Source organism: Bos javanicus, chromosome 7 (genome assembly GCF_032452875.1).
Source record: "Bos javanicus breed banteng chromosome 7, ARS-OSU_banteng_1.0, whole genome shotgun sequence".
Lineage (NCBI taxonomy): Eukaryota > Metazoa > Chordata > Mammalia > Artiodactyla > Bovidae > Bos > Bos javanicus.
The window spans coordinates 16,231,452-16,500,692 of NC_083874.1; the positions used below are offsets into that span (position 1 = coordinate 16,231,452).

The 269,241-nt window shown below is 52.7% G+C and overlaps 17 protein-coding genes across 37 annotated transcripts; 9 read left to right on the forward strand and 8 right to left on the reverse strand.

Moving 5' to 3' along the window:
• Positions 1 to 881: 881 nt before the first annotated feature.
• On the forward strand, positions 882 to 2,418 carry RETN (resistin). 2 transcript variants are annotated; one of them, XM_061422325.1, is made up of 4 exons: positions 915 to 1,169; positions 1,333 to 1,460; positions 1,812 to 1,889; positions 2,168 to 2,418. In XM_061422325.1, the coding sequence occupies exons 2-4, from the start codon at positions 1,343 to 1,345 to the stop codon at positions 2,299 to 2,301; spliced, it is 330 nt and encodes a 109-aa protein (XP_061278309.1). In that variant the 5' UTR covers positions 915 to 1,169; positions 1,333 to 1,342; the 3' UTR covers positions 2,302 to 2,418. The 2 variants fall into 2 exon arrangements, with proteins under 2 accessions (XP_061278310.1, XP_061278309.1); XM_061422326.1 differs by lacking the exon at positions 1,812 to 1,889 and having other exon boundaries at positions 882 to 1,169.
• A 6,961-nt stretch (positions 2,419 to 9,379) lies between these two features.
• MCEMP1 (mast cell expressed membrane protein 1) lies at positions 9,380 to 13,368 on the forward strand. 3 transcript variants are annotated; one of them, XM_061422333.1, is made up of 7 exons: positions 9,385 to 9,618; positions 9,864 to 9,998; positions 10,564 to 10,692; positions 10,857 to 10,907; positions 10,987 to 11,133; positions 11,443 to 11,511; positions 11,635 to 13,368. In XM_061422333.1, exons 1-7 carry the CDS (start codon positions 9,501 to 9,503, stop codon positions 11,649 to 11,651), a joined length of 666 nt encoding a protein of 221 aa, XP_061278317.1. In that variant the 5' UTR covers positions 9,385 to 9,500; the 3' UTR covers positions 11,652 to 13,368. The 3 variants fall into 3 exon arrangements, with proteins under 3 accessions (XP_061278319.1, XP_061278317.1, XP_061278318.1); XM_061422334.1 differs by having other exon boundaries at positions 9,464 to 9,618; positions 9,909 to 9,998; XM_061422335.1 differs by lacking the exon at positions 10,564 to 10,692 and having other exon boundaries at positions 9,380 to 9,618.
• A 453-nt stretch (positions 13,369 to 13,821) lies between these two features.
• TRAPPC5 (trafficking protein particle complex subunit 5) lies at positions 13,822 to 16,110 on the forward strand. Of its 4 annotated transcripts, none has more exons than XM_061422336.1 (2): positions 13,822 to 13,906; positions 15,500 to 16,110. In XM_061422336.1, exon 2 carries the CDS (start codon positions 15,509 to 15,511, stop codon positions 16,073 to 16,075), a length of 567 nt encoding a protein of 188 aa, XP_061278320.1. In that variant the 5' UTR covers positions 13,822 to 13,906; positions 15,500 to 15,508; the 3' UTR covers positions 16,076 to 16,110. The 4 variants fall into 4 exon arrangements, with proteins under 4 accessions (XP_061278320.1, XP_061278321.1, XP_061278323.1 ...); XM_061422337.1 differs by having other exon boundaries at positions 13,841 to 13,900; XM_061422339.1 differs by having other exon boundaries at positions 13,905 to 13,996.
• A 3,503-nt stretch (positions 16,111 to 19,613) lies between these two features.
• On the reverse strand, positions 19,614 to 32,099 carry FCER2 (Fc epsilon receptor II). 6 transcript variants are annotated; one of them, XM_061422329.1, is made up of 11 exons: positions 31,967 to 32,099; positions 30,272 to 30,388; positions 29,150 to 29,269; positions 28,872 to 28,925; positions 25,145 to 25,207; positions 24,619 to 24,681; positions 24,440 to 24,502; positions 24,222 to 24,311; positions 22,148 to 22,557; positions 21,926 to 22,050; positions 19,614 to 21,661 (listed from the first exon to the last, which is right to left on the reverse strand). In XM_061422329.1, the coding sequence occupies exons 2-11, from the start codon at positions 30,291 to 30,293 to the stop codon at positions 21,523 to 21,525; spliced, it is 1,149 nt and encodes a 382-aa protein (XP_061278313.1). In that variant the 5' UTR covers positions 30,294 to 30,388; positions 31,967 to 32,099; the 3' UTR covers positions 19,614 to 21,522. The 6 variants fall into 6 exon arrangements, with proteins under 6 accessions (XP_061278313.1, XP_061278316.1, XP_061278311.1 ...); XM_061422332.1 differs by having other exon boundaries at positions 21,926 to 22,032; positions 22,148 to 22,299; positions 31,967 to 32,096; XM_061422327.1 differs by lacking the exons at positions 30,272 to 30,388; positions 31,967 to 32,099 and adding an exon at positions 29,882 to 30,244.
• A 16,977-nt stretch (positions 32,100 to 49,076) lies between these two features.
• Positions 49,077 to 52,538, reverse strand: CLEC4G (C-type lectin domain family 4 member G). The gene is made up of 9 exons (XM_061422340.1): positions 52,435 to 52,538; positions 51,769 to 51,870; positions 51,413 to 51,466; positions 51,164 to 51,226; positions 50,908 to 51,012; positions 50,486 to 50,575; positions 50,123 to 50,271; positions 49,885 to 50,000; positions 49,077 to 49,626 (listed from the first exon to the last, which is right to left on the reverse strand). Exons 1-9 carry the CDS (start codon positions 52,487 to 52,489, stop codon positions 49,488 to 49,490), a joined length of 873 nt encoding a protein of 290 aa, XP_061278324.1. The 5' UTR covers positions 52,490 to 52,538; the 3' UTR covers positions 49,077 to 49,487.
• A 6,601-nt stretch (positions 52,539 to 59,139) lies between these two features.
• Positions 59,140 to 59,732, reverse strand: LOC133251982 (glycine cleavage system H protein, mitochondrial-like). The gene has a single exon (XM_061424751.1). The coding sequence runs from the start codon at positions 59,715 to 59,717 to the stop codon at positions 59,262 to 59,264; it is 456 nt and encodes a 151-aa protein (XP_061280735.1). The 5' UTR covers positions 59,718 to 59,732; the 3' UTR covers positions 59,140 to 59,261.
• Positions 59,733 to 74,185: 14,453 nt separating this feature from the next.
• Positions 74,186 to 77,496, reverse strand: LOC133250740 (CD209 antigen-like protein E). The gene is made up of 8 exons (XM_061422341.1): positions 77,339 to 77,496; positions 77,114 to 77,188; positions 76,908 to 76,997; positions 76,549 to 76,638; positions 76,210 to 76,287; positions 75,825 to 75,976; positions 75,228 to 75,340; positions 74,186 to 74,616 (listed from the first exon to the last, which is right to left on the reverse strand). The coding sequence occupies exons 1-8, from the start codon at positions 77,376 to 77,378 to the stop codon at positions 74,475 to 74,477; spliced, it is 780 nt and encodes a 259-aa protein (XP_061278325.1). The 5' UTR covers positions 77,379 to 77,496; the 3' UTR covers positions 74,186 to 74,474.
• An 18,067-nt stretch (positions 77,497 to 95,563) lies between these two features.
• EVI5L (ecotropic viral integration site 5 like) lies at positions 95,564 to 128,257 on the forward strand. 3 transcript variants are annotated; one of them, XM_061422344.1, is made up of 20 exons: positions 95,565 to 96,020; positions 110,321 to 110,504; positions 111,778 to 111,967; positions 112,298 to 112,522; positions 112,604 to 112,678; positions 113,263 to 113,388; positions 114,522 to 114,665; positions 114,805 to 114,894; positions 116,035 to 116,132; positions 116,220 to 116,280; positions 119,258 to 119,311; positions 120,138 to 120,170; positions 121,188 to 121,328; positions 124,184 to 124,312; positions 125,608 to 125,748; positions 125,828 to 125,983; positions 126,070 to 126,216; positions 126,295 to 126,390; positions 126,474 to 126,569; positions 126,743 to 128,257. In XM_061422344.1, the coding sequence occupies exons 2-20, from the start codon at positions 110,368 to 110,370 to the stop codon at positions 127,025 to 127,027; spliced, it is 2,424 nt and encodes an 807-aa protein (XP_061278328.1). In that variant the 5' UTR covers positions 95,565 to 96,020; positions 110,321 to 110,367; the 3' UTR covers positions 127,028 to 128,257. The 3 variants fall into 3 exon arrangements, with proteins under 3 accessions (XP_061278330.1, XP_061278328.1, XP_061278329.1); XM_061422346.1 differs by lacking the exon at positions 126,474 to 126,569 and having other exon boundaries at positions 95,564 to 96,020; XM_061422345.1 differs by lacking the exon at positions 120,138 to 120,170 and having other exon boundaries at positions 95,566 to 96,020.
• Positions 128,258 to 131,013: 2,756 nt separating this feature from the next.
• PRR36 (proline rich 36) lies at positions 131,014 to 140,786 on the reverse strand. Of its 2 annotated transcripts, none has more exons than XM_061422343.1 (6): positions 140,701 to 140,786; positions 135,012 to 135,286; positions 134,800 to 134,899; positions 134,456 to 134,568; positions 132,158 to 134,374; positions 131,014 to 131,992 (listed from the first exon to the last, which is right to left on the reverse strand). In XM_061422343.1, exons 2-6 carry the CDS (start codon positions 135,277 to 135,279, stop codon positions 131,484 to 131,486), a joined length of 3,207 nt encoding a protein of 1,068 aa, XP_061278327.1. In that variant the 5' UTR covers positions 135,280 to 135,286; positions 140,701 to 140,786; the 3' UTR covers positions 131,014 to 131,483. The 2 variants fall into 2 exon arrangements, with proteins under 2 accessions (XP_061278327.1, XP_061278326.1); XM_061422342.1 differs by lacking the exon at positions 140,701 to 140,786 and adding an exon at positions 135,827 to 137,976.
• LRRC8E (leucine rich repeat containing 8 VRAC subunit E) lies at positions 140,704 to 148,614 on the forward strand. 3 transcript variants are annotated; one of them, XM_061422347.1, is made up of 3 exons: positions 140,704 to 140,785; positions 144,412 to 144,554; positions 145,348 to 148,614. In XM_061422347.1, the coding sequence occupies exons 2-3, from the start codon at positions 144,417 to 144,419 to the stop codon at positions 147,598 to 147,600; spliced, it is 2,391 nt and encodes a 796-aa protein (XP_061278331.1). In that variant the 5' UTR covers positions 140,704 to 140,785; positions 144,412 to 144,416; the 3' UTR covers positions 147,601 to 148,614. The 3 variants fall into 3 exon arrangements, with proteins under 3 accessions (XP_061278331.1, XP_061278332.1, XP_061278333.1); XM_061422348.1 differs by lacking the exon at positions 140,704 to 140,785 and adding an exon at positions 143,911 to 144,166; XM_061422349.1 differs by lacking the exon at positions 140,704 to 140,785 and adding an exon at positions 143,911 to 144,148.
• Positions 148,615 to 150,129: 1,515 nt separating this feature from the next.
• On the forward strand, positions 150,130 to 159,942 carry MAP2K7 (mitogen-activated protein kinase kinase 7). Of its 2 annotated transcripts, XM_061422351.1 has the most exons (12): positions 150,130 to 150,359; positions 152,227 to 152,274; positions 155,178 to 155,319; positions 155,478 to 155,544; positions 155,665 to 155,778; positions 155,881 to 156,000; positions 156,097 to 156,204; positions 156,299 to 156,478; positions 156,574 to 156,654; positions 156,778 to 156,920; positions 157,534 to 157,579; positions 157,693 to 159,942. In XM_061422351.1, the coding sequence occupies exons 1-12, from the start codon at positions 150,236 to 150,238 to the stop codon at positions 157,825 to 157,827; spliced, it is 1,308 nt and encodes a 435-aa protein (XP_061278335.1). In that variant the 5' UTR covers positions 150,130 to 150,235; the 3' UTR covers positions 157,828 to 159,942. The 2 variants fall into 2 exon arrangements, with proteins under 2 accessions (XP_061278335.1, XP_061278336.1); XM_061422352.1 differs by lacking the exon at positions 152,227 to 152,274.
• Positions 159,943 to 160,045: 103 nt separating this feature from the next.
• Positions 160,046 to 163,471, forward strand: TGFBR3L (transforming growth factor beta receptor 3 like). 3 transcript variants are annotated; one of them, XM_061422357.1, is made up of 7 exons: positions 160,046 to 160,433; positions 161,366 to 161,502; positions 161,578 to 161,892; positions 162,225 to 162,351; positions 162,439 to 162,597; positions 162,779 to 162,851; positions 163,309 to 163,471. In XM_061422357.1, the coding sequence occupies exons 1-6, from the start codon at positions 160,364 to 160,366 to the stop codon at positions 162,844 to 162,846; spliced, it is 876 nt and encodes a 291-aa protein (XP_061278341.1). In that variant the 5' UTR covers positions 160,046 to 160,363; the 3' UTR covers positions 162,847 to 162,851; positions 163,309 to 163,471. The 3 variants fall into 3 exon arrangements, with proteins under 3 accessions (XP_061278341.1, XP_061278340.1, XP_061278339.1); XM_061422356.1 differs by having other exon boundaries at positions 162,225 to 162,597; positions 163,289 to 163,471; XM_061422355.1 differs by having other exon boundaries at positions 162,225 to 162,597.
• An 803-nt stretch (positions 163,472 to 164,274) lies between these two features.
• On the forward strand, positions 164,275 to 167,068 carry SNAPC2 (small nuclear RNA activating complex polypeptide 2). Its single transcript, XM_061422353.1, has 5 exons — positions 164,275 to 164,457; positions 165,411 to 165,530; positions 165,682 to 165,750; positions 166,012 to 166,342; positions 166,432 to 167,068. Exons 1-5 carry the CDS (start codon positions 164,275 to 164,277, stop codon positions 166,752 to 166,754), a joined length of 1,026 nt encoding a protein of 341 aa, XP_061278337.1. The 3' UTR covers positions 166,755 to 167,068.
• A 1,166-nt stretch (positions 167,069 to 168,234) lies between these two features.
• CTXN1 (cortexin 1) lies at positions 168,235 to 169,826 on the reverse strand. The gene is made up of 2 exons (XM_061422358.1): positions 169,629 to 169,826; positions 168,235 to 169,267 (listed from the first exon to the last, which is right to left on the reverse strand). Exon 2 carries the CDS (start codon positions 169,245 to 169,247, stop codon positions 168,999 to 169,001), a length of 249 nt encoding a protein of 82 aa, XP_061278342.1. The 5' UTR covers positions 169,248 to 169,267; positions 169,629 to 169,826; the 3' UTR covers positions 168,235 to 168,998.
• Positions 169,827 to 170,372: 546 nt separating this feature from the next.
• TIMM44 (translocase of inner mitochondrial membrane 44) lies at positions 170,373 to 183,344 on the reverse strand. The gene is made up of 13 exons (XM_061422350.1): positions 183,235 to 183,344; positions 181,346 to 181,447; positions 179,317 to 179,487; positions 178,021 to 178,101; positions 176,945 to 177,094; positions 175,815 to 175,954; positions 175,428 to 175,513; positions 174,629 to 174,721; positions 174,412 to 174,536; positions 173,540 to 173,590; positions 171,793 to 171,882; positions 171,166 to 171,276; positions 170,373 to 170,860 (listed from the first exon to the last, which is right to left on the reverse strand). Exons 1-13 carry the CDS (start codon positions 183,277 to 183,279, stop codon positions 170,741 to 170,743), a joined length of 1,365 nt encoding a protein of 454 aa, XP_061278334.1. The 5' UTR covers positions 183,280 to 183,344; the 3' UTR covers positions 170,373 to 170,740.
• Positions 183,345 to 203,180: 19,836 nt separating this feature from the next.
• ELAVL1 (ELAV like RNA binding protein 1) lies at positions 203,181 to 240,404 on the reverse strand. Its single transcript, XM_061422359.1, has 6 exons — positions 240,234 to 240,404; positions 225,693 to 225,883; positions 215,907 to 216,010; positions 212,127 to 212,280; positions 207,356 to 207,581; positions 203,181 to 204,733 (listed from the first exon to the last, which is right to left on the reverse strand). The coding sequence occupies exons 2-6, from the start codon at positions 225,862 to 225,864 to the stop codon at positions 204,409 to 204,411; spliced, it is 981 nt and encodes a 326-aa protein (XP_061278343.1). The 5' UTR covers positions 225,865 to 225,883; positions 240,234 to 240,404; the 3' UTR covers positions 203,181 to 204,408.
• A 23,925-nt stretch (positions 240,405 to 264,329) lies between these two features.
• CCL25 (C-C motif chemokine ligand 25) lies at positions 264,330 to 267,858 on the forward strand. 2 transcript variants are annotated; one of them, XM_061422360.1, is made up of 6 exons: positions 264,330 to 264,434; positions 264,596 to 264,713; positions 266,403 to 266,520; positions 266,610 to 266,740; positions 267,070 to 267,189; positions 267,455 to 267,858. In XM_061422360.1, exons 2-6 carry the CDS (start codon positions 264,641 to 264,643, stop codon positions 267,463 to 267,465), a joined length of 453 nt encoding a protein of 150 aa, XP_061278344.1. In that variant the 5' UTR covers positions 264,330 to 264,434; positions 264,596 to 264,640; the 3' UTR covers positions 267,466 to 267,858. The 2 variants fall into 2 exon arrangements, with proteins under 2 accessions (XP_061278344.1, XP_061278345.1); XM_061422361.1 differs by having other exon boundaries at positions 267,458 to 267,858.
• The last annotated feature ends 1,383 nt before the right edge of the window (positions 267,859 to 269,241 follow it).

A 269,241-nucleotide genomic window follows, 5' to 3' on the forward strand; every position in this document is an offset into this window, starting at 1 on the left:
TTCCAGCTTCTCGTGGCTGCTGGCATCCTTTTGCTTTTGGCCACAACAGTCCCGTGTCTGCCTCGGTGGTTGCTCCATCTTAGTGCCGATGAACCGTACACTTGAAAATGGTACATTTTATGTTATGTGTGTTTTACCACAGTATTTAAAAAATCCATGTTGGAAACAAAAACAAACCAAAACAATGTAAAAACCATTCTTAGCTCATGGGTTGTACAAAAATAGATGGTGGGCAAAGCTCCCTGGTGGTCCAGTGATTAAGAGTCCGAGCTTCCACTGCAGAGGGTACCGGTATTCCATCCCTGGTTGGGGAACTATGCCATACATGATGCATGGTGTAGCCAAAAAGAAAAAGAAAGATGGTGGGCTAGATCTAGCCCATGGGCCATAGTTTGACAACTTCAGTTGTCCATTATTCCTTTGAAGAAATAAATCATGGTTTTATTTTCTATTGTGATAGGCATTTGGGAATGAACATGGCATGTAGTTCTTTTTTTTTAAAGATTTATTTGTCTATTGGCTGGGCTGGGTCTTCATTGCTGCACTTGGACTTTCTCTAGTTGCAGTGAGGTGGGAGTTACTTTCTAGTTGCAGTGCTTGGGCTTCTCATTAGAGTGGCTTCTCGTTGCGGAGCACAGGCTCTAAGTTCGAGGGCTCAGTATTTGCAGAATGTGAGTTCTGGGGTTGTGGCACACGGGCAGAGTTGCTTTGAGGCATGTGGGATCTTCCAGGACCAGCGATCGATCTGGTGTCTCCTGCATTGCAAGGCAGATCCTTAACTATTGGACCACCAGGGAAGCCCAGCATGCAGTTCTTACACAAGGACATGGCTCTGGTCACGTGTGTGTGCCCTCCCACCGCTCCACATAAGCTGGTTTCTCTCTCTGCTCTTCTGACTATGGTTATTCCACCAGGTACTATCTTCCAGACCAGCCCCCAGCCTAGATGAGGGCAGGGAAGGCTCTGGAAGGCGGAGTCTGTGGCATTACTAGGTCCCTGGACTCTACCCCGGGGGCTTCCTCTTAGCCCCGGATGTGGAAAGGGAGGCCCAGGATGCCAAGGGTCTTAGCCAAGACAGGAAGCTGTACAGCCGGCAGCCTTAAAGAGGGAGCGGAGGCAGGGGCGCAGAATTAGTGTTCAAAATTTGGCCTGCTGAGTCCACAGAGAGGGTAAGTGACAGCTGCTCCTGCCTGTAGGGGCAAAGCTGGGTCTCCAGCCCCATCCTCAGTTGGGACCCACAGCTCCCAATTCCACATGCTCTGTGGGTCTGAGCTTCCCCAGGATGGGGAGGGGTAGACCCAGCTGGGGGTTTCTTGTTTTTTTTTCTTGCAGCACCTGCAGGATGAAGGCTCTCTCCTTCCTCTTCATCCCAGTCCTGGGGCTGCTGGTGTGTGGCCAGTCGCTGTGCCCCATAGATAAAGCCATCAGTGAGAAGATCCAGGAGGTCACCACCTCCCTAGGTGAGAACCCTCCCATCCAACCTCAGCCAGGCCCTCAGGGGCCTCTCTGATTCCGGACATGGAGCGAACATCAGGCCAGCCCCAACCCCAACCAAATCTCAACCCCAAACCCAACCCAACGCCAATCTCCACTGGTTTCCACCTCTAACTACAGCTCAAAACCCTCCTCCCTCAAAAACGCCCACTCAGGACAGAATCCTTGGAGGTGGGGAGTTCCCCACCTACTGGGCCTTCCCCAGGGGCGTTTTCTTGACCCTCTGCCCATCTCCAAACCACCAGGGCCTAGGCAGCATGAGAAGGGGGTTGGGGCAGCTTGGTCTCACAGTTACTTTGCATCACCCCTTCCCGCAGTTCCTGGGGCAGTAAGGATCACTGGCCTGGACTGCCGGAGTGTCACCTCTAGGGGGTCCCTGGTCACCTGCCCTTCAGGTAGGTACAGAACTCCGTTGTCCAGTCTCCCGGCTCTATTCTCAGCACCCCATATCCCCCTCCACTGTGTTTAGGAGTCCCAGCCTCTAATTCCTTAATATCCTGGTCTGCACTCCCGGCCTTGTCCCTTCCCCCAACTCCCAGGCCCCATTTCCTCAGGAACACTGGTGTCCAGGCCCCCAGCATCCCTGCCACCCACGCTGCCAGCCCCCTGGAAGCGCAAACTCAAAGCTTCTGGTTCGGGGTCCAAGCTCTCTCCTCCTTGCTCCCCCTCGCAGGCTTCGCTGTCACTGGCTGCACGTGTGGCTCCGCCTGTGGCTCGTGGGACGTACGTGCTGAGACCACGTGCCACTGCCAGTGCGCTGGCATGGACTGGACTGGAGCTCGCTGCTGCCGCCTGCAGATCCAGTAGCCTAAGACTGCGCTTGCGCGGTGCAGGCCTGGGGGGCGTGGCCAGGCATTTGGGGGCGGGTCATATCTCTGAGGGGCCGGGCCAGGCCCCGGCTGGAAATAAACCTCTTTGAGATGATGGGGAGGGCCCGGGCCCTGAGCTGTGTCTTCTGTGGGGTGTGGGTGACTGAGCTGGCGTCTCCAAAAAGAGCAAGGTGCATCAGCACCGGAGAGGGTGGGGGAGCAACCGCAACTTTTCTTCTCCCCATTCCGCCCTCCTCCCTTGTTGTCCGCAACTTCTATTTTTGAAAATGGGGCCCTAACTTCCTTTAATGACATCCACACTCAAGGCTCATGGTCTTCGTCAAAGGAGAAGACAGTGTTAGACTATTTTTGTGGGGGGCCTCTCTGCACGGCATGTGGGATCTTAGTTCCCTGACTGACCAGTTATGGAACCCGTGCCTTTTGCAGTGGAAGCTGGGGAGTCTTAACCACTGGACCGTCAGGGAAGTCCCGTAGTGTTACCTTTGAGGCCACCTTGACGGCCACACGAGGGTCCTAGGCCTCCTGGGAAGTTGCTGGGTTATTCTCCCCCCACAATGATGCCTCTTTGGGGATCTGGGTCTGGACAGGACAGGAACCACCCCACCCCCACCAACCCCTACCCCACATATGCTCCAGAGCCTCAAGTCATGAGCAGCCTCAGGGTCAGGGTGCATCCCTATTCATCGCTGTACCCAGAGACCTGAGCTCCATCCCTCACTCCCCACCTGCAACAGGGACATTCGTTCCTATTCCTCATGAACATTCAAATGTGACAACACGGGTAGGGGACTTGTTGGCTCTTTGGTATATCCTGCTTAGAAGAGAGAATGGCACATTGAAGGTGTTCAGGAAATGTCCGTTGAATAAATAACCAGACACACAGGTGAATACACCACCTAGGTACACATGCTACACCTATATACACAGTGACACATGCCTTGTGCACACAAAATACACAACCCAGTTACCACGGTCACACAAGGACGCCACGCCCTATAGACACACACATGCCAACTGTGGGGAGGGAACTAGGGACACAGGAACTCTTGTGTGCCTTGGATGGACTCTCGTGCTCTCAACATCAAGTCCCCATCCCAGCCTGGATGACGTTGGTCTCAGTCTGGAGTCAATGCCCCAGAAGAGAAATACTCAGCACCACTGGGGGCACAAATCCAGGTGATTCAAGGTCCAGTTTCCTGAGAACCCTAACCCAGGAGTCTTAAAATCCAGTCCCTGAGAGATGCAGACAGAGACTTCAGAACACTTGGTGCCCAGGTTTAAGAGGGACCCCAGACTTAAATAGCACAGTCCCCAGCAGCACACTCCAGAGGCTGAAGAATGGGTGACAGGGTGGGTTTCTGGTTTTCAGGATGATTTAGACTCTTCCCACTGACAACCACCCCCCATGGTGGTACACCACCCCGCCCCCACTGGTTGCAATGATCGAGAACTGAGATCACGAACACTCCTGGTGCCCATGGAATCCACTACATGCCAATCCAGGGATTCCCCTCCCAGGTCCTCCCCCTTAAAACACTTTGGCCTTGGGGTTGGAGTGGGATCACAGAGTCAGAAATGTGTTAAGGACCAGAGAGGGCAAGCATAGTTCCTTGCCCATCCTGCCCCTCACTGTCCCCAGACTCTCATGTGAATGCCTCTGTCTTTAAGACCTACAATTGTCCCCTTGTATCTGGACCCCAAGAAGGGCCTCTTTTGAGCTCTCAGTTCCAACACAGTCTTCCTCCTGTCCCAGAGTGTAGACTTCAAAAGTCTCTTTCCTCATTTGCTAACTGCAGAGCCCCCTGTGAGAGTTGAACTTTGGTGCTGGAGAATATTCTTTTTTTTAAGATTTTACTCCATTTGGCGGCACCAATAGGTGTTCTGGAGCCAATCCAGGACAAAATAACAGCCAGACTTGAAGATGGGACGCCAAAAACGGAATGGGGCTAGCAAGTGGAAGAATAGAGACTCAGCCCCACTAGCTAGTTACCTGGAGAATATTCTTGAGAGTCCCTTGGACAGCAAGGATCTCAAACCAATCAATCCTAAAGGAAATCAACCCTGAATATTCATTGGAAGGACTGATGCTGAAGCTGAAGCTCCAATCCTTTGGCCTCCTGATGTGAAGAACTAACTCATTAGAAAAGACCCTGATGCCAGGAAAGATTGAGGGCAGGAGGAGAAGGGGGCGAAAGAGGATGAGATTATTGGATGGCATCATGGACTCAGTGGATATGAGTTTAAGCAAACTCCCGGAGATAGGGAAGGACAGGGAAGCCTGGCATGCTGCAGTCCCTGGGGTTGCAGAGTCGGCCACGACTGAGTGACTGAACAACAGCCCCCTATAGTAGCCAAGATTGTTGGTTGCCAGCCCCCCAGACCCCACCTCAATCTGCTGCTACTGCTAAGTCACTTCAGTTGTGTCTGACTCTGTGTGACCCCATAGATGGCAGCCCACCAGGCTCTACTGTCCCTGGGATTCTCCAGGCAAGAACACTGGAGTGGGTTGCCATTTCCTTCTCCAGTGCATGAAAGTGAAAAGTGAAAGTGAAGTCGCTCAGTCATGTCCGACTCCTAGGGACCCCATGGACTGCAGCCCACCAGGCTCCTCTGTCTATGGGATTTGCCAGGCAAGAGTACTGGGATGGGTTGCCATTGCCGTCTCCTATATTTATTATATCATATCATAATATATATTTATGATATATAAATATATATTTATATACCATAAATATATTATACATTATATATTTATTAATAGTTTAAAATCTCTTCAGTTTTTCTGTAAGAAAAACTTCGTAAGAGGAGGTTAATGTTTAGTAATTAATGTTTTAAAATCTTATTTTATTTAGAAATGACCTAGCTATTTAACAAACTTTTATTATTTAGTTTAGTACAACTCTAGAAATTTAAGTTATTCCAATCCTAAGAGATTATTTTAGATTATAATAACAGATAATAATATTCTATTAAAATATAATTATTTTTAATAGAGTTTATCTAAAAGTTTTTGTCTCATTTTTATATATATATATATATCTCGAGCTAAAATGAAAGGACATTTTCTGGATTACCTAAATGAGAGGCTCAGGTTCAGAACAACAGACTCAGGAATGACTGAATCCAGGGTTTCAGACAATGTCTCCGGGACTCGACTCCTTGTCATGTCTGCTTTCCTTACTGTTGACCTCACTTTTAGGCAAGTTCTTCCCTGCCGTAGCTCCAGGCTTATATCCCGGCAGTCTGACAGAAGTGGGAAAGAGAGAATGCCCCTTCACCTGGTTAACCCAACAAAAGCCCCAGGCCTGGGTTTCATTGGTTGAGTCTGGCTCCTTTGCCCACCCGCTCTGCGCTACATCTTGGTCTTTGATTGGCTGGACCTAGATCATTATTTAAAGAAAATTCAGACTGTTGCCCCATGAAAGCATCGGGTCAGCCAACCCCATGGAGTCCTCTTAGGCCACCATGACACCGTTGCTTGTGGGTCTTCAGTTCTGGGGCTACCTTTTTCTCCAAGTCCAGAGGGCTGTACCCTGGTTTTGGCCTCATTTTAGTCAGGGAAATGTGCAATGCTGCAGACCCGCCCCCTATGCCTGTCCATCAGAGCAGAGTCAGTTCCCCATTGGTCCATCTTTTTTCAGCTATTGTATCATCAGTGGAGGTGAGGCCACGTCTCTCAACGACTGACTTCTTTGTAAGAGGAGATAGAAGAGCTGGCATGTAATTATTGTTAAACTGATCTTCCTTGAGCAGACAAGACCGGCAGTAATTTATTTGTTTATTTATACTGCACTGTGTGGCATGTGGGATTTTAGTTCACCAACTAGGGATCTACTACAGCCCCTGCAGTGGAAGGTCAGAGTCTTAATCACTTGACTGTGAGGAAGTCCCAAGATTGGTAATACTTCAGGAAAGAGAACATTGTCCTCACCAGCCAGTTCTTGGGGGTAATTCCAAACTTGCATGCATGCTAAGTCACTTCAATTGTGTCCTACTCTTTGTGACCCTGTGGACTGTAGCCTGCCACGCTCCTCTGTCCATGGATTCTCCAGGCAAGAGTACTGAAATGGGTTGTCATGCCCTTCTCCAGGGGATCTTCCTGACCCAGGGGTTGAACACGTGTGTCTTACATCTCCTATGTTAGCAAGCAGGTTCTTTACCACAAGTGCCACCTGGGAAGCCCAAAGTTACTTAAAATTTAATCACATATTTTAAACCTAAAACATACTCACTTCTCACACATAGAAAGTTTTAATCTAATTTTTTCCAAAGGGAGTGTAACAGAGTGGGACCCTATGGGCCTTCCCAGGACAGACGCCACCTCCCCCCATGTCCTCTGCTTGTCTCTTGTCTACAGAAAAATTTTATCCAAGAATAAATTTAATCAAAGAAAATTTAAAAGTGCAGAAACAAAGAAAAATGATCAAACAGAATAAAATAATAATAAACCATTAAACTAAGTCAAGGACATTTAGTCCCTCCTCAAGGGCTATAGATAATACTGTGTCATATGCTTGGAGCTGTTTCGCGGATACCAAACCCCCCAGGTGGGGGAAACTAACTACATGATGACCAGACTGTAGCCATGACATAAGCTGCCACATCTTACACAATTTCAAGAACTGGCCTCAAGGAAATGGGAACAATCCAACCCTGGAACTGAAGATTAAGTGCACTTAAAACAATCAAGATGACACTGATCAGACCACTGCATAAGCAACTTCAGGATGATTGTCAGAGCTGAGGTACTGTTTCTGTACACAGCCCCCTCCCTCCACCTATACACTCCTAAAATTCCCCTTAAAGCTCTTGCCCCCTGATCAACAGCTGGGAGATGACTTTTGGACATGCCATATGTACACATGAGCAGACGTGCAACTGGAAGTATTCAGGTATCTACACACACACACACACACACACACACACACACAATGGAATATTACTCAGCCATCAAAAAGGATAAAGTTCTGCCATTTGCAGCAACATGGATGGACTCAGAGGGTATTATGCTTAGTGTGGGATTCCCAGGTGGCTCAGTGGGTAAAGTATCCACCCACAGTGCAGGAGACATGGGTTTGATCCCTGGATCAGGAAGATCCCCTGGAAGAAGGCATGGCAACCCTCTCCAGTATTCTTGCCTGGAGAATCCCGTGGATAGAGGAGCTTGGTGTGCTACAATCCATAGGGACACAAAGAATAGGACATGGCTGAAGCACCTGAGCAGGTACACAGGCACATGCTTAGTGAAGTAACTCAGATAGAGATACAAATAGTTGTATGTCATGTTAGTGTATGTTATCACTTGTGTGTGGAATCTAAAAACAATTTTTAAAGGAATGTACGTAACCAAATGGATACAGATTCACGGACAGGACAAACTAGTGGTTACCGGTGGAGAGAGGCGAGAGAAGAAGGGCAATATAAGGGCAAGAGATTAAGAGATACAAACTAATATGTATATAGTAGATTAGCAACAAGGATATATTTTACAGTACACGGAAATATACCCATTATTTTGTAATAACTTTAAATGGAGTATAATCTACAAAAATATTGAACCACTATGCCATACACCTGGAGCTAACATAATATTATAAGTCAACTACATTTCAATTTTTAAGAACCCTGCTGGGGACTTCCCTGGTGGTCCAATGGTTAAGACTCTGTGCTCCCAATGCAGGGAGCATGGGTTTTTATCCCCGGTCAGGAACTAAGATCTAGGTCAGTGCAGCCAAAAAAAAAAAAAAAAGGAGGAAAAAATATCTGCCAAAAACCCACATGTGTTTCACATCATATTTACTTCTAACAGAAGGCAAGTGCTCTAGACTGAAAGAGAAAATTCCTTGTATACTTAGCCTCATTTTAATCCCCAGTTTTCAAGGTCAGATAGACACAAGGAAAGCTTTAAAGATACCTAGACAGAGTGGAGACAGTGTGCACACATGAATATATATAAGCATGCAAATGACCACGCCATATGTACACACGTACAGATGTGCAATTGGGGGTATTCAGAAGTGTGAGTGTGCAAGTGTGTGTGTGGGTCTGGGTAGGTGAGCTGATGTGTGGATGAGTGTGAATGTGTTTCTGAGTGTTCCTTTGCCGGGGGTCTCCAGGTGGAAGGGGAACTGCTTCTGGGTTAGGTCAAGGTGACATCTGGCCTCAGTCCCAGATGTGGGAGTGGATTTCCAGTGGTTAGCCCTATTGCCTCATATCCATTCTTCTCCAAAGGGCCTTGGAGAAGTAGAACTTCTCTGGGTGGAGCTAAGGGGGGGGACTAGGGCAGAGGGAAGGTAGGTGTGGGGACCTAGGGATCTTGCCCCCAAAGGTGGGGTGCCATAGTATCTCCCATGAGAGCAAGAGATGGGAGGACGAGGTTCATCCAGGTGGACACACATACACACACACGGAGAGCTTCCTGTAAAGTTCCTGACTATCCTATTTTCAAAATTATTTTTATTGAATATAATTGACCCATGACTTTGTGTAAGTTTACGGTGTACGATATGTTGACTTGATACATTTTTCGATTGCAATATGACGATCCCCATGGAACTCAGGTCTCCTGCATTGCAGGCAGAATCTTTGTCATCTGATCTACCAACAGGGCGTTAGTTAACACCTCTACCACAAATTGCTGACCATCTTGTTTCTGGGTCTGTGTGAATCTCTTCTTGTCCCTCCTGAGATCTCTGGTCTCCTAAGACTCTTTTTTTTTTTTTTTTTTTTTTAAGCTGTGACTGTTCTTTTTTTAAAACAAGATCTTCTTTTTAAAACATGTTCTTTTTGGCTGCACTGGGTCTTTGTTGCTGTGCATGTTCTCTGATTGGTGAGTGGCGGCTGCTCTCCAGTTGCGGTGGGAGAGCTTCTCATAGCGGCCGCTTCTCTTGTGGGCTCCAGTAGTTGTGGCTCCTGGGCTCTAGAGCACAGGCTCAATAGTTGTGGTGCAGGGGCTTAACTGCCAGATCTTCCCGGATCAGGGATCCAACCTGTGTCTCCTGCATCGGCAGGTGGATGCCTAAGACTCCTGTTGAGCCGGGGTTGGGGTGAGGATGCCCCAAGGGTGGGGGGTTCCTGGATCCCTGAAAGCAGGAAGCCTACATTTTCCTTCCTCTCCTCTACCTCAACGCAGAGATTTCCTCATCTCCCCAGACACTTTCCTGTGGGTGGGGCTGTATGAAGACAACTTTGCTGCCGGGGACCATAGAGACTGAGGAAATATACATAAACCAGGTCAAGATGCAGCCGGTAGCCTTCAAAGACAAGAGACGGGGATCCTCAGGCAATAAAGAAGGTTAGGCATCTCGGGCGAGAGGGGAGAGGTTGGGATGGGAGGAGTGAGGAGCTGAAAGTGAAGGTTGGAGGGCTCCTCCCTCCCCCCAAAAAATGTGTGTGTGTGTGTAACCCAAAGGCTCACACGCACTAAGATGAAGATCAGAGTTCCCTACTCCTTATCTTTGCCCCGAGAAATCTGTTGTGTGGAGGATTCAGTAAACCAAGATGTCTGAGCTCCCTCTCCCATACTCACCCCTGCCCCAGATCTCCGGGCAGGTTTCCTCAAGCCTCTAAATGACTTGCCCACAGCTGCAGATGACCCTAACTATGAGAACATCACTTTTACCTTCAAAAACCAGAACCGGCCAAAAGGCAGTCATTCACCACCCAAGAATAAGGGTAAGCAGCCGCCCCCTGCCCCCCAACCCCTATCACACAGCCCTGGGAGAGATCTGAGGGAGGGCACTGCAGGGACAAAGGACAGTGTGTGAAGGTCAGGGTCAATGGTGTGGGGGTGTGGTGGTGTCGAGGCTTTGTGTGATAGTGGTGGGGGGGTAGCTGTGTAGGTGATGATGAAGAGGATGATGTGACTGTGTTGGTGGAGGTGTTGGTGAAGGTCTGGGTGTCAGTGATGCTGGTGGATTGGGACGGGATCATCTAGACAGAGCTGATGAAAGTATTGATGAGGTCCTGATGACCTGTTGACAGGGACAGTGCTGGCAAGGACAAGTATTGATGCTGGTGATGGGATCATAAGAGGGCATCATGGGGACAGTGCTAGGGACAACTGCTAGTGCTGCCGGCTGGGGTGCATGCTAGTGGCAGGGTGTTCGATGGCACAGCTGCTGATGGTATTGAGAACAGTAGGTGCAGGTGAAGAGCTGTCTGTGGTGGTAGAGTCAGTGCCGATGGGCTGAGCAGCGGTGTTGGGCCCTGGAGATGAGCTGTCCTACCTCTCTCCCAGTGCCAGCCGAGCCCAGGCCACCCTTGGACACTGCCCAGGGACACCACTGGTTGCCTAAAGCCATGATGAGTCTGAACACCTTCTTGACTCTGTCCTGCATGGTCCTCTTAGCTGTGGTCCTGGTGAAGAGTGAGTGGGGTGTTTCTTTCAGTTGGTGGAGGAAGGGGCTGGGGGCAGTGTGGAGGGGTCCCCAGAAGCTGGGGAGGGCCAGTGCTGCTCCCGACTGCAGGACTCGGGTGATTCTAAAGTTTTTCTAAGGTTTTCTTGCCCCCTGCCCCACACATCCTGAACAGATTCCGAGATGTCCAGGGAGCTGGTGGTCTTGAAAGAGGAGCTCTGGAACGGTGAGGGGAAGAGTTGGGTCGGGGTTGGGGGAGTAGGGGGAGTGAAGGTGACTCTGACAACTCCAATCCACACCCTTAGTCTCCACTTCGGTGCAAGAGTACCAGGAAGAGCAGAAGACTCAGTGGGGCAACGTGAAACAGAGTGTCATGGCAGCCAAGAAAAGCATTGACACAGTCATGACGAGAATCCAGGAAGGGAACCCGAAACGGACGCAGCTGGCCACAGGTGCCCTGGCAGACCGCCCTGGGGCAAATATACCTCCGTGCCCAGTACTGGGTTGGGTGCTGGGGAATCTGGGGAGGGGACAGCAGGGGTCCTGCCCTCCCTGAGCACAAGGTTTGGAGGGGTGATGGATGTCACCCCCCCACAAACACACCCCGAGTCACTCAGGGAGTATGTATATGCTGCTGGGAACTCCAAGTACTTTGGGATTGTGTGGCATCTTTTTCGGGTTGGGGGTCGGGCAGGGAAAAGGCTTCCAATAAAGCTAAGAGTGTCCCATCTCAGCTTTTTCCTGTCTCTCCACCACTCCAGTCCTAAATATAGATGAAGTCAAGAAAACATTACAGGAAATCCTCAATACACTGAAGATGTCAAAACCAAGTAAGCTGGGGCCAGGGGCAGCAAATGAGGGGGGTCCACCGAATTTGGCTCCAGGTTCTTTTCCAAGAATGGGATCTGTCTGATCTCTGGTCTCCATCCTTCACCCCCGCCCCTACTCTGCAGGTCCCACACCTCAGTGAGTGAGAAAATCTCACAGCCCTGGCTGCACCGTGGAGGAAAGACAGCACTTCTTCCATGAAGAAGGAACATGGGGACCCACGCTGGTCTGAAGCTGCCCTTCATCCCACATGTAGAAAATCACATGTCTTGCGAATGAGTGTTGTGGAATTGCATGTGTGCATGTGCGTGCGTGTGTCAGCGTAAGCTCTTCAAGGAGGGTGGGTATTTCAATGTGTCGCACAGGAAGGTGTTATAGGTGAATGTTGATGGTGAGTGTGGTGTGCTTCCGGGTCACTGTTCACAGGCACACACGTGTGGGCTGTGGCATGGCGTGAGTGTAATTCGTGTCACTGTGTGCGGCTGTGGGGACCACAAAGGCATGTCACTCTAGGTGTGGGTGTCGGTGGCACGTGTCGCAGGCACCCATTTCACCGTCAGCGTAAACACACGCATGTGTCCTGCTGAATGTTGTGTGATGCAGGTGTGAGGGGGTGGGGTGCATGGGAAGGTATCACTGTAATTGTGGATGAGTGTCCTGTCACGCTATGCCGGCGTGAACAGGTGCGTGTCAACACGAGTGTGCCTGATTGCGCCGCCGAGGGTTCAGAGCAGTCCCTGCATGTGTCCATTTGTTTCTGCACTCACGTTTTGTGATTCACCATGATAAAGCCCAAAGGGAGACCACATGGCTTTCCCGTCTGTTTGGTACGGCTGGGGGGGCTTTGGGACCTGGTGGGGGAGGGTGCATAAGTGTGCAGACTTGGAGAATGGGAAAGGTCATGTGGGGAACACGTGGGCCTGATGCCAGGAGCCCTGGGGGCAGGAGGGGGTGTGAGAACCAATGCACCCAGTGGATCCCTGTGTGTCCATGAACCTGTACCCAGGGGTGACTGAATCCCTGCGCCCCTAAATGTTTGTGGACTGAGAGGTGCAATGCTCTTGGACCAAAACAGAAATGAAGGTTTTCTTCTGATAACAAGGAAAATGTAGGGAAAAATGAACAGACTAGAAAAGTAGCATAAACGGGCCTGAAAGAGTTAATTAATCCTAGTTTTATTTTAAATGTTACTAATCTGTAGTGTCTGTAACTCTGTCCTTCACAAGGCTAACCTCTAACACTCTCTGAATCTGTGAATTACACCCAGCACCTAACACTCTGTGAATTACATCCTGTTCCTGTTGTTTTACACTCCCGTGTAGCAAATCACCGCTTGCAGCATTCTGCATTTCAGAAAGCAGGTCGCGGGTCAATAACCCGGAGAGCAATGGACCCAATTATTGGGTTGCCTGACACTGTGTACTTAGTCGCTCAGTCATGTCCGACTCTTTGCGACCCCATGGACCGTAGCCCTCTAGGCTCCTCTGTCCATGAGGATTCTCCAGGCAAGAATACTGGAGTGGGTTAACGTGCCCTCCTCCAGGGGAACCTTCCCAACCCAGAGATTGAACCCAGGTCTCCCGCATTGCAGGCGGATTCTTTACCTTCTGAGCCACCTGACACTAGCTCTGACTGTTTTGAAATAATGCAGGAAGAAGAAAAACGCAAGACCTTCACCATTTTGATCCTTGCCACCAACCCGCACCCCCGGACTTGAAGCCCCACCTATTAGAGTTCTCCTGATTCCCCAGGGCGGGGGATGGTGTTGGAGGCTGGGGAATGGTCTTGAGGCTCCAGGCAGCTGCGTTCCCTCTTTGCCGGGCAAAAAAATAAAACTCCTCTTTCTTTTCTCCTCCAAACGTAGTCTTCGTGCTTCTGTTAGACATCGGTGCACAGAGAATCAAGATATTGACATTAATGTCTCCCTAAGTGTGCATGGCCTCACGGATATATGAGCCCCTGAGTACGGTACTGTGCTCCGGTATGTTATCTGTCCATAAAGCATGTATTCAGGAGCGCACGTCCCCTCAGAGAACTTGTGCCCATGGGCATGCACATGGACATGTTTGTCCGGAAGGTGAGCGTATGTGTGACCCAAGATGAGCAGACGCACATGTGCCTGACACAGAGACCCATGTTTACCATCAGACGTGCACTCTGAGCAGGGGATGACCCATGCCCCTGTCCCCTTGATTGTGGGCCAACCAAGGCCAGCGAGGCCCCTGCCCGTGTACCTGCGCCCTTAAGTCGGGTTCCACGGACACATGCGCCCCCCTGCGGCCGCTCTCCGGAATCGCCTCGCGCGCCCTGCCCACACGCCCGTCGCTGCGCCTGCGCACGCCCCCCCTTTTACGACGCCGTAAAGCAGCTCGGCCAAATCGGCGGCCGCAGGTTCGGGTGAGACCCCGCCCGCCGCGACCCCTCCCCGGCCCGGGCCGAGTCCATTTCCCGAACCCCTGCCCGCGGGTCTTTGGGTCCTGGGCCAAGGTCTCGGTGTTCGCAATCCCCGGTCATCCCCCACCTCGTCCCATCCGCCGGGGGTGGGGGCGCGAGGAGGGTGGGCTCCTCCCCGGTTCCGTTGTCTGGTCCACACCCGCGCCGAGGTCACGGGATCCCGGTCGTTCCGTGGCTTAGCTTACCAACCCCGCATGTCGCGCGCTGGGCCCTCTCCATGTAGGCGGCTGCGCAGCGGGGCAGGGACGTCCTGGAGTTCCTAAAATTCCCTCCGGTCCGCTTTTCATCCTCCACATTGACCCTAGCTGGGGCCCTGTCTCAGCCTCCCCAGACCCTTCCGGCCTCTGGTCCCGTCCCTGCGTAGTGGGGGGTCGGGGCTCTCAGCTCCCCTCCTGACGGTGGGTGGGTGTGTGTGTGTGTGTTACTCCGGGCCCTTGACATCCCCCATCCGCGGCCATTCTCGTCGCAGATCCAGTGTGTTTATCTCAGCATCCCCTAGGGATTTTCTCCCCACAGCCCCACTTCCGGGTCTTTCCCGCCACTGATGGCTTCTCGCTCTGGAGCGGGAGGATCACGGCGCCCCCTCCTGGCTCCGCTAACACCCCGGGTCCGATAGTCCGCCCCCTCCGTCTTGCTTCCCACAGTGCAGCTAGTTTTCTGGAAAGCACGAGGGTGGGGAGGTGGGGCTCTCAGCGCCTTCTCTGGCTGCCCCTCCCGTCTTTTTACCAACGCGGGTCCACTCCAAGAGGCATGCTTCGTGCCTGACAAATTCGGTGTGCCCGAGGCTGCGGGTTTAGAAGGGTTGCCAGCATCCTCTCCTGGCTCGCTCCATGTGCCTTCCTTGTTCCCCAAGGCCCCAGACCCTCCTGGCCCTGAGTCTCGCCACATCCCCTTTCTTCTCTCTTCTGACTTCACCCTGGGAAGTCAGCGCTGTTGCTGCTGGAGCGTGTCCTCTCACGGCCCCTCACCCTCGTCCCCTCCCCATGCACACATCTCATTACTGGCACCGGCTTGAAGGGTTCAGGGCGATGCTTTTAATGCACAAAGATCACCTGGAACTCGGGTTGGGGTGGTTTCGAGTGCCTCCTTCCGTGTGTCTCTCCTCCCACCTCTCCTCTCTATCAGAGAATGGAAGTGTTACTTGCTCAGTCGTGTCGTGACTCTGCGACCCCATGGATGGTAGCCAGCCAGGCTCCTCTGTCCTTGGGATTCTCCAGGCAAGAATACTAGAGTGGGTTGCCATTCCTTTTTCTAGGGAATCTTCCCTCCTCAGGGATCGAGCTCAGGTCTCCCACATTGCAGGCAGAGTCTTTACCATCTGAGCCACCAGGGAAGCCCTCCACTTGCCTCCCTCCCAAGCCCTCTCCTGGACAAGTGTATAAGCCTCATAAGGGAGGTATGCTTTATACGCGGGTAGATTCTCCTTTTCTTCTCATCTCTTCCCACGTGGGAAATCAGCGATGGCATACACACGGGGGGGTGGTTGGGAGGGGGTCTCCTTCCCGCCTCTGACACCCACGTTTCTTCTCCCTGCAGGGCGGCGGCATGGAGGCGCGCTTCACGCGCGGGAAGTCGGCGCTGCTGGAACGCGCGCTGGCCCGGCCACGCACCGAGGTGAGCCTGAGCGCCTTTGCCCTGCTCTTCTCCGAGCTGGTTCAGCACTGCCAGAGCCGCGTCTTCTCAGTGGCGGAGTTGCAGGCGCGCCTGGCCGCGCTGGGTCGCCAGGTGGGCGCCCGCATCCTCGATGCGCTGGTGGCTCGCGAAAAGGGTGCCCGGCGCGAAACCAAGGTGCTGGGCGCCCTGCTCTTCGTCAAGGGCGCCGTGTGGAAGGCGCTCTTCGGCAAGGAGGCCGACAAGCTGGAGCAGGCCAACGACGACGCCCGCACCTTCTACATCATCGAGCGCGAGCCGCTCATCAACACCTACATCTCCGTGCCCAAAGAGAACAGCACGCTCAACTGTGCCAGCTTCACCGCGGGCATCGTGGAGGCGGTGCTCACGCACAGCGGCTTCCCCGCCAAGGTCACGGCGCACTGGCACAAGGGCACCACGCTGATGATCAAGTTCGAGGAGGCGGTCATAGCCCGAGACCGGGCCCTGGAGGGCCGCTGATCCCCTCAAGATAAAGGATGCAGACAGCCCCCTTCCCAAGTGTGTCTTGTGTCTTGTTTGAGGGCCTCGGAGATCCCCTCAGCACCTCGACCGGGGACTTCCCTGGCAATCCAGCGGTTGGGACTCAGCACTTTCACTGCTGAGAGTGTGGTTGGGGAACTAAGGCCCTGCAAGCCACACAGGGCCCTGCCAAACAAAACAAACCCCACCATGACCCAGGGCCTTGCCTCAGACTGCTGAGGGTGGCCAGAGGCCTAATACAATGGAGAAGTGGGGTGGGGGCAGATTTGACCTAGCTTGGGGGTTGGGGGAAGTGGGGTGGGACGCCGGGGTGGGGCAGAGGGCAGAGAAACCAGGCCCAACCAAGGAGCTGCTGATTTGGCTCCAAAAGTGAAAGTCGCTCAGTCATGTCAAAGTCTTTGTAACCCCTATGGATTACACAGTCCATGGAATTCTCCAGGCCAGAATACTGGAGTGGGTAAGCTTTCCCTTCTCCAGGGGATCTTTCCAACTCAGGGATCAACCTAGGTCTCCCTCATTGCAGGCAGGTTCTTTAGCAGCTGAGCCACAAGAGAAGCCCCCTGCTGGTTTGGCTGGGGTGTGGGGGGAATGCTGGTACTTTCTCCAATCACAGCTGGAGGCCATCCATCTGCAGAAGAGGTGTGGGGAGGTGGTTATTAGGGTTCGGGCAGGGGTCGGGCTGAGGGAGATTCCTTTAGACAGGGGCTGGCTTTGCTTTATGTAAAAGATCAGAGAGTGAGCAGTTGCCCCCCTACCCCCTAGCCTCTCCCGGTTACTTTGCGCCCATAGGGGTAGGCAGCAGTAGGTTGAGGAGCGGATGTAGCTGTGCATCTAGAAAACAAGCAGAAGGTAGTTGGTTGTCAACTCCCCTCCCCGCGACTGGTTTTTAGACCCTTGCTACTCCCAGTGTGGTCCTGGGCCTTGGCATCAGCATTTGAAACCAATTGGGTGTCATCTTGGGGGCTCTGAAGGACTCCGGTACCATAGTCCTTTATGTCTCAGCAAAGAACAGAATTCAGTGAGTGGGGCAGTGATAAATAAGAAATGATTGATTAGAACAAGACACTAGCAAGGCTTTACAAGCAGGTGGGTGAGAAATGCCACACCCTGAGAATTTAACTGAGCTGCAGTTTTATAATCAAAGGAAGGGTGCGGAGGGGGAGAAGACCTCCTTTGTCTTTCTTGGGTAGACGTCATGCTTCTATCATCAGCTCCTTCTCCAGGGTGGGCAGGGGAGCTTTCTTGTCCCCATGTGGTCAAGCTAGGGCCGCAAAGTATTGTTCTTCTTGTGTGCAGTGAGCTTGTCCCAGGAATCGGTAACTTACTGAGCTCTCTGGACAGGAGGTGGGGCTCATGTCACCATTGTTTTATTGTTTTGGGTCAGTCTCGAGCCTCTGTTACATGGTTATGTTGCTACACAAGCCTGGTTAGTTTTGTGGTTAAGCAAATCTGCTTTCTTGAGTAACCATTAATTTACAGGGGTCTCCCATATCTTTCTACTTACAATCCCCTAGCAGGATTAGCTATCTAATGACCTGCTTTGTCTGTTTGGATGCGTGCATGCTCAGTCGCTTCAGTTGTGTCTGACTCTTTGTGACCTTATGGACCGCAGCCCTACCAGGCTCCAGAATCCTCCTGGGATTCTCCAGGCAAGAATACTGGAATGGGTTGCCATGCCCTCCTCCAGGGGATCTTCCCAGCCCAGGGATCAAACCCACCTCTCTTACATTGCAGGTGGATTCTTCACGCACTGAGCCACCTGGGAAGCCCCTTTTCTCTATCACATCTTGAGAGCCTGTCGGAAATGCAGACACTCGGGCCCACCCCAGACTAACCATCAGAGTCTGCATTTTAGTGAGGTCCCCAGGGGATTCCTGCGTGCACACTGGGGTGGCCACCCCCTCCCTCCACTCCCCAGAGTTTCCAGTTCTGCAGATCTGGGCCCCAGCTGGGGATTTGCATCTCTAACAAGTTCCCAGGAACTGCTGGTACTCCGGAGGTAGGGGGTGGTGTGTCGGGGAGGGGACCCATTTTGAGAACCCTGGCCCTAGCAACTTGCTTCTCAAGGGGAAATGGGCAGGCTCTCTGCAAAATCATCTGGGCGCTTAAAATAGCTTGCGGTTAATTTCTGAACATGTGAGCCATGCCTGGACACACCTTCCTGGTTCAAAAAGGTCGATGAGTACACTTCAGGTGAATTGCACCCTTGTGCCCACCACCCTTGGTCCCTGATCACTCCTTCCTCCCCCATCCCCCCCGCCCAAGGAAAGCCCTTCTGGACTTTTGGGGGGGAAATTTCTTCAAAATTTCACTTCCCCTCTCTCCCAGCCCCAAGACCTGAACAAGTGTGTTTTGAGAGGGAATCTCAGACACTTTTGCTTGGGTCCCCCTCACGGCGTATGAGAAGGGTTTTAAGGGCAGAGCAGGTGCAGCTTTTCCACTGACTGGAGGGGGTTACAAGATGGGGAGATGGGGGTGGGATGGGGGTGCCAGGCTTGGTCGGGGGCAGCTTCAGTCACCCCAGCAAGAGATGAGGCTCAGCACATTGCCAAGGAGGTACTGGGTGTCAACAGGAGAAACAACAACCCTGTGTAGCGTACAGATGATCAGGAAATGGCTAGTGGGGCGGGGGTGTTGGGGGGAGGGGAGGCAGCCCCCGGCAGCTGGGAGAAGGCTAGCTGGGGTGGCAGCCTGAACCAGGGGTGAGGAGGCAGTGGCGGTGCCTGGAGGATGGCGAGCCAGAGGCTCTGGGAAGCGGGATTTCAGAGGGAGCCGCAGGAATAACCTTCAGGCTGAGCAACCCGAGGTCCTCAGGGACCCTAGAGAGAGAGGCTTCTGGGCCCACTGGGGCAGGAGCCAGCTTGCAGGAGCGAGGGGCAGGAGGTGGGGGTGGCGGGACAAGCTCCATTCAGAAGCCCAGCAATGAAGGATGCCCTAGAGCAGCAGTCCCCAGCCTTTTAGGCACCAGAGACCTGTTTTGTGGAAGACAGTTTTTCCATGAATGGGGGATGGGAGAGGGGAGTTTGGCGACGATTCAAGCACATGAAATTTACTGTGCACTTTATGATTATCACACCAGCTCCACCTCAGATTATCAGCCATTAGATCTCAGAAGCTGGGGACCCCTGCCCTAGGGAAATAGGACGGGGGAAGGAGATACAGTTGGTCCCCATAGGATGCTGGAGAGCTTGGGAGCTGGGAGAGGAGAGCCCAGGGTCTTTTGCTCCCTGCAGAGGATAGGTAGGGACTCGGGACAAAGGGAGAAGGTTTGGGACAAGCTGAAGGATTGTTGGGCCAGGTACCTGTTAAGGGCAAGGGAAGGATGCAGGGAACGAACTAGCAGCCACAGTCCTGCAGGCTCCCATCACGGGCTCTGACTTCGGATGCTCGGGACTGAAGCCCCCAGATGGAGGGGAGTGGAGTGACGATGAACCCAGCACCGATCCTTGGTGAGGCAGGCAGGCAGCATCCTTTGTTTCACAGCCCCCTGAAGGAGGTGCCGAGAGCAAGTCGCATATCAATTTAATTCAACCGATATTTATTGAGCGCCTACTCTGTGCCAGGCTCTGGGGACACAGCTGAGAACAAAACAAAGGCCCTTGCTAATCTGAAACAGATCAGTAACTTACACAACCTGCTGAAAGGAGAAGAGGCTTTGGTACAAAAACACAGTGGGGTAGAAGGGATGGGGAGTCAGGAGGTGTCCTTTTAAATGGGAGGGAGGTGGGAGGAGCATGTGCAAAGGCCCTGTGGTGGGAGTTAGCCTAAATGTTGAAGGAGCAGTGAGGATGCTGGCGGAGGAGAACCTGGGGCGATACAGCCTGCAGGAGGGGTCCACACGATCAGAAAGAAGCCTGTGGGACTCCGGCTTTTTCCCTGAGCTGGAAGGAAACTTCTGGGGGTCTTAGGCAGTGAAGAGGAAGACCTGGGTGAGCAAGGAGGGGGCCTGCACCAAGGCTGAAGCAGGAGCGGGTGAGAGGTGAGGGGATTCTGAATGTGGCTTGACTGGGGCCTTGGCTCTTTCTGATGGGTTTGGGAGGGAGTTGGTGAGAGAAAGGTGGCGAGGGTGACGCCCTGTCGACCTGAGCAGCCTGGAGGCAGAAGCCTGAGTTCCCATGAGGAGAGGTTGGGTAGGCAGCTGTGCGCTGGCCCAGAGTTCTGAGGAAGGGTTTGGGGGAGAGAAAGATCTCGGGGTGGTGCCAGGGAGAGCGAACAGCTGAGTGGGGGTTCTAGCCCATGTGTCACTCAAGGGGTCAGCTTTGTCCCCACCCTGTTCTGGGCCCCAGGGAACCCTCCATAGGCTCCAAACGTGTGGCTGGGGCTTAGCCTGGCCCTTGACTCTTAGGATTCTGGGTGGCCCATTGTGGGTCTCTCCTCTTTCTCAAGTGGGCCCGAGAATCACATGAGCGTGTCTGGCTCTTCCTTTTCTAGACGAGAAACGGGGTGGGCAGGTGAGGTGCTTAACCAGGGGCATTCTAAGATCCTAGTCTGCCTCCCTCCATGGCCCCCCAGAGGTGTGGGGCTGACCATGTCAAATCTGGGGTTGGTGCTACCCCAGCCTCCTAGACCCTGCATGGGGGTGGGGCCGGCAGCTGAGGACCCAAAAAGGCCTCCGGGTGACCTGTCCACCTCCCCCATGAGCTTCTCCAGCCTTCTGTGTACTAGGCCCTATTCTGGACTGAGAACCACGTTCACGGCAGTCCCCTGCCTTGCCCTGCAATATTCCTGAGTAGACGTCTAGGGGTGTTCTCTGCTCCATCAGACCCGAGTCTTCATCTTCAGGCCCTGCCTAGTAAATGCTTCTTATAATGAAGTAGGGAAAAAAAAACAGGGGAACTATCCATGCCACTTCAGTTCCTGGTACTCAGAGGTGGCGCCGGGCACCAAGTTCTACAACTCCCAGCATCCCTGTTCCACACCTGGAGACCAGAGCCAGCAAGGCCCCGAGGAGAGGGCATGATGCAGGTGGGTGGTAGGGGAGCATTGGCTGCCTGAGCTGAGGTCTCTGTCCTCTGGGGCCAGGATATGGGTCTGTATCAGGAGAGGGTGAGCTGGGGATGGAGGAGCACGCTGGGGTTTCAGGTGTTCCCTGCTGCTCCCTGGAAGGCTGGGCTGCCAGGCGCTGTGCCCCAAAGGGAAGGGGGCTTCTAGCCTCCAAATTGGAGGGCAGGGGATTCTCAGATTGGGAACTCTGAGCACTTGAGGGCAGGCCAGTGGTGACGGCCCGCTGGGCTGAGAGGCAAGGGACGGGCCCTCGGGGATGTTGGTGGGGACACGGGAATGAGCCTGCTGCTTCTGCTTGCTGGGGGTCCTCAGGGTCTTGCTGTGGGTTGGGCTGTTCCTGTGTTCAAGGTGGAGGAGTGATGCAGAAGGGTGCAGCCGGAGGGTGGGCAGGGGCACCCAGGGCCAAGGTGGCAGGCCAACGCTCAGCACGTGGCCAGCCGGTCGCACACCCAGCCATGAAGTTCGCTTCCACAGAAGGCGTCATTCCACTTCCCAGAGCCCAGCATCATCACGCAATTCTCACCCTGGCCTGCATCGTTGGGCTCCCCTGGCTGCCAGTTGCTGGAGCAGAAAGCCTTCAGGTGAGAGGATGAGGAAGGAGGAAGGGTCCCCTGGGCCCTCCCCACCCCATCACTGGATTCCCATCACAACTCCCAGCAGCCTGGAGATACCACCCTCCCTCCCCCGAGTCTAGTCTGAATCCAAACCCTGACCATCTCCCTTGGGTTCCATCCAGAAGCTCCCCAAGGCACATACCCCCCAAAACCCTCCTCTCCCAAGACAGAAAGGCTCCCCTCCCCTCCTCTACATTCCCCCCATCTTCACCTATAGTCCAGGGGCTGGTTGTCCATCCAGATAAACTCCCCTTCAATGTCCAGGTCCCGAAGGCCAATCCAGGAGCCCCTCCAGTTGGCACGTTTGGTCAGGAAGTCCTGGGGAGGAGGATAGGGCTAGAGGGCTGGGGAGACGTGCCTGGGTTCCCCCGCCCTTACCCCACAGGAGATCGGGGTGGGAATCTGCCACCTCCCCTGCAGAACCCAGGCCCACCTGCTCCTCTGGGCTGTGGATGCTAACCAGCCGCCCGTGCAGATTTTCACAGGCGTACCGGGCCTGGATCCATTTCTTGGCGCCCTCCCCGAAGTAGTAGCACTTCTTTTGGAAATAGATCCATGCCTCGGGGCACGTGTTGCACACAGAGCCTGGGGTGGAGGAGAGGCTGAGGGGGGCAGCTGTGGTGGGCACCATGGTGGTTGCTGTCGTAGTTGCTGTGGTGCTGGGCACCATGGTGGGTGCTGTCGTAGTTGCTGTGGTGCTGGGCACCATGGTGGGTGCTGTAGTGGATGTTGTTGTCGTGGGTACCAAGGTGGATGCTGTGTTGGGTACCATGGAGAGCGCAATGGCGGGTGCCGTGGGTACCACAGACAAAGTGGGTGGCAGCATCTCTCCTGGGGGCTGGGCTGAAAAGCAGATCAACCCCAGGGCCTAACAGAAAGTCTCCTTCTTCCCTGGAGCTCCCGTGTTGATGTACATGTGAGACCATCTCCACGGCAGGGGCACCTCAGCCACCACCACCATCAGCACACACCCCCCCACCAACTGTCAGGAACATCATGATCACCAGCACCCCCACCACAGGTACCCACAATGGCCAGCAGCATCTCTCCACCACCAACTCCACAGCCAGTGCCAAGCCAGCCACATCTTTGTCTCCAGTGCCAACGGCACGAGGAGGCCAAGACTGCCAGCATCACTTTCCCCACTACCATCCCCACCAACAGCTGCCCCCCACAGTAGCCCTCGCCACCATCATGGCCATCACCCCCCAACCAGCACTCTTGGTGACTTTCTGGGAAACTGAGATGATTTTCTTCTAGTTGGTCAGGGGAGTCTGTGGTGGGGGTGGGGTAGGAAAAGACTGGAGGGCTGGGTCCTGACGATCTCCATCAGGGACCACCGTGGTCTTTCTTTCCTTGCCCCAACCCCAAGGAAACTCTCAGCCAGTCATCACCACCAGCCCTGCCAGTTGGGAGGTTAAAACCACTCTTACTGGACTGACTCTCTGCTTATTTAAATGAGATTTTCTTAGAGTGAAGTTATGGAGGGCTCCATAGCTTGGGTGGAATTCTTCTAAGGAGCCGTGGGTCCACCAAACTCTGAAGAGCCCTGGGGAGACTTCCCACACATCGGACTGTAACCAGAAGTCAGCCCTCTGGCGGGGGGTGGGGGGGGACAGCGTTAAAACAGACGAGGGCATCTCTGGTCCTTCAAGATAACTTTGGGGGATGATGCCCTGGCTCTGGGTCACATGATCATGGAGAGACAGCCACCGAGCTGGGCTCAGAACCCAGGCCATGGGGCCAGATTTTGGGGGAGGGAGTCGGGTCAAAACGAATGAGATCCAGGTTCCGGTGTAGGGGAAGGGCACGGTGGGGTTTCTTGCTGGGATTCCCACAGCCACCCCAGGTCCCAGGGGACAGGACTCCACACAGAGCAGAGATCCTTCCTCTTCTCTGACCCAGCAGGGGCTTCCCAGAGGGGCGAGGGGGTGGGTCTTCAGGCAGGAACCCCCAGCTTCCACCCCAGGTTCCAGGCACAGTGATTGAACACTTTCTGCACTTTGCTGGGACCACCCCTATGACCCTCGGGACTGCCAACATCATCTCTCTCATTGTCACCCCTGGGAAGACCCCACGGTTCCCCTGGTCTGCACTGCTGCGAGGTTACTCCCCCTTTTGCCCCCTGGCTGGGTCAGACAGTCCTCCATGAGGGCTGTGGCTGAGGGCCTCCTACCCACGACCCTCTCCTGAGTGGAGATGGGCAGAGGTGAGATCAGTAAAGAGAACCCATTTTTGGTGAATGCTCAATGTCTTTACCTGGAGGAGGAAAAAGCTTGGAAGCCCCCCACCCAGGTCAGTGGAGGGGAGCTGCTGGAATCAGAAAGGGTTTTCTCTGGTGTCCCCATGTGGGTCCAGCCACACACACACGAGCACACACCCATCCACACTGTCATGCTCACACCTCTACTGCAGGCTGGAACAGGTCGCACCCAAGGTCTCTTGCATGAGCCAACAAGCCCCCCCCCCCCCCCCCCCCCCGACCCGCCACAGAGGTGCATGCTCACCGTTGGCAGCGCGTAGCTCGATCCACAACTTTCCCACCTCCTCTTGGAGTCTTCCCAGTGAATCCAAAGCCTGACGCATCTCATTCAAGCCTTGAGTGGTTGGGTCAGGGGTAGGGGGGTAGGAGTCAAGGTGTTTGTTTTTAATTTGCGGAGGGGCGGAGCACAGATCCAGGCATACCTCCCTGCCCCCTACCCCCTGTTCCTCCCCAGCTGCTCACCGCGGGACTTCAGGTCACTCAGGTCAGCTCGAAGACCATCCAGGTTCCAGGAGAGCTCAGACTCTGATGGGGGTGGTGGCGGGGGCAGGACTGGTGTCAGGGATGATGCCCCCGAGCTGTACAGCCCCGCCTTTGCTCTAGAACCCAAGGCCACACCCCACCCCGCCCCCAGCTCTCACCCTGAGATTCCATTCTCTTCTGTTCAGTTTGGATTCGTTCCATGTCCTGCATCATCTGGGCAGCTGGTTGCAGGGGAGGGGGCTCAGATCAGATCAGATCAGTCGCTCAGTCGTGTCGGACTCTTTGCAACCCCATGGATCGCAGCATGCCAGGCCTCCCTGTCCATCACCAACTCCCGGAGTTCACTCAGACTCACGTCCATCGAGTCAGTGATGCCATCCAGCCATCTCATCCTCTGTCATCCCCTTCTCCTCCTGCCCCCAATCCCTCCCAGCATCAGAGTCTTTTCCAATAGGTCAACTCTTCGCATGAGGTGGCAGTGGTAAGCAAATTCTCAGACTCACCCCTTAGTAGTCCCTTCCTGACACCTCCTCTCCCACTCTCCACCCCCCAACCCCGCCACCAGCATGGTCTCTTCGCCTGAGTCTTTAGAGTCACCTGCCCATTTTGCAACTCATGGAGGGCTGGAGCCCTGTGTCCACATGTTCATCCATCCTCCTTAGACCCCAAGCTCAGCTCACTCACCCTGGGATTTCTGGGCCATCTGGTCACCCTTTTGTCTTTCCAAGTCTTTGGACACCTGAGAGACTGGAGCAGGGGAAGAGAAGACCTGTTGAGCTAAGAGCGCAAGCTGGCGAATCACCCCCCACCCCATCCCAAGTGCACAGACCCCCAACACATCATCTGGATGACCGCAGCTGTTGCTTAATTTAAAAGCAATTAAAAATTGTTCTTAATTCCAAGGACACGAGTACAAGCAGATCTGCTTTTATTTCTCTTGGCAGCTAACGCATGTTTTACAAGACAAAGGTCTGTGGCGACCACAGAAAAAGTCTGTGAATGCCATTTTCCCAGCTTCTTTTGCTCCCTTCCTGTTTCAGTGTCACATTTTGGTGACTCTTGCAATTTTTCAAACTTCTTCATTCTGGCTGTCTCTGTTATGATGGTCTGTGGTCAGTGATCTTTGGTGTCACTCTGATAATGGTTTTAGGGTACCAGGAACCACACCCATTATGGTGAACTTAATTGATGAGTGCTCTGTGTGTTCTGACTGCTTCACTGACCAGCGGTTCCCCCATCTCTGTCCCTCTTTTGGGGCCTCCCTATCCCCTGAGACACAACAATACTGAAATGAAGTCAATGAATATCCCTACAGCAGCCTCCAAGTGTTCAAGTGAAAGGAAGAGTCACATGTCACTCACTTTAAAGTAAAAGCTAGGAATGATGAAGTTTAGTGAGGAAGGCACCTGGAAGGCTGAAGCAGACCAAAAGCTAAGCCTTTTGTGCTGAACAGTTAGCTGAGTGGTGAATGCAAAGGAAATGTTCTTGGAGGAAATTAAGAATGCTACTCCAATAAAGACACAAATGATGTGGAAGTGAAACAGCCTCATAGCTAATACTGAGAAAGTTTTCGTGATCTGGAGAGAAGATCAAATCAGCCACAACATTTGATGAAGTCAAAGCCAAAGAAGCCTGAGCGCCATAGAATTGATGCTTTTGAATTGTGGTGCTGGAAAAGACTTGAGAGTTCCTTGGACTGCAAGGAGGTCAAACCAGTTGATTGGAAGGACTGATGCTGAAGCTGAAGCTCCAATACTTTGGCCACCTGATGCAAACAGCCGACTCATTGTAAAAGACCCTGATGCTGGAAAAGATTGAGGGCAAGAGGAGAAGGGGGTGGCAGAGGATGAGATGGTTGAGATGGCATCACCAACTCAATGGACTTGAATTTGAACAAAGTCTGGGAAATAGTGAAGAACAGGGAAGTCTGGTGTGCTGCAGTCCATGAGGTTGCAAAGAGTTGGACATGACTTAGTGACTGAACAACAACAAAGCCTTCTCTAGAGCAAGGCCCTAACTCTCAGCTGAGAGAGGTGAGGAAGTTGCAGAAGAAAAGTGTTCAGCCTGCAGAAGTTGGTTCATGAGGTTGAAGGAAAGAGGCCGCCCCCATAACATGAAAGAGCAAGAAGAAAGTAGCCAGTGCTGGTGTAGAAGCTTCAGCTGGTTCTCCAGAAGATCTAGCTAATTCATGAAGGTGGCTACACTAAACAAGAGATTTTTGTTGTAGATGAAATAGCCTTGTATTGGAAGAACATGCCATCTTTCATAGCTAGAAAGGAAAAGTCAATGCCTGGCATCAAAGCTTCAGAGGATGGAACTTCCCTGTGGTCCAGTGGTTAATAATCAGCCTGCCAATGCAGGGGACATGAGTCCAATCCCTGGTCCAGGGAGATCCCACATGCCTCAGAGCAACAAAGCTACTGCAGCCACTGAGCTTGCATGCCTTAGAGCCTGAGCCCCACGACAAGAGAAGCCCCCACTCTCCACAAGTAGAGAAAGCCTGCGTGCAGCAATGAAGACCCAGAGCAGCCAATAAATAAATAATTTTTTTTAAAGCATCCAAGGATAGGTTGACTCTCTTGTTAGGGGCTAATGCAGCTGGTGACTTTCAGTTGAAGCCAGTACTCATTTAACATTCTGAAAATCCTGGGGCCGTTAAGAACTATGCTAAATCTACTCAGCTCATGTTCTATAAATGGAAGAGCAAAGCCTGGATGACAGCACACCTGTTTACAACACGCTTTACTGGGTATTTTAAGCCCACAGTTGAGACCTACTGCTTAGAGAAGAAAGATCCTTTCAAAATATGACTGCTCATTGGCAATGTATCCAGCCACGCAAGAAATCTGATGGAGACAGACAAGGAGATTCATGTTGCTTTCATGCCTGCTAACCAGCATCCACGCCATGACCTATAGATCAAGGAGGCATTTTGACTTTCAAGTCTTATTCTTTAAGAAATACATTTCTTAAGACTAGAGCTGCCATTTCGTAAGACTAGGTGGCCCAGATGGTTAAGAATCCTCCGCTTGCAGGAGACCTAGGTTCGATCCCTGAGGGTTGGGAATATCCCCTGGAGGAGGGCATGGTAACCCACTCCAGTATTCTTGCCTGGTCATCCCCATGGACAGAGGAGCCTGGCGGGCTACAGGCCAAGGGATCACAAAGAGTCAGACATGAATGAGCGACTAAGCACACCGAGCGGCCACAGATAGTGATTCCACTGATGGATCTGGGCAAAGTCCGCTGAAAACCTCCTGGAAAGGATTCGCCACTCCAAACGACACGAAGAACAAGTGTGATTCATAGGAAGAGTCAAGCTATCAACGTTAGTGGGAATTTGGGAGGAGTTGATTCCAGCCCTAAAGAGGGTTCAAGACTTCAATGGAAGAAGTCACTACAGATGCGATGGAAACAGCGAGAGAACTCGAATTAGAAGGGGAACCTGAAGATGGGCTTCCCTGGTGGGAAGAGTAGAGACGGTAAAGAGTCTGTCTGCAATGCAGAAGAAGCAGGAGACCCAGGTTCAATCCCTGGGTTGGGAAGATCCCCTGGAGAAGGGAATGGCAACCCATTCCAGTATTCTTACCTGGAGAATTCCATAGACAGAGGAGCTTGGCCGGCTACAGTCCATGGGGTTGCAAAGAGTTGGACATGACTGAGTGACTAACACTTTCACTGAAGATAGGACTAAATTGCTGCCATCTCAGAATAAAACCTTCCACCAGCAAAAAACATTACGACTCGTTGAAGGCTCAGATGATGATCAGCAATTTTTTTAGCAAGAAGGTATTTTTACATTAAGGTATGTACACTTTTTTTTAGACCTAATGTTATTACACATTTAACAGACCACAGTATCATGTAATCATAACTTCTATATATACTGAGAAACCAAAATATTCCTGTGACTTCCTTTATTGTGACATTGGCTTTATTCTGGAACCAAGCCCTTGATATGTCTGAGGTCTGCCCGTACTCAGGAAAGTGCAGGCAAGAGTCCAGTGAACCTGTGTACCCTTCCGCCACCCAGAATGAGATGCAAAAGCAGCAGGCATTTCTCAAAAGCTCACTGGACTCAGTTCTGAGCTCTTCAAAAGTCTTTTTTTTTTTTTTTCCTGCCTCTTAGCACTAACACGATGCCTGTTTTACAGGTGTGGAAGCTGAGGTACAGAGCAGGTAGGTATCAGTTCCATTAGGCACAGCTCAGACCCTCCCCTCCAAGAGTCTCTGGGTTTTCATCCCCCACCCCATCTCCTCGGGCGAGCATAGACTGACCCTTAGATCCTGGGAGAGACCCTGGAGCCCAGACTTTGTCTGTCATCCCACACTAGTCAGTGGCAGAAGCAAGACAAGAGCCTGGTTTCTGCCCCCCTGCTCCCCCGCGCCTCCCCACTCAGCCCCTCCATACCGTTCAGGGCAGCGGTCTCCTCCAGCTGTTTTAGATTTCGTGCGTTTTCCCAGTCTGGAGCATGGGAGAGGGGGTGGATGAGGGAGAGGAGAGGAGAGAAAGGATGTATTTCGGGTGTTCCCATCCATCCACACCCCACCTGCCAGCTGGAGATGGAGGTTTGGGGTGGGAAGTGTCCCAAGGTGGGAGATCAGGGAAATTGGGCTCCCCAGGATCGGAGAGTGGGGGTCAGGGAGGGAACATGAGATGGGGGTCTCAGGGGTTAGGGGTGTCCTCACGCCACAAGAGAAGCAGAGTCAGCAGCCCAGCCCATAGCGCCGTCGTCACCAGTGCCAGCAGGGCCAGCTGCGTTCCCCTAGAGCAGCACGGCCTCCGCCTTCTGGAAAATTTCGTGAATTCTGCCAGGAACACGGGGAGCAACAGGGAGTGAAGGGTGAGGCTAGGCTCCGGCTCGGCCGGACGTCCCATCACCCAGAGTCCTAGGAGCTCGTCCAGAGCCCACAGTGGAGCAGAGGGCCTCAGTGGACCCCGAGCCTCCTCCGGACATTTTACCCACATGCTGCTTTCATGTCTGTCAGCGATCGCCACCACCCCCCATCTTTGTCCGTCTCTGCATCTCTGAATCTCTTCCTCTGCCAGTCCAGCCCAAAGACGGCTGCTCCTTCTGCCCACACTCCAGCAGCCAGCAAGCCTGACGTGGCGCCATGTCACTGTCCAGAGAGATGGGTCTGGGGGCCAGGAGCTGAGATCCCCCGTCCTCCACAGACCCCCCTCCTCAGTTGGCCGACCTATGCCCCTTCTCCCTTGTATGGGTTCAGCTACCTGTCTGCCCCCAATGCTGGCTCCCCACACCATCTCAGGAAGACTGGGTCCTCCTTCCTGGGCCCCCCGGACCCCCATCCCCAGCCCTCACCCTGAGACCTATTCCCTAAACACCAGACACTGGGTCTCAGTTCTTCCCCAAATCCAAACTCTTCCCTCACCCCCTCCGGGCTCCCCCAGAACTCTACCTTGCTGCCCCATTGCAGGCCCGGGTCCCCTCCCCTCAGCCCGGCTGTGAGGAGTCATTGTGTTGGATTCCACTTGTTCTGAGTCCCCTTCATATGGTTGTTGGTCTATCGGGCTCCCCCGTGCCCCAGCTGGAGCTGGGTTTTTTTTTTTTTTTTTTGGTCTTGAGGGTGTTGAGTCAGGGAAGGGAGTGGCCTGAAACTTCCTTTGTCTGCCTGGCTCTGTGCCACGAACCCCAGTCAGGGCTCACCTCCCTTCCCTTGCCGGGCTTTTGCTAAAAAATCACTCTTCATTCCAAATAGGGACCTTGGAGCCCCGCTCCTCTCCTGGGTGGAAAATAGGAGGTCAGAGTTCTTGATTTGGCCAGGGTCAGCTTCAGAGAGTTCACTCACCTGAGCAGGAACTTTCCTCCATGGCAGCGCTGCTTGGATTCTCCCAGTGATGGGGTGCTCACTACCTGTCAAGGCAGCCCACTTGACGGGCACAGTGGCGGCCGTTCTGGCTGGGATCTGGGTTTTAACAGGGGGTGAGGGTTAGATGTCAGGTTCTAGTCACTCACACAGGCCAGCACCTGGGACTTGAGTGCAGTGACCATTGGCTGGTTTTGTTTAGTCGATGACTGGAAATCAATGCTGCAGTTAAGTGGGGGATGCAACTGAAGTGGAGGGTGAGCAGCCTGAAGCCAGAGGTGGGCACCCAGGGGTCCATCACACATAAGGCGCAGAGCAGGTGTTCCATCAGTGTGCACCCGAGTCATCTTGGCAAGTGGCTTAACCTCAAAACCAATTTCCTCATCCACCACATGACAAAATTAAGGTATTCTACTCCATAGGGTGCTCTAGGTGAATGTGTAAAGTGCTTTGGGACATAGCAAGCACCGAAAATACCATCAGCTATTGTTACTGTTGCTGCCAGTGCAACCTCAGCCCAAGACTCAATCTTTCTGAGCCTCAGTTTTCCCCTCTGTAAAATGGGGCAACCCATGAGCCAGGGTAGGACCAAATGAGATAACAGTGGACTTAAGGCTTGTGGCACAGCCGCACACAGTGGGTCTTCAGGTCTTAAATATCTATATCAAGCATCCATTCTGTGCCAATTCCTGCTGGGAAATGCAGACTGTGTCACTCAGGCCTCAGCTTCCTTCTCTTCCAACACGCCCAAGGCATTTTTAAAAGTCTCTTGACTCTAAAGTACCTACTAGGTGCTGAAGAGCATGGGCTTTGCCATCAGAGAAGCCTGGGGTCCACCAGCTGCCCTGCCTTGCTGGGTGACGATGGGCAAGTTGCTTCCTCTCTCTGAGTCTCAGAGAAACGGAGAAGGGGTCAGCCAGGCTGTCGCTCAAACTGGGTCTTTCGCCATCCTGGAGGAAGCCAAAGGGGTCACCATCCTGTGGCCGGACATGCCTGAGCCCGTGCTGACCAGACCTGAGGCTGAGTCCTGGCTTCTCCCTAGACAAACGGCTCAGTTTGCCCATCTGTAAGCTGGGGGCGAGCGACAGCACTGGCTTCCCTGGAGGCACATTGGAGGTGCTGGTGCACAGTAGGTGAACTGAGGGACCCAGAGGGGAAGGAATCTGCCCGCCTCACACCGCGGCGGGACTGATGAACCCAGGTGAGTGACCCAGGTGAGTGACCTCAAAGCCTATTGGCTCCACCCCAGGGAGACATGACCTCCTGGTGTGTGTGTGCTGCCGAGGGCTGGCGTGACAGGGTCCTGTGCCAGCCCACCTTTCTAACACAAGACTCCTTCCCCTGCTTACAGCCTTCATAGCTCCCCAGGGTCCGGCACGATCAGACCCTCATACACGCGCCGAGCCCATCTTTCTTGCTCAGTCATGCCAATCAACTGGGTTTCACTTCCCTGAACCTGGCCCCTGCACACACCTGGCAATTCCATCCCCACCTGCCCCCCTGCCCACCATCCGTTTCATAGTCAGTCCTCCTCCTGGTCATCCCCTGAGACTCAGTCCAGAGGTCGTTTCTTCCAGGAAGCCTTTACACTTTCCACAACCATCACACACACACACACACACACACAGTCACAGACTCAGAGGCACGGACACACAATCACATGTGTTGTGCACTCACATGAGTTTTGAATGTGTTGCTGTCCTCTTGGTCAGCTGGGGCCAATGGAGGCAGGAGCCACGGGCTTGGTGAGGAGTTTAAACCCAGAGAGGTACTTTCTCCTGAAACTAGATTCACCCACTGCTTGTATTTTCACAGACCTAATTATGGGCTTGCTACCCGGATAACCCCAGTCCACGCATGGCCTCCTCTGAAGCTCCCTGCCACCTGGCCAGGTCTCTGCTATGTTGAGCTCCATCTCTCAGGTGAACAAACTGAGTTCTGAGGCACTAAGTCACCTTCCCAGAGTGCCAAAGGAGCTAAGTGATAGAGTCAGGATTTGAACCCCAAAATGACTAAATCATGATGCTGGGAAGAGGGAGAGAGACACACAGAGAGAGATGGAGAGAGGAATGGAGAGAGAGGGGGATGGAGAGAGAGAGGGGTGGAGAGAGAGAGGGATGGAGAGAGAGAGGGAGAGAGAGAAAGAGAGACAAGGAGATGGAGAGAAGGAGAGAGAGGGAGGGAGGAGAGAGGAAAATAAGGAAGGAGGGAGGGAGGGAAGGATGAAAAAGAAACATACATGAGATAATGTGATAACCTTCCCGTCAAATACTGAGAGTTTTGTTATATGGTTTATTTTAGTAGCAACCCATGTTGGGCACAGTCCTCTGTGTCTTATGCATTAACAAATGTAACATTCCTGACCAACAACCTTATGAGGCAGACCGTTTTGTTACCAATGCTGTCTTACGGATGAAAGATGGGAAGCACAGAGAGGGTAAGTAACTTTCCAAGGTCACACAGCTCACAAATGGCAGAGCCAGGATTTGAACCCAGGTGGTGTGGGTCCTGAGTCTGCAGCCTTCCCCACCATGCACCTAGCTTTGTACTGACAGGGAACTTCCTGACACCGCATGCATCCTGCTCTTCCTCCCTGAAATGTATCTCCTGATCCTTAACCCAGGGCTTCTCAGTGGGGAAACGTCTTGTGCTGAACTCCTGGTTGGGCTGTCTCCCCGCCCCAGGCCTGATGCTCTGCCTCTCAGAAAGATGTCCACCTGTGCCCACCGTGTTCCACTTCCCAACCACGACTAGGCCAGGCTGTCCACCAAGCAGGAAGGGGCTGGCTGGAATGTCCCTGGAAGGCGGACTGCAAGATAGCAAGCACTGTGTTTGCTCACCTGTCATTGTATCCCCGGCTTGGGGATGGGTAGCCTTCAGCACTTGTCTACTGAATGAATGACCCTGGTGGCCTGAGGCTGCTCATACTGGGCCCCCAAGTGTCCCTTGCAACCTTGATCCGGGCTAACTGTGGGGGCCTGAACCCTTGGCATGGTTTGCCAAGTGACAGAGGAGAAACACTTTAAGTTGGGGAGAGAGTTATCAGCTGGGCATCAGAGAGAGGTCACAGGGAGCCACTGGGTGGCCAGAGATGGCAGGAAGCCTGGGGAGTGGGGACCCTGGGGAACGTCCATGGGGGCCAGGTGGCAATGGGGACAATGGTAGGGGCTGTCACCTGGTCCAGGAACCAGAGGAAGTGGCCAGGGGCAGTGGTTATGTAGATGGAGAGAAGCAGGTAGGTTTGAGATGAGATGGTCTTGGTGATAGGAAAAAGATGGGGACGGGTGCTCAGAAGATGCTATGGAAAATGACCAGTCTCGGCAAGAGTGTCTGGGTGGACAGGCGGGCAGTGAGGACACCGGAAGAGGAGGAGAAAGTTTGGGAACAAGTCCTGCTGGGCTGTAGCTAGGCCTCAGGATGGAGTCCTGGATACAGGCTGCAGCTGGAGTAGAGGCTAGTGATGGAGTCTGGAGTTTCCCAGCTTCTGACAGCTCTGCAGATGGATGCACCTTGCCCCAATCTCTACTGGTGCCCACTGGTCCTCCGTGTTCTAACTGGGGCTCGAGGGCTCACTACAGTCCTGGGTCCCCACCAAAACTCAATTTAGACAAGAGGATGTTTGAAGGGCACGCACCCCCCCGCCCCCGACTCTGGGGGCGGGGGACCGTATCACAGACCCTGCTCCCTCTTCCCTTCGGCAGTGACAACCCACGTCTCTCACTGACGTTAGAGGATAAACAGGAAACCACACGGATGTGGGCTGTGACCCGACGGTGTCGGTTCTTCTTTCAGGGTCAGCATCCCTACACTGCTGCCAGTCACTCCTGAATCTGGACTCCCGTAGGAACTGGTCAGAGATTAGGCAATGACTGTAAACAATTCTCAGGCGGGATCCCAGCCGCAACAGGGACCCCCTGGACCCCGATTCGTCCCCCACGAGGCTCCCATCCCCAACACTAACAGGTCCTGGGTGCGGCGCCCACTAGGACTCTCAGCACCAGGGACAGGGCACGACACTCAAAGCAGCTGTGATGAAAGCAGGAACCTCGCGGCCTTGATCCGGACCCCCTCCTGGAACTGCTCAGGGCTCACCCCACCTGTCCATTTTTTTCTGATGTTGTGAGGAGGGGCAAGCAAAGGGTGTGTGAGTGTGTGGTGGGGGGGCAAGTAGGCGTGCCAACTTCAGGAGGACTTCCAGGCGAGGTGTCTTTAAAGCTGGGTTTCGCATTCTCTGCACTGGTTGACGTTGGACCCAGATGATTCCTCGTCGTGGGGGAGCGGTCTTGTGCATTATCCGGTATTTAGCAACGTCCCTGGTCTTTGCTCTGGCCTTCCCAGGTGGCTCGGTGTTAAAGAATCTGCCTACTAATGCAGGAGACGCAGGTTCGATCCCTGGGTTGGGAAGATCCGCTGGAGGAGGAAATGGCAACCCACTCCAGTATGCTTGCCTGGGAAATCCCATGGACAGAGAAGCGTGCCGGGCTACAGTCCATGGGGTCGCTAAGAGTCGGATACGACTTAGCGACTGAGCATGCGCACTGGCCTCCACTCGCCACTTGCTTAGCACCTCCCCTCTCCTTTCCAAAAATGTCCAGGCTTCTCCAGATGACCCCTGAAGGGCACAGAATCACCCACAGTTGAGGACTACTGCTTCGTAGCAGATTTCCAGTGGAGAAGTACTGATTTCAGGCTTTTCCGTATTTCCCTGTCTCCCATCTCTCTCTCTCTCTCCATCCACTGTGGACAGATAAACTCTGACCTCTTTCATTCATTCAACAATCATTGATTCAACAATCACTGAGCACCTACTGTGTGCGACAGTGCAGACAAGATTAAGTCCCAGCTCTCTTGAGAGAGGAAAACAAAGATTTTCAGTTTTAATTCTGTATATACAATATACACAAATGTTATATTGCTTATATTACACATACAAATATATTTGACACAAATTGTACCATTTAATCATTTTCAGTGGCATTAAGTCCATTGCTGGGGTGCAACTATCCTCACCATCCATCCCAGAATGTTTTCACCTTCCCAAACTGAAACTCTGTCCCCCTTACACATGAACTCCCCTCCCCCAGCCCCTGGCCCCACCACTCCACTTCCTGTCTCTATGGATCTGACTACTCTAGGGACCTCCTAGAAGTGGAATCAATCAGTATTTTTCTTTTAGCCTCTGGCTCACTTCACTGAGTGGAAGGTCCCCAAGGTTCATCCCTGCTGCAGCACAAAAACAAAGTTTAAAATTCATCAATCCACAGGACAATTTCAGGTGGTGGAGAGCAGGGTGCGGGCTAGGCGGAGGAAGAGCTGGTTTAGACCGGAGGACTCAGAAACCTGCGGGGAAGGGAGGGGGCATCGGAGGAGACCACCCCTGGAGAAGCAGACCCTGCTGCTGGACTTTTGTCTAAATGTTTCATGCTGCCAGTTGCTCCCCAGGGCTTTGCCGCCTCAAAGTCATGAGTGGATGCTCTCACAGTCAGGGGAAACCCACACCATCCTTTCCCAGAGGCCCCAGGTCCCAGAGAGGGGCCAGGGGCCCTGCAGGCTCGCCTGACCTTGGCTGTGTGACTTACACACAGACCCCATAGGTCTCAGTTTTCCCTACGGAGGAGGGCACTGGACTCCTGGAAGCCCAGGGACACCAATCAGCCCCTCCCTGGCAGGACCACAGGTCTCGTCATAGCCTCTTGCAGGCAGGCTCCCAGCGCTGTGGGGAAGTAGGAATTCTGAAGAACTGGGGTTGATCCTGAGTGACTCACTGGGGTGAGGGATGTGGGGTGTAGGGGCCCCCAACAATGGAGACACATAGAGGCATGAAGTGTTGCAACATCACTTGCAGAGTCACACAGGCACACCACAGACCGACAGCCACTACGCAAATGAACCACAAACACCCACACAACACACACACAGACACAGCACAAAAACAAAACAGACAGTCACTACCCAAATGAACCAAACACACTCACACAACACACACACATAAGACACAACACGAAAACAAAACACAAAGACTCACACACAGTGACAAACAACACAATCCAACCACAGATACCACACAACACAAAACCACACATGTACCACAGACACACAGACACAGCCTAGAGGCATCTATACAACTCACACACAAAGATACAGACCACAGGACACCACCAAACCACACACACACAACACATACACATGCGCGCGCGCGCCCTCTGCTGGGCTTCTGCAGAACTGTTTCAATAGAGGGTTTGATGGACAGAAGCAGGCCTTTCCGCAGCAGCCCTTCTGCGAGTCTCAGCCCTCCTCCCCGCTGCAGGGCTCAGTTTACCCTCAGGACCTCTCCCTCCACCTCTGTACCAACATCTGGCTTAAATCACTCCCCATCCTTTCTACTTCCACCATCTCTCTGTTCAGCCCTGTGCATCCCTTGTGAATCATTTGTTCATGCGATGAAAACACTCATGAACAATCAATCTAAGAAAGAAATGGAAAATTTGATTAGAGCCAACCTGAGGATGATAACCCAGGAGACAGTCTCTCATCTCTGAGGGCTGTTCGAAAGAAATAAAGGGGGACGCTGGTATAGATGTGATTTGGGAGAAGAGGGGTTCATACAATTGAGCATTCATCTTTAAAAATTTTTTTTTTAATTTTTACTTTTGGTCATGCCATGTGGTGTGTGGCATCTTAGTTCCCCGACCAGGGATCAAACTTGCAACCCTGCATTGCTGCTACTGCTAAGTCACTTCAGTCGTGTCCGACTCTGTGCGACCCCATGGACGGCAGCCCACCAGCTCCCCTGTCCCTGGGATTCTCCAGGCAAGAACACTGGAGTGGGTTGCCATTTCCTTCTCCAATGCATGAAAGTGAAAAGTGAAAGTGAAGTCGCTCAGTCATATCTGACTCTTAGCAACCCCATGGACTGCAGCCTACCAGGCTCCTCCATCCATGGGATTTTCCAGGCAAGAGTACTGGAGTAGGGTGCCACTGCCTTCTCCAACCCCTGCATTAGAAGCCTGGAATCTTAACTACTGGACCACCAGGGAAGTCCCTCACCTTTAAAAAAAAACTTTCATTGAAGTGTAGTTGATTTACAATGTTGTGTTGATTCTGCTGTACAGCACAATGACTCGGTTATACATATTTTTCCCCCATTTCATATTTGAGCACTCATCTTGATAGAAGGTTGCTGCTATTCACAAGAAACAGGTATCTTCCTTAATGGTTTTAGTGCTTCCCTGAGGATGGGCAAATACAAGGAACTGAGTTCATAACATTGTCTCCTGAACTGTCTAACTATCTGAAGGCCAGTTCTGTCAATTTTCCCAGAGCACAAAGTGTCTCGTTCTGATTTTCACTCTGGGTTTCTTGCCATAGGTCAGCGATTGCAGTGGCTAATGACTTGCTTCTTGTAGAATCAAGAATGTGCAACATTCTTTGTTTTACAATCCCCTCCCTTTTGGTCTCAATTTTGACCGAGTTCGGGAGGTATTTTGTGACCAGTTTGTCCCATGGCGCTAGAAATGTTCATCCCGGGGTCTGCAGGAAGATCCCCTGGAGGAGGGCATGGCAACCCACTCCAGTATTCTTGCCTGGATAATCCCCACGGACAGAGGAGCCTGGTGGCCTACAGTCCATGGGGTTGCAAAGAGTCAGATACAACTGAAGCAACTAAGCACACACACACAGGTCAGGCAAGGATTTCATGATAGAGCCACTCCATGTGCTATTAGTGGACTGTCAACAGTGGCCAAAAGGGACTTCCCTCGTGGTCCAGTGGTTAAGACTCCACTTGGCAATACAGGGGACACGGGTTCAATCCCTGGTCTGGGAACTAAGATTTCACATGCCATGGGGCAACTAACCCTGCTCACTGCAACTACTGAGCCCACATGACACAACAATAAATTTTAAAAAGAGTTAAAAATAATTTTCTTTACTTTTGGCTGTGTTGGGTCTTTGTTGCTGCATGGACTTCCCTCTAGTTGCAGAGATTGGGGGCTACTCTGTCATTGCGGCGCACAAGCCTCTCAATGCAGTGGCTTCTCTTGTGGAGTGTGGCTGTGTAGGTTTCAATGGTTGTGACTCAAAGACTCAGCAGTTGTGGCTCCTGGGCCCTAGAGCACAGGTTCAATAGTTGTGGTGCACAGGCTTAGCTGCTCTGCGGCATGTGGGATCTTCCCAGATCAGGGATCGAACCTGTGTCTCCTGCATTGGCAGATGGATTCTTTACCACTGAACCACCAAGGAAACTCCTTAAAAATATTTTTAAAAAGACCAGACAAACAGCAGCCAAAAGCCCCTGCACCACCTGTCCTACGAGCCTGTTATGGTCCAGGAAATTGTTCCCTCTTGTTGCTTCTTCCCCTACCTAGAGTTACACTGTTACAGTCATTGATCTTATAGGACTGTACATTTAATCAAGTCTTTCAAGTCATCTAATCATGTTTAAATTTACCTGAGGCTTGATTACACATTTGGTAATGCAAGAAACAACCTGGTAAAATAGGGAGACTACAAGTCGTGTAGCTAGTGGCATTAATACGGTCATAAGTAAGTCAGTTCAGTCCAGTTCAGCCACTCAGTCGTGTCCAACTCTTTGCGACCCCATGAACCGCAACACGCCAGGCCTCCCTGCCCATCACCAACTCCCGGAGTCCACCCAAACCCATGTCCGTTGAGTCGGTGATGCCATCCAGCCATCTCATCCTCTGTCATCCCCTTCTCCTCCTGCCCTCAATCTTTCCCAGCATCAGGGTCTTTTCAAATAAGTCAGCTCTTCACATCAGGTGGCCAAAGTATTGGAGTTTCAGCTTCAACATCAGTCCTTCCAATGAATACCCAGGACTGATCTCCTTTAGGATGGACTGGTTGGATCTCCCATAAGTAAGTATTTAAGCTAAATACTTAGGTATTTAAGTATTTATCCATTAGGTACATTAACCATGTAATGGATACATCATCCATGTAATGGATAAAGTATTATCCATTAGGTACAGCCCAGGTTCACCCCAGGTCATCTGACCAGTCTGTTCTGCATCCATCTCTACCTTGAAGCAAAATGATTTATTGGCATCGTACATAAAGTTCCCTGGAGGTGTCTGTGCCTACAGGGCGAGTGGTCATCATGACCCCTTTCAGACTGCGGAAGGGATGTCGCCGTCTAAGGATTTACGGGGACTGGTGCAGGAGGAGAAAATTGATCTTTATGGTGAAGCAGGTTATTTCTACCTTTGCGGGGGTCTGGTTCACACATAATGCAGGTGCCTGATGCACACAAGAGAACAAGGGAGGAGGCCAAAGAGCAGAGGAAAAGTTTTATGTTTAAATTTGTCTTGTTTTGCCCTAAAATGTGAATTTTTATTTCATTGCTGTCATGCACTCATTCATTCATTCATTCATTCACTCATTTATTCACTCAGTGAGATGCTGGACACCATAATGGGGCCCTTAGGACTGATGTCATGAACAAACTGGACAAATGTCTATGCCCTTGAAGCTGACATTCTAGCAGGGGAGACAGACAAATGTCAGAGGGTGATGAAGGCCAGGAAGAGTCATAAAGGAGACAGGAGGAGGGGTGTCAGAGGAGCTGTTTATTTATTTATTATAATTTTATTTATGTACTTATTTTTGACAGTACTGGGTCTTCATTGCTGTGCAGGCTTTTCTCCAGTTGCGGCAAATGGAAGCTACTCTGTAGCTGTGGGGCATGCTTCTCATTGCGGTGGCTTCTCTAGTTGAAGAGCAGGGGCTTCAGAGCGCAAGGGCTTCAGAGCTGCAGCATGTGGGCTCAGTACTTTCCACTCCCAGGCTCTAGAGCACAGACTCAATAGTTGTGGCTTATTTGCTCCATGGCGTGTGAGATCTTCCTGGACCAGGGATCAAACCCATGTCTCCTCTGTTGTCAGGTGGATTCTCTACCACTGAACCACCAGGGAAACCCCGGAGCTGTTTAAATAGTGATCCAGGAAGGCTCTCAGAGTGGGTAATGGTTGGGCTGGGACCCCTGAAGGAAATAAGAATCCCCAGCTTCATGGATGGGGGAGGGGTTCCCAGTAGAGGGAACAGCATGTGAAAAGGCCAAAGAAGAGCCCACACAGCCCTGTGAAACTGCCATCTTCCCCTTCTGCCCACGCCTGGGGATCCCCTGGGCTGGATGGTGTAGGGTGTTTTGGAGCAAATCAAGTCAGCTGGTGTGATGAGCAGAGTGAGCCCAGATGCCGCCCCTGCCCTGGGCTGAGCACAACATTGCCCACCATCACCTGCTCCTCCCCACCCCCATCATCCACATTCCTTATCTTTTCATCATCTGTCTCTCCTCTTGTGGGCGTGCATGTGTGCTTGGTCGCTTCAGTTGTGTTCTACTCTTTGTGACCCCATGGACTGCAGCCCACCAGGCCTCTCTGTCCATGGGATCATCCCAGCAAGAATACTGGAGTGGGTTGCCATTTTCCCCTTCAGGGTCTCTCCTCTTCCATGACCTCAACTCTGATCACCATCCTACCCCCTAGAAAATGGCAGCAGCCCCGCTTCTGGCAGCCACATGACCATATCTTCCCCCTGCTTCCAGCCACCTCTCCCCATGCTCCCCTGCCTGGAGTTCAAGGGCTTTAACCTGCTCTAGCCCCATCTCTCCCCACCCCTACTCCCTAGGCACACACTTACACTTCAGGGCCTTTGCACTGGCAGCTCCTACTCCTAGGGCGTCAAGCTGGCCTGCAGTGACTGTTTGCAAGGAGCCTCCCTGCCTGCAGAGGTCAGGTAGGCGGCCTCCTCTGAGGCCCCTGTATCCCTCTTACACCAGTCCATCTGCAATACATGAGCTCTCCTGGGATCCAGAGCTTTTTGAGGATGAAACCTAGGCACCCTTCCTGGAGGGGCCCTGAGCTCACAGCCATGTAGCTCCTCCTTATCCGGGGGTGGGGGGCGGGAAACAGGTCAGCAGGAAGAGGGCAGGCCTGAGTGGCATGGGGAGGGGCTGGCTCTGCATTTTTATCTCCTGGAGCCTCGGAGTCTGGAGCTGGGTTTGTTTTTTTATGTTGTTGGGAGGGTAGGGAAGGGTTGGAGAGGAGCTCAGGGTGAGGGGGACACAGAGCTTGATTTGTCCACATTCTTCCTTCTGGAGAGACTCCCAGGCCCCAGGCCTACTCCCTTCAGCCCCTCCAGGCCCCAGCACACTCCCTGGGACCAGGGGGCTGAGTCAGCCCATCCTGGGAATCCTGAGAGCATTCCAGGGCTTGTACTGGGAGATTCAGGGATTGCTCTGGGACATTGCCCATGGTTCTCAGAGAGGATGGGAATTGTGTGGGGACCAGACCAGACAACAGATAGTTCCCAGCTGCCTGCTGCTGCTGCTGCTGCTAAGTCACTTCAATCGTGTCCGACTCTGTGCGACCCCATAGACAGCAACCCACCAGGCTCCCCTGTCCCTGGGATTCTTCAGGCAAGAATACTGGAGTGGGCTGCCATTTTCTTCTCCAATGCGTGAAAGTGAAGTAGCCCAGCTGCCTAGAGATACAGAAATCTCTAGGCAGCTGAGAAAACAGAAAACCCCAGCCTCTATCATCAGGGACCCAGGCCCCTTGCCTTTAGGAGATCCAGGATTCCACAACCCTCATCCTGACTTTCAGGAACCCAGAAATCTAGGTCCCCAGGCCCCCAGGCCCTTAGGAACCTTGTCTAGCATGGTGAGTTCTTTCCACTCCATCTGGAGGCTCGGCAGGCTGGTTCCCTAGATCTGTCTGTAGGAGTGTTGCCCTCTGCTGGATACATCTGGTCACTGCGCCCTACCCCTAGGTGCCTCCCCACAACCCACAGCTGCTGAGAGAAGGCCTTGGAGTCCTAGCTCCACACCCTTCCCTGCGGACCTGAGTTTCTTCATCTGTAAAGTGGGAATACGGACAATGCCCCCACGTAGGTTTTCGTGTGCCTAAGTCCTGCGCAGTAAAAAAAAAAAAGGTGTCTTCTGCCGCATAGAGAGAAGTCCGCCATAAATGGGAGCCCTGTTGGCGTTATTTCCTGAAACATGTTGCTGTTGCGTATCTCCCATTATTAATAGCTCCCCTCCCCAACACGCACACTCAAAGCGCAAAGGCTCTTAGAGCAAACTCCCCACAGCCAGCAGGACCCTGTGCGGCTGGCACCGCTCCCACTGTGTTCAGCTCCAGCCACACCAGCACGCTTTTCTGGTTTTTGAGCCCTTTGGGCTGGTCGTTCCTCATCCTTCAGGTCTCTGCTCTCCGAGGGAAGTGGTCCCGGCTACACTGGTCCCTAGCCTCTCAGCCCTTCAATGGCCTTTTAGTCTTGTAGAGACGTGAGAGTTGAACCATAAAAAAGACTGAGCGCTGCAGAATTGATGCTTTCGAACTCTGGTAATGGAGAAGACTCTTGAGAGTCCCTTGGACTGCAGGGAGATCAAACCAGTCAATCCTAAAGGAAATCAACCCTGGATATTCACTGGAACACTGATCCTGAAGCTGAAGCTCCAATACTTTGCCCACCTGATGCGAAGAGCCAACTCATTGCAAAAGACCCTGATAGAAAGATTTCATGCAAGAGGAAAAGGAGACAACAGAGGATGAGCTGGTTGGATGACATCACTGATTCAATGAACATGAGTTTGAGCAAACTCCAAGAGATAGTGAAGGACAGGGGAGACTGGTGGGCTACAGTCCATGGGATTTCGAAGATTTGGATATGACTCAGTGAGTGAACAACAACACCCCTGCCCCGAAACATGTGAATGAGTCTGGTTTGCTTGTTCCTTTGCTTGTTCCTTGCATGGTGCCCTGTTGGAACAGGAGTTCCAGGAGGAGAGGTGCTCTGCCTGTTGTCACCACAGTGTCCCCAGCATGTGGCTCAAGGCTAGGCACACAGTGGGTGCTTTACAGGCATTGCCTCTGCACGAGTTTCTTATGACTACTGTGAGGAATTACTGTAAACCACTTGGTTTTAAACAACATGTATTATTGTGCAGTTCTGGAGGTCAGAGCCTAACACAGGTCTCACTGGCTAAAATCAAGGCACTCACAGAAAGGCCCTCCTTCTTTTGGCCACGTGGTGGGGCCTGTGGGATCTTAGTCCCCATAGCACCCACCCCCACACTCCCCCCCTCCACCGCCCCCTGCCAAGGATGGAACCCGTGGCCCCTCTGCAGTGGAAGCACAGAGTCCTAAACACTGAACCACTAGGGAAGTCCTGCCTTTTTGATGTTCTAGAAAGAATCCATCCTCTTAACCTTTTCCAGCCTCTAGAGCGCCCCACCCACCCACCACATTCCTCGGCTTGTGGTCCATCCCTCCATCTGTGAACCAAACAGTGCAGCAGCTTTCCACATTCTCTGACTCTGCCTTGGTGGTCACATCTCCTTCTCTAACTCTGATCCTCCTGCTGTTCTCAGTCATGTCCGACTCTTTCTGACCCCGTGGACTGTAGCTCAACAGACTCCTCTGTGCATGGGATTCTCCAGACAAGAATACTGGAGAGGGTTTCCATTTCCTCCTCCAGGAGATCTTCCTGACCCAGGCATCAAACCTGCGTCTCCTGGGACTCCTGCATTGGCAGGCAGATTCCTTACCTACTGAGCCACCTGAGAAGCCCCACTGATGCTCCTGCTTTCCTCTTATAAAGGCTCTTGTGATGACACTGGGCCCATCTGGGTCATCCACGATCATCTCCCCAACTTCAGATCTTAATCTCACCTCAAAGTCCCCTTCACTCTGTAAGGTTCCTTATTCAGAAGTTTCAGAGACTAGAATGGGGACATCTTTGGGGATGTACCGACCAGAGTACCCAAGGAGATGAGGGTTTTTATTATTGTTCCCACTTGACAGATGCAAAAACTGAGGCTCGGGGAGGCAGTGTCACGTGCGTAGGCTCACCCTGCGACTGAGAGGCAAGCAGTGTGGCCTTTCTGCCTGTGTCTGGGAAATCCATCCATTTGAGCCATCTGTGAGTGGGTGTGGGGACATAGGAGAGGCAAGAGTTGGGCATGGGGCAAGGTGAGGTGGATGGGCAAGGGGCTGCCAAGGGGGCCAGAGGAGCGTGTGTTCTGTCCTAGCCTGGGGGCTTCCCCGGACACCCCAGCCAATCTGGTAAGATGCCCCAGGGATTCCTGGGGGTTTCCTGGAATTTCAGGGAGTGAGATTGGAAAGGACAGGCTATTCTGTCCCAAGGTCACTTCCTTGGAAAGGGGGGTGATGGATAGGGCTGTTCCATGCAGGAAGCTCTGGCTGGGCTGCAAGGTCACCTCTGACTTGCTGACTCAGCCCTGGACAGTGAGTCATGTGGTTGCACAGGGGTCGTTGGTAGGGACACCTACTGGGAAAGGATAAGAAGGTGGCCACAAGGGTTCTCTTCTGCCCTGAACCCCCTGCTTCCCACCACAAGCCCTAACGCATCCTTAGGCTAGAAGGGCAAGGAGCAGGGGACTGTGTTTCCAGAATGTTCCACCTCCAATCTCCCCATGTGGACTCACCACCTTCTATCTCGCCTCACCATCTCCTCCTCTCCTGGCCAGACTGTGAGCCCCAGGAAGGCAGCAGCCACAGCCTGAACCCCAACATTTCATTATGACCATTTCTAAGCATACAGAAAGCTTGAGTTTTAGAATGAAAACCCATCCTTAGATTCTACAATCAACATTGTCTCAATTTGCTTGATTATCTGCCTCTTCTAGAGCTTCATATAAATGGATTCATAGAGTCTATACTATTGATATTTTGTGGGTGGCTGCTTCTGCTCAGCCTAAGATTTTTTAGATTCCTTCATGTCCCTTGCTGCTGACCTCTTGTTTTCCACTGTAACTCCAGTGCCTGATGTATTATAAGTGCACAAGAAATGTTTCTGGGTGAGAAAATGATTGCATTAAATTAATGAATGAAATTGCTCCTTGTTCACGGAGACTTGCTCTTCCATCATCTCTCCTCTCTCCAGCTTCTCTCTGGGGCCAACCTCCTCCTTGGTCTGCTGAAGCACCATCTATTGTCATCCCCAGAAGACCTCCCTTTGTGGTGCAGTAACCACCCTTCTATCTGTCTCTGGGTGAGTGGGTGAGTGCCATTCCAAATAGCAGAGACCCCCTCCCCCACTGCCTGCTTCCCAGCCCCCCAGTCTCATCTTCCTGTGAAAACACGTGTTATCAGGCACGTGTCAACCCATGCTTCCTGCCTTCCCACAATATCAGCTTCAGTTTCCACCCTCACTTCCGGCCCTCCTGCTTTTCTCTAGATAAGCCCCTCCACCTGATTCTAGAACTGCTGAAGACTCTGTTGGGTCAAAAGTACCCTCAGGCTTCCCTGGTGGTCCAATGGTTAAGAAATCACCTGCAAAGTGCAGGGGACACGGGTTTGATGTCTGGTTCAAGAAGATCCTCCACATGCTTCGAGGCAACTAAGCCCCTGTGCGCCACAACTACTGAGCCTGTGCTCTAGAGCCTGGGAACCACAAGTACTGAAGCCCGCACACCCTAGACCCTGTGCTCTGCAATGAGAAGTCCAAGCACCTCAATGAAGAGTAGCCCCTGCTTGCCGCAACTAGAGAAGCCTGTGTGCAGCAATGAAGACCCAGCACAACCAAAAATCAAATAAATATATCTTTAAAAAAATACCCCTCTTCCAGCTACCGCAGGCTTGAGACATTGCTGAGCATTGGGGGTGCAGAAATGGTGCAACCACTTTGGAAAACTGTTTGGCAATTTCTTATAAAGTTAATCCTCACCTATCTGACCTACTCCCAGGTATTTGCCCAGGAGAAGTGAAAACTTAAATCCATAAAAACATTGTTCATAGCAGCTTCATTCATAGTCTCATATTGGAAACAAGCCAAACATCTGTCAACAGGTGACTGGATACACAGAAGGCAGTCCAGCCAGCCAATAGTTAAATGATCTGCAATGAAAAGAAACAAACTTCAGGGATTTCCCTGGTGGTCCAGTGGCTAAGAATCTAGCATGCAATGCAGAGGATGTGGGTTCAATCCCTGGTCAGGGAACTAAGACCCCACATGCTTCAGGGCATCTGAGCCTATGAGCTGCAACTAGAGTCCCAACACCAAGCCTAACTAAGACCCGTTGAAGCCAAAAATAAATAAATATTTTTTTAAAAAAAAGAAACAAATTACAGCACTCTACACTGTATGACTCAGTTTATATGGCATTTGAGGAAAGACAAATCTAGTCAATACTGATGGAAAGCAGGTCCTGGTGGCCTAGGGGAAGGAAGAGGATGAGGACTGACAGGGAAGGGACAAGAAGGAATTTTAGGGGCTGATGGAGATGTTCTATATATGCAATACAGTGGTGGCTACACAGTTGTATACAGTCCTCAAAACTTGTTAACTTGCGAATAAGTGCATTTAAAATAAAAATTGGGGGTAATTCCCTGGTGGTCCAGTGGTTGGGATTTCTCATTTCCATTGCAGGGAGCATGAGTTCAATCCCTGATTGGGGAACTAGGATCCTACAAGGTGGGCAGCTTGGTGGAAAAAAAAATAAATAAAGTGAAAATAAAAATTTTGAAATAGTGGAGAAATACACATAAGATGAAATTCACCATGTTAACCACTATTTTTTACATTTTTCAGCGTTTTATTAAAAACATTATGAAATGTTTCATAAAATTTTATGAAATGTATTATATGTAGGATGAATATATTTTGTGATGAAAAAGAGCTACCTCCATCCAAACATTTCTTCTTTCCTTGTAATCATACCACATTAACCATTTTTAAGTGGACACTTCAGGAGTGTTAAGTATATTCACACTGGGGACTTCCCTGGCGGGCTGGTAGTTAGGCCTCTGTGGTTAGAGGACCTAAGATCCCCAGTGCTGCCAAAAAAAGTATATTCACATTGTTCTGTAACAGATCTTCAGAATTGTTTCTCCTGCAAAACTGAAACTCTGTATCCATTAAGCAGCAGTACTTGTCCTTTGTGAGTGGTTTATTTCACACAGCATACTGTTATAGTATGTGTCAGAATTTCCTTCCCTTTTCAATGCTGAATAATATTCCATTGTATGGATGAGCTTGTTTGGTTTATCCATTCATCCATTGGTGCACACTTGGGTTGCTTCTACCGGTTGGCTATTGTGAATAATGCTGCCATAAACATGGGTATGCAAATATCTTTTCAAGAGCCTGCTTTCAGGACTTTGCCGGTGGTTCAGTGATTAAGAATCTGACTGCCAATACAGGAGACATGGGTTCAATCCCTGGTCTGGGAAGATTCTACAGGCTGTGGAGCAATTGAGCCCTTGCACCATGACTACTGAAGCCTGTGAGCCCTAGAGCCTGTTCTCTGCAACAAGAGAAGCCACCCCAATAAGAAGCCTATGCACTGTAACTAGAGAAAGCCTGTGTGCAGCAACGAAGACCTAGTCCAGCCAAAATTTTTTTAAAGAACCCACTTTCAATTCCTTTGATTATCTACCCAGAAGTGAAATTGCTGGGTCATATGGAGTTTCTGGAGGGACCCTGATCCTGGTGACCTTGATTTCATCCCAGTGAAACTAATTTTGACCTCCACAAGTGTAAAATAGCTGTATATTGTTTCAAGCCACCAAGCTGGTGGACATTTGTTACAGCAGCAGTAGGACGCTCATACACTCTCCCTAGCTGACTATCCGGAAATCCATCAGTCTGACCAACAGTCCACTAGGTACGATATCTGTCCAGAAGTTCAGACAGCTCCTGGGCAAGGTCAGTGCCTTGCTCTGGGCTGCAGTTTAGAGGATTCAGAGACAGGTTGAGGGGGTTCCTGGTTACAACAATGAAAGATTCCCCCTGGTCAGGGAGTTTCGGTGCTGATCCCTCCTCTTCCTGTTCAGTGGATGCTCTCAGGGCTGGGCAGCTTAGTTCTGGACTCAGCTTTGCACTGAACTAAATGCTGCTAGCCTGTCACTCCCCTCAGTTGCACAGTTGGACTTGTCTCCACTGGAAAACCTGGGAGAGCCTCCAGGTCCCCGGGACAGGAGTGCTGGGTAAATTCAGATAAAAAGTCCCCAGTTGATAAATTCAGGCTGTGTGCTCCTCACATTCCCCCAACCTCGAAATGGGCTCAGCAACACCCTCTATCTGCAAAGCCCTCCCTTCCCAGCTCCATTGCCAGAGTTGAAATCCCATTGTTCTTCCAAAGTCCATCTTTTCTGGATATATTTCCTGAACTCCCCACAGGACCTGGGGTGCCTGAGACAGAAGGAGTCTGCTCATCAGATCCGAGCTGCCCCTCTCCCATCTCTGTGTCAGGGCCTGTGTCAGGCTACCTATAATCTCAACAGGGTGACAGTGTCCTCAGGGAACTGGGCCAGCACGGCAGCATCTCAGCAGAGTCCCTCTTCTGGGGACACAGGAGACTCCTCCATGTATTCCTCAATCTAGTCACCGGTCACATTGTCCCAGAGCGTAGGGACAGGGTCTGGCTTATTCCTGTGTTCCCAGGGCTCTACAACCCCCCTGGCCCAATGCAGCTTACACACTGGGTTTCAGGTGTGGGGGGAGGGGAATCATCAGGCCCTGGAGGCTTCCCAGGTGGCTCTAGTGGTAAAGAATCCGCCTGCCAATACAGGAGACACAGGAGATGTGGGTTCAATCCCTGGGTCGGGAAGATTTCCTGAAGCAGGAGATGGCAACCCATTCCAGTATATTGCCTGGGAAATCCCATGACAGGAACCTGGCGGGCCACAGTTCATGAAGTGGGAGTCAGACACACATGCATGCACACGGGCCCCTGAGGTCAGGGTCACTCACATGAATTACATCAGAGTCTCTGAGATAAAGCTTAGATCAGAGGCAGGAGCCAAGATTCATTTTCTCATTTATTGATGCTCCCTGGGGCTGCCAAGAAGGTTCACAAAATCCCCTATCTTTGAGGCAGCTCACCTGGGGTAAAAAAGCAAGTAAATCAAACAGCTCCATCCCTGAGTTGCGGGGCCTTGGTTAGGGAGGGAGATGGGGGTCAGATCACGGGTCCAAGGAACTCAGATTTTGGAGCGGGAGCAGACTTGGTGAGGTCCATGGGCGAGGGGTTGCAGCGAGGTTGGAGCTAAAGTCTCCCCGTGCAGTTACTGGCTTGGACTGTGGGTGGCACCATGGTTCTTGCTAGAGTTGGGTGGGGAAGGGATTTACGGTGGTGGGCGGAGCCAGGAAGGTGAGCGGCTCAGGCGATGGGACAAGTGCCAGTGGGCGCGGCTCTGGGCCAGGGACAAGGTCAGCAGCTGAGCCTCTTCTCACAGATCCAGTTGTCGTTCTCGTTGTCACATGGCGCGTCGTTCCACATCCCCGTGCGGAGCATCATGATACAATCCTCGCGCCCCATAGAGTCGTTGGGCTCCCCCCGATTCCAGTGGCTGCAGTGGTTTGGCAGGGGAGAGGGGGTGTTGCTGAAAAGCTAGGACTTTCCGAGTTCTAGCCTGTTTAGTACTTGGATCTCACATCCTGAGAATTAACCTGAGTATGCACCTTGGTGTATAACTTTCTCAGCCCAGAATTTAACCCTAGTCAGTTCCTGGGGTCTGGCCCGCCCAGCCCTAAGGAGACCCTATGACCTGGCCGAAGCATTTCCTCTAGGATCCGAACGGTCAGCCTCCCCAGGTCCCTTCTCTCACCTGAAGCTGAGCGCGACTCCGTCCACCCACTGGTAGCCCTGGATCCTGCGCACCTTGCGCACGGCCCTGAGGCCCAGCCAATAACCCCGGCCACGCGTATTCCGACTCAGGAAACCCTAGGCAGTGGGGAAAACTGAGCCGGCGGCATCCGTCCCGCCCCGCCCCCTACGACCCCGGGCCACGCCCCCTCGGGTAAACTCAGCGCTCTCCCTGCTCCCAGGCAGCCGGGGCTTCGCACCTGCTCTTCCAGGCCTCCGACTATCACCAGGTGCGCGCCGGAGCGCTCGCAGTGCTGCTGTGCCTCCACCCACGTGGCCCGCAGCGTGGAGAAGAAGTAACAGGAACCCTGGAACGGCAGCCACGACTCGGGGCACTCCTTGCAGGAGCCTGCAGGGTGGCGAGGGTCAAAGAGGTGATTTGCTCCCAAGTGGAGCAGACGAAGTGGATTGGAGAGGGGGATGTTGGACAACCCCCCCATCCCGGGCCCAGGATTGGAACCTCCGAGACCAGGCCAAGGTCAAAGGGCGGGGCCAGGCGGATCAGGGAACCCCGGGCAGAGTCCACTGATCCTCTCCCCTTGCCGCCCTCCCTGCTTGCTCACTGTTCCCAAGCCGGGCTTGCTCCAGTGCCCGGAAGAGCTCAGTGCGAATGTTCTCACGGTCCCTCCCCGCTTCAGCCAGGTTCTGGGTCACTGAGAGGGAGAAGATTATAGCTAGGGTCAGGATCAAGGGTAAGATCATGATTAGTTAAGGTCAGCATCCACGTCCGTGGTCAGTGCCAAGGTGACGAATGACATTACTGTCAAGGACTGTTAGAGCTGGGTAGGGTGCCCGTTATACTTAGGGTTAGGACTTGCAGTTAAGGTTAGAGTCCACAGGTCAGGGTCAGGATGGGGGACACTATTTGGGTCAATGGTCAAGATCACAGGTTAGGTGTGTAGGGGGGGGTGCACAGAAGGGTCCAGAGTGAATCAAGGTTCGGGTAACAGCAGGGGTGAGGGGTTAGGGATGGTCCCGCCCTCACCGCGCTCGCTCAGTTCTTTCAGGGCACTCTCCTGCTGCAACAACTTCGACCTTGCCTCTGTAAGCTCCTTGCTGACTGTCTGCAGCTGTGCCTGCGTCCTCAGGCCTGGGGAGGGGGTGAGGTGATGGGAGCGGGACACCTGGGTCAGCCCGCCCAGCCCCTACGCGCCGCGAGCCCCCGCTCCCACTCGCCTCCTCCAATCCCGGCCACAAGTCCCGCCCCCTCGCCCCCCGCCCACCACCACCATCTCACTCACAGCAGCTATTGCACGCTCGGACCTCCTCCTCCAAGATACCCAGCACCGCCGTCTGTTTGGAGGCTGGAACGATTCCACGCCCGCACGCACGCACGCCAGGTCATCCTCGGGGACTCCCAGGACCCCACCCAACTCCAGGGCCAGCCCCACGGACCGTGGGATCCCCGCGCTCCCGCCCACTACTCCGACACCCGGGTCCGAGACCCCTCTGCCCCCGAACTTTGGCAAGAGCCTCTGTTCTCTCCGTACCGTTTGCGCTCAGCCGGTCTTGGAGGTCAAGCAGCGCCCCGCGCTCGGTGGACGCTGCGGAGAGAGGAGGACTCGAAAACTCTCCCCTCGGCCCCTGGGAGTGCGGGGACCCGGGTCATGGGGTGCACAGCAGGGGGCGGACGGACGTGCAGCATGGGCGGACAGGCACATGCACGGGGCACAGACTCGCACATGTGGGTGCTCGCACTCAGACCAGGCAGAGGCTCCGGATCTGGCTGGTGAGCCCTGGGGCGCAGAAAACGTCTATGTTCTCTGCGGGGTGAGGGTGGGGTGAGGGTGGGGGTGGGGGTGAGGGGGGCGGTGCACACGCCATCTCCCATCGTCCAGTCACTCACCCTTGGAAAACAGGACGCTGAGAATGAGGGCCCACAGGACTGTGATGACCACGAGAGCGAAGAGCAGGAAAAGGGGTCTCCGTCCCCAGCGTCCCAAGTGCCCTGGGATAACACAGACGGACTCCTGAGCTCTTCCCTGGATCCTTGGGCTCCCAGGACTGAGCCCCAGTCACTTGGGTTTCTCCCAGGTAACTGAGATTCAGAGAGGTGCAATAAGTTGCCTGTGGTCACACAGCCCCTAAGCGGCAGAGTTGGAATTTGAAACCAGGTCCAGCTGACTCTAGGATGGGTGGTGTCTTTCCTGCACCCACTACAAAAGCTCTCTCGTGGCTGAGCATCTCCCTTCCCCCACGTGTGCATACGTGTGTGCCAAATCGCTTCACTCTTGTCTGACTCTTTGCAACCCTATGGATGGTAGCTCGTCAGGCTCCTCTGTCCACGGGATTCTCCAGACAAGAATACTGGAGTGGGTTGCCATGCCCTCGTCTGGGGGATCTTCCCACCCTAGGGATGGAATGAACCCACGTCTCTTATGTCTCCTGCATTGGCAGGGGGGTTCTTTACCACTACTGCCACCTGGGAAGCCCCTCCCTTCCCCATCAAACCCCAAACCACTGGCCAGAGAGGGACCCAAGGGGACCTCTGAGGCAGCCCCGTTGCTCATACCTCCAGGGACCTCTTCCAGCCTGCCGTCCCACTTGCTGTACCCAGCAGTGTCCATGGTGAGCAGGCGCCTAGCTCTGGGAGTAGATACAAAAGTAGTCCCATCCCTCCCCCCAGCCTACCCACCCTCTTCCTTCCTTCCCATCTTCCTGGTCTCAATTCCTGGTACCGAGAACCACCGACCAATCACAGAGATGGACCCTTTCTGGGCTGGGCTGGGCTAGGCTGGAGTAAGGGAGGGGTGGGGAGGGGAAGTGGGGAGTTGGAGGGGGTGGAGGGGTAGAAGTGGGGAGGGAGGGCTGGAGAGTGAAGTGTGTGCGTGCGTGCGTGTGGGCCTGGTTGCAGCAGCAGCATCTCCAGGCTGCTCATCCCGGCTGGACCATCACCAAGTACACACTCCAGCGACACTCCCCAGAGTCTGCTGGGGCTTTGCTTTCCAGCCCATTCTACATCTCTTATAGGTCTGGCACCAATCTTCCTTCAGAGAGAGACAGGTTGAACCCAGTCAAGTTCAAGGCCACTCCCTTCTGGTCCCTGAGAAAGCCCCTTCAGGTGTGCCCCCCACTCTACCCCACCCTGTGCCAGCTGCTCATCCCTTTTCAGCTCTGCTGCATGTGCCAGCTAGAAGTTGCATCTGACCTGAGCTTCATTCAGTCCTCTTTGGCCAGAAGGGAGAACATTGCTGATTGTTGAGGGGCAGTCAGCTAAGCTTCTGGACTCTACGATTGGGTGTGTATGTATAGGGTATCCATATGCAACTTCTAGAAGCCTGTTTTTCTCCTCTGTGTAAAGGGGGACAATGACAAGGCCTCCCTCCAAGGAATGCTGTGATAAAGAAATGAAGTAATATGTGGCAAGCCTTGACACCATCCCCAGGCACAAAACCCTCCAAATGTCACTCATTCTTTCAACTAATATTGGATGCCTACCACGTGCCAAGGAGCTGAAGCTACGTCAATGCCCCGAAGAAGCAAATTCCTTTTCCCTTGGAGTTAGCATTCCAGTAGGAGCTTCCCTGATAGCTCAGTTGGTAAAGAATCCACCTGCAATTCGGGAGACCTGGGTTCAATTCCTGGGTGGGGAAGATCCCCTTGAGAAGGGAAAAGGCTACCCACTCCAGTATTCTGGCCTGGAGAATTCCATGGACAGTCCATGGGGTCTCAAAGAGTTGGACACAACTGAGCGACTTTCACTTTTCACTTTCAGGATGTGGGAACAGCCAACAATGAACATAATCAAAAGATAAGCTGAATAGTATAGTGGCTCTAAACTCCAAGCTATTCATCTCCCCCACTGATATGGACCAAAGTCAGGAGACATTTGTGGTTGTCACAATTGGTGGGGGTGCTCCTGGCATCTAGTGAATGGAGGCCAAAGATGGGGCTCAACATCCTACGATGCACAGGACAGCCCCCCACAGCAAAGACAGGAACAGGCTTCATAGTCTTAAAGAGCAAGCTTATGGTTACCAGAATGGAAGGGTGGGGGAAGGGATAGTTAGGGAATTTGTGATTATTTACACACTGCTATATTTAACATGGTGAACCAACAAGACCTACTGTGCACCACAGGGAACTCTGTAACAACCTAACTGGGGAAAGAATTTGTGAAAGAATACATTTATGTACATGTATAACTGAATCACTTTTCTGTAAGACTGAAACTAACATAACATTGTGAATCAACTGTACTCCACTATAAAATTTTAAAAGTATTTAAAAATAAAATATGAAATAAACAAAAAATCACAAGTATTACAAAAGAAAAGGAAGAACAATCAAGTTGGACAAGGAGCCCTGGAGTGCCAGTCTGGAGCAGTGACCAGCACGTAATGTGGCCTGGGTGGGCTTCGCTGAAAAGGAAAAAAAATTTTTTTTTTGGTAAGGAGCACTTCCTGCATTTTAGCCCCCCTTATAGATGCATTTCGGAGAAGGCAATGGCACCCCACTTCAGTACTCTTGCCTGGAAAATCCCATGGACGGAGGAGCCCCGTAGGCTGCAGTCCATGGGGTCACTAAGAGTCGGGCACGACTGAGCGATTTCACTTTCACTTTTCACTTTCATGCATTGGAGAAGGAAATGGCAACCCACTCCAGTGTTCTTGCCTGGAGAATCCCAGGGACGGGGGAGCCTGGTGGGCTGCCGTCTATGGGGTCACACAGAGTCAGACACGACTGAAGCCACTTAGCAGCAGCAGCAGCAGCATAGATGCGTTCACACACTCCACCTTCTCACAACCTCTCAACAACCCTCAGAAATAACAAACCTTATCCACTTTCTGTTTAAAATTGTTATCTGATTCCTATTCTCTCACCTTGTCTCAGGCAGGAATGAGAGAGAATTACACGATCAAATAAAATGGAAAGACAAGATTTTTTTTAAAGGAAGACACTCGTTAGTGTAACTTGGAGTCGTGTGTTCTGCACCAACTCCCAAAGGTCCCCAGTGAGATTCAGCCCCAGGTGCCCACAGCAGTACCTGCACCTGAGCACATCCTATACAAGCATTTTCCCTTCCCTCTCCTATCCTCACATTCCTCCAGGGGATTCTAGAACCACCTCCCAGGTAAACTACAAGTCCTCTAATCCTTAGGCTCTGCTTCTGGGGTGACCCAAAGACTCCCTGGCTGTTTCAAGAAACCTGCAGAGTAACACGTTCAGCCTGGCAGGGTTCCATAAGAGGCAGCTGCTTTTATTTTTGCTGTTGATACTGTTATTATAATCTTTCTATAACTGGCCATCCAAGATCAACTGAAAACTCTAGTTAAATGGGTTACCCATATTCAGGGAGAGAAAGAGTCTTAGAAATGTTGATTTTAACCTGTTTTCTTGTTTTTGTTGTGTAGTGGCAAAGTCGTATCCGACTCTTTGAGACCCCCATGGATTGCAGCACACCAGGCTTCTCTGTTCCCCATTATGCCCCAGAGTTTGCTCAAATTCATGTCCATTGAGTCTGTGATACTACCTAACCATCTTAGCGACTGCTGCGCCCTTCTCCTTTTGCCTTCAATCTTTCTCAGCATCAAAGTCTTTTCCAAGGAGTCAGCTCTTTGTATCAGGTGGCCAAAGTATCAGAGTTTCAGCTTCAGCATCAGTCCTTTCAATAAATATTCAGGGTTGATTTCCTTTAGCACTGACTGGTTTGATCTTCTTGCAGCCCAAGGCACCCTGCAAGAGTCTTCTCCAGCACCACAATTTGAAAGCATTCTTGGTGATAACTAAAAGGAGGATTATCAGAGTGATTATAAGACTGGATTGCTGGGTCTTCTGTGATGGCTCAAGTGGTAAGGAATCCACCTGCCAACCCAGGAGACACGAGTTCAAGTCCTGGTCTGGGAAGATCCCACGTGCTGGGCAACTACTAGGCCGGTGGACCACAACTATTGAGTCCCTGCTCCACAAGGAGAGAGTAACCCCCACTTGTCACAGCTAGAGAAAGTACACACAGCAAAGAAGACCCAGCACGGCCAAAATAAGTGAATTAAAAAAAAAAAAAAAAAAAAACTGGATTGCTTCTACTTCACAGGAAGGAATCACAAGTTCAGACAGGAAAGGTAGTTCACCCAGGATTTAGCCAAAACGCGTCTGTGCCCTAATCCAAAGCCATGTTCCTCCTGCAACACAGCCAATTCTCTTAGTTACTGTGCAAGACTGAAACATCCGGACCAAATCTCACAGCTTTCCTACACAAAACCCTGCATTGTGACTTCGTTACTCCTCCCCTCCAGTGGAATCGATTTCCTCTCAGTCAGAATCTAGAACGCCCACGCGACGTGCTTTGACCAATGGGTGTGCAGAAGCGCCACCACGTGAGTCCAGGGGCGCCCGTGCGTTTTTGCGGCTTCCACCCGCGTGCTCCTGGCGTGCTGCGGGTCTCCTGGTTAGAGATTCTGACTTTACTGGGTGAGAATGAGAGGCCGCGTGGAGGGGAAGGCAGTCCCCATGGCCTCCAGCGAGAAAAATCCTCTTGGCTTGTCCGGCCAGTTCACCTGTCACCCCAGGGCAACAACCCAACTGATTCTAGGCAAGACCAGCAAAGGAGTCACCCCCTAAACCCGTGGAATTGTGAAAAGTAACAAGTCAGTTTTAAGCCCCAAGAAGTAGGGTGATTTATCTTGCATAGACAGCAAATGAATATGTGCCATATATTGTAGTGTTGCAGAGCAGTAAGCATATACACTATTCTATACTATTCCACCAAGGAATGAAGGGAAAATGAAGTAGGGTAAGCAGATAGTGCATGATTTGGGGCAGCTGTTTTAAGACAGTCAGGAAAGGGTCTTCTGAAAATGCAACATTTCTTTGGAAAGTGGTTTGACAGTTCTTACGTCAGTGAAACATAGTATTACCATGTGACCCAGCAGTTTCCAAGAAATATGAAAAGATACATCCACATAAAAACTGTCACACTGAATGATCATAGCGGCATGATTCATAGTAACCAAAAAGTGGAACTAAGCCAACTGTCCTGGGGTACATTTAAACAATGAAATGCCACAGCCATAAAAAGAATGAAATCTTAATACATGCTATGATATGGGTGAACTTCAAAAACATTATGCTAAAGGAAAGAAGCCAGATATAAAAGACCATATATTATATGACTCCACATGTAAGAAATATCCAGAAAAAATAGAGGCAAAAATAGATTGGCAGTTGCCTAAGGCTAGGAGTGGGGCTTCCCAGGTCGTTCAGTGGTAATGAATGCACCTGTCAATGCAGGAGACTCAGGTTCGATCCCTGGGTTGGGAAGATCTCCTGACAAATGAAATGGCAACCCATTCCAGTATTCTTGCCTGAGAAATCCCATGGACAGAGGAGCCGGGTGGGCTACAGTCCATGGGGTCAGAAAGAGTCAGACATGACTTAGCAACTAAACAATAACAGAGGCTAGGAGTGATTGGGGGCAAAGTGGAGGGTGATGGTTATAGAGTGTGGGTCTTATTTTTAGGGATTATGAAAAGTTCTTACGTTGGTTATGGCGATGGATGCATGATGGTGTGAATATAATAAAAGCCATTGCATCGCAAGAGTGAATTGTATGGTATGTGAACAGTATTTCAACTAAGCCAGAAAGAGAGAGAGAGGAAAGAGTTAGGAAGGGAGGAAAGATGCAAGGAAAGAAGGAAGGAAGGCAGGGGAAACATTTAAGCACAGATCCAAAAGAAACAAGAGAATAGCCTCAACATATTAGAGGAAGCACATTGCAACCCAAGGGAATAGCAGGTGCAAAATCTTCGCTATTTACTCTCATTTATTTAACAAACATTCATTTAACACCTCCTAAGTGCCAGACCAAGGAGCTGTAGATGTCAAAAAGAAGCAGCTGCAATTTCTGCCCTCATAGAAGTCACACATGAAACTAAGAATTACAATTACTACATTACTAGAACAAAATGTTCCATAAATTAATTTCATTTTCTAATCAATGACTTTCCTACTTTCCTAATTCTCAAGCTCAGATTTTCCCCTCCTTTCTCTTGAATTGTCCAAGAATCTTTCAGTTCAGTTCAGTTCAGTTCAGTTGCTCAGTCGTATCCAACTCTTTGCAACCCCATGAATCGCAGCACGCCAGGCCTCCCTGTTCATCACCAGCTCCTGGAGTTTACTCAAACTCATGTCCATCGAGTCAGTAATGCCATCCAGCCATCTCATCCTCTGTCGTCCCCTTCTCCTCCTGCCCCCAATCCCTCCCAGCATCAGGGTCTTTTCCAATGAGTCAACTCCTCGCATGCAGTGGCCAGACATTTGGAGTTTCAGCTTTAGCATCAGTCCTTCCAATGAACATCCAGGGCTGATCTCCTTTAGAATGGACTGGTTGGATCTCCTTGCAGTCCAAGGAACTCTCAAGAGTCTTCTCCAAAGCCACAGTTCAAAAGCATCAATTCTTCGGTGCTCAGCTTTCTTTACAGTCCAACTCTCACATCCATACATGACCACTGGAAAAACCATAGCCTTGACTAGACGGACTTTTGTTGACAAATTAATGTCTCTGCTTTTTAATATGCTATCTAGGTTGGTCATAACTTTCCTTCCAAGGAGTAAGCATCTTTTAATTTCATGGCTGCAGTCACCATCTGCAGTGATTTTGGAGCCCCAAAAATAAGGTCTGACAGTTTCCCCATTTATTTCCCATGAAGTGATGGGACCAGATGCCATGATCTTAGTTTTCTGAATGTTGAGCTTTAAACCAACTTTTTCACTCTCCTCTTTCACTTTCATCAAGAGGCTTTTTAGTTCCTCTTCACTTTCTGCCATAAGGGTGGTGTCATCTGCATATCTGAGGTTATTGATATTCTCCCGGCAATCTCGATTCCAGTTTGCGCTTCTTCCAGTCCAGCGTTTCTCATGATGTACTTTGCATATAAGTTAAATAAGCAGGGTGAGAATATACAGCCTTGATGTACTCCTTTTCCTATTTGGAACCAGTCTGTTGTTCCATGTCTAGTCCTAACTGTTGCTTCCTGATCTGCATATAGGTTTCTCAATAAGCAGGTCAGGTGGTCTGGTATTCCCATCTCTTTCAGAATTTCCCACAGTTTATTGTGATCCACATAGTCAAAGGCTTTGGCATAGTCAATAAAGCAGAAATAGATGTTTTTCTGGAACTCTGTTGCTTTTTCGATGATCTAGCAGATGTTGGCAATTTGATCTCTGGTTGCTCTGCCTTTTCCAAAACCAGCTTGAACATCTGGAAGTTCATGGTTCATGTATTTCTTTTTTTTTTTTTTGTCGTTGTTGTTGTTTCAAAGTAGTTTATTTAGGGGTTCCAGTTTCACTCCTCAATAGATTTTATGTATTTCTCATATGCTTCTTCACTCATTAGTTCATCTAGTTCTGAAATGTCATCTTGATCAGCCAACCATCTTCGTAACAAGACTTGTTGACAAGTCCTGGATTTTCTGCTAGAGCTTTATTAATTTCAGTTACTTCTCCTGATAGAGGAGAATAGAGTTCACTAGCAGCTTTCACACTTTCCAAAGCACCAAACTCCTCTTGTTTGTTCAACTTTGTCCCAACTTCAGGCAGACTACAGTAAACAACATCTCCCAAAGCTGCCTGTGCAAAATTGCTGATTCCCACTGTTCCGACACCATTTTCTGTTGTTACCCATTCGTGTTTTTCTGTGAATTTCCGCACCGACCGCAGAGCAGGGCCGGTGCGCAGCTCCCGGACGGCACCCGCTCGCAGTCCCCAGGGCCGCGGCGAGCAGGGCGCGCTGGGTGCCGAGATGGCGCGCAGGCTGCCGACCGCGGCCCGCCTGCTCCGCACCGCGCGCAGCGCCATGTTCGCAGGGGTGCAGAGGGTCTCCGCGCGGCACCTAGAGCACCCCGGCCGGCGGGGGCGGGGCGGAACCGGTTCATGTATTTCTGAAGCCTGGCTTGGAGAATTTTGAGCATTACTAACGTGAGAAATGAGTGCAATTGTGTGGTAGTTTGAGCATTCTTTGGCATTGCCTTTCTTTGGGATTGGAAAGAAAACTGACCTTTTCCAGTCCTGTGGCCACTGCTGAGTTTTCCAAATATGCTGGCATATTGAGTGCAGTACTTTCACAGCATCATCTTTCAGGATTTGAAATAGCTCAACTGGAATTCCATCACCTCCACTAGATTTGTTTGCTGCTGCTGCTAAGTCACTTCAGTCGTGTCCGACTCTGTGCGACCCCATAGACAACAGCCCACCAGGCTCCCCCGTCCCTGGGATTCTCCAGGCAAGAACACTGGAGTGGGTTTCCATTTCCTTCTCCAAAGCATGAAAGTGAAAAGTGAAAGTGAAGTCGCTCAGTCGTGCCCGACTCTTAGCGACCCCATGGACTGCAGCCTACCAGGCTCCTCCATCCATGGGATTTTCCAGGCAAGAGTACTGGAGTGGGGTGCCATTGCCTTCTCCAGATTTGTTTAGTGACCCTAAAAACCAAAGGGGAGGAGACTGAGCAGAAAGGCTTCCACCCCCAATGGAGACTGGGACTTTTTCAGCTCACTTTTGCAGTTCCTTTCCAAACCACGCAGTGGCGCTATTGAAGACCAGTCTCTATGGGTTGACCAATGAGATGGGCAGCCTTCTGGATCCAGGTACCCAGAAGCCAAAGCTGTCTCTTTGCACTCACTCTCACCAAGGGACGTGTGGGCTGAGATACAGACCCATATCCACCATCCCAGGAACTCATTATCTTAAGCTTCACCCAAACTCTTTGAATAGGTATTTAATGACTGCCTTCTCTGGCCTCTCGTGAATTCCTTTAACAAATATTTGAGTGCCTACCGTGTACCATGCCCTGTGGAAGGCCAAGTCATGGCAAATAAGACAGCAAACCCCAGCTCAGCTGGATCTAAATCTAAATATTTGAAAAGCAAAATGTTGGGGGAAATATCCAGGTAGAAAGGATTTCTTAGTCAAAATATCGAGAAGACAAAAGAATGATTAATAAACTATTTTAATCTATTATTTGTCTATTTTTTATCTATTTATTATTTATTTGCCTGTGTCTGTTCTTAGTTGTGGCACAGGGATCTTCATCGTGTCATGTGGGATCTCTTATTGCAGCACACAGACTCTCTAGTTGTGGAGTGAGGGCTCAGCAGTTGCTCCTGGGCATGTGGGACCTTACTTCCCAGACCAGAAATCAAACAGAAGTCCCCTGCCTTGGGAGGTGGATTCTTAACCACTGGACCACCAGGGAAGTCCCCAAACTACATTTTCAGAAATTCAACTTTTATTTGGGTCATGTTTCCTTAAGAGGCTGTTTTCCCCAGATCTCTCAGTATATTACCATATAAGCACACACAGTGGGGTTTTAAAAAAATTATTTTAATTGCTGTTCTATTTTTGTTGTACTTTTATATCCATTTCTGGTCCATTCCAGGCTTACCTTAGATATACCCCATGGGCTAGTCTGATTCTACATTCCAGGCTTACCTTAGCTAGTCTGATTCTAAAAAATAGGTTCTGTTTTGTTCTTTCTACTATTTTTGGTTTAAAGACATGGTGTTATTTACTAGTTGAGTCAAACTTCCTGGGTTTAAATCCCAAATATACCCTTTACAAGATGTATTGGGTTGGCCAAAAAGTTCATTCAGTTTAAAAAGTAAAGCTAAAAGACATAGTTTTATATTTTTACCAAGAACTTTATTGAACATCATAATCACAGTTTGTTTCACTACCTTCGGCCATTTTCAGGCAACTTCATAATTCCATCTTCCCAAAACTTATCTTTTTTGGCAAAGAACTGTTCCAGGTGCCTTTTACAGTCTTCCAGGGAATTGAAAATTTTCCATTAAGAAAGTTTTGTAAAGATTGAACTAAATGGACATCTGAAGGTTCAATGTCTGGCAAATACGGCAGATGAATCAGAAATTCCTGGTCAAGCACTTATAGTTTTTGCCTGGTCATCAAAGAAACATGTGGTCTTGTGTTATCCTGATGGAAGATTATGGGTTTTCTGTTGACTAATTCCTGATGCTTTTCATGGAATGCTGCTTTCAGTTGGTCTAGTTGGGAGAAGTAGTTGTTGGAATTCATCGTTTGGTTTTCCAAAAGGAGCTCATATAAAGGACTCCCTTCCAATCCCACCATATACACGTCCTCACCTTCTTTGGATGAAGACTGGCCTTTGCTGTAATTGATAGTAGTTCATTTCACTTGCCCCCAAATCTATTCCATTCCACATTATTGATTATCACACAGTATCCACTTTTCATCGCCTATCACAATTTGTTTGAAAAATGGAGTGGTTTCAGACTTCCCTGGTCATCCGGTGGTTAAGAATCCACTTGCCCATGCAGGGGAAATGGGCTCGATCCCTGGTCTGGGAAGATCTCACATGCCATGGAGCAACTAAACCCATGTACCACAACTACTGAGCCCCCGTGCTGCAAGTACTGAAGCCCTAGAGCCCATGATCTGCCACAAGAGAAGCCATGGCAGTAAGAAGCCTGTGTCCCACAATGAAGACTCAGCATAGTCAAAAATAAATATATATACTTTTTAAAATTCTACTGTCATTTAAAACAATGAAACATTTTTGTTATGTTTCAGTAGAGAATTGCATATGGAAATACAGTGAAGAAAGTTTTTCCCCCGTTAACTTATGTGGAACCCAAACATCAAAGTGATTAACATAATCAAGCTGGTGCAAATTATTTTCAACACTTGACCTGAATACTTTGAGTGTATTGGCTATCTCTCATGTGGTATAACATTGATTATTCTCAGTGAATGTATTGATTTGATTGATATCAATTTCAACTGATCTACCTGACTATGGAACAACATTCAGCAAGAAATCTCCAGCACAAAACTTCACAGACCACTATTGACATGTTCACAGCACCTTCTCATACACTGCACAAATCTCTTTGCATTTCAGTTATGTTTTTTGTTGTTATTCAATCACTAAGTTCTGTCCAACTCTTTGCAATTCCATGGACTGAAGCACACCAGGCTTCCCTGTCCTTCACTGTCTCCCGCAGTTTGCTCAAACTCATGTCCTTAAGTCAGTGATGTTATCCAACTATCTAATCCTCTGTTGCCCGCTTCTCCTCCTGCCCTTAATCTTTCCCAGCATCAAGGTCTTTTCCAATGAGTTGGCTAGAAGAGTTGCCTTTTTACCTTTCTTGAAATAATAAAGCATTGTATGCTAAAAATGTTGCTTTCTTTCCTTCCACCTTCAATATAAAATGGCCACCCCAAAATTCACCAATTTTGATGTTTTTTTAAATGCATGCTGATATGATAGCTGTCACAATACATTCTAACAAAATTGTTTCAAATGAAGTTAAAGACAACTAAGAACCACTAGAGCCATCTTTTGGAAGAAAATGAATGAATCTTTTGGCCAAACCAATACAATCTTAGAACAATCAATGACTCTTCTTATGACTCAGTTCCCCATTTAAAAAATGGGAGAGTAAAATTAATAGTTTCTACTTCTTCAGACTGTTATGAGCTTATCAGTTAACATGTATAAAAGTTCTTTAAAACTCATGGCTATTCTTATTTTTATTCAATTATTTCAACTTTAATTTAAAAAACATCCCCTATTCTTACTTTCTTTTAGTTTATTTTGGCTTTTAATAAACTAATTTGTCTATCTATGACCCAGCAACTAATGTCCTGGATGTTTATCCTAGAAAAAAGAAAAAGTATGTTCACCCAAAATTTGGGTACAAATGTTTATAGCATCATTGTTTATAATAGCCATTTAGTGGAAACAACCCATTAAAAAAAAACTAACTTGTCAAGTGAGATTCTTAATTCCTTCATTTTCAGTCCTTTGTTAATGGAATGAACCATCCTTTCAATCCACCCTTCCCCCCAACTCCTCTCTCTTACTTTCCACACATCCCCCTCGCCTTAGTTTAAAAAACAAAAAGATTTCACATTTTTACCAGAGAACTTCTTTTGCTTCTCACTGAATCTCATTGTGGCTTTTCCCCCCCTCATTGTGGCTTTTGATCCTGTTTCCTGAATCCTGCAGATTTTGAGTTTCAGTATGTATTGACTCTTCTGGTTTGCTTTTCTATACATTGTATCCTTTTCCATCTTTTTCTATGAGATGGTTTAGGTTTTTTTTTTCTTTATTAACTTAGAGAAGTTCTGTAGGTAGAGATGCAAAGGCAAATAGTATCTCCCAAGTAATGGAGGGTTCTTTCCATTTTTCTTGTGATGCTTTTGATTGCTCATTAATGAATAAGAAGAACTTGATGGGCACTCACTCTGAAACAAACGAGTAATAAACTAGTTGCATAGGCGGCCATGGTCTAGATCCCAGTGACCTAGATTGACAAGAAGCAAAAACCACTTGAGATATATAGCTCTGGGACATTTCTGTAACTTACACACACACAACCACGCCAAGTATGCAAGGCATATGCAAGGGTGTGCATCACCCATTCGGAGAGAGGCTGGCCATGGTGCTGAGTTGGGGAAGATGGTTAGACATTAAAAGTCAACAGTCAGACTTCCCTGGTGGCTCCGTGGATAAGAATCTGCCTGCCAATGAAAGGGACATGGGTTTGATCCCTGGTGCAGGAAGATTTCCACATGCCAAAGAGCAACAAAGCTCGTGCGTCAAAACTACAGAGCCTGCGCGCCTGGAGCCTGTGCTCCACGAGAAGAGAAGCCAAAGCAATGAGAAGCTCTTGAACCACAAGAGTAGCTCCTGCTCACCGCAGAAACCCCATGCAAAGAGAAAAAGAAAGCCCATGCAAAGCAATGAAGACCCAATGCAGCCAAAAATTAATAAAATAAAAATTTTAAAAGTCAGCAGGCCTGGGGAATTCGCTGGTGGTCCAGGGGTTAGGACTCTGCACTTCCACTGCAGTGAGCACAGGTTCAGGAACTAAGATCCCACGAGCTGCACTGAGTGGCCAAAAAACAGATAATTACAACAGCAAAAGTCAGCAGGGCTCAGAGGCCATGCAGGGCTGACGAAGATTCCTGTCCACAGGATGGGAGGTTCCCGCTCCTCTTTCTAGAAGTCCCCTGGTTCTGAGATGCACAAGGCTTATCTTGCCTTTGTCATCAGAAATGGAACCTGAATCAACAGGGGCTGACAGCTGCCTTACCAGCAGGAGGTTACAGAGGGGCAGGACATTCTGGGAGGGTGCACCCTCCTTCTAGGGCTCTCAAGGACAGCAGAACGCAGGAGGGTTGAGGGCTCAGTAGGAGGAAACGGAAGGAAAAAACCCACAAGCGTTGCACAATCTCATTAGACTATGTTCTTGGGAAAGGATCTAGTAGGAATGGATTTGTCAGCCATTATGGAGGGCATTGCTATTTACTTTTGGCTGTCTTGGATCTTTGTAAAGAATCTGCCTGCAAAGCAGGAGACATAGGTTCAATCCCTGGGCTGGGAAGATCCTCTGGAGAAGGGAATGCCGACACACTCCAGTATTCTTGGCCTGGAAAATCCCATGGACAGAGGAGCTTGGCGGGCTACAGTCCATGGGGTTGCAAAGAGTCGACACGACTGAGCGACTGACACACACATGGGGGGCATTAGAGGAAGTTTTCTGGAAGAAGTAGCATTGCAACAGGGCCACCAAGAACTTGTGCACTGCTGACAGAGAAAGGAACAGTCAGAGGGCACAGCCAAGGCTAAGGCAAGGAGACAGGAAAGTGGATCTCTGTTGTACATACCTGTAGCTGAGGCTACTTTTGGGGAGCGGCGGCAGAAGAGGGGAGATGTGCACCAATACCAGGCAACCAGAGGCTGCCCACTCCCTGTCCTGTACTCAGAATTTTCCCACAGGGGAAGTTCAAAGGGAAGGGAGGTCCCAGGCACAAGATCAGCCACAGCCCTCTAACTTCTAGCCCTGTCCCCCACCCAGGGAAGGGAATGGAGACTCATCCTGGGAGTGGGAGAGAGAGAGCAAGAAGATGGGAAACATGTGACCAGGGCCTTGAAAACAATGTGATGAGTCTAGGAAGCACAGGGGACTAGGAGAACCCTAGAAGCATCTGACTCAGCCTAGAGGATCCAGTGGGGCTTCCAGGAGGAGGTGTTGCCTGAAGAAAAAACAGAATTATTCCAGAGGATGAGAGAGCGTGATATTAATATTTGCTAAGATTGGGAGGAGAGAGGCCACAGGACTCTTCAGAGAAGCTGAGACTAAGTCAGAGTGGTAATCTGAGGCTGGGGTGCCAGCTGGGGCCAGATTGTAAAGGGACTTGGATCATGGAGACAGGGGGTTTGGATTAGTGTGGGAGGAAGGTGAAAGTCAGACTTCCCCAGGTGGCTCAGCGGTAAAGAATCTGCCTACAGTGCAGGAGACGCAAGAGGCTCTGGTTTGATCCCTGGCTTGGGAAGACCCCCTGGAGGATGGTCCAGCAATCCACTCCAGTATTACGTGGAAAAGCCCATGGACAGAAGAGACTGGTGAGCTACGGTCTATAGGGTCACGAAGAGTCTGAAGTGACTGAGTTCGCAAGGTGAAAGTCACAAGGTTCAGTCCCAAGGCCAAGACCACTCTGATTTCCATTCTTGCCAAAGACGAGAAGCTTGCTATTGACCAGGGTACCTGGTTTGGTGCAAAGCATATCTTGTGCTTTGGTTGCTGATGTTACTTTTGGCTTTGCCTTTTTATTATTAAAAAAACTAAGCATGTACAAAGGTTAAATATGAAAACCCCCTTGCCTTCTCAGCTTTATCAAGTACTGACTTCTTTGTGTTTTTGAGATCTTCTTAAAAGTAAATAAATTGTAGCTAATAGTCTCATATACCCACTCTGGTTTTATTTCTCTCCTTCCTTCCCCAAAGAAGATGCCCTCCCAAACTTTGTGTTTCTCATATTAAATCATATCTGAATCAGGTGTGCATTTAAACAATTTATTGAATTGTTTCATCCATCTGAAAACTTTGTCTAAACAGTACCATGTGGGATACATCCTTCCACAATTTATTTTTGACCTTTCCACATTGCAGTTACAAAATATATCTATTCAATGCTTATTCTTCTTAAAACACACACACACCCACACACACAAAACAAATGCTGAGATAAACAAAGAACGGGATAAAAATTTCTTCTTTTGATAAGTGAGAATTTCTGGGAACCCACAGAAATGTCTTACTTGTGAATTAACACAACATTATAAAGCAGCTATAGGGCTTCCTCAGTGGCTCAGTGATAAAGAATACACCTGCAATGCAGGAGACTTAAGAGGCTTGGGTTCAGTCCCTGGGTTGGGAAGATCCCCTGCAGGAGGGCATGGCAACCCACTACAGCATTCTTGCCTGGAGAATCCCTTGTGGGTCTAAGTCCCAAGCTGAGTTACATAGTCAACTTATACCATGGGATGAAGCTGAGACCATGGAAGTGAGAAATGGAGTATTTCTTGCCATATCAATAAACAAGGGTGTCACAATCATCAGCAATTGGAGCCTTCCAGGCAACCGGGAAGAGAACAATACCTGTGATCCGACAGCCATTAGACTGCAGCCACTCTCCATTGTGAGCCCCAAGGGAGTGCAAGATGTGAAAACACAGGATACTGGCTCCAGACAGCTGAGATGCACATGGAAGGAATGATTTTCAATGAGCCTAGACTCTTGCATCTTACCATGCATAGGTGAGCACTAAATTCCTTAACCTGGGATATCTGGTTTTCTTTAATTAACAATAATCTTCTGATGTTTAGACTACTGACCCTTTGTTGCAACACTTCTATATAACCTGGCTCCTCTTCTCACCTCCTTGGAGCAGCTCTTTCAAGCCTACTTGATATGCTGCCTCCTGGCCTTGAAGTCCTAAAAATTCCCATGGAATAAAACATAACTCTTAACTTTTAGATTTTGACTAATTTTTAAGTCAACAGAAGGTAGAGATGGATAAGAATGGGGTCAGAAACAGCATCTCTGATCTGCCGAGGACCACTGTAAAAAAGAACTTACAGTGAGCCACACCAATTAATCACTCACTCATTCTTTCACTCCTGTTTCTGCTGTTATTATGTTACTGCTGTTCAGTTGCTCAGCTGTGTCCGACTCTTGAGACCCCATGAACTGCAGCACACCAGGCTTCCTGTCCTTCACCATCTCCCAGAGCTTGCTCAAACTCATGTCCATTGAGTCAGTGATTCCATCCAACCATCTTGTCCTCTGTCACCCCCTTCTCCTCTTGTCTTCAATCTTCCCCAGCATCAGGGTCTTTTCTAATGAAAAAAAGGCTTCTGCACCCATGGGCCCCACAGGGTCCTGCTCAGTTTCAGTCCTGAACATGGAGATAATTTAAAAATACCTGCTTTATCTTGAGAAAGAATAACAGAGATGGGGCAATCAGGCTTCCTGAGCTTCAGGCTATATTACAAAGCTACAGTAATCAAAACAGTATGGTACTGGCACAAAAATAGAAATGTAGATCAATGGAACATAATAGAAAGTCCAGAGATAAACCCATGCACCTATGATCACCTAATCTATAACGAAGGAGATAAGAATATACAATGGAGAAAAGACAGTCTCTTCAATAAATGATGCTGAGAAAACTGGACAGCTACATGTAAAAAATGAAACTTAGAACACTCCCTAACACCATATGCAAAACTAAACTCAAAATGAATTGAAGACCTAAATGCAAGATGGGACATTATAAAACTCTTAGAGAAAAACATAGGCAGAACACTCTGACATAAATTGCAGCAAGGTGTTATTGATATACTTTCTGGAGTGATGAAAATAAAAGCAAAAATAAACAAATGAGACCTAATTAAGCTTAAAAGCTTTGCACAGCACAGGAAACAGTAAACAAAATAAAAAGTAAGCCCTGGGAATGGGAAAAAATATTTGCAAAAGAAGCAACAGACATGAGATTAATCTCCAAAATATAATAATAGCTCAGGCAGCTCAATATTTAAAAAAAAAAACTCAATCAAAAAATAGCAAGGAACTTCCCTGATGGCACAGTGGGTAAAGAGTTAACCTACCAATACAGAGAACACAAGTTCCATCCCTGGTCCAGGAAGATCCCACATGCCATGGGACAGCTCAGCCCATGTACCACTACTACTGAGACAGCTCAGCCCATGCACCACTACTACTGAGCCCACACTCTGGAGCCCATTCTCCACAACAAAGAGAAGCCACCACATATGAGAAGCCTGGGCACTGCAATTAGAGAGTAGTCCTTACTCACTGCAGCTAGAGAAAGCCCAAGTGCAGCAAAGAAGACCCAGCACAGCCAAAAATTAAAAACTTAAATAAAAACAAACTAATTAAAATTTTGAATTAAAAAAAATGATAGTTAAGAAAGACCTACTGTGCAGCACAGGGAACTCTATTCAGTAGTATGTAATGACCCATATGGGAAAAGAATCTTAAAAATAGTGGACGTATGTATATGTATAACTGATTCACTTTGCTGTACACCTGAAACTAACACAACATTGTAAATCAATAATATTCCAATACATTTTTTAAAAATTCAGGTCTCCCCTCCTATTTCTGCCACAAACAGAACAAACAAAAACAAAATCCACTAAATTAAGTCGATTTTGCTGCATTGGCATAAGTGGGGACCATCGAGGTGCCCATCTGAACAAAAGGACAAAAGTAAATTCAGAGAGAGTAATTGGAAGCACCTCGAGAAAAAGGAAGGAAAAGAAAAAGATTTCTGACAGAGTTAAGGCTTTTATTGATATCCAGAAAGTTCTCAAATAGTATCTAATCAGATCGAGTAACAACCTGATTTGTTCTTGTAGACATTATATATGTGTTAGTGTGTGTGTGTGTTTAATTCAACTTTCTAAAATTTGGTTTTATGATGTCTATTGGGCTTCCCTGGTGACTCAGATGGTAAAGAATCTACCTGCAATGTGGGAGACATGGGTTTGATCCCTGGGTTGGGAAGATCCCCTGGAGAAGGGCATGGCTACCCACTCCAGTATTCTTGCCTGGAGAATCCCCATGGATAGAGGAGCCTGGCAGGCTACAGTCCATGGCATCACAGAGAATCAGACATGACTGAGCAACTAAGCACAGCACAGATGAAAATACAGACAAAATTAACAAAGGAAAAAGTTCCTCTGAAGTGGAATCAGGAAGTAGAAGAAAACGGTAAGTCAACACTCCAAAGAGAATCAAATGTAATCCAACAAACATTTCAGATATGAAAAATCACTATACATCAAAAATTAAAAACTAGGGATTTCCCTGGTGGTCCAGTGTTTAAGACTTCACCTTCTGATGCAGGTCCAGTGTTTAAGACTTCACCTGACCAGGGATGAAACCCTGTCGGGTAACTGAGATCCCAACAGGGATCTGGCTGCAGAATGCAGCCAGATTTTTTTTTTTAATTCAAAAGCTAAAGAGTCAAGTACTGATGTGATGAAGAGATATTTGAATCAACTAGGGAAAGATATGGCAGAAAAAGACAAACTTATTTCAGAAATGCAGACTAAATAAGGTACCCAAGAGAGAATAAACGCAAATGAAAGTATAATAAAAAGACGTTGGAAAAAGACAGAAAAACAACAAAGAGAGTGACAATGACATAAAGAGGAAGAAATAGAAAAGCTTCGGAGGTGGGGAGAAATGAATGGCAATGGAATTTTGGACATTGAAGGAGAAATACACACTTTTGGGGATCCTTGAAGAAACAAAACAAAACAGCAAATATTTAAAGTCATAGGGAATCCCTTGGCAGTCCAGTGATTGGGACTCCACACTTCCCCTAGAGGGACCATAGATTCAATCCCTGGTGGGGGATCTAGGACCGTGCATGCCACACGGGCAAAAACAAAAATTAATCAATTTTTAAAAGGTAACATATGGGACTTCCCTGGTATGCCAGTGGTTAAGAATTCATTTTGTGATGCAAGGGATGTGGGTTTGATCCCTGGTCAAGGAATTGAGATTCCGCTGCTTTGGAGCAACTCTACCTGGGCACTACAACTACTGAGCCCACAAGCCATAGTTGGAGAGTCCGTGTGCTGCAATGAAAGACCCTGCATGATACAAGAAAGACCCAACACAGCCAGATGAATGAAGTAAAATCATAATAAAATTTTTTCCTGAAATAGGAAATCACCTGAAATTACACATTGAGAGGGCTGACTAGGTACCTGGGAAAGTAGCCCAGAACGTCAACTCTGAGGCATATTCCTATGTCTATTTGACATAGGAAAAGCTACTTGATTTTGAAGATTAAGATAAAATTCTTAAGGTCTTCCAAATCAAGAAATTTATGAAGTCATAAGAATTATACTGGTATTAGACTTTTCAAAGCTAATACTCAAAGCAATACAACAATGGAGGAACATTAAAAATTACTCAATGAATGAAAGTATGAACCAAGGATTTGATATCCAGCCCAGCTGTCTTTCAAACATGTACAAGAAATTAAGGAATTTAATCTATGTGTGTGTGTGTGTGTGTATATATATATATGTACACACGCACACACATGTGCTTAGTCACTCAGTGGTGTCCGACTCTTTGGGACCCCATGGACTGTAGCTCACCAGTCTCCTCTGTCCATGTGATTCTCTAGGCAAAAATAGTGGCCTGAATAGCCATACCCTTCTCTAGAGGATCTTCCCTATCTCCTGCAGCTCCTGATTGCAAGTGGATTCATTACCATATGAACCACCTGGGAAGTCCCAATCCCAGGTGGCTAGGTGCTAAAGAATCTGCGGGTCAATGCAAGAGATGCAGGAAATGCAGTTTCAATTCCTATATCAGGAAGATTCCCTGGAGGAGGAAATGGCAACCCACTCCAGTATTCCTCCCTAGAAAAATCCCATGGATGGAGGAGCCTGGCGGGCCAAAGTCCATAGGGTTGCAAAGAGCCAGACACACCTGAGCATGCATGAAATGCACAAACAGGAGGGTGGTGGGGAAACACCAGGCAAACTCAATCTGAGGAACAGTGTACAGAAACATTGACCAGCACTCATCAAAAATGACAAGAGCATGAAGGTCAGGACAAGATTAGACCATTACAGATTGGAGGAGACTAAGAAATGACAATTAAATGCGATTTGACGTCCTGAGCCAGGAAAAGAACCAAATAAGTTCTGTAGTTTGGTTAATAATAGTGTATCAACATGACATTTCCTGGGTTTGATCATTATACTGTGGTTGGTAAGATGTTAACATTGGTGGAATGTGGATGAAGAGTATTTGGGAATTCATGTCTATTTCCCCAACTTTTCTTCTAAGTCTTAAAATTATTTCACAGTACAAAGTAAAATAAATAACTGCACTCCAGTGCTTATTTCACTCATAAATTTTATCTTAGCATAACGTTTCTATTGAGTTTGTGCCTTTAGTGCTTGCCCACCAGCTGACCCCACACTCAGGAGTGGTTTATTTGGGAGATGAACCTGAGAGGCATGAGTAAGGCAGTGGGGATGTGAGAAATGGAAAAGTGGGAATTAAGATAACAGATAGAAATAAGGTCTTTAATTGACTTATCTGAAAATAGTGAGTTTAGACTGCTTATCCAGTGTGTGTGTGTGCTTAGTCGCTTCAGTCATGTTCAACTCTTTGCAATCTTATGGAACAGCCTGCCAGGCTGCTCTGTCCGTGGGATTGGAATGGACGCCCTCCTCCAGGGGATCTTCCCAACCCAAGGATCGAGACTACGTCTTCTGCGTCTCCTACATTGCAGGCGGATTCTTTACTGCTGAGTCACCTGGGAATCCTATGCTTATCCAGTGGGACCAATGTAATCACAGGGTCCTTTAAATGTGGAACAGAAGAAGCAGTGTTTGAGCCGCACAAGGTGAGAAAGACTGAGTCATGGCTGGCTCTGCAGATGGAGGGAAGGAGCCCCCAGCCGACAATTGCTGGCAGCCTCTAGAAACTGGAAAAGGCAAGAAAGCAGATTCTCCCCAGGAATATTCAGAAAGGAAGGCAGCCCTACTTGATTTCAAGCCCGCGAGACCCATTTTGGACTTCTGACTTCCAGAACCGTAAGATAACACATTTGTGTTGTCTGAAGCCACTAAGTTTGTGATAATTTGTTACAGCACCAATAGGAAGCCAATGTGTACTTAGTCACTCAGTCATGTCCAACTCTTTGGGACTCTATGGACTGTAGCCTGCCGGGCTCCTCTGTCCATGGGGATTCTCCAGGCAAGAATACTGGAGTGGGTTGCCATGCCCTCCTCCAGGCGATCTTTCCAACCCAGGGATCAAACCCAGGTCTCCCGCATTGCAGGCCAATTCTTTACCATCTGAGCCGCTGGGGAAGCCAAAACACATGCCTAGAAATAGTGGGTTTTTTCAGATTCATATGAAGAAAATCATAAAACTTTACTGAAGGACATTTTTAAAGTACCTGAATAGGGGAGGGTAGGTGGGGAAGGGATAGACTGGGAGTTTGGGATTAGCAGATGCAAACTGTTATATACAGAATAGATAAACAACAAGATCCTACTGTATAGCACAGGGTAATATATTCAATATCCTGTAATAAAACCATAATGGAAAAGAATACAAAAAAAATATATATGCATAAAATCACTTTGCCGTACACTAGAAACTAAGACAACATTGTAAATCAAGTATACATTAATAAAATAAATTTTTTAAACCAAAGTACCTGAATAATAATTGGTTCATGAATAAATGAACACATAGCTAGACAGACACATATAAACATATACATATTGTATATATGCATATTCCCAACCAAAATTACAAACTGATTCAAAACCCTATCTGGGGACTTCCCTGGTGGTCCAGTAGTTGGGAGTCTGCCTGCCAATGCAGGAGACAGGGCTTCAATTCCTGCTCTGGGAAGATCCCACATGCCGAAGCGCAGCTAAGCCCGTGTGCCACAACTTCTGAAGCCTGTGGGCCCTACAGCCCAAGCTCTGCAAAAAGAAGCCACTGCAATGAGAAGCCCGCGTACTGCAGTGAAGAGTAGCACCCCCCCATCCCATTCCCCACTTACCACAGCTAGAGAAAGCCTGCATGCAGCAACGAAGATCCAGCACAGCCAAACATAAATAATTTAACTAAATTCAATAAAAACTGTATCTGGGGGACTTCCCTGGCAGTCCAGTGGTTAAGACTCCATGCTTCCAATGCAGGGGGAGGGAAATACAGGTCCCATCCCTGGTCAGGAAACTAAGATCTCACATGCTACGTGGTGCAGACAAAAAACAAAACAAAACGGTATCAACTACACAAAAAAGAAAAGCGTATTGAAAAAAGACAATGTCCTCCAGTGCATCAAACAGATTATCAAACTACAGTGACTCAAACAGTGGCAAAGGAACAAAAATAAGTTCAATGGGACACATAATGCAAGGTATGACTTTATTAGGGGGATATCATGGTGGGACAGAGCGGGGAGCTGAGCCTATCGATAGATGAAGAAAAATGGTCTATAGCTTGTGGAGAGATTGGTCTTAGAGAATCTCAAAGTCTTCTGAATACTAAGGGGATGGGCATTCACCAAAGGGGAAAACAGAAAGGGGTGGGGCCCAAGAGGAACCTCGGAGTGCCTGTTCCAGTTGGCTGATCTCTGCTAACCGGGCAGGATCGGGGGTGGGGCGGGGCGGGGCGAGGTGGGGTGGTGGAGGCAACAGCCCTCAGAGGACTGGGCAGGGAACCGAGGGCTTCTCACAGATCCAGGGGTTTTCTGTAACACATCTGCCATCATTCCAGCCATCGTTGTGCAGTTCCACACAGTCCTCATCTCCGTGGTTGTTGGGCTCCCCTTTTTTCCAGAAGCTGTGAACCGCATCAGCGCAATGAGACCCCTACTCCACCCAGTGCCCACCCCCAATTTTGGAGGGGCTGGTCCCTGGACTTTGACAGCAAATTGCCAAGTACCAGCCAGAGGTTGGTGAGGAATTCGGAGGCAGGGTTTTTGAAATGTGGGTTCAAACACCACATCCACCAGAATCAGTTCTGGGAAAGTTAAATGTGGGCTTCCCTGGTGGCTCAGATGGTAAAGACTCTACCTGCAATGTGGGAGACCCAGGTTTAATCCCTGGGGTTGGAAAGATTCCCTGGAGAAGAAAATGGGTACCCATTCCAGTACTCTTGCCTGGAGAATTCCATGAACAGAGGAGCCTGGTGGGCTACAGTCCATGGGGTTGCAAAGAGCCTGACACAATTGAGTGATGACACTAACACAAAATTAAATGCAGATTCCTGGGCCTGTACCTAGACGTATAGAATCAGACTCCCACCCAACTCCTACCCCCTACCCCCAGATGAAGGCAGCACTCTGCATCTTCACCAAGCTTCTCAGGTGATGCTTTCCAGTCCAGAGTCTGAGCACCCTTGGTCTGGAGTTCCTGCCCACCTCTCCTGGGACATTGTCACTGGGAGGTTACCTGAGTTGGACAGGACTGTCATCCACCCACCGCCAGGAACCCTCACTGTGGTGGTCACTGAGGCCGATCCAGGTGGGTTTATTATTTCTGGGATACCAAAAGTTCAGGAATTTCTGGGGGTGGGTGGGGAGAGGGGTATCAGGAGGAAGATCCCTGGACGCCACACATCCCATGTCTGCCCACATCTCCATGGACCCCTACCTCCCACAGAAGTTCTTCTCACAGTCTAGCCTAGAGGCCTTACTCAAGTTGTATGCGTTAACATGTGCATGGAGGCTGTGGATGTGTGTTAATGTAATACACATGTGGATATGACTTGTGTCTCAGTTAACATGCATTGTATATGGCCTCAAGGGCACTCTGAATTCCCTTCCTGTCCATACCTGGGCTCCTCTCATCCATGTTCTTCTCTCACATGACCTTCCTGAGTCCATTATGATTCCTCCTCCCAGAAGCCTTCCCTGATTGTATCTCACCTCTCATCCCCCCGCCACACCCCCAGCTGCCCATCTCTCAGAGGGCAGAAGAGGGAAGCAGAAGGTTCTTTCTTGACCTGGCAATATGGCCCAGCCTCTCGGGGGACCTTGCCCAGCCCACCTCCTCCTCAGTACTCTCGATGATAACTAGGTGGGCCCCAATAAGCAGACAGGCAGAGACAGCAGATCTCCAGTCACTCTGGGTCCAGGAGAAGAAGTAGCAGCTTCCATCGAAAAACTCCCAATTCTGAGGACAAGGATGGCACAGGCCAGCTGGGGAAGAGGAGTGGAGTTGGGACAGAGACATTGCTTGGCTCCTAGGCTCCAGATCTTCGGAACCCAGGGCTAGGCCCTTCTCTTCAGCTGTCAGCTCAGTTCCTCAAGAAACCCATGAGGAACATTCCAGCTCTGCTCTGCCCTCCTCAGCCTGGCAGCTGCAGCAGGTGTGGCCCAGCCCCCACCCACCATCCTGTGACTTCCTCTTGACCTTGGTGTGGTTCCCTTACCCAGGGTGGCATTCATCCGGGTCAGGCGCTGTAGGATCTTCTCCAGGTTTGATTGCATCTGCTTCTCTGCAACTTCAGCTGGAGGGAGAGGACGTCAATTATTAAGCACCTACTGTGTATGTGGTGCAGAGAGCCCCATGAGAACATCGTGTGTGGATGTCAGGTGACCCAGAGAGCCCATCATACAGACGAGAAAACTGAGGCTTAGAGAGTGACTTGCCCGACATCGCCAGCTCACCAGGACCTCTTGCAGGGGTCCGATCCCCTCCCTGACTCCTGCCCTCTCTCCTCCACCCCTGGCAGTGGTGGCTTGTCCACAGCCATACAGCCCCTCCCTACTCAGACTCCGGAACCTGGTGTCCAGCCACTTATCCAGGCTGTTGTTCTCACGGCCTCCCGAATCTCTCTGCAGACACTGGATCCTGGAAACTACAACGGAGCAGAGAAATCCCTCTTTAAGCACTGACCCTGAGCCAAATCTGCTTTCAAGGTCACCCCACCGGGAGGATGAACCACCTTTCAAATAAGGAAGCAGACTTAGAGAGGGAGAGTTACTGGCACATGGTCACACAGAAGGTGACACAGAGCCCGCACGACCCAGCCCTAGTAGGTCTAGGGACTGTGGAAAAGGGCAAAGACCATCTCAGAGAGAAAACCCAAAGGGACCGAGGACTCTAAGCCCCTAGATGCTCACTCACCTTGAACCAGAGTGGTCAGCTGGAGCGTGAAGAAGCCCAGTGAGACGAAGAGGAGCAGCAGGAGAAGCAGAGGGCCCCAGGTCAGACACTCTGCAGGACCAGCAGATGGCTGGGGCTCGGGGCTGGGGGCAGACTCTGCCCCCACTCCACCCCCTGCCTGCCCCCGTTCCCCTAGCTGCCTGCTCCTGAACCAAGCACTCCCGTACCTGACAAGCTCCTCAAACTGTGTAGTGGTCGAGGGTGTCTCTCAGCCAGTCTCTGGCCCCCAAATGTCTCCTCCTCTGGACAGAACAGAGCACATGCACTTGAACTTGGAAGTCGGCTGAGCCCTGCTCTCAGAGTTGCAAGCTGGCTGCCAGGCCCCAAGCACCATCAGGAGCCTGGGACCCTGTCATCCCCACTATCACCCCAGACTGGGGGCCCAGCCTCACCAGAGTCATCTGGCTCCTTGTGTTCATACATCTCTGCCATCCTTCTTCCCTTTCTGTTCCTCTTCCCAATACTTCTCTGGACTATGGTTTTTATAACCTCATGTATTTCCCTCTGTAGCCCCTCCTCAGACCTGTTCTTTCTCAACTCACAGAGAATGAGGAACACGATAGGGATAACACTTCCTCTCAGAAAAATCTGGGGGCCCGTGAAGCGGCTGACACAACTAAAGAGAGGTCACTTCGGGCGGGGCAGAGGCTGGGCAGTCAACTTTGCAGCCAGAAGGCACTATTCCAACCCCTGTCCAACCCTGGTACCTTCAGCCTCATGTTTCCAGAGCCCCAGTTCCCTCACCTGGGAAATGGGACAATGAGCCTGCCTAAAGGAAACTGACCCTGAATATTCCTTGGAAGGACTGATGCAGAAGCTGAAGCTCCAACACTCTGGACACCTGATGCGAAGAACTGACTCACTGGGAAAGACCCTGATGCTGAGAAAGACTGAGGGCAAGAAAAGCAGGTGACAGAGGAGGAGATGCTTGCAGGGCATCATTGACTCAGTGGTCATGAGTTTGAGCAAAGTCTGGGAGAGAGTGAAGGACAAGGAAGCCTGGCGTGCTACAGTTCATGGGGTCACAAAGAGTTGGACAGGACTTAGTGATTGGATGATAGCAATCCTGCTTCACATTATAATTATGAGGTTGAATACAGTGCACTAGTAATGGATATAAACGGCTTATTCTAATGATAAGTACTCAGTAATAACAGCACTTGAGCATGTGCCAACCATTCTCCTTGGTGTGTGTTCTCCCTCACTGCCCCCAGTAATAAATCCAGACTCGTTAACCACAGTGGTCTAACAGTTCTCACAATAGCCCTATGAGAAAGGTAGTTACTATCCTTCTTTATAGATGAGGAAACCGAGAGGGCAAGGAACTGCCTGAGGTCACACAGCTCAAAAGCAGTGGGGCTGGGAGTTGACCCCTGAATCCCTGCTTAACCACTACACAGGGCAGTTACTTTTTCCCCCTTTGTAACTACTAAATATAATATAGATAGTCACTTTGAAACTTTGTGTATCGAACTTCCAATTTATTTCTATACTGACCCTATCTGATTCAACTGAGTATATACAACTATCCTTTTCCCCTTAATCTTAAAGTGAGTCTTTTGTAGACAGCATATAATGGGATCATCTGTTTGATTCTTTCTGTCAATCTCTACCTTTTAGTTGGAGAATTTAACCCTTTTATATTTAACATAATTACTGATATGGTAGAGTTTTTATCTGCCATTTTGCTATTTGTTTTTCATATGTCTTATTTCCTTTTTATTCCTCGGTTCCTTTGTTACTATCTTTTTCATGTTAAGTAATTTCTTCTTTTTAAAAAAAAAAAGAAGAAGAATTGATTTACAGTGTTAACTTTTATGTGAAATGGAAAACCAAAGAATTTATGTGGTTTGCTTCATTGCAGTATTTGCTTTATTGTGCTAGAACCAAAATTCACAGTACCTCCAAGGTATACCTTGTAATATAATATGGCAACTATGGATATCATATTCTACCTCCTTCTGAAGGTTTGTTGCCATTGTGATTTTCCATAGTAGTTGTTTCTTGTTGATTTAATGATTTTTCTAAATTAATTCTGCAAAGTCTCTATTCTCTGTCATGTACGATCACTTAAATCTCTACTTAGCTTGGTGTTTAGCAAGTGATTGAACAAACTTCCTTGAAAATCTGAAACTAAAAGTCTCCCAGTCTTCATCCAGGATCTCTGTATGTTTTGACACACAGTCAACACTCAGTCAGGAAACTTGCAACCCAGCCTTATCTGCCACTTCCCGCTTTCTTGGAGCCTTGAAGTCAGCCAGAATTAAGAGCTTAGGAACTTCTCAGATCTTTCCTGAGTATGCACACAGCCCTCCACATGCATGTAGCCTTCCAGATTCCCAGGAATATGTTGGAGCTTTTCAAAGCCTCTTATGTTCATGCTCAGTCTCTCAGTCATGTCCAACTCTGCAATCCCACGGACTATAGCCCACCAGGCTCCTCTGTCCATGGGATTTCCCAAATAAGGATACTAGAGTGAGTTGCCTTTCCTCCTCCAGGGGATTGCCCTGACCCTGGGATGGAACCCTTATTTTCTGCATCTCCTGCATTAGCAGGTGAATTCTTTACCACTGAGCCACCTGGAAAGCCCTTTCAAAGTCCCTAGGGACATCTCATTCCTTAACTTTTCTTTTTAAGACTGTTTGGTTAGGTTATTATTTGTCCCAGCTGTTATCCACCACCTCAGGGAGCTGTGGTGTTAAAATATTTGACAGACACCCCCTGGGGAGAGGTTTTTAGCATTGGGCAAGTTCGAGTGAAGTCAATGAAAGATAATCTTTTCAAGGGTGGTCTTCCAGGGAACCACTAGATAGATCAGGTAATACTATTCCTTGGGAACAGGGCTTTATAAGAGCTCTGACTCCGTTTTTCTTCCTGTACCAGAAATGTGACCTGTTATTTTTTAAGGCTATCTTGTTTTTAAATTTTATTTTATCGAAGTATAGTCAATTTACAATGTTGTGTTAATTTCGGCTGTACAGCGAAGTGGTTCAGTTATTCACATATATACATTCTTTTTCATATTCTCTTTCATTATGGTTTGTCACAGGATATTGAATAAGGCTCCCTGTGCTCTACAGTAGGAACTTATTATTTACTCATTCTATATATAATAGTTTGCATCTGCTAATCCCAAATTCCCAATCCTCCCCACCCCCTTGGCAACCACAAACCTATTCTCTATGTCTGTGAGTCTGTAAAGCTATTTCTGTGTTGGAGAGTGAGGAATGGGACTAGGGTGAGTTAAAATTCCACCAAGCTCACTGTTCTTTATTGAGATTCAGCCGTATTTCTTGTCTAAATACTCCCTGAATTACTGTAAGCTTTTGGTTGATTGCCAGTGTTCTAAAAGTGTTGATTCTGACAAATTCTTCAGTTTTTCCATTGCTTTCATGGAAGGGCAAAATTTTTACTCTGCCATTTTTGCTGACATTTCTTTTTTTTTTTTTTTTCTTTCTTTCTGTTTTTTTGATGGTTAAAGTGTCTTTGATTTGGCTAGTGGGAGCCTTTCACTCTGGCTCTGTGTCCATTCAACATGTGCTTATCAGTTTTTTGCTGATCAGGCTTTCCTTGCCCAAACCCTGGAATCACCCATTTTCCAAAAGAGACCCGGTTGCTTGTAAGTGGAGAATGACATTCAGAACCAAGACCTGAGTGTTGAGTGCATCGTTATTATTAGGGTGTCATTAATCCCAGGACCTCTGAGTAGACAGACAAGAAAACAGATACATGCACATTTATTTCTCTATCAGTTAGTTCAGTCGCTCAGTCATGTCAAACTCTTTTTCGACCCCATGGACTGCAGCACGCCAGGCCTCCCTGTCCACCACCAAGTCCCAGAGCCTGCTCAAACTCATGTCCATTGAGTCGGTGATGCCATCCAGCCATCTCATCCTCTGTTGGCCCCTTTTTCCCCTGCCTTCAGTCTTTCCCAGCATCAGGGTCTTTTCAAATGAATCCGCTCTTTGCATCAGGTCACCAAAGTATTGGAGTTTCAGCTTCAACATCAGTCCTTTCAATGAACACTCAGGACTGATCTCCTTTAGGATGGACTGGTTGGATCTCCTTGCAGTCCAAGGGACTCTCAAGAGTCTTCTCCAACACCACAGTTCAAAAGCATCAATTCTTCAGCACTCAGCTTTCTTTATAGTCCAACTCTCACATCCATACATGACCACTGGAAAAACCATAGCCTTGACTAGAAGGACCATTGTTGGCATATTTCTCTATATATCACAGAGTTGGAAACAACTGAGCGACTAAGCACACACACACATATGTTGAAAACCATGAGTTCACACCAACACTAAATACAGTAGAGTTCATTTCTAATTTGCCCTCCATTCTTTTTTTTTTTTTTTTTCGGTCACACAGTTTTCAGCATCTCAGTTTCCCAAGCAGAGACTGAACTGGGGCCATGATAGTGAAAGCCTGGAATCCTAACCACTAAGCCACAAGGGAATTCCCACTCCATTCATCTTTGTAACACTCTTCTCTGATGGTGGGAAACCTGGTTCTCATTATCCTGGGTGCATTTATTTACTCATTTCATCAATCCCACCATATGTATAGCCAACCTCATTTTCCCATCACCATCCCTTATACTATGTAGATGCACTGGGCACTCACCCGCTCCGGCCAGGTAGACAGGCCCTCCCGTTGTTGTCCTTCTTACCTCACTTGGGCTCTGACATCGCATACCACTCATCTCTCCACTAGGATGCTCTCCTCCCCAAGTCTGGACTCCAGCACTCTCAGATCAGATCAGCCGCCATTTTGAATGCTTCCTTCTGTCATCTGGCTGACTTACCTTGTCCCCAAAACACCTCTCCATCCATGTAAGCTGTCCATACCCAGAGCTTGTGCCTGCCTGTCCTCTCGTATAGAAGCTGCAACTGCTGTTGGATCACCTACAAGGAGTTTTTGTTGTTGTTGTTAATTAAAAAAAGAAAAAGTCACACCACATGGCATGTGGGATCCCAGTTCCCTGGTCAGGGGTTGAACCTGTACTCCCTGCAGTGGAAGCACAGAATCTTAACCACTGGACTGCCAGGGAAGTCCCTGAAGGGCTCATTTTTATTTCTGAAACCCAGCTCCTCGAGGCTTCCTTGCATTTACCACTTTGACTAGTCCTATTGAAAAGTGTGGGGTCTTCTAGTTATCACCGTAGAAAGGAGGGTCTTTGGGAAATTTCTGCATTCTCACCAGTGGAAATCCTGTCATCACTCTTTCAACACTTACTTTGTGCTAAATGCTTTTCAGACACGACCTCAGCAAATCTCCACAACACAGCTACTACTGCCCTCATTTTACCTATGAGCAAACAGATCCAAGGGCTTCCCGGGTGATGCAGTGGTAAAGAACCCGCCTGTCAATGCAGGAGGTGAAAGAGATGTGGGTTTGATCCCTGGGTTGAGAAGATCCCCTGGAGGAGGAAATGATAACCCACTCCAGTATTCTTGCCTGAGAATCCCATGGACAGAGGAGCCTGGCAGGCTACAGTCATAGGGTTGTAAAGAGTTGGACATGACTGAGCAACTGGGTATACACATACATACAGAGGTTCAAAGGTCACATCAAATGTCCATGATCCATCAGCTTATAAATGCTGGGGGTTAATCCATGAAAACACATCATTTTCTTTTCTTATGTAGGTTTTGTTGTTGTTGTTTTGTTTTATTTTTTTAGTTTTTGGTCATGCCCTGCTGCATATGGGATCTTAGTTCCCCCAGCAGGGATGGAACCCACACCCCCTGCATTGGAAGCACAGAGTCTTAACCACTGGATCACCAGTGAAATCCCAAGCACATCATTTCATTCATCGCTGTGTCCCTCAATTCAAACCAGCTCAAAAAATACCCATTGAAGTGCGGAGTGAGAATTGATAGCTTTGCATGTCTTAACTGAGAAGTCTAAGAGAAAGAGAGCTCCAAAGAATTGATGTTTTTGAAATGTGATGTTGGAGAAGACTCTTCAAAGTCCCTTGGACAGCAAGGAGATCAAACCAGTCAATCCTAAAGGAAATCAGTCCTGAATATTCACTGGAAGGACTGAAGCTGAAGTTAAAGCTCCAATATTTTGGCCTCCTGATTCAAAGAGCTGACTCATTGGAAAAGGCCCTGATACTGGGAAAGATTGAGAGCAGGAGGAGGAGTGGGTGACAGAGGATGAGATGGTTGGATGGCATCACCGACTCAATGGACATGAGTTTGAGTCAACTCCGGTAGATAGTGAAGGACAGGGAAGCCTGGTGTGCTGCAGTCTATGAAGTCACAAAGGGTCGTACACAACTGAGTGACTGAACAACAACAACAAGAAAAAGAGAGAAGAGGACAAAATTTGAACCTAGGTGTCTCACCCAGAAGGTAACCTTCTAGACCAAAAATTGGCAAATGTGTTTTCTGAAAAGGACCAAATATTCTGGGTGTCATTTCTGCCACAGTTACTCCCACTGTAACCCTGTAAAAACCGGGACAATATGTATCAGTGGCTGGGTGGGGCTGAGTTTCACTAAACTATTTATAAAAACAGCTGGAGCCAGCTGTTCAGAGGAAGGAGACCAACTCTGTTTTATTCACTACTACATCCCAGTGTTAAGAACACTGACTGGCAAGTAATGGGCAATTCAAAGATGATAATAAACGAATTATCACTTGTATATTCTTTTTTTCCCTTTATCTCTTTCTTTTTTTAAGTTTTTTTTGGGGGGGGGGGGAGGGGCACGCCATGTGGCTTGAAGGATCTGAGCTCCCTAAACAGGAATTGAATGCCCGCCCTTAGCAGCAAAAGCACAGATTCCTAACCACTTGTTGTTGTTCAGTTGCTAGGTTGCGTCCGACTCCACCACGCCAGGCTTCCTGTCCTTCACTATCTCCCAGAGTTTGCTCAAACTCATGTCCATTGAGTCGGTGATGCCATCCTGTCGCCCACCCCTCCTCCTGCCCTCAATCTTTCCCAGCATCAGGGTCTTTTCCAACGAGTCAGCTCCTCGCATCAGGTGGCCAAAGTACTGGAGCTTCAGCTTCAGCATTGGTTCTTCCAATGAATATTACCTAACCACTGGACCACCAGGGAAATCCCATTGCTTGTATATTCTTGATGGAAAAGTAGTGATACAACCAGAGTGAGCAGTGCTGGTGGGATGGTTGGACAGAGCATGGGAGATATAGCTGTGCAACATGTTCAAGGTGTTTTGGAGGAGTTTTTGCTCTTTAAAAAAAGGAGCAGGAATGGGACTCCCATGGGGGTCCAGTAGCTGAGATTGTGCATTCCAATGCAGGGGACACAAGTTCAATCCCTAGCTGGGGAACTAAGATCCCACAGGCTATGGCCAAAAAAAAAAAAAAAGTTTTTTTAAAGAAGAGAAAGAAATGAATTTTATTGGGCAATTATTTGGTGCCAAGAGACCTAACTTTTCTCATGACAGACCTGTGAGGTGGGTCTGTATCATAGACTGAATGCTTGTGTCCAACATCCCCACCTTGGTATTCCTACTTTGAAACCTAATCCCCAATGAGATGATATTCAGAAGTGGGGTATTTGGGAAGTAATTAGATCAAGAATGGGATCAACACTCTTATAAAAGAGACCCCAGGGACTTCCCTGGTGGTCCAGTGGTTAAGATTCCAAACTCCCAAAGCAGAGGACTACATGGTTCAATCCCTGGTCAGGGAACTAGATCCCACATGTTGCAACCAAAGGTTCATACGTTGCAACTAAGACCCGCACAGCCAAATAAAATTTTTTTAAAAATTTATTTTAAAAGAAAGACACCAGAGAGCTCTCTCCCTGCTTCTGCCACCTGAGGACATAGCCAGAAGGAGATGGTCTTCCATGGATCTGGAGGCATATCCTCAGGTTGTGCTAGTGGTAAAGAATTTGCCTGCATTGCAGGAGGTGAAAGAGACATGGGTTCAATCCCTGGGTTGGGAAGATCCCCTGGAGGAGGAAATGGCAACCCACTCCAGTATTCTTGCCTGGAGAATCCCATGGGCAGAGGAGCCTGATGGGCTACAGTCCATGGGGTCACAAAGAGTCAGACACGACTGAGCACACACACAGAAAAACACAAAATTCTCAGCAGACACCAAATTTCACCACATATTGATCTAATTTATTTTATTTTTTGGCTGCACTGGGTCTTTGCGGCAGCATGTGGGCTCTTTGTTGTATTGCGCAGGCTTTTTCTAACTTAGTTTCCAAGCTCAGTCTTAGTTGCTCCATGGCATGTGGGATCTTAGTTCCCTGACCAGGGATCGAACCCCCTGTCCCCTACATTGAAAGGTGAATTCTTAACCACTGGACTCCCAGGGCAGTCCCCTCACATGTTGATCTTAGATTTCCAGCCTTCAGAACTCTGAGAAATAAATGTTGGTTGCTTAAGCCCTTAGAAGTCTATGGTATTCTGTTATAGCAGTCTGAATGGACTAAGATGATCTGTGTCCCCATTTCTCATATGGGGAAAACTGAGGCTCAGGAGTTGAGGAGACACACCACTCATGGCCTCAGAGCTAGAGACACAGTTTGGAAGGTGGTGGCTTTCTCATATCCAAAGACACATCAGCAGAGTTGGAACACCAGCCTCTCAGAAAGGTGAGACAAGACACTCTATTGGATGGGCTGTTCCTACTACATTCATTACAAACCTCTCTGCCTTGTAGGGCTTCCTTGGTGGCTCAGCTGGTAAAGAATCTGCCTGTAATGCACGAGACCCAGGTTCGATCCATGGGTTGGGAAGATCCCCTGGAGAAGGAAATGGCAACCCACTCCAGTATTCTTGCCTGGAAAATCCCATGGACAGAAGAGCTTGGAGGGCTGCAGTCCATGGGGTCACAAAGAGTCAGACACAACTGAGCAACTCACACACACTGCCTGGGGTTCAATATTTTGTGATGGGATCCTGAACTGGCCACCCCGTTTTTCTCTCCTGGGGCTGCAGATGCCTGCTGAAAAACTTTCTGTTCCTCTAGGAAGCCACATTCTCTTTCACTTCCCAGCCTCTGCACATGCTGATTGCCCTAACAGAAAACACCCATTCTCCAACCACCCTGTCCCATCTCATCTTGAAAAATCAGTCCTTCAGGATGTAACCTTTCCCCTAGAACATGATCTTAAGAAAGCTCTAGAGTATTTTCCAGCATCCTCGAGCCATTCTCCAAGTCTCACTGGACTCCAGTGGGATGTCCTGCAGACTGAAGGCAGTTCTGACACCATCCACCTGGAGACCAAATGAGATCTGTTTAAAAAAAAAAAAAAAAAGCAACTGCGTATATGTTAAAGATCTCGTTGGCTTTATCCAATGATGCATGAATCAGGCAGCATCCAGTTTAGCAGACAGAAAGGAGCTCTGAAGGGCTGTACAAGGCTAGAGGTTTTCTAGGCAGACAGGAGCAGCGTCAAGGAAGTTGTACCTGAAAAAAAGTGGGTGGGTCATTGCAAAGTTACTTTCCAATAGAGGGATGGCAGGGGTCTATCAGATGATTCCTGATTGGCTGGTTTAAGATTTCATTTCTGAAACAGCTGAAACTGTCATGAAGGCTGAGTTAAGCTTTACTGAGGCTTTCACTGGCTAAGTCAAAGATCTCCCTTGGTATTAATAAATGTCACATTGCACTTGAAAATATGTGCGTTATTTTAAAATATTTTTGACATTGATTTCTGACATAATTCCACAATGATAAAAGAACAGACTCTGTATGGTTTCAATACCTTTAGACCACGAAATTTTTGCACCTGGTTTTATGTCCCTAGATATGTTCCAGTGTCTCCTAGTTTATAGTCTATGGGAACTTGAATAGAATTTGTATCCTACTGTTGTGTGAAAATTGTATAAATTTTAATTATGTTGGATTGGTTCATAGTGCTTTTCAGGTCTCCTATATCCGTCTACTTTTTTGTATATTCATTCTATTAATTTTTGAGAGTTTGATATTGAAACTCCAGCTAAAAATCTTAACTTATCTACTTTAAAAATTTGTAATATATGGTGGAACAATTGGAGAAGGAAGTGGCAACCCACTGCAGTATTCTTGCCTGGGAAATCCGATGGACAGAGGAGCCTGGCATGTTACAGTCCATGGAGTTGCAAGAATTGGACACAATTGAGTGACTAAACCACCACCACCAGGTATATGTAACTGTTCTGTATTTTCCAAGTCTCCTGTAAATGTGTTATCACACCTTCATAATTTAAAAAAAATTTTAAAAAGGAAAGAGAAAGAAAAGACTGAGTTATGTGTCATGAGACTTACCATAAGTAACTCCACTTTTGGTCTATTGTCTTATTATTTTTTAAATATTTATTTCTGTGCGTGCATGCTAAGTTGCTAAGTCATATCCGACTCTTTGTGACCGCATAGACTGTAACCCACCAGACTCCTCTGTCCATGGGATTCTCCAGGCAAGAATTCTGGAGTGGGCTGCCATGCTCTCCTCCAGGGGATTTTCCCATCCCAAGAATCAAACCCACGTTTCTTACGTCTCCTACACTGGCAGGCAGGTCCACTAGCACCACCTGGGAAGCTCCAGTTATTTATGCACGTACCTTTATTTTTGGCTGTGTTGGGTCTTAGTTGCGGCAGCGGGCTCAGTAGTTGAGGCCCTCGGGCTTAGTTGCACCCCAAGCATGTGGGATCTTAGTTCCCTGACCAGAGATTGAACTTGTGACCTCTGTATTGGCAGATGGATTCTTAACCACTGGACCACCAGGGAAGTCCAGATATATTTCTTATTCTATCACAAACGCTGTCCAAGGTTCCCTCCAGGCTGGGTCAGGTGCCTCTTCTGGGCAATCCCAACCCCTTTTTCAGGTATCACACAAAAGTTCTGTGCTTTCAGATCTGTGTCCCCCTCCAGATTGTGAGTTCCACAGAAGACCGTGTCCCTGGAATCAAAGCAGGTGTTCGACAAATGTCTAGTAAACAGATGAGATGAGTGAAGAAATGGCTCATTCTATTGCCTATTTCATCTTTACCGCCCAGACATGTGTAACTGCCCAGTCCTCCATTCCCACCCAGAATCTCACCTCTCTCTTCCACTGACAAATCACATCTTTTACTACCACCTCCTCCAGGAAGCCTTCCTTTCCCACCCACTCGGAGCCCCATCCAAAACCAGGTGAGGAGCAGACTCTGTCATCCCTTAGAAGGTCTCACCTGACAGCAGGAAGATTTCCCCAAAGACTTGCCCCAGGTTAGACCCCACCTTCCTCCACAACTCTCAGACGAGTGCCACCTGCTGCTTTAGAGGTGTCATTGAAATAGGGCTCAATGGGCTGGGCTGGCCTTACAGAAACTTGCCAGCACCAGAATTCCAGAACCTCAGCTAACATCGTAGACCAGGAGAAGACCTATTGGGTTTCTCTCCAGGCTGGACAGCGCCACCCAGTGGTCAAGAAGGCTTCGACATAGGTTAACAGAACAGACACCTTCCTGCCTCCTTGACTTCGCGTTGGCTGGTCCTTTTGCCTGGCATCCCGCCCTTCCTTCGTCTCTCAATGTCTTACTTGCTCTTTAGAGTGACATCACAGTCCTCCAGTTTGCTTGTTTCCTCACCTTGAGCCTTAGCTCCTCTAAAGCCCCAGGAAGGAAGGCATGCCCCACCACAAATTCTGCCCTGCAGTAAAATGTCCTGAGTCAGCTGTTCCTCCAGCCTCAACAGCTCCACTCCTGGTCATGTGGGTAAATTGTGCCCCACGTCTTGGAACAGGAATTCCGGGAACAGGACCACGCTTCTTCCATCTTTGGGGGAAAACCTCTGGGTATCATCACACTTCTTAGAAGAGGTGTTTTCATTCCTGCCTTCACCCCCTCCCCAAATCACCAGTGACGGTATCTACCTTTCCTTTGAGAAAAACAGCAGACCCATTTTTGTCTTGGTCCCCCCTGTGATAGAGGTGGCCACTTCTTCCTTCCTGCCTGAACTCCACTTTCCTGGGACTCCTCTGATAGCCTCACCTGCTGTGTCTCCTTCTTCCTCCTGGGCTGCTCCTGCTCCATCACCCTTCCTCTTCTTTCGCCTGACCTTGCAACTTGCCTGTCATTGATGAATCTTTGCTATCCAAATCCTCTTCTTCTGTTGGGAGGACAAGAAAAGAAGAATGCCAGGGATGGACTAATTGTCCAGTTTCTCCAGGATTGCAGCCAGCCTGAGGTTGTAGAGGGCAGCAAAGTCAGAGGGAGACACCAGGGCCAGAGCGTAGTAAGAAATCACCCAAGATCCAATAGGTCAAAAGTGAAAGCCCAGGGACTTCCCTGGTGGTCCAGACTTCACACTTCCAGCCCAGGGACCTCCCTCCTGGCACTAGTGGTAAAGAATATGTCTGCTAATGCAGGAGATACAAGAGACACGAGTACAATCCCTAGGTCAGGAAGGTCCCCTGAAATAATAGGAAATGGCACTCTGCTCCAGTATTCTTGCCTGGAGAATCCCATGGACAGAGGAGCCTGGCGGGCTACAGTCCATGGCATCATGAAGACTGAGGACACGCACACCTGTGCAAACACACACACACACACACACACACACACACACACACACTTTTCCAGTGCAGGGGGGCATGGGTTTGATCCTTGGTCAGGAAACTAAGATCCCACATTCTGTGTGGTGTCACAAAAAAAGCAAGAATGCCCAAACTGGTTTTAAACACCAAATGAGAGTACTGGAGTGGGGTGCCATCGCCTTCTCCGTATAGGGAGACCAGGGTGAGGCTATAAAACCACCTTATCCTGATGCTGTTTCAGGTACTTGGTCTTTAATCATCTTCCTTTTTAGTGTCTCCTATGATGTTTAGTCTGCTCAGTTTTCAAACCTCTCCTTCTTGGATCCTTTCAGATATCTTGTGTCATTCTATGATCTATTTCCAAATTGTTCTTTGATTTGTTTGTTTCAACTCTGGCTCCTCTATATAAAAGTTATCTATCATTGTATAACTAATTGCTACAAACTGAGTGGATTAACACACATTTATTATTCCAGGTTTTTGTGAGTCAGGAATCTAGCCATGACTTAGTGGATCCCTTGCCTAGGATCTTTCTTGATGACTTAGGGGGTGGGATGGGGAGTTGGAGGGAGATTCAACAGGGAAGGGATGTATGTATATGTAGGAATAGGAAATGGCACTTTGTTCCACAAAGCTAAACCCAAGAATACCGGAGCAGGAAGCCTATCCTTTCTCAAGCAGATCTTCCTGACCCAGGAATCAAACTGGAGTCTCCTACATTGCAGGCGGATTCTTTACCAACTGAGCTATCAGGGAAGACCAAAAATACGTGAAAGTGAAAGTCACTCAGTTGTGTCCAACTCTTTGCAACCGCATGAACTATATATATATAGTCCATGGAATTCTCCAGGTCAAAATATGGGAATGGGTAGCCTTTCCCTTCTCCAGTGGATTTTCCTGACCCAGGGATTGAACCGGGGTCTCCTGCATTGCAGGTGGGTTCTTTACCAGTTGAGCCACAAGGGAAGCCCAAGTACACTGGAATAGGTAGCCTATCCCTTCTCCAGGGGATCTTCTGGACCCAGGAATTGTACCGGGGTCTCCTGCATTGCAGGTGGGTTCTTTACCAACTGAGCTATTAGGGAAGCCCACAACCATTGTAGAACAGTTATATTTCAGTAACAAAATAACTACCTTAAATATCAAGCTGGAGGACTCATACATTCTGATTTTAAACAATGCAAATCTATGGTAACAAAACAGTTCAAAACAGTGTAGTTCTGACCCAAGAAAAGATGTATTACCAATGGAAAAGAATTAAATGTCCAGAAATAAACCCATACATCGATGGCCAGTTGATTTTTCACAATGGTGCCAAGTCCATTCAAAGGGGGAAAAATAGTATCTTCAACAAATACTACTGAGGCAACCGGATTTCCACAAGCAAATGAATGAAATTGGACACTTGGATCACATTGCACATAAACATTAACTCAACGTGGAACAACAGCCTAAATATAAGAGCTAAAACTATTAAAGTCTTAAAAGAAAGCATAAGGGTAAACCTGTATGACATTGAATTTGGCAATAGATTTTTAGACATGACATGCAAAGCACAGGTGACCAAAAAAATAGATAAACTGGACTTCATCAAAATTTAAAACTTTCATGCATTAAAGGACATCTTCAAGAAGGCGAAAACAACCTACTGAGTGAGAGAAAATACTTGTAAATCGTATATCTGATAAGGGCTTGATATCCAGAACATATAAAGAAAATCTGCACCTCAATAACAAAAACATACAATTCAGTTAAAAAATGGGCAAAATACTTGAATAGACATTTACCCCAAGATGATGTACAAATGGCCAATAAGCACGTAAAAGGATACTCAATATTATTTGTCATTAGGTAAGTGCAAGTCAAAGCCACAATAAGATAACAATTCACACCTACTAGAATAACTATAATTTTTTAAAAAAATAATAAATATTGGTAAGAAGGTAGAGAAATTGAAACCCTCAGACTTTGCTGCTGGGGATTTAAAATGGTGCAGCCACTGTAGAAAACACTTTGGTTGCTCCTCAAAAAGTTAAACATAGAATTGTCATTTGGTCCAGCAATTTCACTCCTGTTGTTGTTCAGTCACTCAGTCGTGTCTGACTGTCTGCAACCCCATGGACTGCAGCATACCAGGCTTCCCTGTCCTTCACAATCTCCCAGAGTTTGCTCAAACTCACGTCCATTGAATCAGTGATGCTATCCAACCATCTTGTCCTCTGTTGTCCCCTTCTCCTTCTGCCCTCAATTTTCCCCAGCATCAGGGTCTTTTCTAATGAGTCAGCTCTTTGCATCAGGTGGCCAAAGTATTGGAGCTTTAGCTTCAGTGTCTGTCCTTCAAATGAACATTCAGGATTGATTTCCTTTAGGATTGACTGGTTTGATTGCCTTGCAGTCCAAGGGCCTCTCGAGAGTCTACTCCTGGGTATATATCAAAATAATTGAAAACAGGGACTGAAATAGACACTTGTATACCTGTGTTCATAGCAGCATTATTCACAGCAGCCAAAAGGTGGAAACGACTCAAGTGTCCATTCACAGATGAGTGGATAAGCAAAATACAGTTTATGCAAACATCAGAATATGACCTAAATTTTAATAAAAAGGACAGAAGTTTTAACACAACATGAATGAACCTGAAAATATTTGCTAACTGAAATAAACCAAACACAAAAGGACAAATATTGTATGATTCCACTTAGATGAAATGCCTAGAATAAATTCATAGAGACAAAAGTGAAATAGAGGTTACCAGGGTCTGGGCAGGGTAGGGGGTGAGTAATGGGGAGTTTTAAAATAGGGATGGAGTTTCTACATGGGAATGATGAAAAAGTTTTGGAAGTAGGTAGTAATGATTGCACAGCATTGTGAATGCACCTAATGCCACTGAATTGTACATTTAAAATGGCAAATGTTAGGTTACATATATTTTACCACAATCAAATATTCTAAAAAAAAAAAAAAAAAGGAGAAGAAGCTGCCACGTCTCTTAAGTTCTAGGCTCAGAACTAACTAGCCCAACATCACCTCTGATGTATTCTGTTGGTCAGAACAAGTAACAAAACCAGCTCAGATTCAAGTGATGGGAAAACAGACTCCACTTCTTCATAGGAGGAGCTATATGTATTATCCCCGTTTGCTCTTTATAAGACAAAGTATCAAGTCTGAGCCCACGGTGATCAATATTCACAACAAACAAATTTTGAGTTAAAATCTTAATCTCAAAACAAATTTTTTTGTGCTAAAACTTCTTATCCACTAAATACTGAGAGAAAAGTAACTTAATAAGTTGAAAGATGCAAAATTTGACTCTGAAGAAATGATAACCACCTCCCCCCTACTGAAAAAATCACAGAGGGAGAATTGACAGTTGGTAAAAAAAAAAAAAAAAAAAATTGGACAAAAGAACCCAATGAATCAAATGTTTACTGCAAAGATCACATGGAAAAAATGTTCCTGATAAAAATGATTTCAATCAAATAAAAGTAAACACTGAAAAAAAATTGGGGGCAGTTTAAGTGCACTGAATAAAAGCAAAGTTATCCAGGAATCTAGTTGGCTAGATGCAGCTTAGGGTTCAAAATCTTTTCCAACAGAATATGTGTTGGATTTTTTTTTTCTCACTGAGCTTTTAAAAATGGAATCAAAGTGTCCCCAGAATAAAACCATCCTTTGTGTGAGCATGGCAGGGTGAGCAAGAGAGGGTCAGAAGCCCTGGGCATCTTTCTGGCATTTAATTTTATTCCCCAGACACCAGACACCAATTATCTCCTAGGCAAATTCTCAGAAACAATCCAGTCCTTACGTCTTTCTGGGCTTCCCTGGACCCCACCCAGGTCTGTGTCTCTGCAGACCCCTGTCTCCCACCTCCCAACAGTCCAGGTATTTTGTTCCTTGGAAGTTGTAGGTCACACTAAACTGTTCTTTTCTGGGGGTGAACCCCAAGATTTGTCCTCACTCCTCCACACTGGGAGACCATGGGAAGCCAACTCAGAGATTATCCCTTGCTGGTTACGTGGCCCTCACCACATCCTGGGTATTATTCTTGCTCTCCTGACTTGAGACCATGTGTTCTATCTCTAGGGCTCACCTAGTGCTTCCCAGGTGGCACAGTGGTAAAGAATCCACCTGCCAATGCAGGAGATGCAGTTTCCATCCCTGACTTGGGAAGATCCCCTGGAGGAGGAAAGGCAACCCACTCCAGCATTCTTGCCTGAAGAATCCCACGGACAGAGGAGACTGGTAGGCTACAGTCCATGGGATTGCAAAGAGTCGGACACAACTGAGCAACTGAGCACAGACGCACATTCCGTATCTAACTATGTCCACAGGGATCCTCCCCCCACCTCTTAAGTCTGCTAGGAATCAATGGACAATGTCCATGAGGTTCACTTCAGCTTCATATTCTGCAAATACAAGGCCACCTTGTGACTATGTCAGAACTGAAATGTCTAGCACATAAATTTTAAAGGAAGGGAGCAAATAGAGACTTCCCTGGTGGTCCAGTGGTTAAGGCTCCGCCCTTCCACTTCAAGGAGCATGGCTTCAACCCTGGCCCAGGCAATAAGATCCTCCTCCCTAAAAGGAGCGGTAAGGCAAAGATATGCTTTTTTTGGCCATGTGGCATGCAGGATCTTAGTTCCCCAATCTGGAATCAAATCCCAGGCCCTCGACAGTGAAAGCACGGAGTCCTAACCATTGGACTGCCAGGGAATCAAAAATATGTTCTTTAAAAAAAAAAAAGAGAAGTATGGGGGAATATGGGCATGTGCAGGAGAAGGAATTCATTATAATTATTTTTACCATTGAGTTTTTAGAAATATGCTTCAAAGCTTTTCTGAACAGTTCCAGAATTTTAATAGATGCAATGTACAATAGATAGTAAGAGAGAGGGGGAGAGAGAAGACACCCAATGAGGGAGTATAGACAGTGGCAGAGAGGGTGTAGACAGATTCAGAGCGGGGACAGAGACAAAGAGAGAGAAGGCAGGCAAAATGTAGATTAGACAGAGTGTAGACAGAGGCGGAGACAAATGACAGGGGCAGGGAGCGTGGCCCGATGTCGTTCACTGCTCCCCAAACCAGAAGGTACCCCCTACCTACTATTTAGAAGACTGAGATCTCAGACCTCAGTAGGTCCTGACATGGCCCATCTTGGGTCCCAGGCTTCCCGTTCCCTTTTCTGTCTCTTTCCATTTTCAGCTCCCATTCTGAGCTGACGATGTCAGCCTATCTTCTGTGACAGGGTCCTTCTTCCCTGCCCCAGCCCCTCCAGGACCCTTCCCTGCATCTTGGGGTGTAAGCGTGTCCTTTTTGCTAAGTCTTGCCCCCTGTCAGTAACTCCCCAGCCTGAATGCTCCTTCCACCCGTCCCTTCCCTGTTAATCATCTTGGGCCCGCCATTCATTCATTTATCAAATATTTTATAAGCAGTCCTATGTGCCGGGCTCCTACTCAGCAATGCTGGGGACCGCGGGAGGAAACCTGACCTAGGCCCTGCATCACTCCCACCCTGTCCCCGTGTCTCTAAGAGGTGTGGGGGGTGTGGGAGTCATGTAAGCAGTGATAACGGCATGCTCAGAGTTTGATGGAGGAACATTAGACACTTAAGAGAAGATTTAACCTGGCCTAGACTAGAGCAGGCCCTGAGTCCCCGGTGTGACACCCCAACCCCCCCAAAGCCCCGCCCCCAACACAAATTGGGCAGTGTGAAGATGCTGTCCCTCAGCCGCAGGGACTTCTGGTAACGCCCCTTCTCAGACCCAACCCTTTAGCCTCTACCTGCTCAGCCCCTGTCCCAGGGCTGATCTAGGCCACGCCCCTCTCAGCCCCGCCCCTATTTCATTCCGGCCTTAAGTCCCACCGCCCGGGAGGGCAACTGCACAACAATATCGCAATCTCATTGGCCAGAAAGCGTTACTTCACCGCCCTCCTTCAGTGTCATTGGCTCGCTAGATGTCAATTTTCTTTATAGCGGCCCAACAGTTGCCATGGCCGAGGTTTGAGGGACAGATAATAATGGACGACCCAGGACGCCTCGTTATTGGGCAAAAAGCCCGGCTGTGGGCGGAGCTTAGCGCCAAACGCTCGCCTGCCTCTGTCTGCGGTTCCTCAGGGACGCAGTCTTTCCTCAGAGACACACCCCTCCCTCCTCGCTATTGGTCCTGCCAAGTGTTGATCAACAGGGCGCCACATTTCGATAGGCAAAACTACCCGTCCTTCACTGCTTCCCTAACTTCAATTCGCTTCTCTCCTTAAAGGCGGCAACCTTCTGGCCGTAGCCAGGGCCCGCCTTACGGTATGACCACAGATTGGCCAAACACGCCATCACTCCTTGACAGTGGGCGGAGCCAGAGCGGCTGGGGGCGGTGAATTGGCTGACTGGGCCTCGGGGGCGGGGCAGCGGCTCCTGTCAGCGGGTGAAATGGCAGCGGCGGAGCCGGCGGCGACCGCGGTCCCGGGGGGCGGCTGAGGGGGCCGGGCCGGGCCGGGGCTGCGGGGTGAGCGACACGGCGGGGATCCGGCGGCGCGGCCCGGGACGGCGACACTCGGCATGGCGATGGCGCGCTCTTTACAGGTAGGTAGGCGGCGCGGGCCGGGCCTCCCGGGCGCCTTCTCAGGCCCGCGGCTCCGCGTTGCGGCCCATGGGGGCCGGGCAAGACCGGGACTCCGGGCCTCTTGCCCCGGCACCCGCCCCGGGAGCCCTCGGCACTCCCAGCACGGACACAGGCCGTCAACCTCGGGCCCTGGCCCCTGCACATCCTCGTTCCTGGAGCTTCCCGACCCCTCTGGGCCCCTCCCAGGACCCTTCCAGGTGCCCTCCGCCCCAACACCGCCCCCTTCCCGGGAGCCCCCACTCAGGCCCGTGACCCCCGCTCACCCTCTTTACTGACCCTCAGGACCCCTTTCCAGGCCCTTCAAGGCTCCCCCAGTCACCACCCCACAGACCCGCCCCCTACAAGCGCCCCCCCCTACCCCGCCGCAAGCCCAGGACCCCCGTCCTCTGTCTCTCCGGATCCCCCAAGACTCCTTTCATCTGTAGACCCCTGGTCACGCCGTCCCTCTCCTCACTTCATATCCCATCCCTGGGCCCAGACCTGCCCCCACCCCCTTAGATACCAGCCTTAGAGCCATACCCCTCCAGTCTGACCCCTCCTCAGCCTCTGTAAATCTGGATTCCTGCCCACAAGCCTCACTTCAGCCTGCTGGCCCATCTCCCACCCCCAGAAGCCCCATGCCCAAGGGCACCCCTGAAAACCACTCCTGGGATACTCCCCACACACACCCCTGATCCTGATTCCCCTCGATTCCAGCTTCCTGAAAATCCACCCTCACCTTGTGCTCGGGACAGCCCAACAGATAGTCTGAACCCCCTCCCCAACCAGTGACACCCACCCCTCTGAGGGCCCCACTCACTTGCACAGACACACACACACATACACACACACACCTGAGAGCCAACAGAGGGAAAGCTGTGAATCCTCAACAGCTCATACTAATATGAGTATGAGGGGCCCATGGTGGGTGTGATAGACAGACTGGACCCCTCATACACAGACATTCAGGAGCCCTTCACACAAACACACACACACAGAGTCTGACTCTTGGATCCCCAACACACACAGAAACACTTAAGACCTTCAACACAGACCCAGGCAGTTGGGAACCCCCCCAACTTGCCTCCCATACATACACACACACACACAACACACACACACACTTGCCTCCCATACACACACACACATGTGCATGCGCGTGCACACACACACACTTGCCTCCCATACACACACACGTGCATGCTCGTGCACGCACACACACACACACACTTGCTTCCCATACACACGTGTGCATGCACGCACACACACACACACACACACACACACCTCCTCAGCACTTTAGCACTCCTCCTTGGAATTCATCTGCCCAAGTCCTCCTGGAAGCCGCCACCAGCTCCCAGCTCAGGCAGAGACTCCGATGTCAGCTGCCTGCCCTGCCCCAGGTGGCCAGCCTTTCCGTCCACACCAGCCTGCCTGAACCGGTGCCCCCACTGGGGCCTTGCAGGTGGCGGAGTGACCCAGAATCTCCCAGCATCCCTGTGGACACCTGCCCCAGACCTCTTCCCATTCATCCATCTCTCCCTATTTTTTACCCCTTCAGAGGAAAGGGTGCTCCCTCTTTCTCTCCCCTACCCCAGTCTCCCCCAAAGACCCAGTGCCTGCCCCCTGATTGATGCCACCCGTGGCAGAGGATGGGGTTGCCGGCTGCCCCTGGCCCCAGTCCTGAAGTCTGACCAGACTGGTAGGACCAGCATCCTGACCCCATCACGCCTGCTGGCCTCAGATGGCAGCAGCTACCCAGGTGCCGCCCCTGACTGACCCAGGAGTTCCTTCCCCCATGGCCAGTGTGTCATGAGAAAATGAAACAGCTTCCACCCACCCTGGCATTTGGGACCTGGTGGGGCTGGGTTTGGGCCTGCCAGAAGCAGGCAGCTCTTTGTTAAGGAATATTTTCAGATGGAAAAATGTGCTGAAGAGGCTTGTGTGGAACACGAGTGAGGAGTCGGCTTGGTTTTTGTTGTTTTTTTTTCCCCATCTTGGCCTGACTGGGATGGAGCTGGGGGACCTGTGTCCACATGTCTTTCTAGGTGCTCTGGCTCTTTCTGCCCAGCTGGCCCTGGCTGGCTGACCCACAGCCCACCCCGTCGTGTCCAACCTGTGGGTTCCCCTGGGCTTCAGCGGTCGCCCACAGGTGGTCCGGCCCTGGCACAGGAAGGGGGAAGTCACAGAGCGGTGCAGATCAGAGAACTGGGGAGACAGCGTGTCCAGGACCACAAGGTTGAGGAGGAGCCCCAGGTCCCCCCCAAGGGGAATCTGGATCAGTCCAGTGCTGCCTGCTGTCTCCTTCATCTGACCTGAGCCTGCCTGGAAAACCCCAGAGAAATAAGCCCAGCTTCTCTGTGGACATTCACCAGTGGTTTCTGGGTGGCTCTGGGGAAAACTGCATCTTGGCTTGAGGCCTTGACTTACTCATCTGGAAAATGGGGAGAGAAATCCCACGACCAAGACCTGGGACTTCAGGGGAGCCAGCGAGATTAGGATGTGTCCCTCAGTGTCTCCCTGGGCACCATGTGGAAGAGGGATCCAAGGGGTCTGTGGTGCTAGTAGAGTCACTGGCCTTCTCGGTCCCCTGGTTGTAATTCGCTGATGCCTCGGTGAATAGTGGCTGTCCTTCCATGGCTGGGCTATGCTTAGGGCTGAGAGACAGTCTGTTATGGGATTTGTGGTCACACAGGAACCTCCCAGAGGGACAGAGGGCAGTCGGGGGCCCACTGGCTGGCAATGCCCACGCCCCATGGAGCCCTCTGACGTGGGGCAGAGCGAGGTTTGTTCTATCCACGTGCTGAAGGGAGGAGAGAAGCGGAGACTCCTGAAGGTCACAAGGCACACAGGAAGCAAACTCCACAGCCTTGCTGGGGAGGGGGAGACTTTGTGCTGATGCACTGGAGTCAGGAGCCTCCCAGGACAGACTGTGAGCTCCTCAGGAAAAAACGAGAAGGCTCCCAAGGAGGGCTGGTGAGCCCTTTTACCCTGGTCTGGGGTCCGGGGTGGGTCTTTGTGTCTGTGCTATTGACATAGGGTATAGGGGGCACAGAGGATCCTGATCTCAGTTTCCCCTTGCAGAATACAGGTGCTGGTTGTTCCAGGTGAGGCCCCCAACAGTGAACTGGGAATTGAGTCAGGGGTTAGGGTGTGAAGGAATGTCAGGTGTGGCCCATGCCCTGTGTCTAAAGCCCCTCTCTATTTCAGGAGGCCAGAGCTGAAACCAGTAGCTCATGCCAATCAGGCTGTGCCATGTGCCATGCCTGGTGCCAGCCCCATTTACATATCATCTCACTTAATCCCCCCAAACCACCCAGAAGAAGCAGCATTCCAGCCCTTGCCCTGACCACCACATCCCGTGTGGAAGCAGGAGACAGATTAATGGATGGCATGTGCTGGGAGCAGAGGGAAGGGCCCGGCGCATCCCAGAGGCATCAGGGAAGGGGGAGCAGGGATGACGTATGAGTTGGGAGAGGAGCTCTCTGGTTCTCCAGGCAGGCGTGGCTGGGAGGGGCATTCAGGCAGCCCGAACGCTTGGCCCAAGGCCTGGGCAGCAGGAGCAAGCGTGGCGAGTACAGGGAGGTGCACCTCCTGGGTGGGTTTCATCCTATACACCTTCATGTCCTGCATGCAGTCCACGGGGCACATACTGGGGGACCCTCCCTGGTCAAAGGGGTCAGTATTTGGAACTGAACTTGGAACAGCAGTCAACCCTGCCCTGCCCAGGGATGTCTACAGCACACATGCTGTAGAAGCCGAACACAGGGCAAAGGGGAGGTGAGTTAGGAGAGCTGACTGCCAGAGCCAAGGAAGAGATTGGGCCCTCCAGGGAGATCTCAAGGACCTCACTGGCACAGTTCACCTGCACTTCTATTTCATTTCTCATCATGATGTGTTGGTGAGATAATTTCTTTTCTTTTTCTTTAATCTTTTGGCTGTGCCATGTGGCATGTGGGAACTTAGTTCCCCAACCAGGGATCAAACCCATGCCTTCTGCATTGGACACATAGAGTCTTAACCACCGGACCTCCAGGGATGCCTCCATGAGATTGTTTCATTGGCGGCTGTTTTCCAGTCCACAAGTCCCACAAGGGCAAGGCACATGTCTGTTCATGGCTGAGTCCAAGGCGAGAACAGGGCATGCAGAAGATGTTCAGTAAACACTTGGTTGATTTCAGGAGCTGAGCATCCTCCCTATTCACTCACTTCTGCAAGAGGGCCTGGATCTCTTCTGCAGAAAGAGGTTGTGTCCATCTACTTGGAGAGCCCCCTAAGACAGGGAAGATGCACCCCACCCCAGCCCCCAGCCTAGCCAGCCTTCACAGCAGGAAAGCTACCATCTTGACTTGAAGAGCCAAGAACCTGCACAGGATGCCATTTCTCTTACTCACTTGTCCCTGGAGGGCTTCTGGGGGCTTTAAATTGTTTTCTTTGTCATCCTCAGGGACACTGAAATATAGAGAAATGAAGGATTTGCCTGGAAGGAACTTGTGACAGTGGCAGGAAGTATTAGCTGCTAACATGAAGGATAGTAAAGTTTTGGGGGTTTTTTAGGTCAGAAGAGATTCCAATGGTCATAATGGTCATCTGCCCCTCAGATTTTAGCCTGAGGTTGTTTATTGCTGCTGCTGTTACTACTAATAAAGATGATTATAGTTTTACTGCATTTAACATTTAAACAGAGCCACCACAGAAGGGATGGGCCTGCTGAGGAGGAGAAGTTTGTTTCTTCAGTCCACAAATGTCAGATGCCTGATGGTCCACTGGATGCTGGGGATCCAGTAGTGGGCAGGTCAGCCCCTGCCCTCATGGAACTTTCCAGCCAAGAGAATATTACAGGCCAGTTCCCCTCCTAGGCACTTGACAGGTTTTAGCTTGTACATTCCTCGCAACAAAACCCATGAAGTCGGTACTATCATCAGCCATGTTTTCAGATGAGGAAATTGGCATAAAGTGCATCATACCCAGATCAGAAAGCAAGAAACTGGGAGAAGAGGGATTTGAACCCAGGCTTCTGGCCCCAAAGTTCTCCTTGGAGACCAGGAGACCTGGGATCGTTATCTACACACATGACTGGGGTGGGAGGTACATGGACATGGAAACATTCTGTGTGGCACAGAGGAGAGGCTAGAACTGGGGATGAGAGGAGGGCTGGCAGTGACCACCTGGATTCCAGCAGCCATCCTTGTTACCCAAGGGGCAGCTCGCCCATCAAATGCCCACCCCATTGCCAAGGGAAAAGAGCCCAAGACATCAGAGTCAGGGTGGTCTGTGTGGCTCACCTGACAGTCCATCAGGCTGGGTAGATGGAGTCAGGTATCTTTGAAGACTTCAGGTTCAGAAATGATTCTATGTCCCTATAATCATTAGAGGTAGAGCAGGGGACCTCCAGGCCAGGGACCAGTACTTCCTGTCAAATCAGTGGCAGCATTAGATTAGAAATAAAGTGCATGATAAGTGTACTGTGCTTGAATCATCTTGAAACCATCCCCCCGAACCCCTGGTCCATGGAAACACTGTCTTCCATGAAATCAGTCTCTGGTGCCAAAAAGGCTGGGGACTGCAGAGGTAAGAAGCTGGGGTGGGGGCTGGGGGGCAGAGGCAGAGCAGGTAGGGAAACAAAATTAAAGGGACTATGGGGTCTTTCTTCCTGCCTCAGAATGATGGAGCACACACACTCACTCTCCCGGGTGAAAAAGAGTAACTCATTTACAGAGTGCCCACTGCACTCCATGTTTTACGTGAGTTATTTCTAAAGTATGCAGAGAGTGGCAGCTCAGCAGATCAGCTTGGGGTCAAGACTCTAGAGTCAGAAATCCAAGTGCAGGGAATTCTCTGGTGGTCCGGTGGTTAAGACTCCGTGCTTTCAGTGCTGAGGGCTCAGGTTCGATCCCTGGTCAGGGAACTAAGATCCCTCAAGCCATGTAGCGTGGCATGAAAGAACAAAATGAAGTGATTAAAAAAAAAAAAAAAGTACTTGAGTCACTCAGTATTTTAAAAAAGAAATTCCAAGTGTAAGTCCTTCCCCTAGCGCCTCATCTGGAGACCCTGTGAGTGACACTCTACCCACAAGGGGGCCTCTCACTTATTACCACTGTCCTGGACTTTTCTGTCTACCCTGGTACAGAACCTTCTCTCTCTCTTTTTAAAAAATTTTTAAATAGGCTTTAGGGACTTCCCTGGTTGGTCCAGTGGTTAAGACTCCACAATTCCACTAGTTGTAGTGGAGGAGGCACTAGTTGTATCCCTAGTCTGGAAACTAAGATCCCACATGCCTCATGGTACAGTCAAAAAATAATAAAATTTTAAAATAAAGTAGACTTCGTTTTCAAAACAGTTTTAGGTTTACAGAGAAATTAAGAGAGCACAAAGTGCTCACACAGAGCCCACACCCACACCCAGTTTCCGCATTAGTAACGTTATCTGCTGTTTGTTATAATGAATGGACCAGTATTCAGTTCAGTTCACTTGCTCAGTTGTGTCTGACTCTTCGTGACCCCATGGACCACAGCACGCCAGGCCTCCCTGTTCATCACCAACTCCCGGAGTCTACTCAAACTCATATCCATCGAGTCTGTGATGCCATCCAACCATCTCATCCTCTGTCATCCCCTTTTCCTCCTGCCTTCAATCTTTTCAAATGAGCCAGCTCTTTGCATCAGGTCACCAAAGTATTGGAGTTTCAGCTTCAACATCAGTGCTTTCAATGAACACTAAGGACTGATTTCCTTTAGGATAGACTGGTTGGATCTCCTTGCAGTCCAAGGGACTCTCAGGAGTCTTCTCCAACACCACAGTTCAAAAGCATCAATTCTTCGGTGCTCAGCTTTCTTTACAGTTCAACTCTCACATCCATACATGACTGCTGGAAAAACCATAGCCTGATTAGACAGACTTTTGTTGGCAAAGTAATGTCTCTGTTTTTTAATATGCTATCTAGGTTGATCATAACTTTCCTTCCAAGGAGTAAGCGTCTTTTAATTTCATGGCTGCAGTCACCATCTGCAGTGATTTTGGAGCCCTAAAAAATAAAGTCAGTCATTGTTACCACTGTTTCTCCATCTATTTGCCATGAAGTGATGGGACCAGATGCCGTGATCTTCGTTTTCTGAATGTTGAGCTTTAAGCCAACTTATTCACTCTCTCTCACTTTCATCAAGAGGCTCTTTAGTTCTTCACTTTCTGCCATAAGGGTGGTGTCATCTGCATATCTGAGGTTATTGATATTTCTCCTGGAAATCTTGAGTCCAGCTTATGCTTCATCCAGCCCAGCATTTCTCATGATGTACTCTGCATATAAGTTAAATAAGCAGGGTGACAATATACAGGCTTGATGTACTCCTTTTCCTATCTGGAACCAGTCTGTTGTTCCATGTCCAGTTCTAACTGTTGCTTCCTGACCTGCATACAGATTTCTCAATAGGCAGGTCAGGTGGTCTGGTATTCCCATCTCTTGAAGAATTTTCCACAGTTTATTGTGATCCACATAGTCAAAGGCTTTGGCATAGTCAATAAAGCAGAAATAGATGTTTTTCTGGAACTCTCTTGCTTTCTTGATGATCCAGCGGATGTTGACAATTTGATCTCTGGTTCCTCTGCCTTTTCTAAAACCAGCTTGAACATCAGGAAGTTCATGGTTCATGTATTGCTGAAGCCTGGCTTGGAGAATTTTGAGCATCACTTTACTAGTGTGTGAGATGAGTGCAATTGTGTGGTAGTTTGGGCATTCTTTGGCATTGCCTTTCTTTGGGATTGGAATGAAAACGGACCTTTTCCAGTCCTGTGGCCGCTGCTGAGTTTTCCAAATTTGCTGGCATATTGAGTGCAGCACTTTAACAGCATCATCTTTTAGGATTTGAAATAGCTCAACTGGAATTCCATCACCTCCACTAGCTTTGTTCCTAGTGATGCTTCCTAGGGCCCACTTGACTTCACATTCCAGGATGTCTGGCTCTGAGTGAGTGATCACACCATTGTGATTATTTGGGTCATGAAGATCTTTTTTGTAGTTTTTCTGTGTATTCTTGCCACCTCTTCTTAATATCTTCTGCTCTGTTAGGTCCATACCATTTCTGTCCTTTATTGTGCCCATCTTTGCATGAAATGTTTCCTTGGTATCTCTAATTTTCTTGAAGAGATCTCTAGTCTTTCCCATTCTATTGTTTTCCTGTATTTCTTTGCACTGATCACTGATGAAGGCTTTCTTATCTCTCCTTGCTATTCTTTGGAACTCTGCATTCAAATGGGTATATCTTTCCTTTTCTCCTTTGTTTTTGGCTTCTTCTTTTCACAGCTATTTGTAAGGCCTCCTCAGGCAGCCATTTTTCTTTTTGCATTTCTTTTTCTTGGGGATGGTGTTGATCCCTGTCTTCTGTACAATGTCACGAACCTCCATCCATAGTTCATCAGGCACTCTGTCTATCAGATCTAGTCCCTGAAATCTGTTTCTTATTTCCACTGTATAATCATAAGGGATTTGATTTAGGTCATACCTGGATAGTCTTGTGGTTTTCTCTACTTTCTTCAATTTAAGTCTGAATTTGGCAATAAGGAGTTCATGATCTGAGCCACAGTCAGCTCCCAGTCTTGTTTTTGCTGACTGTATAGAGCTTTTCCATCTTTGGCTGTAAAGAATATAATCAGTCTGATTTCGGTGTCAGTCATCTGAATGTCCATGTGTAGAGTCTTCTCTTGTGTTGTTGGACCAATATTGATACATTATAATTAACTAGATGGTAACATGGTAAAGAATTCACCTGCAAATGCAGGAGATTCAAGAAATGCAGTTTTCTATCCCTGAGCCCAAAACTTTCCCTGGAGTAGGAAACTGGCAACCTACTCTTAATGTTCTTGCCTGAAAAATGGACAGAGGAGCCTGGAGGGCTGCAGTCCATGGGGTCACAAAGAGTCAGACACGACTGAGCGCCTGGGCACACACATGATTGACTAAAGTCCGTATTTTATTCAGATTTCCTTAGCTTTTCCCTTTTTCTGTCTTAGGACCACATCCTGGATCCCACAGGACATTTTGTCATCACATCTCCTGAAACTTCTCTTATCTGGGACAGCTTGCTTAGGCTTTCCTTGTCTTTGATGACTTTGACAGTTCAGGAGGACTAGTCAGCAATGCTCTAAAGCATCTCTTACTCTGGACTGGTCACATGATTTTCTCATAGTCTTGGGGAGGAAAACACAGAGATGAAGGGCCCTTCTCATGTCAGCATATTAAGTGCACATGCTCTCCACGTGACTTATCACTAATCCTGTTGACCTTGATCACCTGGCTGAGTGACAGAGGGACTTTTCTCTTGATTCATCCAGCAAAGACATCGAGTACCTGCTAACGGCCAGATGCTGCATTAGAGGCTTGGATTAAAACATTAAGAAGACAAGCTTTTGCCCCCAGTACGTTTATGACCCAGTAGGGCAGGCCGGTGGATATACAAAGAATTGCTGTAGAATGTGTCTTGGGGGACTTCCCTGGTACTGCAGTGGTTCAGAATCTGCCTCCCAGTGCAGGGGATGTGGGTTCAATCCCTGGTGGGGGAACTAAGATCCCACATGCCTGGTGCAGGTAAGCCCGTGCGCTGCAGCTACTGAGCCTGTCAGCCTCAACTAGAGAAACTCATGTGCCACAGCAAAGATCCAGTGCTGCCAAAAGAAACCCAAAAGTGTGTGTTGGGCTGGGGTGTAGGGTTAGATATTTTCAGAGAGAGGGGAGAAAAGTGAGCCCGCATACTGGGGGCGGTGGGGTGGGGGGATTTACCAGGAAAGAGTTCACCAGAAAAAGTCTGTTCCTTTTTATGGGTGAATACTATTCCGTCATATAGATAGACCACATTTCACTTACCCATTCATCCACCAATGGACATTTGGGTTGTTTCCACTTTCTGGCTATTGTGAACAATTGTATACAGGTTTTCATGTGGATGTATATTTTCCGTTCTCTTGGGTAGAATTCCTAGAAGTGGAATTGCTGGGTCATATTGCTAACACTTTTTTTTTTTTTTAAGAGACAGCCTATTTATTTATTTGACTGCACTGGGTGGGCCTTAGTTGCAGCACACAGAATCTTTTCAGTTGCATCATAAAGGATCTTTAGTTGCAGCATGTGCGATCTAGTTCCCCAAATCGGGACCAAACCCCAGTCCCCTGCACTGGGAGCATGGAGTCTTAGTCACTGGACCACCAGGAAAGTCCCATATTGGTAACTGTCTACCTTTCTGAAGAACTGCCAGACTGTTTTCCACTCTTGTTGTTCAGTCGCTAAATCATGTCCTAATCTTTGCTACCCCAAGGACTGCAGCACACTAGGCTCCGCTGTCTTTCACTGTCTCCCAGAGTTTGCTCAAACTCATGTCCATTGAGTCGGTGATGCAATCCAACCATCTCATCCTCTGTTGTCCCCTTCTCCTCCTGCCCTCAATCTTTCCCAGCATCATGGTCTTTTCCAATGAGTCAATTCTTTGCATCAGGTGGCCAAAGTATTGGAGCTTCAGCTTCAGCATCAGTCCTTCCAATAAATATTCAGGGTTGATTTCCTTTAGGATTGACTGGTTTGATCTCCTTACAGTCCAAGGGACTCTCAAGAGTCTTCTCCAGCACCACAATTTGAAAGCACCAATTCTTCAGTGCTCAGCCTTTGTTATGGTCCAACTCTCACATCCATCCATGACTACTGGAAAAACCATAGCTTTGACTATGCGCACCTTTGTGGGCAATATGATATCTTTGCTTTTTATGCTGTCTAGGTTTGTCATAACTTTCCTTCCAAGGAGAAAGAGTCTTTTAATTTCCACTGTGCCTCATCTTTTATTCCATGGGTTTCTCTCAATCAGTCATAGTAAGCTCGGGTGATCATTTCTAAGTCTCTTCTCCTCCCTGTTCCACATGCTCTGGGCGGGCAGGGGGCTGTGTCTCTCTTTGCCCAGCAGTCTTCAGTCCTCACCTCGGTGAGGTGAGGAAAAAGAAGGGAAAAGCTAGGGACATGGGTGTCACAATCACAGACAAGCCTTTCTGTTCATTTAAGTCCTGAAAACACCACCACCAAGGGCCTGAAGGGATAAGGGCCAAGGCAAGGCCTGTGGAAGAAGGGGCCTCTCGCTGGGCTGAGACAGAGGGGGAGCCCTAGGAGGCCAAGGAGCCCAGTGTCTCAAAACTATATGGGAGTGGACTTTGAGAAGGAGAAAGTGTAGGGGATTTCCCTGGTGGCCCAGTGGTTAAGACTCCAAGCTCCTAGTATAGTGGGCACGGGTTCCATCCCTGGTCAGGGAACTAAGATCCCACAAGTCACATGGCATGGGAAAAAATTATATTAACAGAAAAAAAAAAGTATCAGGAGGAAGAAGCATGGTTGTCAGTGTCCAAACGCTCCTGCAAAGGAGGAGAAAAGAGAGGTAGAGGGACCCTGGCATCTGGACCTTTTTGTACCAGCCCCACCCCACCCCTGGCCCCAGCTCACCAGCAATCTCCTCCCACTCCTCTGGCTTGGCTCAGCCTCCAAAGCCATGCAGCCAGCGTTTGGGGGCATGGAGGGTAGTGGTGCCAGCAGAGGCTGTGTTAGGTGGCCCACCACCCACTCTTTAGGCCGGGACCCTGCTTTGGGTGGCCACAGTGGAGCAGAAACAAAGGGCATTGAAGTTGAAGCTCTTGAGAGGCTGGGACCCCAGACCTGGACGGTCTGTGTGTGGATCTCAGAAGCTAGTGGCTCCTCAGCACTCGAGGGGACCTGCCTTGTCTCTCTGTCTCTGTGCCCAGCCAGCAAAGGGTGGGACGGCTGCATATGCCCTGAGGAGGTGGGGGCTCATTCACCTTTCCACTCCACATCCCTGTCCCTAGGACAGTGCAGGCCCTCAGACAACACCCAGTAAGTGCCAGGGGAGGAGAGGCTGAGCCAATAAGAGTCCAGGTGCTCAGAATAGAGGGGGGTGGGAGACAGGCCTCCTCACAGAGCTCCGAGGGCAGAGAGCCCGCATCCATTCCTGTCTACTGGATTCAGGCATGGGGAGCCTTGGTCAGTGCAGGAAGGGTGTGTGTGAGTGTGTATGTGTGCGTGTGTGGGCAAAGGGGTGTGTGGGTGTAAGATAGCATGTGAATGTGTATCTGAGTGTGTAGGCGTGCGATTGTGTGTGTATCAGAGCATGTGTGCATGAGCATGCAAGACTGTGTATTAGTGTATCCGTGTATTGATATGTGAGATGGTTTGTGAGTGGGAATAGATCTGAGTGTGTGGGGTGTGAAGTGTGGGTAAATGTGAGTGTGTGAGTGTGAAGTAATGTGCGTGCATCAGCTTTCAGGCTGCACAGTGTTTAAAGAGTTGGGGGTGAGTCAAGAGAAAGTGCCTGAGGGATTGGAAGATCCCACCTCTCAGACCGCACATTTCAGCACTGGGTATGGGATCAGGTTTATTTCTTGTGTGAAATACACATTAATATGTGATAAGTATCTGAGCAAACTCTGCGAGCAGATGGCCCGAGTTGTTTCTTTTCATCAGAAACCCAGAGCTGAACCACTGGGCTCTTTTCAGGCCAGGGTGTTGGGTAGTGGGGGTAGGGTGGGGGAAGGCAATGCACTTCTGAGATTAGGGTTCCCCTGGGCACAGCAGGGAAACAGTGGGCCCCAGCCCCAGCCACATGTGGCCTTTGTCCCCGAGCCCCACATGCCTCCTCAAATCCAGCTGTGCTTCCAGGGCTCTGATCCTTCTCTCCACCTCTCCTCTCCCACCCCAGTCCTGATGTCAGGAAACCCACACAGCCTTTCCTGCCCCTGCCTGCCCACAGAGAGCCTTCCAAGTCAGCACTTCTTGTCCGCAGCCCATCTCTGTCCCGCAGCCACAGACTGACTCTGCGGGAAGCCCCAAGCGGCCCCCACGGTCCCTCTCTCAGGAATGATCAGCTCCTGGCTTGGAGGTGTGTGTGGCTTGGTCTTCAAGGCAGGTGGTCCCCGGGCCAGGCAATGGGAGGAAAAGTTCTTCCGGTTCTGAGGGGAGCCATCACCTCAAGTTTGTACTGCTCACTAAAGCTAGAGCCCTTGGTGCCCACCCAACTTGGGGGGCCCTCGGGGGCCAGAGGGAGAACCAGTTCCCTGGGGAGCCACAGAGTCCTGGGGTGAGAGAGTGCTGGGCACCCCTACAAGGTGAAAGAAAAATGGTGTCCCCCTTCCACCCCATGACAGCCCTGGGAAAGGAGACTAGAATCAAGTGCATGGCCAGGGTCAAGTCCCACCGACCTGTGGGCTTGCAGGTGTTGGTAGGGGGCTGAACTTGGGCTGTGGGAAGGTGCCCAGTGACCTGAGGGTGCCAGGCAGCTATGTTTTTGTCCTGTCACTGTCCTGCTGCCACCTAGGGGACAAGATGCCCCTTCTCCAGAAACTGGCCAAGAGCCCCTCTGTGGTTGAGCTGTCCGAACCCTCACTGGGGTCCAAGGGAGCCTCACTTCAGACGCTGGTCCATTTGAGTCCAGAGCCTCTGTTTTTGGCATAGTGCTGAGCCACCTCTCCTGGGGCTGGCAGAGGGGAGATGCCAGTGTCCCTGAAGCTCCCAGGAGGGTGGGATCACACCCTCCACAGGCAGAACAGCAGAGATGGGCCAGCATCAACCTGGTACATGGCAGGCCAAGATCAGGACACCGACCAGAGCCTGTGCCTCGCTCTGGGGCCGCCAGAGCACAGATTCCCAGCACTTGGACGTGCCCCTGGCTTCCCAGCCCAGGAAGAGTTGGCTCTTCCGGCCATTGGCAGCACCAGACAATTAACAGTAGAGAATAATTGCTTTCTGGCTGTGCCAGCAGCCCACTCTGGTTGATGAGACAGGGCAGGTCAGATGCTGAGGCAGGGCTCTCAGGTCAGACCACAGCTGGGGACAGGGACCAAGGCTGACTAGAACAGGCACCAGAGCAGGGACGTCTGCAGGTCCTGGCAGGGGCCCTGAGTAACAAGCAGCCTTGGCCCCTGGCCCTGCTGAAGACTCAGGGGTGTCCGCTGAGAGTTGGTGTCCATGCCCAGGGAGAGCAGAATAGCACAGGCCCTGGCCTTGGCCCCCCTTACTCCTCGCTGGCGTCTGCACCATAAAAGTGGGGAGCCTAGTAGCCAGCACCTGGAGCAGAAGGAGCTAGCAACTGGACCGGGGTGCCTGGGACAAGGGGTGACCAAGTGGACAGACCCAAGGTGGGAAGCCTGGGGTGAGGAGATGTCTCAGGTGATCAGCAGGCTCACTGGTCCAGAGCCAGCAGGACAGGGCGGGCACCCCTCCCAGTGCTGACCACGCGTCTCTGGTCCCCAGACAGTTCTGTGACCTGACCCTGCTCACAGCTGAGGAGCCTGACCGCCATGGCGAGCCCCACTCTGAGCCCCGACTCCTCATCCCAGGAGGCCCTGTCAGCCCCCACCTGCTCCCCCACCTCTGACTCCGAGAACCTCAGCCCCGATGAGCTGGAGCTGCTGGCCAAGCTTGAAGAGCAGAACCGGTGAGTTGGTCCCTGGGGGACCAGGTGGGGCCCCAGGGTACAGCCTGGGCCCCAAACGGAAGCTCCTGGGTGCCCCCTGCACTCAGAGCCCTAGGCCAAGTAACACTTCCACTGAGGCTAGCATTTGCCATCACCTCCCAACAGACGTTCTCCCATTCAGATGAGAAGATCATGGGATCAGGGCCCAGTGAGCCCCGCCTGCACTTTCAGGCCTTTGTTGAAGGAAAGCGTAAAGCTTCTGACTCTGGAACTGGCCCTTCCCAACCTTCTTCTCTGGCTCAGCCCCTGTTTTAAAGTGTGGGTTTTATTATTATGCCAGGAAGTCGAGGCCAGCAGATCAGGAGATGACCCCAGGAAGTCTGGGGACTTCCCTGGTCAGCATTTAGAATGCTGAGCTTGGGTTCAATCCCTGGTTGGGGAACTAAGACCCTGCATGCCATGTGGTGAGGCCAAAAAAAAAAGACAGTTTGTTACTCACAGATTCCAAGAGGAGGGGCACAGCGCACCATGAACCCTGTAGGGCCACCCGGGGAAGCACCAGGACCAGTCAGGAGGCAGAGGGAGTGAGAAAAATGTAGGTGAGAGCTTTTATTGTGGTTTCCGCCAGGAGTGGTGAGGCAGTGTAATCAGGGTTAGGACTGGCTAGTCTGAGTAACTTCAGCAAGCTGGGGCACAGGGTCTGGGCCTATTAGTCTAGTATCCGGCCCTGGGTAATTAGGGCAGAGGACAGTGGCCCTGAGTGCTAGCACCTAACAGAGGTGGTTGGTTTGTGGACTCTGGATTGGTTGGTTTGCATATGATAGGTGCACTGACAAGCAAGTCTGTAACCATTTCTGCCGATCTGCTAGGCCTGGGAGGGGCTGTCCCTCCAGGGTCAGGGAGGCCCCAGATGTCAGAGCATCAGAAACAGCTGGTTAATGCAGCCTCTTGTGAGCCGTGGGCCCCCAGCTAGCCACTCACCCTCTCTGTACCTCATCTGTAAACACATCTTAACAAAGCCTGCCCCTCGGGACTAAATGAGCTGATCCCCAAGCTTCTCAGCCCAGGGCACAAAGTGGGACACATGCATGGCAGCCTCTCCGGGGACCCAGGATCAAAACCAGGGCTCAGAGAGGTTAGGGCACCAGCCAAGGTCACACAGCAAGTGCCATGCAGGAAGAACAACTAAGACCCAATCTGGGACCCTAGGGAGGAGGGGCTGGGCTCTCTGGGGTCCAAGGGCTGGGGCTGGAAGTACCTGCAGCCACCCCTCACCCCCTGCCTGCCCACCTAGGCTGCTGGAGGCCGACTCCAAGTCCATGCGCTCCATGAATGGCTCCCGGCGGAACAGTGGCTCCTCGCTGGTGTCCAGCTCCTCAGCCTCCTCCAACCTGAGCCACCTGGAGGAGGACACGTGGATTCTGTGGGGCCGGATCGCCAACGAGTGGGAGGAGTGGCGACGCCGGAAGGAGAAGCTGCTGAAGGTGGGGGGACTGTGGGCCTGGGGCAGGCTGGTCAGTGGCTGGGGGCGGGCAAGGTCCAGGGCTGGAGGTGTGCCTGGTGGAGGGTGGGGAGGAGGGAGAGTGGGCGGGGCTGGCCTCCCAGACACCCCCACCTGCTTCCCACCCGTGTGCTCCGTGACAGGCTGGAGCACTGTGGCACTCTGTGCCATGAGGTGGCTTAGCCAAGCTCTCTGGGCCTCCGGGGAGGCGTGGACAGGCCCCATCTCCAAGGCCCGGCTGGACGGCCCTGGGGAGGCCACTCTGGGACTGGATCCAGCCCGGTCTTCCGCTCCCCCTCTGACCGGTCTCCAGGAGCTGATCCGCAAGGGCATCCCACACCACTTCCGGGCCATCGTCTGGCAGCTCCTGTGCAGTGCCACAGACATGCCGGTTAAGAACCAGTACTCAGAGCTGCTCAAGATGTCGTCCCCCTGCGAGAAGCTCATCCGCAGGGACATCGCCCGCACCTACCCAGAGCACGAGTTCTTCAAGGGCCAGGACAGCCTAGGCCAGGAGGTCCTCTTCAATGTCATGAAGGTGAGCCCTGGCCCTGGAGAGATGCCCTGTGGTTGCCAGCCCGGTGGGACCCCGCCCTGACTCCCGTGCGTTCCCGTGCAGGCCTACTCGCTGGTGGACCGGGAGGTGGGCTACTGCCAGGGCAGTGCCTTCATCGTGGGCCTGCTGCTCATGCAGGTAGGTGGCCTGGGCTAGCCCAGCCCACTCTCTCGGTCCCCTGGAGGTGGACAGAAGCAAGTGTTCCCTCCATCAGTGTAGGCCTGGGGTCAGAGCTTCCTCCTGCCCGCCTGTGACCTCTGACAGTCTCCCAACCAAGCACAGAAGGCTGGCAGCTGGTCCTGACCACTATCCCATCCTGCTCAGTCACCTGCCAGGGTCAGATGAGGAACCCAGGTGGGAGACTTGGTTTGGCCAGTGCAGTGTTTATGGGGCTGGGGGTTTCCTGTGGAGGCTCTGGCAGGCTCAGGAGGGGAGAATGGTGGGGACTGGACGAGAGGCTGCCTCCACCGTGGGCTCCGGGGTTCAAGTCCCAGCTCCACTGTTTCTTGCCAGGCGGCCTTGGGCTCGCGACTTCAGCCTCTAGATGCTTCCCATCAGTGAAACGGGGACTTTATTGACCGGAGGTTTGCCATGGGGGTCCAGGCAGCCTGGCACCGTCTGTGTTCAGTCAAAGTAAACAGCAGAAACAAGCAAAGTCAGGAGAAGAGCAGCGGGCACCCCCTCCCATGCTACCCCCACTCACAGACACCCCCTGCCCCCAGATGCCCGAGGAGGAGGCCTTCTGTGTGTTCGTGCGGCTGATGCAGGAGTACCGCCTACGAGAGCTCTTCAAGCCCAGCATGGCCGAGCTGGGGCTCTGCATCTACCAATTTGAATACATGCTACAGGTGAGCAGGCCCAGGTGGTCATGCCTACCCACTCTGCCCCCCCATACCCTGCCAGCCCACACTCACGGGTGCTGACCTTGGCCCTCCCAGGGAGTCTCTTCGACTGAAAATTCCAGGCCTGAGAACCCACCCAGACATACCAGGGCAGAAAGGGGTCCTACTCCCCAGGGGGCTGTGGAGCACTGCCTGAAGGATGCTTCAGGGGCCAGTCCTTACAGTGGGGGCTTCTCAGAACTCAGGGTTCCCAGAGTCATTCAGGCCAGGATGGAGAGGTTGGCCTGCCTCAGACACACCCCCACACTGTCCCTTTCTATCTGCTCCCCAGTGTGGTGGAAGGGGGAAAGTGTTGTCTGCCTGCCTTTGCTGATTACTAGAGAGCTGTAGCCGCCTATTTATAAATAGTAGCCCCCGCAGGGCCCGCTCCTGGCTGGCAGACAGCACCGGTGTACACACACACACACACACACACACGCATACTCTGGCCTGCTCCGGAAGCCGGTTGCAGGTGGGGCTGTGTGGCTGGGCACCAGTGGGCAGGATGCCTCTGGTTGTGAAAGCCCGCTCCTCAGGCCTGGAGGACCAGGAGGTGCTGTCGGTCAAGGGGACCGGAAATGCCAGCCAGCAGGTGGCCCAGGGCCACAGAGAAAGAGCCGAGAGCTCCCGTGGCAAAGTAGCTGGCCACCACCAGAGAGTCCCTGAGTCCAGAGGAGGCCCAGGGCAGGCCAGGGGACAGCCAAGGGTCCGTTCTTCCTGTGAAGGACCAGCAGGGCCTCCTAACATCTCCAGCCTCAGTTTCCCCAGTTTCTGTCACTTTCCAGCTGTCTAAAGTTCAGGCCAATCAAACATCCCTTAAGCATGTCTGGGCACAAAATGTAGAGCATTGTTGGGGGTGGTGGTGAGCCTCCCCGGGTAGCTGGGCCGCCTGCTGTCCCTGCCTGGGTCCCCCCTCGTGCTGCTCAGAGCTCTGGGGTGCTTCTGCCCCACTGAGGGACGGTGTGGCAGGGGGGCTGCCCAGGGTAAGTCAGGGAAAGCTCCCTGAAGATGCAGGCACTTCCGGGTAGAGGGAACCTGAGGGTGTGGACTGCTGTGCCCAGCGCCCTCCTCATGGTGTCTGGCCTCCTTCCTGACCCCAGGAGCAGCTCCCGGACCTGAACACCCACTTCCGCTCCCAGAGCTTCCACACGTCCATGTATGCCTCGTCCTGGTTCCTCACACTCTTCCTCACCACCTTCCCACTGCCCGTTGCCACCCGTGTCTTTGACATCTTCATGTACGAGGTAAGGACCCCTTCTTCTCCTGGGCACTCTGGATGGAGTGACTCAGGTCCCCACTGGAAATGATCCCAGGGCTCAGGGAGGGCTCAGAGGCCCCTGGGAAAGCAGAACTGGAGATGCACTGCCCCCGCTGCCTTTGCAGGGCCTGGAGATCATCTTCCGGGTGGGCCTCGCCCTGCTGCAGGTGAACCAGACGGAGCTGATGCAGCTGGACATGGAGGGGATGTCCCAGGTGGGCAGGGGTCCAGGGTGGTGGGTTTGCCCCCAGCAGGGGCACCTGGGCAAGTGAACCCTTCCTGAAAGATGGGGAGACCCTGGACTTCCTGAGTGCCCTGATCCTTTCCCATCATCTCTGCCCCCTAAGATCTCCCTGAAGGGCCAGGGCTGAGGCGGGGGCAGTGCCTGAGGAGCCCCCAGCTCTGCCAGAGTTGGGCCAGGGCCAGCAGCCTGGCAGCAGGGAGAGAAGAATGCCAAGCCCGGAAGTCCACCCCCCTTCACCTGCCCCCAGCTCCAGGTCCCCTAGAGCCTAATGTGACAAATAGCAATACTAGCCACACCTGGAGGCCTTGGGTGTGGTTTCAGCCCCAGCAACTAGGTCAGACGAGGGCCCAGGAGGGAGTGAGGGTCTGGGGCTGACCCTCCCCTTGCCTGCCCCGGCTAGCTGCCCTGCCTGCGGAGAGAGGCCAGCCTGCTTCTCACTGCCATGTCCCCATCATGCAGGCCCCTGCCCCCTCCCAGTGTTCTCCAGCTGGTGGTTTGGGGAAGAATGCACAAAGGCCACAGTTGTGTTCACGAACACGGGCACCCATTGTCTGCAGCTGCCAGAGGGGGCCAGCTGGGCTGTGGAGCCCAGCCCAGTCCCAAGCCGCAGAAAGCTATGTCCACCGGCAGCGTGCGCTTAAACTCTGCGTGGAGGCCCCAGGGGCCCTGGGCGAGCAGGCAGGCCCCCAAGGGCTCCTTCTTTCAGCTTCCTCCCTGCCACCCTGATCCTTCAACCTCTTCCATCTCTTTTCACTGCCCTGGGTCAGCGGCATGGCTCCCCCTGCCCCCGCCATGAAGGCCCCTCTTCTCAGACCCCACCCCAGCCTTCCCCCTCAGGAGCTCCCGAAGCCTGCTTCTCCTGCAGACAGAAGTCCTGGCCACAGGCAGCTCCTTCTCACAATTCCTGCTTCTCATACTTGCTCATTCGATCCACATACACTGATGGAGCGCCCACAGAGGGCCAGGCCATGCAAGGCCCCAGGCCAACGGGCTCTGGCTGACACTTCTGGCATGCCCAGGCCCCTCCTCCAGGGAAGCAGGGCCTCCCACGGGCTTGGGTGGCCCCAGGTGGTCAGGGCCCACATGTCAGTGACCACCCATGTCCCCACAGTACTTCCAGAGGGTGATCCCCCATCAGTTCGACAGCTGTCCAGATAAGCTGATCCTCAAGGCTTACCAGGTCAAGTACAACCCCAAGAAGATGAAGAGGTCAGTAGCGGGCATCCGGGGTGCAGGCAGTAGGGGGGTCCCTGAGAGTGGGACAGTGAGCACATCGGCCCTCCCCTCTCTCTGCAGGCTGGAGAAGGAGTATGCGGCCATGAAGAGCAAGGAGATGGAGGAGCAGATTGAGATCAAGGTGAGTTCAGGTGGGATGGGCCAGGCTGGGGCAGGATGCCCCGGAAGCCCCCTGATGAGGGTGGCCCCACCCAGCATGGGCCACACAGCAGGGTGTCCCATGGCCTCAAGGGGTGATCCCTTGGCCCAGCTGCCCTTTCACTCACCACCAGGCCACACAGAGTGAGAGCCACCCCCACCCCCTGAACTGGGGACATGGTTTAACAGGTGGACAGTTCCCTGGGCCCGGAGATTCAACTCCCAGCCCTCTCCCTTCCCTGAGGTCAGGCAGAAAGTTCCAACCCTCTCATCACAGGATCTGGTCACCTGGCTACCAGCCCCATGCTTAGGTGACCTGGGGGATTTCCAAAAGTCACCTCATTAACATAACAAGTGACACCTTGATTCCTTTCTAAGAAAATTCCCAGGGTTTTAGGAGTGCTGTGCCAGGACCAAAGATGAAGACCAAATATATATTCCTGGTAGGTCACAATATCAGAGGGGCTTTCCTGGGCATGCAGAGCCTCTATACACAGACTCCCTTCCATCTCCTTCCCTCTGCTTTCGACCCTCCAGATGTGATCTTGGTTATCTCTCCACAGGGATCTAGCAGGCACCTACTATGTGCCAGAATCATGGCAGAGACTGAGGGCCCCCAGTCCAGTGGGGGTGGGGGTCAGACACAGATGCAAACCCCAACACAGCCTGGCTTTGTCTTCTTCAGGGACAGATTCCCACAGTGCCTGGGCCTGGCGTCCCACAGACCAGAGTTCAAATCTCAGCTCTACTACAAACCAGCTGGGTGACCTGCCAGGAACGTGAATGCACCTCTCTGAGCCTCAGTGTCCCCTTCTGCAAAATGGGGATGACACTTGCTCTACTGTTCAAATTATTATTATGAACCACCACCATCATCCCAACTTCCTCTCAAAAGACAGAAACAGAACCTATATGATAATCCAGGTTACCTGCTGCCCATATCTGAGTGGGGAAAGAGGACCTTATTGTCCTGGCCCTGTTGGTAGGTTTTCTGAGAAACAATTCTGTGTCCTAAACTTTTAAGCATCTCCCTTTCTCAGGAATGGCAGCATTACTGATGCACCAGTCCAAACATGTACATGTGTCTTGCTCATGCAGACAAAGGCATGCTCTCACCTGGTGGCCAGGAGGGCTCAGCAGTAGGGAGGGATGCAGCAGACCCTCAGACCACATGTCCAGCCTGGAAATGTCCCACAAGACAAGCCTGAGCACCCCCAAGGGCAGGGCAGGACAGATGCCTTCTCCCTTGTCCCTGCCCTGTGCTCTTTCACCTTTTGCCTGTTTTAAAGCAAACCTGAGATTTGTTTTCATCAAGTACAGTGAGGTGACAAACACAGACAACCGCCTTTAGAAGGACAGTTTGTTACTCACAGTTCCCAGGGGGGCGCACCTCTGCTGTGTGTGCAGGGCCACATGGGGAAGCATCAGGGCAGGGCAGGAGAAAAGCCTGGGCCAGAGCCCGTGCTGGGATTTCCATGGGAAGGGTTGGGTCAGGGTTCAAGAGGGTGTGTAGGCAGGTTCAAGAGAGTCAAGATTGGCTGGTTTGAATAATTTCCAGGGCTCTGGGCTATAGGAGTGGTCACCACCTGTCCTGGGACAATTGAGGGCATGGGAAATAATGGTTTGTGTGTGAGAGGTAAGGGAGGTAGGCAGGGGTGTGACCGCTTAGTGTGTAGAAGGCAGACCAGCAGGCATGCTGTCTACTGTCCCTAGGAATTAACTAGTCCTAGGAGCAGCAGTATCACCGGGATTAGCAAGGCAGCAGGATATCAAAGTATCAAAAATACAGAACAAAAAACTTTTCAGTACTGTGATTAGTACGTAGGCCCCCACAGTCCTTGTTCACACCCTATCGGGTTTTCTCCTGGGAGGAAGAGGAGCAAGGTGAGGTGTGGTCAGCACACTCAGCTCCTCCAAGGATGGCTGAGCTTGGCCATCCGTGCGTTGAGGCCAGAAAGTAGACAGAACCCAGGGGTCAGGGGTCAGGACTCTGGTTCTGGATTCCTGTGACGGACAGAGACCCAGGCCTGCAACAGCTCTGACTCCGGCAAGCCAGGAGCCTCCGGCAAGACCCTGCCTGCCTCCAACTCAGTTTCTCTTGACATGAGTCAGCGCCCATCAATCAAGTCTGTGATCCTCTCTGACATAGCTGCTTCCAGGGTGTGTTCTGCATGTTTCCATCACCTTCTTCTCTCCGGAAGAATGTCCTGTGTGATACACAGGGAAGCAGGACTCTCGCTGACCTGCTGATGGAAATGATTTCTGTACCCACTGCTTAAAGGACTCGGGGGTAGAAACTAGGGGTGAGGCGGATGTCAACCTCCCCCGCTTCCCAGAAGGCTGCGGGGAAACCTACAACCACGAGTACCCCCACCAAAACCACCAGCACAGCATGGAAGGCGGAAGGAAGACTGCCTTGAAAATTAGAGGGGGTGGGGGCAACGGTGACAACTGTCGGGCGCAGCTGGTTCTCAAAGGGACGCAGAAATGTAGTCATCAACAGCACGCACGTTCGCAAGACCCCTTTCCTTTCCTGGACCTAGACTCCAAGTCTGTCCTCTAAGCCCTGGGGCTCAAATCCAAGCCGTGAGGGGTGGGGACTGTCTGCCAGCAGCTTCCCCCAGAACACAGAAGGCTCTGCCCTTGACAGGCCCAAGGCGACTCCACAGGAGGACACGGGTGCTGACTGCCCCCTCCATACCCCCTCACACAGTGCATATCCACCCAAGCCATCACATTGGTTTTCCTGAACCAAGATTTGTTTGTTTTTTTTTAAATACCTAGTGGGCCATTCCAAATGAGAATTGGCCTTGACTGTTTTATGGAATCACTAACTTGGACCATTAAACGCTGGTGCCCTCCTGCCTGAAGATGGCCTGGCTCCAAGGGGACAGACTTCTGGGTGCACAGGAGCAGGACATGGGGCTCTGACGCACTCTTCCCTCTTCCCCCAACTACAGAGGCTTCGGACGGAGAACCGGCTCCTGAAGCAGCGGATCGAGACCCTGGAAAAGGTGAGGGGTGCAGCCGCCAGCCTGTAGCACCAAACCCTCCCAGTCCTGAGCAGGACCTAGCAGCCAGAGGGCCGGCCAGCCAGCCTCCCGCCCCAGGCGCGACCCCACCCTAAACTCCCACCATAAATCCCACGGGCCCCACCATGTGTTTCCCTGAGACTTCGGCTGCTGTGTAAATTGGGGACCAAGGGGAAGCTTTGCCTGAAGGGGGACTGAGTTATAACCCCATTAACTGCAAACACAGAAATCCATTTGGGTCTGGCGCCCTCCCGGGCTGCCTGGGTGTGGGCTGCTTTGACAAAAGAAAGGAGAAGAGGGTGGCTGTGCACCATGGAGGGGGTGCCATAGCCTTGACCCTTGCCCCCAACCTGTTTTTAAATATGAGAGTAGAGACGGGGGCTCTCAACTTCCAGCTCCCTGCTCAGTCTCACTTGACCCACTACTGACCGCAGGTGGAATTTGTCCTTGGCCCAAAGCCTTGAGTCTTGCTCTGCCTCCAAATTAAAACTGCACTCACGGGGCCCAGGGCTCCCCCGCCAACCCTCTTCAGGTGAGGCCCCAGCCCCGCAGCTCCCATGGGTGACCCTGCCCCCACCCCCTATTCACACACAGACTCCTCCCCAGGACGGAGCTTGCTCTGGCTTTGGTCTTCCTCCCGGCCCTCTCCTGCTGGTTCTCTGGTTCTCCGGTCTCACTCCTCTCTCCCGCTTCTAGAGATAGCCCACCGCGTTAGTGACATGTGGTTCTTGTCTGTCTCCCCTTTCCTGTCCCCGCGCCTTCCGCTCTGCCTCCTCCCCCTGTCGCTCGGAACCCCTCCGCCGGGTAGGAGAGCGCTGCTCTGGCTGATAGGTTAATACAGGTACTGTAGCTTTTCCTCTCCCTCTCCCACTTCTTCCCAGTGCCCACACATGACCACCAGACACCTCTGCCCTGGCCGCTGCTATCCCTTGGGGGAGGAGGGGGGAGGGGGCAGACCTGGCGCTGTGCATGGGGGCGGCTGGGGACCGCTTCTCCAGGAGACAGAGGCTTCCCTCTGGGGGAGGGGGCATGCGTGTGAAGGCCTGGTGCCTGTGGGCGCGTGTGGGCGTGCACGCAATGCACAGGTTTCCTCTCTCCAGGGGACCCTGGTAGGGATAAGGGTGGGGACCCTGAGGCTACATTAGCAACAGGCCCTGGTTGGTGTGTGCACAGCTGAGCCACCCCAACACACACACACACACACACACACACACTCCCCTACCCCTTATGGCCCCTCACGCTCTTCTCTGCTCCAACCTGCAAGGCCTGTCCTCTTCTCTCACTCGCCTGCTTCTGCTGCTGCCTCATCCTGAATGGCTTTCTCTGGAAGCTCCTGCCTCACCACCTGGTGGCTCTGAGCCTGGAATGGGGGGCCTAAATTGGGGGTTGAGGGGATGAGGCTGGGGAGTCTTAGTCTTGGGCAGGTGGAACTCTGGGGGCCAGGACTGAAGACTGGGGGAGAGGTGTACCCCCCAGCCTGGCCCCCAAGAGCCCGTCCTGAGCCTCCTGGCCCTCGGCTGTCCCCAGATCCCCGTCATTCCCAGCAGAGCCTGGCCTCTGCTGTGCTGTCCACCCTAAGTGGACAAGGACTTATTTCTCCTTACCTGGGACAGAGGCTGTAAGCCAGAGCCTGGGTCCCGGGTGGGTCTGTTCCTCCAGGTTCCTCCTGGTTCCTGTTCCTGCCTGCCCCCCAACATCCCCAGGCCCTAGGGGGCACCCCATCCCAGGCTCTTGAGTGTGGGAGGTCCTCCTCCTCCCACCCCGCCTCCACCCTCTCTGGGCCTCCCCACTGGCAGGCCCCAGGCAGAGCTGGGGGTGTGAGCAGAGAGTCACGGCACCTCATCCTCGCTGTCCTCAGGGGCAGGTGACACGCGCACAGGAGGCAGAGGAGAACTACGTCATCAAGCGGGAACTGGCTGTGGTGAGGCAGCAGTGTAGCTCGGCAGCCGAAGACCTGCAGAAGGCGCAGAGCACCATACGGCAGCTGCAGGAGCAGCAGGTACCAGGCCGGTGGGCGGGGCCCAGGGCCAGGCCACGCCCTATGCCTGGCTGCCTGCAGAGCTCTGGGGCACCTGGCCCCAATCAGCCCTGGCCCTCCTGTTCCTTCCTTGGGGACAGGGGGCCCAGAGTCTCCTCCAGCCCCACACCCGGGGCGATCCTGTGGTTTCCCTTTCCCACCCCGCAGTGGGGCATCCGGCGTACCATATTACCACACTGAGGGCAAGACAGTCAGCCTCCACCCATCCCCCAACTGTCCCTGCAGGGACCCCGCCCTCCACTGATAGAGCTGTGATTCCTTGGGGGAGCCTTGATGTCTCCCCAGGGTCTGAAGGGCTGTTGGGCTGTTACCAAACCAAACCTAGGTCCACTCATCTGACATGCAGCAAAACCAGCTACCAACACGGCTTGTGGTGAAGGAAACCACAGCATCTTCTGCAAACAAGAAGAAAGGGCAGCTCATGCTCAAAAGAACCCAGAAAGTCCCTGATGCCTTTTCAGCAGGGGATTTTTTAGTATTTTCATTTATTTATCTGGCTGAATCAGGTCTTGGTAGTGGCACTCGGGACCTTCCGTCTTCACTGCAGCACGTGGGATCTCTAGTTGCAGCATGTGAACTCTTAGTGGCGGAATGTGGCATCTGGGTCCCCAACCAGCGATCAAACCCAAGCCCCCTGCATTGGGAATGTGGAGTCTTAGCCACTGGACCCCCAGGGAAGCCTCTAGGCAGGGTCTTTTTTTAAGACAGTGCCAGAGGAAAGGGTCCAAGGACACAGGGTCAGCTCGTGGACCTTCTTCTGATTGGTTGGTGGTGAGGAAACAGGGTCATGTTTAGGGAACCTCAGTCATCATCAACCCTCTTGCTACAACCAGTCTGGGGTCTGGTGCTGGTGGTCAGTGTGTAGTCACCATGCTCCACCTGGCTGGGGCTCTTAATTTCTGCAGAAGAACTCAAAGACCCATGTCAAGTAGTTATCTCTACTCCTTCAGGAGGGCCTAGGCATCCTGGGACTCTATGATCCTCATCATTTACTGCCTGAGGCTGCTTTCTGGAACTCAGCAGAGGTCTTGGAGACTACAGCCTTTTTCTACAAACAAGAAACAGGGACACGGAAGGGCTTTTGTACCCAGGAGGGCCCACGGGATCCTGCTTGGTTTCAGCCCACCATTTTCTTTGAAACTCAAGGGAGGCACAGGAAAGGCAATAAAGTTTTGGGGGATAGAGAGGTTAATCATACACTCGGGAGGGGAGCTCAGTTTCAGGGCTTCCTCAGGGGGTGGGTAGGCAGCCATGCATGGTAGGAGCTGGGGTGAGGGAGGGTAACCCCCTCCAGTGCCCAACACCTTGCCCTCAGAAGAGGGTCTGGTCTGTGCCCGCCACCCTGAGCTAATGGGTTGGAGATGAGGTGGGGGCAGCCCAAGTCTGTTTTGGAGTCATGAACTCAGGTGGGTGGTGGAGAGCCCATGAGCTGAAGCATGGCAGAGTCTACTTCTCCCAAAGAAGGCTTCCAGAACTCTCCTCCAGCCACACCCAGCAGCTGCCTTCCTGATGTGGTAACACACTGGCAGCTGTGGCCTCCAAACTCAGCAGGTATGACTGAGCACAGGCCCTGAGGGGCAGGGAAGGGCGCTGTCGGCTCCCCATACCCCAGGGCTGAACCAGCAGGGCCTGGCAGTGAGGTGAGGGTCCCTGATGTGGAGAAACCACAGGGTGCTTGAGAAAGGGTGAAGAGAAGGAATGGTCATTGGCTGAGGAGAATCCCTCCCCTACGTGTTGACCCTCTGCTCCTGGGGACAGAGGGGCAGAACTTCACTATTGCTGACCTGCATCCACCTCTGGCTCAAGTTCAAGTGCTGTAGCCCCACCTGGCTTTAAAGCAGCCAGGCCAGTGGGGAAGCTGAGGCTGGGCTAACCCTACCCATGGCACAATGCCCTCCATCAGGCCAGTTGGAGAGACATTCACCTGCCCCCTCGGGGCTCCTGCCCTTAGGCCTGCTGCAGAGCTGGGTGAGGCAGGGAGGTCACTGCAAGGCAGAGGGAGGCCGGGAGGGAGTGTGGGAGATGCTGGTGGGGCCCCTGGAAGAGATGCAGCCGGGCAGAGCTGCCACGGGGCCCAGAGCCCATCTGGGCCGAGAGAGAGCCACCCACACCCCTGAACTTCAGAGACCCCCAGTGGTCAAGGGTAGCAAGCAGACCTGGGCAGTTAGGCAGGAGGACCCCATAAATAAGACCTGGTCAGTGGGGAAGCAGGGGGTGGGGCAGCTGAGGAGCAGGGTGGCTGGGGCAACTTGCCAGAGAACTGCCCTGCCAGGCCACCCAGGCAGCAAGATGCAGGCTGTGCTCCAACCCCAGGGGCTTCCTCCCTCACTGTCGAGGTCTTCTGTATGGGGCCCACCCATCACCCCTGGGACTCCCAGGTACCTCTGAGAAGCCCCTGGACACTGACCAAGAAAGTGGTCTCAGCCAACTCTTTCCCCATCTGCCCCTCACAACCCCCATGGTGTGGTCAGGCCACAGACCACACAGCAGGAAGCAGCGCCCAGAGAACTCGTTCTGCATACTCACCCCAGTGATCCTGTGAACCAGTCATTGGTGTACCTCAGGGGGCCTCCTGAGGCCATGTGTGGTGTCCCCAGGACCCCAAGACAAAGCATCAGGGCCCCCGTGGTGTTCTGCCCTTCCAGGGGATATGGGCTTTCTCCTTGCCCTGCTCTCCACCCACAACCTAAGCCCCCACTCCTGGCCATGGGGGTGGAAGAGGTGGGACCAGGCCTGGGCCCTCACCTGGCTGGCAGGAAAGCTGCCCACCTCTGGCCACAGCCTGTCGCCCAGCACAGCCCTCTGCCTGCCCCCAGGATAACCCGCGCCTCACCGAGGACTTTGTGGCCCACCTGGAGACGGAGTTAGAGCAGTCACGGCTTCGGGAGACCGAGACCCTGGGGGCCCTTCGGGAGATGCAGGACAAGGTTCTGGACATGGAGAAGGTGCGACTGGGTGGCCACTGGGGGCACCCTGGAGACGGGGCAGTAAGGGCGCCCCTGGGAGGTGACCACCGGGCCCTTGCCAAGGATAAGGGGGGCAGCCCCAGGGACCTGAGGGCCAGGCCCTGGAGTCAGAGCCCTTCCCCTGCCTCCTCCCCCATAGTCTCCACAGCACGGTATGTACCACCCAGGCCCCGGAGGCGCACACACACACACACACACACACACACACACACACACACACAGCAGCAGCACGACTCCGTGAGAGCCACGCCTGCCCTCATATGCCAGACATCAGGCCAGCAGCACAGTAGCTGTCATGGGCCCCCTGGACAGCCCATCCTGCCTGTGTATGTCCCCCTCAGGCCCTGAGCTCCAGGGGGAAGGGAAGGCGCAGGCCCATCAAGGCTGCTCCCCTCCACAGCCCCACCACCCAGGGGGCCGCCTTCTCCCACCTGCAGCCCTGCAGGGAGCGCCAGGCCTCTTGGTACCTTCCCAGTTCCTTCTACCCTGGTTATTGTCTCAATTCCCTTGAGCCGCCAGAAGGGAAATGCCCTGGCCACCAGAGGGCAGTACTCACCCACTAGCAGAAGCCACGCCCCCCCCCCCAGCTTCAAGCTGCAGTTTGGGGTGTCCTCCTAGGTGGGGTGTCTCTGCCACAGCCTTGCATGGGGCCATTGGCCTCACAGTCCCTGTTGACCCACCACCCAGACTGGGCTTTCCTCTCTCCTCTCTACATCAGAGGGAAATGTGGGCCCAGAAGTTCCACCACCCTCCCCCCAACTCCCAGACAAGAGGCAGCGAGAACCTCCTGCAGCGAGTTGGCTTTTGGTCCAAGAGGCTGGAGCACAAATCTCATCTCTGAGCCCTTGGGAGGCCAGGATAGGGCCTAGGCCGGCCCTCTGTCCCCAGGGACAATGCCGAAACCTGCCATCTGCTCAGCTTCTGCTGGGCCAGGTCTGGGCTGGGAGGGCGAGGATCTCAGATTCCCAGGTGAGGAGCACCTGGCCTCGATGCCCTCCTGGTGTTATCAACAATCACGTGTGGTGCGGGGGTTGCCCTGGACCAGCCCCCTGAGAGAGCAGGTGCTGTTACTACAGCCGGCTTTACAGACCAGGATTTCCAGCAGGGGCTGCGAGGGTGGGGTCTCCTCCCCTGGGGCCTCCTCCTCATTCCCCTGGGCATCCGGGCGTCCAGGGTGCACCCTCTCCCAGCCCGGCTGCCAGTGGTGAAGCCCAGAGGAGAGGGGGCCGGGGAGTGAGGCCTGCGGGCAGCTCTGAGCGCTCCTCTCCCCGCAGAGGAACAACTCGCTGCCCGACGAGAACAACGTGGCTCGGCTTCAGGAGGAGCTGAAGGCGCTCAAGGTTCGGGAGGGTGAGGCAGTGGCCTCGGCACGGGAGCTGAAGCTGCAGCTGCAGGAGCTCTCGGACACCTGGCAGGTGAGGGCGGGCCTCGTTCCAGGGGGTCGAAGCGGCCTTGGGCCCCGGGCGCAGGCCGACCGCCGACCTCTCCCCGCAGGCCCACCTGTCCCGCGGTGGCCGCTGGAAGGAGTCCCCGCGGAAGCTGGTCCTGGGCGAGCTGCAGGACGAGCTGATGAGCGTGCGGCTGCGAGAGGCCCAGGCGCTGGCCGAGGGTCGAGAGCTGCGGCAGCGCGTAGTGGAGCTCGAGACGCAGGTGGGACGAGGCCGGCCCAGGGAGGGAATCCGGCGCCCGGGGTCGGGCCCTCGGCAAGGCCTTGACCCCCGCCCATCCGCCCCCAGGACCACATCCACCGCAACCTGCTGAACCGTGTGGAGGCTGAGCGCGCGGCGCTGCAAGAGAAGCTGCAGTACCTGGCGGCACAGAACAAGGGGCTGCAGACGCAGCTCAGCGAGAGCCGCCGCAAGCAGGCTGAGGCTGAGTGCAAGGTGCCCGCACCCCCACTCCCCCCATCCCCTAAGCCCTGCCGCGCCCCTTGACCCCTTTTCCCCCACCCCCGCCCCCAGAGCAAGGAGGAGGTGATGGCCGTGCGCCTGCGGGAGGCGGACAGCATGGCGGCGGTGGCCGAGATGCGGCAGCGCATTGCGGAGCTGGAGATCCAGGTGAGCGGTGAGGCCAGGGCGGGGCGCGCTGCGGACTGGCTCGGGGACCGGACCCCGTGCTGACTGGCACGGCCCGCCCTCAGAGAGAGGAGGGCCGCATCCAGGGCCAGCTGAACCACTCGGACTCGTCGCAGTACATCCGCGAGCTCAAGGACCAGATCGAGGAGCTGAAGGCCGAGGTGAGCGCGGGCGGGGCGTGAGAGCCCTGGTGGCCGCGACCAGTGATGGGCTGGGCGTCGGCGTTTCGGGGAGCGGGAGAGGAGGAGGGCCCGGCGGCCGGACTCCATCCATGGGGACATCGATGCACGCCTCCAGCGCGCGGGTCCCACCTCACCCCAACCCCCCGCCCCAGGTGCGGCTGCTGAAGGGCCCGCCGCCCTTTGAGGACCCGCTGGCCTTCGACGGGCTGGGCCTGGCGCGGCACCTGGACGAGGACTCGCTACCGTCGTCCGACGAGGAGCTGCTGGGCGTGGGCGTGGGCGTTGGCGCCGCGCTGCAGGACGCGCTCTACCCGCTGTCCCCGCGCGACGCGCGCTTCTTCCGCCGGCTGGAGCGGCCGGCCAAGGACAGTGAGGGCAGCTCCGACAGCGACGCCGATGAGCTGGCCGCGCCCTACAGCCAGGGCCTGGACAACTGAGGCCGTGCCACGCGTGCTCGGAGCCAGGGCGCGGGGGTAAGGGGGTAGGCCGCCGCCAGCCCGCTCCTGCGTCGGCGCCAGCTCTTCACAGACTCCACGCCCTCGGCAGTTTCACCCACCCAGAGGGCCAGGCCCAGCGCACAACCGGGCACAGAGGGCAGGGCCGGAGGCTGGGGATCCTCACAGTGCCCTGGCAGGCCCACCCTCCCCAGCAGTGTTTACCCATCTTGGTCCGTTCCCTTCTCGGCCCATTTACCTGGAAGGTCTGCCCCTCTTAACAGCCAGGGCCAGGACGACCCAAGGGTCCCAGGACTGCACCAACGGAAGCTGCCCCTCCTAGCCGGCCTCCTCCTGGGACAAGAGCGGCCCTGCTGGGAAGGGCCCAGGCTCTGGGGCAGGCCTGAGGAGGAAGGTGCCCCTGTAGGCCGGACTTTACCACCCATGAAGGTCCTGGGGATCCTTGGCCTCTGGAGACAGATGGCCAGGCAGGGCTTCCCTGCCTGGTTGCAGGCATTGTGGCCCTTGCAACAGAAACCAAAGTCCCTCCTACTGAGTGCAGGGCTGCCAGGGTGTGAGTGGCCAACTGGAACCAGCCAGGGCCTGGGCAGTATCTGTCCCTACTTCCTAGGGGCCAGAGCAGCTGTAAGGAAGTGGAGACACCTCCCCTTCCCCAGCACCCCACCTCTTCCTCTGTGGCAGTCCCATCACCCCAGCTTGGCCAGTGACGGGGGGAGAGGGGATCCTCATGCAGGCTAGCCTCCTCTCCAGGGGGTCCCCAGCCTCCAAGTCCCTTCCTCCTCTGTATCCCTAGCCCCACCATCCAGCCCCAGGGGAGGAGGCCTCCTGGCTGAGTGCCCCCCCTACCTGCTCACAGTGGTCCCGTGGTCTCTGCTGAGTCAGAGCCAAGAACGGTGCCAAAGTCCAACGATGCCCCCAGACCCGACCCCCCCGGGACCTCATGACCCCCGGGCTGACCTTCTCGGTGCTCCTGGAGCCTAGAACAGCATCACAAACAGTCCCCCTGGCGCTTCCTGGGGTGGGGATCCATGCTCAGTCCCCCCTTCCCGGTCGCCCACTCAGTGTTACAAAGCCTGGGGACCAGGGTGGGCATCCCAGGGGCTCACCCACATGCCCCCCGCACTGCCCACCACCATTTTGCACACTGCCTGTTCACACTCCACATGTCGCCCAGGCGGGAAAGATGGAAAATAAAGTGTATTTACACAGTCACGACAAGGGGCGCTGAGCGGGGCAGGCCTGGGGGTCCCTGGCCCCTTGTGAAGCAGCGGGGAAGGGAGGAGGCTGTCTATGCCCTTGGGAGCCTCCCACTGTCTAAGAGAACCAGAGGCACAGGTCACAGCAGGCCAGCAGGGGCCCAAAGAGGCTGCCCAGGACGGGGTGCAGAGTGGAAGAGCAAAGTTCACACCGTGCATGTGAACATTAAGTGTGGGGGTCGGAAGAGATAGGTTGGTATTGGAGGAACAGGTCAGATGCACCCTTAGAGCAGGCATTTTCAGGAGGATGGCTCTGGACATGGGGAGAGTGGGCCATGATTTTCCACCAGGGCAATTCAGCCAGGGCCTCCCTTGAGAGTCATGAAGAATGAAGGGGCTTGGGCTTGGGGCCTCAGGAGGATTCAGGATCTAGTTTCCTCCATTCGGCATGTACTTCCTGAGGCCTTTAGGGTTTTCTGCTCTGAGTCTGGTTCTGAGGGGTCCCAAGTGCAGTGGAGGAGACAGACACTGTGGGGGGCGCGGTGAGGGATAAGTCTGCGCTAAGAATGGTGAGTGCCTAGATGAATGTGTAGGGAGATCAGGGAAGGTTTCTTGGAGGAGGTGGGGGTGGGGGGAGTGCATCTCCAAGGGCAGAAGCATAAGGGTGAGATGTGGAGGGATCAGCAGGAGACATGTGAGATCTGTGAAGAAGGAACAGGAGAAAGTGGGCATGGCCAGACTGGGAAGGGGGTTTTCAAGTCAGGAGAAGAAAGACTTTGCACTTTGAACTGAGGGTACTGGGGAGCCATGGAGGGCGTAGGTGAGAGGGGCACCATCAGAGGGACTACAGTCTTGGGGGTCAGCACAGAGACAAAACTGAGCCAGGCAGTGGGGACTGCCCTGGGGAAAGAAGACCCAGAAAGGCAGGTCTTTTGTAGGATTGCCCACAGAGCTGAGGCGTAGTCCCAGCTAGCACAGGGAGTCAGATCCAGGGATGGCAAAGAAGGCTTCCTGGGGGAGACATTTAACTGGGTCCAGCCAGATACCAGCCTGGCCCTGACCTCTACGCCCGGTGTGGACCCACAAAGTGTGCCCTGCTCTGCTGCATGATACCTGCGGAGCAGCGAGCAGGACACCTGTCATGCACCGGGACAGCTGAGCCCTTCTCACACCACAGCTCCTGTGGACCCATCATCATCCCCACCACACAGTTTGAACACTGAGACCTTGACCGTTGCTGCCTGCCTCTCCTGCTCCCACCAAGTAACTCCACCCGGTTAGCTCCCAGGATGGGGCAGGAAGTTGGGAGAACTGGGGCTCTGCCCTGCTCCTTCTCGAGGGCTGGCCTTGGGGTCTCAGCTACCCAACATGTCACGAGTCAGCCCCTACCCTCGGGCTTGTCTCAGCATCTGGAAACAAGGACACCCGGGTCCTCACCAGGGCCCAGCTTAGAAAAGGAAGCTCTGTAGTTTGTCACCTTAACTGATTGGCTCCCAGGGATGGAGGTGACAGTATCCCATCAAGACTGGGCCAATTTCCCTTCAGATCCTAGGTTGGGAGGCAGTTGTTTCTGGAGTGGGGACCAGCAGGAACCCAGCTTCAGGGACTGGGTCTATAGACAGAGAAATAGCCCCACAGGGGGTCCTTCTCTGTCCATCTACCTGTCCTGAGGATTGTGGTTCCCCTCGGGCCGCCATCATTTTGGGTGTAAAGCAGGACACTCTTGGGGAGGAAAGGCCTAGGGGATCCATTTCCTGCACGGGTACTTGGGAAGAAAGAGGGCCTGGGCTGTGGCTTAAAGGAGCTAGAGTCAGGATGACTGGACTCTGGGAGGAAGGGCAAGGAATTCTGACTCGGGGAGATAAGCAAAGGCAGTAGTTGGCTCTGGCGAGGACCCTCGACACTGGTGCACAGGCAAGGATGCCCGGCTAGAGGGCTTGGGGGGACACCCTAAGTTGAGATGAAAGGCGAGGCCCATGGCTGGGAAGCAGGCCCAGAGGGGCATGGTGAGGGCTCCTGGAGAGGAGTGGGCAATGGAAGCATGCCCAGATCTCCCACCAGCCTTGGAGAGGCTGCTCCTTCCCTGTGCTGCTCAGTGCGGTCCACCCAGGAGGCAGTGACTCCCCTTCCCAAGCCCAGGGCTCAGCTGCGGGCCTGCCTTTTGCACTGCAGCCTCCTTGGTAAGCAGAGGGCAGTGTGCCCTCTTGGGAGGCCCTGGAGGGACCCGAGATGGCCATCAGTCTCAGGCCTCCCCTGTCTCCAACACCCCAGGGCGTGGAAAGTAAAGGGGTGCACACTGTGAGGAAGAACCTCAGGAAGTGGCTTGCGCCCTCTCCTGAGATTCAAGCAATCCCTCCCCAAGTGTCTTCCCTGACCCCCCAAGGAGTGCCTACTCCTGTGGCAGAGTATGGGAAGAGCTTAGTCAACTGGCCACACCGGGCACACCTCGTTCATTCACTTGGTCGCACAGTCCCACCTGGGCCCCTCCTGCACTTGATATTTCCATGAAAAGTTGGGCATAAGAATGCCTACATTAATGCACGCTGGTGGGTGCGCGGCGCTGGACCACGGGACTCTCAGCATTTCCTGATCCCACCAGCCCCTCCTTGTACGCCCCTACCCTCAGTGGAGGAACTTTGGGGAAAGCCTTCAACCAGAGCTACAACCTGCTGTGCACAGCCCCAAGGCCCGCCTGGCCCCTCGCGCCACCCTGCGGTTGGATGCGCCCAGGAGGCCCCCAGCCCTCGACCGCAAAGAGGAAAGTAAACAGGCCTCGGTCTCTGCTTTATTGCAAACTCGGGCTGCGTGGTAGACAATACACCGGACACCGGGAAGAGCCTAGGCCGAGGAAGGTACGGGGCTCGAGGGGTGCAGGAGCGCGTTCTAGGCCAAAGGCGAGGGGTTCAAGGGGAGGGCCTTGGCCAAAGGTGTGGTTGGGTCGCAAGAGTGAAGTCAAGTCGCTCAGTCGTGTCTGACTCTTAGCAACCCCATGGACTGCAGCCTACCAGGCTCCTCCGTCCATGGGATTTTCCAGGCAAGAGTACTGGAGTGGGGTGCCATTGCCTTCTCCAATGGGTCACAAGCCTGGACCAAAATTCTAGGGCTCTAAAGGGACTGAGACCAATTCACGGGAAGCCGGGCTCCTGGAGGAAGGGAGGAGGAGATCTAAGACCTTTGAAGTGTAACCTGAGGGGCAAATCCTAAGGCAGGGGTGGAGTGGGCGGGCGGGGACAGGGTGGGGCTCAGTGGAAGGTCTCCACCTCTACCACGGTCCAGTCACCCTGCGGGGAAGCCACGTCATCCGGGGAGAAGCTAGTGACTGAGGTGATGCTGGCGCGGGACTCGTCCAGTGGAGACAACAGTTCGGCCCAGCGACCCAGTTCGGCGTCGCTCAGCGCAGTGCGGGCGCCGCCCGCGCTGCCTCCACCCCCGGCGCCCCCTGGACCACCGCTGCCTCCCGCGGCCTCCTCGGTCGCAGCTAGCAGCAGCGTCCGGCTCAGCAGGTGCTGCACGACGCTCGCCTGCAGCGCTCCCAGCGGCAGCTCTCCCAAGCGCGCCGGCTTCGCGCCACGAGAAGCCGCACCAGCCGCAACTCCAGCCGCCGCTTTCCCACCTCCCGCGCCGGGCCCGGGCCCGGGATCCAGCGCGTCTGTGGCGGGGCTCGCCGACTCGGGACCTTCAGCCTCGTAGATGGTGCACAAGCCATCAGCAGAGCCCGATCCGGATGCAGGAGACCAAGGCAGGGGAGCTCCTGCGGGGAGAGGGGCCGGGATGCCCAGAGAGAGCGGGAAGCCCCAACCCCGCCACGAGACTCCGCCCCTCCCTTCAGCTCCGCCCTCAAACCCAACTGTCCTACCCCCGAGCCGAGCCTCCGACCCTGCCCTCTCACATTCCAGACCTCGCGAGGACTGCTTACCTGGGGTGCTGCGGATGGCCAGAGGCGGCGCGGAACCTCGGCTCCAAGCTGCCGGGTGGCAGGCGGCGAGCTCGGCATCAGCAGGCGGAGAGGCTGCGGCACCGCCCTCGGGCCCACTGTCGTAGCCGCGTAGCTCCTCGGGCGTGCTGGTGGCGCTGCTGCTGTGGCCCGCCAGGTCCGGGCCACTCAGCGTACTGGATGGGCTGCGCGACGGCGGCGGCGGCGGGCCTGGGGCCAGCGCCAGGGTCAGCCGTGGGCCCGAGATGGGGGCATCGGGACCCGGGGTTGGAGGGCGGCGTGGGGCCTGCTGAGGAGGTGAGGCAGGGGGAGAGGGAGGGGTCTGCAAAGTCGGCAAGGCCAGGGAAGGTGGAGCACGTGGTGGGGGCGTGATCAGAGGAGAGGGAGGGTCTTGCAGAGGGGGTGAAGCAGAGGGAGAGGGACCAGCCTGCAGAGGGAGCGCGGACAGAGAAGGTGGAGCCTGGAGAGGAGGCAGGCTCTGAGGAGGAGTGGCCTGTAAGGGGGGCGTGCTCAAAGAAGGCGGATCCCGCGGAGGGGGTGTGGCCAGGGGAGAGGGAGAGTCTTGCAGAGGGGGTGAAGCTCGGGGAGAAGGGGCCTGAAGAGGGGGCAAGGCCAGAGAAGGTGGAGCCTGCAGAGGAGGCAGGCTTTGAGGAGGAGGAGTGGCCTGTAAAGGGGGCGTGCTCAGGGAAGGTAGAGCCCGCGGAGGGGGTGTGGCCAGGGGAGAGGAAGAGTCTTGGAGAGAGGGTGAAGCAGGGGGAGAAGGGGGAGCCTGAAGAGGAGGCGAGGCCAGAGAAGGTGGACCCCTCTGTGGGGGCAGAGCCCGAAGAGAGGGAGGACCATGCAGAGGAGATGAAGCAAGGGGAGGAGAGGATAGGGCCTGCAAAGGAGGTGAGACCAAAGAAGGTGAAGCCAGCAGAGGAGGCAGGCTCTGAGGGGGAGTGGCCTGTAAAGAAGGCGTGGTCAGAGAAGGTGGAGAGAGCGGATGAGGCACGGCCAGCGGAGGAGGAGGAGGGGTCGCCCGCAAAGGTGGTGAGGCTAGAGATGGGGCCTGTATAGGAGTGGCCTGTCGAGGGGAAGTAGCCAGAGGAGGTGGAGTCTGTAGTAGAGGCCTGACCAGGGGAGAGGGAGACTCTGAACGGGGAGAACCCTGCAAAGAGAGTGTGGTCTGAGACGGTGAGGCCTGTGGAGTGGGTGTGGGAGGTGTGTCCAGTGTACAAGGCGTGGCCTGAAAAGGTGGAGACAGAGGACTGGCCTGCGGAGGGGGCGTGGCCAGAGCGGAAGAAGCCTGAGGAGGGGGTGTGGCTAGGGGAGAGGGCAGGTTCCTCACAGATGCTGCTTGAGACAGAGGGGCTTGTAGGGGGGCAGCGGCTGGTGGTAGAGGACCTGCCGAATGTGGTGTGGCTAAGGGAGAGGGGAGAGCTGGAAAAGGAGGTAAAGTCAAAGACGCCTCGGTGGGGAGTACACTATGCAGAGCGGGTGAAACTGGAGGGACTGATGCCAGAAGAGGGGCCATGGCCAAGGGAGAGGCGGACCCCTCCGGAAAGGATGTACCCAGGTGTGTGGGTGGAGCCTGCAAAGGAGGTGTGGCCGGCGGAGAGGGGAGGGTCAGCAGAGAGGGTGGAGCCGAAGAAGAGGGAGGGGCTAGTGAATGGGGCGTGGTCAAAGGCCGGCTGAGGGCCTGAGAAGGGGGCGTGGTCGGTGGAGAAGGAGGGAGCGCGTCCCGAGAGGTAGTGGCTGGGACACACGGAGGTGGTGCGGTAGGACAAGGAAGAGAGGATGTGGCCAGAGGAGGAGAAAGGCCCCTCACTGGGGCTGTGCCCTTCCTGGGGGATGTGGCCTGAGGGGCGCGAAGGGCCTGCAGTCCTTTCGACTTGGGCTGAACAACAAGAGCCCGGGGTGTTCCAGCCGGGGAGGCTCCAGAGCGGACTGGGGAGGATAGAGGGGTGACGCTAGAGCCCAGGGGGCGCGAGGTTGGCCTCTGGAGGCTCCCGCCGGCGCTGGGTCGCCTCCTGGCGGCAGGGCTCGGCTCCGCCGCGCTGCGCTCTGGGGCGCTGCTCACTGACTTCCTGGAAGCCTCAGTCGTTGGGGGCCGGAGCCGGGCACTTGGAGCTGCCCGGGGCACACCCACCTCAGCGCCCGCAGCCCGGGGCCGACGGGAATTGACCGGGGAGGGGATGGCTGGGGTAGACCCAGAAGAATCTGGGGACAAAACAGAAGGCCAAAGGTCACCAATACTTCACAGCTCAGGAACCCCGCCGGTTCCTCCCCCAGGTCACATACCTCTCCGGGCCCCGGTACTCAGGGTGCTCCTTCTGGGTGAATCTGTGGCTTTTCCTCTGGCCGCAGGTTCCTCAGCTGGGGGACGGAGCCCCTTCTGCCCAAGAGGGCCTGGTCTGAGGACAGGAGGGGCTGTGATCAGGGCAGAGCTCCAGTTCCTGTTTCCTCTCCCAAGTCTACATTTCCCCATCTGTAAAATGGGGCATATGCTCTGCCACCCAATAACAGCTTTCACCAATTTGTGCCCAGTGACCAGCAAGTGCTCCCACACACTTTAATTAAAGGCTTCCAGATGGAGACACTAACTCTTGCCTAAGGGACTAGGGGGGTGGGGGCGGGTGTGTTACCTGGTGGGCGCGCTGGCATGCCCGGGGCTAGAGATACAGCCTGAGCCTGGGGTCCTGGCAGGGGCCCGCTCCCCTCTCCCAGCCGCTGGGGGCCTGGAGGCTGTGGGGAGAAGGCCGAGTCAACGCAGGTGCCCCAGAAATCAAGGGGATGCTGGTGCCTCAGAGGAGGGGAGGCAAGATGGGGTCAGAATCAGGGAAAGAGGTTGAAGTACCTGGGCTCCGGGGGCCCGTCCCAGCGCTCCGCGTTGGCCCCAACTGGGGAGTAACCTCCGGGAGAGCGGTTCCCCGGATACCCCCGGTTCTCTCTGCCAGGGGCCCTCGCCCTGCGGCTGCTGCTGCTCCCAGAACTCGGAGAGCCGCGCTGGTTACTGGAGGAGGGGGTCGTGGAGACCCTGCGGGCTTGGGGATCTGAAGGCCTGGAGGGCGAGAAGCGGGCGGGCGACCGGCGGCCGCTGCCCTGGACTTGTCCCTCTTGTCCATCCAGCACCTGACGAAGAAACAGATTAATCAGCATCCCAGGTCCTGGACCGCTATGCTGCCTGCAAGGCTCTGGGTCCTGGCACCTCTCTGCTCCTTCTCCTGCGTCACCACCCATGGGCGCCCAAATCTCTGCTTGGATCCACTTCCTTCCACCCACCCACCACTCACCAGCGCAGCTGCTCACGGTGGTCCCCAAGTCTCGTCCTTATCGCCTTTCCTCCAGGCCACACCTGCCTCTGCTCCCTCTCAGGACTAGAGATCAACCCACCTACCCCTCGCCCCTTCAGGGCCTTGACCACCAGCGTTGGACCAGGGGGCCTGCCACTGGTTCCAAATGAAGGGATGAGCATACACCCGGGTCCCCTCGCCAGCCCCCAGAGCAGTCCCGGGCCTCCGGGAGAGATGCCGGCACCTGCCGGGAGGAGGAGCGGTCCCGGCAGCCCGCGCACGGGCTTGGGAGACAAAGAGCCGCGTTCTGAGCCCGTCCGCCTGCGCCAGCTGGGCCCTGGTCCGCGCCGCCCTTCCACCTGCTCGCGCCACTGCTCACCTTGGGCTTCGGTCTCCCTCCGCTCCACGCTGGGTCGCCTTGGGTGCGGCCGGGTGGAAGCGCCGCGGCGGTGGCTGCGGCGAGCAGAGGGCAGGCGAGGGGAGGGGGCGGCGGGCGGCGGCGCAGTGAGGCGGGCCCGGCCCTTGGCGGCGGGCGGGGGAGAAGGGGGCGCGTGCGCTGGATGCAGACCGGGAAGGCGCAGGCGGGAGCGCGCGGAATTGAGTGGGGAGGGGGGAGCGCGTGGGAGGCACAGGCGGCTTCTCTGCGGCTGCGCCTGAGGACCTCAGACACCCAACCGGAGGGGCTTCGGGGAGGGGGTAATCCCTTGGGGTCTGCGATCCAGTCTAACCCCCTCTTCCCCACCCGCTGCCACACACACACCTGCCCAGGCCCCCACCCAACCACCTGGAGACCCGAGGCCCGCCTGACCGCGGATAGGCTGGGCCCTGGCAACCAGGGAGGGGGGCGGGACCATCGCCCCTCGAGCCCAGTTCGCCAATCCGGCCTCTCGATGTCCCTGGCCCAGTCTTCGCCTTCGCGACCGCAGAGGCTGCCCCCGGACCCAGGTTTCCTGGGGCTTCCACCACTCTTTTACCCTAAGCTTTTTCACAGACCCAAGGAAACCTCCTATCTCGTTGAGCTCGGGGGACTGGTAGGAGAATGAAGCCCTGGGAAAGTAGGGGTAGACCCCGATTTGGGGGAAGAGGGGAAAAAAGAACGAGGGGGAGAGAGAGACCGAGGCTGGTGAGAAGTGATCCAACCTTCTACAGGGCAGCGCAGCCCCACTCTCCACACCCTCCCAGGTCACATAAAGTCAAGTCAGCAAAGGCTTCCGGATAGAGCCAGGCTTTGGGGAGTTGAGATTATTGGAGGCGTGTGGGGGGCGGGCCGCTGGAGGTGTCAAAACCAGTGCATGAAGGAGCTGAAGAAATCCCGTTCAAGGTTTCCCAGCCCAGCCTGAGGTAGTAGGGGTGTCATTTTGGTGACTTGCCAACTGGTACAGGGGCCACCTGGAGTACCTTGATCGGGGATTGTGGCATGGAGGGGATGGAAGCATGAAGAGGGACATGGCCATCTTCCGCCTCCCTGAGCTGGGGGACAGTGCCAGGCGCCCTCTTGCACCTCTGCTTATACTCAAAACCACATTGGAGACTTCCCTGGTGGTTCAGTGGCTACCCTCCCAACACAGGGAACTAGACCCCACATGCTGCGAGTTTGCCTGCTGCAACTAAAGATCCCGTGTGTCGCAACACAGACTGAATGAAGATCCTGTGTGCTGCAGCTGAGACCCAGTGCAGCCAAATCAATTAATTAAAAAATAAAAGACCACATCGACCCCACAGAAACACTGGGCTCTCTGCTCCCAAGCCTAATCTCTCCAGACTCTTAGCTACCCACTATCCCATCCCAAAGAACCAGCTCCCTCTGCCCCACCTCCTCCCCATCACATTTGTTCATACAGAGAACTTGAGAATGCCCTACGTGGTCCCATTCATACAACCTTCTGGAAATTGCAAGCTAATCTATAGACAGTGACAGAAAGCAACTCAATGGTTGTTGGGGTCCAGGGAAGGGAAACTTGAATAGCCACTCTAACTGATTCCTGACCCTGAGAAACTGCATGTGTGCTCAGGTTCCTCAGTGATCCTATGGACTATAGCCCACCAGATTTCTCTGTCCACGGGATTTCCTAGGCAAGAATACTGGAGTGAGTGGCCATTTCTTCCTCTGGGGATCTTCCCAACCCAGAGATAGAACCCTTTTTCTCCTCTGTCTCCTGCATTGCAGGTAGATTCTTTATTGCTGAGCCACCAGGGAAGTCCTGAGAAACTGTCAGACAGTAAATTCTTGCTGTCTTAAGGAGCTAGGGTTTGGGGCAGTTTGTTACACAGCAATAGATAGCTACCTCAGGTTCACAAAACCTTAAAACTGGTTATAAACAATCAAGTACTGGTGAGAATATGGAGAAATAAGAACACGTGTGTACCATTAGTGGGAATGTAAAACGATATAGCCACTGTGCAGAGAAGGCAATGGCACCCCACTCCAGTACTCTTGCCTGGAAAATCCCACGGACAGAGGAGCCTGGTAGGCTGCAGTCCATGGGGTCGCTGGGAGCTGGACACGACTGAGTGACTTTACTTTCACTTTTCACTTTCATGCATTGGAGAAGGAAATGGCAACCCACTCCAGTGTTCTTGCCTGGAGAATCCCAGGGACGGGGAGCCTGGCGGGCTTCCATCTGTGGGGTCGCACAGAGTCGGACACGACTGACGAGACTTAGCAGCAGCAGCAGCAGCATAGCCACTGGACCCACTAATATGAGGCCCCCAGAGGATTCAGATTCATTGAGATGGACAGTATAATGCTGAGTGCCAGGGGCTGGGGGAGAGGAATAGTGAATTTGTGTTCCATGAGGACAGAGTTTCAGTTTTTGCAAAATAAAAAAAGTTCTGAAGATGGATGGTGGGGATGGTTGCCCAACACTGTGAAATTACTTAATGCCACTGAAGTGAGAGTATTGGTTGCTCAGTCATGTCTGACTCTTTGGTGACCCCAAGGACTATACCTCCAGGCTCCTCTTGTCCATGGGATTCTCCAGGCAAAAATATTGGAGTGGGTTGTCATTTCCTTCTCCAGAGGATCTTCCTGACCCAGGGATCAAACCTGAATTGCAGGGATCAATCTGCATTGCAGGCAGATTCTTTACCTCTGAGCCACCAGGGAAGCCCTTAATGCCAGTGAGCTGTACCCTTAAAAATAGTTAGGATGGCAAATTATGTGTGTGTACGTTACCACAATCGTTTAAAACCCTGGATAGTGTGCATGTGGGGAAACTCATGAACTACTAATGGGAATGTAAAGTAGGGGATCTTTCTGGAGGACCGCTGGGAAGCATTGCATGATGTCATATGGCTAAGACATCCCACTCAAGCATTTGTACCTGTGACAGATCCCGTACAGTCCCTCCCATATCCTCTGAGCACCCAGTCCCCACGTGCAGGGAAAGTCAGGAGTCCCAAGGCATGGAGTCCCTCCACTCCCGTCTCCAGAGAAGCCCTCAGCCACAACAGACAGAAGCTGGTGCAACAATACTTCCACTCCTCCGCCACTTGGGTGGGTACACCTTGGAGGTGCATCTGCCAGAGCTACCCTCATTAACACTTACTGGCTTACTGGCTTCCTTCTCTTCCCCACTGGCTCACCATTAATGCTTCCTGAGTTCACCTTCCAGAGAAACTATTGCCATCTAATTCCTTGCCTCAGGGTCTGCATCAAGAAGAGCCTGAACTAAGCATCCATCCATCATTTACTGAATGCCCACTGTGTGCCAGGCACCATCTGAAGTGTCAGAAAAGATATGTGTCTAGGGCTCATGGGGCTTCAGTTCCGATGACTGCAGAGACTATTGCACAAGAGTGTAAAGCAGTGTGTAACAAGACACGCATCCCAGCATATAGCTGAGAACAAACCCTCAGGACATGGATCTCAAGGAGCTACTCCAGAGGCTAGGAGGAAAAGGAGAAACTATTCATCTCAAAAGGCCCCTTTGCTACCACTTCACCTCACCCTGTTTTGCTATATACACAGCATAAGTGTATGCTCAATCGCTCAGTCATGTCTGACTCTTTGAGACAGAATGGGCTGTAGTCCGCCAGACTCCTCTGTTCATGGGATTATCCAGGCAAGAATACTGGAGAGGGTTGCCATTTCCTTCTACAAGGGTCCTTCCCCACCCAGGGATCATACCTGCATCTCCTGCACTGGCAGGCAGATTCTTTATGACTGCACCACCTGGGAAGCCCCTATATACACAAGCATTTGTCACAAATTGACATTATCTTGTTCCTTAATTACACACATCCTTACCCTCTCCCTGTCCCCACCCCCATCCACACACAGACACACACAGACACACACACACACACACACACACACACACACACACACACACCAATAGAGCAGAAGCTCTGAGAGAGAGAGAGAAGATAGCCTCACTTATCTTGTCCACACAAAGATTAATCTTTGGGCGGCCCATGGCCAAGCCAACAGGGACTTCTGCAAGGGGGTCACGCCCATTGCCAGATTTCACAGAGGAACCTAAGCTTAGGGGGTCCCAACCCTCGAGGTTTCAGAGTATCTCTAATCTGGTGAACTTGTGGGCTTCTTTTCCCCATGAAAGATGGGGTATCACTCTCCCATCTTCTCAGGTCTCCTCTCCCTTGAGTCTAGCAGACAGAGCAGATCAAGGTAAAAGTCTTGTCTGAGATCTAGGGCAGGCCTCCCAAAGTGGGGAGGAAATCGTGGGGGTTGGGGCAGCAAGGTCTCCCTTTGAGAAGCAGACCTCCCAGATTGGATTCCATCCTTGGCTCCCAGAGCCCTCTGACCCCGGACTCTGTCTCCTCCCCAGTGAAGAGCCTCCCTTGGTTGGGTGGTCAGAGCAGGAAGGAGAAAGCGCCCCGCCCTCCCTTGGGCCCCCGATCACTGATTCCCTGTTTGAGTTTCAAAGCCAAGTAGCTGCACCTGGAAGTGAAGGGAGGAGGAGGGCTTCCACCTGTTCCTGACTGGTCTATATAGCTTAGCTCCTAGAAAAGTACTCTCAGGTTGGCTTTGGGCGTCCAACGCCTTCAGCCCCTCTCAGTGTCCCCCATGTCAGCTCCGCCCCACTGCAGCGGAGCGCAGAATTCTACCGTTCCTGCTCCTCCGACGAGCTCCTCCCCTTCCCGGGGACTCCAGGGTTAGAATCGCCTACCTCCGGCTCTCCGGCGGTACCGGGAGTCCGGGAGCGTCCGAAGGGAGGCGGGACCGAGACGGCTGGTGGGCGGGACGGGGCAGGGCAGCCCGCGGCTCCGGTCCCGCCCGCCCTGACTCACCCAGTCCGGCCCGCGAACTCCGCGGGAGTCCCGGCCGCTCAGTTCCCCGGGACACAGGAGTTGGAAACAGCGTCTGGCCCGTGAGGTGAGTAGATGGCTCTCCGCGCTTGGGGACCGGGTGGCGGGGTGAGGACCTGGCCCACAGGAGGACCGCCCGAGGTGCGGCTGGCCCTGCGACCTGAGCCCTAAGCCGTCTGGGGCACAGAAGGAGCTGGGCGTTGGGGGGTGGGGGCGGGGGGTGGTGAGAGGGGGCGGTGCAGAGAGAGGCCCGGCCCTGGCCAGCCCAAGGGCGTCTATCCAGGGAGCCCGGCAGGCCTGACCAAGGACAGAGTGAAGATCGAACAGCTAGAGTCCACCCTGGGCATCTTGATACCTTGTTCCCCTCTCCTCTTGCCAGTGACAGCTCATCCCAACGAGTCCCTCACCTCCCAGAGCCCTAACACGTGGGGGCCTCCCCAGGCTGTCCCTTCCGGGTCCCTTGAACCTAAAGACTCCCCAGAACCCCCAGTTCTGGAAAGGCAGCTTGGAAAAATACTAGGTTGGGACTCCCCAGGCCTAAGGCCCAGAACTGGCTCTGCTGCTACTGCTCCCCCCACCCCCGACCATAATTTCTCCCTCGTGTAGAAGTCAAAGGTTAAACCGAGTGCCCTCCAAGGCCCGTTTCGGGGCTGACAACTGTCACTCTTTCTTCTTTGCCGCTTAGCTTGGGCGGTGGGTGGAAATGGGGGGGTGGGGGGATCAGGGGCACCCGCTGCCAATGTTTAGAGGCAAGGTGGAGGCCTGAGAGAGAAGCAAGGGTGAGGCATGGGTAGGCGGAGCTAAGGCTACCTAGGGGGCAATTTCCCGTTCAGAGGCTGACAAAGACAACTTAGCCTGGTAGGCAGAGCAGCCATCCTCCCGCCATCTCTTCTCTACCAGAAGGAGCCCCCTTCTGAGGCTCCCTGGCAAAGATGCTTCATCTCAGTGAGATGTTCTTGCTCAACCTGGAACAGAGTGCCTGTGATCAGACGGACAAGGCTCAGGGGGTCTCCCTCAAACGCTGCTTGTCACAAGCTGGGACACCTTGAATGAGTTATTTCACTTCCCCCGAGTCTGGGAAATAAGGGTCTCCACATCCGTGCTCCCAGAATTGGGATCAAACAAGACACTGAAAGCATTTGGTGGCCTTAAGTTCTCTGTCCCCACACCCTCATGATGCTTTCTCCCCTAGCCCTCCCACCAGCCTGGTTCAGACAAAGGGGGGCCAGTCTTGTGTCTGGGGAAACTTAATGGCAGGTTCCAAACAATCAAGATTGAGTCATGGAGACAGATAATGATAACCCCATGTCTGCCTTTGGGGCTGCTGTGTATACACCTTGCTCTGTGGGAGCCTCTGACCCATCCGTTGGGGACCCTGGGTGTCTCTGCCTTCTTGCTTTTGATTGTGGGTCTGGGATGGCCAATGGCAGAGCTTCCACAATTGTGAGATATGTCCTGAAGGGTGGCAGGGCCTCGGGGGCAGGAAGTTGATCCTCCCTGCCTGTCTGTGTGGCATTTCTGCTAAGAGTCACCATTCTTAATTGAAGCAGTGTCCCATGCAGGGGCAGGTGGCCAGGGCAGGGAGAATAGTGGGTGGCCAGAACTGGAAGAGAGAGAGTATATGGCTGTGTCTCTGGTCCTGAATCTCCCTTCAGCTTGTACACACGTGCACTGGTGTGTACACACTAGAATGCCCCCAGGGTTGTCCCACTTGGTGGCTGCAATTGGCCCCTGGGGGCTGTGGAGTTGCCCTGGGTGTGTTTCTATCAGATTCCCTGGTGTCTGAAGCCTGTGATGCACTGAGGGGTGGGGGTGGGGGTGGGGGATGGGGGGGGCACCTTTACTAGGCTTGTTGTTGAGGACAGGTTGTGAAACTGAGCGCAAGGGCTGGGTCACTGGGTGAGGGATCCTGTGTTCTATGTACCCCCTTGTGTGTGCCTGGTGCTGGGTGAGTCAGGGCCTGAGTCAGGGGCCCCTGGAGACCGGGTGTAGGCAGGTGTGTCCCTTGCGTGCCATCCCTGGTGGGATTAAGTGGTGTGGCGGACTGCCCTGACTTCAGCCTGCTGGGCGGGGCCTGCATCCTATAGCCCCGCCCACTTCCACCTTGTCCTCATTCAGTAGTAATGGAAGGCCTTCCAGGGTTATGGGGACCAAAGAGGGAGGCACGGAGGTATCAGAGCGATTGGCTGAGGTGTGGGACAGAGGCCAGGCCCTGCCCCCACAGGAGATGGGTGGGAGACTGGAGGATGATCAGAAGACCCAGATGTCTCCCTTCCTTGCCCAGCCAGTGACAAGCTATGAGGATAAGGACCACAGGGCCCAGGAAACCTACATGAGAAACAGGCGTCGGTGCTCAGTCATGTCCGATTCTTTGCGACCCCATGGACTATAGCCCCCCAGGCTCCACTGTCCATGGGATTCTCCAGGCAAGAATAATGAAGTGGGTAGCCATTTCCTCCTCCAGGGGATCTTCCCCACTCAGGGATCAAACCCACTTCTCTTGCATCTCCTGCATCGGCAAGCGGGTTCTTGACCACTTGCCATCTGGGAAGCATGAGAAGGATGAGAAACAGGGGCTTTATATTGGGGAGCATGGGTCCTGGGGAGGGGGGACGGACCGGCCTAGGAGCCCCCTCGGAGACAGTGGGGGCCTTGCTGCCTCCCTTTCTTTCTCCTTCTAGACCTGGGAAGAGAGGCTCCAGGGCTGCCTGTCTGGGAAGGTGCTGTACCAGCTTGTGATCCACGCCCCCGAGTGACTTGCGCCTGGCTGTCTGTATCTGAAATAATGATACCTTGGTCTAAAATGAAACCCAGGGACAGACAGAGTAGGCTAGCCGCCCAGGAGCCTGGCAGCCCAGCCCTGTCCTAGACGTTGTAGTCGTAGGTGTCACCCTGGTTCTCTCCCTGTGAGTTTTCCATTTCCTGATTCTTTGCCCCTCAGCCCTTGCCTTTCGGGTATCGGTTTTCCGCAGCAGATCCTAAACACTGGCCCCACCAGAAACCCAGGTGTCCTCGTCACTGCCACCCCCCACCCCCCAGGGCGGCCAAGCCTTCAGCTCCGCCACTCCCTGCCCCTGGGGCCCGTAACCAGAGCCAGGCTCCAGCCGGCTTTTCCGGTTGGAGGTTGGAGGTGGTGCCCGGAGCGCCCCTGAAGGGGGTGGGGGTCCACGCCCCGGAAGTCCCGAGTCTCGGGACTCTCTGTGGTCCAGTGACGGAGGGATCCGGGGCTGGCCGCCTGGGTACCGGGTGTCTGGAGTCAAGGAAGCAGAGCGAAGTGTTTGGGACTGGCGTCAAGGGTGGGAGATGCCTGGGCTCGGGAAAAAGGCCACACCGACGAGTGGTGGAGCAGCGGCCTCGTGGAATGCCCCTCCTGAACTCTGAGTGGGCAAGCCCAGTCCCATCGGGGCAGGGGTCCCTGGGAACAGAGGTGGTGAGGACTTACCGAGCAGTAAGTACTTACCACCTTAAGCCAAGCGTTCAGTCTTAGGCGCTTGGCTCCAGGAGGGAGGTGAGGTCTAGGGGGCGGGGGAGGGGAAGGGAGCGCACAGCTGTGGGTTCTGCCGGAGTTCCGCGGGGCGGAACGCGGATACGGGGAGCAGAGGCGTGTTTCTGGCTCTTCTGGGGGCCTGGCTCACAAGGCATCCTTTCCTGAGGGTCTCTCTCTGCACCCTCCGCTTCCTGCTCTCCTCATAGGAAGGATGATTCCGGTGGCGGAGTTCAAGCAGTTCACGGAGCAGCAACCCGCCTTCAAGGTGCTCAAACCTTGGTGGGACGTGCTGGCCGAGTACCTCACCGTGGCCATGCTCATGATCGGGGTCTTCGGCTGCACCCTCCAGGTAAGGGGCGGGGCGGGGTGTGGCCTGGATGGGGCGTGGCCTCCTAGGGGCGGGGTCTGGGAGATTCCGGAAGTCTTCCTTTATCCTATCATAGTTCTAGAGACTGGACATCCGAAATCAAAGTGTTGACAGGGCTGGTTTCTGGCGAAGGCTGTGCCTCTTGGCTAGACTCTGGTGGCCTCAGGCATTCCTTGGTTGATAGAGGACATTCTCCCTGTATCTTCACAGCATTTTCCCTCAGTGTGAGTGTGTGTGTGTGTCCAAATTTCTCCATCTTAACTTGATTACATCTGCTCTGCAAACACTATTTCCAGACAAGGCATCAATCACAGGTTAGGTATTTGGGGCTTAGGACTTCAACATCTTTTTTGTTTGTTTAATATTTATTTGCCTGCACCAGTTCTTAGTTGCCTCATGTGGCATTTTTACTTGCATCCTGGAAGATCTTTTTTTTTTTAAGTTGGAGCATGAACCCTTAGGTGTGGCATGTGGGATCTAGTTCCCTGACCAGGGATCAAACCCAGGCCTCCTGCCCAGTCTTAGCCACTGGGCCAGCAGGGAAGTCCCTAGGTCTTTAACATATTTTCGAGGAACACAAATCAACCCAGCTCTTTTATTTCCAGACAAAGTCCCATGCTCAAAGGTTTAGTGACTCTTCCAAAGTTACAGCCAGCTGAGGACAGCTGGGGATCAACACAGACCTCTCCTGCTTGCAGCCTGCTTCCTCTCTCTATAACTTCCCAGGCCGCCCCAGATCCTTCACCCTCTTTCATACCCTCTCCCCCATCCCCAGGTGACGCAGGACAAGATCATCTGTCTGCCCAGTCATGAACCCCGGGAGAATTTATCTGAAGCCCCATGCCAACAGCTGCTGCCGCGGGGGATCTCAGAGCCCATGGGGGACCTTCGGGAGTTGAGCGGCCTCAAGAACAACCTGGACCTACAGCAGTACAGCTTCATCAACCAGCTCTGCTACGAGACGGCCCTCCACTGGTATGCCAAGTACTTTCCCTACTTGGTTGTCATCCACACGCTCATCTTCATGGTCTGCACCAGCTTCTGGTTCAAGTTCCCCGGCACCAGCTCCAAGATCGAGCACTTCATCTCCATTCTGGGCAAGTGTTTTGACTCGCCATGGACTACTCGGGCGCTGTCCGAGGTCTCCGGGGAGAACCACAAGGGCCCTGCTGCCACCACAGCTGGGCGGGCGACAGTGACCGTGACCACAACTGCAGGGCCGGGGAAGGCAGGGGAGGGCGAGAAGGAGAAGGTATTGCCAGAGCCCGAGAAGGTGGTGACAGAGCCCCCTGCTGTCACCCTGCTGGACAAGAAGGAGGGAGAGCAAGCCAAAGCCCTGTTTGAAAAGGTCAAGAAATTCCGCGTGCACGTGGAGGAGGGCGACATCCTGTACACCATGTACATCCGGCAGACGGTGCTCAAGGTCTGCAAATTCTTGGCCATCCTGGTCTACAACCTGGTCTACGTGGGAAAGATCAGCTTCCTGGTGGCCTGCAGGGTGGAGACCTCGGAGGTGACGGGCTACGCCAGCTTCTGCTGCAACCACACCAAGGCCCACCTCTTCTCCAAGCTGGCTTTCTGCTACATCTCCTTCGTGTGCGTCTACGGGATCACCTGTCTCTATACCCTCTACTGGCTCTTCCACCGGCCCCTCAAGGAGTACTCCTTCCGGTCAGTGCGGGAGGAAACTGGCATGGGCGACATCCCCGATGTCAAGAACGACTTCGCCTTTATGCTGCACCTCATCGACCAGTACGACTCGCTCTACTCCAAGCGCTTTGCTGTCTTCCTCTCTGAGGTCAGCGAGAGCCGCCTGAAGCAGCTCAACCTCAACCACGAGTGGACTGCCGAGAAGCTGCGACAGAAGCTGCAGCGCAACGCCCGGGGCCGGCTGGAACTGGCCCTCTGCATGCTCCCGGGGCTGCCGGACACGGTCTTCGAGCTCAGCGAGGTGGAGGCGCTGCGGCTGGAGGCCATTGGCGACATCACCTTCCCCCCGGGCCTCTCGCAGCTGGTGCACTTGCAGGAGCTGAGCCTGCTCCACTCGCCCGCCAGGCTTCCGTTCTCCTCGCAGATCTTCCTGCGGGACCGCCTGAAGGTCATCCGAATCAAGTGCGAGGAGCTGCGGGAGGTGCCCCTCTGGGTGTTTGGGTTGCGTGGTCTGGAGGAGCTGCATCTAGAGGGGCTCTTTCCCCCAGAGCTGGCCCGGGCGGCCACCCTCGAGAGCCTCCGGGAGCTGAAGCAGCTGAAGGTGCTGTCTCTGCGGAGCAACGCTGGGAAGGTTCCCGCCAGTGTGACTGATGTGGCCGGCCACCTGCAGCGGCTCAGCCTGCACAACGACGGGGCACGTCTGTTGGCACTGAACAGCCTCAAGAAGCTGGCAGCGCTGCGGGAGCTGGAGCTGGTGGCCTGCGGACTGGAGCGCATCCCCCACGCTGTCTTCAGCCTAGGCGCGCTGCAGGAGCTTGACCTCCGGGACAACCACCTGCGTTCCATCGAGGAGATCCTTAGCTTCCAGCACTGCCGCAAGCTGCTCACACTCCGACTGTGGCACAACCAGATTGCCTATGTCCCCGAGCATGTGCGGAAGCTCCGGGGCCTCGAGCAGCTCTATCTGAGCCACAACAAGCTGGAGACGCTGCCCACCCAGCTCGGCATGTGCTCCAGCCTCCGCCTGCTGGACGTCTCGCACAATGGGCTGCATTCCCTGCCAGCCGAGCTGGGTCTCCTGCAGAATCTTCAGCACTTGGCTCTCTCCTACAATGCCCTGGAGTTTCTACCCGATGAGCTCTTCTTCTGCCGCAAGCTGCGGACGCTGCTCCTAGGTTACAACCACCTGAGCCAGCTTGCGCCCCAGGTGGGGGCCCTCAGGGCCCTCAGCCGCCTGGAGCTCAAGGGCAACCGGCTGGAAGCACTGCCGGAAGAGCTCGGCAACTGTGGGGGGCTCAAGAAGTCGGGGCTCCTGGTGGAGGACACCCTTTATGATGGGCTTCCGGCCGAGGTACGGGACCGGATGGAGGCGGAGTGAAGCCGGGGAGGGAGGACAGGTTGAGGTCAACGCCTCCTGGATGCTACCGCCCCGGAATCTCTACCATTATCTTCGAGGGAGGTGGCCAAGTGGGCCCCAGCCAGGAGACAAGGAACAAACATGTCAGTTTGATGGAGCCCAGGCAAGATCCTGGGACTGGTTTGTCTGGGAGGCTGTGGATTTGGGGTGGAACATCCTGGAGAGATTAACTCAGTCAGAAGACTCTCAGACCAAAACCACACCCGTGTTTTTGGCTTGGCTGACCTGCCCCTAGCCCTGGGCCAGAGATGCTGCCATCCCCCAGACAGCAGCCACAGTACCGCAGATGGGGGGTGGGGTGGGGGAGGCTCATCCTAGTGGGATTCCAACCCTCTCCCCTGACCAAAACAGCTTACATCTGGGGTTTTCTCCCAACGAGGGGACACAGACACAAGGGACCAACCTCCCCCGCCAATTTTGATATTAATCCCCTATTTATAAGTTGCTTGCTATGGACACCTGAACTCAGAAAGCAATGGTTCTCATATTTGGCTGAAATCAACATCTCCAAAACAAAACATCCGAGGCCCCACCCTTGAAAGGCTGACTCAGGATGTTGGCTGGAGGCCAGGAACTTGCTGGTAAACAGAATCACCCCAGGTAATTCTGATTTGGACCATCCCAGGCCTGAATGTTGGGAAATGCTGACCTACAGAGTAGATATCTGGGTGTTAAGAGCAGGGATTCTGAACTTGGTTTTAGATCTCTAGATGCTTTGAGAAATCTGATGAAAGCTGGGCACCTCCTTCCTTAGGAAAATGCTCATGTTCACATAAGTTAAAAGCTCTGCAGACAACTTCAAGCAATCAACATTCCCCCAGACCCCCCAGGGGGCTATTCATGGATGTGCTAAGGATTGGAACACCTGCAGGGGAGGTACATTTTTCTGTAGGCTGGGACTTTGTCTTTCAATGTTCCCTATGTGAGGGAGTGTTTATCAGTGGGTGCTTAATAAATAACACTATGAGAACCATATATATATTTTTTGGCTGAGCTGGGCCTTCCTCGTTGCACTCAGGCTTTCTCTAGCTGTGGTGCATGGGTTTCTCATTGTGGTCACTTCTCTTTTGCAGAGCACAGGCTCAGTAGTTGCGGCACAAGGGCTTAGTGGCTCCGTGGCATGTGGAATCTCCCCAGACAGGAATCGAACCCAAGTCCCCTGCTTTGGCAGGTGGATTCTTAACCACTGGGCCATCAGGGAAGTCTGAGAATAAGTTTGATCCCTTGTGTCCACTCCTGCCGTTGTCTAAGGCTTCTATTTCACCAGACCAAGTACAGGCAAGTGGCAAGAGTCAGGTTCCAGAATCAAGGCTATAAGCCTCTTCCCTGGGAGCAGAGGCAGAGAGAGACCTTAGTTAACCAGGAGACATCAGGTGGTCGTCTACATAGCCTTTTCCCGTAGAAGTGCCTGTCCTTTACATTCCGTTATTCTCATGGCTCCACAGTTTTGGATCTGCTTCACCTGTAAGTTGTCACCAGGAGAGTCATCAGAAACCTTCAACACCAATCAGTTTTCTCGTGCTAGAGTGGGCAGGGCCTTGGCACAGCCTGCCCAACCCTGACCTCCTGGGCTTCACCACCTCCATGGTGTCTCCAACATGTGAGCCTCCTCCAGGCACCAGAGAGCAGAAGCAAGCTGCTTACCTGGGCGCCCCAGGGTTCCAGATGGGGACATTTTCCCAGCACTCTTCAGGCCAGCTGAAGAAAATGTGTAGGTGGTGAAGGCATCAGGTGGAGGAACCAAACCCCAGGTCCTAACTTCTGCATTGTCCAGGAGCTAAACAGATGAGGGATGCCTTCAAATTTCCCACAGCCAATCTGACTTGGAACTCTCTATCCTTGACCTTGGCCCCACGTCGCTGAGGGCAGGGATCACGCCGCTAGATTCTCACCGTCCAGACAGTGGCCCAAACCCTACCCCGCCCATCCTTCAAGTCCTCGTGGCCAACCCTGACCCCGCTGAAATGGAAAGGGCTTCCCACAGGTGCCTAATTATGGTGAGTAGGCAGCAATTAAGCACTACAGGGACCGTAACGAAGCACTGTCCGAGATGAGAAAGGCAGTTTTGGAAGGCGTGGGTGCCAGCTAGGGCCGGCCGGGAAGAGAAAGAACGAGGCTGAGGATACAGCCTGGCGACCACCGGGGACAGCGGCAGGAAATTTAAAAAAATTAAAAAAGAGCGAGAAACCAAGAGTGCGCATGCGCAGCAGACGGCACGCGAGTACCCCCCCCCCCGTCTCACCTTCTGTACGCCTGCGCACTGCTTTCTCCGCCCACCGCTCTTAACGGAATGGTGAGTGGGTTTTCAAACAGCGCCTCCTGCCGGAGTTCTAGGGAATTTGCACATGCGCATCACACTGGGAGGATGTGTACGCTGCTACTCGCGAGCTCTAGGAGGCGTCATCCCTCCGGCTGGGATGAAGCACGCACGCGCGGAGGTTCGCACGCGGGGAGGGCGGGTGCGTGCCCCGGGCATGCGCCTTGCAGAGCGAGACGGCGGCTCGGCGGGGTCATCCAAGCGCAGGCGCAGTGCGGTGTTTGTCTGCCGGACTGACGGGCGGCCGGGCGGTGCGCGGCGGCGGCGGCGGCGGGGAAGATGGCGGCGTCCTCCCTGGAGCAGAAGCTGTCCCGCCTGGAAGCAAAGCTAAAGCAGGAGAACCGCGAGGCCCGGCGGAGGATCGACCTCAACCTGGATATCAGCCCCCAGCGGCCCAGGCCCAGTAAGCACGGCGGCGTGGGGGAGGGGGCGGGCGGGGGGGGGCGCGCGCCGCGGGAGGCCCCGCCCCCGCCACCAGGCCCCGCCCCCGCTTCCGGGGCGCTCTTGCTCCTCCTCTCCGCCCGGCTCCCCGCTGTCGGCCCGCGGGGAGAGGGTCACGGTGACCCGGGGGGCGTGGGGCCCGTGAGCTCCCCGTCAGTCCTCACCCTGCCTCGGGGTTCCCCCTAATGGGGCCTGGGAACCTAGTTACCGGCTCCAGGGCGAGGCCCTCCATCTGATGACCCGCCCCCAATCACCGGGAACCTCGGAGCCTCTGTCACCTGCTCTAAGCCTTGGTGCGCCTACTCCATGCAGCCGTGACCACATCCAGCTCCTCCGTATACGTGTACACATCCCTTTTCACCAACTGATTCCACTGTCGCCATCTCAGAGACTGTCAAGAGGTCCCCTCCCCCGCCACCTGGTCCTTGTCAGCCGGGTTCAGCAGCTGACACAAGTGCAGCTGACCTGGGGACACCTGACGTCGCTGGACCATATATAATTGCCCCTGTGATTGTGTCTAGTGCGCCCTTCTCCCCGCTTCAGGATCTTGTCACTAGTTCAGCAGGCTCCCTCCTACCTACCTTTTTACCCACCTAAGCCAGGCTCCCTCCTCATACTCCGCGGACTAGTTTCACTGCCACCATCTTTCTGGATTCTCCAGAAATAAATACGCAGCTTCCAAGCGTGGCAACGTTGTCATCTTGAATCAAGTGACTCCCCCTTCCACACATAGCCCAGGGACACCTGAGGCCAGTCTGAGGCTATCTGGGCATCCCAGGCTGTACACGTACCGCTACTTTGTGATCCCATGATCTCAGTGCCTGTCTCTCCGGAATCCTGTCCTCTGGCGTCAAGAGCTGCCCCTCAACACCCGCACCTGGCCCGGGATCACCATGCAACATCTAGTCTGCTCGTAACGTCCTACGGAACCCTTCCCCATATCCTCGAAGCTCACAGGGAGTCAGATTTTCCCCCTTCCTACTGACCTGATGAAGAGCATTCCCCACACATACTTTCTTTTCTTTACATTACTTTTTGGCCACTTCTTGTGGTATTCGGGATCTTAGTTCCACAACCAGGGATGGAACCCGTGCCCCCTGCCTGCATTGGAAGTGCAGAATATAAACCACTGGACCACCAGGGAAGTCCCCTCCCACACGTGCTTTCTGTGTCCCTCTTGACCCAGCAAATTCCCCTTCTTGTTAACCTCTCTGATATGACTCTTGTGGCTTATGTAGCTCCCTGTCGGGTCATCTTGAGAGGTAGGGAAGATATCTCTTCATCTGGGTACTCCCACCACTCCCTCGTCACCCCCCATTCTCATGTATGGCCCACTCCCTACCCTCCCTTTTCTGCCCTTGGTCCGTGTGGGTTCCTGACTGGAGTGGGGAGGGGTCTCTAGGGTCCCAGGAAGAACCCTGAGGCAGCAGTGCTGTGTTAGACTCTGCCTGGGGTAGGAATCCCAGCCAGGACTGGAGGGTCCCCACCAGGCTCTTCAGTGCTGCTCCCCCTCCAGCCCCAGCGTGGATGAGACAGGCCTGGGCAGGGCCTGGGATGCCTGGTGGGGTGGCTGTCCCAGATGGGCAGGAGGCACAGGGAGGCCCACGGAGAACATGCCCCGGGGAGCCCCCTCCTGGCGCCTGTGTCTGTCAGCTCCATCCCATCCTCTCAGCCCTCCCATCTGTTGTTCTCTGCACTTTGGTGCCGCGTGCCTCCCCCTTCCTCCTTGTTATGATTTGATTTTCCTTTCTTTTGGACAAATCAGTTGCTTCTGTTGTGATTTATCGTGGTGTTGTTTTTCTTTTTTTTTCTTCCTTTTCCCCATCCAGTTATTGTGATCACTCTAAGCCCTGCTCCTGCCCCGTCCCAACGAGCAGGTACCAGCCTTTTTATCATCGCTGCTTGGATCTCTGCACCATTGACCTAACCGCTGCCCCAGCCGCAGAATGCCATCCCTCCTCCCCACCCCCTCATGCTCCGTGTGTGCGTGTGCATCCCCCCATCCCACCCTCACTCTCTCCAGCCACATGGTCAGTGTCTGGCCCACCCGGCCACTTCCTCCGTATCCTGTCACCTCCCGCTCCTCTGTTCCTCTCGGGCTCAGGTTTGGACTCCCCACAGGAGGAAACAGACTCCCTCACCTGCCAGGAGTCTGTCGCCTGCTGAGGGGGTCCCGAGTGTCCGTGCGTGTGCCTGCAGGCGTGTGTGTGTGTGTGCGTGTGCATGTACATGTATGTGAGTGGAGGGAGGGAAGGTTGGGCTCCCTACCTGCCGATCCACCTCATCAGCTCAGCGGACCCATGTCACCCCCCACCCTGTGCTGAGCAGTGCTAGGCCTGGACTGAGCCTGTCTGTTCCAGGGGCTGGTGCTCCCCTGGGGGTGGGAGGCCGTGGGGGTTGGGGGGTCCTCCGGGCAGGGAGAAGTGGAAGAGGCCCCGTGCCTTGGAGGAAAGGCCCAGTGAAGCAGGGTCATGGATTCTGCAGGGTTGGGGGATGGGGGTGGTGCGGTGGTCGGGAAGCCTGGGGAGAAGGTGGCATTTGAGCAAAGTCTCCTGGGAGGTGGGGAGCACAGGAGTGGAAGTAGAGGAAACAGCCCCTCAGGGCCCAAGAGGCAGCCAGATGTGCCTGTGGGGAAGGTGGGGGATGGGGGGCCGGCTGGCCTCATTGATCCTTGTGTGTGATCCTTGTGTGTGGAATAGGACTGGGTTGGGAAGTGTGTATGTGTGTGTGTGTAAAAACATGAGGGAGAGTTGGCTCTATTGGGGGCCCTGTGGCGTGTGTGTGTGTGTGTGTAAGAACATGAGGGAGAGTTGGCTCTATTGGGGGTCCCGTGGCGTGTTGTCTGCACGTGTTTGTGGGTTTGTGTCATGCCCTGTGTGTGTACGTGTGTGTGCTCACTGACAGCCTGGCAGGCTGCATGCTCCACCCCACCCCACCGCCCTGTGTCTTCTCTCATCCTTGCTCATTCATCCTGCTCTTTTTTCTCTCCCCTTCAGTCTCTTGCTCTCATTTGGCCTTCCTGACCTGCCGTGGGCCCGGCACCACCTGTGTGATCTCTGTTCTCAGGGCCTTTGTATACCTCCCCCGGCCTTACCCCCCTTAGCCATCCTGCACCGGCCCCTCTTAAACACCTGCCGTGCTTCAGTTTGTGGGACCGGCTGGAAGCCTCTCTCCCCCCACAAGCTGCCTTGGCCCCGGGCTCTGGGGGAGCCTTCAGAGGGCCCGGTGGACTGTGTGAGGGGTTGGGGGTGGGGGCGACAGGGCACAGAGAGGCCTGGGGAGGGGAGGGACGTGGTCCTCACCCAGGGAGCCTGCCATGGATGCAGGGTCCCAGAGCTTGAGGGTCTTTGGGAGCCCTGGAGGGTGTCCAGCCAGAGAGGGAGGGTTTAGGACCAGACTTCTGGCCGTGGTAGAGCAGGGAGGGCACTGGAGGAGAGGCCTCTGGGCCAGTGGAGGGGACTGGGCTCAGCCACGTCCTCGGGCTCCCAGAGCTCTTCCATCACTCTCGCCATGCCCTCCTGGGACTGGCAGGCCAGCCTCATAGGTCTGCTCCTCGCTTTGGCTGCGACCAAGATCGTAGGCCAGCAGGGCACGAAAAGTGCCTGGGCGCCAAGAGCCACACTGCATCTGTCTGTACCCATTGGCCACTGGGCCCACGCCACCGGGCGCCTGGAGAACTTGCAGGGGAGAAGCTCCGCCCCCCGGCCCAGCTCCCAGCCCTCTCTCCAAGGGGAGGTGGACCTGGGGGCTGCTTGTAGCCTTCGGCCTCCCCAGCCAGGGGCTCCCTTCTGGAGGCCAAGTGCCGGGGTCTCTGAGGTTCCTGGGTTCTCTGGAGGGCCGTCCATCTTTTCCAGGGCCACTCTGGCCTCTGCTCCCACTCTGTGGCCTGCCTGGCCAGGAGGCTTCTGTCCATCAGGGGCCTGCTCTCCTGTCCCTAGCCCCTCTCCGGCCTGTCTCTGCAGCGCCTCTTCTGGGCAGCTGGGCCCCAAGTCTCAGCTCCCATCTGTCTGTCTCCCACCCCCCCGTCCCCTAACGCCGCCTGCCCATCCTGGGGTGCCCGCTGCCTGCCCGCTGCCTGCCCGCCTGCCTGTAGCATGCCCAAGCTGTCCGCATGCAGGCTTCTGGAAAGAACCAACCTCCCCACCTGGCCTGGCCTGTCCCTGGAGCCCTGCCGGCCCCTGGAGGGGCTGGGTCACCTGGCTCCCTTCACCTGAAGGACACAGGTCCAGCCTGGGCTCCTGCCCTGGCCTCATTGGCCCCACCTCTGCAGGCCAGGCCGGAGGCTCACAGAGTCTGCTGGCCAGAGGGCAGCCCTCCCTGACCCTGAAACAGAACAGGCAAGGCAGCTGGAAGCCTGGGTCCCTCACCCACTCTCTCCCCAGTTTAGCATTGCCACTTTGTGGGGGTGGTGGCCCTGAGTCTCTTCCTGGGCAGAGTGGGGAGGAAGGGGCCCCAGGGTAGGGGCGGCCTACCTGCCTGAGATCCACTAGCAGCCTCAGGGCCTCCTTTCTCTATCAGGGAATACTTGGGGTGAACCCTCAGCCTCTGGGGACCACTCTTCCCCCACCAGCCCACTGCAAGCCCTTCCCAGTCAGGGGGGCTGGGAGAAAGCACCCCGAGAGTGGTCTAGGAGCGGGGCACTCCCTGTCCGCCAGGGCTGGGGGCTGTGCTGGCCCACCTGAGGGATACCGGGGAGGGAAGGATGGGGGCGCCAGGGCCTGCAGCTGGGGCCAGCCGGGAGCTAACCCCCTCCCCACCCCTGGTTCTCACCACCCCCCAGCCCTGCAGCTCCCACTGGCCAACGATGGGGGCAGCCGTTCACCGTCCTCCGAGAGCTCCCCACAGCACCCCACGCCCCCCGCCCGGCCCCGCCACATGCTGGGGCTGCCTTCAACCTTGTTCACACCCCGCAGCATGGAGAGGTGAGCCGCCTGGGGGATGGTCAGGAGGTCAGGGGGCGCAGGGCCAGCCTCAGGGTGGTGCTGGTGAGCTCTGTGGAACCCCCTGCGTGTTGGGGGCTGGGGTCACCTCACGTTGGTCAGGACCCCCCTCCACCGGCACCCACTCCCTCTCCCTTCAGCATCGAGATTGACCAGAAGCTGCAGGAGATCATGAAACAGACGGGCTACCTGACCATCGGGGGCCAGGTAACCTAACGCACTTCCCTTGGCGGCCCCAGGGAGGGCGGGCAGGACACAGCTGGGAGATGTGGGCCGGGGGTGAGGTCAGAGGCCCGCTGGATCCCCAGCCCTGACTCTCCTTGCCAGCGCTACCAGGCGGAGATCAATGACCTGGAGAACCTGGGGGAGATGGGCAGCGGCACTTGCGGCCAGGTGTGGAAGATGCGCTTCCGGAAGACGGGGCACGTCATCGCTGTCAAGGTGAGCCCACCCCGCCCTGCCCATGGGAGCGCAACCCCCTCCATGTCCCATGGCGGCCCTGCGCCCCAGGCTCAGCGCTGAGCCCTCGGCTGTCCCATGCAGCAAATGCGGCGCTCGGGGAATAAGGAGGAGAACAAGAGGATCCTCATGGATTTGGACGTGGTGCTCAAGAGCCACGACTGCCCCTACATTGTGCAGTGCTTCGGGACTTTCATCACCAACGTGAGACGAGGGCTTCCCCCAATCCTCCCATCTCCTCCCCCGGGCCCTGAGCCTGTCGGGTGGGCAGAGGGGGTACAGCCACTGCTGTCCCTGCAGACGGACGTCTTCATCGCCATGGAGCTCATGGGCACGTGCGCGGAGAAGCTCAAGAAGCGGATGCAGGGCCCCATCCCCGAGCGGATCCTGGGCAAGATGACGGTGGCAGTGAGTGGCCTGGAGGGCGCAGGTGGGCAGGCAGGTGCCCCCCAGCCTCGGCCTCCACGTCACCGATCGGTGTCCTCCGCTGCCCACACTGCAGATTGTGAAGGCGCTCTACTACCTGAAGGAGAAGCATGGCGTGATCCACCGTGACGTCAAGCCCTCCAACATCCTGCTGGACGAGCGGGGCCAGATCAAGCTCTGTGACTTTGGCATCAGCGGCCGCCTGGTCGACTCCAAAGCCAAAACGCGGAGTGCGGGCTGTGCCGCCTACATGGCAGTAAGTAGGGGGCCCGGGGGTGCCGGCGGGAGGGGTGGTGCACCCACCCCGGCCCCAGGGCTCATCCATCACCCTCTCCCACCTCCCACCGGCAGCCTGAGCGCATCGACCCCCCGGATCCCACCAAGCCCGACTACGACATCCGGGCCGATGTGTGGAGCCTGGGCATCTCCTTGGTGAGTTGGGGCCCCGGCTTTTGGAGGCTGGGTTTTCTCGGGGCCCGGAGGCAGGCAGTGGCAGCAGAAAGGGCAGGGCCCTGTCTTCCCTGGCTGGCCCAGCCCTGCCCGTTTCTCTCCCAGGTGGAGCTGGCGACAGGACAGTTCCCCTACAAGAACTGCAAGACAGACTTTGAGGTCCTCACCAAAGTCCTCCAAGAGGAGCCCCCGCTCCTGCCCGGACACATGGGCTTCTCGGGGGACTTCCAGTCCTTCGTCAAAGACTGGTGAGCACCCCCAGCCCTGCCCTCCAGTCTGGAAGGCAGGGCGAGGTCAGATGTGACCCTGAGCTTAGGCCACTGGGGTGGGGCAAAGGGCCCCCTGGGATGGGGGTTGGGGGCTGCAGACTGGAGCCAGAGCCCAAGCCCTAGGGGCTAAGAGTTGCGTCCAAACTCAGCCACAGGGAACCCCTAGCCCTGGGGTATTTGGCAAGGTGGTCCTTGGGCTTCACCAGGGAACTGTGAATGAGCACAGGTGTCCCAGGACTGAGAGCTCAGAGGGTCCCACACCATTTAGCAGGGTGTCCGCACAGGAGCTTTCCGGGGGGAGGGGGGAGGGGTGGGGCCGGGGTGGGGAAGTGGGTGGGAGTGGGTAGGAAGCCCACCCATCTACCTATCCCCCCACCTACCTACTTCTCCCGTGGGTGTCTCACTGTGTGTGTCAGGCTTTTGTCAGAGATAAGGGGCCTGAGTGCAACCCTGGCCTCTCTGTCAGCACAAGGCTTGGGGGAACGAGGAAATGGGCTCTGGCCCGCAGATCCAGCAGCCCTGATTCAGTGGGGTGGGCAGCCAGGCCCCTCCTCCCGGCTCTCATTTCTCTCCTTTCTCTCTCTCTCTTTAGCCTTACTAAAGATCACAGGAAGAGACCAAAGTATAATAAGCTACTTGTGAGTACCCAGGACCCCTCCCAGCCCCCATCCGAAAACCCCTGCCCCACTGGAGGCCAGGCGGCCAGGGAACAGACACCCTGGTCCTGAGCCCCACCCGCTTGGGCCCCCAGGAACACAGCTTCATCAAGCGCTACGAGACGCTGGAGGTGGATGTGGCGTCCTGGTTCAAGGATGTCATGGCGAAGACCGAGTCACCGAGGACAAGCGGGGTCCTGAGCCAGCACCACCTGCCCTTCTTCAGGTAGCCGCACGGTGGCGGCCGGCCCGCTGGGGGACGCGGCCTCAGGCCCCCCCTTCCCTGCACAGTCCCCCAGCTGCCCACCAGGGGAGCCTTGGGACCCGGATGGCCAACGAGGGCTGAGGACAGATAGTAGGGGGCGCCGACCCACCCCCGACTCCCTGCCCACCAGCCGTGGACAGATGGGCCTGCCAGGCCCCAGCCCTTTCCCGTCCTGGGATCAGCCGGCCGTACACGTCCCCCCCCCGACAGACACTGTGAACGGAAGACAGCAGGCCGCGAGCAGTCTCGCTATTTATTCAGTTGTAACCTCTGGGCTGGGGCGGCCCCCAGGGGTCGGGAGAGAGCCGCCATTCCCTGCACCCTCCCACACCGCGCTGTCCCCACCGCCCCCTCCATGCACACATGCACCCTGGCTCCATCTCCCTCTCTGCCACTTCCCTCTCTACCTCTCTGGCTTTCCCCGTCTCCCTCCCCACCTCTGCCTCTCTCCTGGCCCAGGCCCTGCCACCCCCGGCCGGGGACCCCTGGGTCCACTTAGGTCTCTGGCCAGTGATGAGCCAGTTGGCGGGCGCCCTTCCCCCGGCAGGCGGGCTGGACATTGTGACTGCAGCCGGACCCGGGCTGGTCTCTCTCTCTCTCTCTTTGATCTCAGGGGGTCCTTTTTGGAGTTTATTGTATTTTATTGTACTTGGTGGGGTGTTTGGGGGTGGGGGGAGGAGAAGAGCTTGTTCTCATGGGCTTTGTTGGTACCTTCAGAAACTTTTACCAAAGTCGTGTTTAGCTGCTTGTGGCGGCAGCCCCCCGAACCGCTGTGGGTACTGGGGGGCTGGGCTGGGGGCTGAGCCGTGGGGGCTCATGCTACCACCCGGGAGAGACTAGTCCCAAAGGTGGGCTCTGGGGGTGGGGGGTTGCTCCTCCCTCAGGGCTGGAGACTGGCCAAGTTTGCAGGGGTGAGCGGAGGACCTCAGGGGGTATGGAGGAAGCCCAAGGGGCCGTGGCCACACAGGGTGGCCTTCAGGGACAGTAGGCGCGGGGCGTGGTGGAAGGCAGCCGGCGCTGGTGTGGCAGGGAGGTGGCGGAGGGAACGGGTGACAGGAGGGGGTCCATGGGGCCCCGGGAGGCAGGGATGAGGGTGCACGGATTGGATGTGGGGGTTCGAGGATGTGTTGACAGGGACAGAGGTGGGAGCAGGCCAAGGGCTGGGCGTGTGCAGGCAGTCACGCCCTCGTAGTGGCCCACGAGTGCCCCTCGACTCACCCGGAGCTGGCCAGTCCCCAGCCCACCCTGAGGCCCTGGCGTCCGTGGGGCCCTGGGCAGCAAGCAGCCAGAGCAAGAGGGACTGTGTTTCCTTGTTGGTGGTGATGCATGTGAATCAAGTGGACAGTAGAACAAAATAACGTTAACAGGAAAAAAAAAAAAAGGAAAAAACAAAACCCCAGAAAAACCACAAAAATCAACCAACACCAAAGGTGAGGAACCTCGCTGGATGTAGCTGAAGCAATCTAGACTAGGCATCACTGTACCTCCATTTATCTCACCGAATCTAGTTACTACTAGGATAGTCACAAAACGCCGCATGTTTAAAAAGTACTCAAAGTCATCTTTGTCCCCTGCCCCAGGGGGTGGCCACCTTTTCTTGCTCCTGTCCCCTTTGTGAGGGGAGAGGGGCAGGGTGTGGGGCCAGTAGGCATGGCCTCCGCCCTCCCTTGCCAGGGGCCTTTCTGGGTAGCCAGGAAGGTTGCGTGGCCAGCCCCAGGGCCCGCACAGGCCTGAGGCCAGCTGCCTGGGTTTAACTTTTATTTAACTTTATTTTCTGTTTTGTGTGTGAGTGTCCACCTGTGTCCCCCTTCCCCTTCAGTGTTAAATGGGAGCCTCTCCTTCCCCCCTTCCTCTCCCATGTCTCCCTTCCCCCGCCCCCCAGTCACCAGCCACCAGCCACCCCCTCTCAACCAGGCAGAGGGCAGAGTGGGCAGCCAGGGGCCTGGGGCGGCCTGGCCTAGCCCATCGGCCCACCACCGCTCCTCAGGCTGCCAGTATTGCCCCATCCCTTTTTAAAACAAAATGCCCTCGTTTGTAAATCCTTAGACGCTTGAGAATAAAACCCCTCCCTTTTCTTCCACTGAGTCTGTGGCGTGTGTCCTGAGCCTGGCAGCAAGGTGGGAAAAGGGGAAGGGGTCCTGAGGCCTGACCTTGGAAGTGGGCTGGGGGCCATCTAAGTGGAAGAGGCCTATGCAGTGAGGGGAGGCAGGGCTGGGGGCCAGAGGGGTAGTTTGTAGTGACTTGCTGAATATTTAATGTCCAGTGTGTGGGACCTCCCCCTAATCTGATAGCCACAGGTCCGGTGGGAGAGCCCTTAATCCCTGGCAGGCCTTGGGCGCCAGCTCTGATGTCGACCCAACAGTCTGCCGCCCCCGCTCCTTGCCTCCGGAAGTGGCCACCCAGCCAAGGACAGGGCCGCCTGCCCACCTCCTGGGTGTGGGTGCTGCCTGGCTGGTGCCTCTGCCACCAGCCCTGTACGCTGTCACCTCAGCCAGGCCAGCATGCTGGCCACCGTGCTCCGGCTGCTGGCCCTGCTCTCAGGGACCACCGCCTTGCCCAGCGAGCCAGCTGGTATGTACAGGCAAGGGGACATGGCCCAGCACACCCCCATTCCTGTGCTGCCCTATCTCAAGCAGCCTCTCATCTACCCTGCCTGGGGGAATGGGAGTGGGAGGGTGGAAGGTGGGGTCTCCCCACCCTCCATTCCAGGTTGTCTTGGATCCCCAACTTCAAAGTCCCCAGCAGCCAATGGTGAGGCCAAGGGCTGTGGGAGGGGAGTGGTCTGCACAAATGATCTTAGGAACGGTGTGCGTTTAGATACCATCCTTTGAGAACACAGTTGAGTGCCTCCTGAAGGCAGATGGGGGTAGCAGGGTGATCACACACCCCAGTAGGGGCTCCCCGGTGCCTATTTCCTTTGCTGCTGCTGCCCTCAGTCCAGAAGTGAGGAACCAGACATGGGGAAAAGCCCCAGACCCTGGTGGCCAGGCTGGGCTTCCATGGTGCCGAAACGGCTGGAGGAAGACCACCTTGCTGTTCTCCCCAACTCGTAGAAAGGAAAGGGTGGGGTCAGCATCGTCCCCCTTAGACAGCCCTGCTATGACCCTAAAGCAGTCCCTGGTCCTGGGTGGGTGGGGGTAGGGGAGGACCTTTGCGCTCACCCAGACCATCCACTGCCAGGCGCCCTTCAGCTCCCCTTCCCCGCCAGGGATCCTTTGCCCACTGCAGGTGGAGAAGACGGGGTCTGGGAAAAGGGGTGCCTCCCCAGGAAGGTGCAGCTTTGCGTCCAGGCTCAGGGGCTGGGCTGGAACGTCCTGGGGGTCTCCAGGGGGTACATCACGGCAGCTTTATGGCTGAAGGCATGAGGCACAGAGCCGAGCGCAGGTGAATCCTCCACAACCGCATCCGTCTTCCAAAGAAGGCAGGGGAGGCAGGGAGGTTGGCTGGGGGAACCAAGAGACAGCGCGTCCTCCCTGTCCTGTGCCGCCCTTTCTCCCCGCCAGAGCCCCCGTTCCCTGCGGCGCCCGGGCCCTGGCTGCGCCGACCCCTTTTCAATCTGGAGCTGTCGGACGCGGAGGACGCCTTCCCGCGCCGTGCGGGGCCGCTCGAGGTCCCAGCGGACAGCCGCGTGTTTGTGCAGGTAGACGCGGGACGCACGGAGGCCGGGTGAGGGCCGGTGAGGGCTGCCGATCCTGACGGCGACCCCGCCCCCCAGGCGGCCCTGGCCCGTCCCTCCCCACGCTGGGGCCTGGCCCTGCACGGCTGCTCCGTAACACCTTCCTCGAGCCCGGCCGTGGGCCCCGCCCTGGCGCTGCTGCGCGGGGGCTGCTCCGCCGACTCCTCGGTCACCTTCCCGCCACCGCGGCCGCTCCTCGGTGCCGCCCGTCCTGCGCGTTTCAGCTTCCGCCTGCGCCCGGTCTTCAACGCCTCTGTGCAGTTCCTGCACTGCCAACTGAGTCGCTGCCGCCGCCGCCGCCTCCGCCAAGCCCGCTGGACGCCTGCGCCTTTGACGCTGCCTCCACTGTCGCCGGTGCGCGGGCGCAGGAGCGCAGGAGCGGGAACGTGGGCTCCCGGGCCCATCAGGGGTCGGGCGAGTGCCTGACATCCGAGGGAGAAACTCCTTAGGGTTTGGGCATCTGGGCGCTTTTGGACCTGGGGGCGGTGGTATCTCGAAACTGGGAGTAGGTACTGGGTCTCAGGCAGGGGTTGGGGGCAGAGACTTCCGAAGGGGCCAGATTTCCAGGGTTCTAGTGATGCGATCCCAGGTTGCAACAGAGTGCTAGACACTTAGATCTGCCTGCGGCCCAGTCCATGGAGTCCGGCCCCTGACATTCCCGTCTCTTGTGCCCCCTCTCCTTGCAGTGTCTGCCTCAGGATGAGGCGTGCGCAGGCGCCGGCAGTGGCAGCGATGAGAGCCTGGGTGCTGACAGCCCCCACCTGCACACATTGTCGCAGCCCATCGTGGTGACCGTGCCACGGCTGCCCCCCAGTGAGCGGGGAGATCTCTGGGGTCCAGAAGAGGGGTGGGGAGGACATCTGAGGCCTGATTCCAGTCTTAGCGTTGTACTTCTCACAGGGCTACCCAAGGGCTTCCCCGGCAGAGCTGTGCGCCCCGAGTCTCCCGCGCCGGCGCCGGAGGCCCTGGAGCCCGCGCCGGTGGTAGCGCTAGTGTTGGCCGCTTTCGCGTTGGGCGCCGCTGTGGCCGCCGGCCTCAGCCTCGTGTGCGCGCACTCAGGTACCAATCTCCACCCTCCGGGATCTCCGCCTGGCCCCCAGTCTATTCCAGCGCGTCGGCCTGCTTAGCCCTGAACATCCCTAGACCGGCCTCCGCTACGCCCGCAGCAGCCTCCAGGGGTCGCCCTAGCTCCGGCCCTGCGCACCGCAGCCCCTATTTCTCAGCTTCCTCTCTTCTCCAGCGCCCCAACTCCCCGGTCAGCCCCCGAGAGCCTCGCCCAGCGGCCGCCCGCCCAGGAGGCCCCAGTGAGGCAGGTAAGTGTTGGGGCGCAGGAAGGAGGGGGAGTGTAACGTGGAGCCGGTTAGCACAGATGGAGGAGGGAGGGGATGATAATGATCTTCATAGCCGTTCTTTCTGCCAGGCGGAGTTCCAAATGATTAACGCATATTAATCCTTGTAACAACTTTCTACTATTATCTCCATATTAAAAGGAAAATGAGGCACTCTCTGAAATGGACTTGCTAAAGGTCACAAAAATTTAGTGGAACTGGGATTCGAACTCAGGTAGTGGGTGACCCGTAGCCGACTGCGGGTTTAGTGTCATAAGAAAAGTTCTCAACACCTCACACAGGCAGTAGGCAAAGAGAATTCGGGTTTCAGACTTAGCATCCTCTCTCACCCAGCCATGATGGGGCGGCCGGCGATGGGTTGAGAAGAGGGTGACCAGCCTTAGTGTCCTCTCCCCACTCAGCCTGAGTCGCCTCTTTCCAGAGATGGCGCGCCCCCAGCAGGGTCCAAAGACAAACCAGCCACGGCCTCGTATCAGGCCCGCCTCGGGGGACTACGTTACTCGTTGAGACTACGACCGCTGCGCCCCGCCCTCCTTGCTTCTCCCACCCTCCCACCTGGGCCCAAAATAAACCTCTGGTCTGGACTGCGGCTTTCTGAAGTCCGCGCGTGCGCGTGTGCGTGGAGCGGGGGTGGGGATTCCGGGCAGGAAGAGGTTCAGATTGGAGGGGTGGGGCTTTGAGGCGGGGCTTTGAGGCCCTTATACACGTGTGCAGATACCGCCCACGGGCATTTTATCCCTAACAAAAGGGAACATTCTATCCCACCAGCTTAAATAGCCTCGTCTCCTCCTCCAAACCTGCCAGCTCACCGGCCTTCTCAAAGTCTCTCCGCGCTCCACTCCCACCGCCCGGACCCTGCCCTTCCTAAGACCTCGAGCTCAAGTCTCTGCTCCAAGCTCCTCTCCGTCTTGCCTTAAGGTCCTTAAATCCCTCCTGCCTGACCTCACCCTCCTCAGAGCATAGACAAAGGCGGGATTTTAGCTCCATTTTACGGCTGAGGAAACAGGCTCGGCAAGGCCACATCACTTAAATCACCAATCTGGGCTATCCGACCCCACAGCTGAGGTTCTTGGCTACAAAGCACATAACAGGAGTTTCACAAGACTTATTCCTGGAATGGAGGGAAGGGATGAGATCTAAGGTCTCGGCTCCAGTTCACGAATGAGACAGAATGCGGGCGGTGGGGTCTCGTTTGCCTTAGCTTCAGTTAGATACCAGTCCCCATCGCTTCCGGGGTAGGCCGTTCCTTACGGCCTGCAAACGCAGAGCCACGCCCCCATCCAAGTCTGCTTCCGCGCGGAGTCTTTTGGACCCAGAGGCCGCCGTAACCCCGCCCACCAAGGAAACACTCCGGAACGACGCCGAGGCCCTCACCCGGCTCACCGGCATGAAGCCACCGCAGCGGCGGCGAGCGATCCCGAGGCGCTATCTGGTGGAGGTGACTGGCCCCGCGGCCTGGAGAGCCAGCGAGAAGCGGCAGTTGTTACGACTACTGCAGGCGCGACAGGGCCAACCAGAGCTGGACGCCGCCGAGCTGGCCCGAGAGTTACCGGGCCGGAGCAATACGGAGGTGAGAAGAGTCCCGAGATGAGAGCAAGGCTGGAGGCGGGGCTAGGATGTGTCCGGGGCTGGCATAGGGGCGGGGCCTGAGGGTGGGCTGAACGAAAGTGAGGCTTGGGGGCGGGGCCTTGGAGTGGGCCGGTCGAGGGTGAGGCGGGGACGAGGCGGAGGTTGAGGAACCGGAAGAACGCCGGAGAAGGCGGGACTAGTGCAAGGCTGGGCCTTGTGTGGCTGCGAGAAGCTGAGGGCGGGGTGAGGGCGGGACAGAGTGAGTCGAGGGGCGGGGCGAGGAGGAGGCCGTGTCGCCGAAGTCTGAGAGGCGGAGCGAAGGCAAAATTTAGGGGCGGGGCGAGCTCCGAGTTTGAAAGAAGGCCCCAGAATGGGTCTTCCCTGCTGGCTCAAATGGTGAAGAAATCTGCCTGCAATGCAGACGGTGCCGATTCGATCCCTGGGTCGGGAAGATCCCCTGGAGAAGGGAATGGCTACCCACTCTAGTATTCTTGCCCGGAGAACTCCATGGACAGAGGAGCCTGAAGGGCTGCAGTCCATGGGGTCGCTAAGAGTCGGCAACGACTGAGCGACGAACACTTTCCTTCACTTCCCAGAATGGGTGGCAGGTCGCAGCGGGACTGGACGGGAATGAATGAGATTGAAATGGGAGTCAAGAAGTGAGAGTCAGGGAAATAGAGCGTAGTGGAAGAAGCGGGTAGGTGACTAGGATAGTACTTAACCATGGATGTGGGCTGTGGCTGCGGGGAGGAGCCAGAACCGGCCAGGGCCTTATATCTTTGTCAGGTAGCTGGTCATGCCTAGGGCCTTGGCCCGAGAACCCTGGGCACAGTCCCTATGACCCTCAACCCCTGGCCAGTGGGAGGCTAGGGAGCAGTGGCTAGCCCTGGAACAGGCAGGACTGCCTAGCCCTGGGCTTCTAGAAGGTCCATTTGGCCTCTTCTTACTTCGCAGATCCAGGACTTTATCCGGCAGCTCAAGGGCCGAGTGGCCCGGGAGGCCATTCAGAGGATACATCCAGGTGGCCCAAAGGGTCCAAGGCGTTGGGAAACACAGACCCCAGCTCCCATCGAGGTGAGATGGGGCAAGGTTCCCCAGGGCTGGCCCCTGGGGAATGAGGTGGGAGTTCCGGGGGATAATCTGGACAGGGGAGCTCCAGGGAGGGGTAGGGTATGGGGAACTCCTGAGAATTGATCCCTAAGTATCTTCTGCTTGTTCCACCCAGGTGTGGATGGATCTGGCTGAGAAGATAACAGGCCCACTGGAGGAGGCGCTTACTGTGGCTTTCTCACAGGTATAGCCATCCCCCCCCCAGGCAGGATGGGGGTGTCCCGGAGGACAGGATCGTATATATGAGTCTACGCTGGACCTGGATCCCTTCCCTTTGCCAGCTCTGTGATTCTGGCCTGTTACTGGTCACCCTAGCCTCCATGTCCACCCTCTCAGCCTTCCTCAGGGTGGGAGGGAGGATTTGAAGGTTGTCTCCTGCAGGGCAGGGGAGCAACCCACGGGGACACTTCTGCCCTTCCTTCCCTGATCTTTCTCTGCCTGCCAGGTGCTCGCCATCGCTGCCACGGAGCCCATCAGCCTCCTGCACTCAGTGCCCTCCAAGCCCACGCAGGCTTGTGGAAAGCCACTGCTCCTCAGAGCCCCTGGAGGACAGGAGGACCTGGGTCCTGAGGCTTCCAGCCCCGCCCCCGAGGCCCCCGGAGGGGGTGAGGTTCCTGGCTCCACTCCCAAGACACCAGGCCCTGCTCCTGAGGCATCCTCCGAGTCCCTGGCTGGCCAGTCTGCTGAGGGAGACTTTTCTGTGGACTTCGAAAAGATCTACACATACCTATCATCCGTCTCCCGCGGTGGCCAGGGCCCTGAGCTTTCCGCAGCTGGTGAGGAGGGCAGGGCCGGCACTCTGGGGGTGGGTTCTTTGGTGGCCAGCACCCCTCTCCCGACTCATCCCCTTTCCATCCCTCACCAGAGTCCGCTGTGGTCCTTGACCTGCTCATGGCGCTTCCTGAGGAGTTGTCCCGTCTGCCCTGCGCCGCCCTGGTTCAACACATGTCGGGTATGTACCGACATCTGACGGCCCCCCAGCGCGACCTTGCCAGTGGGGGCCTGGCGTCGGGAACTGAGGATAGCGGGGCAGGTTCCAGGGGTCAGGAGGAGACTGGCCAGGCCAGCCCTCAGGCCCCTGAGAATGCTGGCTCCAGCCAGCCCATATCCTCTTGGCAAGCGGCTGGGGTGTGCCCCCTGAACCCGTTCCTGGTACCCTTGGAGCTTCTGCGCCAGGTGGCAAGGTAGAGGCCTGGCAGGCAGGGGACACGCCAGACCTCGGTGAGCCCCCAGACTCTCAATCCTGCTTGGTCTGGCCCTGTATTGTCATGAGGATCTTGCCACGGTGGAAGGTCCCTGAGCCAATGTGCAGTGGCCTTAACATGCTTGATACAGTGGGGGTCTCATAGACGAAGCCCAACTGTACAAGGAGGGGTTCAGCCATAGAACTGGCTGGGCTAACACCGCCGTCAAATCTTTCCCCCACTGGTTCTTCATCCCTTCCAAAGCCCAGTATCCTGTGTCCTGTAACGGTAAATAAAGTTCTTGTCAACCCCCCTGAATGACTCTTTCTCCTGTGAGTTAGAGGTGGGAGAGGGCTCAAAATGCTGGAGGGAAAATCTGAGCTAGAGAACCATAGCTTAGAGTTCCTGGGGTCTGAGTGGGGTATGCCAAGCAGGAGGGTGCGGTGGGCAGTGAAGCAACCCTTGGTGATTGTTTGGAGGGTCTTGGTCTGAGCCTGACTGAGGTGGGGGAGTCAGGTCCCCGGCTAGGGGAGGGTGAGGGGTGGGCTGCCCATGTGTCAGGAAGTTGGAGGGAGGGGAGTGAGTCTCTGAGGTGGCCTTGGGGAGGGAGGGAGAGCTGGAGGGGGAGCAGAGGAGCAGAGAAGGGAGCAGAGCTGGGTAGAGGGTGGGGCTGGGCTCCCAGCTGCTGTCAAAGGCCTCATGTTCCCAGGGGTGCTCTCGGGCCTCTCTCCCTGCTCGGCCCCCTCCATCAGCCTCCCTGGAGGTGCGGAGGCAGAGACAGGCTGGTTTGGGCTGGGCAGGGGCACCAGGTGTCCTCCCACAGTACCGCCTTCTCCCAGATCTTACCAGTCCTCTAAGAGCTGGCGAAATTTCTGTTCACGGAGCCTGTGCATTCACACAACCTTCCTTTTATAGCAACACTCAGTTTCTCCCCACACACACTGCACACGGCTCCCCCGGGGTGCACAACACTTCTCCTAGGCGGTTCGTGGAACGGAGCCAGCCCACTCCGTGACCACGGCCCCACCACACCAGACCTGAGGTTTCTGAAGTTGATGGTGGGATGGAGGGATCAGGTCAGAGTGGTCTGGGGCTGCAGGTATGGTCACAGTGTCAGGAGGCCACGTCAGGTCTCGGAAACAACCTCCAGGGCTGGCTGAGGGTGCCCCATCCCAGCTCCCTACCAGGCTAAGTCGCCCCAAGTTAAGGGAAGGAAGGGTGGTCCTGGCTCTTTCTAGAATGGGGGGAATTAGAGACGGTTAGCCTCAGTTCCCCAGAGCATGCATCTGGGTGTTTCTCAGCCCTGGGCAGCTCTTAAGAGTGTGCAAAAGTCAGCCCTGGGTTCAGATTCTAGCTCTGGCAAGTCACTGAACCTGTCTGGACCCGAGTCCCCAGGCCTGTAGAATGACGATGCTAACAAGATCCTGAAAATACAAGAGGCCGAAGTGCAGAGTCTCTACCTCAGCACACTGCTTGGCATGCAGTAAGCGCTCAATAATAGCTTTTATTAACAGCATGGGCTCAGAGGCAAGGAGGAGTGAGAGGCCAGAGGAGGGTCTGGGGAGGGGGTGTGGCAGAGGGATCAGGGGGAGGTAGCAGGCGAGCCAAATAAGGGTGGAGGTGGTAACAGAGGGAGGGGCGCGCTGACCTGAACTAGGGCCTGGGCTGGGGGCACGAGGGAACCTGTCTGCCCTCTCCTCCCGTGGAAGGAGCCACCCATCCTGGATACAGCAGCCATTGTCGCTCTTCAGGCTCTGTCTCCGGGGCAGGCCGCGCAGGGCATATTGGTCTGCAGTATCCCACCCCGTGAGCCCAGGAGAGCCTGCCTCGCAAGCCGGAGCCCGAGGAGGGGCTCAGCGCTTACGGGCGGGGTTGCGCGCGGTGGGGAGTGAGGATGGTCACAGAACAAGGAGAAAGGGAAAGGATACGGGGGTCTCTGAATACAGGAGTGGACAGGACACTCATGCTGCTAGGCGGCAGGACAACAGCAAAGAAACACCTACACGCTGGGGGCGGAGGGGTGGGACAGGGCAGGATAAAGGCACGAAGTGGGGCTCCGGCCTGGCCAGGAGGGAAGATGGGAGGGGTCTGAGGGGGGAAGGCTTGGACTTCTCCTCATGCCCTCCCCACTCGGGCTGCGGGCTCGCGGGGCAGGATCCCGAGCGCGGTCCAGGCCTGGCGGCGCCCCTCGTCAAATCTGCCCTGGGAGAGAGACCCCGCCGAGGGCCGGCCAGGGGCGCCACACAGCTCAGACCAGCGCGTAGTCGAACTGCCCGCGCTCGAGCGCCTCCTTGTGGTCGGTCCAGGACGAGGCGGGCATGCGGCTGTAGGGGTCGAGCAGGATACGCACGCAGCGCACCATCAGCAGCACCAGCACCACGAGCAGGCACAGCACGAAGGCGAACACGGTGCGCTGCTCCGCGTCCAGGCCCGCACCCACCGGGGGCCCCGTAGACGGTGGCAGCGGCTCGGGGGACAGCGTCCACGTCGCGCTCATGGCTCACATCGCCGCGCGCCCTGGGGAGGAGAGGCCCGCCCGGGATGCGGGGATGAAGCTGCGACCTCCCTCGCCCCCGCATCGTCCCCTCCCGCCGCCGCCCCCCCACTCCCTGCGGAGCCCCAGCCCCCGCCTGCGCCTCAGTCCCGGGGCTACGCCCATGCCCGGCCCGCGAGCACCCAACTCCGGGCGTGCTCGCAGGTGGGGACGCTATGAACAAGGAGAGAAAACCCCGACCCGGCCGGTCCGCGCACAACAGGTGCGAACGCGCGGTCTGGGGAGGTGGCGGGGGCTAGACCCGGCTCCCCCGCCCCACTCCCTTTGTTCTTGCGTCCCGGGGACCCCCCTCCCCCACCACCCCCGTCCCGCCGCGCCCCTCACCCTGGCCTGAACCGGGACCGGGACCCAACGCCCGGCAGCCTCGCTGTCTTCCGGGACCCGCACCCTGTCCGCTCTTGGCCTCTCCGCGGCGGCGACCCCGGCTCTGCCCACCCCACCCGCCCCTGGAGCCGCGGAGACCGAGGCAGGCGAGCAGCGCGCGAGCCGGGCCGCCGCGGCTGTTCCCATGGCGACGGGGGGGCGGGGCCGCCGCGGGGGGCGGAGGCTGCGCAGGGAGCGGCGCTCGCGCCCGCGACCCCGCCCCGCCCACCGGGAAAACCGGGCCCCGCCCCGAGCCGCTCGAGGCATAGACCACCAGCCCCAAAGAACCGTGAGCACCAAGGACTTCACCCTCCCACCCCAACCAGTACTCCTAAACCTCCCAGCCCGACTTCAGCTCCCACACTCCCATTCTCCTCTGCAACTGACCTCTCAGTTTCCCTGTTTGGAGGATCCCAGTGCCCCCAAAACTCATTCCAGCGCTAAAGGTCCCCTGGCCCCAGGGACCCCAACCTTCAAGAGACCCCACCCAGGTCACCGAAAACCTCCATAGCTTTCCTTGTCATTGTCCCCCCTCACCCCCACACATAGCTAGGGTGGGCAGGGTCTTGCCCAGGTAAAGCCACCCCCTCTTCTGTTGCAGCTTCTTTAGTCACCATGACCGCCTCCTCATCACCACTGGGCTGGCCACCTCCTCCTCAGTCCCAGCTCCCCCACCCCAGTGACAGACACCCTGGACAACCCAAGTTGTTCTCTTGCACTTTGGTGATTTATTATTTCCAAATCTCCACTTATATACAGGATAACAAGGGCACTGTTTAAAAAAAAAAAAGAGCTAAAATGGCCTGGCTGATGTGGCCAGTGGGCCCAGGCCCCACTGCTCAGTCCTGGGAGGGAGTGCCTGGTCTGAGGCCCGCAGGCCAGCAGCCACCAGGGGGCCGATGCAGCCCCCTACCCTCCCCGCCCCATCCAGCCGGTGTTGCAGCTGGCCTGGCAGAGCAGGGGCAGAGCTGACAGTCCAGTCCCCAGAGCTCTGGCTGCTGCAGGTGGATGCCAGTTCCCTGCATGTCCACAGTGAGGGTCAGCCCTGGAGGGCCCGGGCATGGCCGCCATGCTCAGAGGACCTGCTCTGTGCTGGAGGCTGAGATGTCCAGGAGCCGCCAGGCTGCATAGGGGTTCAGCTCGTCCTGGTCTCGGCAGAGAGCCCACACATACAGCATTCGCAGTACCTTGTCCTGCGGAACCCGGGAAGGGTGAGGGCTGGAGGCAGGGAGCACCCGGTACCCACACCAGAAGGAGGGCAGGGTGATGCTGCAGCCAGGTCAGGGCTGGGAGGGAGCAGGGAGCGGGTCTGGGGTGTTGGCCTGGGTCTGGGATCCAGAGCAAAGGCTGGGGCAGAGGCTGGGACTCAGGACTTGGTCAAACCAGACAGACCAGTGGCCCTCTGACCTCCACCAGGCCCAGAGCAACATGCCGTCCTGGTGCCCTGCACTGCAGGGAACTCAGTGCGTGCCTTGCCCCTCCCTTCCTGCCCACTTACCGGGTCACCCTCGACCACTTCGCCTTTGGGGTTCTTGATCACCATCACCATCTGGGCCTGGAAGGTGATGATCAGCACTGGCCCCTGCTCCATCATCTTGCCCATGGCCAGCTGCAGGGGGTGGGGACAAGGTGGATGGGCCTCAGAGAGTGGTCCCTGGTGCCTTCCTTGCAGCCCCCATCCAGGGGCAGACCCGAGCTTCAGCACCCCAGGCCTACCACCTCCCACTGGTCTGTTTCCAGTGGGAACTTCCCAACTGTAAGCAGAATCGGACAGGATCCCTGGACTGAGGCTTTGTGGACACACAGAGGCCTCTCAGAGCCACCCGTCTTCCATATGGGTGTGGGCTCCCCACAGAGTCATGGCCGAGAGACCAGTGGGGGCCTGAGTGGTCCCAAAAGAGCCCCCACCTTTCTCAGTGAGAGTCCTGGCCTCAGGAGTCCCTGGATCTGGGCAGCAGCACCCCTGGGCCACCACTTGCTTGAGAATTCCCAACTCCAGGACTATGGAAACCCTTCAGTGAAAGCGACCCTACTCCTCCAGGGACAAGGAACTCACCCTTCCCAGCTGAGCACAATTCAGAGAAGCACCCCTGCCCCTCCCCCCCACCCTGGAAGAGGCACTCACATCGATGTGGTCAATATCCAGGATGCGGGAGTGGAACTGGAGGCCCAGAGCCTTGGCCTGCTGGATTGGGTGGGCCAGTTGGCTGTAGGTCTGCAACAAGAAGCCGAACATGCCCATGGGACCGGTTACCCTCGAGCAAGCCATGCCAAGGCACCTAGGAGCCGGGGGCACCACACACCCCAAGCCAGTAGTGGGCTCACAGGCAGGGTTTCAAGCTTTCAGCTTGTGTACCTCCCAAAAAGGGCTCTCGCGCCAGGAGTGACAGATGCCAGGATCAGGCAGGCTGGTGCCACCCTCTTGCTGGCGCGAGTCACACACTTCCCTCTCATTACCAAGACAACACCGTATCACCACTATTGAAAGCAGTATTAATCAGTGAGGTCGGGAATGCTCCTGGAACGCAAACAGGAACATGCTCCCAGAGAGGTAAGTTGAGGCCTCTCTGGCTGATGCAGAACATTCTCCTGTGGATCCTGGCCTGGAACCAAACGCTTTTTTCTAGGATTCATCCTGCCCCACGGCTGCGCTGGAGTGAGCTGCCTGGGTCTGCCTGCTTCTCCCTGACAAGCGCCTGTGGGTGGCTTTCGGCCGCAGGCAGCCTGTTTCTCCTATGGGGGCAAAGACACCATAGCCCTCTTGTGCCTGCTCCCAAGCCTGGGATATGGCAATCTCGCATCTCAATGGAAGACATTCCAACAGCACCCACTTTTTATGCAACTAACGGACCCACCAAATGAAAAGAAAAAAAAAGAAAAGGTGCCAATCTGAGTTCTGGTGTGCTTTCTTAAAGATGACATTCTCAGAACGCCCTGGGGTGAGTGGCTTCAACTTCAGCTGTGTTTCTAGGGGCACCAGCAGCAGCTCGCGGGTAGAGATAACCAGTCACATCTTAACAGTCCCAAAGTTAAAAAAAAAAAAAAACCAACCCACTCATAAACGCCTGCTGGATTAGTCACGGTGCAGGGGAGTATTTAAAAAGAAAACCTGACATCTTCTCCTCTGCTTTTCCCAACTTGTTTGTGAGCTGGGTACAGCAGAGAATCAGCCAAAAGAGATTCTGGATTATTTAGTATCAAGAAGCTGGGGGTGAAGAAAAACAAACTCCCAGAAGACACAGGTCAGGGAGCCAGAAGGATGGGGCAAGGTGGCCCCGTGGGGACAAGCAGGCTGCCAGGAAGGGACGGGGCAGACGGGGTGCTCCCAAGGCCGCCTGACCCGTCACCACGCAGCCCAGCCCTTCCTGTGGCCTGGGACCTGGAGTTGGAGCTCCAGCTAGGCCTCCTTAAGACACGCAGCTCTTACCCACGCAGAAATATATCAATGTCTGCTTGGATCTATGTTTGAGGATCTCGTGATGAGAAAAACAGCTAATGAATCCATCCAGTGCTGCCTGTGTGGGAGCTCTGCTTTGGTGTCCCCAAAGCACCCTCTTGATTCCCAAGGGATGAGCCCAGTGATGTAACCCTGGCCTTGGGAAGGGGGGCCATGGGGCCTCACACCCCACTTGCTGGCCAGCACCTGTGACCCCCATGCACAGAGTGAACATCTGATGCACCCCAGGGTTCTCCAGTATCCCTTTCCACCCACTTCCCTGACCCCTGGATCCCCAGCCTGCAGCCACCCCCAGCCCCGACACTCCCATCCCCATCGAGCTCTTCCTGGATGGAGCCACCCAAGCAGATCTCCTCCAAATTGTTATTTCTTCTTAGGCCTAAACAGGAAAAAAAAAAAGCCAGCAAGCACTCACAGCTTCATAGCACCAGTCTTTGAGAATGTCGAGTTCCCCAGAAATCATGGCCTAAAAAGGGAAAGACAAAAAATCAAGTATGAGAATGAGTGGGCTTTGGAGGCAGGGAGATACTGCTGGAGAATGTTCTCCAGGGAGACCCTTTCCTTGCAGCCTCCCAGCCCCACCCTGGGGTCCAAGTCTGGGGAGGGGAGACCTGGCCAGGCTGGGGCAGTGGGAGGGGAGCTCCCGCAGCTAACAGTGGGGCAGCCCAGAGTGGGTCCCCAGGGTCTGCAGGAAGGAAGGGGAAGGTGGCAGTGGTCGGAGGTCTGGTCCCAGCCTGGAAACTGAGCCAAGGTGGCCATGCAGGGGCAGCCTGCCTGCCCTGGGGACAAAGCTCTAGATGGCCTGGCCCAGGAGGGATGGGGCAGAGGGGGAGTGTGGGGGAGGGCTCTCAGGGTGCAAGGAGAGAAGCTGCCACAGGAACAGGATGTGGTGAGGGTCCTGGGGGGTAGGGGGCGCTGTGGGGGAACCACAGAGCATGGTGGGGGTGGGGGCTGAGATGACTTCACCCCAGAGAATCCTGCCTGGGCTCGGGCTGCTGCTTTTGGGAGATGCTACCTTTTCACCTCCTCCCAGCCCTGCCCTGAGTGTCCTGAGGAAGCTGAGAACACGGAGGAGGGAGAAGGGCCCCAGGAGGAGGGATCAGATGTTTACAGAGGACTGGGGGGCGGGAGGTGGGGGGACGCTCCCTGCAGTCCCACTAGGCCACGCCACAGGCCTCTGTATGCACTGGGCTGCAGGACTCCCAGGCTCTAGCCAGGGCTGGTGGCCATGGAGGGGCAGGGACATGGCAGGGAAAAGGCAGAACACCTAGCCAGGCGCACACCCACCTCCAGGACGTTGGGGATGATGTCGTTCTCGCACTGCTGCAGGAAGCGGTCCTTGTCAAAGGCGGGGTCCACACGCAGGATCTCTGTGAGCACCTCTGACATCTCTGTCTTCGAGAACAGGCCCCCTGGGATGGCCGAGCCGGCAGGGCAGTGAGGGCCTGAGACTGCCCCCTTGCGGGCTCAGGGTGAGGGGATGGTCTTGGGGCAGCCCACTCACCCAGCAAATCCGTGACCTTGTCTGTTAGCACACGGGATGCCCGGATGAAGGCGTTGTCGCTCTCGTCATACTTCATCTTCATCTCAAAGAACCCTGTGGCAGGTGGCGGGTAGGGTCAGGGCCCTTCCAGAAAGACACCCCTACTCCATCACAGCCCCCTCCCCGAGCAGACTGGGTAACTGAGGGGGCCTCTCCGAGGGTGCTTCTTCCTCAAGAGACCAGGGCCTGTGGGTCAACCTCAGGGTGGGGGTGTGGAGACCCTGCCACCATGAGCTTGGGGGGGCTGTGTGAACCGTGGGGGGGCCACCTCCATTGGCAGCTGCTTTCACTGCAAAGGAAACACAGGCTCCTGGGAATCACTATGGGATGACGGACAGGCTCCCTGTCAGTGCGAGGGAAGCCAGGTGCCCTAGAGTGGGCAGAGCATGCTGGGCCTTGAGCTGGTTCCTGGCTTGTGAGGCGGGGTGTGTAAGGGCCAAATCCACAGCTGCACCATCGGGGTGGGGATGGGGGGGTGGGGGACACTCATACCTGCCTGCCCCACAGCCACACTGGCTCTAGTCAAGGTGGTGATCCAGCCCCGACAGCAGAGCCCCTGCCGCCCAAGATGTACTGGGTGCTTCCCCTCGGGCCTCCTGAGGCCCACACTCCACTGCTCACACGCTGGGTGACTCTGCTGCAGTGCCTGGCCCCCTCAGACCCCAGCCTCCTCCTCTGTGTGGTGTCTGCCCCCGGGGAGCGCTCAGTGAGTGTCTCTCACCGCCCTGCCGTTGGGCCGTTCTGAGATGGGGACACTCACGATTGAATACCACATTGTTGTCCCTGAAGTCCTTCCACTGCTGGTACCACTTGGAATCCTTGTGCAGCACGACCCCCAGTGCCTCTCTGGGGAAGACCAGGGAAGCCAGTGAGCGCAGTGCGGGGGCCACTCCCACGGGGAGAGGGACCAGTCAGACAGTGTGATGACCCTGGCCTCACCTCCCGGCCTCCTGCCTTCTCATTTCCCCTGCCCATCCCTTCCCACCTCCATTCTCTCAGGGAGCCAGGGAACCCTGGGGAGAAAGAAACCCCACAAGCAGATTCGGGTCGGAACCCTGTGTGGTCCTCAGAGACAGACAACACTGCAGGTGGCTAAAAAGGGAGGTGGAGACGGGGCGGGAAGGCCCCTGACCGGTCTGGTACCTACTCATTGGCCTCAAACACTTTCTCTTCTTTGAATTTCTCTCCAGCAAACTCCTTCCTTTTCCGGAGCCGCTCCGGTCGCCGATAGGGCCCGGTCTGTCCCAGGACACTCTCGTCGATCTCCTTCTTGACAGACTCCACGCCCTGCAGAGCACAGCCGGGCATGTGGGAGTTGGGCAACCCCCGACCAGAAGCTGTACACCCACCCTAGCTCCAGGTCTCAAGGTCACCTGCCTTGCAGGTTCAGGCCAAGGATTTGTCGGAGCCTCGGGGGGGAGGCAGACGCTCGCTGCCGGGAGAAGACCCTGGCTATCTGACTTCTGCCCCTGACTCCCCCCGATCCCCACCAACCCCTGCTCTAAGAGCAGCCCCCAGACGACCCTCACATTCTGAGGTCGATTCCCCGTCTCCCTGGAAACCTCCCTTCAGCTGGGGAGAAACCAGCAACTGGAGGGGCATCCTGAGCGGCCCCTGCCCCATGACCCCTATCCAGGCTGACCCAGTCTGTGGATCCCGACTTCCCAAACCTCTGGAACCCATTTCCCTCCCGGCCCCAACACCCCAGACACTCTCCAGCCACCTCTGAGCCGCTGCCCGAGTCCTCGTTGGCGGCTGTGCTTTCAGGATAAAACCTGAACTCTTCCGTGTGGCCCCCAGGCCCCTGCAGTGGCTCTGGTCACAGCCAGTTGGCCCCGGTGCCCCGAGCTGGCTATGCCTGCTCCCCTGGCCTGGAGCAGCCCCCGGACGCTCCTGTTGTTACTCAAGACTGCCTGCCCCTTCCCTGTCCCCATGCCTGCCCTACGATCCTTTGAGAGCAGCAACTCAGACCTTCTCTCCTGTGGCCCTGTGGCCAGCAGAGGGCCCAGTGTGAGGTAAGGTCTTCACAGAAGGAATTCAGGACCTCAAGTGACCGGGAGTGATAGTCTCGGGGTTCTGGGCCAGACCTAAGGGTGTCAGCCACTGACTACGGGCTGGAGCTCTCGGTCTGGTAACCCGTAGCTCCCTAGGGGCCACAATTTGCCCAAGACCACCCAGCTGGGAGGGGCTGAGCCCAGAGATGGGAACTCGGCTCCTGGGGGCTGGGAGCAGGACAGAGTCTAGAGTGCCCACAGGCACGAGCGCAGCCCAGCTTACCTGGGAGAGGGCTTTGAAGGCAGCAGTCCGGCCAAGCCTCTCCCCGCCTTTGGACACTGACTCGGCAGACTGCTTGGCGGTCTTGGCTGCTTCTTCCACACCTTCCTTGATTTTCCGGCCAAGGTCACTTTTACTGACTTCGTCAAGACTCTACTGAGACAGAGAAAGGGGAGGTGTCAACGTGGCACAGGCTGGGGGCTGGCAGGAGCTCCCCCAGGGCTAAGGGCCAACCAGGCCAAAGAGGGGTGGGAGCAGGCAGCCTGAGTTTGTCTGGCTGATGGAGCTGTGACGGGTATGTGCATGCTCGAGAAGGGTGCCTATGACCTCTGGGGCACTGGGCCTGGGGCTGCAGGCACGGAGCAGACAGGAGCCCCAGCTCTCCCAGGATACATAGGAGTGGCACCCACAGGTGGCAGGGAGGCAGGAAGAAGGTGAGGAGGTGTACATGGAGCTGGGCTGGCCTCAAAGCCCTGCCCCTCTCTCCTGGAGATGCAGGAGACTCGAGTTCGATCCCTGGGTTGGAAGGATCCCCTGGAAAAGGGCATGGCCACCCACTCCAGTATTCTTGCCTGGAGAATCCCATGGACAGGGAGCCTGGACAGAGGGCTACAGTCCATGGGTCACAAGACTGAAGTGACTTAGCAGGCAGGTCCCTCTCTCCAGCCCAGGAGAACAGAAAAACCAAAGAGAAGCAACAAAGAAGAAAGCCCTCCAGGAAAGTCACTCCCACCTCCACCCTTGGAGGCAAAGTACTCCCCTCCTATCCTAAGGAGGGAAGAAAAACATCCTCATTTGACCCTCCTGATTGTAGCACAGAGGCTTCTAACTTAAGCAGGCCAGTGAACTACAGGCCAGTGGGCTGGTCTGACGTCGCCCTCCTTCCTGAGGGCATCCTGGACTCCGGAAAGCCTCTGGAGTGAACAGGCTGCTCACCACCCCAGCCTACACAGTGCTGGCTGCCAGTTCCTCCTGAGGCTCCCAGCACCGCCCCCGCCCCCCAACTCCTCTGCCAGAGGTGGGAACAAACAGGCCCTGCAGCCTCGGGTAAGAGGCCCTGGGAGCCCTGAGGCCATTACCTCCTTGACGGTGCCTGTGATCTCCCCCAGCTTCTTCCTGATCACCTCGCTTGTCCGCAGGGTTTCCGATTCAATGGTTCTCTAGGGGGAAGGACATTGTGTTTCTGTGCTGTGATGCACAGTCCAAAGCAGCATTTTCTCAGCAGTCCCTTCCTCCCCAGACACCTCTGTTTCTCTTGCCCCTCCCCCTCAGCCTGCCCAACGGGTCCCTCCCTTCTGCCCAGGGTCCCTGGCTGCCCCTCAGCCTGGCATGAATCCTGGACAAGGACCCTCCTGAGCACAAAGCCCCAGGCCCCGAATCTCTCTCTGGGTGGCAGCGGGTGAACTCTTCTACCTGCTCATCAGTGATATGTTGAGGGCAGTGGTGGTGGGGTGCTGTTCCCACTCTGCCCCCACCCAGGCACCCTGCCTCAACCTCAGCCTCCTCTGCCCCCAGGTGGCCCCTCAGCCCACTCCTCTTCCTTCATGACAAGGAAGGGCGCTCTCCCATAGGGTGGAATCCCCCACAGAGAGTTTAGCGGAGACTCGGAGGGAACAGGCCTCACTGCGCCAGCAGCCCGGGATCGGGGGTCAACACAGCAAAACACCGAGGGACCTGGGGCATCCGGGGCAAGCGCCCACACTCCAGGCTCAGCCACCCACAGGGGAGATGGCAGGGCTCACAGAGCCCTCGCGGGCAGACAGATAAAGGGCTACAGGCCCATTCACAGGCAGCTGAAAGTTGTTTGGGTGTTTCCGTACGCTCTAATGGAAAAATCCAAGTTTTTGGCCAAATGACCATGTAACAATTACACTAGCCCTGGAACCCACTTTCTACCCATTTCACTCAGAGGCCCTCCGGAGTACACATCTCAAACCTAGTGCCTGAGAGATCTATGGAGATGTAGATTCTTCTTTTTTTTTTTCCTTTTTTATTTATTTTTAATTGGAGATGGTTGCTTTACAATGTTGTGTTGGTTTCTCCTGTAGAGCAGTGCGAGTCAGCCGTAAGTACACACATGTCCCCCTCTCTTGAGCCTCCCCCACAATGCAGATTCTGACGCAGGAGGTCCAGAAAGCCCCCCATGTGCTGGTTTGTGTGCAGAGGATGCTGCAGGCTCACCACAGACCTGACAGGCTGAGTGGCTCCCCCGGCCCCCTTACTCCCCATCATCAGGGACCCTCACAGCCGGGGCACTGTGCTACAGGAATTCCTGGCTCCAGGGAGCAAGTAAGAGGTGAGAGAGGTTAATCAGTGATTAACATACTGGGTTGGCCAATAAGTCTGTTCAGAGACGAGTCGCGAAGGGGACTCACGTATTTCCTCCTGGCTTCCTGGAGTGCATCTGACTCTTCCAGCTTCTTGGCCTCATCTCGGAACTTTTTTATACTTTCTTTCATTTCTTTGTTTTTGGCTAATTCCTGTTTGATGTTATCGAGCAAGCCAGAGAGAAAGCCTTTTCTGCTTCCAGAGGAATAGGATTTGGACTAGAAAGAATGTAGAAAGAGACAAAGGATTTTTTTTTTTTAATTTTCTATTTTCTGTTGATACAGGTTTAACAATGAAGAGCTCTCTCTTTGCAGAAGAGTAGAAGAGGCACACTAAAAAACTATTAGGTGATAAACTGTGGGGCACCCAGACAACAAGACATTATTCAGCAATAAAAAGAAATGAAGCCACCACTTCCCTGGTGGCACAGAAGATAAGAATCTGCCTGCCAGTGCAGGGGACATGGGTTTGATCCCTGGTCCAGGAAGATCCCACATGAGGCCCCACTCCATGCACTGCCCTGCCCAATTCATGGGCTTTGGGGTCAGACACAGCTGGGTTTAGATCCTGGCTTCTCCTCCTTCACAGGCTCAGGAAAGAGAAAGCTTCAGAAATGACTGTGAGCGAGTGACTCAGGTCACGGGGACATGGCCACGTGTGCTTGGCTGCTCCCACTTCTGAGGGTGTGCGGGGTCCCCACCAGGCCTGGGGACTCACCCTACCAGTTTTGGGGCAACAGCCCCCCTGGCTGCTATCAAGCCCCAGCAAAAGAGGCAGAAAATCTGGGTGCTGCCCCAGAGGTGGGGTGGCCAGGCCTGGTGCTGGCAGGCAGCTGTCTGGTCCAGATGGGTCCTGGCCAGCCCTTCGCTAGGGGAAATCCAGGTTCCAAGAGTGTCAGGGACTGCATCAGCTCACAGCAGCCCCACCATTCACCCCAGGACTGGGGACTGGGTGGTAGTGGTGGGGGGCAGGGCAGATCAGAGATGTGGACAACTAATGGGAAAGACACGTCCCACACCTACAACAGCCCCAGGACACGGCTGGGGAGACAGGCTGGCACAGGTAACTAGAGGGCTGTGCTGAGACTCAAAAGGAAGGGAGGGTGTGAGCTGCTCAAGGATGTGGAAGTGGAGTCAGTGTGAAGTTTGGGGCTTTCCTCCCCATGGTGGTGACACACCAGCAGAAGCATGGTTGAGGAGGAGTGATGGAGAGGGCAAAAGCTCTAGAAAATGCTGTTTCTGACAAACAATGTCAAGATTAAGAGAGATATCGGGGCTTCCCTGGTGGTCCAGTGGTTTAGAATCCACCTGCCAATGCAGGGGACATGGATTCGATCCCTGATCCGGGAAGATCCCACCTGCTGTGGGGCAACTAAACCCTGGTGCCACAATTACCGCAGCCTCCGAGCCCTAGAGGCTATGCTCTGCAACGAGAAAAGCCGACACAACGAGAAGCCCGCGCACGGCAACTAGAGAGTAGCCCCCACTCGCTGCAACCAGAGAAAGCCCCAAGCATAGCAACCAAGACCCAGGACAGCTATAAATAGAATTATGCAAATTATATATATAAATTTTATAAAAATATAAAAACATTATATAAATATATAAATATAAAATTACATAAAAACAAAATTACAGAAATTTTGTATAAAAATATAAATGTAAAAGTTTTATAAATAAATACAATAAAAAAAATAAAGGTAAGGATGGTCTAGCCTGGGGAAACCCAGCTCCAGAAGATGTGTGACTCTATGAATGCAAATGCCCATGGGGCCGTCTCCCAGAAGCAAGGCCCAGCTTTGCTTGAAGGACCCAGACGTGGGACCCAGTGGGTGGTGCATTTCAGCTCCGCTACAGGGATCCCAGTCCACTCTGGGAGGCAGGAGCCCCACCCACAGTGTGCCGAGCACTTCCAGATACCAAAAGCACCAGGCCCACTGGGCTCTGTGACTCCAGAAGGCCTGCCCATCAGAGGCCCCGGCAGTGTGGGCAGCATCCTGCAGGCCTCTTCTGTCACCTATGCCTGACCCTCACATCTCCCCTTCCAGCCAGCTGGCTCACATCTTGAGTCACTCACCAGGGTCAGCTCTCCACTAGGCCGGGGCAGCTGGTAGGAACCATGGGGCAGTGGCACTAGATTGTGGCTGGACAGTAGATGGACTCCGCTGCCAACACATCTCTAATCGAGGGAGAAGAGATAAAGATCCGTTTAGACCAGAGGGTGATGAGGAAGGAATGAAATAGGCCACCTAAAAGAGCAGAGATTGCTAAGACTCATCTGACGATTTTTATCCCATCCCACCTGCATGCTTGATGCTCGACCATCTTCTCAAATTCTGAGAAGCCAGTGGAATCTGGTAGAAAGAGAAAATCTTGGAACTGTACCTGCAGGGCCTACATGTACCGTCCCGACTCTGAACCTAGGGGAAACCAGATGGGTCCTATGCCAACCTATGGTGGAAGAACGCTAAAGGCTAAATGTGCCAGTCTGATTTAAGGCCTTAGTCTGAAAATGGGCATGCGGAGCCTTGATGCTGGTAGCAACCAGCCTTCTCTACTTCTGCGGCCTCGGAGGACCAGAGGCCTGGGCTTTCAGAGGCACACACTGATAACTTACTGTCCCAGGCACGACCCTGCAATAAACCTACGATGTCCTGATCCAGGCTTGGGATGTGAGCAGAGCAACTTACGGGAGTCACCTGGGCAGAGAGATGCTGCTAACCTCATGTGAAAGGCATTTCTTCTCTGACCAAATGATGAACTTAAGCTCCAGGAGGGAAGCTCCATGTAGGTCCTGTTCAATGCTGCATCCTAGCACCCAGCATGGAGCCAGTAACATGGATGTCAATGACCTGACAAAATCACATTTCCATTTCTACAATCCCTGCGCCTCTCCTCATCCTGTTCCATGCTTCCTGTCTCCAGGAACTCTAAGCAACATACAGACTTACACAGATGCCATGATCTCCTATAGCTACTCAAGAGTAACTCCTGTGAGTTATCGAAACTTTTGTTTTAATTGCTTTGTTGTTTTCTTCTTTTAAATGCCTACAGCCATTGATCCTAGAGCCACCGACGTCAGCAGCAGTCTGTAGTTGAAGCGGATCGCTCTCTAATTGGGAAGGAAAACCCCACAGGAGGACGGAACCCGAAGGTGGCTCCTCTTTTGTCTTGTGCCCAAATCAAACACCTGTACACGCAGCCTTCAAACCCTGACTCAAAAGACAATCAGTCCAGAAGAAAAGCTCTGCCCTGAGTCAGAAACACCTTGTTTCTCCTGACACTCAGATTCCTGTGAGATAACTTTCCTTCCTGACCTGAGCTTTGGGCCAGGTCAACCACCCTGCTAGCTCTGAGACTGTGGGCAGCTTGCTTAGCACGACTGAGCTCCCAGTTTCCTAACCTGTTGAGATAGCATCAAATAGTAGCAACGTGAGTACTATTGTCCCAATGCACTTTATACGCCTTGACCCCCAAGGCATCTGTGAGCCCAGATTCTCAGCCAGGGCGACAACTACCTCCCGTACTTTCAGAGGATTAGGAGGAGAGACGGAAAGTGCTCCCGGTTGCGGACGAAGCGTATTAAGCCGAGCCGTGACTGTCACGGTTTTCTGCCTTTTCCTCGCCACTGCTTCTCCATGGAGCGCCACGGTCACCATTCACTCCTCGGTACACGTGGGGTCAGCCAGAAATGAGGGGCGATCATACATTACTGCCCCCGGCGGCTCCATGCATTACTGCCCCCGGCCGGACAGTCTCGGCTCCCCCGCCCTCAGGCCTAGCTCCAGGCCCCACGTTACCGGGCCCCCGCCCCGGCCTCGGCTGACCCAGTGACCAAACTCTGAGTCTCTCGCGGAGTCCAGGGAAGGGGGCAAAGAGGTCAAAGAACTCGGGACAACGAGATCCTGGAGGTCGCCAGTCCGGAGCTCCCTAGTCCCGCCCTCCTGGCCCCGCATATCTGCTCACCCGCGGGCAGCGGCACCAGCCTGCCCGCAGCGCCGCCGCCGCCATGCTGGAGGATCCCGTGTGACCTTCTCGGGGCGCGACTCGATACCGTCATCCGCCGCGTCTGCCTGGTAGGGTCTGGGCCTGGGAAAAGCAAGACCTGGGGGCGGGGTTTGTGAAAGGAAGGGCGTATCATTGGACAGGACTCCTAAGGAAGGAGGGGCCGTGGAGGGAGGTCCATAATGGGGGCGTGGCCTCACAGAGGGCGGGAGAGTCCTGGAGAGCTAGGCCTCTGATAGGGCAGAGTTTCGGAAGAGCGGGGCCTGTGACTGGATGTGACCTGGGGGGCGTGTACTCCTGTGTGGCAGAGACCTATGGTTGGATAAGAAAGCGAAGAGGCGGAGCCTGAGGATGTGGAGTCTGTCACGAGCGAAGATTTTCCTACAGACAACCCAGGGTTCGCGTGGCCGGAAAGACCGGTACAGAGCGACCTACCATAAGAACCGATTCAACTGGGTTCTGACTGATTGACCGATGGGCCTGCCCTTTGCCACTGACTCTGACTCACTGACAGTGACTGACATTGACTAACAGACGAGCAAGTGAGTTGCTTCAAGAGCAAGAGCGAATGAGCCCACATTTGTACAGCACTTTCGGGAGGCACCTGTTGGTTTTGGTCCAGAAAAGGAACGGGAAGCTGAGACCTGGCTGAGTGTGAGCCACTCTTCCCTCCATCCATTTAGTGTAAATTGATACACCTGGACCGGAAGAAGGTCATGCCTCTGTCACATCAGCACCCAGATGCTATTTTCCATTTAGAGAATCCACCAAGTGGCGGTACCTGGACATGGTCGTGCAGCTGGGAAGAGATGGTGTGTTGGTAGCGTTGTTGTTCAACCTCTCAGTCATATCCGACTCTTCCTGACCCTATGGGCTGCAGCACGCCAGGCTTCCCTGTCCTTCACTATTTCCCAGAGTTTGCTCCAACTCCTGTCCATTTGTTAATAATGCTATCCAACCATCTAATCCTCTGTCGGCCCCCTTCTCTTGCACTCAACTTTTCCCACCACGAGGGTCTTTTCCAGTGAGTCAGCTCTTAGCGTCAAGTGGCCAAAATATTGGAGCTTCAGCTTCAGCATCAGTCCTTCCAATGAATATTTAGGGTTGATTTCCTTTAGGACTGACTGGTTTGATCTCCATGCTGTCCAAGGGACTCTCAAGAGTTCTCCTGCAACACAATTCAAAAGCATCAATTCTTTGGCGCACAACCTTCTTTATAGTCCAACTCTCACATCTGTACATGACTATTGGAAAAACCATAGCTTTGACTATATGGACCTCTGTGGGGAAAATGTCTCTGCTTTTTAATATGCTGTCTAGGCTTCCTTGGTAGCTCAGTTGGTAAAGAATCCACCTGCAATACAGGAGACCTGGGTTCAATCCCTGGCTTGGGAAAATCCCCTGAAAGAGGGCACAGCAACCCAGTCCAGTACTCTTGCCTGGAGAATTCCCATGGACAGAGGAGCTTGGTGGGCTACAGTCCATGGGGTCTCAAACAGTTGGACACAACTGATTGACTAGGCACAGCACAGGGGTGTCATAGCCTTTTTTCCAAGGAGCAAGCATCTTTTAATTTCATGGCTGCAGTCACCATCCGCAGTGATTTTGGAGACCTAGAAAAGATCAGTCACTGTTTCCACTTTTTCCCCATCTATTTGCCATGAATTGATAGGACTGGATGCCATGATCTTAGATTTTGAGTGTTGAATTTAAGCCAGTTTTTTTCACTCTCTTCCTTCACCCTCATGAAGAGGCTGTTTAGTTCCTCTTTTCTTTTTGCCATTAGGTATCATCTAGATATCTAAGGCTGTTGATATTTCTCCTGGCAGTCTTGATTCCAGTTTGTGTTTCATTCAGCCCAGCATTTCACATGGTGTACTCGCTGGTACCATGGGGAGAGTTAATAATGTATGTTGCCTTTGCCCTATTGAAACCTTTGCCATTACTAAAACTGTGATAAGGTCTATGGGACTTGGAAGGGAGGCAGCATACACTCCCTGGCTTCAGAGTTGGACACACCTGCGTTCTCTGTCCCTCAGGAGCGCCACCTGGAGGTGAGAAGAAGTGTTGAGGGCTTCCACTCTGGCTTTGTTGGAAATGCCATGTATAGATGTGAGAGTTGGACTGTGAAGAAAGCTGAGCGCCGAAGAATTGATGTTTTTGAACTGTGGTATTGGAGAAGACTCTTGAGAGTCCCTTGGACTGCAAGGAGATCCAACCAGTCCATTCTAAAGGAGATCAGCCCTGGGTGTTCTTTGGAAGGAATGATGCTAAAGTTGAAACTCATGCGAAGAGTTGACTCATTGGAAAAGTCTCAGATGCTGGGAGGGATTGGAGGCAGGAGGAAAAGGGGACGACAGAGGATGAGATGGCTGGATGGCATCACCGACTCGATGGACATGAGTTTGAGTGAACTCCGGGAGTTGTTAAACACAACACTCCGGGAGTTGGTGATGGACAGGGAGGCCTGGCGTGCTGCGATTCATGGGGTCGTAAAGAGTCGGACACGACTGAGCAACTGAACTGAACTGAAACTAGTTAAGAGGTTGGGATATACAGGTTTGCTGCTGAGAAGAAGGTCTAAGGGTTTCTTAGTTGTAGTTGAAATCATGGAGTTAGACAAGGGCACCCAGAGAGAATATGTCAGGTGGGCACATCAAAACCCTGTAGTCAGATGGAGGAAGAAGAGCCCTTAAAAGAGACTGGGCAGGACTGGTCAACAGGTCATAAGAGGACCTGGAGTCGCTTGGAGAAGACAGGTGGAGTAAGCGGTGCTGAATGCAGTAGAGAACTCAGGCCAGGCACACCAGGTCAGAATGGTATCCATTGGCCCTTGTACTTTGTAATATGGAGGTCCCTGAGGAGAGAAACTAGAAGATTTTGGTTGAATGGTGGCTGTGGAAGCCAGATTTCAATTGGCTGAGCTTTCGTTTTTTTACAGAGGTGTGCTGGAACCAGCTTGGACTGCCTGGCAAGAGCCAATTGTCAAATTTTTAGGAATTTTGGAGCTAGTTATTAAACACAGTCATTATTTTAAAATTGATTGTATAAACTTACAATCAACTGGATTATATTAAAATAATGGTAATAAATTCTCAAAACTCAACACTTCTTATTATGCCCCTGTCTATGCTACTGAAGTTATTTACATATGTCTCTTCTGTAGGCTGGAAATACCATGTTAGATATGCTATACCTCTTACTAATTCTGTCTTTTTTTGTCTAAAGTAATGGTTTATTTGCAGGGGGCCACACAGGGAAATGGGAGACAAGTCACAGGTCCACTTCATCTCGGTCACTGAGTTAGGGATTCTTTTTCCTATTTATTTTTATTTATTTAATTTGGCTGAGCCAGGTCTTCATTGCGACATGTGGGATCTAGTTCCCTGATCAGGGATTGAACCTGGGCTTCCAGCATTGGGAGCACCGAGTCTTTGCCACTGGACCACCAGGGAAGTCCCCACCAATTCTGCCTCTAATGCACCACATTAGTAGCCTGAAATTGGCCATGGTGGGGGTATTTATGCCGTAGGAATTGACAAACGCTACAGATCGAGAACTTTCTGGCATGTTTGGAGAGTCCGTTATTAAATGTTTAATAGGCACATAGAGAAGGAGAACAGAGATGCCTCTGAGGAATCTTTGCAGTGCTTAGAAAGTGAAATGATGACAGCTGGAGGTACATATGGGGTAGAGTGAGGGTGGTTTATGTTTTCCCTACCTTTTCATTTTGAAAATGTTCAAAGCTGCAAAAAAGTTGCAAGAATAGTATAATGAACACTCATACACCCTTTACCTACATCTGTTTTGCCACAGGTGCTTTAGCAGGTGCTATGTACCTGCGAGGGTTTCCCAGGTGGTGCTAGAGGTAAAGAACCTGCCTGACAATGCAGGAGACATAAAAGATCCTGGTTCAAGCCCTGGGTCAGGAAGATCCCCTGGAGGAAGGCATGGCAACCCAGTCCAGGATTCTTGCCTAGAAAATCCCATGAACAGAGGAGCCTGATGGGCTACAATCCATGGGGTCACAGACTCGGATATAACTGAGCATCTGAGAACTGATAGTTGATTTACAATATTGTGTTAGTTCATTCGACTATATACATATATATATAATTATTTTTTAACAATTCTTTTCCATTATAGTTTGGTACAAGACACTGAATATAGTTCCCTGTGCTATACAGTAGGCCCTTGTTGTTTACTTATTCTATATATGTTCTCAGATGCTCAGTCGTGTCTGACTCTTTGTAACCCCATGGACTATAGCCCACCAGGCTCCTCTCTCCATGGAATTTTCCAGGCAAGAATACTCGAGTAGCATTATGTGTATGGAAAAAAAAAAAAAAGAATACTGGAGTAGGGTGCCATTTCCTTCTCCAGGGGATCTTTCCAACCCAGGGATTGAACCCACATCTCTTACAACTCTTGCATTGGCAGGTAGATTCTCTACCACTAGCTCCACCTGGGAAGCCATTTTTATATAGTGGTATGTATCTATTAAGTCAATACTTCCAATTTATCCCCCCACCCAGTGCTCTTGCCTGGAAAATCCCATGGACAGAGGAGCCTGGAAGACTGCAGTCCATGGGGTTGCGAAGAGTCGGACACGACTGAGCAACTTCACTTTCACTTTTCACTTTCCTGCATTGGAGAAGGAAATGGCAACCCACTCCAGTGTTCTTGCCTGGAGAATCCCAGGGACGGCAGAGCCTAGGGCTTCCGTCTATGGGGTCACACAGAGTTGGACACGACTGAAGCGACTTAGCAGCAGCAGCATCCCCTTTGGTAAGTGAAGTTTGTTTTCTATGTCGATGAGTCTGTTTCAGTTTTGTAAATAAGTTCATTTGTACTGTTTTTTAGATCCCACATATGTAGTATCATATGGTATTTGTCTTTCTCTGTCTGACTTACTTCACTTAGTAAGCTATTCTCCAGGTCCATCCATGTTGCTGCAAATGGTATTATTCCCACTCTTTTTATGACTAATATTCCATTACTTATTATACATATCTTCTTTTTCCATTCACCTGTTGATGGGCACTTAGCTTGTTTCCATGTCTTGGCTATTGTAAATAGTACTGCTCTGAACATTGGGATGCATGTGTATTTTTAAATTAGAGCTTTTGTCTTTTCTGGATATATGCCCAGGATGGGGATTGCTGGATATATGGCTACTCTATTTTTAGTTTTCTTAAGGAATCTCTATAGTTTTTCCATAGTAACTGCACTGATTTACAATCCTACTAACGTTTAGATTTGTACCTACCTTTTCTCCACATCTTCTCCAGCATTTATTATTTGTAGACTTTCTAATGATGGCCATTCTGACCAGTATGAGGTGGTACCTCATTGTGGCTTTGTTTTGCATTTCTCTAATAGCGATATTGAGCATCTTTTCATGTGCATCTCTTTGTTTTCTTTGGAGAAAAGTCTGTTTAGGTCTTCTGTAGCCCAGGCATAAGGTTAACAAAGGCAGAAAAGGTAAAAGGGAAGGGATCTTTGTGATTTCAGCTCCTTGAGTAGACCTCGGTTACAGGGTCACCTGCCTTGTCTTGTAACTTGGTGTGTCACTGGTGATTGTGCCTGATGTACGTGTTCCTACAAAGCAAACCAGCAAATCGTGGTCTGTTGTCTAAGCCAACCAGTGGGTGGTATTTTGTTACAGCTGCCCCAGCTGACTAAGACAGTCAGTTCCCCCAGGTGGTAGGCGAACCCCAGGCTGCCTGGAAACTTTCCCAGTGCTGTCAGGTGAGTGTGTGTTAAGGCCGACCGGCGCGGTCCACGGTGAAGCCAGGGAACAGGGACCAAGACGCCGGGGAGTCACCCTCTGGGGGGAGCATCCAGAAAACCCATACTGCGTCCTGTGTGCACTGAGACCCCAGGAAGGGTGAGTTGGCGCTAAGATGATCACAGAAAGGACTCTGTGTATTATTCATCTACTGCTCTGCAACAAATTACCCAAAATGTTACGGCTTAACAAAGAGAAGGGTGGTTGCCAGGGGCTGGGTGTAGATAAGCAAGATACATGAATTCTAGAACTCTGGTATACAGCCAGCTCAATGCCTACAGTTAATCGTCCTGTACTGGGCACTTACACGTTTCTTAATGTCCCTGCTGGTCCAGTGGTTAAGAAGCCACCTTGCAATGCAGGGGACACTAGTTCCATCCCTGGCCTGGGATCTAAGATTCCACGCCCAGCTCCTGCTGCCCACGGACCTGCGCCATCTGTTTGCCTTCTGTCTGGCCTTCTTCCCACTTCTGCTCCCCCTCTACCCGGCTGACTCTCCTCTCCATCTCCTGTTCTCCTTCCCCAGAAATAATAATAGCTGCTGGCACTGACGGCACGCCTCCCCTGTTCCAGACAGCGCGCTAGGCTCCAGGAAGCAGCTTCTGATCTGGCGCCAGCCCACAAGCCCCCAAGGCGGATGCTATCATTAGTCCTCTACAGACAGGCGCCCACAGCTCGCAGGCAGGGAGGAAGCGCCCACATCAACCACGTCTACAGAGAGAATCTAGCTGGAGAGTTAGGGCCAAGCCCCAGGCCCAGGTCACAGTGTAGACCCCCACCCGGCGGCCATGGCCAGGCTGAGTGATGTGAAAAGCAAGGGCTGTCGGTAAGGTAGGATTTGAATCCTCCTTAAAATCTGTGAAACTGGCACTATCGTTCCCTTCTCTATCAAGGAAGCAAAGGCCTCCAGAAGTTGATCCACTCAAGGGCTGGGATGGGGAAGTCGAAGGTGTTTGAAAGAAGCCATAAAGGGCAGTTAGAGACTTCCCTGGGGGTCCAGTGGCTAAGACTCCCTACTCCCAACGCAGGGGGTGCTGGGTTGATCCTTGGTCGGGGAACTAGATGCCACACGCCACGACTAAGAGTTCGGATGCTGCAACTAGCGATCCTGAGTGCCGCAACAAAGACCGGGTTCAACCAAAACAAGATAAATAAATAAAGGAGCGGCTAGACAGGAAAGCTTGCTGTGGGGACAGTGCCAGCAGGGGTTGGAGACAGATCATGGAAATGTCAGGGGGAGCAGGAGAGCCTGGCTGGAGAGGATAGGTGGGGACCAGATCACGAGGGTTGCCTAAGTAGGTACACTGGGGAGTTTTAAAGAGGGCATGGCGGGGTGCTGTGTGAGCCATCCGATCAGCTCTGTTTTGTGGAGAGATCCTGAGGCCACTGTGGTCGCTAGGAGACCACAGCATCCCAAACAGGGGGACCAGCAGATGGACCTGTGGAAGAGCCAGGGGTCAGAACGCTCACGACTCCGGGTCACGGAAGCCTGTCTTTTATGGTGCAGGTTGGGGGCAGGGGCACACCTGGCTGTCAGCTTCCAGGCACTGTGCAGGGCGGAGCCTTTGGCTGTGCTGTGCAGGGCCCTCAGCAGGTAGTTGATCGGGAGGGGCTTCTAGCATCTCCAGTGATCCTTAGGGTCCTTCATCCTCTCTCTTTGGAACCTCATTTCTCTTCTCATGATTATTTGCACCAATCAGATTCCATGTAGACTGTGGGTGGAACAGTCAAGTAGCAGATGCAGAGCTTATAAGGCAATCAGACCTTTCAAAGAACGAGAACTGGGATTTCTCAAATGGTCCCTGGGACTTCCCAAATGGTCCCTGGGACTTCCCTGGGACTTCCAAGACGGTCCAGCAGTTAAGACTCCATGCTCCCAGTGCAGGGGGCGTGGGTTCCATCCCTGGTCAGGGAACTAAGATCCTGCATGCCGTGTGGACAAAAACAAACAAAAACACAACCACCCCCACCCAAAACCAAATACACTTCCAGGGTAAACAAAAGGAAAAAAAGGAAAAAGAACCAGTCTTGACCTCTTAGCAGGGGTGACCTTCCTCTCAGGTGACTAGGGCCTACCATACTTGGGGGCGTTTTGCAAAGGTTTTGCTTTCTTTTAAAATAAGAAGAAAAAATATATAATCTAGCTGGAATTTCAGTCATATTTATGCCAACAGTGTTGTAAAACATATATTTTTTTTTTCCTTTTTCCATGGGGGATAGAACCTATGAAGGCAAAATTGTGTGGGGCTAATGAAAGTCACAATGGGGCGATTTTGGCATATTTCTTGGGCCTTATCATGCTAGGGTCTGTCTCTTCCATCTTAAGGACCATTATCAATCCCTCTTTTGTTACCATGATCCAGGAAGGGGAGGTGGAGAGGGAAAAAGGGAAAAAAAGACCAAAAAAAAAAAAAAACAAAACCCAGTGGAACCAAAGAGGTATTTGCAGACCCATGTTCAGAGCAGCATTAGTCCTCTTCACCCAAAGGTAGAAGCAAGTGTCCATCAACAGGTGAGTGGATAAACACAATGTGATCCATCCGTATGATGGAATATTACTCAGCTTTCAAAAGGAATGAAGTTCTGATACATGCTACAGCATGGATGAAGCTGAAAACACTTGTTAAATAAGCTTGCAGTTTCTGAAATGCAGGACACTCTACAAGCAGTAAAACACGCCCCTCTCAGCATTTTGGTGGGTTTAAAACACAGACCTGGTGGCTTGGCCACCCACCTATTTAAAATACAACATCAACACATAGTTGACTGGAAAGTGCCTGCGCACACAGGCAGCTCAGGAGAGGAAAGCTGGGTGGCAAGGAAAGCAGAGAGAGGGGGAGTTTTCATTCAATCATCTTTGGACATTGCATGCTTTGAATGGTGAACATTACCTGTTAAGAATAAACAGAGGCTTCCAAAGAAGACATACAGATGGGCAATGGTCACGTGAAAAGATGCTCATGTACTCAGTCATGTCTGACTCTGTGACACCATGAACCCAGGAGGCTCTTCTGTTGATGGGATTTTTCAGGCGAGAATACTGGAGTGGGTTGCCATTTCCTTCTCCATGGTATCTTCCCGACCCAGAGAGTGAACCTGCGTCTCCTGTGTCTCTTACATTGCAGGTGTATTCTTTATCCGCTGAGCCTATTTTATTCTGCCTTATTTTAGTTTTATTTTGCCTTACTCTTTTATTTGCCATGTTGCGTGGCTTGTGGGATCTGAGTTTCCCCACCAGGGATGAAACCCATGCCCTTGGCAATGAAAACAGAGTCCTAACTACTGAAGAGCTAGGAAGTCCCAGAAAACCCTTCATTTTAAATTGAACAATTCAGTGGATTTCCCTGTATTCACAAGGTTGCGGCAACCACCACCTCCATCTAGTTCCAAAACATTTTCTTCACCCCAAAAGGAAGCCCTGTGCCCAGCGAGCAGTAGGTCTCATTCCCACCCCACCCCACCAGGCCCCTGGCAATAACTGACCTACTTTCTGTGGATCTGCCTGTTCCGGACATTTCTTATCAATGGAATCACACACTGTGTGGCCTTTTGCGTCTGGCTTCTTTCTCCAATCATCATATTCTCTGGGTTCATCCATGTTGTCTCAGGTGTCTCAGAGACCCATTCCCTTTTACGGCTGAATGCTGGGAAAGACTAAGGCAAAAAGAGAAGGGGGCGGCAGAGATGAGATGGTTTGATTGCATCACCCACTCAGTGGACATGAACATGAGCAAACTCCAGGAGATAGTGGAGGACAGAGGAGCCTGGTGTGCTGCAGTCCATGGGGTCGCAAAGAGCCAGACATGACTGAGCAACTGAAGAACAACAATATTCCATCATATGGATGGACTATATTGTGCTTTTTGCTTGTGTGTGGGTGGTCCTGCAGTGTTTGACCTGATGGATATGTGTGGATTGAATATAAGAATGGTTAGAAGGATATTGAGATAAGCAAGCTGTAGGCACAGAGGCATCAGTGGCAGGTCCTACTACCCCCTGTCTCAGGACCAGGAGTCCAGTGGGGACCCCTAACTCAGCTGTGGGAGTGTGGGTAAGGGGGGATTTGAGGTAAGTGATGGGGGGAGGGGAGCAAACTTTGTCCTGGCTCAGATGGGGCTGACGCACTCCCTTTTCCATGTGACCACAGCAGGGAAGACCCTCCTTGGGGTCCTTGGGTTGGGACCCCAGAAAGGGCAAGTCATGTGCCTGCAACACCCAGACCTTGTCAGGAGGGAAACCGGAATTCTGCCCTTAGAAGTTCGTCGCCACCCAGCTTGCCTTTTATTGTACCAATTACGTCTGCCAGCAAGGGCGTGCTGTGTGTTTTCATAGAGAGACCTGGACTGTATTCCTCCAGGTGATGAGAACACCAGCTGTGAGCAGGTTTCTCCCCATCTGGGCACAGAGAGCGAGGGAGTCCTGGCTGCACGGGGAGGTCTGCTGGCTGCAGGTGGCGCAAGATGTAGGCAGCCAGCTGGGGCAACATCTGATCCATGGGGTAGCACATGCTGTTTCACGCTTTGCGGTTGCCATCTTGAAATTCTTTTTTTTAAAGATAACTTTATTTTTGGCTGTGCTAGGACTTTGTTGCTACGTGCAGGCTTTCTCTAGTTGTGGCGAGTGGGGGCTACTCTCTAGTTGCAGTGCGTGGGCTTCTCATTGCTGTGGCTTCTCTTGTTATGGAGCGTGGGCTCTAGGGCGTGTGGGTTTCAGTAGTTGCTGCACTCGGGCTCAACAGTTGTGGTGTGTGGGCTTAGTTGTCCAGCGGCATGTGGGCTCTTAGTTTCTGGGCCAGGGATTGAACCCGTGTCCCCTGCATTCACAAACAGATCTTAACATCTAGACCACCAGGGAAGTACACTACCCACCCTTTTTTTTAACGATTATTTTTGGTGTGGACCATTTTTAAAGTCTTTATTGAATTTTCTATGTCTTTTTTTTTTTTAATTTCTATTTTTTCAGTTTTTTTTGGCCATGAGGCATGTGGATTCTTAGCTCCCCGATCAGGGATCAAACCTGTATCCCATGCATTGGAAGGCAAAGTCTTAACCACTGAACCACCGGGGAAGTCCTGTCATCTTGAAATTCCTAATACATTTTTTAAAAACTTTATATTTTAAGTGTGGTAAACTACACATAACCTAAAATTCACTTAAAAGAGTGCACAGCTCAGCAGCATTAAGTACATTCACACTGTCCTGCAATCACCCATCGCCTGGACTTTTTCATCTTCAGTAGAAACTGTCTGCAGTAAACGCTGACTCCCCATCCCCTCCCCAGCCCCCGGCCCCCACCATCCTACCTTGTCTCCATGGACTTGACTTCTCCAGGGCTCTCACGTAATGGAATCTTACCACGTTCGTCCTTTTGTGATTGGTTTATTTCACTTACCATGGTTCACCTGTGTTGTAGCATGTGTTAGAATTTCCTTCCTTTTAAAGGATGAATAATGTTCCATTTTACGGATACACTGCATTTTGTGTATCTGAAATTCTGGATAATTTTTAAAGAGGGGGCTCTGCATTTTCATGCTACACTAGGCCCCCAAATTACATAGCTCATCCTGTTAGTCCCTGTCACACTGAATCCAGCAGGAGGAATCCTTCCAGCTTACTCAGTCCCCTCTTCCATGGAAGTCCCAGAAGCAAACTCAGCAGTGGCAGTCGACTAACCACCCCCAATCCCCTACCCTGACTGCTTTGGGGAAGAACTCAGAAAAGACCCAGTGACACATTTAAAAATATATACATTTATTTTTTCGGCTGTGTTGGGTCTTAGTTGTGGCACTCTGGATCTTTAGTTGCAGCATAAACTCTTAGTTGAGGCACGTGGGATTTATTCCCTGACCAGGGATTGAACACAGGCCCCCTGCAGCCACTGGACCACCAGGGCAGATTTTGAAAGGCTTTTCATGGGCTGAACTGTCCCCCCAAAAGGTATGTTGAAATCCTAAACCCCAGGACCTCAGAATGTGACCTTCTTTGGAGGTAGGGTCTTGGGAGAGATGATAAAATTAATATGTGGTCATCATCGTGGGCCCTGATCCAGTAGGACTCGTGTCCTTATAAAAAGCAGAGGTTTGGACACAGAGTCAGATGTGCACAGAGCGGAAACGATGTGAAGAGATACAGCGAGACAGGCACACGAGTGGAGGGTTGCACCCCTTCCTCCAAGAGGCACACATAGAGCAGGTAGGGAGAACCCAGGCCCCTGTGAATCGGCCTGCCTACGGAGGCTCGGGGATGGCTGGGCTTGGCCTCCCCCTTCCCCATCGGCTTCCTCCATTGTCACCCTGGACGTGCCGCCCACACCTTCCTGTCTGATGCCTGGCTTCTTGTTCCCGCCTCCCCCTCCCCCACCCCACCCCGTCCACCCCTGCCCTGCCACAGGCACAGCTTACAGGATCTTAGTTCCCTGACCAGGAATCAAACCCGAGGGCCCAGGCAGTGAAAATGCTGAGTCCTAAACACTGGACCACCTGGCAATTCCCTGATGCCTTGATGCCTGGCTTATTTATTTGGTTTTGTAGCTCAGTCGGTAAAGAATCTGCCTGTAATGCAGGAGAGCCAGGTTCGATTTCTGTGTGGGAAAGATCCCCTGGAGAAGGAAACAGCAACCCAGTCCAATATTCTTGCCTAGGGAATCCCATGGACAGAGGAGCCTGGTGGGCTACATAGTCCATGGGGTCGCCGAGTCGGACGCGACTTAACGACTAAAGCACGCACGCCAGGTCTTAGCTGCGGCGTGTGGAATCTAGTTCCCTGACCGGGGATCAGACCCAAGCCCGCTGCACTGGGAGCACGGAGCCTTAATTACTGGACTGCCAGGGAATTCCCTGATGTCTGGCTTTTTAAGGCTCTAATCTGCACTGGGCATGGGGCAGGGTACTCAAAGCGGCTGCAAAGGGAGAAATCCAGGAAGTGGGTGCTTTACACACATCTTAAATTGTAAACGTTTACAGGTTGCATCTTCACGTGGCCAAAAGCGTTTGAAAATAATACATTTTAATGTTCTTCTTTGGTCATGAAAGCAGATGAATCTTTTCAGATTTTAAGAAATTAGAAAAAAAAATTAAAAAGTGCAAGCCTTTTGAAAAAGTGTATTTAAGGTTTATACTTTGGTTTTTCTGTGAGTCTGGGGCCTGATGCCTCCATGGTCAGTTGCCCTCCTTCTGTCTCTGCAAAGCACTTTGCAACCTCTGTCTTGGACACATTCCTTTCTTTTTAAAAAATATTTATTTAGCTGCACTGGGTCTGACTTTACGGACATGGAGGAAAGAGAAAGCTCACATGTATTTATTTGTAAATCAGGACTGGTTTTAGTTTTGGAGTCCCTGGAGTCTCTCCTGTGGGGCCCTGGTGGTCCTGGAGCTCCACCACTGCAGACTGCTTATGGGGACTTGTTCTGCCCCGTCTCTTGGTGCTCCCAGGGGTTGGCTGCTTGGTGTGGGTCGAGCAGTGGGTGGTTCACACGGTTGACCTGCCAGAGTTTGCCATGAGGCTTCACTTGCCAGAGAGAGGAGGGGGTTCATGTATGTGCCACCAGACCACTTCCCCTGCCCTGTGCCCACCCCCACCTCCTGTCCAGGGTCCCTTGAACAGGAAAGGACCCTCCAGTGGCCTGCCTCGAGCCCTGGCCCCTCTCCCTGACAGCCACCCTGAGGCTCTTTGAGCTGCAGTGTCTTCTAGGACTCAACCAAATCCTTCAACTTTTAAAACATTGATTTTGGCTGTGCAGCATGTGGGATCTTAGTTTCCCAATCAGGAGTGGAATCCATACCCCCTGCCTTGTAAGCGTGGAATCTTAACCACTGGACCACGAGAGAAGTCCCCAAATCTTTCAACTTTGAGAAAACCAATGGGACAGAAGCTGGTCCTTGGAACAAAGGCGAAGGTGAATTTTGAGGTTCCAGAGTCTACAGGAAGGCCAAAGTTAACCAGAAAGCTCCTAAACAGAAAGGGTGTCGGGACATGGACCCATGCCCACACAGGACCCCACACTCAGAGAGCCCCACTGTGCTCGGTTTAGTGTTCTGAGGTCAACGACTTGAAGTTCTTGGTACTTTTCTGAATCAGAGGCTCTGCAAATTCTGTCCCCAGTTTGGTGGAGGTTAGAAGCCCTTGGGGTCTCAGAGGGACACTGTTCCTGGAGGTCCAGGTGCAGAGGGGCTGGCTGTGTGCTCACGATATGGGAATTCCCTCCCTCAACTGTCTGGGGTGACTTGAAAGATCCCCAGGAGAGCTGGGGGTTGGGTCTAGGCCCCGGCATGTGCCCATGGGTACCTGAGCCCCTTCCTACCCCCGTGTGGTTACACAGGCAGAATGTCCCTCCTGCGGGAGGCCTTGTGTCCCCTCCGCATCCCCAACTTCCTGTCCTGGCTGAACCCCAAGACAGACAACTCAGATGCACAGAGGGAACGGGTGGTCTAAACCCAGGATGCTCCGTTATCAAACTGGTGGGGGGAAAAAAGGTCACCAGCACTGAATGGTGTCCATTTTCCCAATCGGCTGAGCTTCAGGGAATCACCTTTAAAGGACTACGGGGACAATACCAACAACTTCCTCACGGTGCTGTGAAGGACTCTAAGGTGAACAGCACACTAACAGCTAACAGGTAGCATGTCCACCAGCACCTCCTACCTCCCTGAGGTCCCCCTCGCCCCAGCACTCAGCACCGCCTACACACAGGATGGTGGGGGTCTTCGGTCTGTGCTTTTGGAGCCCTGGGTGGGGAAAGCAAGGCATTCGCTGGGGAGGCATGCTCCAGGGCCGGCTTGAATTCTACTGTGGGACTTGTGTGTGGCTTCCCAGAGCTCAGGGCTCGCAGCTCCACATCACCCCTACCTGTCCTACTCTGAGTGGGCTCCAGGCTGGGGGCAGAGGGCAAGGGGCCAGGGTTGCTGCCCCAGTGCTTCCCACTCTGCAGTGAAAACCACCCTCATGGCACAACTTGGTCCTTCCTATCACTAGACTCCAGGACACTAATCTCCAGTGATAGACTCCAATCACTAGGTTCTCCAGGACAACACTGTTGTCTATGGTTTTTTTTCTCTTCTGAAAATCCTTTCCAAATGAGCTAGGAAAGCATGGAGGTGAAACAAGACATAGAGATGAAGGGATGCAGGCATAGGCCCTCAGAGCCTTAACCTTGAACGGAACTGTGAAGACAGCCCCCACCCACTGGCCCCGGGCAGGAGCCCCCCACTTCAAACTCGGTCTCAACCTCTTAGCTCTGAATTCTGGAGTCAGGGAGGCTGTCCCGGGCACGACGTGGAGGTGGGGGCAGAGGGGCTGTGTTACAGCACACCCCCACTTACAGTGCCTCTCTGGCTTCTAAGTGGGCGTCAGAACTGCCGAAGCAGAGTCTGCCTTTCCCCCCACTTCTTTGGCTGCACCTCTAGGCATGTGGGATCTTAGTTCCCCCACCAGGGATCAAACCCATGGCCCCTGCAGTGGACTTGCAGCGTCCTAACCACTGACCAGCAGAGTGCCAGGAGTCCTCAAATCTGCTTTTTATAAGGAAGGGGATGCACACCAAGGTCTGCAATTGGCCAGGAAAGGCTGACACACAGACCCCTCCTCTTCGGGGCACAGTGATGCCGCAGGATCTGCTGGAGGCCCCAGGACATCCCAGGGATACCCCTAGAGTCACCTCCAGCCAGAGCCCGGCCCCCTTCCCCAGGTGGTGCTGACCTGCCTCTACCATCCGGGAGGGACACGGGTTGGGTATTCCGAGGGAGCGCAATGCAGGACCATAAGACACACACACACACTCACAAAAGGAAACCCAATGACTTCAGAAGAGGCCCCGTAAGTGTTGGAGAAGTACATGAGGCTTTTAGCTGAGCCCACTGAGCGTGGGGGAGCCAGGGGTAGGGTCGGGTGGGGGCTGCTCTCTCGGCCCACCCCAGCATTGCCCCTGGATTCAGAGCAGCCGTGGTGACTGCGGTACCTACTTGATTTGTTTTCCTTTCCACGAGGATCCTATGGACCCCATTTCACAGCTGGGGATGCTGAGGCTGGGGGAGGAGAGTCAAGGACTTGCCTACTGAGGACAGCGTGGAGTCAGGATGCGAACCTGAGACCCTGACCCTGAGACCCTGACACATCGTCCTGCCTCTAGGGGAGTCAGAACTCACCTGCCCTCCCCCGAGGGGATAAGTGTCAGAAGACATTCGGAATGGCCAGAGGCTCAGATGGATAGGCAATACTCAGGGACAAGACAGGGGGCTCACAAATCTTTGAGCCTGGAGAAGGGAGAGGTCTCTAGGTCTCCAAGGGGAGGGAGCTGATTCGTGTGTGGGGGGCGGGGGTGGGGGTGGGGGGGTGGCATCTAGGCAGAGTGGTGTGTGGCAAGGAAGCTGGGCACAGGATACATCCTAGAGTCATCCCTGGGGCTGGCTGTCCCGAGGGCTCCCTGCCTCCCCGAGCACAGAGCCTGGTGAGGGGCAGCCTCTGAACTAGGAAGCAGGGAGTCACCGGCAGCTATCACTGGCGCTTCACTCGGCGATGGCTGCTTTACAAGGCACACACCGTCACCCCCACACCACCACGTCTCCACGATCCCACTTCATTTATTACCAAAATATCACAGAATTCCAGTCATAGTTAACATACAGAGATTAACACAAACCTGATACCTGCGGGAAGGACTATGTATTCGGACAATCGCGTTGTTTTGGAATCGTAAGGCCCCACACTGTGAGCACTCCGTACTCCAAAAATACACTCTGAGAGCTTTGAAAACTGAATTAAAATGTCTACACAGCTATGAACAATTGTTTAATAAAACTTTTTCATGTTTTCATTACATGTAAATATATCAATTTGGCATCTCTATAAAAACTCTGAAAATGGTGCAAAAGTTTCATTCTCTTTGAGAAAGCCATTGACAAAAAATATTCACACTTCACTAAAATTTTGAAAAATGGTCTTCTTTCAAAGTTTCTTTATTAATCTGAAGTCTTCTGGATTATCAAAATCTAGGTTTGCTTTTTCCTCCTAAAACACTAAAGAACATTTATTCACAAGGATAAAAAGGCAAACTGGGGGGATGGAAAACTGAGGAGGACATTTTTTTTCCCTGAAAATAAAAAAAAAGAAAGAAAAAAAGAAAAAGAAAAAAAAAAAAAAAGCTAGTTACATAAGCAATCTCCAAAGAACACAATGGGATTCATTTTATTGTTGGCTTTTGGACAGCAGTGTCACACTTTATTGAAAACAAACCCATGTAAAAACAAAGTTAAAATGAAAAATGGTACCTGAAAAATAAATTATTTTATATAAAACAAACCAATAACTTAAAACATACTAATATACAAAAGGTCTACCCATCTACTGTACAACGTGGGAACCACTTGGGAAAGTGCCCCCCACCGGCCCAGAGCAAGTCACTATACACGGAACGTTACACAGTAAAGACGTGGCCCCGACCAACGGACAAGCCTTCTCTCCTGGCAGAAGTGAAACACAGTCCTCCCGGGTCGCTGCAGACCACTGGTCAGCCTAACTTCAGTCCTCACGGGGACTTACGAGGAGTTAAGTTATTTAACGACCAAGCAGAAAACTGACTCTTGTCACCAAAAGGTTGTGGAAAAATACAATCGTTAAGAAGTCAGAGGCAAAATCAAAAGGCGTGGAAATGTGACCCCTGCTGGGGGTCCTACCGCCGTTGCAAGAAAGCGTCAGTTCCCGCTGCCACTCAGCGGAGGGCTCTCAGGACTTGGGGTGAGGGCTGGGCCTGGGAATCTGATGAGCAGCAGGTGTTTCCTGAGGTGCTGCCTCAGGTCCCAGGAGGTACCGTGGGTCCTGGGAAGATGGGAGGGATTTCAGATGGAGGAGGGCTGGGGTGGGGGTCGTGGGGTGGGAAGAGGGGCCCTTGGTGGCTTGGTCTCATTCTCTGTGATCCAGCCCAGGACGGCTGTGGAAAGCACAGGGAAGTTGTGTCAGGCAGGGATGGATGCAAAATGGGACAGCCAGGGGGACATTAACTCTGATTTTCAAGGCCAACGGCAGACTGGGGTCAGTCCACGGCCCTAGTCTGGAGGCCAACTGGCTAAGTTATTGCCAATGGCTGTCTCAGGCTTCTCACGTCTGTCTGATCCAGCAGGGCTTCCCCACCACAGCTGCCAGCTCACAAGGACCGGCTCCCTACAGCAGCGAGGTTCAGAGCCTGGAAGGTGGGTTTCCAGCACTAACGCCAAGCGCAGACTCTCGGAGGTTAAGGCAGCTGCCCTTGGCGAGGGAAAGACTCACCTTGGGGGAACAAGGAAGGTGCCGCCGGCTGAGAAAGCCCAGCCTTTGGCTATTCTGGCAAGAGGGGGGGCAGTGGGGGAGGATGTCGCAGTCACGGGATGTGTGACCAGAGGCACAGCCAGCGCAGAAAACCACAGCTTGGCGTATGACATTGAAAAGCTGAAGAAAGGCAGAGCTGAGGGGTAAAGAGTGGATTATTTGACTGGAACCAGGTACACAGAGGTGCAGCTGCTGAGTGAACAACTAGGAGGGCCAGTCACACAGGCCAAGAGAATTCAGTCAGAGTCTCTTTGGTATTTATGTGCCAAACCAAAGTTTTCATAAATTAACATCATCTTATCCTCAATTCTTTTTCAGCAAAATTCTTAAAGAAAAGGAGAGCATTCATTTCACAAGATACAAATATGACTGATCTAGGTTAAAAAAATTTTTTTTTAAACATGGTTTCTTTCAGATTGTGACTTGAAAAAAAAAAAATGAGGTCTTCCTTTTGCAAACAAGCTTAGCGATGTAATGAATTTTTCGGACATAGGGCCAGCATCTGGGACTTCCGTGGCAGTGACGATTACTTTTTGGAAGTAGAACGTGTCAAAGGCAGTATCCTCCTGCACGCTCGCAAATTAAAACTCCCAAAGAAACACATGAGGGTTTTTAGCCAGAAGGCTGTTCAGAGTGGGGACCGCGTAAAACGAGACATTTACTGAGATACTCTGGGCAACTCGCAGAGGTCCGTATGCGCTTCACGTTTCCATCTCATGTGTGCTACCATCAGGAAAACCAATGTGATCCCAATAAAACAGAGGGGATGAGGGGACGGGCTATGGTGCTGGCTGTGAGCCTGTTGCTCCGCAGTGCAGGCCTCTGACAGAGTTCTCGTAGAAGACTGCATGCCAGCGTGGGCTGGCAGGCTGTGTCAGCGAGGAGGCCTAAGGGCCACCCTGAGGACGGGGAGCCTCACCTGCTCTGAGAAGATGTTAGCCCGAGGCTGGCACCACCTGCATGGTATATTTTTCTAGGAGAGCATCCCAGGCCTGGGGTGTGGAGTGCTCTGGGGTACACACAGTGGGGACCCTCTTCATGTCAAGTCCGGGCAAATGGGCCTTGGATCCAGGAGGAGGCATGTAAGCTGGCTTGGACTTAGAATCTGGAAGATCCTACAGGAGGGAGGAGGCCCTCCGTGGCACTTGGCCAACTTGTGAGACAAGACCTCAAGGGATGAACTTGGCCCTTTGTGGGGTAAGAAGAGGGCTGCATGGTAAACTGGGGAGGCTCAGGTAAGCGGCTGGCAGTCCCTCAGTAAAGCATGAGGGAAGGGATGGGGGGACGGGCAGCCTCAACTGGTCGAGGGCGGGAGTGGGGTGGTGTTTCAGAACACTGACCCACTCTGCGGAAGGCTGTGCCTACAGCCCAGTGACTTCCACTTAAATAAATAAATAAATAAATAAATAAAGCCGCAATTCCATGATATCGATAACTAAAAAACAGCCTATCGTTCACATGCTTTATTAGTCTCTCGTGTCAAGGTTAAAAACCGCTGGTACTAAATTATGGTGGTTTTGACTCTCTCATACACTGGTTATTTATAAAAAAAATCACATCATGCTCCTGAGGAGTTGCCCGGAGCCTGGGGCCCTGCCTGTTTACCTCTCAGGCCCTCTCTCGGACTCTCCCTGCCCACTCCCCGTTTGGGAAAAAACCCCACCTGTGCGGGCGCAATCCTAACATCACAGATCCGGAAATGCTTTGTCTTGAGGCAAGTATATTTGTTGCTTAAAATTTTACGAATCCTCCCTGAATGCTGGGCTGTCTGTACCTTACCTAGCCAAAAAGAAAGAAAAGGTAAAATAAAAAACAAAACAAAATTCGAGCAAAACAAAATCAAATTTAATGGTCTTAAATGCAAAAGTAAAAACAAACAAAAAACACAAAAAAGCAAAAGAAAATTAACAGAACAACCCAAAACGTCAAGGCAGTTATGAAGAGAACTTTGAGGGTTAATCTTTAAAACTACAAATCAAAGGGTGTTTTTTTGTTGTTGTTGTTTGTTTTTTTTGTTAATAGGTAACTGTCAGGAAGTAAGTACTTTTCTGTTGAGTGTTCACAGGAGAGCAAAGTTTCAAAACAAAACCCGACTAAAATAGAAAAAAGCCTAGCGCTCACGAGAAGGGATGCGAGAAATACAATGCTCAAATGTTTCTGTGTCGTTAAAAAATAGAGCTATCTGACGCATTGGAGCTGTGGTCAATGCGCTCGGAAACTGGAGCGAAGACAGGGGTCGACAGTATCCGCTGTTGTGGGGGCACTGTGCATGCAACGTGTGGACAGGAATTCGGGGTGTCGGAGGAGCAAGGCATCTTGAGGCGTGCCTGCAGCTGAGATCTGACTCTGGAATACACTGGAGTTCCCCTGAAACTCTTTGGTCCGTTCCCATTGGCGCCTGGGCGTAGGAGACCCCTCGTGTCCTCCGCAGGGCCTGGCCCGGCCCGGCGTGCGGTCCCCCTCCCGCCGGTGGCCCACGGCAGACTGGCCCGCTGCCACAGCCGGGGCCCCTCAGCTGAGTGAGCAGCAGGTGGCAATGGGACCTGCTTGGGAAAGCAATTTCCTGTCAACCGAAGCAGAAATCGCTTAAAATGTGGAAGCGGTTGAGAAAAACACGCACTCAGCATCTGTCTAACATCTTTAGGAACTAAAACTAAAACATCATTTCTGTTTGCTTGTTGGTTTCTATCCAGTTTGTGGAGACATTGAATGAAACGCGTGTTAGACAGTCTCGGAAGTTAAAGCATGCTTCAGTTTCACCACCATCCCGAGGGACTGGTTAGTCAATGCAGTCTATTTAGATTTCTGTTTAATATATATTTTAAAGGAAATAACTTAAGAAACTTAAAATTGGTCTAACATTGTGGGATTTCAAACATTTGAACATGTCGGCTGCATCCCAAGAGTATAAAAACCTTTTCACTTCTCATTTAGACTAAGACAAACACTTGTGAAAATTGGCGCAAAATGAGTTGTACACTAACAAAAAAGTTTCAACTTCTTCACTCTTAATTATCTATTCCGTACAAAAAAAAAAAAAGCATAAGCGAGTTATTTGTGGGACTTGTTGGTTTTGAAGGAAACCTGTAAGATTTTGTCCCCCAGGCGGTAGCCGTTCAGACTTGCTATGGCCATGGCAGCTTCTTCATAGTTTGTCATGGTCACAAAGCCAAAGCCTTTGCACTTGTTGGTGTTGAAGTCGCGAATCACTTTCACATTGGTAACGGCGCCAAACGGGCCAAACATCTGCCAGAGGATCCCCTCATCGGCATCCTGGCCCAGGTTGTAGATGAAGATGCACCAGCCCGAAGAAGCGTTGCCCGGGACATTGACACCAGAAAGCCCACTCATGTGATCTACACCCATGGGGGAGAACCTAGCAAACAGAGAGCACAGCGTTCAGGTCAGGGTCAAGGTGGGCCCGCGCGTGGACACGTGGCCCATGGGGGCGCTTGGGCTGGCAGCCCCCCACCTTGGGCACCATCAGAGTTTTTCACTGAGCGGAAGTCAATACAGTGTCAGAGGGAGGGCACGGGCTCCTTGCTCCATAGGGAATGGGCTCTGAGGAGACACTGGCTGCCCGGAGTGGGTCAGAGCCTCAACCCGCCTCCCCCATTGAGGGGGCCTGTAGTGGCCTCTGACCAGCCGCTCCCTCCACCCCTCCCACTCTGGGGAGGGGGGTCCTGTTTAGTCACACCTGTACTTCCCACATTTTAAAAGATGGGAACTTCTCTACATCCTCCTAGGTGCTGTTACACTCCCAGCTCCCTCTAGGGAAACCCTTCCTTATCCTATACGTCTGTGTATGTATGTGTGTTTGCCTGGGGTGGGGGAGGGCTGAATCTTCTTGTTTCTCTGAATTTTGTACCCCCCACCTCGTCAGGACCCTCCCTCTCCAAGGGTTCACAGCCAAGCAGTGTCTGCATACAGCATACACCCATGAAGGCCACTGCAGCAGAGCACAGCCCTGGACAACCTTCCACTGCTGGCTCATAACACCCCAGAAGGGCCTGGGCTGTGGACTGCAAGTCCACTAAGCTTTACCAAAAATGTGAGACCACCCAGTTTCTAAAAAAAATTTTTGGCTGCACCCCATAGTATGTGGGACTTTAGTCCCCTGACCAGGGATCGAACCCATGGCCCCTGCCTTGGAAGGCAGTCTTAGCCACTGGACTTCCAGGGAAGCCCCTGGGGCCCCCTTTCTAAAGAAACACTTTTAGTCATATAAAAATAAGCCTACAAATCATGGCCGTGGCAGTAACGATGAAGGAAGATGACAAAATTGCTACTGAAGCCATGTGGCCCTTGAGATGTTTCAAAAACACAAAAGTTAACTGTCAGAGGACCAGTTGAGAAACCTTGAGCATGACACAGCATCTCTGAAGCCCCACAATGCAATTGGAAAAGTACTACCTGCTCCAAAACGCAATCAAGTTTGAGGTGTGGGTCTGACCCAGGGGTGAGCAGGGTGCCTTCGAGTGCCACTGAACAGATTCACTCCCTGGACAGACTCTGGAGAAGAGTGGCCAGCCCCCTGGGGTGCAGCCCACTGACAGAACGGTGACCACTGATGAAGAATCAAGGCGTGCCGTGGGCCGTGATTTTGAATTTGCGGGAATGACGTTAAACAGACACACCGGATGTCTGAGTTGGTTAAATGATTTGTTAGTGGTGAGACCACAGAATCACTGAAATGGGGGTGGGTAAGGGCCCCAGAGTGCCTGTGTGAGTTGCTTTTCAGTGAGAACTGGAAAGAGGTCTGAGTTTTAAACGAACCTCGTTTCCTCTAACTTTTGTAGGATGTGGACCCAAGTTATGATAGTGGTTCACTAAACCTTGACGTATCCGTTAAACTGAAAACGATCCAAGGCTGTTCAAAAAGACAGACTGCGCTGTCTTGCTGACCGTGTAGTTCATTCTCATTCACTCCCGAGAGTCTCCTGCTAGTGGTAGCTGACCATCTCAACTCTCGTGGACTGCCCCGTTCTTACCTCTGATGGTACAGAGGTAGACTGACCCATCCGATCCTAGATCTGGGGGCCCTTCTGCAAACTCTCTCCTCTTCTGGGTCTTCCTCCCTCTTATTCTTACCTCCCCTCTTTGCTCTTTCCTTTTGTCTGTCCCTGGAGGTCATGGTCACTCTCCTGCCTGGCCCTTCCTGAATTCGTGTCTCCCTTTCTCTTCTCCCCCGAGCTCTCTGGTTTTCCAGAGTTCACAGGTAACTTCCTGAACTTGGCCATCTACACCCTCCACCAGATCCGCAGTGACACTGATTGCGCTATCTGACTTTCAAACTGGATCAAGCTCACTTCTGTCCACTTCCCCAGCTTTGCCTTTAAACCTGAAAAGCCAACGAAGACAGGCCAGCTTGTGGGCCTCTCTGTTGTTCATGAGATAGTAATACAGCTGATTTCAGAGTCCAAGTCACCAGCTCTATTTGTCTCTGCTCTACTACATCCTGGCGACTAGAACTGTTTTATGTGGAAAGGCTAAGGAAGGCGGGTAAACAGTCCACCTCTAGGACGGGGCTTTTCAACAGCAGAATTAGTAATATTTAGACACCAAATGACTCCACAAGGAGGTGGACAAGAAAGGTTTGCCCTTGGGCTGCTCATCAAAAGTCTAAAACCTGTTTAGAACTCTGGAAGGAGAGCAGCCTTCCAGTGAACTCAGGCTACACCTTCCTCCCCAGATACAGGATGCTCCTCCGTATTGCGGTCCGCTTGCCTGTCCTGAGGAACTGCAGGCTGCAGTGCCAGGCGCTGGGAGCTAGCTGGAGCTGTGCCACCTTTTTTACTCCCATTAGAGACATACTCAGATGGAAACACATGGCTCCACACAGATAGCCCTCTGAGGCGGGCAGGGGACACAGAGACAGGACACGATCAGCCCAGTGTGCAGCAGTTCCTGCAGCCCGGGAGTGCCTGCCCAGCAGGCTGCGAGCAGCTGGATGCGGCACGTGTGGCCGTGGCAGGAAGAGTGCACCCTCCTGACCCACCTGAATCTCTGCGCCTGGTGGTGGACGGGGCCTCCGAACCGTCTAGCTGGTGAGTGGTACAGCTGGGAGAGCAGCGCCACGTTTTTGTTCTGGTTGGGATTGGCTGCGAACTTCACTGTAATGGGCTCAGAGGAACCTGGGGGTTTATGACCATTGAAACTGGTAATTGCCTCTTCTGCCTCCGACCGTTTGTCAAACCGGATAAACGCAACCCCTCTGGACAAACCTTTTTAACAAACCAACAAAAATGGAGTTAGGGGGAAAAAAATGCAAGGAGCTTTAAAACTGAAAAGCAAAAGTCAAGTCAGTCAGCCTACTGTGGTTTAAACTGGATGCTTGGCTAATGAGAGAAACAAAAATTAAACCTAAATATGGAAACATGAACAAATTAAAACAAACAATGACTAATAAAAGATTAAGGTTTCAAACTTTCTTCTGAGTTGAAGAAACAATGAAGCCTCTGCGCAATAAGACACTTTGGCACAACATCCCGGAGAAATGCCCCAGACCTCTTTTTTAAAAGGAAGCCACGTTTTATCCTCTGTTACTGTGGAGGTCCGGGGCCCACCACAGTGCCGGTGCACGGCATGCTGAGGGGTGGGCAGACAGTTAGGAATTCTCCCTTGCCCCAGGGTGCTCCCTCCCGTGGCCTGCCGGCCATCCGGCCTCATACCCACGCCAGGCCTTCACAGGTCACCTTCCCAGCTGGCCTGATCTAATCCATTTGCTCAGTGCCTGACTCAGCCTCCTGAGTCTCCGAAGGACGTGGAGTCTGAGTAACCCAGCTGCCCCCTGGTGGCTCTTTCCTGCCGCCAACACCTCACTCACCTCTTGGATATTCTAAGTTTTCTGGGAAAAGTCTGGCCTCACTTGACTCTGAGGGCCCTCAGCAGTGCTGACACCCACCCATAGGCTCCCTGCCTTGGGTATGTTCATCATTGCCTTCAGCTGCCTTGGGTCCCTGGACAGGGCCTCCTGAAGGCAAGCCCCCAATTCTGCTGCTGCCCCAGCCCTTGAAGGAACAAGAACGTGGCTGCCTGAATCCCAGGCCCAACTGCTGAAGGCAGGGCCAGGTCAGCCTGGCATGAGGGTGAGACCTGAACAAACCAGGTAGGAGTGGGCTCAGTCACCTTCTACCCTCCTTCTGCCCACATTCTGGGCCTGGGAGGAATGACAGGGGCTGGTCCCTTGAAGAAATGGAGAAATGAGGTGGGGCTGGGGTGAAGGAACGTGGAGCCATGAAGAGAACCAGCTCTTTCTCCTGGGGTCAAGGGTGGAGGTCGCAGTGTGGAGGTGACAACTGAGGGCGAGTGGGGGAGCACCCTGGAGAGGAGGTTGTGGCAGACAGCCCTACCCTGGACATTCTCACTCTCCACGGCCAGTCACAGGCTGTCCTGAGGCCTTTACCAGGTGGTGAATGACAGTTATCAGAGCAGAAGAGCCCAGGGCCCTGGACTACCGGCTAAGTGAGTGTAAGGAACACCCCCAAGTTGGCTCCCATGTCCCACAGGGTCCCATCGATAGTCCCCAGGATGGGCCCAGGGTGGGAGCCGAGGAGGGGTGTGGGGGACTCAGGCATACCAGGCAGGGGCAGCAATGACAAGTTCTACTGCCAGAAGTGGTGCCCCCTCGGGGCCTACTAAGAGAATCCCACGCTCTGTTCTGACTGGGAAGAGACATCGTGGGCCCCATGTAAACAAGCAGACGGAAGTCAGGGGCATTCAGGCAGGGGTTCTTCTGCCACAACTGTAACATACTGTGAATGCCAAGTCCTAAAGCACACACCCCAACTTTCCAACCGGGAAATGCTCCCTCCTGGGAGTGCCCCCAGCACAGCACCCTGGGAGGCCACACAGTGGCCCCTGGCAGTCTCAAGGCTGCCCCCACCATGGCTCCATGACTATGTAAGTATGAACTTTAAATGGACATAGCCAGAGATGCTCACTGAGTCAGTGAGACCAGATCCGGAGATTCACATGTGCCAGGCGCAGTCTAGAGCCTGAGCCCATTTTAAAATTTTAGTTCAGAAGGAACACCTGAAAACAAGTACTTGGCATACACTCTTTATTTACTCTTTAACGACACGAACGATGGCTTAGACAGATGGGAACCCGAACGAGATCTAACTGCAGGCAAATCTCATTGGAAGCCGCGGCTGGCTGGCTCCCACAGAAAGCTGCCTGCAGGGGACAGTCTCACTCTATTTAGGAAGACCTTGCGATCAAGCAGAGAGAGTGTGTGTGTGCAAGTGTGGCTTCCTTGTCTGGTTTTGTAAAATGACTATCAAATGAAAACTGCCCAAGTGAAAGCAAGAAAACCCAAGTAAAAGAAAGTTACTTAAAGTGAGGGAATATAAACTCAATGCTTGGATGAATGTATACATTTTAAAGATGAGTTTTTTTTTTCCTCTAGAGTTTTTGGATTAAGAGCAGAGACCACTAAATGGCACCATCTCTAGATGAGCCAACTATAAAAGTCATTAATTACAATGTATAAAGAAGCAAAGAAAAAAACAAAAAACAAAAAAAACACTTCTGTCAGCTCAGAAATTATGGTTTTTCTTTTTTCTTTTTTTAATTAACCAGACCATCTGTTTTTTTCTTTTTAATTACTCAGGCCATTTTTTTAAAAAATTATGGGTTAAGGTTTTTTGAGCGCGTCTCTGTTTCTTTAAAACATACGTCACACGAAAGCAAACCTGACATGCAGACTTGCTCTGTGTCATTCGCGGCCTGGCTGCTGGGCTCCAGAGGGTCCCAACAGAGGAGCACTGAGCAGTGGCATCCTCCAGAGCAGGGAAGGGGAGCCCACAGGCCCACAGGCTTGCTTTCTACTCTCCAGCGTCACATTCCGGCCTAGGGGAGGGCTGTGGAGAGGAGGCCCTGGGGGCTCCTCACATCTCCTGCACCCTCTTCTTGCAAAGCTCCTAAAGACAGGCAGGGGTGTGGAGTGGGGACCCGCATATAAGTGGCAGAAGCTGGTGGGGAGGCCTGAGGGTCTCCCAAAATCTAGAAGACAGCAGCCTTGCAAAGGGAAAGAGGGCAAAATCTCCAGCAAACAGGTGAGTGAACCGCCTGTAGGAGTGACTGCCCTCAGGATGTTGGGGACAAAAGCTCCGTGGCCCAGGGGTGGGGGAGGTGCTCTCAAGGTGGGTGGACTCCAGAGTGGGAGCCGGGCCCTGCTCAGCAGTGCAGGGCTGGACCGAGATGAGCAGAGGCCAGCAGTCCACACAGGACTGGGGAAAGCAGGGCCACAGAGGTGGGATGCGGGCCAGCATCACTGGCCGCTCCAGGTCCCGACACCCCACTCAGACGCTCCTGTGCAGGAGGGTAAACAGAGGCGCTGACCAGTCAGCAGGGTCACTTGATTGACTGGTACTTGAAGGTAAGGGAGGGGCCAAATGAGGGACCACAGGAACTAGCCTGGTGCAGGGGTTTATACCAAGCACATGGCATTGTCACCTCATGCCCATCCCCGGCCCAGAGCCAGGGGCAGAAAGGCCAGGTGGGTGGAGTCCATGTCCCTGTAGCAGAGCGGGTGTCGGTGCCAGACTGGGGGGTACCCAGATCTGCCAGCGACCTGCACCTGGGGACCACACTCCAGGAGCCTCTGCTCCTTCTCGGGGCCCTGGAGGACTCAAGCTGTCTGCCCCTCTCCAAGCTGGGCTCCAGCCCACACCCAGCTGAGACGGGACAAGGGAGAGTTGGGGACAAGGCTGCGGGCCCCAGAGCATGCAGCTCAGGGAGGATACGGGAAAACATGCACCCCCACTCTTGTCTGCCACAGGCTGGGACACCCCACCCACCTGCTCCGTGTCTGTTTTCAGCCTCCCAGGGGAGGTCACCTCGGAGCCACGGCTGCTGCAGCCCAACTACCAGTGTGCGCTGCCTACCTCAGCTAAGGAGGTGGGGAATATGCTCAGTGCTGGAAGAACATGAAAAAACGACCAGTCAAGTCTACCAGTTTCACTGAGCTCCGGGAGCAGCGATTTTACTTTCTAGCTGGTCAGCGAATTCCCACTCCTGCAGAAAACAGAGCCGAGGGGCCCAAACATCAGACGTCTCAAGCTCACTGCTTCCCTGACAGAGCCGAGTGTGTGGCTGGCCCGACCCAGGCCCAAGGCTGGTGGAGCAGATGGTCACCTTGAGGGGCGGCTTCTGGGCATGTGGTACTCAGTTCGGTGGGGCCTGAGTGCTGTGTGCAAAGCCCAGAGCCTGAGCTGCTTGTGTCCTGAGCTGAGCTGACCCAAGGGCGGGTAGTGAAGTGGCCAGGACAGCCTGAGAGAGGACATCATGCTGCCTTCAAGCTCTGAATGTGCTACCGGGGTGGGGGTTATTGAGTGGTGGAGACTCAAGAATGACTCCTCAGAAACAGTCCCCTTGGAGCTCTGGGACAATGACAGGTGGGGACTCTGGACCTGGAAAAGAGACTGTACCACACCGCACCCTACTGCCTGCAGTAAGGAGGGCAATGTTCGAGTCCAGGCTGGGATGGGTGGTGCCTGTGGATAGTGCCAGGATCTCTTAGCGTTTTCACTGTAAAAGCCTGGCTGCCCCTCAACTTTCATGTTGGGGCAGCTTTTATGTCACGTAACACCCCGCCCCCCCCGCCCCCGCCAACCTTCCTGGCCTCATTAAACAAAAGCCAATGTCTTCTCACTGTGATTCTGTCCTCATGGCTGGAGTAACTAAAGACAGCCATCTGCCTTCCCAAGGAGACTCGAGCTCTACCCAGAGGGAACGCGCACTGCATCCCAGGCCAGGCACCGTACCTGTGGTCTGATCCACAAGGACTCGTGAGTTGATGATCCGCCCAAACCGAGAGAACATGTCCTCTACATCCTTCTGGGTCATGTTCCTCGGGAGCCCGCTGATGTACAAGTTGGCGTCTTTGATGACTTCAGAGCTTGGGCGCGCATATGACACCTTGAAAACAAAACCGCTTGCTAGCATTAGGGCAGGTGCATGGCCAAGGCATCCAGGGAGGGTGTTACACCTTCAGGTGAGGGAAAGTCAACCCTGTGGGAGGTCACCTGTGGCAGCCCGTGCTGGCAGCCCGCCTTGGGCCAGGCAGGGACCCTCATGTGCCATGATGATGAAGATGTCATTCCTATCTCATAGTCGAGAGTCTGGGGGTGCGTGGCTGGCATGGGGCAGGGCAGGGACCAAGCCCGGCTGCCCGTGCTCCTACCTTGGCCTCGGGCCTCTCTGGACAAGAAGCAGGGCTGGAAGGGGACTCTGTCCTACCTGGGAGGGGCCCAGAGGACGGCTGGGGAGAGAGTTGGGTGCTCTGGGAGTGTGACGCCCACTGGGCAGCAGGCCAGCTAGACATGGAGTCCAGATGGGGCCCCGTGGCTGGGGGAACACAGGTGAGTGCTCAACATTAAATGACCCTATGATTTTTGGGGCTTCTGTTTTGCAAAACTGAAGGAAGACTAATAGGAACTTTGCAATAGTTTAGATAAAATGGTGTGTACGTCCGAGGCTGGGGGCAAGGAAATGTCTTCAGTGTTTCCCGTTTGGGGTGAGAGAAGGGTAGATCTTGTGGGCCACGGAGGGATGGGGCCAAGGCCAGACCCCTGCGGGCAAGGAGTCCCGGGAACAAAGCCCTTCCACCTCTAGCTGAGCAGACAGAACTGTGTCACACCCCACACCTGAGGGAGTCAGGACCAAGTCAGGAGGCTGGGGGACAAAGGAGGTAGAAGCAGCACAGAACCATGTGCTCTGGAAGGGGGAGCAGTTAGACCTGAGTAAAACTCCTCCCTGGGGGTCAAAAAACTGAGACCATACATAACACAGTAGCAGACACGACCTCTCAGGTGTCACTGGGCAGCACAAGGGCACAAACGATAGATGTGTTCCCACCACAACACTCAGGCCTGCCAGGAAGGGCAGGCGTGCAGGGCTACACACGGAGGCCACACCCCCACACACATCCCTTTGTTCACGCGCTCACTGACTCTCACACACTTGAGGCACATTTGGAATATTCCAGAAAAGGAGACGACAGGCACTGCCTTTGCCTGGAAAGCAAGACACAGGCCACAGGGAGAGAGAGAGGGTGAAAGGAGAAACTGGGGTGTGGTCAGAGCCCAGCTCCACCTGAGGGGAGAGTGGAACAGCAGTGACAACATCCCCTGGACGCGTCCCTGCGCTGCAGCCAGGCCTGAGGCACTTTGGGGACACTCTGGGGCAAGACCTGGGGCAGAAGCAGCACTGCCCTCAGAGAAAGAGGCCACCAGGTGGGCGTGGCCATGCGTCTCAACTTCAAGAAGAATATTGGCCACACTCTTATGTCTGCACCTTAACTTTCTGGGTCTACATCCCCCCACAGAACACCTCGCTCAAACTCCTGACAGAGGGAGTCACTCCAACTGTTTCGTGTCAGATTTCAGGCAGGATGGCTGAAGGCAGGAGCTGGGACTCAGGCTGTTCTGCGCTTTCCTGGGATTTGGCCCAGCGAGCAGGAAGTTGTCCCCCAGGATGTCCTGCCTGGCCCCTTGCAGATCCGCCTGGAACAGGCTGCATTTGGGGTCTGCCCTCGGCTTTTGGTGAAGGACGCTGTGGGAAAGAACATTCCCAGACCAGTGCCAGGGGAGTGCTGTGGCGGCCGGCGCTGGCCGTGGTTGCGATCACCTCTTAATAAAGCCCGGGGAGGAAATGCTTTCAGAGCCAAGTGCACTTCGGTCCCTTCCAGCCTTGGTGTCTCCAGGGACTCTGATGACTACTGCAGCTTCCTGTCCTCTCCAGCTACTGTCCAGATCAGAGTCAAATCAGAATCCAAGAAGACAGCAGCAGTGAGCCCGTCCACCCGTGGCAGGCACGCCCGACTGGATCCGCGACACTGCCCAGAACCCTCTCTTAAGCTCCCGCACCACCTGCTCCCTTGCCTCTGGCAGGTCCACTGTCCTATTCTTGGGAAACCCTCCTGTGAGAGGTTTTTAAAGAACACAAGACTTCTGAATTACATCCTCCCACAAATTCCCGTTGGGAGTCCTGACCCCAGGACCTCGGAGTGTGACCTCATTAGAAACAGGATCGTGATAGATCCAATTCATGATGATGAGTTCAGAGCAGAGTAAGATGGCCCCAGATCAATCAATGATGGGGGGTCCTTATAAAAAGGAGACATCTGGACACAGATATGCACACAGGGGGAACCCCGTGTGAAGATGAAGGCAGAGACTGGGGTGACACTTCTATAAGCTGAGAACCACTCAAGATCCAGTGACCACCAGGCACTGGGAGGGGCAGGGACCAGACCCTCTCACACAGCTCACGGCCCTCAGAGGGCACTCAGACTTCTGGCCCCTCAAGCTACCTGAGGATCTGGAAGATGCAGAGGTTCAACAAGGCAACCTTGTTCCAGGGGCTTCGGGTTGAGGGAGATGCTCTGGAGACTCTGGTGGGTGCCTGTCTCAGGCATGAGGGCCTCGCCAGGTCTGTGGGTGAGGGCCGGTGGGCACAGCACAGGAGGGGCTATTGCAGGAAGCCCGGCCAGGGTCCCTCGTGGAGTGGGAAGAGGGGGCATGTTCTACAGCAGGGCTGGGCACGGAGTGAAGATCAGGAAAACCCAAAGCTGGTCCAGGGGTGGACAGAGCCTGAAGACAGACACCTGGGGGTGGGGAGGGGTGAGACTGAGAAAAGGAAGGTGTGGTCAGCAATGGCAGGTTGAGAGGAAGGTGGGGGGTTCTGTCCGGGGAGGCCTGGAGGACTCGCCAACTTGTCCCAGGAACCCACCTCAGCCCCTGATTAGGGAATGACGCTTCTGACAGTCTGTCCAGGCTACCCCGTCGTGCTGCATGGCTCTCTCCCTTCCCTCAAGTCACCTCAAGTCATCAAGAAGACCCCCACAGGACACAGCACCCCCAGGACACAACTGGTGACACCTACCTTGGCCACACCTGGTGTCATATTTATCATCTGTGTGCACCTGTGCACATGCAGATACTCAGCCTGCCCTACAAGGGCGTGGAAATGGTTTTGTTCACTGAGTGGCACACAGTGGGCAACTCCTAAATGTTGCCAGTGACTGCTGAGTGAGCTGGTAGGAGGACTGCTGGGACGGGGCAGGAAGGGGAGCCTGAGGCCGGGGCAGATGGGCAGTGCTGCCACCGCTGCAACAATGACCAGGTCCAAGTGGGAAGGTGGCGCTGGCCCAATGCACACTCGGCAGGAGGACAGCAGTGCTGGGCCAGTAGAGGAGACTGGCAGGGAGGTCTTCATGTCAGGGGGCTGCTGTGAGCCAACACGCCAGGGACACCGGGGTCAGGGAGGGGCGGTCCCATGCAAGTCCTTTCCGGGGATCCTCCCTTTGCAGGTGGGGCTGAGGAGCCAGAGGAACAAGGGCTGGGACAGTCACCACCCGACACAGGTCTCACACAAGCCGACAGGAGATGCCCTGGAAGTGCCCAGGCTCTGAGGGGCAACTGTGCTAATGGTACCAAGACAGTGATGGGGAGATAAAAGCTTGGGTCTTTCACTAAGGCCAGGGCTCAACACAGATCTCTGTGCAGCTGGGAACCAATGAGATGATGATTGCAGCTCTTTACCTTAATGGTTTTTGACTGGAGCCGCAGGCCATTCAGTGTGTTTATCGCTCTCTCTGCATCCTTGGCAGTCACGTAGTTCACAAAGCCGTAGCCCAAGCTGTGTCCTGTGTGGAGAACATGTGCACATCAGTGAGCCACTGGGAGCCAGCCAGCCAGCGAGGGGTAGGGGAGAAAGGAGGGGAGAGAGAGACAGAGAGGATGGACAGGGCTGCACCTGGCTGGGCTCAAAAGGACAAGACCAGAGAGAAGGTGACCGAGGAAACACAAGAGCTAAAAGCCATGGCTTCTGGGAAGGAGGGGTTAGAGGTCAACAGTTAAGAGTCTGTACTGATGGTTTATTCGTGACACCACCTTGGCAAACTTGCACATTTTCTGCAAAGAACAAACCTATAAAATGTGACTTTTGTAATTGAGCATCCTGGGGAGCCCATCACCAAAGCAGGGCTGAGGATCTGTTCCATTGGTGCTGGCTGCTCTGTGCAGCCCCCAGTGGGAGGGACCTGGGATGGGGGGTGTGGAGGACAGTCACGGCAGCAGACAGGACAGGCGGGTGGGGAGAACCCGCCGATGACCAGATGTCAGTGTCCAGGCTGTTTTCCGCCCCTGCTGTGCTGGAGTGGGAAGGTCTGCTGGGTTCTGGCGCCCCCCAGTGTCGGTTCCCTTCACTTTCCTGAACTGAAAGTCCAGCTGCAGGAGGAGGAAGTACAGGGGTAACCAGCGCTGAGGGCAGCCTGGCCACCAGAGCCCCCTTTGGCAGCACCTCCTACGGTGACAGCATCATCAGCCAATGCCCAGGGGCATCATAAGGCCAGTGCAAACCTCAGTTCTTCCCAAAGAAATCCAGGGTTACAGGCAGGGTATCCCACCCCTTCTCAGGTAACCACTGGGAAGTGGTGGGGTGACCACCAACTGGATGCACAGGAGGGACCCGGCACGACAGGAGCTGTGGGCCTCTAGGAGACCCTGAGAGAAGCAATGGGTGACGGTCAGAGTGGGAGGAACCCGACGCCTTCCCTACAGAGGAGCAGGAGGAGGTCCCGAGAAGAGAACGGCCACCAAGCCTGCATCTTACCCCTCCCTGCGCCATGTCAGTGGGCACACCCCGTGCACCGGCCTCTGCTCTCAGCAGAGACAGTGGGTGAGCAGGAGAGATGACTGCTCTCCCCGAGTCCTGTACACACACACGTGCCCACTGGATGATTAAAACAGAAGGCGTGAGCCACCAGCAGGCAGAGATCTGCACAGCAGATGAGCTGGCTCTGCCCACTTCACCAGCTGAACCCAGGCTCATCTTGCCATTAATGAGACCTGCCATTAATGAGAGCCTAACCCACTGCCGTCACCTTGAAACAAACAACAATACTTTATGTTTTAGATTTAAAGAAAAATTACAAAGATGATGCAGCGTTCCCACATACTCCACACCCATGTTCCCTATTAGTAACATCTCATCCTAGGATGGTATATTTGTCACATTAGTGAATTGGTACCGATGTCCACATCTGAGCCAGACCGCCTGAATTTTCCCCTAATGTCCTTTTCTGTCCCAGGACACCATCCAGGGTCCCCCATGACAATGAGCTGCCAATTATCCTTACGCTCTTCTTGGCAGGGACAGTTTCTCACACCTTTCTTGTTTTTGATGACCTTGACAGCTGTGAGGACTGGTCCAGAAATTTTGTAGACTCTCCATCAGCTTGGGTTTGTCGGAAGATTTCCTGTGGTCAGACTGGGGTTATACTGGGCTTTTAGGAGGAAGGCCACAGAGTGAAGAGCCCTTCTCATGCCATCGTTCTGGGGTGTGTGCTGTCCACAGGGCTCATCCTGTTTGATGCTGGCCTTGACCCCAGTCTCACCAGTCTCTTTGTGTGCGGCCTGCACATTGTGAGTGCCCTGTGGAGTCACACCCTCCCCACTTCAGGGCAGAGAAGCTACACAAACTACTGGTGATTCTGCAAGGGCTACTTTCTCCTGCCCTGTCTGGGCCATCTTCTCTGCTGTTCTCTGTCATTTCATGTTCCTGCCCCTCCCACAAGGCCAATCCCAAGGCTGGGCCACCTGTGCCCATGGCTCCTGGCATTTCTGGTGCCAGGCCGTGTTCCCGTGCCTTCTGCTGCAACTGGTTCCTCCTGGCGTCTGGACAGGGACCGCCCCCCACCCTCAGTTGCCAATTCCTCCCTGCCCTCCCACCTTGGCCGGCCGCACCAACACCAACTGGCCCTCAGGGTGTGCCCACAGAGTTTTAGGACGCAGCTCCAGAAACCCTCAGTGGCACTGGGCACTGCCAACCTGCCTGAGGTGCCACCTCCTCCAGAATGTGACTGCAACGCCAACTGACCCTCCCCAGGCTCCTCGTCCTCTGCTCACTCCATCAAGATGGTCCATAAGGCTCTACCTTTGCCCTTATCCCTATTATCCGAGCTTCCTGGGTGACCTCCTTGACCACCGTGTGGCCACAGCTAACAATGTCATCTAGGAAGTCACACACTTTTGACAATGGCCACTGGCTCCTTCCCCTGCTCCCCCTCCACTCTTTTCAACAAGCCAATGTGTACTCACTGAACACCCACTATGTGCTGGGCTGCGTGCCAGGCTGGCCAGGGGTTTAATGATCATCACCAAGGATAGCTCCTGCCATAATGAAATTCACATCCCACTGAGTAAGTCAGACAACAAATGAGCAAGAAACTAACAGACAAAGCTACACTCAGGTGCTACCAGGGGATCTCCATGGTGGAATGAAAGGATGGACAGGACGGGTCCAGGGGAGACAGGTGGTCAGGAGTGTGTGTCCCTTGAGGAGCGGGTATGAGAAGCATACCCACTCCCTGCGGTGGCTGGAGGTGAGTATTCTGGCAGAAGAGCAAGCACCAAGCTTCTGTGGCACAGACGACTCAGGAGTGCTCTAGGAAACAAAAGGCGGCCGGCGGCTAAACCCAGTGAGTTAGGGGCCTGGCCTGGAGGCAGCTGCTGGGTGGAGCACGGCAGCAGCAGGGCTGAGGCCAGTGTAAAGACCACAGGAACCCATGAGCCAGACCAGGTGTGAGATGAGGACCCCAGCAGGCAGGGGTGAGCAGGAGGGAGAGCCACCAAGCGGACTTGCCAGTGGGCTGATGGGGAGGGAGCTCTGGCAGCAAAGGTCCCTAAAGCACCAGCACTCCCGGGCTGGGACTGGCTCTGTCCCCTAGTCTGCTCTCCTCTCTGTGGTGGGCACCTCTGTGCGCCGAGAGGGAGGTGGGTGAGGAATGAGGTGGGTGAGGAATGAAGGGGAGCCTGTGGTTCTGCCCACTGGGTAAGGCTGGAGACTAAAGTGTCAACAGTGGTGAACGCCCACCTCCATGCATCCTTTCTTTCACCATAACCAACTGCTCTCAACTCCGGCCGCTTGTTAGAATCAGCAGGACGGCTGCTACAAACCATTACCGCCCAGGCCACATCCCAGACCAAGGAAATGACAGGGGGCTGGGGAGGCAGGAGCAGGGACAGCTTCAGCAGTTTGTAAAGCCCCTCAAGGACTCTACTGCCAAGCCCAGGTTGAGAACTCCCGCTGGCAGTGCCTGAAGGGAGTGGGCCAGTTATGCAGAAGAGCCAGACTGGAGGGGCTGTGCTCAGAGCAGGCGACTGGGGGAAGGCCCTCACTTCCCAAGTTACCATTTCTCTAACAGGGTCCGCCAGCCACCTGGGGAAACGATGCAGCTCCCTAGGGTGCTCCTCAGTCCAGAATCCAGGACGTGGGGTAGGGTGGGGATCCCCACTTCCAAGCTCCTTACAGATGACTTTCCGGTGACCTAGAGGCCACTGGAGTCAGTGCCATGAAGGCAGGTCAGTGGCTGCCCCTCACCCCCTTGAGGGGCGATGGGAGACCAACCCTGAACAAGGGGGCTGAGGTCTGGTGGGCGAGCAGGGGCACTCTGGGGTAAGCGTGGTCAGGGCGTGGATCCTGCACAGGTGCTGGGCTTCAGGCGGCTGAAGCCTGCCAGAGCGAGGGTGGAGTCTAGCGGAAAGGGGACAGGCAGGGGAGGAGGGCCAACAAACCCTGGGCCTGGTGGAGGCGCGTGGGAGGCCAGCACCCCTCACCTGGGGTTCCAACTGCCCGGTACCAGCACTGCCCCCTCTGGAAAGGCTCAAACTCCCCAGCTGGCTGACTCGGTGGATCTGGGTGGGGCCTCGGACGTGTTTCTCCTGGTCCCCAGGCACCGCTAATGCTCAGGGGCTGGCCGAGAGCCACTGCCCTGGAGAAAGCAAGGCCTCCTCCATGCAGAGCGCTCACATGCTGGGCTGGGCGACCCCTGGGCCAGGACCCTCCTGTTTCCAAATGTCTCCTCTCTTTTTAGACAAGGGTTAAGACTACAAGACAATTCCACGGCATCTCACCTTGCTTCTGCAGACCAGAGCAGCCAGACATCATGTTTTAACCCCTCAGTGTTCCTCATGCTGACCTGGGGTGCCCAGTTGAGGAAGGTGAGCACCCCATGGACAGGGCACTCCTTTGCAGCATGAGACTGGGGTGCAGTCGAGTCCTTTCTCTAAAGGCCCACGGGGGCTCAAGGGATGACATCACTGAGGGAGAGACTCTGTCTTGGGGGCGATGAGTGAATTAATTAGGCGATAAATAAGAAACAGCAAATGTCCCCAAAGGAAAGAAGATGGGCAAAGGACAAAAAGAGTTCTTACATAAAAGAGTATAAACAGCCAGAACGGATGAACTTCACAAGAAATGCAGACTGTCACCACACTCAGATGTCATTTTTCACTTAAGATGTGAGAAACCCTGCCCGGCATCAAGGATGCCAGGGCCAAGCAGAGGGCATGTGAACCGGAAAGCCCCTGGAGGGCCAGCTGGCAATACGGGTCAACAGCTTCTAGACAGTACCCGCTCTCCCCTCTGAGGATTCACTTCTAGGAAGACTGCCTACAGAAATAACTGGTGAGCCAAGATTTGTGCCAGGGTATTAACCTCAGTGGGGCTTGTAGCTATAGAAAAGCAGTTACAACCTGTCATAAACTCAGAATAGCCTGTAACCACTGTGACCATGAGACAGCGAAAGTCCAGTGACAGGGAGAGATGTTCACAGATAGAGGAGGAAGAGACAGCTTGGGAGGTGCAAACCGGTTTCTGTAAAAGCACATGACTGCTCACAACCATAAATATGTAAAGAAAAAACTATGGACAGACACGAGCCAAAAAGCTAACAGTAGTGGGATTATGCGTAATTTAAACTTTTCTTCCTGCTTGTCTCATGTTAAACTTTCTTTCTGTAAGGATGGAGATGATTTCTATTGAGAAAAAAAGTGATCAGCTGGACGGGTGTGGAAGTGTATCTTTGCGGAGGGAGCAGTACTGAAGTCACAGGAGTGTGGCAGGAGGGTGTGTCTGGGAGACGACAAGCAGTGGATCCCACTCAAGAGGAGGGTGAGTGTGGGCTGCAGTGGCTAGGGGTGAGGGGTCTCAAGGAGGCTTGGAAACACAGGCTGGGGTGTGGGCTCTATCCTGACCAGAAGTGCAAGCCAATGAGACAGAAGCTGAGTGGGAAGGCTGAAGGCTGTGGACCAGTGACCAGTAACCAGTATGACACGGTCCAGGAGGGTGCAGACTGGTCATGGTGCCCCGCGGGCCACATGACATCTGCAGACGGGCTTAGATACCAGGACAGAGAGCAGGGCAGGCTGCACAGTAAGGCCAAGTAGTGACTGTGGATGGAACAGGCAACAACAAAACAGGCGGGGCCTGGCTGGTCAGAAACACTCTGTATCTCGAGGCCAGCACACTGAACACCCCCACATCCAGCCACCATCTTGTCCCACCGCCTCCCACCCCCAGTGCCTGGCCCCCGGTTGGCACTCATAAGAGGCTTGCTGAATGAATGACTGCCCATGCCGATCTGCATTCTCCCCCAGCCCCAGGCCCACTCAGTCATTCATTCACTCCACAAAAACTGATTATGTCACATCTGGGGATACCAGAGGGTCCATGCCTCTGAGAACCATAAGGACCTACTGGATGAGCAAGTTCCAACTTCAGTGCCTTGTGGAAACCCATGCTGGCTGATTGCCATGGGGACCCAGAGGAGCCTGTATCGTCAACTAGATCAGGCCAGGAAAGACATCCCAGAGCAAACGGGGCCCAGGTGAGTGACAGGACACATTACTGTCACTGGGGTGCTAGAGATCCCACTGTCACAGTCAGGAGCATGGTCTGGAGGGAGCATGGAAGGCCAGCTGAGAGCCTAAAGCAGCAGGTCAGGCAAGATGATGTGGCCTGCTCTAAGGTGATGGCAGGAGGGACGGCGGAAAAGGGATGGAAACATTCAGGGACACAGGTCAAAGGTCATGCTTAGATTTCTGACTGGAGCCACTGAGTAGACAGTGGTGCCATCGGCTAAGATGGAAACCTGGGAAACAAGTGGTTGGCTTGTGGGAGACTCAAGGTCAGTCTGGGAAACACTGAGAGGCTGAAGGCCCTGGAGCTTGGAAGAATTTCTGGTTGCCAAGAGAGGTGGCACAGCTGCATGTCAGGCTAAGCTCAGGGGTGTATCCACTCACCCTAGTGTTGGCCTAGGAAGAAGAGGAGGCTAAGGAATAAGTCAAGGACTGCCTAGGTCAACGGCTGGGAAGAGCTGCAAGAGAGACAGAAAGTGGGATGGGTGCCTCAGAGGTAGGAGAAAGCCAGGCTCATGAATCTGAGGGAAGAGGAAGCTTCTTTCTGTAAGGAAGAGACAGAAGACATGGTTCCGTGAACAGCAGAGGGTGGATGTCAGCCAGAGGAGCTTCTCATCTGGGGGCTATTCTGCACTTCTGGGGACCTCTTTTGGTTTTCACAACTTAGAAGGCGCCCCCAGCACCTACAGGGCAGAGGCTAGGGAAGCAACCTACAGGGCAGAGGCTAGGGAAGCAACCTACAGGATGGCCCTCCCTCAAGACTTACCCAGTTTCAAACGTCAAGTGGAGAAACCCTGAGCTACAGGGGGTCCGGGCATCGAGCAAGGACTCTTAAAGACAACAGAGACTGGAGCGTGTTTGAATGCTGGTGGCAGATCCTGGAAAGACCCAGAAAAGTAGGTACTTGCATAACTTGAGGTTCTTTGGATGCTGAGACGGGAAGGGATCTAGGACAGAGGTGAAATGGCTGTTACGCGAGAGGAATCGGGGCCTGAGGGGAGAATATGTGCTGAAATGGCTCATGTAGGGCACGGAGATGTCCATGTTGCAAGCTTGGCTGAGGTTTGACTGGACAAGGTGCCTGTCTGCCATGATGCAAGAGTCTTTTTGGGATGGGTACCTGAGCCAGGCTGGGAGAAAGCAGACTGAGAAAGGTAACCATGTCCAGGGCTTCACCAGAGGAATATAACAGAGGACAAGATGGAGTGAGAACCAGCCTTGAAGAAGTTATCACACACTGGTGCCAAGAGGAGAAAAGCGAATGAGGTAAGTTTTCCATAAAATTAAGTTCATTCAATTTAAAGAACTACTAGCAAGGACTGCGGTTTCCCAGGTGGCTTAGCAGTAAAGAATCTGCCAATGCAGGAGACTCAGATTCAGTCCCTGGGTCAGTAACATCCCCTGAAGAAGGAAATGGCAACCCACTCAAGTTTTCTTGCCTGGAGAATCCCATGGACAGAGGGGCCTGGCGGGCTACAGTCCATGGGGTTACAGAGTCAACACGACTGAGAGACTAAACAACAGCAGCAGCAGGGACTTCCCTGGTCCAGGGGCTAAGACTCTGCGCTCCTAATGCAGTAAGCCCAGGTTCGATCCCTGGTCAGGGAACTAGATCCCACATGCTACAACTAAGACCTGGAGCAACCAAATCATAAATAAATAAATATATATGCGTGTGTGTGTGTGTATATATATATTTTTAAAATTTAAATAAAGAACTATAAGATGCGAGATGCAGAGCTGAAATGTCAACCCAGGCTCATCTACTCTACAACTGCCAATGCATTACACTCAAACTTGCCCAGAGAGCAGAAAATCTTTATTTCTGAACTGAAATAATTTCCAAATCATGCCTGTGCTGATTTCACTGGTTCTCAAAACCAGTTCTCTCTGGACTCATCTCACCAAATCTAGGTGTTCCTATTAACATAGCTCTAATGCCTTTGAAAAACGCCAACAAGCCAAGAGACAGAGGAGTCAGGAATATTGCCGGGACTGAAAATTTCCTTCTGCCAGAACACAAGAGGAGAAAGGCAAGACTCAGAAGCAGCGCAGAAGAATTTCAAAACCTCTCTGAACAAGGATTCTTATTAAGGATGGTCTTCTGGAACTGGAGACAGACAGGAATTTCTGTCTGACATTCCAACACTGTTCAATTTTGTGTATTATCTAAAGCCCCTATTTTGAAGACATGTAATAAACTGCAGACTCTCAGAATTTGGAGGATCATTAAAGGACTCTGAGTTCAAAGTCCTCTCTCTGGGACTTCCCTACTGATCCAGTGGCTGAGACTCCGAGCTCCCAGTGCAGGGGCCCAGATTCAACCCCTGGTCAGGGAACTGAGAGCTCACATGCTGCAACTAAGACCCAGTGCAGCCAAATAAACAATCAAATAAAAACAAAACCTTGTTTTAAAAACAAAAAACCAAAATCCTCCTCTGACGAACTAACTCCCTGTACCGTGGTCAGCCAGCCTCTACGGGACTCACCTTGGGGACAGGCATCTTAGAGTTACTGGCAAATGCTGAGAGTTGATGAAACAGGACAATGGGTACATGGGGTTCAATAGAATTACTCTAATGTAAACTTAAACCTTGCGTTGGCCAAAAAGTTCAGGTTTTTCCGTAAGATGCTACAGAGAAACCCGAACGAACTCTTTGGCCAACCCAATATAATATTTCCATAATAAATATGACTTTTGACTTGAAATTATTTTTCAGTGTAGGTAATCAAGATCTTACAAGCCAGGGTGGGAGCCAGAGCACTGCTGAGAGGACTGGCCATTCCTCAGAAGAGCTGGACAGAGATGAGGGGGAGGAGGGGGGAGGGGGAGGTAAAGGAGGGCTCCCCAAACGTACCTCCCTGGGAAGGAAAGAAAGCAAGTGCTTCACAGCCCCAGGTCTCTTCACATTTCTCTCTAGAACCCTTGCAACCTTGCTCTCAGAACAGAGGCCTCCTTACAGAGGGCCTTACCAGGTACTGGCCTTCTGCAAACCCTTAGGCAGTAGGTAGCATCGTGAGGAAGGCAGGTGCCACCACCCCCACTTCGTGGATGGGGACACTGAGGCGCTGTGGGAGGGTGGAGCTTTGCGCCTGCCTGCCTGCCAAATCCACGGCCCACCCATGATCCTCTGCTCCCCTGCTCCAACCCCCGTGAGAGTTCAAGCTCAGTTTCAGATGTTCAAGTTGACAGCACGAGAACAGAGAGTCAGGGTGGCCCAAACCTAGCGAAGGGCTGCCCACAGGGGACTGACTCAGTGCTCTGCTGCAGGTCTGACCTTGAATGCACTGCCTGAGAAGATGGGCTGGGCCTGCCCCAGGCAGGACACTGGCTAGGGTCCCTCTGCAGCTGGAACCATGCCCCTTCCAGCTCTCACAGCATCCCCGTTTCTCCTTCCTGTCTCCTCATCTTCCCTCCCCTCCCACTGTCTTGTTTTGTACATATTCTCCATCTCAGGATGGATTTTTCCTCCTTTGGGAACCTACAGCCAATCTTACACCAGGAAGGGAGCAAAACAGAGTTGAGATAAAAATGAAACTTCCTGGCTAAGAAACAGGGCTTGGTGGGACTGCCCCAGATACCGCCCCCCCCGCCCAACACACACAAAAATGGCTCTGTTTCTTTACCTGCCACTTTATCCCGAATAAGTTTTGCAGATTCCACTTCACCAATACTGCTGAACAGACTTCGTAGCTCATCCTGGGTCATGTTCTGAGGGAGGTAGTTGACGATCAGATTTGTTCTCCCGATGTCGTCCCTGCAGTCTTCGGCCATGTGGTCTTCATAACCATTAGACATTGTATTTTTTTAAAAAAATCTGCAGGGGGAGGAAAAAATGAAGTAAATTCCAAATGTTCCCACTGCAGGATATCAAAGCAATGCTCATGACTGTGGTTGCACTTAAGACATTTTTCTTTTCAATGCTACAAGTTCAACTTATGTCCACGCAAAAACCTGCATGTGGATGTTTATAGCAGCTTTATTCGTAACCGCCCCCAGACTGGAGGCAGCCAGGATGCCCTTCAGTGGGTGAATGGAGAAACACACGCCAGTCATCTGGTAACACACACACAGTGGAAAGTTCTTCAGTGCCAAGAAGACAGAAGCCAGGAAGCCACAGACATGGAGGAGCCTTACATGCACACTGCTGAATGAAAGCTTGAAAGGCTACATACTAGGGGGTCTCCAGTATGTGACATTGTGGCAAAGGCAAAACTAGAGAGACTGCAAGATCAGGAGTTTCAGGGAAAGGGGGACGAACAGGTAGGGCACAGGGGTTTTTAGGGTAGCGACGCTGTTCTCTGAGGGTATAATGGGGGATACATGTCATCATACATTTGACCAAACCCACAGAAGGTTTAAAGTGAAGAGTAAAGTCTAGGACTTCTCTGGTGGCACTGTGGATAAGAATCTGCCTGCTCATGCAGGGCACATGGGTTTGGTCCCTGGTCTAGGAAGATCCCACACGCCGTGGAGCAACTAAGTCTGTGCACCACAACTACTGAGCCCGTGCTCTGGAGCCCATGAGCTGCAACCACTGAAGCCCGTGGGCCCAGAGCCCGTTCTCTGCAACAAGAGAAGCCCCTGCAATGAGAAGCCCATGCACTGCAATGACGAGGAGCCCCTGCTCACTGCAACTAGAGAAAGTCCACATGTAGCGAGGAAGACCTAGCACAACCAAAAATAAACAAATAAAGAAGATTTTTTTTTTCTAAGAGAGAACTCTAAGGCAAACCCTGGGCTTTAGTTAGGTAACAACAAGGGTTCATCTATTACAACAAAATACCACACTAAGGCAAGATTTAGTAATAGGGGACGGAAACTGTGCCTGCGGAAGGGTATAGGGAAATTCACTCTGGACTCTCTTCACAATCTTTCTATGAACCTGAAACTGCTCTAAAAATAAAGTCTACTGAAACAAAACCAGAACTAGTCCAAGTTTAACCATTTGCACTTAATAAGAGGGCTTTAAAGAAGCAAGCCCACAAACAATTCCAGTACCACGATTGGAGCCTCTGGGAAAAGCGTTTGGGGCGTCTTGAGAACACTCTAAAGATCTTGGATTGCTTTGTCGGGTCTCCATGTGCACTACTGATGCAGCGGGACATGGAGGAGCCTGCAACGAGCGCCGGGGCAGTCTACCCAGACACCCTGTCTGTCCTCCGGCCAGCAGGCAGAGGGCCTCTGCACTGCTTTCCTCACAAGACAGAGTGACTGAGCAAGGAAAGAGGTTACGATTTCTCTACCAGTTAGGGGACCTTTGTCTCCAAAGCTGGCAGGCTCTGGAACACCTTAAGCTGCCTACAGAAATCCTGACTTTCAGCAACACCAGCAGGGCACAAAGATGGCTTCAGAGGAAAGTTGGCTCAAAACTGCTCTTCTGGAAGCACCACTCACTCGAGGTTTTGCTCACAGGCACTGCTGTGAAGTCCTGTGTCCTTGACTCTAAAGAAGCAGGCATCTCTATGGAGCTGAAAGTCATCACTGAGAAAAAGGCCCTGCTGCCAGTGGGCAGTCGGGAGGTCTCCAGGGCAGCCCAACCCTTTCTCCAGATTCTTAGTGCCCAGTTCTGACTTTATGCTTCAAAACCCAGTGCCCAGTGTCTAGAGCATTTCGCCTCCTCTAAAAATAGTCTTGCCAGCGGTTATATAAAAACCAGTACGCATCTCCTGCACAGGATTTCCCGCCTGCCCCATAACAACACGGAGAGAGGAATCAGGTCTGGTTCTGAGTTTCCTGGGGGAGACATTCAGGTCTTCTCTACCTTCCAGCTCTCACTTGCTTCAGACTGTACACAACATGCAGAATCAGTCTTGTCTCCTAGTATTTCTTTTTTGAAAATGGTCTATGCTTCCTGCTCTTTAAAAAGCAGTTAGTTTAGCATCAAGAGTCATAAAAGAAAAGATTGGAAAGGGAGACTTCACAAGGTTAGAAACTCGTGGACGGCAAAGACATCACAGGCAAGCAGCAGGCTGACAGGGAGCAAGTGCCAGCTCCTTATTATCTCACTTAGAGCTGGGTTCTCACCTTGGGTGATTTTGCCCTGTCCTCCGTGGGACACTGGGCAGCATCTGGGGGCACTGCTGGCCAACAGGATGGGAGAGCCTTGTGCCACTGGCACCCAGTGGTTAGAGGCCAGGGATGCTGCTAAACACTCCATAAGGCACAGGACAAGACAGCCCCCACAACCAGAAATTATCTAAAGTGTCAGTACTGCTGACACTGAGAAAAACTGATTCAAGGTATCTAGAAATCAATATGAAAAAAGCCAATGTATCACTAACAGAGAAATGGACCAAGGATATGAGCGGAAACTAATAGATGCTGGCAGTTAAACAGCCAATAAGGCAAGAAAAGAGGTTCAAGTTCACAAACAATGAAGAAAATGCAAAATAAAAGTAGATGCTACTTTGTGTCAGTCAGAGGGACTACAATCCAGGATGGATAAAACCCAGTGTAAGTAAGGAGAAGGCAATGGCACCCCACTCCAGTACTCTTGCCTGGAAAATCCCATGGACGGAGGAGCCTGGAAGACTGCAGTCCATGGGGTCGCTTAGGGTCGGGACTCGACTGAGCAACTTCACTTTCACTTTTCACTTTCATGCATTGCAGAAGGAAATGGCAACCCACTCCAGTGTTCTTGCCTGGAGAATCCCAGGGTTGGGGAGCCTGGTGGGCTGCCATCTCCGGGGTCGCACAGAGTCAGACCCGACTGAAGTGACTTAGCAGTAAGTAAGGATAAGTGGAGAAAAAAACACACCCTTCCCCCACCTTTTTTTAAACACTCTTATATACCACCAATATGAGTGTGCAAAGTGCAACCTTTTGGAAAGATAACATGGCAGGCCTATCAAAATATTTAATGTGAACGCTACCCTCTGACTTAGAGCTACAGGAAACTGCTCTACAGAAATAATCACACAAGTGCAGGGAAATATGTGCAAGGAACATGCTGACCCCAAGGCTGGTAAAACACTGGATATAATCTAAACATGTATTAGAGACTTCCCTGGAGGTCCAGTGGTTAAGACACCGCAGGGGACCTAGGTTTGATCCCTGGTTAGGGAACTAAGATCCCACATGCCTCAAGGCCAAACAAAACAAAACATAAATATGTATTAATGGGAGATGGTTAAATAAATACCATTTTCAGTAAAAAGCATGGCATTAACAGGTTTGATCAGGAAAAACTCCACAAACCTGTTAAACTGTCTGTAGCCATGAGATTTTAAGATCACTGGAGAAGGAAATGGCAACCCACTCCAGTGTTCCTGCCTGAAGAATCCCAGGGATGGAGGGACCTGGTGGGCTGCTATCTAAGGGGTCTCACAGTCGGACACGACTGAAGCAACTTAGCAGCAGCAGCAGCTCAGAAACAAACAAAAACACTGGCTGAAGCCTGAACCAAAGTACAAGGATTAACTAAAGAATTAAAATGCATGCTGAAGTTTGCTCAAAATGTGACTCAAATCTTTTTCTTCCTCCTTCCCCCTTTTTCCCTCTATCTCCCTCTCCACTCTTGTTTTACTCTTCTGCCTTTTCTCTCACATGGATTTCACAGATAATAAACTGGGCAGTAATTACCAGAGTGGGCTGTCCTCAATGCCTGGCAAAAAATTTGCTTTCTAAATCAGTGGTTGGCAAACCATGGCCCATGGGCCAAATTTGTTCAGACCACAGCCTGTTTTTATAAATAAAGTTTTATTGGCACATAGCTACTCTCATTTGTTTATGTTCTGTCTATGGCTGTTTTTGCACTCCAGTGACAGAGCTGAGTAGCTGTGACAGGGACCATATGGTCCATAAAGCTGAAAATATTTACCATCTGGCTCTTTACAGAAAAAGTGTGCCGACCTCTGTTCTAAAATGTAAAAATAGAAAAATTTCTTGGAGAAAATCTTTGTGACACTGGGTGAAGCAAAGATTTCTTAGGTACCATGCACGAAGCCAGATCCATTTAAAAGAAAATTGATAAACTGGATATCATCAAAATGGAAAACTTCTGCTCTTGCAAAAAAGACACTGCTAGGAAAATTATAATCCAGAAGATTATATTTGCAAATCATGTGTCTGAGAAAGGTCTTGTATCCAGAACTTTTTTTTTTTTTTAAAGAAAAACCTCTGACACTTAACAGTAAGAAAACAACTCAATTTTTTAAATAGCAAACAATGTGAACAGATACCAAGCCAAAAAAGATATATGGATGGCAAACAAACACATGAAAAGATGCTCAACATTATCAGTTATCAGGAAAACACAAATTAAAACCACATCAAGGGAATTCCCTGGCAGTCCAGTGGTTAGGACTGCACCCTTTCATTGCCAAGGGCCTAGGTTCAATCTTGGTCGGGAAACTAAGATCCTGCATGACCAAAAGACAGACAAACCACATCAAAACACTGTTACCCATCTAGGCCTATAGGAGGTCTAAAACAAAAATAAAAGCAAGAAAGCAAACAATGACAACAGACCATATTGAGCTCTGGTGAGGCAGTGGAGAAACTAGAACTCTCATGTATTGCTGGTAGCAATATAAAAATGTTAAAGCCGCTGTGGACAACAGCTTGGCAGCTTCTTATAATTAAACATAAACTTACCATATGACCCAGCAACCCTAGTCCTAGTACTCACACACAGGAAATAAAAACTTTTGTTTATATAAAAACCTATGCAGTAATGTTAATAGCAGCTTTATTCATTTTTTTAAACATTCAGTTTTTATTTTTTATGTGTTTGTTTTTTCATAATCTTTTCCATTTTGGTTTATGGATATGGAATATAGTTCCCTATGCTATACAGTAGGATCTTGTTGTTTACCCATCCTATATATATATATTTGCATCTGCTATCCCTTCCCTCCCCCTTGGCAACCACAAGCATGTTCTCTGCGTCTGAGTCAGTTTCTATTTTGTTCACAGGTTAACTTGTGCCATACTTTAGATTCCACATATAAGTGACATCTCACATGGTATTTGTCTTTTTCTTTCTGAATTACTTCACTTAATGTGATAATCTCTAGGTCCATCCATGCTGCCACAAATGGCATTATTTCATTCTTTTTTTATGCCTGAGTAGTATGCCATTGTGTATATGTACCACATCTTCTATATCCATTCCCCTGTTTAAGGGCATTTAGGCTGTTTCCATGTCTTGCTATTTTGAGTACTGCTGCTATGAACATAGGGGTGCATGTATCTTTTTGAGTTAGTTTTATTTGGATATATGCCCAGGAGGGGAATTGCTGGATCATATGGTAGCTCTATTTTTAGTTCTTCTGAGAAACTTCCATACTGTTCCCCACAGTGACTGTACCCATTTACATTCCCACCAGCAGTGGAAGAAGGTTCCTTTTTCTCCACACTTTCTCCAGCATTTATTATTTGTAGACTTTTTGATGATGGCTATTCTGACTGGTGTGAGGTGATACCTTGCTGTGGTTTTGTTTTGCATTTCTCTAATAGCAATGTTGAGCATCTTTTCATGTACTTATTGACCACCTGTCTTCTTTGGAGAAAAGTCTATTTAGGTCTCCTGCCCATTTTTTGATTGGGTTGTTTTTTTCCGAGTTGTATGAGCTATTTGTATATTTTGGAAAGTAAGCCCTTGTCAGTTGCATCATTTGCAAATTTTTTCTCCCAGGCTGTAGGCTGTCTTTTCATTTTGTTTATCGTTTCCTTTGCTGTGCAAAAGCTTGTAAGTCTGATTAGATTTCACTTGTTTATTTTTGCTTTTATTTCTATTGCCTGGGAGATTGACCTAAGAAAAAAATGGTATAATTTATGTCAAAGAATGCTTTATGTTTTCTTCTATGAGTTTTTATGGTGTCATGTCTTAATAAATCTTTAATCCAGTATGAGTTTATTTCTGTGTAGGGTATGAAGGTGTGTAATAATGTCATTGATTTACATGCAGAGCACTCTTCTTCATAATTGCCAAAAACTGGAACAATCCAAAAGTCCCTTGAACCTCCAGTGGATAAATTACAGTACACCATACGATGGAACAGTATTCAGCAATTAAAAAGGTACTACTATTCACGCAATTCGTAAGACTCTCACATACATTTTGCTGAGTGACTGAAAACAGACTCAAAGGCTACTGCATGGTTCCATTCTGGAAAAGGCAAAAGCTTCTCCAGAGGTTAAAGATAAATCAGTGGTTGCCAGGCGCAAGCAGTGGGGGAAGGGTTGACTTCACAAGGAGAACAATATTTTTGTTTCCCAGGTGATAAAATTTTCCAATATCATGATCGTTCAGTTCAGTTCAGTTCAGTTGCTCAGTTGTGTCCGACTCTTTGTGACCCCATGAATTGCAGCACGCCAGGCCTCCCTGTCCATCACCATCTCCTGGAGTTCACTCAAACTCAAGTCCATCGAGTTGGTGATGCCATCCAGCCATCTCATCCTCTGTCGTCCCCTTCTCCTCCTGCCTCCAATCCCTCCCAGCATCAGAGTCTTTTCCAATGAGTCAACTCTTCGCATGAGGTGGCCAAAGTACTGGAGTTTCAGCTTTAGCATCACTCCTTCCAAAGAACACCCAGGGCTGATCTCCTTTGGAATGGACTGGTTGGATCTCCTTGCAGTCCAGGGGACTCTCAAAAGTCTTCTCCAACACCACAGTTCAAAAGCATCAATTCTTTGGCACTCAGCTTTCTTCACAGTCCAACTCTCGCATCCATACATGACCACTGGAAAACATAGCCTTGACTAGACAGACCTTTGTTGGCAAAGTAATGTCTCTGCTTTTCAATATGCTATCTAGGTTGGTCATAACTTTTCTTTCAAGGAGTAAGCGTCTTTTAACTTCATGGCTGCAGTCACCATCTGCAGTGATTTTGGAGTCCAAAAAATAAAGTCTGACACTGTTTCCACTGTTTCCCCATCTATTTCCCGTGAAGTGATGGGACTAGATGCCATGATCTTTGTTTCTGAATGTTGAGCTTTAAGCCAACGTTTTCACTCTCCTCTTTCACGGTGGTGGTCATATTCATTTGTAAAAATTCAACTCTACAACGAAAACTGAATTAAAAAATAAATTTTAGGGACTTTCCTGGTGGTCCAGTGGTTAAGATTCTGCCTGTTCACTGCAGGGGGCACTGGTTTAAGCCTTGGTTAGGGAACTCCCCATATGCCGTGCCATGGTGCGACCAAAAAAAAAAAAAAAAAATTTTTTTTTAAATTTTTGTAAAGATTGAAAGCGTGAAGCTTCTGCATGACAGCCCTGTCCTTGGCATTGCTGCCTCCTCCTGACATGCCCAGTCAAGGCTGAGCAGCCCCCTGTGGGCCCCATTCTTGGTCAACTGGCACCGCTGAAGAACTCAAACCCCAAGAGCAGTTTCTTGGTGCTTCGGTGCCACCCTGCAGTTCACGTCCCTTCCCCTGACCTTTCCAAATCTGCATAGCTGTCCCCGGAAGCACCAACCACAACCTGGTCTTGGTGTCTGCCTGACAATTGATGACTCCAGCCATCTCTCACTCGCCAGACCCTGCCTCCTGTTACTCAGCGTCCCTCCAAGTGGCAGTCCTGTAGACATCTCCAGGTTACCCCCCCCAGCCCCACCAAGCCAGCTCCCCCACTTCCCGCCCCCGCCGGTTCTCCCTGACAGTGGAGTCACCACCTGCTGAGGCTCAGAGGTTACACGACTTTGTCCAGGGGCAGTCATCACCCTGTTAATTAGTGGCAGGACCAACCCTCAAGTTGTCGCTGCAGAGCAGTCTTCCAAGGATAAAATGCCAGGCCTGCTACAACGGCCCCTGCTCGTCCCCCCTTCTCCCTTCACTTGACCGTCCCCAGCATGCTGCGGACCTTCATCTTTCTGTGCTTTTGTTTCAGCTGCTCTCTTGACAGGGACAACCCTCCCTCTCCATCACCTCTTCATTTATCTTTAAAGAATCTCCCAGGATGCTCAGTTGCTCTTGTTCTCAGTGCCTGTACACTGCTGGTGTGAACCTTCATTGTTGCACAAATCACTCTGACTCATAATTATTTGCTTTTCACCCACATCAGTGAAAGTTTTGAGGGTCAAGGCTACATCACTGTTGCCAAGGGTCCCCAGGGGTATCTGGCAAACATACCAGGCACACACAGAAGAGGGGTACAGGCACACTGGGAATCATATGTATTTGATGCATTATTTGATGTTAAAGAAGGGTGGCTAGAAATTGTATCGACAATCTATTTAATACATTTAGTATCTTACTTTATTATGGTCATCCCATCCCAGCCCAACCCATGCACCAAAGTCAGTTGCAGGGAGCAAAAGGAGAAACTTAGTGTAGCAAAGTGATCCCTGCTAATTTGGAAATGTTTCTGGTAACGGATCTGTGATGGAGAAGTCCCGTTGGGACGATCTCTGAGGGTTTTCAGCCCTACTGAGCTATTTTCAAAAGTTCCGGTCGTGTGACTTCAAAGATGTTGCTCACATCAGTAGTATACCTACTGTGTATATAAGGGAGAGATACCCTATGCATATGAGTGTATGTGTGTGTGTATATAAATGATATAAAAGCATATGTAGGCGGTACATATGCAAAGCAGCAAGATCAGTTTCCACCAGGCACCTATGAGCATCTGTCTTGGTTTATAGTCACAGAACAGGCTTTCTACTTGGGCCAGAACAAAACTAGAACAAGTCAAATATATCCTGGGGCTCAACCCTGACACCTCACACATCACACGACAGGGCCTGGACTCAATTATTTCTGCCGTCCTTTCCAGATGCAAAGTCCTGAGTTCTTCAAGGTGAAAGTCTTAGGAGTGTAAGGTCACCCAGGAAACGCTGTGGTGCCAGAAAAAAAAAACTAACAGCGCTACCTGACCCAATTACAACCACTGCGCAAGGTAAGGGCTCACTGAGATCAACTCAGTTTCCTTCCTCGTCCCTTCCCACAGCCCACGGTGACGAAAGCTGTCCAATGGGGACAGCTAAGTCACAGCAAGTCCATGCCTGCCAGTCTGAGAAGCCCAGGAAAGAGGCAGAGTGGGTGCAGCTGGGTGTCCAGTCCAGCCAGAGCGCTCCATAGACCCCGAGGGCACTGGATCACACCCACAGCCCTGCTAGGAGTTCCAGTTGATCAAGGCCCCTCCAGGGCTCTCACATGAAACTGCAGAGCAACCTGGCCCAGGAGGAAAAACCCACGGGCTTTAACAGACCTGAGCTCCAACACTAACCTTACTGCTCATCAGCTGAACTGTCAGGGACGTCACTTCCTTTCCCGGAGCTTCCGTCTCCCTGTCTGCAAACTGAGGTGTCATCCCCTGCTTCAGCTCTCAGCACAGTTCCTGACACGTGGCGAGCACCCACTAAGGACCACACTGACCCTTTCCACTTGGGGCCCTGGAAATGATCCGTACCTCTGAGGCCATTTCTAACGGGCCTGGGTTCCACGGAAGCCACGGTGCATTCCAGAGCCAGGGATCACAAGCACCCATGGGACACAGAAGAGATCTGTGGTAGTCCCTGGTCAGTCACGCATCAATTACACACATGTCCTGAGACGAACTGGCGGGTCTCCTCATCTGTTCACCAGCAACATGAACCTCATTCAAGTCTCGTCCTCTCACTCTGACTTTACCAACAAAGTCAAGGTGAGCACGTGTCTCCCTGCCCTCCCCACCTCCAGGTGCAAGCATCCTCATGTCTCCTTCTGTTCTCACCCCCCTCTTCAAACCTTCCCCTCCCCCTGAATCACTTCATTTGGTGGCACCCATTTACACTTGTCCCCCAGGCCACCTGTCCCATCCCCCAAGCCTAAGTGAGCACCAGTTTCTGCTGGTTTTGCATCTGAGATGCCTCACTCTCCCTCCATCTCTCTGCCATTGTCCCTGTTCAGGTCACTGTCACCTTCTCGGCAGACTGACTCCTATCCAGTCTCCCTGCCACATGATTATTTCACACCAAGCATTGTTTGGCCTTCTCCCCCCAGTTCACTCCCATTCCTCTGTCTCCTGATTTCTGTTTGTGGCGACATCAGTCTTGCCTTTGGGTTGCTCTGGGCTGTTTCCTCTCCTGTAAATCTTTCCTCTGGCATGACTGTCTCCCTGACAGGTGGCTGGATCCAGTCACCTCTGAGCTCCCTTCTTTCCCCCAGCACACACAGAGTGCAATCACATGCCAGCACGAGCAAGGCAGTGGGTGTAGAAGACAAAACAGCAGTCCCAGTCCTGACCCTCAGGCGAGTGCTGGGCCATCTCTGTCCTACCAAAGCCTCTTGACTGGTCTGTTTGTCCTTACTCTCAGGGCTTCCCCGGTGGCCCAGTGGCTGACTCCGCGCTTCCAATGCAGAAGGCGCAGGTTCAATCTCTGTCAGGGAACTAAATCCCAAATGCCACAACAAAAGAGTTCACAGGCCACAACTAAAGATCCTACATAACGCAAGTAAGACCTGGCACAGCCAAATAAACAAATAAATATCTGGGGGTAGGGGGGGGAAAGGAATAAAAGAAAAGCGCTTTTCCAAACTCACTTCTTGACTGTGTCGAGAAGCCCTGTGCCACCTGATCCTGGCATACTTCTCTAGATTCATCTCCAAGCCCACCTTCTTGATCCTCTGCCTGCCCAAACCGGTCCCCTCAGCGTTCTGGACTTCTCTGCATTCACCTTTTCTCTTACTTAGGCTGCTGGCGGCACCTGGAAATAGCTGCCCATGCCTCTCTGATGACAATGACCAGTTTGGATACCGCCTCCTTCATCAAGAACAAACCCCAAGTAACAAACAATAATTTCTTTCAAGGCTCTCCAGGCTGTCGCTACCCATGGCTTCCTCCTTTCATTACTTTAATCTCACACATCTATGTCTTTTTTCCCCAGCTCAGGTTGTCAATTCCTCGAGGAGGCAATTTCTTCCCCTCCTCCCTGTTTCCCACAATAATGAGCCAACAGTAAGGTTTTACATGTTCAGTCTATAAAACTGTGCTCACTGACTTGGCCAGTGCCCTCGAGTGAGGATGGACAGTGAACATATGAGCAAGTCCCATCGACACCTCCAGACAGGACGCTACCTTCTGCCACCTCCCCACTTTCGGTCTGTATATGCACAGAAGGTACATATATCCTACTCAAGTGATGTGCTATTTTGTCTATGTCTACATGCTAAACTGCTCCTTCTTTTGTCTTCTCTGTTCCTCTGAGTGACCGTTATCCACCTACTGGGCACTCAGGCAGGGCGCCAAATCATTGCCCAGTGTTTTCTCACATCCCACAGCTAAACACCCACTGAGCCCTGTGTCCTTTACCCCCTAACTGGGTCTCAAACCCACCCCCTACTTCCAGACCACCACAGCCCTGGGTCATATTTTTGACCTTTCTGATTTACAGGAAAGTCATCACCTCCGAAGCAGTTTGCTGGCTTTCAGCAATATTCTCCTCCAGCTCTTTGTCTTGTGCGCAGACCTGACCCCTTCGCTTTGTGGAATGAAACTGTCAGTTCCCCTCGGCCTGGTCTGCAGGACAACACCCTTTCCCTCTGCACACCAGCTATCAGAGTCCTCTTACCACCACTCACTTCACCTTTCTTGCCTCTGAACTACCAGATCCTGTGTGGGTCTCTGAACAAACCAAGACATCCCCACCTCCATGCCTTGGCTGGTGTGGTTCTTGCATCCTACCAAGCCCTTCCCCACAGTCTGGGCCTGGATAACCCCTCCCCTCCTGTTTCACCTCCTCCAGGACGGTGATTACCTTTGCCCACCAGGGCTAGGTTAACAGTTTCCTTTTCTGTGTTTCCACATCAGCAGGCACATAACCATAATTACCACGCTCAACAGAGTGGGCTGAAACAATCTGTGCATTCGCTGCAATCACCAGTGCCTCCCCAGAGCCTAGAACAGAGCCTGCGACTCAGAAGCCGAGGGCAGAGAGTCAGCTAAAGGAGGGAAGCAAAACTAACTTCCCTCTCACAGGCTGGTTTTCTCTTGCTCTTCCCCTGACTCAGTCTCAGGTCGGCCTTGCCGCTTAGCTACTGCCACCTAGGGGCGAAAGGAGGCGGCTGTACTTCTTTCACCATTCAGCACTGAACCTGATTCCATTGAATGAGATGCGGACAGGAGTGAGGAACTACTGGTGAGGGTAGAGAAAGAGCAGCAGTCTGGGGAGGCTTCATATAGTGAGTGAGCTTCAACCTGGGCCACACAGCATGAGGAGGAGATCTCCAGGTGGAGGAGACCGACATTCCAGAAAGTGGGGGCAACAGGCATGAGGGTCGGAGTTTGGGGCCTATGTGCAGGCGAAATCAGAAAGGAAGCGGGGGGGCGGGGAGGGGGGCAGTGGTTAGAATGTGCAAAGGATCCTCGACTTCAGCTTTTAAGCCACCTAAAAAGGTTTAAAAATTAATTTATTTTCCACCCAAACACTCTTGATTGGGAATAACATAATCAGACCTTGCTTGAGTGCGGAAAGGTGATAAGAGATGGGAGGCAGGGGTGACACAAAAGCAGGGCCTTAGGAAGATGGTACTTTCATAAACCTCTCATTTTCCACTTGCTGCCCCATGACTTCACACTCAACACAGCCAATCCGAAACTCCGCCTCTTCAACATAAACCTTTTGAGATGTTCATACATCTTGCTTTCTTCATGGGCCTTTAAGTCAAATATTTTTATAACAGATCCTAGCACAAAGCTCTGCACACAGAAAATGCTCAGTGATACATGAATGGAACGTCTCTCCAGGTCCCCCAGATGCTGGGATTATAAGAGTGGTAAAACTTGGCTGTTAAAGGTAAGAAATCTGAGTCAGAGTGCCTGAGTTCAAATCCTGCCATTAGCCACTTTCCCGTGTGAGACTGGTCTCACTAAGCGACCTACTGGGCTTCTTTGTTCCTAAAACGGAACTTACAACAGACAGTACCCACCTCAAGGGCTGGAGATCAATGTCCATCCGTGGATAGCACATAGTAAATCCTCACTAAATATGGTCGACTATTTATAACATTATATATTCAGTGTCTCCTCAGGCACAGGTCATGCAGAATGCTAAGACTTCCCAAATCCTTAAATCTGCACAGCAACAGTCTCATCCATCCCATTCTACAGATAAGCAAACTAAGGCTCCCACAAGTAGAGTTTGTCCAAAGTCTTGGGAACTCTGGATTTCAAGGAATCAGAAATAGGGCTAGGGGTGCTTCTAGTGGAAGATCATTCATTTAGTCCAGGAGTGGTTCTCACACATGTGAGTATGTGTGTGGTACTTTCGGAAATCTCTAAAGATATTTTTGATCTTCACAAATGGGGGAAGAAGATGCTGCTGGCATCTAAGTGGGTAGATGCCAGGGACAGCCCCTCCTCCACCCAAACCCAGAATGATCAGACCCAAAATGTCAGTAGTGCCAAGGTTGAGAAACGCTTTTCGAGAGAATCCGCCTCCCCAACGTCCCACTTTTGGAGCCTTGGCTATTCAGATCGCCCATGAATACTCTGTGAGGGGGGGCTCTGTTCCTCCAGGGGCGGCACCTGCAGAAGTTCTTCTCCACCTGCCCTGCACACAGTGGGTATCAGAACCCATTTTTAATATGCCTAGCAGCAGAGGACGCCGGAAAAGGAAGAGCATCCATCCCCCATTGTTCAATTGCGTGCAGTTTGTGTTTTCAACACACACACATTTTACAAATCCAGACGTCCCACACCCCAGAAACTGTTTTGTGAGAAACGGTGTTCAAAAAATATTTTTCTTTCTTCCCCTAGGGCTCTCATACATACCGAAGGGTTTGTACACTTCTAAGAGGACCTCAGATCCACCGCGGTCCTCTGACAACCGCTACAAAAGATTGTGTAAGATTTCCCGGGGGAGCGAGCCCGGGGGCCGTGACCTCCGAGAGCTGAGGGCGCTCACTCCACTCCCTCGCCTCTGGCTCCGCTCTCCCGCCCCCGGATACCCGGCTTGCAAGGCTACCCGGGCCCGGCCGCGGAGCCCGGCCGCCAGGCGCGTGCCCACGCCGCGACCCCCTACCTCGGCCCTCGCGGCGGCCGAGGAATCCGGCCCGGGGCCTGTCGCTGGCGCCCACACCGGCCGGCCCCCGCCCGCTCGCCGAGGCCCGCGCGCGTCCCCTCCCGGCGCGGCGCGGCCTGGGCCTCGGCCGGTGCAGGCCCGCGAGCGCCCGCGGCCGGCCCAGGCGAGCTCAGGCCTGCCGCGGCCTACCCCGTCGGGCGCCGTCGAAGGCCCCCGCCTCACCTGGACGCGGGCGGGTGGGCCCGGGGCTGCTCCTGGGCAGGCGGGCGGCGGCGGCGCGGCGCTAACGGTTCCGCTCGGCCTCGGTAGCGCTGGCGGTAGCGGCGGCGACGGCGACGGCGGCGGCGGCTCCTCCTCAGCGCGCACGACCCGCTCCGGCCCGCGGCCCGGACACGCCCCCCCGGCGCGCGCGCCCATTGGCCGGCGTCCGCCACGGCGCGCTTCTCATTGGCCCGCGTTGCTGTCGCGGCGCCCCGGGGCGCGCGGCGGGGGCGGGACTTCCGGCTGGCGCCGCCTGCGAAGAGCTCGGCGGCAGGCAGAGACGCGCGGGTGGCCAGCGATGGCCGCGGAGAGGGCCAGCTGTGGCCTGGCCCACGGAGGCCGACGGGAGGCGGCGGCCGAAGAGTCGCTCCCTTTGTCCTGGGCATGGTGTGTGTCTCGCGCCTGTTTATCCCGCCGCCTCCTCGGCCGCCGTCACCAATCTGCAAGGTAGGAACGGTCAGCGCGCCTGGGCTGCGGTGGCAACCGGGGTTCGAATCCCGGCCTCGACGTTTCCGCACTGCGTGCAGTTGGGTTGGGGTTACGTCACCTCGCCCGGACTCAGTTTCCTTATCTGCTGTAGTGAAGAGGCGGACCTAGGGACATGATCAGTGTTCCATCTGTGTTGATTATTAGAGCTAACGGGTGCCCAGAGGCTCAGCCTAACGTCCGTTCATTAAAATTTAATTGACCGCCTACTATGTGCCGATCACTGTATCGGCAGCGAACAGGCGAAAATACCCGCCTCTATTTGGCTGACATTCTAGACTGATGCTGTCCATGAGAAATGTAGTGTTAGTCGCTCAGTCGTGTCTGACTCTGCGACCTCATGGGCTGTAGCCCTCCAGTCTCTGCCCATGGGGATTCTCCAGGCAATAATCCTGGAGTGGGTTACCATTTCTTTCTTCAGGGGATCAAGCCTGTGTCTCCTGCACTGCACGCAGATTCTTTACCATCTGAGCCACTAGGGAAGCCCATGAGAAATGTAAGGCAACCACAAATGTTAGCCACATGCATAATTTAAAATTTCTAGTAGCCATGTTAAAAAAAAAAAGAAAGAAAGAAACAGATGATGTTAATTTTAATAACGTGTCTTCTTTAACCCAATTTATCTCCAAAATGCTGTTTCAGCCTGTAACTAATGTAAAAATGTATGAGATATTCTTACATTCTTTTTTTTTCCTTTTCTTTTCTCTACATGCCTTTGAAATTTTGTATGTCTTTTACATTCACAGCACATCTGAAGTTGGACTGGCTGTGTTTCAAGGGCTCAGGAGCCGTGATTACCAACGGCTACAGCATTGAACCATGCAGTGCTAGATACGGAGTCAGGAAAGAAATTAAGTGGATTCCACAGCAAGTGGTAAGACCAAAAAGTAAATTGGGCATGGGGTATGTGGGGGTGGGGGTGGGGGTTGCAGTTTGAAAGAGGGCTGTTGGGAAGGTTGAGAAGGTAAGATTTGCAGAAGGACCCGAAGGAGTCAAGAATACTGAACAAACAATCGTGCTGTTTATTGTTTTGTGCTACTGCTAAGTCGCTTCAGTCGTGTCCGACTCTGTGCGACTGCAGAGACGGCAGTCCACCAGGCTTCCCTGTCCCTGGGATTCTCCAGACAAGAATACTGGAGTGGGGTGCCATTGCCTTCTCCAATGCATGAAAGTGAAAAGTGAAAATGAAGTCGCTCAGTCATGTCCAACTCCTAGCGACCCCATGGACTGCAGCCTACCAGGCTCCTCTGTCCATGGGATTTTCCAGGCAAAAGTACAGGAGTGGGGTGCCATTGCCTTCTCCATTGTTTTATGCAGTGTTGTCCAATAGAACATTCTGTGCTCATGGGCATTTCTTTTTAATCAACACTGCCAAATTTAGTAGCCACGAGCTCTATGTGGCTCTTGGGCACTTGACATGTAGCTGGTAGCACTAAAGAACCAAGCATTTAATGAACTTAATTTTTGTTGTTCAGTTGCTAAGTCATGTCCGACTCTTTGCCACCCCCATGACTGCAGTACACCAGTCTCCCGTGTCCATCACTATCTCCTGGAGTTTGCTCAAACTCGTATCCATTGAGTCAGTGATGTTATCTAACCATCTCATCCTCTGCCACCCCCTTCTTCTTTTGCCTTTAATCTTTCCTAGCATCAGAGTCTTTTCCAGTGAAATCAGCTCTTTCCTAAAGTATTGGAGCTTCATGGATCATAGCTTTGTTGTGGTCAAGGGGCTTGTGTTAACGCAATAAAGCTTTGAGCTATGCTGTGCAGGGCCCCCGAAGATGGATGGGTCATCATGGAAATTTCTGACAAAACGTGGTCCATTGGAGGAGGGAATGGCAAACCACTCCAGTTTCTTGCCACAAGAACTCCATTAAGTTAATTTTTACTTAATTTAAATTTTGTCATGTAGAGCTCATGGCTTCCATAGTGGATGGCATAGATTTCGTCGAATGGTGACAAGTGCAGTGCTCTGAATTAAGCTATACCTCATGCTGAATGCTTTATGTCGGTTCTACGGAGTGCTCACAATAAAGTGTAAGAAGAGAGCTACAGTCATTGTCACCATGATGAATAGTGGAGTATTGTGATTGTTCACCTATGGTTTATCATTGCTGTCATTCGTGGACTTGACTTTTTAGAAGAATTTTAGATTCACGGAAATATTGCGCAGAAAGCAGAGTTACCATTTCACCCACACCCACTTTCCCGGACCCTACTGTCTTTCATTAGCAGGACACGTTTGTTACACTGAACGAACCAGGACCGATACATTCTTGTCAACCCTTCTTCATGTTTTGATTTCCTTTGTTTTTACCTAATGTCCTTTTTGTCATCCAGAATCTCATCTAGGATACCACGTTACACTGAGTTGTTTTCTCTCTCTAAAAAGAGATAATTGACATGACATTGCATTAGTTTTGGAGTATACAACATAATGATTTGATGCGTGTGTATATTACATAATGACCACCACAATAAGGTGGTTAAAGATTAACATCCATCACCACACTTAGATTTCTTTTTTTCTCTTGTGATGAGAACTTTAAAGATCCAGTCTCTTAGTTGTCCTGTCTCTTTAGTCTCCAAAAAGCTTTGGCATGTTCTCCAACTTTCCTTGATTTGGATCATCTTAATTGTTCTGAGAGACCTGGTCAAATATTTGGTAGGATGCTCCTCTATTGGCATTTGTCTGGTATATTTCTTGTGGTAACCCTGGGATGATGGGTTTGAGGGAGGAAGACCAAAGAGTTAGTAAAGGCCATTTTCATCTTACCATGTCAAGGATACATACAACTGGGGACTTCCCTCGTGGTCCAGTGGTTAAGACACTGTGCCCCCAATTCAGGGGGCATGGGTTTGATCCCTGGTCAGGAAACTAAGATCCCACAGGCGGAGCAGTGAGGCCAAAATAAAAGAAAGTAAGAGAATTCTTTTTTTAAAAAAGGATATGTACTATCAACTTTATTTATGTGTGTTGATATTGGCCTTCATCACCTGGCTAACTTAGTATTTGTTAGGTTTTTCCACTGTAAAGTCACTTTTCCCTGTTTCCTTTGGAAGGAAGTCACTATATGCAGCCCACATAGAGAGTGGACATGTGTGTTCCCTTCCTTAAAGATGGATATCTACATAAATTACTTGGAATCCTTCTGCATGAAAGGCTTACCTCTTCTCCCCCCATTTATTAGTTTATCCAGTCATTTAATTAGATCAGTATAGCTTCTTGAATATTTATTTATACTCTGGATTATAAGCCAATACTACTTTATTTTGCTCAAATTGCTCCAGCATTGGCCACTGGGAGCCCTTTCAGTTGGCTCCTTTGTTTTGTTTTTAATTTATTTATTTTTGGCTGTATTGGGTCTTCATTGCGGGCTTTTCTCTAGTTACAGCACACAGACTTCTCATTGCAGTGACTTCTCTTGTCCTGGAGCACAGGCTCTAGGGTGTGCGGGCTTCAGTACTTAGGGCTTAATAGTTGTGGCTCTAGAGGCTTAGCTGCTCCTTGGCATATGGGATCTTCCCAAACCAGGGATCCAACCCATGTCTCCTGCATTGGCAGCCAGATTATTGACCACTGGATCACCAGGGAAGCCCTCCTTTGGTTTTTGACACACTTTTATCAATGTGTTTTGTTTGGTGAGTTTTTTTTTTTTTTTTTTTGCTTGTTTGTTTTTTCTGTAGGACTTCCTTACCTTCTAGCACCGCAAGATGCTGTAGGTTCTTCTCATGTGTATTTCCTGATCCCAGCCTTAGAAGCAGCCGTTTCTCCGAGTCTGGTTCCTCGGATTAGAGCATGGTATTAGAAACCAAGATCTGAACTCTAGGAGTGCTTGTTGCTACTGCAGTGCTGTTTCTTTTAGGTCATCAGTGCTTTGCAGTCGCCTGTAATTCAGCCAGTCTAGGCGCTCAGCCCTGGGGATACGTACAACAACGACCCGACATGCATCCGCCCTCACAGAGCTCAGAGTCAACCTGCGAGGACAGGCTTAGGAGGGGAGCTCTGACACTCCATCGCCGTGCAGCCTTGGGCAAGTTGTTTAATTTCTCTGAACTTCAGCCTCCTATTCCACGAAGTGGGGGTGCTTTATGAGGGCACTGTGAGAATGAAATGAAATCACCCACTTTCAGAATCTCTGAAGTAGAACTTGGTAGCAAGTGCTTATTAATTGTAAGAAGAAATGACACACATAATTTCAACCTGCAGAGGTCCAGAGTGCCAGCAAAGTGTGTAACAGGCAGACCTGACTTCGCCCAGGGGCAGCCAGGGGGGGCCTGCACAGTCATTAGGGTGAGTCACAGGCAAAGGGGAGCAGGACGGTTCAGGCAGCAGGAACAGCAAGCACAAAGGCCCTGAGGCCCATAGGAGCGTGGCACACTTAGGAAAGGCCAGTGACTCATGGGATTGAAAGGGGCATGACACACGGGGCTTGATTGGCCATGGCAAGTTGAGACCCTGTCCTAAGAGCAAGGGAGGTGACTTGTCCAGGTACACATGTCTAGTAAGGACAGGGATTTGAGTCCAGCCTGCCTGATCTCAGAGATCTTTATTACCCTGATCTGATCTTGAGATAGAAATTCTTTGTTTTGTTTTTTAGTAAGAAGCATAGTTTTGGTTCTTAAGGGTCAGGGTTAGACTACACTCCAGCCACTAAAATTCCTGATTGTTCTTATTGTGCCTCGAAGCACATGCTCTCAGGGTCCACGTGATCAGGATGACTCCGTTTGGGTTCCTGCTCGCAAGGACCTTGCTGCTGCAAGAAAGAAGAGGACATGCAGACACCAAGCCCAGGCAGTGTGACAAGGGCCAGGTCCAGAGCACCACCTTTCATGAGGGCAGCACTGGGCTGGAGGGCAGCAGGAGCCAGGGTCTGCCAGCCACAGGAGGGGGAGATGGGGCTTTCACACATGGACCAGCCAGAGCACAGGTGCAGCTTTGCCTGTGAGGAGGGTTCACGGAGCAGTAGGTGTCTCAAGGAAAGAAGACGATAAGACGGGACTGGCAGGGTGTCTGTCTCTGGCTGTCAAGGACTTTAGAGAGTCAGGCAGAGAAGTTGGGATTTCATCCTGCGGACGAGAAGCCAGCTGACTGCAGCCTGATTCCACCCACACCTTTTTTTTTACACAGCCTGTGAGCTACAAATGATGTTTACATTTTTATTTTATTTATCTTATTTAATTTTTTGACTGCACCACAGGGCACATGGGATCTTAGTTCTCCAGTCAGGGAACCCGTGTCCCCTGCATTGGAAGCATGGGAGCATTTACATTTACAGCGTTTACATTTCTAAATGATTGGAAAAAAAACCCAAAAGAATAGCATTTTGTGACATGGGAAAGTGCACCTTCAGCATCCATCACGTTTACTGGTCCCACGCCCACTCCCGTCATCTGTGTGTGGCCCACGGCCGCTTTCAGGTTGCAGGAGCAGACGCAGACTTGCTCAGATGGCGGGGGCCTGTACTTCTGCCATCACTGGTCTGAAATTCTTAATCTTGTGAATGAAGGAGTCCCATATTTTTATCTTGCATTGAGCTCTGAAAATTGTGCAGTCTTAGCAACAGAGACCAGATGGCCCACAAAGCCTAAAATATTTATTGCGGGGCCCTTTTCAGAAAAAGTAGGCTTGTCTTGCTGTGATGGGCAGAATAACAGCAGTCTCTGGGAACCTGTGAAGATGTCCCCTTACCTAGCAGAAGGGACTCTGCAGATGGGATTAAGTTGAGGATCTGGAGATGGGCAGGCAGTCGTGGATTATCTGTATGAGACCAACATCACAGATTCTTATCAGAGGGAGGCAGGAGGGGCAGAGAAGGAGATGTGAAAGTACAAAGAGAGGACAGTGATGCCATTGATGTCTTTGACGTTGGAGGAGGTGGCCACGAGCCACGGAATGCGGACGGCCTCTAGTGGCCAGAAAATGGATTATCTCCTCCAACTTCCAGGACTGCAGCCCTGCCAGCAGCTTGATCTAAGCCCAATAAGACTGAATTCAGACTTGTGACTGCCAGGACTGTCGAATAATAAATGTGCCTCGCTTTAAGCCACCAAGGTTGTAGTAACTCAATACAGCAGTCACAGGGCCCCAGTACTCCTACCGTAGGCAATGGGCAGCTGAAAGAATCTTTCAGACAGAATTTTTTATTGTTTTTTTAAAATATATGTAGTTTTGATGTGGACCAGCTTTTTTAAAGTCTTTATTAAATTTGTTACAGTATTGCTTCTATTTTATGATTTGGTTTTCTGGCCACAAAGCATGTGGGATCTTATTAGCTCCCAGAGCAGGGATCAAACCTGTGCCTCCTGCAGTGGAAGTGTGGGGTTTTAACCACTGGACCACTGGAGAAGTCCCCAGCCAAAGAGCATTTTAAATGAGACACTTAATGTGATTCTTTGCTGATTTGTTAGAAGGAAGGGCCCCAGAGCCAGGCGTGGAATGCACACTTCAAAAGAGGGGGTGGGGACTGTGAAGACAGCCCCAGGGAGAGCTGACCAAGCAGGTGTATGACAGGATGTAGAGAGGAGGATTCCAAGTGTCTTAGAAGTGGGATCAGGACTTGGAGACAGTCAGGTGTGGGCAAGGCGGTAGCCCAGTTATTAGGCACAGCAGTGGGGAAGCCATGACACCTGGACCACTTTCAGGGCTCACAGTGTGGGTGGGGGCTATTTTGGGGACATAGAAGTGAGTTTAGGGACCTACCTGGTGGTCCAGTGGTTGAGATTCTGTGCTTCCAGTGCAGCGGGCACAGGTTTGATCCCCGGTTGTGGAACTAAGATCCCACTTGCCTCATAGCTCAGACAAAACAGAAGAGTAATAGGTTTTATTGTCAGGGGAGCCATTTACCAGTCAGCCCCCAAAGAGAGCTGAGGCATTGAAGCGGATCATCCATCCTGAGGATGGAAGTCGAGCAGCCTGGCTTCTGGAAGAAAGAATTTTCCAGCACTGGAGCTCTTTGGGGGCCAAACTTCAGTCTGATTTCATTACTAGTGCTGAGTCGGTGAGTGATGGAAAAAACCAGGAAGCTGTATCGACTTCTTTTTGGACGGTTGAGTTTGTTTTCAGTGGGCAACCCCATTGGAGTTCATGGCCCTGATTACTCCAGAGTTGGAGGAATGGGTAGCCAGGGGTTCATTCTGGGCGTGGGTCCCCCGTGCTTCCTGCTCGTATGCATTTCTGACCCAGAGAACCTGACCTGGAGCAGGCACAGAGCTTACACCCAGGAACTGCCGTGTGATAATCTCCCAAGCCTCTGTTTATTTGTAAAAGATGAGGGGCACCGCCACCTCGAGGACACACATTGAGCAGGGCAGCTGAGGCCCAGGACAACCACCCTGGCACAGGCCCACAAAGGAGATTCTATGCTCAATGCCTGGGAGAACAGGAAGGGAGGGGTCCCCTGCTCGTCCGAAAGGCAAGCTCCCCACACACCACGGCGCAAGATCACATGGGTCAGTGACCTGAGTGAGCTTTGGCGAGTGCTGGTTCCCAGAATTCCCTTTCTAGATCTGACCATGCCCCTTCCACTGGGCATTCTTCCAGCAAGAGCAGTAGTGGCATTTTATCTCCCACTGTATCAAAGGTTAGAACAGGCCCTGTGACTCCAATTCCGAGGGTCACTATTGACAGTGATCACTTTCACTTTTCCTGTCACTTCACCCACCTCATTCCTGCCAGTGACCGGGAAGTAGCCACTGTGTCATTTTTTTTCATGTTTAAGATTTCTATTTTCCTTTAAATCCAGCTGTTATTTTTCATGCCATATGTGTTCTCCTTGACCTGTCTCTACGTGTTTTACATGTATGTGTTGGGCTTTTTGCAGTACTTCTTAAAAAAAAATTACACAGAAATTCAGTAGTTTCCAGTGTATCCACAAAGTTGCACAAACCTCACCGCCACCTCATTCCAGCACATTTCATCACTCCAGAAAGGAACCCCAGGACTTCCCTGGAGGTCCAGTGGCTAAGACGCCAAACTCCCAATGCAGTGGGCCTGGGGTTTGAGCCCTGGTCAGGTAACCAGATTTCCACATGCTGCAACTAAAGATCCTACATGCCACAACTAAGATCTGGTGCAGCCAAATAAATAAATAATTTTTTTAAAGGAACCCGTATGCCCTTTGGGGTTCCCTGGTGGCTCAGACGGTTAAGTATACCTGTAGTGTTTGGTCTCTGGGTCAGGAACATCCCCTGGAGTAGGAAATGGCAGCCCACTCCAGTATTCTTGCCTGGAGAATCCCATGGACAGAGAGTCTGGCGGGTGGGCTCCAGGCCGTGGGGTTGTAAACAGTTGGACACAACTGAGCGACACAACTAACATCATTCATTCATGACCTTTTACAGTCCCTCCCCCAGCCCCTGGCAGCCACTAGTCCACTTTCTGACTCCATGAATTTGCCTGTTCTGATCACTTTATATGAATAGACTCATACAATATGTGGCCTTTTGTGTCTGAACATCATGTCTTCAAAGCTTGTTTCTGTTGTAGCATGATTTAGTACCTCATTCATTTTCAGGGCTGAATAATATTCCATGGTATGTGGCTGGACCACGTGTTGATCCGTTCACCCATCGACAGACATTTTGGGGGCTGTTTCTTCACTAAAGCCTTGTGGCTTTAGTGAATCATGCTGCTGTGAACATTTATAGGCAAGTGTCTGATGGGATGTATGTTATTTCTCTTAGGTAGATATCTAGGACTAAAGTGGCTGGCTGACAAGGTAACTTTATGAGAAATCGCCAGACCATTTTCCTCAATCTTTGCTTTGTAAATGAGATGGAGACTTCATGCCTGTCAGTCATTGGCAGGTGCTCCGTTGGCTGTGACCATTCTCCAGCCCTGCTCCTCGTCCAGCATCCCATGGGAAGCAGCTAGGGCCCCTTGGGTTTGCCAAGGTGCCTCCCACCTGCCCCAATGTGCAGGGGCAAGGGTCCCAAGGGTGGGCCCATTATGGGCCTCTGCCCCACCATGTAACTCCCACATTCCATATAGCAGGAAACCCTCAAACCATTCAGTTCCCCAGATGAAAAATTCAAAAGCACTGCCAGCGGCGTCTCTGGGAGCCTTCCACATGGGCTAACCTCTGATCATGCAAGGTTAAGAGTGAGTTGTACCAGGGGAACAAGCCAGGTGTGTTATCAGCTATTAAAAGCTCATGCAAATCGACAAGAACTCAAGGAGCAAAGATCAGCAACAGTTCACCAGGGAAGAAAGAGTCGACAAACCTCAGAATGGCCCTTGGGTGAGAACTGGTTAAGGTGAAACCATTCCAGTGCTGCCAAGACCCAGACACTGGCTCCTCAGGGTGGTAGCTGGGGTTACCAGAAAATTACAAAACCTTCGGAAGCTACTTGCTTAGCATCTTACGAGTTTCATGGTCTGACCCTGTGGTTAAACCACCGACAAGTGTCCTGAGCCCCCAGTGGAAGGGCTGTTCTTACAGCCTTTAAAGAGTAAAAGGTTGGCAGTGATCTGAATGCCCAGTGTTGGCAGCTGGCTTGGGAACTGCTCTAGAAATGGACAGGAGGCCTGCGACCACGTGGAGTAAGAACGCCTCCTGAGCGTGGCCAAGCCTTGTGCGGAGGCAGTTTAATCCTCATCATAAGTCTCTGAGTTGGGTCCTGTTAGATGGACTGAGCAGAATGCAGATGAGAGCAGGGTGGGAGCTGGGGAGAAGGGAGGGGCTGGGGAGATGATTTGCATCGACCATTCTGGGGAAGGAGTACCCAGCTGGGGTGGGGGGTTGTGGGTTCACTGTGGCATCTTTGGGGTGTTACTTCTACTCTTCCAGCCAGGGTGCAGCGGCTTAAGATGCTTGAGCATGGAGAGGAGTGGGCATCCTCAGTGGTATGGTTAAAGTGAGGGCTTCAGGGACTTCCCTGGCGGTCCAGTGGTTAAGACTTTGTGCTTGCTATGCAGGGTACACAGGTTTGATCTTTGGTCCAGGAACTTGGATCCCACATGCCAAAAAAATTTTTTTTAATTAAAAAATAAAATTAAAAAATATTGGCACTTCTCTGGTGTCCAGTGGCTAAGACTCTGTGCTTACAATGCAGGGCCCAGGTTCAATCCTTAGTTAGGGAACTAGATTCCCACATGCCACGACCGAGTTCTCATGCTGCAGCAAAGATCGGAGATCCCGCATGCTGAAACTAAGGCCTGGTGTGGCCAAATAAATAAAACTAAATAAATACCAAAGTGATGGCTTCAGGCTCACACGGGAGAGGAAAGAAACAGGGCCCATGCTCACCTTGCTCCAACCCCATCCCCAGGCACCCGGCGATGGGCTGCTGCCTCCCTTAAGGGCGCCCTGCGAGTATGAGTTCACTAGGGCTGCCACAACAAAGCACAGGCCAGGACTTAAGCAACAGACACTCACTTCCTCAGTCCTGCAGGCAGGAAGTCCAGGGTCAAGGTCGGCTTCACTCTGAGGCCTCTCTCCTTAGCTTGCAGATGGCCATCTTCTCCCCGCATCCTTAATGTGGCCTTCCCTCAGTGTCTCTGATTTCCCCACCGTAAAAGGACACCAGTCAAACTGGGTTTGATTCATTTTTAACTCCAATTCCTCTTTAAAGGTCCTAAAGCCAAAGATTTAGGTAAAGGCTTCAACATACGGATTTTGGGGAGGATAGTTCAGCCTGGGGAGCATGTGATTCTGCCATACCCACCCTGGGTGTGGGCGGGAGCTCAGGTGGCCCTCATCACACACTGACACTGCCCAGTCTTCCACAGGTCATGGGAATTCTGGGGTCTGGGCTCCCCATTTTCTCGTGGATAGAGCAGACCTGGAACTCCAGTGGGAAGATGGGGAGCTGGGCCTCAGGAGCTCAGCCTCAGAGGCTGGCCAGTGGGGCGGGGATGGGGAGGCTGGTCATCTCCCCAGACGAGCCCCCGCTTCCCCCCAGGAGTAGGGGTTTTCCTGGGCTCACCCCCAAGGAAGTCCCCCTGAACACATGTTTGCCTCCCCCTCCTCCACTTCTCCAAGCCGTTGTGCTGATGCACTGGGGCTTTCTTTACCCAGGTCCCCACAGCCCTCTCCCCCCACAACCCCTGGTCCTTTCCCGCAGAAGCGCAGTCACTAGGCCTGTTCCAGCACAGGGTCTGGTTAAGTGAAAGTGAGAGTCACTCAGCCATGTCCAGCTCTTTGCTACCCCATGGACTATACAGTCCATAGAATTCTCCAGGCCAGAATACTGGAGTGGGTAACCTTTCCCTTCTCCAAGGGATCTTCCCAACCCAGCAATCAAACCCAGGTCTCCCGCATTGCAGGTGGATTCTTTACCAGCTGAGCCACAAGCAGTCAGCAAACGCGAGCCCTGCCACCCCTCCCTCATCTCCAGCACCCAGTAGGTGTCAAAGTTCTGCTGACCTAGTGAACCAGCAGCCAACCTCTCTCTCGAGGGTCCACTGCAGTAAGACACCAGCCCAGGATTACCATATCTTGGCAGAGCCCACCGTGTCCCCATCCCCCCACCATTAGGCCACCCAAGCTGGGTCCTCTCCTCAGTGTGTGAGATGGGCACCCACTCCTGCCCTGACCCAAGGAGGACCTGTCAGACTCCAGGGGCCCGTAGTTGAGGGATGTCACCAACCTGAGCACAGTGGGGTGTGGGGGTGGCAATAAGGAGCTGGAGGGGACACCCCAGCCCCATCTCACCCCCCCTCCTGTCAAAAGCCCCATCACCTGTCCGCTGTCCCATGGGTGAACCGGCTCGTTCCCCAGCCGGTGACCCATCCAGCGTCCTCAGCACACTGCCCACCTCCCTGCCCTTCCTGGTGTGGCAGGGACCAGAGGCCAGAGCAGATAGGGGCTGGGGTGGAGGGTGGGGAGTGAGGGGTGGGGAGGAAGCACTGCTCCCCAGCTGTGTGTCCCTCTCACCCCCAGGGCCTCACATTCCAGAGGTAGGAGTGTTCAACCCTCTCATGGGCTTCCAATCCAGGGCGGGCCAAGGGTCAGGAGGAACCAGAAACTGCTTTTTCCTAGAAAGGTGGGGCAGGGGTAGACAGGCCAAAGGTTACTGAATAGAAACCCTCCATCGGGAGAGAAGGGGAGAAGCTCTTCTGGGTCTGGATAGATAGGACCAGAAAGTGGCCACAGCAGGGCTCCTCCCTGACATTGGGGCCAGAGGATTCTTCCTGTTGGAGACAGGACCAGGCCTTGTAGGATCTGTAGCAGCATTTCTGCCTCCTCAGCTTCCCTCTCGCCGCCACAACTGTGACAATCTCTTCTCTCTCCAGACCTGGGCAGGTGGCCTCTCCACTGGCTTTCTATGCTCATGTTAAGGGCCCTCAGGTCACATCTGGGTCAGGTATTCAGGGAGCCTGCTGTTTTAGGCGTCTGGTTCCCTCTGCCTGTTGTTCTCTCTTCCCCCACCCACCCTCCCTTCCTGCCACCTTCCAGAACTGAGCCTGATCTCGGGTGACCTCAGCCTGCAGCGGCTTGAAGCAGGATTTCAGTTCCCAGCCAGAGAATGAAGTCCGGCTGCAGCAGTGAGAGCACTGAATCCTAGCCACCAGACCACCAGGGACCAGGGGCCAGTGACCAAGCCCCTGGCCCGTCAGCTGTGCAGAAATGAGTTTTCACATAGAGACAGAAAGTAGTGAAACAAGTGAAGTGCTTATTAGGAGGAAAAAGGGATACGTGTGGATAGACACACGAGTGGGCTCGGAGAGACTCACGCCCTTGTGGTAATTTGAATCACTTTTATAGGGCATTCTCCTGGGTTTCCTCTGGCCAGCCATCTTGCTTTGTCTGGTTCTGAGCCCGTATTGGGTGATCTCAGTGTCCTCCCGTGTGTGCGTGCACATCTCTTAGCCAAGATGGATTCCAGCAAAGAGGCCTATGGGTAGGCTGACATCACTTACTACGAAGTGGTGCCCTCTCTCTTTTGACCATTTTGCGCATGCATAGTTGGGAAGGTCTCCTTGACTTTGAACAGAGGAATGTGTGGTCTTTTATTTGGACAGGGCCCACCTTCTCTCTTGCTTCTGCTATTCTGGAGTTTTAGTCCACAGAGGACAAACTCTGGCTGCTCAGCCTGGGGCCCATCCGTCTCTTGCCACAAGTCTGCACATCACTTCCCCTGAGGAGTGTTCCCTACCCTCCCTTAGGAGTTTGCCCCCCATGAGTGCTGTGGGAGGCAACAGAATTCCCTTCCCCCAGGATGTCATGTCCTGATGCCCAGAACCTAGGGATACATGGTACTGCACAGCAAGGGGACTCTGCAGGTTGATCAAGTTGAGGCTCTGGACATGAGAGGTGATCCTGGACTATCAGGATGGGCCAGCGTTAATCACAGGGATTCTTACGAAAGGGAGGCAGAAGGGTCCAGGTCAGAGAAGGAGATGTGATGACAGAAACAGAGGTCAGAGACAGGTTAAAAGAGGCCACACTGCTGGGTTTGAAGATGGAGGAAGGGGCCACAAGCCAAGGGATGCAGGTGGCTGTGAGAAACTTGGAAAAGGTCTGGGAACTGATTCTCCATGAGAGCCTTCCAGAAGGAACTGCCCTGTCAACACCTTGATTCTAGGACTTCCACCCCCCTGTGACTTAGGAGAATACTGGGAGTCAAGGCTGTGGTGGACCAGACCTTCTCAGGCTTAGAACACTGGGGTGGAGAAACAGACACAATGACCAGTTTTTCTCCACAAATTAAGAAAGGTATGCACATAAAGCCACCAAAGTCACAATCTTTGCTTCTCGTAGCTGACTTTGACAGGCTTCCCATGTTCTCCAACATGCCCTTGGCCAATTCTTTTCCCTTTTCACTAGGGGAAGACTTTTCTGATTTTTACAGCAAACCTCAAAGGGAAACAGTATGGACCTACCAGAAGCAGAAGATATTAAGAAGAGGTGGCAAGAATATACAGAAGAACTATACAAAAAAGATCTTAATGGCCCAGATAACCATGATAGTATGATCACACCTAGAGCCAGATATTCTGGAATGTGAAGTCAAGTGGGCCTTAGGAAGCATCACTATGAACAAAGCTAGTGGAGGTAATGGAATTCCAGTTGAGCTATTTCAAATCCTAAAAGATGATGCTACTAAAGAACTGCACTCAATATGTCAGCAAATTTGGAAAACTTAGCAGTGGCCACAGGACTGGAAAAGGTCAGTTTTCATTCCAATCCAAAGAAAGGCAGTGCCAAAGAATGTTCAAACTACAGCACAATTGCACTCATCTCACATGCTAGCAAGTTCAGTTAGATCGCTCAGTTGTGTCTGACTCTTTGTAACCCCATGGACTGCAGTATGCCAGGCTTCCCTGTCCATCACCAACTCCAGGAGCTTACTCAAACTCATGTCCATTGAGTCTGTGATGCCATCCAACCATCTCATCCTCTGTTGTCCCCTTCTCCTCCTGCCTTCAATCTTACCCAGCATCAGGGTCTTTTCCAGTGAGTCAGTTCTTCGTATCAGGTGGCCAAAGGATTGGAGTTTCAGCTTCAGCATCAGTCCTTCCAATGACTATGCAGGACTGATTTCCTTTAGGTTGGACTGGTTGGATCTCCTTGCTGTCCAAGGGACTTTCAAGAGTCTTCTCCAACACCACAGTTCAAAAGCATCAATTCTTCAGAGCTCAGCTTCCTTTATGGTCCAACTGTCACCTCCATACATGACTACTGGAGAAACTATATCTTTGACTAGATGGACCTTTGTTGGCAAAGTAATGTCTCTGCTTTTTAATGTGCTGTCTAGGTTGGTCATAACTTTTCTTCCAAGGAGCAAGCATCTTTTAATCTCATGGCTGCATTCACCATCTGCAGTGATTTTGGAGCCCAAAAAAATAAAGTCTGTCACTGTTTCCATTGTTTCCCCATCTATTTGCCATGAAGTGATGGGACCAGATGCCATGATCTTAGTTTTCTGAATGTTGAATTTTAAGCTGGCTTTTTCACTCTTTTCTTTCACTTTCATCAAGAAGCTCTTTAGTTCTTTTTTGATTTCTGCCTTAAGTGTGGTGTCATCTGCATATCTGAGATTATTGATATTTCTCCTGACAATCTTGATTACAGCTTGTGCCTCATCCAGTCCAGCATTTCTCATGATGTACTCTGCATATAAGTTAAATAAGCAGCGTGACAATATACAGCCTTGAGGTACTCCTTTCCTGAGTTGGAACCAATCTGTTGTTCCGTGTCCAGTTCTAACTGTTGCTTCTTGACCTGCATACAGATTTCTCAGGAGGCAGTTCAGGTGGTCTGGTCATCTCTTTAAGAATTTTGCACAGTTTGTTGTGATCCACACAGTCAAAGGCTTTGGCACAGTCAATAAAGCAGAAGTAGATACTTTTCTGGAACTTTCTCACTTTTTTGATGATCCATCGGATGTTGCTAGCAAAGTAATGCTCAAAATTCTCCAAGCCAGGCTTCAACAGTACATGAACCGAGAACTTCCAGATGTTCAAGCTGGATTCAGAAAAGGCAAAGGAAGTTGCCAACATCTGCTGGATCATAGAAAAAGCAAGAGTTCCAGAAAAACATCTACTTCTGCTTTATTGACTATGCCAAAGCCTTTGTGTGGATCACAACAAACCGTGAAAATTTCTTAAAGAGATGGGAATACCAGACCACCTTACCTGCCTCCTGAGAAATCTGTATGCAGGTCAAGAAGCAATAGTTAGAACTGGACATGGAACAACAGACTGGTTCCAAATTGGGAAAGGAGTACTTCGAGGCTGTATATTGTCACACTGCTTATTTAACTTATATGCAGAGTACATCATGCAAAATGCTGGGCTGGATAAGGCACAAGCTGGAATCAAGATTGCCAGGAGAAATATCAATAACCTCACATATGCAGATGACACCACCCTTATGGCAGAAAGCAAAGAAGAACTAAAGAGCCTCTTGATGAAAGTGAAAGAGAGGAGTGAAAAAGCTGGCTTAAAACTCAACATTAAAAAAACGAAGATCATGGCATCTGATCCTATTACTTCATGGCAAATAGATGGGGGAAAAATGGAAACAGTGACAGACTATTTTCCTGGACTCCAAAATCACTGCAGATGGTGACTGCAGCCATGAAATTAAAAGACGCCCCTTGCAAGAAAAGCTGTGACCAACCTAGGCAAGTATATTAACAAGCAGAGACAAAGGTCAAGGAGCCACTGTGTATTTTGCTGACAAAGGTCTGTCTAGTCAAAGCTATAGTTTTTTTCCAGTAGTCATGTATGGATATGAGAGTTGGACTATAAAGAAAGCTGAGCTCTGAAGAATTGATGCTTTTGAACTGAAGTGTTGGAGAAGACTCTTGAGAGTCCCTTGGACAGCAAGGAGGTCCAACCAGTCAATCTTAGAGGAAATCAGTCCTGAATAGTCACTGGAAGGACTGATGCTGAAGCTGAAACTCCAATCCTTTGGCCACCTGATTCGAAGAACTGACTCATTGGAAAAGACCCTGATGCTGGGAAAGATTGAAGGCAGGAGGAGAAGGGGAAAACGGGATGAGATGGTTGGATGGCATTAACTGTCTCAATGGACATGATTTTGAGTAAGCTCCAGGAGTTAGTGATGGACGGGAAGCCTGGTGTGCTGCAGTCTATGGGGTTGCAAAGAGTCTGAGATGACTGAGCGAGTGAACTTACTTACTTGAAAGGGAAAATGAGTCTTTAGTTGCAGAAGTTCACAGCCAAACAGATATATGATCTTTAAGGCACCTCAAAGCCTTCTGTCAGCAGCTAGAATCCCAACATAGGGTTTGTGTGGCCTCAGCCCTCTCCAAGAGGGACCAGGGCCGAAAACTTGGGAAAACACTCTTGACACAGCAATGATGATCGACACAAAATGGGTTGTATCTCTGAAGCCAAAGGAGGTGACAGTCTTAGGGGAGGGGTGGCGAGGGGCCAAGGGTGAGGGGCCACTGTTAGGCTTCAGTGGGAGCCAGGGCAGGAGTCCAAGAGTGGGAGGTGATGGGGGACAGTGAGGCAGGAGAGTAGAGACACCAGAGAGACTTGAAGGCTGTCCTTGGCATTCCTCCACTGCCAAAAAGGAGTGGCTGTGAAGCAGGCAAGAGGGGATGACAGGTGATGAGAGGAGAGAGGTGATGAGCATACTCATCGTGGGTTTTATTTTCTGTGTTTTATAATGTTTTGACATCTGCCAGCCTTGCTGATCTGGGACAGACTGCCCTTAGAGCAATCCTTAGAGATAGCAGGTAACGGAGCGAGCCTTTCCAATGCAGGGCAACCAATCCAGAGCTCAGACTCCAGGCAACTCTGTTGTCAGGCTCTCACACTCCTGGGATGCAAAATCCCCCTGCCCTAGTTCCCCCAGGGAGAGGTATTATACCAGCCAACCGGGGAGAGCCACTCCGCCCTGGGGCCAGCCGAGAGTGTTCAAACTGGCCAGTCCCAAATCTCTTACCCTGCCTGGCCTGGCCTTCCCCAGGGAAGGCCCTGCTTTCTCCTTGCTCCTTCTGTTTCCCTACTGACTCTGGTGCTTCCCCAAGTTTCCCCGCATGGTGTGTTATGCCCCCTCCTCTTGGGATCTATGAGCAGCAAACTCTTCTCTATCACAATTTTTTTAAAATTTTTTTCACTCTCACAATTTTTAAAAATATTAATCAGCTTTTGGTTGTGCTGGGTCTTTGATGCTATCACAGGCTTTCTTTGGTTGCAGCAAGCAGGGGCTTCTCATTGCTGTGGCTTCTCTTGTTGCACAGAGCATGGGCTCTAGGCAAACGGGCTTCAGTAATTACCACTCACGGGCTCTAGAGCACAGGCTCAGTAGTTGTAGCACGTGGGCTTAGTTGCTTCTCAACATGTCAGATCTTCCCAGACTAGGGGTGGAACCTGTGTCCCCTACATTGGCAGGCAGATTCTTAACTACTGGACCACCAGGGAAGTCCCCATTATTGTGATTTCCGTGGGAAGGGTTGAGTGAGGCTGGGTAAGCAGGCTTAGGACTTGCTAGTGTGAATCATTTCAGCAGGCTCTGGGACTAGAGCCTGTCCCTAGTTGTCTATTGCCTGGCCCTGGGGCGACCCCGGCTGGAGAATAGTGACCCTGAGTGTGGGAGCCTGATAGAAGAGGGAGTTAGGGTATGGGCTCTGGACTGGCTGGTTTGCATATGAAAGGTGCCCTTGAAAGGAGGCCATTTACTATCTCTGGGAATCTGCTAGCCCTAGGAGGGGTAGTACCTTCAGAATCAGCAAGTCCCCAGCTGTCAAAACATCAGAATAAAAAAGACATGCTGGGAGCCTAGAGGTTTTTAAAGCAGTGAAATATTCAGTATAACACCATGATGATGGATAAACGTCCTTATACATTTTGTCCAGACATGTAGAATGTACAAGGGCTTCCCTGGTGGCGCTCATGGTAAAGAATCCACCTGCCAATGCAGGAGGTGCAGTTTTGTTCCCTTGGTCGGGAAGATCCCCTGGAGAAGGGCATGGCAACCCATTCTACTATTCTTGCCTGGGAAATCCCATGGGCAGAGGAGCCTGGTGGGCTGCAGTCATGAGACCGCAAAGAGTCGGGCACGACTGGAGTGACCGAGCACATGGAATGTACAACAGCAGGCGTGAACCCGAATGCAGACCCCGGACTTCGGATGATAGTGATTGGTCAGTGTAGGTTCATTGGCAGTAACGAACATGGCCCTGAGATGCAGGCTGTTGATAACGTGGGGCAGGGCATGGATGGGAAATCTCTGTACCTTCTCTCCAATTTTGCTGGGAAAATTAAACTGCCCTTAAAAAGTCAATAGAAAATGAAAGAAAAGAAACAGTGTAAAATTTTGAATTGACTGTCATCTGTGGCTGGAAATGCACTGTCCAGTAAGACAGACACCAGCCACATGTGGCTATTCAGCACTTACAGTGTACTGAAACTTTTCAATAAGCCATGTTTTGAACACTTCCTATGCAAAAAAGGGAAAATATCTCATAAATAATTTTTTTGATTGCATGTTGAAATGATATTATCTTGGCTTGTTGTTGTTGTGTAGTCGCTGGTCATGTCTCTTTTGCAACCCCATGAACGGTAGCCCGCCCAGCTCCTTCCGTCCATGGGATTTCCCCAGGCAGGAATACTGCCATTTCCTCCTCCAGGGGATCTGTCCAACCCAGAGATCAAACCTGTGTCTCCTGCATTAGCAGGCAGATTCTTTACCACTGAGCCACCAGGGAAGCCCATTATCTTGGATGGATAGGGTTAAACAAAATACATTATTTAAAAAAAAGACATGCGTAATACAGTTCCCAAAAAGTACATGTGGAATGAAGGAGTCAGACCTCAACTTGGAATCTGGCTGCCACTTACTTGGCCAGGTAACAACCTCTCCAGACCTCAGATGATTGTTTTTTCCCCTGTCCAGTGGGGATAAATATTAATCCCATTGCATTTGCTGTTACCTCAAGTCATTCTCTTTAGAGGAGCCCAACCCATCCCCGGCATCTTCCTGCCACCTCCAGATTTGAAGTAGTGATGCTTGTCTCCAAGGATCTTGCTTCATAACTTGCTACCTGTCTGCTCTGCACTGCTTACCCAGGGCACCCAGCCTAGTGCCTGGCATACAGTAGGTGTTCGCCACCTGTTTGTTGAATGAATAACAAATGGCCCCAAACAGGTGCTTGATGAGGATCAGTGACATCGCCGTCCCCCTTCCTGGCTGGGAGACATCTGCTTGCTCACTCCAGTCACCCCTGGGAATGTGGCTGGTATGTAACAGGTACCCAGAGACCTGTGTGGAAGGGCTGAGTGGAGCTCAGCATCCTCAAAGTAAAAATTGTTCATTTGTGTCCAACTCTGCGACCCCATGGAATTCTCCAGGCCAGAATACTAGAGTGGGTAGCCTTTGCCTTCTCCTGGCGATCTTGATCGAACCCAGGTCCCCCACATTGCAGGCAGATTCTTTACCAGCTGAGCCACAAGGGAAGCCCAAGAATACTGGAGTAGGTAGCCTATCCCTTCTCCAGTGGATCTTCCCTACCCAGGAATTGAACTGGGGTCTCCTGCATTGCAGGAAGTTTCTTTACCAACTGAGCTATCAGGGAAGCCCCAGCATCTTCAAAGAGGGACTCATACCCATATGGGACCCTCTCCTCAGGACCCACCGCCCTCCCTCCCCGCATCACCCTTGCCCCAGCTGCCCCAGCCCCCACATGTTCAGTAGGTGTAGGAGAAACACAAGGACTGAGGCCACAGCCAGTGGTGGTAGCCTGAGTACCCTGCCCAGGTCCCCTGGAACACAGAGGCAGCTGGTCGGTCTGGGGAGGGAAGCCCTTCAAATCTGACTTTTCAGGAGGCAGGCCAACCACATGGGGAACACAGTAAAATGGGTCACACAAGGAACTAAGTCCCTGAAAGTCAGGCCAGAGGCTTGCAAGCCATCCTTAAAAACAAAACAAACAAAAAAAAATAGCACTTTTCCTTCCTTCCTCCAGTTGCCTGGCAACCACTGTACATCTGGACCAGAGTGAGAGGCAGCTGGGTACAACCGGAGCCCAGGCCTGGCAGACAGGATACCCGGGGTCTGGTGTGTGGAGTCAGGATGGTGGGGGGTGGGGTGGGGATGGCATCCCAGGGGCTTCTCTCAGAGGCCACCTGAACCAGGACCCGGAGGCACCAAAGGTTCAGGAGGCAGGCAGCATGGGGAGTTGGAGGTGGGGGTGTGATGCAAAAGCAACTGCAGGAGGCCCTCCACCCAGGATCCTTCCTGGTGAGCCCAGGCCTCTGCTCAGTGGCCTTCCCTCCATTAGGAGATGGCCCCCTTTCCTTCACAGTATTTAAGAAATAAAAGTTGGATTTTCCTGGCCAAAGAATAAAAAATAAAAAGGGTCTCTGAGACCCTCAGTCTCCTCTGTAAAATTGGTCAACTGTTAGGAGCACTTGGGAGGTCTTCCAGCAGAGAAATGAGTGAGCCGGGTACCCAGACCCCCGAGAGGAGCTCACTCCAAAGGCAGTGGTTGGTATTTCCCTTCACCCAGCCACCTGGCTGCCCCATTCTGCAGTCCGGCCATCCGAGAGGTGCGCTGAGCTGTGCCCCTGCCCCCTACCGCTCACCCTGCACTGCATCCTGTCCTGCGGACCCTGGGGTGTGGTCAGTCCCTGAATTTGGCTCAGCTGCAGGCTGGCGGTGACTCACAACGGCCTCATGCTCAGAGCTGGGGACTGGGGAGCAGGAGGCGGCTTTGTTCTCTGCGCTGTGTTCACACATGCAGAGAAGAGGGTCCCCTCGCTGGGGACAGTTTACCCTGACCACCTCCGGGAGCTGCGGGAACATAGGCCTCCCCTTGCTCAGCCGAGCCCTGACCGTGGAGGTCTGGCCCCACAATCAGCAACTGCGATCCTCGAAACTCCAGGTCTCCACCCAGGGGCCTTAGTCCTGAAGCATCTTGTCCGCCGCTCAGACACTTGAGAGCAAAAACTCCTGCCTGCCCTGCGTGCTGGTTCCTCAGACCCCTTGCTCCCTTTTAAGGCTGCTGGTGGGACCAACTGTGAGCGGTGGGGAGGTGGGCTTGCTCACGGGGAATCTCCGCCCCTACTGAGTAACGCCACGTCTTGGCCGCTGCCCGCCGACTGGGCAGGCAGGGACGGTAGGCCTTAGCGGAGAGGCTGACCCCGGCCCGCCACGCCGCGTCCCCAAGCCCGCAGCCACGCGGAACCGCGTCCTGGACCAGCCTCACCTACTCCGGGAGAGGGAGCGGCCACGGCCACCGGCGCAGGACCGCTGGTCTCCGGGCCTCTGAGTCCGTAAGCACCGCCCTGGTCTCAGCCCCAGTCAGAAAGCCCCGCCTCGGCGCTCAGTGTGCAAATCAAGGCCCGGCACCTGCACCAAGCCCCACCCATTTAGCCACCCGACCGGGCCCAGGGAGTTGGTGAGGGGCCCCGCCAGGGTCTCCTGGTGGAGCTGGAGAGATGAGAAAGGGGTAGAGAGTGTCATAAATGCTCCGAACGGTCTATATAGTTAAGGAAGTCGACAATAAAAAGTTACAGACGATCAGCTGTGAGGTTTCTGCAGAGTCCCCTTCCCCACTACCTGCTCCTCCACCCCCACGGCCCCCACCCTCACCCCCCTGTTCCGGGTGGACCACGCTGACCCTGGAAAAAAAAAAACTCCTTCTAGGTGGGTGCCTGCTGGCGTGGTTTCCTGGAGTTCCCGCTTTTCTTCCAAAACCAGAACATTATTGTGGTCCTTATTCTCAAGATAATATTCGGGGAAATTCAAGTTGCATATATTGCACTGTTAAAGATTAGAGAGAGAGAGAGAGAGAGAGAGAGAGAGAGAGGTCATTGTGGCTAATACATGAGTTAACCTCAATTTTATTATTATTTTTAGGCCATGGCACTCACCTTGAGGGGATCTGAGATTCCTCACCAAGGATCGAACCCCAGGTCCCCTGCATTGAGAGCTGGAGTCTTAACCACTGGACCACCAGGGAAGTCCCCCTGTTAACTTAAATTTGACGCTAACTAAAAAAGCCTGTTTGTGGCTTATCAACCTACATTGTACATCTGCTTTACTTAAAGAAGAGGATGCGCTGACCAGAAGTCAAGGATGTCCATGTTCAAAATAAAGATTAAAGTCCTTGCTGGGATGCCAGTTCTGGTCCTCCTCTGATAATAAGACTTACTTCACAGGTGCCAAGGTCATACTGACTCGCCTCAAACGTGGTCTGTTCTGAGACCTTGAAGAAATGTCTCCCTGACTTGTTTGACATTCTTTGTTCTGACAAGACACAAAACTACGCTGAAAACCCTGCTTCTTTGGAGCAGTTTCACAGAGTAATCTGGAAAGCAGACTTCTGGGCTAGCCCTCAGTCTGGCTCAAAACTCTTTTTTTGATTATCGTTTATTATTATTATTTTTTTGCATGAGACATTACCTATTGAAAGTGTACCATTCCATGCTGTTTACTATATCACAGAGTCCCTCGACCACCACCACCATCTAATTTCAGAGCAAAAAGAAATCTATACCATTCCTTTTAACCTCATCCCCATTCTCCCCTCCTCCCAGCCTATGGCGACAGCTGATTTTACTTTCTGTTTCTGTGGGTTTGCCTGTTCTCAAAAAACAGGGCTTTTCTGTGACACAATAAGTCACCCCACTGTATGGAAGAAGAGAAAAATGGGATAAAGTCAAGGCCCCACGGGCACAGGTGACTGGGGAGTGGGGAGAAGAGATGAAGGCTCTCCCCTGCTCTAGGCAGCCTGAGTCCTGCCTGTGGGAAGCCAGGGTCCACCTTGAGATGCAGCAAGAAAGGAGCCAGGAGAATGAGGAGAAAAGGCCCTTCAGGGAGAAAGCCAGGGTGCTGGCTAAGGGGCCTGGAGGGGGAGAAGGTGAACCTTCAAGGGGGCTGGCTAAGGTCAAGGCTGGGTCTGTCCACCTGCATCCGTCCACCTCTCACCCTCATCCAAGCAAGTTAGTTGAAGGTATCATTTCCTGCCCAGTTCTTTGATTTGGATCCTTTTGCCCCTGGCCCCCAACTTCCGCCAAGTGCATCATGACATTGGAGAGAAGAGCTAGAAAAATGGGAGAGAAGAGAGGAGGGTAAGGCTGAAGGGAGAAGCCAGGAGGTGAAGTGGGAGGGGAGGCAGGGAGGAGGAGGGAGGGCGGAGCGGCAGGGTGGGGTTCCATCTATAAAGGGTGAAGCCTGCTGGCCTGGCAGGCAGGAGAGCTCAGGTTCACTCCAGCAGGCGCCAGCCCCAGGGACACCATAGGCTTTGGTGAGTCCTCCCCGAGATCGGCAGCAGGTCCCTGCAGCACTTGTCCCCATCCCATGCCACCTGCCTCCCTTGCAGGGGGCCCTGGCTTGAGATGGGGGTGCTCCTAGTGCCTGCCGCTGTCCATGTTGGGTCCTCATCATCCACCCACCTGCTCTCCCCAGTTAATCCTCAAGGTAGGTGCCAGAAGGGGAGGACCAGCCTGCACTATGAATCCGTGGCTCCTGGTCTGCCTGGTGGCCTGCTTCGCAGTTGCCTGGGGTCCCACTGTCCACGCTCAAGGTACTGCCTCAGTTCATCCCTCCCTCCTCCTCTGGAGTCCCCTCTCCCCATCTTTCCTTTGCCTCCCACTATCAATGTGCTTCTCCCCTCCTCCAGAAACCTCCCCTGATCCCACCAGCACTGAATCCATTCTCTGATGGACAGCTCCCCCACCAGGCATGCAAAAACGCCCACCATTTGTGCAGCTCCTTGGAGGTGATGGTCCTCAGCCTCTCCTTCCAGAGCCCCTGGGTGCCTCCCCCACAGTCCATGACCCAAGGCATCCCTCCTAACTCCAGCCAGCCCAGGAACTATGGGGAACAGATGGCTCCATGGCTGCTTACTGCCTAGGACACATTGCAGTGACCTGAGCCTGCAAACGGAGTGTTGAGATCAGAGCCTGGGAGCCCAGTGAAAATGGGTCTCCATCTTGGCTTCCCCCACCCAGGCTACCTGTGTGGTCTGGCCTTTATGAACCCCATTTTTTTCATCTGCCAAGTGAGGTTCCAAATTCCCACTGCAGAGATGGGACATGAGGATCCAATTGGATACTCCTGGCCCAGTGCCTGGCAGCTACTATGATAACCATTACTGCTATTAACGGGGAATTCTTCTCCTCCTCTCCCGAGATTAGGCACTTGATATTGGGGACCAAAGTTCATTCCGGATGCCCCCCCACCCAGTGTCCCTCAGCTCTGCCACTGTTTTCTCCATCCCTGTGTGCCTGAGGAGGCAGCTGAGCCCCAGCAGGTAGCCAAGCAGAACCTCTGGCAAGTGGAAGCCCCATGGCCCCACCCACCTGCCCCACCTGCCCCTCATTAGGTCTGAGAGGCCCTAGCCCTGCCCCAGCAGACCTTAGCCTTTGCCCAGGATGGGGCTGGGCCTCATTCTCATTGTCCTCTAATAAGAGGCCTATTTCAGGAGCCAGGCCCAACCTGGGCCCTTTGATCCTGCGGGTAGAGTTGCCCCCCAGCCCCAGGGAGCTTCCTGCCTGGCACTGCAATACCGTCCATCTGACTCCACTGCTCCTTGCTTTCTGGGTCAAGGTGGGGATAGAGGGAGCCTTCAAGTCCTCCCTGAGTCCCTCCCAGAAGTCAGATGTGGCCCCTGGAGGCAGGGATTGGCAGAGGGATGGATCCCAGAGGAACTTGAAGGTCCAGCACTGTCTCCATATTAATTCATCCTTTGCTCATCCCACCCTCTCATCCTCCTTGATACTTCTGGCACCAGGTTGGCACCTCCACCTCCAACCACGCCCCCTCCTTTTCTCAGGGCATTGCACCCACTCCTTGCCCTCTGCACCGGAGCAGGAGTGGAAATGGCCTTGGTCGATTTATTTTGCGGTCTTGGACCCTTCCCAGCTGGGGCCTGTGGGGCCCTCTCCAACTCCTGCCAGCTGTCCCTTTGTCAAGGGCCAAAGATGAGCCCAACGGCCACCTCACTGTCTATGCTGTCCCTGGGCCTTCACAGTGCCTAGAAGGGTTGCAGTGTGCGCGCGGATAACTACGTCTGTGGGCATCCCTGCAGAGCGCATGCGCGGCCGCACACCTCAGTTGGGGCATCCCTGCAGGGCACCTGTGAAACCGCAGGGTGCATACGTAGCCGCACATGCGCGTAGGTGCCATGTCTGTGGACGGCCCTGCAGAGTGCATGCGCCGCCGTACATGCACGTGCTCAGACTTGAGCCTATGGGCGGCTGTGTGGTCGCAGGTGCCTTTGAGGACTGCTGCTTGGCCTACCACCGCCGAGCCCGGCTATCCTTGCTGCGGCATGCCCAGAGTTACCATCGCCAGGACGTGAGTGGGAGCTGCAACCTGCCTGCTGTGATGTGAGTGGGACCGCGGGGGAGTCCGTGGGGGCTGGCACACAACTTTCCTCTCCACTTACATCCTCACCTGGGCATCCCCATCCCTGCAGATTCTTCTTACCCCAGAAAAACAAGATGGTGTGCGGGAGGCCAGGGGACAGGTGGGTTCGGGCTTGGATGAAGATTTTGGATGCCCGGAAAAACAGCCAGTACCACCACGGCACCAGGAGAAACTTCCAAGGTGGGTGAGACCCCAGGCCAGCATCTAAGAAGTCCATCCTCCCAGCTGCAGACCCTGAACTTCTCAACCCTCGAAGGAGGGGACAACAGCCAAGTCCCTGACAGCTGCCTCCACCCCAAAGAGAGCCAGGGGCGGGTGAGTGGGAGGCTGAAGGAATGTGCAGCATTTTAAGTCAAGACACTTTCAATAGCTAGAGATGGAAAAATTCAAGAAAATAGGAAACTCATTGGCTCAAATAACCAGCCAACATGAGGCTTCAGGTTTGGGTGGATCCAGGTGCTCAAAAGGTATAGGTGGACTCTTTTTCTATTTCTCTTGCCTTCTGACAGTCCCTCACTCTGGGGTGAGGAAATTGAGCTCTGGAACCTCAACACTTCCATTGTCAAGGTTTAGCAGCCCCACCAGAAACAACAAGAGGAAAACTTCTCTCCTGTCAACTGCTAATCCAGGTTGATTCTTGGTCATGTGATCACCCCTCCCCTCGCGCCTCCGTCCAGCCCCAACTCCACCCCATCACTGCTGTGAGGAATGAGGGGTCTCTGATCAGCCTCACAGGTTCACATGGGCAGGTCCTAGGGGGCTGATCATTACCCTGCCCTGTCCAGAGGGGCTTCGGCAGGGTAATGAAATGCCAGGCATGTGAACCAAAAGCTGCAGGGCCCCCCTCACTCCACTCCAGTCCTCCTCACCCGCCAACACCTCTGATCCCTCCAGCAGGACCGTGAGCCCACACTACTCCAGGATCTACCCACACAAGATGGGCTGGACCTCTCTCTGCCACAGTCGTCACTCTGCGGCCTTGACTGCCCCAGCCCCTCTATCCTTCAGGACAAATCTCAACCCCCATCCCTGAGGCTGCGCCGGGTCCCTCCTTGTCACCCCTGCCACCTCCTGCTCCTCCAGCGACTGGAACCAGGGAGCCCTGTTACTTCAAGCCCCGAGCCTGCTCCAGACACGACTCACACCTGCCTGGGTAACCATTCTCGGAAAGAACCATCACGATCGTTGCCTGCCTGCGGGGACACACCTACCCTCATCCCTCTGGGTCCTTGCAGAGCTTCAGGTTTCTCCCAGGACATGCTTCTAAAACTTTTAAATAAACTGTTGGTAGGACGCCATGCTTGTCTCTGTCACCTTTCATTATGGGGTGCGAACCTCTAGCCTGTGTTGAAACCCACACGATGCCCTCCGACCACAGGATTTGTGCTTTTAGGCTGGAAGGGCCAAGCACTGGTATGAGTGGCTCTGTGTGAGTCCAGCCTTGTGCTTCCCAGTGGCAGCCTTGAGCACATCACCCTTTCTTCCTTTCTCATCACTGGGGTCAGCATGCTAGCTCTGCCCAGACCCCTGGGCTGTAGTGAGACTGGGTGATGGACAGAGTTCTCTGCACGCTCTGATGGGACCCAGAGGTTCCTGATAAGTCAGGACTGGAATAAGTACAGAGCCCTGTAGCCAGGCACGAGTGACTGCTCTGCAGAAGGCAGAGCCACACACTGGGGTCCTGGGTCTCTCACCCAGACTCGAGCCACCCAACTGTGCAGCCTCCTTTTCCACCATGACTGAGGATGTTACAGATGAGACCCAAATGCACCATCCCTAGAGGACAATAAGTGGCCAGGGGCCAAGGTGCAGACTCGGCAGAATGTCCCAGTCCCACTACACTGTGTGGGTGCCCTGAGCAGGTTCCACAAACTCCCGAAGCTTCAGTTTCCCAAACAGAGGTGGTAACACTTCCTGCCTCATACATGTTCATGGGGACTAAATATGCTATTGTTTGTTACACATCAAAGCATCTGCACAAGCTTGACCTTAACACGATGAGTTCATTGAGCTTGGCCATCAAACTCAGGAGATCCAGCCCAACCTGGCATGGTTCCCTGACTTTGAACTCGGTTCTTCTATCTATACCTTGGTGTTGCCTTGGTCAGGTTGCTTAATTTCTCTTAGCCTCAGTTTTCCTATCTGTAAAATGGGGATGAGAGTAGCAGTGTTTATTCCACGGGTGTATACATGTAACAGGGAAGAACCTTTTGTATCCTATTTCAAGTTAATCAGTAAAGGGATGTTGCCTATAAGCTTAAATTATACATAATGGCCCATTTTGGGAACGTTGCTTCCCAGGTAATGAGCACAAACCTAAAATACCTTCGATTAGCTTACAGGAGGCATCCAGGCCAGGCCCATCTGTGAATGACTGCAGGAAGGAAGAAATTAACACCTCTCCTCCCCTCTGGAGGCTGACAGGAACCAGGAAATTGGTTTGACTTCACACCCTCCCCCTTTTAGTATAAAAGAAGCCTGGATTCAACTCAGGCAAGACAGTCCTTTGGGGCACAAGTCCACCATCTTCTCGGTTTGCTGGCTCTCCGAATAAAATCGCTATTCTTTGCCCCAGCAACTCATCTCCCGGTTTATCGGCCTGTTGTGCAGCGAGCAGTGCGTGAGCTTGGACTCAGTAAGAAGGACCGAATGGGTCAGTAATCGTAAAATACTTAGAATGG

What these genes read in the sequence shown, in the direction of transcription:
- RETN (XM_061422325.1), top strand. Translation starts at nt 1,343, where the DNA reads ATGAAGGCTCTCTCCTTCCTCTTCATCCCAGTCCTGGGGCTGCTGGTG. An exon ending in GGAGGTCACCACCTCCCTAG is followed by an intron (nt 1,461 to 1,811) that starts GTGAGAACCCTC and finishes CCCTTCCCGCAG; the next exon opens with TTCCTGGGGCAGTAAGGATC. An exon ending in CCTGGTCACCTGCCCTTCAG is followed by an intron (nt 1,890 to 2,167) that starts GTAGGTACAGAA and finishes TCCCCCTCGCAG; the next exon opens with GCTTCGCTGTCACTGGCTGC.
- MCEMP1 (XM_061422333.1), top strand. Translation starts at nt 9,501, where the DNA reads ATGAAGACAACTTTGCTGCCGGGGACCATAGAGACTGAGGAAATATAC. An exon ending in ATCCTCAGGCAATAAAGAAG is followed by an intron (nt 9,619 to 9,863) that starts GTTAGGCATCTC and finishes CCCCTGCCCCAG; the next exon opens with ATCTCCGGGCAGGTTTCCTC. An exon ending in GAAAGAGGAGCTCTGGAACG is followed by an intron (nt 10,908 to 10,986) that starts GTGAGGGGAAGA and finishes CCACACCCTTAG; the next exon opens with TCTCCACTTCGGTGCAAGAG.
- TRAPPC5 (XM_061422336.1), top strand. Translation starts at nt 15,509, where the DNA reads ATGGAGGCGCGCTTCACGCGCGGGAAGTCGGCGCTGCTGGAACGCGCG.
- FCER2 (XM_061422327.1), bottom strand. Translation starts at nt 29,939, where the DNA reads ATGACTCCTCACAGCCGGGCTGAGGGGAGGGGACCCGGGCCTGCAATG. An exon ending in GGAGACCGCTGCCCTGAACG is followed by an intron (nt 25,208 to 28,871) that starts GTATGGAGGGGC and finishes CCCCTGCTCCAG; the next exon opens with TCTCTCAGGTGTCCAAAGAC. An exon ending in GAGTGACCTGAAGTCCCGCG is followed by an intron (nt 24,312 to 24,439) that starts GTGAGCAGCTGG and finishes CAACCACTCAAG; the next exon opens with GCTTGAATGAGATGCGTCAG.
- CLEC4G (XM_061422340.1), bottom strand. Translation starts at nt 52,489, where the DNA reads ATGGACACTGCTGGGTACAGCAAGTGGGACGGCAGGCTGGAAGAGGTC. An exon ending in CAGCGTCCTGTTTTCCAAGG is followed by an intron (nt 51,467 to 51,768) that starts GTGAGTGACTGG and finishes CTCTCTCCGCAG; the next exon opens with CGTCCACCGAGCGCGGGGCG. An exon ending in AGACCGGCTGAGCGCAAACG is followed by an intron (nt 51,227 to 51,412) that starts GTACGGAGAGAA and finishes GAATCGTTCCAG; the next exon opens with CCTCCAAACAGACGGCGGTG.
- LOC133251982 (XM_061424751.1), bottom strand. Translation starts at nt 59,717, where the DNA reads ATGGCGCTGCGCGCGGTGCGGAGCAGGCGGGCCGCGGTCGGCAGCCTG.
- LOC133250740 (XM_061422341.1), bottom strand. Translation starts at nt 77,378, where the DNA reads ATGGCAGAGATGTATGAACACAAGGAGCCAGATGACTCTG. An exon ending in CAAGGAGCCAGATGACTCTG is followed by an intron (nt 77,189 to 77,338) that starts GTGAGGCTGGGC and finishes TGTTCTGTCCAG; the next exon opens with AGGAGGAGACATTTGGGGGC. An exon ending in GCTGACCACTCTGGTTCAAG is followed by an intron (nt 76,639 to 76,907) that starts GTGAGTGAGCAT and finishes GCTCCGTTGTAG; the next exon opens with TTTCCAGGATCCAGTGTCTG.
- EVI5L (XM_061422344.1), top strand. Translation starts at nt 110,368, where the DNA reads ATGGCGAGCCCCACTCTGAGCCCCGACTCCTCATCCCAGGAGGCCCTG. An exon ending in AGGAGCAGATTGAGATCAAG is followed by an intron (nt 116,281 to 119,257) that starts GTGAGTTCAGGT and finishes CCCCAACTACAG; the next exon opens with AGGCTTCGGACGGAGAACCG. An exon ending in GGCAGCTGCAGGAGCAGCAG is followed by an intron (nt 121,329 to 124,183) that starts GTACCAGGCCGG and finishes GCCTGCCCCCAG; the next exon opens with GATAACCCGCGCCTCACCGA.
- PRR36 (XM_061422343.1), bottom strand. Translation starts at nt 135,279, where the DNA reads ATGGACAAGAGGGACAAGTCCAGGGCAGCGGCCGCCGGTCGCCCGCCC. An exon ending in GACGGGCCCCCGGAGCCCAG is followed by an intron (nt 134,900 to 135,011) that starts GTACTTCAACCT and finishes TTCTCCCCACAG; the next exon opens with CCTCCAGGCCCCCAGCGGCT. An exon ending in GAGTACCGGGGCCCGGAGAG is followed by an intron (nt 134,375 to 134,455) that starts GTATGTGACCTG and finishes TTTTGTCCCCAG; the next exon opens with ATTCTTCTGGGTCTACCCCA.
- LRRC8E (XM_061422347.1), top strand. Translation starts at nt 144,417, where the DNA reads ATGATTCCGGTGGCGGAGTTCAAGCAGTTCACGGAGCAGCAACCCGCC. An exon ending in TCTTCGGCTGCACCCTCCAG is followed by an intron (nt 144,555 to 145,347) that starts GTAAGGGGCGGG and finishes CCCCATCCCCAG; the next exon opens with GTGACGCAGGACAAGATCAT.
- MAP2K7 (XM_061422351.1), top strand. Translation starts at nt 150,236, where the DNA reads ATGGCGGCGTCCTCCCTGGAGCAGAAGCTGTCCCGCCTGGAAGCAAAG. An exon ending in CCCCCAGCGGCCCAGGCCCA is followed by an intron (nt 150,360 to 152,226) that starts GTAAGCACGGCG and finishes TTCCCCATCCAG; the next exon opens with TTATTGTGATCACTCTAAGC. An exon ending in TGCCCCGTCCCAACGAGCAG is followed by an intron (nt 152,275 to 155,177) that starts GTACCAGCCTTT and finishes ACCACCCCCCAG; the next exon opens with CCCTGCAGCTCCCACTGGCC.
- TGFBR3L (XM_061422356.1), top strand. Translation starts at nt 160,364, where the DNA reads ATGCTGGCCACCGTGCTCCGGCTGCTGGCCCTGCTCTCAGGGACCACC. An exon ending in CTTGCCCAGCGAGCCAGCTG is followed by an intron (nt 160,434 to 161,365) that starts GTATGTACAGGC and finishes TCTCCCCGCCAG; the next exon opens with AGCCCCCGTTCCCTGCGGCG. An exon ending in CCTCGTGTGCGCGCACTCAG is followed by an intron (nt 162,598 to 162,778) that starts GTACCAATCTCC and finishes TCTCTTCTCCAG; the next exon opens with CGCCCCAACTCCCCGGTCAG.
- SNAPC2 (XM_061422353.1), top strand. Translation starts at nt 164,275, where the DNA reads ATGAAGCCACCGCAGCGGCGGCGAGCGATCCCGAGGCGCTATCTGGTG. An exon ending in AGACCCCAGCTCCCATCGAG is followed by an intron (nt 165,531 to 165,681) that starts GTGAGATGGGGC and finishes TGTTCCACCCAG; the next exon opens with GTGTGGATGGATCTGGCTGA. An exon ending in CCCTGAGCTTTCCGCAGCTG is followed by an intron (nt 166,343 to 166,431) that starts GTGAGGAGGGCA and finishes ATCCCTCACCAG; the next exon opens with AGTCCGCTGTGGTCCTTGAC.
- CTXN1 (XM_061422358.1), bottom strand. Translation starts at nt 169,247, where the DNA reads ATGAGCGCGACGTGGACGCTGTCCCCCGAGCCGCTGCCACCGTCTACG.
- TIMM44 (XM_061422350.1), bottom strand. Translation starts at nt 183,279, where the DNA reads ATGGCGGCGGCGGCGCTGCGGGCAGGCTGGTGCCGCTGCCCGCGG. An exon ending in CAAGGTCACGGATTTGCTGG is followed by an intron (nt 174,537 to 174,628) that starts GTGAGTGGGCTG and finishes CGGCCATCCCAG; the next exon opens with GGGGCCTGTTCTCGAAGACA. An exon ending in AAGTGGTCGAGGGTGACCCG is followed by an intron (nt 170,861 to 171,165) that starts GTAAGTGGGCAG and finishes CGGGTTCCGCAG; the next exon opens with GACAAGGTACTGCGAATGCT.
- ELAVL1 (XM_061422359.1), bottom strand. Translation starts at nt 225,864, where the DNA reads ATGTCTAATGGTTATGAAGACCACATGGCCGAAGACTGCAGGGACGAC. An exon ending in TATTCGGGATAAAGTGGCAG is followed by an intron (nt 216,011 to 225,692) that starts GTAAAGAAACAG and finishes TTCTCCACACAG; the next exon opens with GACACAGCTTGGGCTACGGC. An exon ending in TCCAGTCAAAAACCATTAAG is followed by an intron (nt 212,281 to 215,906) that starts GTAAAGAGCTGC and finishes TTTGTTTTCAAG; the next exon opens with GTGTCATATGCGCGCCCAAG.
- CCL25 (XM_061422360.1), top strand. Translation starts at nt 264,641, where the DNA reads ATGAATCCGTGGCTCCTGGTCTGCCTGGTGGCCTGCTTCGCAGTTGCC. An exon ending in TGCAACCTGCCTGCTGTGAT is followed by an intron (nt 266,521 to 266,609) that starts GTGAGTGGGACC and finishes CCATCCCTGCAG; the next exon opens with ATTCTTCTTACCCCAGAAAA. An exon ending in CACCAGGAGAAACTTCCAAG is followed by an intron (nt 266,741 to 267,069) that starts GTGGGTGAGACC and finishes GCCTTCTGACAG; the next exon opens with TCCCTCACTCTGGGGTGAGG.